Below are 249,692 nucleotides of genomic sequence, written 5' to 3' on the forward strand. Positions count from 1 at the left end.
AGGGGCACTCTACCACTGAGCTACAGCCCCATCCCCTTTAATTAATTTATTTTTTATTTTGAGACAGAGTCTTGCTAAGTTGCCCAAACTGGACTTGAATTTGTGATCCTCCTGTCTTAACCTCCCAAGTAGCTTGGCATACAGGCCTGTGCCAACACACTGGGCCTTATTCTTGCCAACTCCCAAATAAGCAGTGTCCCTGATTAGGCCTGGTGTGAAGGTCAGTGTGAAAGTACATAAAAGGGCATACATTTTACTTCAGCTTAATGACTTTATATTTTATTTTTTTACTTTTGTTTCTGCCTTTTTCATTTGTTTTTGGACTCAGGATTGGTAGACTCCCCTGAACCACTTCATGACAAGATTTGTTTGATTAGGCTCGATCATAATTCCTTATTTATAATTATACTTTAACTGTTTCTTTTTAAAATAAACTTTAATGGCTGGAGATACAGCTCAGTGGTAGAACATTTGCCTAGCATAGGTGGAGCCTCTGGATTCCATTCCCAGCACCACAATAAAATAACAGAATAAAATAGTTTCAAATGGAGCAATAATGCCTGAGTCTCATTCATGCCCAAGAAGGTGAAGGGTAGGACTTTGATCGGCTTTTCTTTTCGGTATTATATTTTTTCAACCATTGTATGAATGAATCTAGAATAAATTACAGGTCAGCAATTTCATTTCACAATCACAGAAACAAGTATAGATTGACTTGTCTGAATTAACGCTGGTCCTCAACCTCATTTGCAATGAAGTGCTCAAATTGGCCAGGTCTCTGCCGCCACCTAGTGTCAATAATTTCTTGGCTGGGAAGGTGTAAGTGGAAAGCCCTAGCTTCAAGAATAACACCACCTTGAGCTACTTGGGCCTTGGGTTTCAGGAATATCCAACTGTCTTGCCTTTTGTTGGCAAAACAGTAAAGACTATATCAATAGTACCGCAAGATACAGATTGGCCCATACCTGTAAAAACCAGTAAGAACATTAGATGCGGGGACATTTTCCTGTTAGGAAAAAATAAAAGATCCACTTATTTGGATATCAATACGATCCTTTCTCTCCTTCTTTCATTTCTGATCTCCACTAGGAAAGGATTGGTGGGAGAGTGGGTTCTATCCATCAATACTTCTCTCGAAATTATGAAAGTAGCAGAAGAAAATAACATCTGGCCTACTTTGAGGTCTTTATTCCTACCCTACTCCTGGTTTGGGTTCAGAGGCACCGGGGTAACTTGTAGCTTGGTCCCGGTCAGGGCGACAAAACTTTCAGCCTTCCAAAAGCACTAAGTGAGAAAGACACTCTCCTGAGTGACAGTTCAGAGCCAAGACAGCAAGCAGCTGAGAGAAGATCTGTAGTGTTTATTTAATAGTTCTCTCATTCTTTATATTGTCAGGTTAATGTAGCAAAACAAAGATAGTAACTAGAGGTTGTTTTCTGATTTGTTATTGTAGAGTAAAATTTTTAGGGTAGAAGAAAAACTGGGTATTCCTGACTGTGCCTGCTGCCTGCCTGCCTTCTTTCCTTCCTTCCCTTGATCCACAGAGAAGTTATCTGGGGTCCTCCTGGGTATTAACTGCATTATCCCTGTTAACAGACATTGAGAATTTTTAATCTAAATTGGGAGGAAATCACCAGTCTCCTGAGAATAGCTGTGTATCTCCAACAAGATAGTTGCCATCTATTCGTGGAAATCTTTGTTGCTTTTCAATCACTTGTGGTACCAGAAAATAATCACCACCATCACAAGGAACAGTCAAAAGACCAAAAGTGGAATGAGAAGTTGAGTTTTGCTTATTATTTAGTATCTGCCATTCCCTCTAGTGGTGGAAAGACCAGAGCTGAACTCAGTCCCTCCAAGTCCACAGTCAAGTATTGGACTCTTCCATTCTCCTACCCATTCCCAAACGATTGTTAAAGGAAACCTCACTCACTTTCACTACCCATTTACTTTGTGTGTCATTGTTAAAGGAAAGACAAAAATCCAATAGCAATCCACACAAGCCCCTACTTTCTTTACTTGCCAGGCAAGGGGCACGCACCAGCGCATGGCTCTGCTAGAGGAGGGAGCTCTCCGTGGTTTGAGTACATGTTAGGGGTTGAGTGTGCTGATTAAGAATTGAAATCTTGCTGGTAGCACATGCCTGTAATCCCAGCTACTAAGGAGGCTGAGGCAAGAGGATCATAAATTCGAGTCCAGCCTCTGCAACTTAGTGAGACCTTGTCTCAAAATTAAAAAATAGAAAGAACAGGGGATGTAGCTTAGCAATAAAGCACCCCTGGGTTTAAACCCCAGTAGAAGAGGAGGAGGACAAGAGGAAGTAGGAATGAAGAGGAAGGAGGAGGAGGAAGGAGAAAAAGGAGGAGTAGAATCTTGCTCCACAGGTAAGATAGAATGTGAGTCCATGAGCCTTCTGTGCAATTGGTTAAATCAAGTCTCACTGATGAGTAGTCAAAAAAGTCTCCAGTTAGATCAGAGAGGATCTAGTATTCTAGTATAGTCAAGTTGATACTCAAAGTTTATAATTACCAGAATGATAGTATCCAGCTTTTTCAATAATTAACTTTTTAATTTTGAGAGAATTGTAGATTCACCTACAGTTTTAAGAAAGAATTCAAAGACACCCTGTGTACCCTTTGTGCAGTTTCCTCCAATGAGAACATTTTGCAAAACCAGTGAAACAGCACAGTCAGGATGTTGACATTCACACCACCGCCCACCCAGCTCAGATTCTCCAGTTTTCCCTGCGCATGTGGGTGTGTGCTCAGTTCTGTGGGATTTTACCACACGCGTACATATGTATCCTCCACACTCAAGACACGAAACGGTTTCATCCTGGGGAGAATCCTTTGTGCTGCCCTTTTATGCTCAAGTCTCCCTGCCTCCTGCCCCTTCCCATCCCAGACAACCTGGGACCTCTTCTACAGCCCTTGAGTTTGGCCTTTCAGGAATGTTCTGCAGGAAGACACCTTTGGGGATCGGCTTTCCTTGCTGAACCCCGGTTTCTTTGGTCATCCAGGTTGTCAGTGTCTCAGCAGTCCCCTCCTTTTGACTGCTGGATCCTAGTCCACAGGGCAGATACAGGCAGCCCAAAGGACATCTGCAGGAATCCGTTTTAGCTTCTACAAATCTGCCATTGCAGCCTTTGTTGTTTCTCCAGCCCTGGGACCTCTAGGTCTCAGGTCACCTTTTTTCCCCCCCACCTTCTTTGGTTGCTTCTTGCATTATTTTTGAGGTTGACAGTTGTACCTAGCAGGAAGGAACACAGGAAATCAAGTCCACCCCGTCTTGTCCAGACCAGAAGGCCTGCCACATCTCAGCATCCATTTTTCATATTTCCTGCAAACCTGAAAATGGAAAGTGACTCTTTTTACATGACATCTATTACAGGAGAGATGGGAAGTGTATTTTCAAGTGAGAAAGGCAAACTGCAGTAAAGCATATAACCATACTTTCTACTAGCAAAAACGCCCTGTTAGTATTTGTTGGCACATTATCTATGAAAGGAAAAGCATGGAAGGATGAGCACTAGCCTGGTCACACTGGTTGCTGAGGAGTCAGGAGAAAAGATTATTAATTTATCTCCATATATTATTTCATTGATGGTAGTGAAAATCTTTTTGTTTTGTTTGTTTGTTTTGGATACCAGGGATTGAACTCAGGGGCATTCATCCACTGAGCCACATCCCCAGCCCTATTTTGTATTTTATTTAGAGACAAGGTCTCACTGAGTTGCTTAGTGCCTCATTTTTGCTGAGGCTGGCTTTGAACTCATGATCCTCCTGTCTCAGCCTCTCAAGCTGCGGGGATTACAGGCATGTGCCACCATGCTGGACTAACTTTTTCAGTTTTGAAGAAGAAATTAACAAAGTAATTTTCAAAAGTTAATTCTTAAAACTGGAAAAAATCCTAATGTTCTTCAGCAGTTTAATGGTTAAGTGTACTGTGGTACATCCATATGATGGACATATACTCAGCAATAAAAAGGAACAAGCTACTGATATATGCAACAACTTGGATGGATTTCAAAGGAATTACACTGAGTGAAAAAGTCAATCTCAAAAGGTCACATGCTGTACTATTCAATTTTAGAATATGGTTGGCTTTTTTTGCACCCAGCACTGGGGATTCCCTCCAGGGGGTGCAAGGCAAGCACTCTTATCACTGAGCGACATCCCCAGCCCTTTACAACATTTTTATTTTGAGATGGGGTCTCACTAAATTGCCCAGGCTGGCCTTGAACTTGTGATCCTCATCATAGCCTCCTGAATAGTTAGGATTACAAGTGCACCACCATGCTTAGCTTGAGGGATCCTTGCTGTGTATCTGTGAAGGCAACACAAAACTATACGATAAAATTTCAGAGAACAAACTACATATACATACATACATGCACAAATAAGTGCATGTCACACTGAAATCTGAATCAGGGTGATGGACAGTACCAATGTCAATTTTCTGGCTGTGATACTGTACTACAATCATGAAAGACGTTACCATGGGGAGAACCTGGGTAAAGAGTATCTGGGTCACTCTGTATTATTTCCTACAACAATATGAAATTTGCAATGCTCTACAGATTTAAAGTTAAAAGAACCAATTCTGGAGCCATAATTATGGTACGGGGAGAGCCTGCTGTGAAATAGGAGCTCCCTGTGCTTTTCCTTAAAAAAGACCAGGGCTGGGGCTGATGAGACCTCCATAAGCAGATGGTGGTTATCTTTTTGCCTTGCATCAGTATTTTCTGGTTTGTGAAAATTCAGTAAATCCCACTTATGGAAATCATAAGGGGACTGAAGAGGACAAAATAGTAATGGAATTTAAAATGCTCCTATAATTACAAAAAAATACAGATATAAAAGTCTTTTCTTTAAAAGACCTGTAGGTTAGCTGGGTGAGTGGTGCACACCTATAATCCCAGTAGCCTGGGAGGCTGAGGCTCAGGAGGCTGAGACAGGAGGAGTGCAAGTTCAAAGCCAGCCTCAGCAACAGTGAGGCCTAAGCAACTCAGTGAGACCTGTCTCTAAATAAAATACAAAAGAGGAGATAGGACTGTAGCTCAGTGGCAGAGTGCTTTCCTTGCACGGGTGAGGCACTGGGTTCGATCCTCAGCACCACATAAAAATAAACAAATAAAAGAAAGGCATGCTGTCCATCTATAACTACAAAAACAAATTTTTTAAAGTACAAAATAGGGCTGGGGATGTGGCTCAGTGGTTGAGTACTCCTGAGTTCAATCCCTAGTACCCAAAAAAAAGACCTATAGGTTACATATAGATGTGTGAACGGAGACACTTTTCCTCCCTGGGTGATACTGATATAATAAAAAATACATATGTGATCTCTGCCCTGATTCCAGACACAGAGCTCCTAAAACCCTTGAAATTTCCTGAGGAACAGGACTGCTAGGAGAATGTTTTGTTCTAACATTTGGTCTTTTCCTGACACAGAGCTCCTAAATCTCTCTCGGGAGTTCATAAGTGAGAGGAACCTCTTTTGTTCTAATGAAGGAATCCTACTGTTTTACTTTTTTTAAGACAGGGTCTCCTTAAATTGCTGGGGCTGGCCTCAAACTTGTGATCCTCCTGCCTTGGCCTCACAAGTCACTGGGATTACAGGTGTGTACCACCACATCCAGATAAAGGGACTCTTGCTGGGCTTCTGGGTAACCTTGGATGGGGGCTTGTTGCCTGGGTGTGATTAGAGAGCTGGAAATTCCAGCCTTACCCCCTGATCTACCGGGAGGAAAAAGGTGTTTAATGTTGAGCTGATCACCAATGGCCAGTGATATAATCAATCAAGCCTAATTAATGAAGCCTCCACACAAACTCAAAAGGACAGTTCACAGAACTTCCAGGTTGTTAAAGGTGCCTGGAGGGCATGGAAGCTCCTTGCCCCTGCCCACTTACCTTGCCTTATACCTCTTCATCCAGCTGGTCATCTGTATCCTTTTTAACAACCTTTATAATAAATGGGAAAATGTAGGTCAACTGTGTCTGAGTTCTGGAAACCTCCTAACTAGCTGGTGGGAGGTGGTCATGAGTACTTCTGGTTTACAGCTCATCAGCAGCACAGGTCACAACCTGGGGCTTGAGACTGGGCCCTTAACCACAGAGATGATGTCAGAATGGAGTTGAATTGGAGGACACTTGACAGGCGTCAGCTGGAGACCTGCTTGGCATGTGGGAGAAGTCCCTGTGCAGTTTGGACACAGACAAGTGCCGGTTGGAGCACGACTGGCTTAGCTGCTTGTCCTGTGCAATGAAGCAATGAGGACTGCACCCTGACACCGCCCCCTCAAGCAGGCCTGGGGGGACAGTGGGAAGGGAGGAGGGGGAAACCCAGTGGGAATTTTAAAGTGAGGAGAAGGAGATCCCAGGCTCACAGATAAAAGCCCAGGCTCCAGAGAGCAGCAGTAGGTTCACCATGCTCTGCCTCCTGCCTCTGCTTTGTCCTTAAGAAACTATTCTCAGTGCCCCCCAATGCTGTATGCTCGTGTCCATCCTTGGCACAGCCCACCCTGTGCCCTCCTGATCTTCCCCACCTGAAAACACCCTTCAAAGGAGCTCAGCGGCATCCTTCTCTAGAGGACCTTGGGCTCACAAGTGTCTCTTTGCTTTCCTGGAGGCCAACTGCACATGGTGACCCAGGCACTTAGATGCACACATTGTTTCCTACTAGACTCGTCTCCAGTGGGACAGACTTGTATGGTTTATCCTTGCCCCGCACCCATCTCACATTAAATACTTGATGAATAAAAGCAGGACTTCCGAGATTTAAGAAAAAAATACCAAATGAATGACACTGTTGGAACAAGAAACTTTCCAACATCACAGAAAACCAATGTTTTGGCAGATTTATCCCTGCCTCTGACAAGGGCGTTAGATTCTAAAGAGAATGAGTATACCAAGGGTCTATCTTTGGAGTGTGTGTTTGATATCCAATTGCTGCCCCCAGCCTTCAGGAGGGTATGAAAAGGGAAGTCATAAAGAAGGGGTGTGATTGATAATCACAGAACCATCTTTCCACAGCAAACACAATCGACCTTCTAAGAGATTGTCCAGTTGAGTAGAGACCACTGATGGCTGCCTGAGCCTTCAGCCCAGGGGAGTCCACAGCAGCCTCCTGCTGACAGAATGAATGACTCCTGTTTTTTCCTTTGCTTCTGCTCCATGAAATGACACTGGGTCTCTCCGCAGTTCTGCCAACCACTGAATCAGGGAAGGAGCTCCCCGCGTGTGAATTCAGCCATGTTCAGATAGAATGCATTTCTATAATAAATGATAATTTTAAAACTTTTTTTTTAAGCATCATTGTTTCTATGTGGCATCTACAAGGACAGCATTATACCATTTGTGTTTTGGGGGACAGGAGCACAAAATCAAGTGGCCTAGAAGGCTTAGCCCTTTCTTCCCAGCAGGCCCACTAAGCAACCTTTTGTTTCTGATGCACAAAGAAATAGACCTGTTTTACTTGCCAAGTTCAAAGGCACTTTGGAACACAGCTTATACTGTTTCTAAAGACAAACAGGAAAAAGGACTGAGGTGCTTTTAATAATCCATTCTGAGGCACAGAGAATATCAACCATGGCCAGCATCCAGACCTACATGTTTCCAATGTGAATATTTAAAAAATATTAGACTTTGGGGCTGAGGCTGTGGCTCAGTGGTAGAGCGCCTGCCTAGGATGTGTGAGGCCCTGGGTTCAATTCTCAGCACCGTATATAAATAAATAAATGTCCATAAACAACTAATAAAATATTTTTTAAAAATTAGACTTTTGTTCTGGTAACTTGAAAATTTGAAAAGAATTCACATATTAAAAGAGGACAGTATGTAATATTTTAAACTTGAAAATGCTTCATACTCACTATGAAAGATCTTTAGTTTTGGAAGATAATATTCCTATAATAATAAACTAGGACAAGGAAACATCTCAATCTCCACAGGGACAGATTTTTACATTAGCTTGAGCAGTGGGGAACAGAAAAAGACTGTCCTTTGCAAATGGTGTGAATTCACTGAGGAACACCAGATCCTTGATCTCTGTGGAAGTCAGCCTTTCCTGAGATTGCTTACAGCAGCTGCAGGCAAAAGAACAGAGCAGAGGAAACTCAGCCATCCTGGGTCTCCTTCCTCAACCCAGAGCACCTGCTGTGCATTCTGGAGACAATGGCACCTAAGCCTGGGTCAGTGGCTAGTGTTGAGCCTCTGGTCTAACACGAGGCTCTAAGTCCTTTCCTTAAGTCATGGACGTTCTTAACCAGTTGTACAGAGAACAAAGTATAGACATCATCCAAAACGGTATTTTGAAAATGTTTTGGACCCCAACATTCAGCAAGAAATGAATTAATACTGTGATTCAGCATACATGTGTGTAAAAATGTGTGTGTACTAATAAACAAGTTACACAAATCAATATCTACCATAACTATGCTCATATATTCTGATCATTAATCTTCTACTATTTAATATTTAAACTATTTCAATTTGTTTAAATGCTGGTTTTTATCCACTAAACTGATTTCACAATCCATTACAGAGACCTGACTTGTACTTTGAAACACAGCAATGTGCAGCATTCTCCTGTTATGGGACATGTAGTTATTTATGTTCCTTAAGTTAATCAACTTGGAACCACAAAATTCCAAGAAATAGGAACTTCAACAGAAAAACAAAAGAAAAAAAAATTTTTTTCTACCCTGGCACATATAAAATGCAAAGAGTTGAAAATCATTCAGAAGAAATAATGGATATGTGAGTTGTAACCACTTGGAACACAGACAAATTGAGGCAAAGTTTGAAGAGAGTTCAAATAAGAATGAGACATTCATGAAATGCCTGCCAGCTTGTACAGAGGCAGAGGAAGCTTCAGTATCAATGTGGGGATGCAATTTCATCTTCCTTTTGCTAAACGAAATAATTTTAATACTTTCAGAGCTGAACCTTAAATTTCAAATTCTATTTTCTCCTTTCAGATGAACAAAGTAAATCAGCATTTACTTTAAAAACTGGAGGACTATCAGGCATGGTGACATGTGCCTATTAATCCCAGCAACTTGGGAGGCTGAGGCAGAAGGATCACAAGTTCAAGGCCAGCCTTAGCAACTTAGTGAGGCCCCTAGCCAATTAGTGAGACTCTATCTCAAAATGAAAAATAAAAAGGGCTAGGGGTGTGGTTCAGTGGCAAAGCACCTCTGGGTTCAATCCCCAATAACAAAAAATAAAAATAAAAATTGGAAAACTGACTTTAGTCACACTCAAAGCAGATAATTCTAGTTAGAACTAAGATAAAACCATGTTTATAGCAGCACAAATACAACAGCTAAATCATGGAACCAGCCTAGGTGTCCATCAACAGATGAATGGATAAGTATCTATACACATACACAATAGAGTTTAATCCAGCCATTAAGAAGAATGAAATTATGTCATTTGCAGGAGAAAAGAACTGGAGGATATTGTTGAAGAAGCCAGATGCAGAAAGTCAAGTGTTCTATGTATTCTCTCATATGTGGAAGGTGGAAAGAAAAAAGGAAAAAAGGATCTCATGAAAATGGAAGAAAGATTAGCAAGAGAGAGGAAGGAGACCCATGGGGAGGGAGGAGAGGAGGCAAGGGAAGTGCTGGGGATTGGAACTGAGGGAACCTGTGGTGAGCAGGCACAAACCTGCCACAATGGAACCCACTCTGCTGTACAACTGTAATGCACAAATATAAAAATTTTTAAAGTAGGGTACAAATGACTCAGTGATGTACAACTTTCTTTTTTCCTCCCTTCAAATAATTACTAGGACTGTACTGTCAAGGGAAAGCAGTTGAAGAAGAAATGAAAACAAATACATCTTAACAATCCTTAAGTATAGCATATATTTACAATTTCAGTACTATACAGAAGGCCACTATCCATCTGTTCATTTAAATGTATCAATTTCTAAAGTTACAGTTCTCATAGGCCCACTTGTCAATTAAATTAATGTCCACCATCCTTTGACTCAGAGACTCTCTCACAGCTGACTTGGTCAGGAGAGCCCACTTGTGGTTCAGGGCTAAGACCCTGGGTCGGTGCTCTTCCCCATGGGAACTTCCATTGTAGTAGCTCAGCTCTGGGCACCTGCCCTCCCACTCCAGCGATGTCCAGGCCACGGCAGCCAAAAAGTAGGAAAGGCTCGTGAGCAGCTGCTACTGCGGCCGTCTGTGAGGACAACACACTCCCACCTCCTGGGTTCTGGAGCTTCCCTCTTGGCAGAGAGCATTTTACCAGCATTGACGGGGTCCTCTGGGATTACAACACCCACCATCTGTAGGCTCAGAAAGTGCTTTCAAGCAGGCAGTGACACCCACACCCGGTGGGACACACCTCCTGAGTCCGAAACCACTCCATCATGTGGCTAGTGTGGCCACCGTGACCGCAGGTCAGGCAGAAATTGGATGATCCCCGCACGGCCACGTGGCAGATAGCACACTGGAACGTGAAGCCTTTACAAATGGCACACTGTGTGCCCCGGACCTCGCTCCGGCAGTGGCTGCAGTACACACCAAACTCTGGAAATGGGCGAAGGTGACAAAACAAGAGGCACTGTGAGTTTGGTTTTGAAAAAAGAAACAGCTCTGTCACCTCCCTAAGAAAACAGAAGCCTCTGAATGGAGACCCTTCCTCTTCACACCACCACTCTCCAAGTCTCCCAGGGCTACACATCCTTTCCTAACCTCTGACAATGGGGACAGTTTTTATGACAGATTACTTATCAAGGAGTAAATAAAACTTCAAAACAATGGCTGTCACACAAACTTCCTTTTCATGAAAAAAATACATAAATTCAATAATAACTTGACTTTCTTATCAGACTATACATGGATAAATCACATTTATAGACCAGGTCATACTTCAAATGTCACATTTAAATTCAAGTCTTATTTAATTGGCTATGAAAAAGCCATTATTTAGAGGAGAAACATGCTTCATATATGGACATAAAGTCTACAAATCTTCCCAGAAAACTACTTTTTGGCCTGATGTATGTAGAGATGTCGTGTCCTGACAGGCCAGGAACACTGATACACATGGGCACCACAGGTTGAGGGTATTACTACTGTAGTGTAAGTTCTGCAGCTGAAACCTGGGAGAGGTGAAATGGATCGTTCTTGGTTCCTGAGAGACAAACTATTAAGGACAATAAAAATACTTCTAGTGCAGAGAACAATTATATTATGATCCCAGGGCTTTATGAAACCTCCAGGCAGAAGCTAATTCCAAGGCCTAAGTGGAAGAAGGCTCTAGTGTGTTAACCTCACAACAAGGAGAGTTTTGTATATTAACCAAATCGCCTACACACAAATGTAAGTAGAACCAGCCAAATAAACAAGCCATTGAATTAATAAATTGAAGCAGGAAGGAATCATCCCCAGGAGAGGCCGTGAGGACAAAGCACTTGCTTTGCTCTGCCACTGTTACGACCAAGCACTGCATATCACATGGGAAAAAAGCAAGAAAACAAAAATCATAAAGAAATACCCTGGCTAGCATTAGCCTCCCCAGTACAGGAGGTCTAGAGCCCTGTCATAGATATCTAACCTCCTAAATGGAAATTACTTTATCATCCCTCGAATTTGCTATGCTAATGCCCATAGATCTGGGATGACCCTTGCAGATGAGAGAAACTGAGAGGAGCCTGCTGGTATCCCTATAAAGACAATGCCTGTGCTTTGGGGGCCTGCTGGTATTTTTCTTTCAAAACCTTCTGCATCCTATACCTGGGCAGCCAATTCCCCTAAAGTTGTAAAATTTTGCAGATCAAAGCACTTCTCGATTGGTTTTGTCTGTGATCTTCTACAATTCTTCCACCTCCTGTAAAAAATCTTGTGACATTGTTTGTATTGGTACTAGGATATATTATGAACCTTGCTTAGGTGGTTCCTGGGTTTATGTTTCAGACTCTGATTGGATTATAGACTTCTTGCCCCCACTCACCAAACATCTATTCCTTCGTACATCCCACAGAATTGTAGAAGTCAATAAGGGTTTAGCTGATTGATGCACTGACACATCAGTTCCATATCTCTGTGATTCATGTTTTCCTAAAAACTAATTTTAAAAGACAAATTGCTCTGAGCTATCATTAATCTCTTTCTAGTATACTTTCCTGCTGTTAGACACTATGAAAAAATGTATTGCTCAAATAGCATTTCATGCCTGTATTTCTTCAAGTATGTATACTGAAATAAATCACACTAAAATAATTCTTATTATTCACTGTTTAAACCTATGTATTGCTCTGTTTTTTTTTCTTTTTTAGTTAAAACTATTTGCACAATTTAAAGAGTCAAATAGTCCTATGCATCTTGGTACAAAACCCAGCATTTCCTCTTACCCGCACCCCTTTTGAACTCATCTGACTGCTTCATTTCTTTTTCCCTCCTTATCTCTAAACAACATGTTTATAAGGCTATTTCTTAAGTGTCACATGTAGGCACTACCCACTGGCTGTCCACAGTGGAAACACTCCCCCAGTCTCCCAACGACAGGCACACCACTTGCTCGAGCCTCCCTGCGCAGTTCTCCCCTGGCTGGATCACGTTCTGCTTGTGCATCATTTACCCATGCAAACATCATTCAAGTCATGTACTATGACACTTTCCCTTTCTTGAACATTTTGTTTTTCCCAGAGTTAGTGACTGTCTCACTTTTTCATTTGTTTAGTTTGCTATGTACTTATTAATAATTCATCTCTGAACTTTCCTTCAAATAACTGATCTTCTATAAACACACTGAACACTGAGCTATACTAGATAATTTCTTCAATTTTCTCTTGCTGGAGCCAGGACTCCTGACTGGTTTATGCCCCTGTCTGTATGGTAAGCACCCTCCATCAGCACTCCAGCTTCCTTATTTATGGGAATGAATCTAGTCCTCCCTAGATAGGCTTAGGCTGACTTTTATACATGATTTACAACTGATTAGAAATCATTTCCTTGAGAATTCTGGAGGCATTCCTGTATTGTTACCTTGTATCCAAAGATGTGATGAGGTATGATGCCATTTATATTCCTTACCCTTTGTATGTGACCTTGTTGTTTTTTTTTTTCTAGAAGTTTCCAGGGTGTCTTCTGAATCCCCCATCTTTCTTTGGCCATTATGCTAGGTCCCTGGATGGAGCTACCACTAACTCACCTGATTCCCAGATCCCAAATTTTATTGCTAACATTACTTCTCCTTGCAAAGGTATACCTTTTCAGAAAAACTGTATACAGACAGTAATGGTAGGGTCTGGAGAGAGAGGAAATCAATGTTGTGTTCAGTCACTCTCTTCAGGAGTTTTCCATTTCTTCCTCTTAGAAAAAACCTCTTTGCTTAGGTTCTTTCACATCATTGCCCATCTTTTCCTCAAAACTCACTGATGTCTCACTCCGTCTCCACCTCTGGTTCTTCCTCCAGGGCCCAGCTCCCAGGGTGGGCAAGCTCTTATCTGTGCTCCCCACACCCTCCCTTCCCATGCCCACCCAGCTCCTAGGTAAACACGCCCATTTTCACAGCTCAAATACTGTCCACATGCTGGAGATCCCCAAATTCCTAGCTCTAGCCCCCAAATCTCCTGAGCACCAGACTCACATCTAACCTCCCACCAGACTCCTCCCATCCCAAATTTCATACACATCTCTAACTATCTCAAACTAAGTTCACAATTTTTTTTCCTGTATTTTCCATCTGAAAAAACAACACTGTCACCTACTTAGTTGCTCAAGCTGGAAATCCAGGAATCACCCAAACTTTGTCTCTCTTCCTTAATCCCATAACCAAATTATTAGCCAGTCATGTTGAGCCTAACTCTGAAATATATATATATGTATTTTTGTGTGTGTGTGTGGTGCTGAGTGCATGCAAAGCAAGCACTCTACCAACTGAGCTATATCCCCAGCCCTAAAATATATTTTTAATCTCTCTTTCTCTCTGTTGTGACACCACCCTCAGACTAGGCCACAGAGCTCTTGGATCACAACAACTGCCAAATGGTCTTCCTATTCCTACTCGGCCCTCCCCCAGTCCTCCTCTAACAGCCAAGGTGATCCTCTTAAAATGTAAACCAGAGCATGTCACTTCCTTCTTAATGCCCTCCGAAGCTCACCACTGGACTCAGAATACAACCTAAATCCTTTACCACAGCGTACAAGTCCATGCTGGCTATGGCCCTAATAATCCCACAATCTTAATTTTTAAAATTATTTCTATGTTGTTTAAATTTTTTTATCAATATGTTTTTAATTGACACAGAGAAACTGTACAATGTGGCATTTCAATACATGTACACAGTGGGCTATGATCCCTTCAGGGAGAGCCATCTCCATCACTTCAGACTTACATCATTTCTGTGTCAGAAACCTTTAGGATCTTCTCTTAGCTATTTTGAAATATTCAACAGTTACCTTACTGAGCTACAGAATATTAAAAGTTATTCCACCTATCCAACCATATCCCTAACTCTAATTTTGTACCACTATTCTCACTTATGGGTTCTGGCCACACCGGCCTCCCTTCATTTGTTCAAAAATGACAAGTCACCTCCTCATGGGCTGCTTCTCTGTATGGGACGCCGCTCTTCCCATTGACCTTCCAGACAGCCCCTTCTCAGCCTTCAGGCCTTGGCTCCTTGGAGAAGCCCTTCCTACTCGCCTTGACCCATCTCTTAGGATTCACCTTCCTGCTCTCCCTGCCCCAACGTTATTTTTGTTTGCTCATTACTATTTGTCACAATTTGTGATTATTTAGTTTTTCTCCTACCAGCTGTGAGTTCCATAAGGGAGAAAAAGACTGTGTGAGCACCGAGTACTGGGCCTTCCAGGGGCTTGAAGGGGCTCCACATGCGTTAGTTAAACAAGTGAGCGAGCACCCCACTTCCAATCCATTCTGAGTATTGGATCTGAGACTACCTCTTTACAATTGAAAATGAATCTTGTTATCAAATGCAAGGGTTTTCAGGAGCTTGGATAAGACTCAAAATGCTTCTGAAATTTGGCCTATAAATGAGAATGGAAGACTTTACTTCAGGTCTGAGATTGTGGACAAATTAAATGATAAGATCTTCGAAATGGTGACAGGAAAGAAAAGAAATTCACACTCACCAATCCCTTTGTGGGGATCAGGGGGACAGGACACAAACTTGAGCACTTCTGCTCGCTTCTCTCTTAGCCCCCAACGGTAGAGGATTTCTCCATAGCATTTCTTAAAGTCGTCAAACTGCTGGGTGTTAGCAGGGTCCAAAAGCCTGGATAAAATTCAAGATTTCCTGTCAGTTCCAGAAAACATAAGCTCGATACCAAATGGCATTTAATATATCTTTCTTCAAGCAAGAGTCCTGATCTGGGAGAGCTGAGTTCTGGATCTGTGTTCTCACCTGGGAAGGCTGTTACCTTTTATTTTTATCATGTTGGTCCCGTTCCCGCTCTCGAGGATCACTGTAGGTCAGACTCCCGAAGCGGAGTTCTTCTGGAGAGGACTCTCCCCAAGGCGAAGATAAATGCTCTGCGTCTCTTCCCGCTGAAGAAAAGCAAAGACGAAGGGAAGACGCAATCAGTGAAGACCTGCAGACACCTGAAAACTCTCAAGCCACAGTGTCATCAACTGAGTCCCTGGTAGAAAAATAAGCTAAGCTGAAGATTCTGAGAAATATTTCTACCTCTTTGTCCAGGTTTTTACTACTAAGGGAACCTGATCATTAAGTGCACTCAATAATTAAGGAAATTATAGTATACTGACACAGAATGTAATGCAGTGATTATTTATAAAGATTTGTTAAATGACATGAGAAAATACTCTTGATAAAATTAAAAGCCAAACGCAATCTAGCATATATAGAATAACCAACCACACACGTACACATACTGGAAGAAAATGTTCTGGAATGTTAATGGATGTTATTTCCTAGGTAAGGGAGATCAATAATTACAATTTTTTTCTCTAATATTTTTTGTCTGTGTTTCTTCCCTGGGCATGTACTACTTTTATTTATTTGTTTTGGCTTTATTTATTTATTTTTTTAAAGATTGGGTCTTGCTACCTTGCCCAGGCTGACCTAGAATTCCTGAGATCAAGCAATCCTCTAGCCTTAAGCCTCCCGAGTAGCTGGGACTACAGGAACATGCCATCCTACCTGGATCCTGCACTACTTTTATAATCAAGAAAATTAAGATTATCTTTAAAAAGAAATTTTAAAAATCCTGGAAAACACAGAGACACCCACTCATGAAACAGACCCTCACGACCAGCTGGAGTCAGGCCCAGCTTTATTTCTCTACACTGAAAGCAGTCTTGGGAAGAGGTGGGTGATAGGAAGTGGCAGATGATCCTGGAAAGGGCCATGTGAAGGAGAAAGGAGAAAAGCTGGTTTGCGGGGAAGAGCAGAAGTACCAAAGCCGGATTATCAAGGCTGCGAGATGGAACAGAAGACCTTTCAAGATACAAGACCAGGCCTTGCTGGAACAGCATCCCTCCCATATCAAAGTGAGAGAACTGAGAACCAAAAACATGGGGAGCAACATGCACTAACTGAAGATTCACGTGGACGACAGCTTCTAGAGTACGGAGAACCCGGTGCGGCCTGGGTCCTTCCACACCAACCTATGTTCCAGCCTCCGGTGCTGAGCCCTGGGTCCGACATACTGGAACAGGAACCCGAGGAGGTGAAGCTGGGCTACAGATGGGAGGAGGAACACACTGGCATCAGAACACTGGTCCACACCACAGTTCACATCAAGGAGAAATCAGACACGAGCCAGAGAACCACAACTTACATATCGACTGTGGGACACCATGAGATTAGAAGACCGGTTAGGAAAAGGCCCGAAGGGGTTTGGGATGCCCTGAGGCCGAGACTGGGCTTCGAACACACTGCAGAGCATTGCCAAGGTCTGCACGTCGCGGAGTCGGCAATAATGAGCCAGCCTGGAAAAGTAGGTGCCAGGAAAGAAAACAAGTCAAGCAGGGGACAAGGAAGGACATCTCGCAGTCTCTGCCATGAGTAGGTGCCTCAAACCCTGTCAGGAACTGGGGCCTTCTGCAGGCTCTGACCTACTTTGAATCTGGCTACACTTGTGTTGGAATAAAAGGTATCAAAGTCTTACGAAGGGCCCAGATCCCCACCCTGAGAGTTCCTGACTGGCAGTGAGGCTAGAGCCCAGTGCAGCTTCTCCCCAAGAACCAAGTGGGTTCACCTCACACCTGAGTGAGGAGGAGTCTGCGCCTCCTCAGGCTCCCCAACTCTGAGGAAGAATCTCACTGCTTTGGGGGCACTTCCCATATTCATCATTCATATAGTGTGAAGCTACAGGAGGTGCCCAGAAACACCCTACTGCCATAGCATGGTGGAAAGGCCACTGACTCTGGAGATGGACTTGTGACTAGGAGCTATTAAATAAGAATGACAAGGGATAAATATTTTACCTTTTAGGTATTCCTGTTCCCTTTGTCTTTTGGGACTACCTTACCCTAGAATGTGAGCTAGGGATCAGAGGGACTTTGCCCCTGGGATGGAATAATACACCTTCCTAGCACTCAGTTTTGAACATTTTTAATTTTTTTTTACTATCTTTCAGAATGCTTACCTCAAGTAAGTAGAACAAACGTTACCATCCCTGTATGGGTGATAAGGCAGTGGGAGCACACGAGCAGGTGTCCTAGGTCTGGCCTCAACAAATAAATAAAGCAAACCTCAACCTGCAGAAGTGGAGTTTCCTTGCCTGGGCCTAGGCCTCAACATTATGGACATTCAAGACATTTTACTCCGTGGTAAATTATTTTATATCTTATAATTCTAGCTTGCCATATATCAGTGTAATAAATTAAACACAAATTCAATGTTTCTATGTGTTGCCCAACAGTGTGAAAGCGCCCAGTGTTGGGAAAATAAATACACACCATTCTCTTATCTCTTCCCTGGGGCCAGACCCCACAGCATCTAAGAAGAAACTCATCTCCAGATCTGGGTTCACACAGATGTGATTCACAGACTAAAGTACGTGTCTTCAGGCGTCTCTAACCCTTGTTATAAGTGACAAATACTATATAGTACCTTTTGCTGTAAGAAATTCATTCTGTACAGAGGTAATTTCAGCACTAAAAGGAAAGATCCTACTTCTTCCTCTCATTTCTTAGGCCTCCTTTCATTTCTAAAACTTTCTCTTTTTTGTTTTGTTTTTTGGTTGAATCCAAGGCCTTGGGCTTGAGAGACAAGCACTCTACCAACTGAGCTATACCCCAAGCCCTGCAACTTTCCCTGAGGCAATAACATTTAATGTGTTTACAGACCAAAAATCCACATCATTCATTTTTCTCACTTTTAGCTCTCAAAACCTACAGGGACTCCAGCAGCTGTCGCCCAAATGGATGCCGAGCCCAGGGTGTTTCTAAATCTGGGTCAGACTTCGGACCAAGGCAAAGATCTGTAGCTACTGTAGCCAGCGACCACACCTGGAGAGATGAAAGAGAGAGACTCAGACTGATGAGGACAGGAACAGAACCATGAAGGAACCCCACCTCCCCTCCATCTACAACCTAAAACCCTGCTATGGAGCGCATCGAAAGCTGGGAGCTTGCTCAAATGCATAAGGTCCCGCTCAGACTGACCAAATCAGAATCTGCATTTTATAAGATCCTCAGAGGACCTGTATGCACTATAAAGTTTGAGAAACACTAGTCTTAAACATCATTAAAGGGCTAGGAATGTAGCTCAGTGGGAGAATGCTTGCCTAGAACATGCAAGGCCCTGGGTTTGATCCCTGGCCCTGGGTTTGATCCCAACCCTGGGGCGGCAGCGGGGGGAAGAGTTCATTAAATGAATTTCAGAGAAATGACTGCAATAATTTCAAGGTGTTACCTATTTAACACTAACTCATGAATTTCTGATGTTTGAGAGCATTCTGAATCATGTTGAATGAAGATCTGTCCTTTACCCAAATAATGTAACTTTTTTTGCTTTCATTATGAAAGTTTTAGTATACCCTCTGAAGCTAAAGAAGAACAGGTTGAGGCTAAATAGACCTGGCTTTCTTTTTGTTGATGCCAAATCTGGGGAATACCTCTAATCCTGATATCTCATGGGGCTCAGAATCATTAGCAGAAACTAATGTCCACTCAGTGTTTATTAAATCCAAGAAATGTGCTAAATACACCATGTTATAAACAAGCCCCCATCCCCTGATACTTGTATCAAATACTACTTTTAGCGAATTTTTTTCAGTAGTGATACATGACTGCAGCCCACTAATTGGAAAGCATTATTCTAGACTGAGAGAAGCTAAAAAGGGAGAAGATATTAACTTTGCATCAAGGAGTTTATAATCTAAGAAGAAAGAATAGGCAAATAAAAATGCTGAAAAACAGAAACATCAGACATACAAAATCAAAATTATGTGGCACCAACACACTTGAAAATGACACACAAGTGTTGTGGAAGAGAGAAAACTTAAGTTCATATTCATGTCTGAAATTAAGGACCCCCTTGAATGGCTGACTTGCTAGGGTTGGAAAGCTTTTCTACCCTGGCTGACAATTTAGCCACTTTACTTCCTCACTTTATTTTATTTTTTTAGAGAGAGAGAGAGAATTTTTTAATATTTATTTTTTAGTTCTCGATGGACACAACATCTTTGTATGCGGGCCCCACACATGCCAGACGAGCACGCTACCACTTGAGCTACATCCCCAGCCCTACTTCCTCACTTTAAATTATCATTTCTTCAACAGAAAGAGTGACATTTGCATTCATTTCTGCAGTTTTTGTTAAAACAGTAAACACATCATTTTCAACATGGGCATAAGGAACAATGAAAATTCTTCAAGCTTTCTCACTGATGTTATTCCTCTGTCCCTTTAAATCATACCAAGTCACAAATGATGACAAAGATAATTATAAGAATAGCAGCAGTGACTGTACCACAGAGGACCTTTTCCATCTGCCCATACAGTTATGAGACTTTACAGTTATTACATCATTTAGTTCTCACAGTGGCTTCTGGAGCACTGCTCCATTTTACAGTTGGGAAACTTGAGGTCTGGAGAGATTCAGTGCCTGGCCTAGGAGCACACAAGAATGCTGGAGCCCCAGGTTTGCCTGAAGACCCGGTCCTCCCCAAGCATTTGGACTGCCTGCTCTACCAGGTCAATTCTGCCTATAAATTATTAAACACTTAAAAACAAAACAAACAAACAAAAAAAACCAACCCCTCTTTAAGAAGTAATTTTTCCTTAGAGGATGTTTTTTTCAGAACATGAACTTGGTCTGCCTTAATACTGCATTCACCAATCTAATCTTCTCACCAACCACTTAAGGAAATTATTCTCAGGCTTCTCATTTTACAAACATCTGAATGGCCTTAGTGTGAGGTAACTTGCCTAGAGTTCCTCTGCTAGAAGGAGGTGAACCAGGCCTCCCGTGATAAATCCCACACTGCTTCTTCTATAAATAAATAAACTTCTATAAATAAAAAAAAATTCTTCTATAAAGAAATTTCTCATGCTGTCTTCTTGCTGTGTACAAAATCTAGGTGTCTTGGGCTTTAGAGAAATAGGGTGTGATGGTGCACACATGTAATCCCAGCAGCTCAGGAGGCTGAGGTAGGAGGATTCCAAGTTCTATGCCAACCTTGGTAACTTTGAGACCCTGTCTCAAAATAAAAAATAAAAAGGTCTGGGGATATGGCTCAGTGGTAGAAGAGCACCCCTGGGTTCAATTCCCAGTATTAAAAAAAAAAAAAAAAAGAATTAATTCATGACTACATTTCTCTTATAAGGGTTTCAGGCAAAAACTTGACAGTATTTATTAGAAAATAAATGGAAATCTTAGGAAATCTTAGGGATTTTTTTTTTTTTTAATCAGATAAAAGTCAAGGAAGGGCCTGGTGTTGATTTGTTAGGAGGATTACAAGAAAAAATACCAAGCTAATAGGACAGCCTCTAATAATTTCCATTGTTCAATCTAATCCTCAGACTAAAGAATAAGGATGCAAGAGAGTCAGAAAGTAGATTAGTGGTTGACTAGGGCTGGGGACAAGACGGGATTGAGAGGTGATAGCTGAGGGCATGGGGTTTCCTTTTGGGATAATGAAAATTTTCTAAAACTGCTTGTGGTGATAGTTGCACAACTTTGAATACACTGAAAACCACCGAATGGTAGGTTTTAACTGGGTAAATTGCATGTTACATGGACTACATTATAATACAACTGTTTAAAAAACAATATAGACTCTGTGCATGGTGGTGCACAGTGTTATCCCAGTGACTCAGGAGGCTGAGGCAAGAGGATTGCAAGTTTGAGACCAGTCTCAGCAACTTAGTGAGACCCTGTGTTAAAATAAAAAGTAAAAAGTACTGGGATGTAGTTCAGTGTTAAAGAGCCCCTGGGTTCAATCTCCAACATCCACCTATCCCCAGGTAAAAACAAACAAACAACAATAACAACAACAATATATATATATATATATATATATATATATATATATATACACACACACACACACACACACACACATACACATACACACGCGTGTGTGTGTGTGTGTGTGTATGCAGCAGCTTGCTTTAGTAAACTGATGTGTTCCTGCAAAGATGAAGGAAATTTAAATTTTTTTAAAGATTAAATCTTTTTTTAAAACTCAACATCTATACCTAAAGGAATGCTTTGGTAAATTTTTATGAATGAAGCTTTTTCCCCCTAGTGTTGGGGTTTGACTCCAAGCCCTCATGCATGCTAGGCCAGTGCTCTACCACTCAGCTACTTGAGAAACTAAGGCAGGAGGATCACAAGTTTGAGGCTAGCTTGTGCAACTTAGCAAGATCCTCTACCAAAATAATATTAAAAAGGGCCGGAGATGCAGTTCAGTATGCAAGGGTTCAATTGCCAAAACCAAAAGAGAAAAAGAAAAAACAAAGAGGGAAAAGAAATAAGAATTGAAAGTGCAAATGGCAAAAATTACATACTCAAACTAGGTATGCAATGATTATTGTGGTACTGGAAGAGAAAAGAGATGTAGTTTAAAGAAAGAAAATCAGACTGGCCAAGGCAGGAGGATCCTAAATTCAAGACCAAAATGGGCAACTCAACAGGCAACTTGGCAAGATCCTCTCACAAAAAATAAAAAGGGCTGGGGATGTAGCTTAGTGGTAGAGTACCTCTGGATTCAATCCAGAAAAAAAAAAAAAAAATCAGTAAATTCTTTAGGATTTTTCCAACTAATCATTGGTAAGAATGATGACTATAGTCAATGATCTGGGGTTTTCTGACCTGAGACTGGTCTCAAACTTGCAATCCTCTTGCCTCAGCCTCCTGAGTTACTAGGATTACAGGTGTGCACCACCATGCACAGTGTCTATATTGTTTTTTAAACAACTGTATTATAATATAGTTCACATAACATGCAATTTACCCATTTAAAACCTACCATTTGGTGGGTTTCAATGTATTCAAAGTTGTGCAACCATCACCACAAGAAGTTTCAGAAAATTTTCATTACCCTAAAAGGAAACCCCATGCCCTCAGTTGTCACCTATCAATCCCTTCTTGTCCCCAGCCCCTAGTCAATGATCTGGGAATTTTGCTATAGATTAGCAAAGAAAACAAAACAAAACAAAACATTGCAAAACAGGAGGCAAAAATGTTGCTAACCCATGACTATCAAGTGACAACAACTTGGTCATAAAGGGAAATCCCAAGCTGCACCAACAGGGAGGCATGTACCTGGACAAGATCCTTTCTTCCAACAAGCATGGCTGAAGCAGCGTTCTTCTGACATGTTTCCTGAATATCATTCACATTCAATCTGAAATTTTTTTAAAAAAATAAAAAAGTGTCCTTCAGTCTAAGATCCTAAGTCAATTCCTTCTGGTTTAACAGCCTAGCAACTGCCTCTTTGCTGTTCACTCAAAATGTGTTTCACTGTGTTGGCCTCAAGCTGCCTGCTATCTGACACTAGGATTAATGAGAGCCATGAGGGCTATGGGTTCTCATCCAGGGAAGGTGAATTCCTCACTGTTTTGAGTCAGGACAGAAAGCCAGACTCAAATGGTAATTTGCCAACCAGTTTTTATGTGAAGTTTCCAAGATTTAAAGGATTTAAATATGTTCAACACTGTGAACCAACAAAGAGCCTTGGGCTGTTAAAATAATACAAAATAAACACTTCTTGTTATGTGTTCAAGTTCAGGAAGAAGCAGGAGAAACACAGGCTAGCAAACATGCTGGTCACTCATCTCCCACTCCCCTTCAACCAAGGTGATGCCTTTGATTTGTTTTATATATTGGATATGAGAGCCAATTCTAAGATTCCTGTCCACTGCCATACATATCCTCCCTATGAAACTGAATGGCACCAGTGAATAAATTGATGGGATGTTGCTCCTGTGATTACATTATTAAGCACTGGACTTTGAGTTTGTCAAAAGGCAGACTATCCTGGGTAGGCCTTACTTAATCATCTGGGCCCTTAGAAGGGTCTATGAGCCACTGTTATTGGTCTGAAGAAGATGAAATTCATATAAGCATTCTATAGCTGCAAGGATCTGAATTCCGTTAATAACTGAATAAGCTTAGAATAGGACCCAAGGCTTAGGAAGAGAACACCACCTGGCCAGTGTAATGATTTCAGCCAGGTGAGACCCTGGGTGAGGGTCCAGTGAAGCTATGTTCAGACGGATATTGCAAGGTATGCTGTCTGAAGCTGCTAAGTCTGTAGTAATTTGTTACAAAACAAGAGAAAGCTAACACACTGAACTTCTACTAAAACTGCTTTTGAAGAAAAGCTTGCAACACTTACAAAAAAGGGTTATGGATCCTGACTAAGCAATAAGGGAAGCTTACTTGAACTCTTAAACTTACATGTACAGTTCTCCCAGTGATTTGTGAACAGGAAGGAGGCATGAAACATCTTGGATGATGACTTTCCCGGCAGCCTTGATGGGTCGATTGCCAGAGTCTGATCCCTCGCGCTTACTTTTCCACCTCCTTGATTTCTGGGGGAGATGACAAGAGAGAACTAATGAGGACTTTGAAGAGTGGAAACCTAGAGTTGCAGAGCATATCATATTTGGGTCATTGGTAATTTGCAGAAACTTTAAATTATATCATGCCCACAATTACATGAATCAGCATCTGTAGGAAATAAAAGGATGACAAAAGGACTGACCTTGTGATCCAAAATCCTAACAGGAAAATAGGCACCAAATGCAGGACTATCTACATTCTGCAGGTGCTCAAAACCAGATACCAGGAAGCCAGAATTAATTAATTAATTAATTAAGACAGCATGTAAATAAGTTAGTAAAGGCCCCCAAAATGTGGGAGAAGAACAAATTTTAAGATTGTTAAAGTACTAGGTTCAAAGTTCTTGCCTGAAACTAATCAAAGGTGTGTGTGTGTGTGTGTGTGTGTGTGTGTGTGTGTGTGTGTTTCTTTTTCTCAGACAGGTTCCAGGGTTTGTTGTAATTTTAACTTAAGAATTTTTTTTAAAAGAAATTTTAATTTAGACATATCAGTGCAAATTCTGCAAACCTTAATCTATGAAGGAAGATAGAAACTTGGGAGCTCAGGAATTTTTCTAGCAACTTAAATAATTTCTAAAAGTGATTATTTTAGGAAGCCAAAAATAAGTCAGGGGATTATATAATGGACATGAGAAATCATGAGCAAGGGTCCCAATTCCCCAGAGCCATTCCTGTGTGTGTGAAATGGGAAATGTCCTGGAAATCCAGAATTATTAGAGTGCAGCTCCATCTGGTATCTTCAAAATGACAACCAGCCACAGGAGCAGTAATCTATTTTATTTCCAGAAGTTCAAAAGAGATCACCAAAGTGGTTCAAAACTAAGGAATGGAGAGACATACTTAGTAACAAAGAAGGGGAAAGGAACAAATAAATAGGGCCTGACATTTGGATTTAGAAAACCACAATTAACTGGTCTTATTACCACATGTACTGTTCAATATGACCCTGGGCAAGTTAATCATCTACTGTGGATTTAGTCTCATGCATGTTACTCTTTGCTCACTGATAACTTGGGGCCAGTGATGGACTCTGCTGTCAGTCTCTTGAGGTCAATAAGGATACAATGTAAAGATATGGGTGCAAACCAAAAAATGCAATCTTAATTAATATGAATATATAAACTCAGGAATCTAAATTAGATCATTATTTGATTACTCACAAATTCATTCTTTTGCAAGTGATTTTTTGGCTGGGGTGGGGGTGGGGGGCGGGATGGTACTGGGGATTAAACTCAGGGGTGCTTACCGACTGAGCCACATCCCCAGCCCTATTTTGTATTTTATTTAGAGACAGGGTCTCACTGAGTTAGTGCCTCACTGTTGCTGAGGCTGGCTGTGAAGTGGCGATCCTCCTGTCCCAAGCCTCCCAAGCCGCTGGGATTATAGGCATGCGCCACCATGCCTGGCTGCAAGTGATTTTTATACAATCACTTATTCATGAATTAGTCTTGGTCTAAATCCAGGAATTCTGACCACTGATGTCCCATCTAATCCAAAGGTGCCAAGTACATATAACTTCCTAAAGGATTAATACATGTCTTGGAACATATTAAATGCAGGACACCTGGACTTAGTTTCAGGCAGGCACACCATAATGTAGTACATATGCTTCACTATCAGATTGGAACCTTAACCCATCTGAGTTTAAGAAACTCTATTACTATTTACTACTTAACAAGTCATTATTTTTCAACACAAGGGGATGCCTAATCTATTCTGTCGGGTAGCCCTTCATCTCTTCATGCCCTGGTTCTTTCCAAAAGAAGGATTACGGGCATACTCACAAACATACTATCCTTTTAGCCACAAACATCCTGACTTGGAAGCAAGTGAAGGATGGACATGTTGAAGGTAAACAACCTGTCATGGGAGCAGGCAGAGTTAACTGACGTAAGATGGACATAGTTATGTGCACTCAATACTATGCACAACTTGCTGTAGGGATGGTAATTTCATGTACATGTACCCTGCAGTGACAGTGAAAAGTGCTTCACTAGCTGGGAACAACATACCCACAGGTTCCACAAAACTGACCATCTCAAATAAGACTTAGGGTACTGGATTAAGAAAAAACCTTATGCTAAAAAGATTCCACCTGGAATGGAATATGATCCATCTAATTTGGTCTTCCGAGTTGTTGGAAGGCTTCTAAAATACTGTTGCAGGAAGTCACTCTGGCTCCTTATTATAAAGAGAAAATGAGAAGCACTTGAGCAATCGAGCAACTCAGGATAGTTCATTTAACGACACAGCTTAAATAAATGGAGGCCTCGAGAAGGATCAGGCCTACTAGCTTTTAGAACACACTGAAAATAACCACAATTTCCTGGTTTTTAAAGCAAACAACAACAACACATTATTAATCATATGAGGGCTCATGTGCCAAAAGTGGTTCATTTGCAAGTAGATTAGTTCATTTAGAAACTGACAATGAAACAAGTCCAAGAGTACAAATGTTTGGCTTAGGATTTAAAGTCTTGTCTGTTGTTATTACCACCATGTTAATCCCCACTGGTGGCCTGCTCGCTCTGGGCTGGGCACCTCACTGCAACTCCATGATATAGTGAGGATGTGGGGCTTATTCAAGGTCATGGTCATCTAGCCGAGATTTCAAAAGGCCTGTCATTCTTGTTAACTTTTTCCCTCTTCACTGTATATGATTCTAGATTAACCAGGAAAAAAAATTTAAGACCTGGCTAAGATACCTGTTAATATTGTAAATAGTTTGGTCCACTTTTAAATGAATCCATTTCTGCGTGTAAGAAGATTCACATTTGAGCCTCGTGACGCCTGCTCCCACATCATCCTTCCACATCAATCCTTCTGCAGTCACTTCTCCTGAGCATCATGACTGCATCCAGCTAAGTCAGAGTAGTCAGCCTGCTGCAGCTCCTGCAGCCACACAGCTTTCAATGGGGTAAGCCAGACTCAGAACATGACACTGTTACTTCAGGCTAGATTTCAGTGTCTGGACCTTCACATCTCCTTTCGTGGATTTGTTAAGACTGAAGAAAACTTGGGAGTTCAAAGAAATGTCTTAGGGCTGTTCCCCAATTTGCAGTCTTGTGTTACAAGATCAGTAGAAATACACTAATGTGAGTCATCAATAAATACTCCATGAAAATATTGGCAGCGGTCTTTGACAATTTTTTGTAACTATTCTTATTGAATTATGGAAATCATGGTCTGTGTTTCCTGGGACATCTGGAGACACCAGCCCTCGAGGATTTAACTTCGATCTGTACTGGATGAAGAGGAGGTCTTCATAGAACTTCACTCAGTTGCCTCTCAGCCTTCAACAGAAGGAGTTCCCCAAAATGAGATCCTCCTAATTCCTGCTACCAGGAATCAAGCTGTCAAAGCAATTATGGAACAGTGCTTGTAGTTTTCTTAATCCAGCAAGGAATGACTACAAAACATTGTCAAAAATCCTTAAAAGGCTACAAAATAGTGTTGGTATTGTGTATTTTTAAATTTGTTGACTTAAGAGTTTTAAATATGACATATTTCCCTTTCAGCCTATAAGGGTCACTCAGCAAACATGTCTAATGGCCAGTTATTCTGGAGATTTAAATATAAGATTGCCTAAATGACAATATGCTATATCTCAAATGAGATGTTAATTGGGGCCTTGGGTCCTGGTTGCTCCCTAACAAAAAGATGGATAATTTTTCAGGGTGTTTCTTCCAGGGCCTAAGCAATAAAAAGCATTCCTGCTCCACTCACATTTTCCCTAAGAATGCTTTTCTCCTTAACATCTTAAGGAACATTTTAAGAGGCTCTCGACTTAGCAACTGTCAGGTAACAACACATGGATTTCTCCCAGGATTCTTTGGTTTCAGATAACAAAGCCTAAGATGTGGTTACTCTGCCTGGGGTAAGGAAGGGCACTGTGTTGTAAAAGCTCCTGCCCCTCCTGCATTGCTCCAATCTCACTCTGATGGGCTTTAGTGTGGAGACTTCTCTGTGAGGTAGAATTGGTACCTCTGGGAGAAAAGGATTGTGCATTTCTCTTAGGTCTTTTCAATGATCCACCAACACAAAATGCCCTTCCCCACAGATTTCATGAGAAGGGACTGAGGGAAGAGAGACAAAGCAAGACAGACAAAATATTACGTGATGAGCTCCAGGATGTCCCTCTGAACATCCCAGGAAGGTGTTCATGGATTACGGCAAAGAGGACAGAAAAGAAGGGTTGGGGGGGAAGGAGGCACTGGTGCAAATAGCACTGAATGACAACCAATAGCCAGCTCGCGACTGTACCACCAGTGTTACTGCTACAATTGGAGGCAACATCAATGCCAGAAAATGGGTTAAATGTAAAAACAGCCCAAGAATAAGCCACCAACTGCTTCGCAGCAACCCCATCAACAATAAATAATCAGCAGAGTGGGCAGTGAGTCAAAATGAGTTCCTATTTAAAGAGCAGCAGAAACGAGGACTTCTGGAAAATCAGTGGAAATTCAGCTGTTGGGTTGGCTGAAATCGGCTTTTTGAGAAAAGGTGGCCATATTGGTGGCTCCACCTACAAGTTGTTGGCAGCAGAGGTTGGTACCTGCTAATCCAGCTCCTGATTTCAATAGGTGTTTATGAATAGGCTAAAGGACTGTCCTCTAAACATTCTTTATACCAAACAAAATTTACACAGAGCCTCAAGGCTGCCTTGAGGTCACCTTGGCACTACTGAAACATGAAGGGAATGGGTGAGGAAGACAGAAGAGGGGAGATGGCCAATAGGATGAGTCAGAAAGGAAGAAGGGGAGGGGACATCTGCAGCAGAGGTTTTAATGTTAATGTAAAATACTGAGGCTAAGGGAAAAATTTGTTCCAGATAATTCCTGAAGGATAAAACTAGCTTATGTATCCTGCCAATGAAGCAGGTGGGAAACTTTCCCTCTCAGAACCAGACTGAGACTATGAAAATAGAGACTAAATGGCAGAAGCCTCTTATATCTTCCTCTGCTCCCCGCATGCCAAAGGTAGGCTTTTGAAAGCTCCATGGAATTAGACAAAAGCTCCAAGTGAAATCAGGGGAGCTAAAGTCATTTAATCAGGGTTCCTCCCAAGAAACCAGTATTGCTTCATTTGCAAAGGACTCCAGTCGTGACCTGTAACGGAGTTCAGCCATTTGAAACTCTGAACTGAAAAAGGAGGCAGTCCTCGGTGCCTGACTCCCCAAAGTGAAGGGCTCACTTCTGCTGGTCCCGAAAACCAGCCAGCCTGTCATTTCAGGTTCCTCAAAGCCAGGCAGGTGGCATTTTATTCTTGGGCCTTTGGGTAGAGACAGGATTAGTTAAGGAGAGCATTTGCACAGCGCACAGTACCGGGAAGTCGTTAATTGCTTGTATGGACCAACGTCGCCGGGCAGAGCGAGGAGACATCTGTGCGTGAAAACGTTACACCCAGGAGGAGGGAAGAAAAACACCAAGAAAATTAAAAGGGAAAAATATAGAATAAAATGAAAGCTTCCCACACATCTGATGGATTAAAAGGTATATATACTGCAAAACCGGAATTGGAATGACGAACACTTGTGAACCTCAGCAAAGCAGTTTCTGGATTTCCTCGCCTCCCCCCACGCCTTCACCTTCCAAGCCCACCTTCGGTTTCATCCATCTTCAGTCACATTTCAGGCATACGGAGGCTAGTGTCAACTCTGACAAAGAAACTACGAGAAGGTCCGAGGCAGGAAGGACTAAGGTCACAGTGCCAGGGAGGAACAGGAGAAGACTCTTCCCCTCTGACAGGTGAGAAGGAGAACGTGTTCAGAGTACATTCTCATTCCCCAAATGGAAGACGTTCTCAGATAGGCTCCATAACCAATTTGGGTGAGGGTGTGGCTGGGGGAAGGAGGGAAATGGGTGTCATGACACGGGGACTGAAGAACTATTTTCAGAGCAAGGTCGGGGAGAAGGGAGAGCCCTGGAGAACTGAGGGGAAGATGGGGAACTAAGCTGAGGAGGAACATTCTTGTTAACAAGAGCACCTAGCATGGAAGTGGGAGCAAACGACACTGATTATGGAGATCTGTAGTTACTCTGCTAACTGAAAGACCTCTCCAGTTATTTACAACAGAGCTATTTTGGTAACATAAACCGAAACAAAGATGAGAGGCTGAGAATCTTTTTTAAATGTCTGTAGGGCAACCCTAATATTTACCTTAAGTTCTGGGCCTTCTGATTTATCCTAAGAATGCATGATATTTTATCAGTGATTAATAGCTGGTCTACTTGCCAACTTCATTCATGTAAGCATCTCTGTGCTTTCTGAATTCCTATGAAATTTGAAAGGTTTTTAGGTCTCTTAATATTTTAAAGTTTTTAGGAGCAATCCTTGGAATTCCATCTGGAGAACACTGGGGGAATATGACAATCCAACCTAAGTAGGTCAGGTTGAAAACACAAGAGAAGCAAACAGTCGTTTCTAAATGGCTCTATAAATATCTTTTCAATCTCAAAAACACCCTGTAGCCAGGTGTGGTGGCGCATATCTGTATCCCAGCAGCTCAGAAGGCTGAGGCAGGAGGATTGCAAGTTCAAAGCCAGCCTCAGCAACTTAGTAAGGCCTTAAATAACTCATTGAGACTCTGTCTAAATAAAGTACAAAAAAGGGCTAGGGATGTGGCTCAGTGGTTAAATGCCTCTGGATTTGCTCCCCAGGCACACAGAGGCTAATGTCAACACAACTCTGACCAAAACACTACTCTTTTCACCAAAAAAAAACCCCTATAATTCCTTCATTTCTAGGTCATAAAATTGGCATATTCTTTTTTTTTTTTCTGAGATGGGGGGTCTTGCCTTGTTGCTGAGGCTAGTCTTAAACTTTTGGTTCTCCTGTCTTAGCCTCCTAAGTAACTGGAATAATAGGCATATGCCACCATGCCTGGAGCAGGCATATTCTACTCCTTCATTCTCCTTCATTTATTTTATTTTATTTTTTTAATATCAGGGATTGAACTTAGGGGCACTCACCCACTGAGCCACATCCTCAGCCCTATTTTGTATTTTATTTAGAGACAGGGTCTCACTGAGTTGCTTAGCACCTCACTTTTGCTGGAAGTGGCTTTGAACTTGCAATCCTGCCTCAGCCTCCTGAGCGGCTGGGATTACAGGTGTGTGCCACCACACCCAGCCAATCTCCTTCACTTAAAGCTCTTGTGGTAGAGATCTAAAAGGGAATAAAGGTATGCAGGAGAAAAAATGGGGCACCAAAATATGTGGTAAACTGGAAAGTTTCCAGGACAAAACAATAAAGTGATACTATTTGACAGGTGAAACTAGACTCCTGCGGACTAGAAAATAACCCTCAAGATGCACAGGCCTCTGGTAGGAAGACAAAGCCGCCTGTGTAGGACATCGTGGAGTATTCCACTGCTTTAATTCCCCCTCTGCCCTATTTAAATAGGATGGACATAAACAAGCTTCAAGGAAGGTAAGTTTATTTCAAATTCATCACAAAATAATGACTTACTCATTCTTGCCTTCTTAAGCTAATACGTTGAACCACACAAAACTATTCTTTAAATCCAAAATGATCAAATATCAGCAATTTCAAATGATTTACCCTAGTAATGATTACACATCATCCATTAAAATGTGTTTCCCCTCCCCAGGGCCTCTGAGGGTCTTAAGATGTTCTATTACATGCTTAAGATCTATGAACTTTTCTATATAATATTCTATACATCAGAATAAAAATTTCCTGTGAGATTATAATCATAGCAACCTCCCATTTTAAATGGTCATTACTTAAAATAAAACTTAAATACCACTAACTATGTCAGACAAGGATACTATAATGGCCCATCTTCTGTGGAGAAGCTGCACAGTACGAACTCCCCCAAACTGAAATATCCCCAGCAGATCCTATCTGCTAGTTTGCAGATGCTTTGGTCCCTCTTTATGATAGTGGTGGAGTAAAAAGGACCAGAGCATGTAAACAGTAATGTAGGCTTTACCACTACTTCTGCAGGAGGAGAGGTCCCATCTGGGAACCAGAGTTACCTTGACTATACACAGGCTTTCCACACTATCACAAAGTCAAAAGCGCTAGTCACTTTACTCTGCCCAATCCCAACCCAAGCATGGTAACACATGGCATAAACTGAGAGGAATTCAGAATTGCCCTGACTAAAAGGTCTCCTCGACCTGGCCCTGATGTCAAAAAAAATTCTCACCTAAGGACTGGCGGGTATAGATCAGTGGGAGAGCGCTTGCTTTGCATGTAGGAGGCTGGTTTGATCCCTAGCACTACATAAATAAAGAGGAGTCACATTTATGTAACCATGAGTTTATATGGCCTGTATGGCAATAAAATGTCTAGTTCTAAGCAGTTTATCAAATCATCTATCCAATTACATTCTAACTTGTAGAAAAAGAGCTAAGAATTTTTAATGTAAAGAGCTGGGGGAAGACATAGTTTGGAAGATGTTCCAGGGAAGTCTGTGCCAGCCAGGAGCTGTGTGGAAGGGGACTGTAGAAAGCTGGACAGGAGGCAATAGAAAGTCATTTTCCCTATTTAACTGAGTGGTTTACCTAGGACTGGTCAAATCAGTTGCTGCCATTTGTTTCAGTCACAAGTAACCCTGAGACTAGTTAAAGGCAGAGCTGGTCAGGCTAGCAGTACAAGACAAGGGTGGACAGTATCCTGCAACTGGAGTGAAGGCACTTCTAAGACCTGATAGAAATTCATTTTTTTAAATTTAAAATCATTAAATTTTTTTAAAAAGCAAATTTTAGTTAGAGATAATTCACTATTTCTCATTTAGTGGGGGAAAACAACAAAGAATTCCTAAGCACTGAGTTTATGCAGTAGCTCAGTGATAACTCTTTACCACATCATGTCATCAGCTAAAGCCTGTCATTGCCAGATTCTCAATCTGACAACCCAAAAAGAGTTCTTTTAATCAATTATTCCAAAGTTCTGCCACCATTCTCTCTACGGTTGTTACCCAAGCTTCTTGCCAGCACAAGAAGAACTGCTTTCAGGACAGTGAGTTCCAAGAACTCCAGAACATAAGGATAAGATCAGGTGGATTTTGTATAAACCAATGTATTCGACTGGGGACTTAAATGTATTTTTAGCAGAAGAACCTTTTAGAGATGAACTTTAAAACTCTCACAACTGTGAAATTCCCACTATGTCAGATTCCAAGCCTTCAGAACATCCCTTAATCTGTTGACAAACATCAGAATACCAACAAAGACCGGAAGCTTAATTATTCTAACGGAAATAATGGGGATCAACTCAATGAATGGGGAATCCAAGGACTGGGTTAAATAGGGAGTGAAGAACGCGGACTATAAGTACATTGGCCCCTCCCTCCACCTTACAGTCAATGAAAAGGAGCAAAGCAATGGCCTTTGAACAAACTATGAGAGTGAGAGCTATAAAGGACTACTAACTTGGCTGCGGTGGGCAGGCAAACAGAACAATCCAGGAGAAGGGGAAGAAACAAAGGCCATGGCTCTGGCACTTACCCGCTCCTTGTAGTAGAAGGAGCTGATGGAAACCTGCTCTTTCTCGCTGCGTGTGGGGCTCCCGCTGTATAAGCGAAGGTTCCCAGGGGCCTCTGTGCGGATCTTCATTGGTGCGATCAAGCCAGTATGATAAGCAGACAAGGCGGAGAGAGATCTGTAGTTGACAAAGAGAATTATCTACACTGGCTGTTTTTGTTTTTTTCCCCATATTTGTAAGTAGTGCTATGCACAGCACTTGCTGAAACCAAGAGGAAAAGACATGGGAAGAAAAAGAAAAACTAAAAAAAAAAGAACCAAGCAAAACTTTTAGAGTGGAAAATGCTTTATCTGCACAAGCACAGGATACTCCCATGATTGTATACACAGAAAACTCAAAGCTTTAAATAACTAGAACTAATTAGTAAATTTAGATTCAAGATCAACTTATTAAAAATATACTGTATTTCCATATATTAGAAACATCTAGAAAATAAACAGTTTTTAAAGTTTTATTTACAATAGCATCAAAACACAACAAATACCTAGGAACAAACTTAGTTTTTAAAAAATGTGCATTAGAAATGTGAAGCAGCAGGCATCACAATACCAGACCTTAGACTATTCTTCAGAGCAATAGTAACAAAAATGGCATGGTACTGGCACCAAAACAGACATGAAGACCAATGGTACAGAATAGAGAACACAGAGACAAACCCACATAAACACAGTTATCTCATACTAGACAAAGGTGCCAAAAACATACATTGGAGAAAAGATAGCCTCTTCAACAAACTGAAAATCCATATGCAGCAAAATGAAATTAAACTTCTATGTCTCACCATGCACAAAACTCAAAATGGATCAAGGACCTAGGAATTAGACTAGAAACCCTGCACCTAACAGAAGAAAAAACAGGCCCAAATCTTCATCATGTCAGATTAGGCCCCGACTTCCTTAACAAGACTCCTAAAGCACAAGAAGTAAAATTAAGAATCAATAAATGGGATGGATTCAAACTAAAAAGCTTCTTTCCAGCAAAAGAAACAATCAATGATGTGAAAATCAGTGATGTGAAGAGAGAGCCTACAGAGTGGGAGAATACCTTTACCACACACACATCAGATAGAGCACTAATCTCCAGGATATATAAAGAACTCAGAAGACTTAATACCAAAAATCAAACAATCCAATCAACAAATAGGCTAAGGAACTGAACAGACACTCTCAGAAGAAAATATACAAGTGATCAACAAATATATGAAAAAGCGTTCAATATCTTTAGTAATTAGAGAAATGCAAATAAAAACTACTCTAAGATTTCATCTCACTCCAGTGAGAATGTCAGTTATCAAGAATACAAGCAATAATAAGTGTTGGTGAGAATGTGGGGAAAAAGGGACACTCATACATTGCTGGTGGGACTGCAAATTGGTGCAACCACTTTGGAAAGCAGTGTGGGGATTCCTCAGAAAACTTTGAATCCAACTTCTATTTGACCCAGCTATCCCACTCCTTCGTCTATACCCAAAGGACTTAAAATCAGCATACTATAGTGACCCAGCCACACCAATGTTTATAGCAGCTGAATTCACAATAGCTAAACTGTGGAACCAACCTAGATGCCCATCAGTAGATGAATGGATAAAGAAACTGAGGTATATATACACAATGGAATATTATTCAGCATTAAAAGAGAATAAAATCATGGCATGTGCAGGTAAATGGATGGAGTTGGAGAATATCATGCTAAACGAAGTGAGCCAATCCCAGAAAACTAAAGGTCGAATGTTTTTTCTGATTAATGGATGCTGATCTATAATTGAGGGTGGGGGGCTTGGGAAGAATGGAGGAACTTTGAATTGGGCAAAGGGGAGGGTGAGGATGGGTTATGAGGGTAGGAAAGATGGTGGAATGAGATGGACATCATTATCCTAGGTACATGTATGACTACAGGAATGATACATCTCTACATCGTGAACAACCAGAGAATTGAAATGTTGTGTTCCATTTGTGAATGATGAATTGAAATGCACTCTGCTGTGATATGCACCTAAGTAGAACAAATAAAAAATAATAATTTTTTAAAAAGATGTCAGTTTTCTCTAAACTCATCTAAAGAGTTAATACAATCCCAATCAAAATATAAGCAAGGTTCTGTTGTTGTTTTTTTAAGAAACTAAGCTGGGCTGGGGATGTGGCTCAAGCGGTAGCGTGCTTGCCTTTCATGCGTGCGGCCCAGGTTCGATCCTCAGCACCACGTACAAACAAAGATGTTGTGTCTGCCGAAAACTAAAAAATAAACATTAAAAAAAAAAAACTCTCTCTCTCTCTCTCTCTCTCTTTAAAAAAAAAAAAAAAATTATTAAAAAAAAAAAAGAAACTAAGCTAATGTTATAATTTTGTGAAAATGTAAGAAGACCTATAATAACCAACAAAAAAACTAAACAAGAATAATAAACTTGGAGAACTCTTGACATCGGTGTGAAGACTCTACACAAAGCTACATCATGAGTATAGTGTAAGCATAAGGAGAGACAAAACGACCACTGAAGGAAAAGACAGTCCAAAAACTGACCACAGATAGATTGTCCGTTGCTTTTCACCAAAGGTATCAATACCAATTCAACAAAGAAAGCTTTACACAGATAGTGCCAGAACAACCACTTCTCTCTACTGAACAAAACAAACTTTGACCCTTACCCATCATCCACACACAAAAAAATGAGAGATGGATCACAGATATTAAGTTAGGAATTTAAAACTGTAAACTTTTCAAAAGAAAACAAGAGAAGGATATTTTTGTGACCTTGGGGTAGGGAAAGATTTTTTTGATGAAACACAAAAATCACTAACAAAGTAAAAAAGTAATAACCTGGGCATCATCGAAATAGAACACTGCTATTCTTTGAAAACCATTAAGGAAGGAGAAAGACAAGCCACAGAGGAGGAAAAAAATCAATAAACACTTCCAGCAAAGGATCTGCAACCAAAATAGACAAGCACCACAAATAAATAAGAAACACAGTCAAGGGAAAAAGTGCGTGATACCTGAAGAGGCACCTGGCAAGAGAAGATGGTCAGTAAGTACATAAATGCTGCTCGGCATCATTAGTTGTCATCATGGGAATGTAAATTAAAACCAGGAGGTAATATTTCATGCCCACCACAACCACTGAAGTTGAAGAGATTAGCAATGCAAAGTTTTAGAGAGATGGTAGAGCAATAAGCACTCTGAACATCACTTATGTGAGGGCAAAATGACACAACCACTGTGTACCAACTTTCTGGTAATTTCTAATAAAATTAAACATACACCTATATTATGACTCAGCAATTCCACTCCTTGGGCACAGAAACTAATACTTGTGTTCATAAAAAGGCCAGTACATAATGGCCCCAAACTGGAAATACTCCAAATGTTCAAGAATAGGGGAACAACCTGTATCATGTTCATAAAATCCAATTACTGTCAGAGGCAACCACGTGGGTCAATTTTAGTATCACTAAGTCAAGCAACATAAGCTGGCCATAAAACAGTTCAGCAGTTCACAGTGCGTGTCTACCTCAATAACCTTTAGGAACAGACAAAACTCAATTATGATGATGGAAGCCAGGACAGTGGTTTCCTCTGGGCAACGAGAAACTGGGAAAAGGAATTGGGAATTTGAGGGGCAAGGACAATGCTTCACATCTTAATGTGTGTACTGATAATTATATTTCAATAAAGTAGTGCTGGCTGAAAATATTCCTATAGAACATACGATCCAAAGTCCAGGTACAGATCTTCACTGTGTCCCTCTGAAAGGAGGTCACTTTTCTGGTCTAACCTTTCTAATATGGAATCTAATGTAAGGCAAGTTCCCTCGTTACTTAACCTCCAGTTCTTATGGGTCAAGAAGATCTCATCTGCCTGGATTAGTGTGGAGCCTGGCAATTTCCCAGTTCAGCAGAGGCATCTGTTCACACACTGCTTCGTGATTCTTCCTAACTATGCTGAGCTAACGATACTGTGTGTTCTGCGTTACCCTGGGCACTGCTCTGCAGAACCAGAAGTCTACTGTATGATCTTAAAGTTTAAAAAAACAGTGGTCACAACAGGAAACATAGTCTGAGCACTCCCCATGTACTGGCAGTGTTTTCAAAGGCCTTAAAGGGACTTGCTAGTTTAGGCTCCAGAGGAAAGTGCTATCAGCTTCTCCACAGGACCGCTGAAGAAACTAAAACAGTCTAGATAAGCTACCTGAGCTCAGTGAACCACACAGTGATCCCCCTAGTTCATGGAAACAGAAAGGAAGGGCTTTCAAACTTGAACCTAAAGCTTCTGCACTGTTTTGAGTTTTCCCAACATACTCCTTATATAACTTATTAAAATTACATGTATTTTGATAATGTTAGACATGGTGTATCAGTGTTGTGGGACTACAGATGATCTTTACGTTGTTTTTTTTTTTTTTTCAGTTTAACAGTAAATCAAATACCAAAAATTTTAATATAATAATAAAGTAATAACAATAGGGAAAACATATATTAACAAAGGATTTGCCTTGTTTCGGCAATAGTTTTCATGAAGCTGCCCCTTCATGTAGTTTGGCAGTAACCTTATAGCAGAAATCTCAGCTTTTCTGCATTTAATGAACCACCATCTTTCTTGAATGAATCTTACAATGGGAGTTTACTGAAGAACTAAAACAAACTCTCCAAAGCCAGAGTCAGTGGTCCTTCCCATATCCCACTTCTGGCCCCCTGGATATAGACGCAAAAGCATCTTCTAGACTCACCTGGGAGTGGGTTCTGATGGAGACACTGCTCGATGCATTGTCATGGGCCTTGTGAAATACACCAGGTAACCTGACAAAGGAGACAGCACATGCGCACGTCAGTGGGAAGTGCCAAGACAGGACTGGGCAATCTGTTTTTCTGTCTCAATATACCTGAGGGATAAGACAGATTTTTAAAAATTGCAAAGGCTAATGCTACAGTGACTCTGCACAGGCCCAAAGGTGAGAATCTCCAGGATCTAGGACGGATGGGATATATGTGGACTGGATCAAGTCTCCACAGATGCTATACGTTCCCTATAGGGGACTTATCCTCTGTTAAGAATCAGGGTTCTAGGGGCTGGGGATGTGGCTCAAGTGGTAGCGCGCTCGCCTGCCATGCGTGCGACCCGGGTTCGATCCTCAGCACCACATACAGACAGGGATGTTGTGTCCGCTGAAAACTAAAAAATAAATAAAATTCTCTCTCTCTAAAAAAAAAAAAAAAAAAAAAAAAAGAATCAGGGTTCTAAACTAGACTCAAATCCAAGTTCATCAGAATGAAACAAATGAAGACTCCAATTCTGGTGGGATATACTCATAGAAACTAATGTGGCCTCATAGTATAAAATGCTACTACAAAGAAGTTCTGAGTTCTTAGGAAATGAAAACAAAGAAGCCTTTTCTAAGGCAGATGTTCATATAGAATACATGACACTCTTAGCTGTATTCCCTTGAAATCTAGAATCAGCAAGTCACAGAGACCAACCTGCTCCACAGAACCTGGCCCCAGAAGTCCTAGGAAAGGGAATATTGGCATCCTGGTATGACCCATAGGCCGTGGTCACCCGCGCAAAAGTTGGCAAAGGTGGTGTGACGGAGTTTGGGAGTGCAAACGGGTTGCTGGAAGCACTGTCTTCTTGGTTCTGAAATTTAAAAATCAACAAACTAAAAACCACAGCCTGTCTTAGAGCTGAGTTACAAAGCAGGGGTATGACATTAGAAAGTCAGGGAGCCCAGAATTTTAGGAGAAGATATGAAACAAGACACCAAAGCCTAGGTCGATACACAATTTCATGTTTCCCACCACAAAAGACTCAAGGCAGGAGACGAGCTGGCGCAGGCAGGGCTCCAAACAGCTCTGGTTGCGTTTCACTTTTTGCAGGGAAGTGTCCTTCAGGATCTAGAAAAGGCCCAGAACACAGTCAAGAAGAGCATCCCGTTTCTCCCGCATGGCTTTACTCTGCAAAGTGGGCAGAAGCATGATGGTTGCAGGACTGAGGCATGGTTAGGTCTAAGGTTTCCAGGGCAATGTACTCTATCTTCCACAGCCCTCAAGGAGAAGGACTGGGTCCTGAACCTCCTAGGGAAGCCTTTCCTTGGCCCAGGCGGCCGGCCACACACACACACACACTAGTTCTAGCATGACAATAGCTATTTTTTCTTTCTAGTGAATTCAAACTCTTTGATCTCTCCTGACCCCACCTCCTTCATGAGAAATCTCAGCACCTTGGAAGTGATACCCGCTGGGCTGGACTAAAAACAGCTCTGAGAGAAAAAGCCAGGGGGGAACAGATTTCTCCTCAGCAGAAATTATAATGTGTTTTTATTTTTTTTGTTCTTTAAAGTGATAAATCCTACCATTTTAAGGTGCATGCCACAGATGTGAACTGACACCCACAATGAAGACAGGCCTATGAACTAGATCCATTGTCCCTACCACCTGAAATGTGCCTCGTCCAAACTCAGAGGCACTGTAAAACTCACAGTGAATGTTGGTACAGAAAAAAGTGTAAAATATCCCAATTAGAATATACGTTGATATGATAATATTTTGGATGTGCTAGATTAGATTAAAATATTATTAAAATTAATCCACTGCTTCTTTTTAGTTTTTCTTGTGTGGTTATTGGAAAATTTTTAAATTACATGTGGCTTGCATTACACTGCTATTAGCATTGAATTAGACCTTTAAATTTGACACTTCTCATTTTAAGCCTATCATTTTATACTGACACACATATATATACATACACATATACATATATACATATATGTATATATATATGTACTTTTTTTGTCCAAACTAGGCAATGAAATATTCAGAATCCAAGTTTAAAATAACAAATACCATAAAATCTGAATAATTAGCATTTCAGAGATCTTTAAGCCACTTAAAAAATGTCTGATTACACATGATACCACAATAGGATGGAACATACAAATGCATATCATATCCAAAATGGGTAAAGATAAGCAATGTTCAGGTCAGCGTGGGCTTATAAGGACACTTCAGTTCCTTCATTTGTCATACTGCTCAAACTGAGGAACGTTTGCCATCACCTGGCTCCTAGCACTTTCTGATAGAGGTTCTGCCTGATTAGATCTCACTGACACATGGAGTTGAAGACCAACTGCCAGGCTATGCCACCTGCAACCACATACTGCTGTCCTTCACACACCTTGCCTGTGCAGCTAGATAGTTTATCTCCAAGCTAACCCTGGTTCCTTCTATGGGATGGAAAATATTTTTAATGACTATACACATTTTTTCTGATTATCAAATATCTTTTAGCTTCAAAATGTCTTGCCTATTTCTAGATAAACAGAGCTCTAGGGTTCTTAACCTAGGATTAGTGCATAGCTTTAGTGATCTCTATGAGTAGATTACATGCAATTCATATCCTTGTATTCAATATTTCTGAAGTTATATGCAAAATCTGTGCAAATTATTCTGAAGAAGGATCTATAGTCTTCATTAGACATCCAAAGGACATCCATGATTCAGAAAAGATTAAAAATCACTGCTCCAGGGACTGGGGTTGTAGCCCAGTGGTAGAACACTTGCTCAGCACATGTGAGGCAATGGATTTGAGCCTCAGCACCACATAAAATAAATAAATAAAATAAAAATACTGTGTTCATCTACAACTAAAAATATTTTTTAAAAAAATCACTGCTCTAACATTGTCTACACAAAGTGATAGGCCAGTGTGTTGCTAATACCACAGCATGTAGGAGGCAGACGGCTTCCAAATCTTTGACTTCCACTTAACTTCACTACTCAGCACAGACACTGACGCACACAGCAGAGCTCTTGTCTTACAAAAGCAAAGAAAATTTGGGAACTCAGATCCCCACCTTCAGCAGCTTAGCTTTCATGGTCGATGTGATGGTTGTGGGGTTAATAAACTGGAAGGAAGGGGCAGCGTTGTTGGGGTACTGAGCTGGGAACTTCACCAGCATCTTGACCCGGTGGCTGCTGCAGTGCGCGGACACCGTGCAGCTCCTATCTGCAGCGTCCATCTGCAAGACACAGACCCACAACTTCTTAGCAGGCAAACTGCAAGGTTTTCAGATGTAAATGAACTTTTTATTTTTATTTCTTTTTTTCTTTTTTTTCTGCGGTGTGGGGATCAAACCCAGGGCCCTACACAAGCTAATCAGGCTCTCTTCCTACTACTGAGCTATACCCCCAGAAAGATGCAATTAGATGTAAATAAGCTACCTGAATGTTCCACATTCCTGATAAAGGGAGACAGTTCACAAAGACAAATGAGTTTGGAAACAACCTATTTTCAAAATAGATTTTAAAATCTTAGTACTGCCTTAATGAATTCAAAGTATTTTTACTTAAAAAGCTTCAACCCAAAGCTTTGAGGTTAACTAAAACTTGTTGGATTTACTTTGAGATGAAAAAATAAAGCAGAAAGAAGTTAAAATGAATAACCTGGTTCAACATAGAAAGCACTCTGACCTGGGCATGGTGGCCACACCTGTAATCCCTGCTACTCAGGAGGCTAAGGCAGGAGAATTGCAAGTTCATAACCAGCTTGGGCAACTTAGTGAGGCCTTGTCTCAAAATAAAAATAAAAAGGGCTGGGGATGTTGCTCAGTGGCAGAGTGCCTCAGTGGTAGGGTTCAATCCCCAGTATCACAAAACAAAACAAAACAGTATTTCTTAGAAAATCCATAGACATAGAGCAGATGAATGGCTGCCAGGGCTGGAGAGAGGGCCAATGAAGGTGACCGCTAATGGTTACAGGAAGTTTTTTTCAGGATCTTGAAAATATTCTGGAAATAGACAGTGGTGAAAGGTTGCACGACTTTGTGACTACACTAAAAACCACTAATCGCATACTTTAAAAAGGCAAATTGTGTGATATGTGAATTATATCTCAATAATTTTTAAGACGTACTCCTGAGGAAAAGAACCAAGACCTCCTTCTTAAACCAGATCACTAGGTTAGCCACACTGTTCTCCACTGGGCCAAAGGGCGGATATGGGTGGAGTTGATGGAGATGGCCAATTAATCAAAACATCCTTTAGATCTGTTGATTTCTTGTGCTGCCAACTAAAGAAGGCAGCCGGAAAGCAGTGAAAAGAGCCAAACACATGGGAAATCTGGAGTTGGATTCCAACATTATCTCTTCCACCAAATAGCTGCTGACCTTGGACAAATCATTCATCTCTGGTGTCTTGATTTCCTCATTTGTAAAGTGAGGTAAAACCACTCATTACAGAATGGTTTTAAAGGTCAAGTGAGATAATTATGTAACAACACATCTTTCTGCCTACAGTTAACTAAATCTGGGCAAAAAAAAACAAAAAAAAAACCAATCAAGCTTTAAAACCGCTTCCTGGATACTCAGTTCTCTGAAGCAAAGAGTTTCAATATCTGTCTAAAAGGAAAAGGGTAGATTGGTCCAAGTGCTAAGTAGTGAAGAGGTTTGTGTGGCCCTTTTACTCTGAATCTAAATCACCAAGGAAAGGACCAGCTTATAAGAGAAGGGAATACAGCACAGCACAGCACAAAGGGCTGGGAGAGTCAGGAGGCTTGGCTTCCAAGGTCAGCTGTGCCCTTAACTTCCCAGTGACTCCTGGAGCAAGCACCCATGTATAGTAAAAGGAGGTACTGGACCAACAGAGGAGGTGCTAAGGTACATGGACTTCTTCTCATTTTAGGAGAAAAGAAGAGGATCAGAAAAAGATTTGCACTTGTGAAACACCTACATCTTTAGAAAACCCAGAAATTAAGCAAGGAGTAGAGAGTTTTAACTGTAAGAACAGAAAAGCTATTTGCCAGCTAAAATCATCGTTGAAATAGTCCCCCCACCCCAAACATCCATCAGCAAGCATGAGGCACTGTTCAGTAAGCTACAACTTACCTCTACATTGACATTCCGGATTTGCACGTTTATCAAGGAGAACTCCTGTTGCAGAGTCTGAGGCAGACCCAGCTGATCTGACTTCCTCTCTTCCAGGAGACTGCTAGGGGGATCTTCCTTTACCACTGGCAGAAAAGATGGTCAATGTTGGAAAATGTTTTTGATGAGTAGGTTCTGGAGTATTTACTGTACAATTTGTGGCCCCTCCCCTAAGACATCAGTCTGACACATTACCTTCTTCCTCTCCATGGCTTGAGTTATGCTGGTGATCTGAATCTTGAGTGTGCAGGGTCTTCTCTGGTTCTGGCAGAAGAGAAATGCTCTCAATGAACTCATCAACACCATCTAATATGTCATTGGCACAGAGCTGCAACAAAGGGTAGAAGATGAGGGACCAAAGGATCAGTGGAAATGATCAGTCTGCCTGGCTAAGAGCTCTGATTTAAAAATGGAACTCATACAGGATAGATGTGTCAGCCAAGAACTGGTAGAATCAAAATAGTCTGTGACCATCACCAACTCCCCCTGGCTAAATACACAGGATAACACCCTATTATTCAACTCCAGACATTCAGAGTTTATGAAAGACTCAGAGAAAATTAAATTCCAATAATGGAGTTATTCAATTAATCCATAATGATAACCTCAAAGCATCTGAGCAAATGACACCTTTTGGAGAAAATCGGTTGAAAAGGCAATAATGTGATGGGACCAGGCCAAAATGCTCAACAGTGATTTTACTCTAAGCAATATTACAAAATTTCCATTAGTTCTATGCAAAGTGGTGTTCCAGGTGCATGGAGGATGCAATACCAGTTAGGCACATTTCTCCCCACTAAGGGATTAAGCCAACTGAAGGAGGAAAAGAGAGCCCCAAGACGAGGCAGAGTTGAATGAGTCACAAGAGCAATTCATGCCAGTTACCACTGTGGTTTATGTAACAAACAAATATCATGTTTGGAAAAGACTGGAAATAGCTTCATAGAAAAGGTTGTGTTGATGGAAGAAAGGACTCTGAATGTCCGCAGAGAACAAGGGTAGGCTTCTTAGCCCATTAAAGACAACGAAATGAAGCCAATGGCCACTTACTCATTGTGTACCAACCCTATCTTGTACTAGGACAAGAGGAAAAAAATACTGACAGGCTCTTCAGCCTCAAAGTGCTAAATACTTTAGTTCTTAAAGATCTCAAAGCCAGTATGGCATGTATAAACCATCCAGCCAACCAGTCATGTGTGTGAGGTGTATATCATGTATCCTCTACCTTCACAAATACTGGAAGAAACTTCTGCTGTTGTTAACTTTCTAGTTTATCCAGCTATACACCTCCACAAAAGCACTGAATACATACCCTTTGCATCTGGTAATCCACTCGCCACATTCTCAAAGTCTGATCCCGGGACCATGTAACCAGTTGGTAGTCCTTGGAACCTAGAAATCACCAAATAAAAATCATAAACTAGTTTATAAGCCCAGTGACTTGGGAGGCTGAGGCAAAAGGATCACAAGTTTAAAACTAGCCTTAGCAACTTAGCAAGGCCCTAAGTAACTTAGTGAGACCCTGTATCAAAATTAAAAATAAAAGGGGCTGGGGATGTGGCTCAATGGTTAAGCACTTCTGGGTTCAATCCCTGATACCCCACCCCCCAAAAAAAAGAATCCTAAAAATACTTCTGAATTTGACATCTGTTTTCTTATAGGTCACAATAGAATGAAATTCATTCATAGGTATATAATACAAATAAATATTTACTACACATTTCCTCTACACCAGGCACTGTTTAGGCAGCAGAACAATAGCATGAGTAAAATAAACTCTATCATTAGAGATCTCACGTTACAACCGTGGAAAAAGTAAATAAATATGTAATAAAATGGTAGTGCTAACTGCATTAAAAAAAAACACAGGATAAGAGGACAGAGAGAGAGTTATTTTTAGAGAGGCCTCCCTAAGGAAGTCCCATTTCAGCAGACACTTAAATGAAGTGAAATAATAACTGGCAAATTAGCAGTTGGAGAGGATGCTGAGATTTAATGTCACACTAAACTTTCACCTCTGCAAGTATTCTTCCTTTTATATTATAGGCCCCTTGGGAGCTGGGGGTGAATATAGTTTTTGTAAAAATTGATTGTTTTAAATGCATGATAACATCTTACTATTCAAAAGAATTTTTTTGGTAAAGTAACACATCTCTTTAAAAAATGAATAATCAATTTTTAATTTTCTTAATTGACTGAATCAATTTTCACATATCAAGTTTGGTCCAAAAGAAATTATTCCAAAAAGGTTCAGGGTCCTTTTTGAAAGATCAGAACACTCAGGGTAATTATGCAGCATTTAGAATCTCCTTCATGGCTAAACTAAAGACGGCAAAGAATCCAGAAATAATTTCATCTAGTTCTCTCACTTTATGGATGGAGACACTGAAGCATGGTATATCCAAGGTAATAGGGTGGGTGAGCAATAAAACATGGCTCAGTTCTCTTCCTTGTAAGTTCCTTTTCTGTGCCACTCCCTTCAACCAAAAACTCATTCCCCTAGGCACATCTAACAAGACAGCAACTATTCTGAACTTCTGTGGAGTTCTACCATCTTGTCTCATGCTGATGGTCATCAATTTTCTGACCCTACAATTGGCCTCTCTGCATGCTCCTGACTAAGGAAAAGATAAGCCAAAGTGCTCTGTAAACCCAGCTCTTCTATCTGTACCTTCTATCCCATTCCCACCCCGCTGCCAAAAGGTCCTCCTAGCTCACTGACTTCCTTTCTCGCATCTTCTCCCTGACTTCAAAGAGAGAGGCAGGAGGCTCCACCAGCAGGCTCATTTCACTCTTTGCCTTTGAAGGTAACAAAACTGGTTCCTGCTGCCTGTTTATGGCACCTCAAGATCTGGCTCCCCGACTCAAACCGCTTTGGCATTCCCCTCTTAATGATCACATGATTTCCTTTTCATTGAACTAAAATGCTTTTCTCCTACTCTGCATTTTGACCCTTCAGCAATACCCACAGTCAATGCCTACCACTTCCTCCAGGATGCATCCTGGAACATCCACAACATCTGATTCTCTTCCTATCTCTTTTTTTTTTTTTTTTGAAGGGAGGAGATAACTTTTTTTATACCTTTGTTTTATTTATTCATTTTTATGTGGTGTTGAGGATCAAACCCAGGGCCTTGAACGTGCTAGGCAAGCCCGCTGAGCCACAACCCCAGCCCTTCCTACCTCTTTGAGAGATCCTTCCTCTCGGAGAAAATCAAAATCAAAGCATGAGGTGATTCAATAAAAACTGACTAAGAAAACAGAGCAGTAGAAATAAATCAGAGCAATATTAGATTGGCAAGGAAGTAAATATAAAATCACATAAAAGGACAATAGATTTAGAAAAGGTTCAAAAAGAGGCAAACCTAAACTATTCTTAGGAATTCATAAATAGGTGGTAAAACCATAAAGGAAAAAATAGAAATTGCTATCCTAAATGTCAAGATGAGAGGAATGTGATCAGGAAGACTTTGGGATCCTGGCAATGTTCTTTCTTGACTGTGATGGAATTTACATGGGTTTTCACTTCATAACTATTAAATTGTTCATGTCCAATGTAATTTTCTAGATTTCACAATAAAAACGAACTTTAAAAAAACCCCTATAATTTATAACAAAAATTTCAGTAATAGTTAGAAAGTTCCCACCACTTAAAGATGACATAGATAACTAAAAATGGGTTGTTAAAAACTATTTATTTGAATCCAAAACTACAGTCAACCCTTCCTGACAGATTATAGGGTGATTACATCATCTATTTCCTATGGCAAAATGCAAGAGATTTAAGTCAAAAGCCAAAAGCCATGCACACAATTGGTGGGGTAAAGATCAGGAAGCATGATGTTTCTGGAAGCAAGAGAGATTTTGGAGATTTTGAAGAAAAGAATAAGGGAGTTAAGAGGATGATGAAGAGTCTCTCTAAAAAAATATTCTGGGGGGCTGGGGTCATGGCTCAGTTGGTAGAGTGCTTGCCTAGCATATGTGAGACACTGGGTTCGATTCTCAGCACCACATATAAGTAAATAAATAAAGGTCAATCAACAACTATAAAAAAATAAATAAATAAATATTCTGGAAGGCCAAACAACAGTCTTCTTTCCCACCCACCTTCCTTCTGTCTCCTCCACTGGAACTCCAGCACCACGTCATCGTGTCCCACAAAGGTGTGGACGGGAGTGTTCAAATCAAAGACATTCCACAGGAGCAGACTATTTTCCCTCCGTAACTGGGGAACCATCACAGTCACTAATCCATTGCTGAAAGGCTACGGCAAGAAAGGGAAAAGTGGTAATTATTCCAGGGACAATCAGCCAAGTCTCAGCTTCTAAAGGTGGATTCTTCCTAAATAAAATATATTACTTGATGGAAGGCTCCAACCCATGTAGGGGAATGACCATCACACCTAGCCTTCGCTCTGCTTATGGAAGAGACCACAGCAAGTGAAAAATAAGAGAGAACTTTGGAAACTTTTGAAGAACTTTCAAAATTCTACAACAAGAAATGCTCTAAGTACTGTGTCACAGCCAAGTTACCCTCCATGAGTTCCTTCTCAAAAATAAGCACATGAGTCTGCCTGGGAAAAGCTGTGGAGTAGCAATCATTCTGGCTGTGTGGAAAGGCCAGAAGCACACCATTCACAAGAAGCATCACCTTCTACTGCCCCAGGACTACAACTACTGAAAATTAAACTCAGTAACCTCAAGATTGATGTGCTTTACCTAGCAACACCCAATCTGCTAGGGACCCATCTGGTTGATAACTAGATTGTGTTAGTCAAGGAATAATAAGGGCACATTCATTTATCTTCACTTCCTCTCCTGGTAACACACCTGGACTTATTCTGTTTATTTTTAAAAGCAAACATTAATCCAGAGCAGTGTATCAGCTCATAAGAACAGTATCTGATTTCTTAACAAATGTTCCCAGATGCAAAAACAATTTAAGACCCAATTATCTTCACTACTCCCCAATGCCCCACAGTGACAGCCTAATGAATAAAGACAGCTTTACTCACCCCTATGACATTAAAGGAAATATATTAACTCCCATCAGTGGCTATCAATGTGGCCTCTGAAAAATGGTTGGTGAGTTGGTAATAGCCTACCATCTTTACATATAGTATTTCATGATTATTAAGCATATTCACATACATTATCTCAAAAGGAAGGTAGACTGTGAACGTACTAAATGTCACCAAATTATCCACTTTAAAATGGTGAATTTTTCTTTTAAGGTGAAAACTTAGGAAGAGTTATCTTGTAAGAAAAATTTCAGAAAATAAATCAACAAGATACAGCACAGGGGTGCTACTAGACACAACAAGTACCCTGAACATTAGAAATGACATTTTGACGGCTAATAGGTCCCAGAGAACAAAATTTATTGTTATATTTGAACAATATTAGTTCTAAATTATTCTTTCCCTGAAATACCATTGACTCAATACAGTGGCTACATTTATGAAGACATTTCAGAATCTAGCCTGCGTTCACATTGCAGAAAGAATTTAATTATAATGATTGTGGGAAATCCAATCAACCTTAAACATGATATTGCAAAGTAAGGATAATGCTAAAATATTTGATGGGGAAAAGGTTACAAACTGAAAATTTTTATGACAGGTACTGACAAGCTCAAAAATTGACCCACACACTATGCCTTACACCTCCTGACATGGTCAGACACAGGACCTTTTCATTTTGCCCCTCAGTGACTTTATTTTACTGCTAATAACTTATTTTTTTAAATTCTAATTTGTTATATATGACTCCAGTATGCATTACAATTCATATTACATAATTTTTTCATATCTCTGGTTGTAGACAAAGTATATTCACACCATTCGTGTCTTCATACATGTACTTAGAGTAATGATGTCCATCTCATTCCACCATCTTTTTTACCCCCATGCCCCCCTCCCTTCCCTCCTACCTCTTTGCCCTATCTAGAGTTTGTCTAATCCTCCCATGCTCCCCCTCCAAACCCCATTATGAATCAGCCTCCTTATATCAGAGAAAACATTCAGCATTTGATTTTTTGGGATTGGCAAACTTCACTTAACATTATATTCTCCAACTCTATCCATTTGCCTGCAAATGCCATGATTTTATTCTCTTTTAATGCTGAATAGTATTCCATTGTGTGTGTATGTATATGTATATATACATATATATATGTATGTATGTATGTGTGTGTGTGTGTGTGTGTATATATATATCACATTTTCTTTATCCATTCATCTACTGAAGGGCATCTAAGTTGGTTCCACAGTTTAGTTATTGTGAATTGTGCTGCTATAAATATTGATGTGGCTTTGTCTCTATAGTATGTCTCGGCTTCTAAAGGTGGGATTCTTCCTAAATAAAATACATTATGTGATGGAAGGCTCCAACCCATATAGAAGTAGGATAGCTGGGTTAAATGGTGGTTCCATTCCCACCTTTCTAAGGAATCTTAAAATGGTGAATTTTAGTATAATAAAAAAGGAAGACATAGTAAAAATCATTCTCCATATTCTACAGCTCAAAATCAACTGGCTGGTCCAAGGCTCACACAAACATTAAACGGCAGAGCTGGGCCTCAACCCAGGTTTTCTCAATCTAAAGTCAGAGCTCCTTCCTTCATAGTTCACTCCTGGCTTCCAGCTCCTCAACCCTCTCCTCCGTCTTCCCCATGGCCCTCCCTAGTGAACACGTTCACACCACCCAGCTTCTCCGTTGAGCTAGGTGGTCAGCAATTCTAACACAGAACCTATCCAACATTCCAAGAGTAAATTTTAAGAAGTTAACAGCATTTATGCCATCATTACTGTATTTACTGTGCCCCAAACCAAGACAGAAGAGAAAAGTGCCTCATGAAGAAAATAAAGAGAAAATGTCCCTTGGCCCCTTGTGTATAGAACTCCAACAGGAAGTTCCCCAGCCAGAGGAAGGGTATCTCACTCACTGTGTATCTGGCCTTCCAGACAGGCACCTGGCAAGGGAGAATATTGAGGTATTTCCGAGGTTGGCGGTAATCCCAGAACTAGAAGAAAAAAAGATAATTTATGAAATAAATGCCATTTTAAAAACTCCAAACTCATTGCTTTTTATCCTCCAAAGAAACATCTCAATAGTGTATTTTTAGTTCCTCCCCCATAAATATGCTGCTGTGAGAGACATGAAGAATCTCCCTTTTACATTTATAAACATTATAGAAGAATTTCTGGACTTCACCAGGACCACCAGTCGGGGCAGATCATTGTCAGGCAATCTGCCTATTAAATGACCTTTGTAGCTGAAAGGTTAGAGTGACAGGTTTTGATCCTATATTGCTTTTATACAATGTAAGTAATTTAATAATAATAACTGAAATGCCCTACTTACGGCATTTCGGATATATATTTAAAACTTTAAGTTTTTGATCCCATTTAATCTTTATAACAACTGTAGAACAGATGTTCTTAATCCCTTTTTCAAATTTAGAATTGGATGGTTTCTGGTTCCTGAACTTGGGAGATAAGCTGATGGGGATGAGGGACAAAACCCCCAATACAACAAACAAACAAAACCAAACAAGAAACTTCTGGCATATGAGAATAAATTATAGCCAGATGCAGGGACACAACACCTGCAATTTCAGCTACTGGGGAGGCTGAGGCAGGAGGCTCATAAGTATAAGACAAGCCTGGGCAATTTGGAGAGATCTTGTCACAAAATAAAAAATATTAAAAGCCTGGGGCTGTAGCTCAGTGGTAGAGAGTGCCTGCCTAGCAGACACAAATCCCTGGGCTCAATCCCCAGTAGCAGGAAAACAAACAAACAACAACAACAAAAAAAAACTATTAGAACTCCAGGGGAATTATAAACTTTAATACAGAACTTTTTTTAGTTATAGATGGACACAATATGTGTACTTTATTTTTATGTGGTGCTGAGGATTGAACTGTTGCCTCATGCATGCTAGGCAAGAGCTCCACCTCTGGGCCACAACCCCAGCCCCAGAAATTAACTTTTAAGCCTTATGCATTATCCAGTTTTGCTAACCATACTGAAAGACACTGTACATAGCTGTGTAAACAGAGCATTAAATTAATGATGCTGAATCAAGCAATTGCTAAACTAACTTGGTTGGTTAAATCCCTGTCCTGCCACTTTCTGATCAAGGGTACACAGCACATGCCATAGCAGGAAAAGGAAAACAAGAAACACTGTGCTCTGACATAAACCATAACTGGGTCATTGAAATGTGTAAAACCTTGAGCATTTCCTGTAAGTTAGAGAATATCTAATAAGTTAGAGAATATCTCCATCTCTGACTTTTGCTATGCTGATGTCTGAAATGTCATCACTTTTGCAGATTTGATAATCAGAGGAGAAAACTGCTATGTTTCCATGCTGAACAGACTGATTGTAAACTTGGCAACCTTAACAATTTTGCGGGCTTTTCTTCTTCTTCTTCTTCTTCTTCTTCTTTTTTTTTTTTAAAAAAAGAGAGAGAGGGGTAGAGAGAGGTAGAGAGAGAGAGAATTTTAATATTTATTTTTTTAGTTTTCGGCGGACACAACATCTTTGTTTGTATGTGGTGCTGAGGATCAAACCCGGGCCACACGCATGCCAGGCGAGCGCGCTACCGCTTGAGCCACATCCCCAGCCCCGGGCTTTTCTTCTTTACTTAGATCTGTGTATATCTGACTTCCTCACAAGTAAACTTCTTTCACTTTCTAAATGCTTTGATCTCTAACTTACTTTCACAGAGGAAAAGAAAATCTTCTGAACAAATTCTCGGAGGCCTCTCAGGCAGACACCACAGTATCACTCCTGCAGGTTGTTACAATCAGGTTTACTTGAGTGGCTCTTCAAGAGGTACTTGCACCATGAAGCACACAGAGAATGCTCTAACATACCTAGAGCTTTTCCTCCGGAATGCTGTCACACATCTGTGACACCTCCCAAACACAGCTCCTCCAATCACCCCCCAGTAACGCACTCACCTTGACAGAGTTGTCTTGACTGGAGGTAGCAAGAATGTGCTCACTGTCTGGATGCCAGTCCAGGCCGTGGATTTTGGAGAGGTGGGCTGCTAGATATTCTACTGCTGTACTGGGTTTCTGCAACAGATTGGCACTGAGTTTGTCAGTTTAGGAAGAACTCACTGAGTGTCTACCATGTGACAGTGTATTATTGGGTGCTGAGGTGGGTAAAAAAATACTGCCAGATACTGTCTCTGCCCCGTGGAAACTCCATTTTCTTTCATTCAAGCAAAACAAATCAAAGAAAACAAAGGACTTATCTGGCTCTCCTTCACATGCTGCCAGCCTAATTCTATGATCCAGCCTGAGGCATGATTTTTAGGAAAAATACATGTAGTAGGTGTTCTTTACCCAGGACAGTGGAATCTGCCTACTCCTACTCCCCTTCCTCACAATCACCGACCAAGAGGGGCTATGGCATACAAAGGGACCCAACTTCAACCATGAGGGTGAAATCATCAGGTACTAAGATCTCAAACAGAATGAATACACACAGAAAAAACATTGATCAGCATAATAAAATGAACCTACTCAGAAAGAAACCTCAGAAATGTACATTAAAAAAAGATTTTTTAAACTATCAAATTAGAAGATATTTTTAAATAATATTCAATGCCATTGAGGCTGCATCTATCACCACTGATGAATGTATAAAATAGTATAATATTTTTTGGAAAAAAATTCAGCAAATTTATCCTGAGACTTAAATTTTTGCCTTTCTTAGGTAAATAATCCAAATTCACAAAAACCTTTACATCTAAAGATGTTCATCTTAATAAAATAATAATAATATTGGTATTAGGGCTGGGAATATGGCTCAAGCAGTAGCGTGCTTGCCTGGCATGCGTGCGGCCCGGGTTCGATTCTCAGCACCACATACATACAAAGATGTTGTGTCTGCCGAAAACTAAAAAATAAATATTAAAAAATTCTCTGTCTCTCTCTTTAAAAAAAAAATAATATTGGTATTATTTAGAACACTAGAACACCAGGAACCACCTAAACATCATAAGTGAGAAATAATTAATTAAATAAATTATACTATATCTTTGTGATAGGCTACAATATAGCTGCTAAAGATACTTAAAGCTTATAATATGGAGAAAATGCATCAGTTATAATGTTAAGTGAAAAAAGTATCCACAACTATATACACAATATGATAAACTATGTTTTAAAAAACATAGAAAAAAACCCTAAACTATTAGCATTTGTATTGGGACAGTAAGAGTATGAATGATTTTTATTTTTTCTTTTTATTTCCCCTACAAGGAACATATATCACTTCTATAACAGGCATCAGTCTGTAAGTTAAGAGTACAGAGTCCAGGTGCAAACTAAGTTCAAGTCCTAGCAACAACCGGTGCCTCAGTTTACCCTTCTGTGAACAAGAATCAAAACAGTCTCTACTGGAAAGTGTAATTACAAAGAGAAATTAATCCACACACGTGACCCTTTTAGAACAATGCTGATGCCCAAGAAATGCTTACTTAACATTAGTGCTATTAGTCACGTGAGCCTGGGTGGAAATCCAATGTCACTTTTTAGGCCTCGGATGGTGGCTGTCATCAGTGCTGCTTTGACACTGGAAAGTACCAGAGAAGTGAAAATACAATCACAAGTTTAAAACTCACCTGAGCAAGAGGTCTTTAGTATCAACAGGAAAATAAAAACAAACTAAAATCCTCTCAACAAAAGAGATTAAAAAGGCAGAGAGAAGTTGGTGACATTAGCGGACCAATTAGGAAACTAGAAAGAAATACTAACAGGCTATTATTTTAAGATAAGGAAAACATACTGCCAGAGTTCAGGGTGAAATGCAAAATTGCTTACATTGCCTATGGCTCTGGAACCAACCTCAGGCAAATATAAAGCACTGCAGGTTAACCAGATGTATTCTATATGGATCATTTCTGACAAATGACAAACTGAATAAAACCAATCACCAATTTAAGAAACAAAGTGGGGGCTGGGGTTGTGGCTCAGCAGTAGAGCACTCGCCTAGCACATATGAGGTGCTGGGTTTGATCCTCAGCACATTAAAAAAAGATAAAAAATAAAACAAAGGTATTATGTCTGACTACAACTAAAAAATTTTTAAAAAAAAGAAAAGGAAAGAAACAAAGGGGAAAGTGGACCTTACCAACCTACACAAACAGAAGAAACTACCACACTGAAGATGTCCTGTGCAAGCCCTATACAATCACCTTCTTTCCTAAGAGCTGGCTAAGGCAGGGGCTTCAGGCAGCAGGTCCTGGAGCCTAATCCAACAGACAGGAAGGATCTGCCATACACAGTCTCAGCTTCACTTCCCTCTTCTCTTCCAAATGTACCCTGTGCGGCCAGAAGTGATGCTGAGACTTTACGGTCAGCACCTGGGTTGGGACATCAATGAAAAGCCCTCCCTACAAATTCCTGAGGATCCCTAGCCTCAAGATTCACAAAGCAGGAGATGGTACTTACATCCCAGGTCTTAAAAAGCTGACCCCTCTATGATCTATCTGGCAGTAAGATGTGGGGGAGCCCTTTCCCACATCATATTCTCAACAATGCCAACATAGGAAACTTTCCACTGACTTCCCATTACACCTAGGGCCCTATTGGTGCATGTGCAGAATTCATGGCAGTGGGAATATGTGATCAACCTGAAAGTTATTTTGAGACTGGTGAGCTATCTAGGCTTCTAGGGGCATGGCATTTGAGTATAAAGTTCCCTGCCTCAGTGACCTATACTGAAGTTTTCAGATGGTCTACATCCTGGTTTAATGGTTTCCACTTGGCAAACGGGCATGGTTCCGAAGCCTACTGATCGCGGAATAAGAACAATGTTGGGTCCCCAGGGCTTGACCTCAATGATACACCGACTATTATCTTTACTTGGAAGATAAAGACACTTAGTGAGGTTGTGGTGACTTGCCTGATGTCCTAATGAGGAGCAGCACAATAGGCTCTAACATAGGTCAGTCAAGTTCATTTTCTTAACCTCTGGTCATAATGCCCCACTCCCCAAACTTCTTTCAACATCAGTTTAATTGAGAAGCAAATGTATCTGGTACTGTGAGTTTAAAATGTGTCATGCCACAGAGTCCCCCAGACTGCTAAGAGAAGCCCTGGACTCATAATATCCTCTCCACACCCTCTGGGAGAGATGAAAGACCAACGACAGGGGAAAAGGTTACTCACCCGCTTATCCCATATCCGTACATCACCGTCATGGCTGGTGGCAAGGCAGTTTGCATTTTTTTTATTCCATTTGACCTGGGAAGCACCAGCTGCAAAGAAAACCAGGAGAAGAAAGCTGCTGCCATCACTGCCTTCTGAAGCAGAGTGAAGCCGATCCAGGGGAGGGGGACAATGAGCTCTGGTCAATGAACACAAAAATCCTTCCAATTCCTACAGACTATACCAGCTCCACCGTTACAGATAAAAAGTAGCCAAAAGGGAGTGAATTAACATACTAAAAACAGGATCAGAATCACTTAATCAAGGAAATAATTCCAGAAAAAATCCGCAGGTTACTCTAAGCAGGGAGGAAAATCTAGCTTCTTAGGGGACCAGCAGTTGAGTACTGGCTAAGCCTAGCATTGGTTGGTACCTGACCCCTCCTTGTCCCCAGCACACCAGACAGCCTCAGCTCTGTGTGGGCTCTGTCCCACCGTAGTCACAGTTGTTTTTGAGAGACAGTCTTAAAAAACAGTCTCAAGCCAAAGCTCAGCTGAAGAGTCAGCCCCAGAGCGGTCCGACTCTGCCCTCAGAGGTCCCGTGCTCCCGTGGACTCTCATCTCCCCATCGGCAGTTAGAGAGGCCATTGGCACTGGGCTTGTGGGGTCAGGATGGTGTGAAAACTCAGTCCTTTTCCCTCTTAGCCAATCCAGAGAGGCAAGAACAGTATCAAAAGAGAACCTAAGACAGGAGACACAATGAGAGATGCCAGGCAGGACTGACACAGGGCAAACTGGGAAACAGTGACACTTCTAGCTAAGTCCTATAAAATGAATAGAGTCCTTCAAGTCAAACCAGCACCATGCTGCTGGCCCTCCTTCCTGCCTCTTCTCATCCGTGCCCACACCACAGCTGACAGGTGCCACCTTTCCCTGAGGAGACCCCATGGGTGCAGGGCTTTGAGCACAACTTGATCCAAGAAGCCCAGGCAGCGAGCACCAGAACCTAAGAGGACAGAGTGAAGGCCAGAGCCTGTCCTTGCCCACTGATATCCTCTGGTGGGTCTGGAAAGTGTTCATTTGTCTTGTTTGTTCTTTTCTTCCCCTGCACCACCCACTCCCCCATTGTTTTGTTGTTATTTTTGCTTCACTAAGGAATTCTTAATCTTTATTTTTTGGGTACTGGGATTGAACCCAGGGGAATTTTACCACTAAGCTATATTCCTAGTCCTTTATAACCATTATTATTTTTTTGAGGCAGAGTCTCACTTAATTGCTGAGACTGATCTTTCTTTCAGTATTTTTTAAAGACTTTTTAAAAAGATATTTATTTTTTAGTTTTAAGTGGACACATATCTTTATTTTACATTTATGTGGTGCTTAGGATCGAACTTAGTGGCTCAAGCATGCTAGGTGAGCACTCTACCACTGAGACCCAACCCTCGCCCCCCCACCCCAGACTGATTTTGAACTTGTGATCCTCCTGCCTCAGCCTCCCCAGTCGCTAGGATTACAGGTGTGCAACACCTCACCCAGCTTAATCTATTTTTAACTATACATATTTATGGGGTACAGTGTGGTAATTTGATATATCCATGCAATGTGTAATGATCAAATCAGGGTAATCAAATTTCCATCTCCTTAATCATTTCTCTTTTCTTTGTGATGGAGATTTTCAAATGCCTCTGATTCTAGTTCTTTATAAAACACAAATAAACGGTTGTAAACTACAGTCACCCTACCATGATACAAAACAGTAGAACTCATTCCTCCTTTTTAACTAGGTTCTGTTACACAACCCCCTTTTGTCCTCCTGCTCCCCAATTTGTCTTGTTTTCTCTCAAGACAGAGGGCACCTTAAGTTAGTAAGAATAAAAGCTGGAGAACACTGAAGATATGGTACATTATGTAGGAGATTCAGTTTCTTTGCAAGAAAGGGCAGTTAGAGGAAGAACAGCAAGAAGAATTTGCTCCATTTCCTCTGGGACAATTACTTACACCATAATGAATATGCCTTTCCCAGTGGGGTGCTGTCAGAACACAAAGGCTTCCAAAGGGTTCTGGGAACCCCCAATCCAACCTGCTTTATTAGGATCACACAGGGCAGAGAATTGTTGTAATCTACAGTCACCCTACCATGATCCAAAACAGTAGAACTTATTCCTCCTGTTTAACTGGAGCACACAGAGACATGCTCTTATTGACCCCCCAAAGGGCATCAACACTGACAGACAGGAACCACAGACTCTGGGGAGCAGGTGCTAGCCAAGCCTGCACCTCTTGGGGAATGTTAAATGGAGCAGCTTATAAGGATTCACAAGCCTATCATTTGCCTTTTTCTCCCGGGGTAGTTCTGATACCACTGAGAAACCTCATTGAGCTACAAAAAAGGAGAGGAATCTCCTACCTCTATTTTTTAGAACCTAGAACAAAAAGAAAACAATCAGAACAAGTGGGTTGAAAAAAATGACTCATTTTTTAGGGTTTCTCTAAAACCAATCTAGAAATCTGTAGGTGTAAGTAACAAAGTGAGGGGAATGTGACTTAAGCGTTTACAGACCATTCGTATTTTTATTCAGTTGTATGTCTTTGGCAGCCAACCTTTGTCTCAGATAAGAGCCCAGAGTCAGTGATCAGATCCGCAGAGCCTTAAGCACCTAACACAGCTCAGGTGCTTGATTCCTGTGTCTATCTGTGCAAACTTTTTTTTTTTTCTTCTTTTTTTGCAGTACTAGGGATTGAACCCAGGGATGCTCTACCACTGATTTACACCCAGCCCTTTTTACTTCATTTTGGGACAGGGTTTAAGTTGCCCAGGCTGGCCTCAAACTTGAGATCCTTCTGCCTCAGCTTTCCCAGTAGCTGGGATTACAGGCGTGCACCACCACTCCTGGCTAACACCATTTATTAAGCATCTCCTTGGCCATGCCTGTAATGCAAATATAGGCACCAAGAGGTTAGGGACGGTGTCTGTGATAGCATGTGTATATACCACAGATGGTACATAACACAGGTCAGCTGGATAGCAGCTTAAGCACAATCAGGGTGGTAAGTGTAAATACTGGGATGTGAGGGCACAGAGGACTGAAGAATCATGTAACCATTTTAGAACAAACATCAAATGTGTATTCAGATATATCAAGAAGATGCAAAGGAACAGGATTTAACAGATAGAAAATATATGATTTTATCAAGGGTTCCAAAATACTGGTGATTGGACTTCACCACTGTAAGTTATGCCAGTTTCAAACCCACATTCTACTCTGGGAAGTGGGGGGAATATCCCCCCTAGCACAGCTGAGAGTTCCAAAAATAGCTCCAACTAAGCAAGGAAAACAGGTAGATCAGAAAGTGATTTCAAAGACTCAATTCATCCATGTCAAATGATACCGTGGGGACATAATCAGCGTGAATCTAGATTGTAGAGAAAGCACAAGACAACCTGGTTTCTTCAAATAAGTAGACTGTGCAGGAAAAGAACAAACAAACCCAAACAGGAGAGGGAGACTAAAAAAGATGAGGAAAGTATAAACTACTTGGAAGTCCAGACTATATTTTGACTCAAACAGTTTGTTTGTTTGTTTGTTTTTTAAGAAAGAGAAATGGGCAGGGCACAGGGGCACACACCTGTAATCCAGCAACTTGGGAGGCTGAGACAGGAGGATTGGAAGCTCAAGGCCAGCCTTAGCAATTTAGCAAGGCCCTAAGCAAATTAGCGAGACTCTGTCTCAAAATACAAAATAAGAAAGGTTGGGGATGTGACTCAGTGGTAGAGTGCCATTGAGTTCCATTGGTAGAGTGCCATCCAAAGTATCAAAAAAAAAAAAAAAAAAAAAAAAAAGAGTGAGAGCAAGAGCAGGGGTGGGGGGTGCCTAGGGGTGTAGGTCAGAAGCACAGTGTGCTTAGCATGCACAGAGCTCTGGGTTTGATCCCCAGCACCAGTTTTTAAAAAAAAGAGAAAGAGAGACAGAGATACTAGTGGGAAATTCAGAAAGAGACCACTGGGGAAACCTGAATACTTCTTAGATATCTGAAGATACTAAGGAGCCATTATTAATATTTTAGGTATGTTAATGGTACAGTGATTACTTTCTTTTTTAGGGATTTTCTTTTATAATACATAATATGTGTTGAAGAAATGACACAACACCTAAGCCTTGCTCAAAATAATCACAAAGGAATGAGGGCAGTGGGGGAGGCAGTGGATAGAGGTAAAGATGAAAGGAGACTGGATGTTTGATGACAATCACTGAAGCCCCAAGGGTGGGGGGAGGGGGTGGGGGAGGGGGGGACTAAGGTAGGGTAGGGTTAGGGTTAGGGTCAGGGTTAGGGTTAGGGTTTGGAACAACCTGAGCAAAGCAAGCACCTTGCAACGTGGGACTTGCAATTCCACCCAGCAGGGCGTAGGACATGAGTGGTCAGACCACGAGGAGCAATGAAATGGCCAGGAGTGGGAAGCACTGGGATGAAGGCACACCAGGGACGACACACTCACCTACAGCAGAGAGGGCAACAGTGGGTTTCCTTGTGTCTCTGAAACACAAAAATCGGAAGTCAAATGCCCAATTCATATGCCCCCAGCGACCTGGTACTTTTCACTCTCTGCACACACTTTCTTCACTTTACTCTCCCAGGAACCTGGAGTTAGATCTGCTGAGAGGGCCTTAAAAAGACGTGTAAAGAGAAACCTGTTTTCCCCCTAGGTAGGTGAACTTTCTCAGCCACTATAATGGAGGCTGAGTTTGAATTTCAAATCATACAGTTAAATCCACAGAAAAGATTATATGACTTAGGATGGCCTGGGTAGCCCCGATGTGGCAGGAGAGGAAGCTAAAGAATCCCCTCCTGGGGTCGTTACTGCCATGGCAACATGTGACAGGGCAGTGTAATCCAAGAACCTTCCCAACAGCATTTCAAAGGTGGATTATAAAACTTCTCTGAGTGCCCGGCATGGTGGTGCTCACCTTTAATCCCAGTGGCTGGGGAGGCTGAAGCAGGAGGATCACAAGTTCAAAGCCAGGCTCAGCAACTTAGCAAGGCCCTAAGCAACTTAGTGTTTAAAACTAAAAATAAAAAGGCCTGGGGATTTTGCTCAGTGTTTAAGCACAAAAAACCTGGTGGAATGAGATGGACATCATTACCCTAAGTACACATATGGAAAAACAAATAGCGTGCCTCTACTTTGTCTACAACCAGAGATATGAAAAAGTGTGCTCTACATGTGTAATATAAATTGTAATGCATTCTGCTGTCACATGTAACAAATTAAAATTTTAAAAAAATAGAATCTTAAAAACAAAACAAACAACCTTCTTTGGTTGTTCCCAATAGCCATGGGGCAAAAAGAATAGACAAAATGTGGTATGTCCATACAATGGAATATTATTCACCTTTAAAAATGAAGGAAATTCTGGCATATGACATAAAATAGATGAACCTCAAAGACATTATGTAAGTAAAACAAGCCATCGACAAAAAGATAAACCTGGATGATTCTGCTCACATGAAGTAATTACAGCTGTCAAAGTTTGCTTAACAAAAGGTAGAGTTGTGCCAGGTGCAGAGGCACATGCCTGTAATCCCAACAGTTCGGGAAGCTGAGGCAGGAAGCAGTTCAATCCCTGGTAACCACCCTACCTCCCCCCAAAAAAAGTAGAGTTGTTGCCAGGGGCTGGGTGAAGAACAGAATGGGGAATTGTTTAATGTAGACAGATTGTCAGTTTTGCAAGAGGAAGAAGTTCTGGAGACCTGCTGCACCAACAGTGTGAATACACATAGCGCTATTACCTGTGTATTCAAAAATAGTCAAGATGATAAATTTTGCATTGTGAGTTTTTTACTGCATAAAAAAGAACTACTCTGATTACAAGAGGAGAACTCTCAGAGAGAAACTGCACAGTTGACTATGAAGTCAGAGGGGTGCTGGGCATGGTGGCACATGCCTGTAACCCCAGCAACTGGGGAGGCTGAGGCAGGAGGACCACAAGTTCCAGGCCAGCCTGGGCAACTTAGCAAGACCCTGCCTCAAAGAAAAATTTAAAACAACCGGGGATGTAGCTTGGTAGTAGGGTACCCCTGGGTTCAATCCCCAGTACTACAAAAAAAAAAAAGGAAAAAAAAGAAGAAGAAATCCAAGGGATCTTCTCCAGCAGTGGCACCCTGGGGCCAAGGAGGCCAGTGAAGGCAAATCTGCAGCTCTGGTTTACTGTTTAGAAAACCTGAGGAAGAATGTGAGCTCAGTACCTTTACATCATGAAAAGACCCATTTTGTGTGAAGGAGGCGCACTCCACTCCTGCCCACAGCTCCACCTTCCACTTGCCCTGGACTCAGCGTGTCTCCTCTGGCACTGCCCTTAGACCAAAGGGCGCCACGGGGCTCATGTATCTGCACAGTCAAGTTGGACGCACACACCTCACTCCCGCAGAGCCACTTTGCTGGTCTAGCCGGTCAGTTCCACCCCAATACCTGGCTTATCTTCTGCCTACAGTCCAAGCCTTTGTAGCTTGGTAGTAGTCCAAAGTTACCATCAAGTGGGAAGCAGAGCACCCTGGCTAGGGGAGAGGGACCCTACAGATTTCTTCCTCAGAGCAACCAGCTCTAACCATATGACAAAGGGGCACTGTTCTACTTGTTGGGGTTTTTTTTTGTTGTTGTTGAAACATTGTTTTAAATATTTGTTTTTTAGTTATAGGTAGACACAATACCTTTATTTTATTTTATATGGTGCTGAGGATCAAACCCAGTGCCTCACGCATGCTAGGCGAGTGCTCTATCTCTGAGCCACCATCCCAGCGCCTCTATTTTTGAGACAGGGACTTGCTATGTGACCCAGGCTGGACTCAGTCTCACTATTCTCCTGAGTCTCACCTCAGGCTCCTGAGTACCTTGGATTACAGGTGTGTGCCACCAAGCCTGGCAGGAACATCGTTCTTCTGATGTGCCAAGCCAGGGGTGGGAGCTCCTTTACTCCTTATGCCATGAGGTAGAACCCTGGGAGGTGTCCCTTAGGCCCCATTTGACAGATGTGGAGTTGAAGCCTCATAAACAACTAGTGAGTTGCTGAGCAGATGTGTGGCAGTGCCCGTCATCATCCCCTCCATCACCTGTCCACTTCAGTGAACCCCAGCTCGACTTCCAAATGCAGCACCTGTGTTGCTTTGCCAAGGGGACTGCCCTGGCTGCTGCAGCCTGCTCTGAAGAACTCTGACAGGCCTGAGTGCCAGGGAACTCAGACCCCTGGGGGCAGCCTTCCCGATGACTGCAGAGTCAAACATGCTTCCTAGGTCCTCGGTGGGAAACTTCTGAGGAGGTATTCTACAGCAGCACCAAGCACCCCCATCCTACCTGTTCATGCTGGCATCCAGAGGAGGGGGCTCCCTGGCTTAACAGTCTTCCCCACCTGCCTCTCTCTTCTCCATCCCCTGCCTACCCCTCTGTCATCTCCAATATCATATACTTGAACCCAAATCCTTGTTTCAGGATCTGTATCTAGAGGAAACCAAACTAAGACATAATCTCTGAAATGAAGGTTCCCAATAATCCACAAACAAGTGACTAAACCTCCTCATTGTTCTTACTTGATATCCCAAATGTAGATGTAGGTGTCTACCGAGCTGGTGACCAGGAGATCTGGTTCAAACACTGCCCAGTCCAAGTCGCTAGGAGAGAAGAAATAAATAGAAAAAAAAAAGAAAGAAAAAAGCTTCAGTTCCAAAGCACTAGTAAATCTAGTTTCCAGTGGTTTTGAATGTCACCATCAATGGGCTTCTTACTGCAGCTCAGGCTGGAGATCTCCAAAGTTGTCTATGAATGAGCAAGAGTTAAATGAGCTCCGAAGGAAACATTCAGGTCCTTCTCTCTGTGGTTGCCAACTACTCTACACCTGCTCCCAGAAAATAAATGGAGCATGGCAACTTAAAACAGACTCTCTGAATAAGTAGACACAGACAAAACACAGGGAAATCACATGAAGTAATCTTTGATTACCATTTTATTTTTCTTTTTTCTTTTTTTTTTTTTTTTAGTTGTAGATGGACATAAAATCTTTATTTTCTTTATTTTTATGTTGTGCTGAGGATCGAACCCAGTGCCTCACACATGCCAGGCAAGCACTCTACTGCTGAGCCCCAACCCCAGTCCCTTGATTACCATTCTCTAAGTGAGACTCAACCACGGGTACCTTGGGTAACACACCTCTCCCTAAGCGGGGTGAACAGCCATGTTCCCACACCGCCTTCCAGGAGGGCTGGTAGCCCTGGGGCTCCCTACTTGAACCCTCAGCCCCAGGAAGGTGGTTACTCCACAGAATGCCTCACACTAGTGCCCTCACTTCCAGATCAGTTTCACTCCCCCTGAACTCCCTGACGCTATTCCCTAGAAAAAGTTTCTCCTACCCAGAAACAGCTGCTCAGGGAAAGAGCGGCTCAAGAACACTCTGGAAGCCTAAGTGGGAGGCAACTGTGCACGTGGATAGCAGACTGGGGTGCAGGAGCCGAGTATAATGACCACAGTTGCTGGAAAAGGCGAGGGCCAACGTTGCTTGCTGGTGTCTCCACACACTCAGGGCACGGTAGATCCTGCCCTGGAGATACTACTGCGTACCTCCCCTGCCTCCTCTGGCAAACAGAAGCCCTAATCCTTACTCTGGATGGGGCTGAATTAAGTCTTCCAGGATTTGGGTCAACAGCTACATAGGTGATGCTTTCTAAATATTGATTGTCCTTGGTTTCTTCGCGAGCACCTTGGTGAATACTTGGCCCTGAGACCAGTGCAACACACAGGGTCAAGCCATGCAAGGAGAATAGCATCTTCATTTCACTAACCAAAGTAAGACAGGCCAAGGCACTGTGGAGGGCTGGTGCCTACCTGATGACGCGCGTATGGCCCTGTAAGGTTGTGCCAACTTCCCCAGTGCCATCTTTCCACTTATAAAGGTCCACCCGTTGATTACTCTGAAAAGAAATAAGGAAGAGAAGGCTGTGGGTAGCGCAACATACCACTGGAATATAGGTTCTCACCCCAATGCTTAAGGCAAGAAGAGGTGGCCAACTGGCAGAGATCTATAGGTTGAACTTCCTAAAAAGCCAAAAGAAATCAGTATAATAAACATTAGCTTGAACGAGCCTCAGCTAATACATAGGGCTATGAATTTCAAAATGGAATTGCATCATACTGATGTTTCCATGAACCCTGGGCACTGCCAAGTGCGAACAGGAGGGGCACCCATCCTGAACAGTCACAGTGGACCTGAAGCTAGAGATGGGCTCCTGAGCATGTGTCTCAGGGCCACAGAGACAGCCCAGACCACTAAAGGAACCTCCTCCCCCTCTCAGAAGGTCACACACTTGACTCCCCAACTACTGTCACAGCGGATGTTTTCAGCTTACCCTTCCCACACCAAATGCCCAGAGTCCACCCACCTCACTTTAAAAACACAGATACATGCCAGGCATGGTGGCACATGCCTGTAATCCCAGCAGGGGGAGGCAGGAGGATTGTAAGTTTGAGGCCAGCTGTAGTAACTAAGTGAGGGCCTAAGCAACTTAGCAAGACCCTGTCTCAAAATCAAAAGTAAAAAGGGCTGGGAATGTAGCCCAGTGTTCAATCTCTACTACCAAAAACACACACAAACACACACAGATACACAAGAAAGAACATGCAAGAAGAAAGGACATGCAAGAAGGCAAAATTATACACAAGACTCCCTGAAATATGTCTAAGACAAATTTCTTTGAGGGTTAAAGAGAAAGAGACAAGGAAAATGGACCAGAAGAAACTCAACTAAAAAAGGGGAAGAAAATAAAAGGCTCTATCAAAGTACATTTCATTTAAAAGAAACAGCAGAACAGTTCCCTAAATACTATGCACTTAAACTCAAAGAGGATAAAGACACCAACAGACCGAGAACAATGGCAGACCATGGAATACTTTCTGAACTGATAAGTATAATAGACTAATTTTCATTTTAGCTCAGAGGCAGACAGTTAAATTAAGTTCTGAGATTTTTATTCTGAAATGCCAGTTTCCAAATCTAAACAGGTAAGGTTCTTGTGAAAAGGTTAGGATTCAAAATAGCTTTCAATGGGAACAGAATGAAAAGTTCCCTCATCCTATAACATTCCTACTATTTCCAGAGGGTCTGTCAGTTCTCATCCATGTACAAGGCACCTTATCCAATCTGACCTTTCTCACCTCCCTGCATGGTGAGTATCATCGTCCAAGTACACATGATGCAACCAAGGCTTAGAAAGTTGAGTGGTTTGCTCAAGAAAAAAGAGTTCAAACTAGGCCTCGACTCCAGATCTGCCCGATTCTAAAGCTCTTTCTGTGCAAGAAGCTGCCTTCTACCAAGAACAATGACAGAAAAAATAAATAAATAAACTGAACTTCATCAAAATTAAAACTTTTGTGCATCAAAGGACATTATCAAGAGAGTGAAAAAACAGCCAGGCATGGTGGCACATGCCTGTAATTCCAGCAGCTTGGGAGGCTGAGACAGGAGGATCACAAGTTCAAAACCAGCCTTAACAACAGTGAGGCACTAAGCAACTCAGTGAGACCCTGTCTCTAAATAAAATACAAAATAGGGCTGGGGATGTGGCTCAGTAGTTGAGTGCCCCTGAGTTCAATCCCCAGTACCACCCCCCACACACACACACACAAAAAAGAGAAAGTGAAAAAAACAATATTTCTTTGACAAATATTTTGGAGAAACTATTTGCATCACATAGGTGATAAAGGTCTAGCATCCTGAATATACAAAGAACTCTCACAACTCAACAGCAAAAGTACAAACAACCCGATTCAGAAATGGGCAAAGGAAAAAAAAATTGGGTATAGGGACTAAGGTTGTTACTCCACGGTACAGCACCTGCCTAGCATATGGAAGGCCCTAGGTTTAATCCCCAGTTGTGTTTAAAAAAAAAAAAAAAAAAGAAATGGGGCTGGGGTGTTGCTCAAAGCCCTGGGTTCAATCCCTAACACAGCAAAAACAAACAAGAAACCCCAAACCCAACCAAACCAAAAAGGGCAAAGGACCAGAAAAGACACTTCTTCTTCAAAAAAAAAGGTACATAAATGGCCAATAGGCACATGCAAAGATGCTTAACATCATCAGTCATTAGAGAAATGTAAATCAAAAAAACAAAATAAGGGACCACTTCATACCCACTAGGAATGACAACAATTTAAATTAAACAACAAATGTTGGTGAGAATATAGAAAAGCTGGAAGTCCTATGCATTGCCAATGGGAATACAAAACAGATGAGCCACTGTGGAACACAGTTTGGTAGTTCCCTCAAAAAGTTATAATCAGGGCTGGGGTTGTGGCTCAGCAGTAGAGCACTCACCTAGCACGTGCAAGGCCCTGGGTTCGATCCTCAGCACCACATAAATAAATAAATAAAATAAAGGTATCATGTCCAACTACAACTAAAAAATAAACTTTTTTTAAAAAAGTTATAACCATATGACCCTGTAATTCTACTCCTGAGCACAGGTTCAGAACTGAAAACAAGTACATCCACACACATGTTCAGATGGGCACTATTCAGAAGAACCAGCAAAGAACAATGGCATAGAATCTGGAGAAAGATGCCAGAGCTGATGGAGCCCAGGATCTTTTAGGATCATAAATTTCTCAGAAAACCTATTAAGACTTACGTATGTTTTCCCTGGGAAAATTCACACATAAGGAGGCATGCAGATTCAACAAGGTCAATCAATCTAAGGAATCTCAATCAAGAAGCCCCTCCTCTGAAGGGAAGGAAGTAGGGAGTCTCCTACTCCCTCTGAGAGTGATGGGAGCAGAGCCCAGGCCCACTCCCCAGGTACCCTCTTTAAACATCTTCCAATCATCTGCCATCTGGCCACTGGATGTTACCCTGCTGCTAATGAAAATGGGTTCTCACCACACATAGAAATGAAGGCAACCACTTGCTTCCCTTTCAAAGTCTAGATTCAGGCTCTAGAAATACAAGGCCTGACACCAATGAAACCATCAAACAAACATATAATATACATGTACACACATGTGTAATGCATACACATTGACATACATGTACATACATTTGTAATATATATGTATATTTATTTATTTTAACTTGCCACTTGCCTCTTTCTTGCAGAGCCATTCAAATCTCTTTTCTGACTGAGCAATGAGAATTATACTTTCTTTTCTACACAGGACACAAACCTGCTAGCCCAAGATGAAACACGTAAAAGATGACATTCTCAAAGTGAAATTACCGAAGCTGCAAAATAATGTGCGAAGCTGTCATGAGGATTCCACTGCACAGCTCCGATATCCCATTTGCTCTGACGAGAGATTTTCCGGTGACCTTCGAAAGGAGCATCTAGATTGACGATGTACAGGAATCTGCGACTAGGAGAACAACATCAGCATTACAGCAATATAGCAACAGAGCCGCACTAGCACTGAGACAGAAGAGCACACTTAGAATCACATATGATCTGCAAACAGTGCTCCTAAAAACCCCAGATGTACATGACATTTATCTACTCTGAGAGGTACACAAGGGAAAAGAGTAACTCAAACTGGCAGTTAAGCAAAGGGAGCAGTATCTCGGTGAGTGTCTACCTCCAAAGGTGGCCTTCCCGACCATATCCACCCCTGAGAGTCTATCTGCTTACCCTGACTTGAGCTCCAACCTGCCCTCTCCAAGCCCTTCCCAATGCCCCAATTAGGGTCAATTACTGCTTCCACATTGTATCCTGGGACATGGGCAGCATTTACTTCTATAGCAGGACTACTAATGTGTCTGGAGTATGGATGGACCATGTCTTGAACATTTGGTATGCCCCACATCAGTAAGCACAGTGCTCTACACTCAATAAATGTGTGTTAAATTACACACTTCATTTATCACCTAGCTAAACCCTGCAGAAAAATCTCACTCCTCTGCAAGACTACTACATGGAAACTAAATTAAATCTATCAGGAAGGGAAATAAAAACCCAAGAAAAAAAATAACACAGAAAGTACCAATAATGTTAAAGATCAATCAATATAAAGAATCTGAAAAGAGGGATGCACTGTGTTCCTTTACTTTTCAAGTTAAAAAAAAAAAAATCTTGGTATATGAATCAACATCCCCGCAGTCATCCTCATTAGAGAAAGCTCTGAGCCCCTGGCTATCAGTAAGAACAGGTAAGCTCAAAAATAAAATGATCAGTAGCCCCTGTTCAGACAAATGGGTTGTAAAATTCTAGATGGCAGGAGAAATTCTAAAGAGCTTAAGGCAGAAGAAGGATAATGGGGAAGATACAATTTCACAAAACTTCCAGGATTTCTAAGAAAGTTAATGCAGAACAAAGATCTTGAACCTCTGGCCTCCCCCAAAGCAATCACCTGCGCCTGCAGTAGACAGGCTGGCTTCTTCCATTAGAAAGAAAAACAGTACAAGGACAAGAGCTCGGCACACAGGTGTATCACCAGGGAGTTCAGAGACACTATGGAGCAAACGGAGAAGAGCAGAAAGCAGCACTTCAGATGAGCATGGCTGGTGAAACCTGGGTTTACCTTCACTCCCCTGAAGCCCCACTCAAGTAAGAGCTAAAAAGAAAGAAAGAAAAGAAACTCACAAAAGTACACAAAATGGAAAGCAGATGGACAGATGGTTAACTGATCTAGAGTAAAGAAAGCTAAATAAAGTTCAAGTGCTGGTGAGGGGAGGAGCCCGAGAAGCCATCTGGCTCACATTGCACGACCTGCAGGACTCCTCAAGGTAAGGACAGGGGAGCACTGGGAGACAAAAAAAAAAAAAAAAAAAACAGAACAAAATACAAGAATTGTTTGAAAGTACACTAAAGAGAGAGGTTTATACGGCCCTCAAAAAGCCAGGTGAGCCATCTCTCCTTCACCCCAGGTAGAAGGTGGGTGCTGCTATTCCCTAGCCTGGGATTAGCAGCACAGCACTGCACAGCTGCTAAATAAGGTGCTGTACTCAAAACCTGGCAATGTGAGTACGAGGCCTCCAGTCCCTTCTGTTACTAATATGGGGCCCTCACAATGCCAGCTTTTATCCTTTAGACAACACTTTTATAAAAAAATATTTTTTTAGTTATAATTTGACACAATGCCTTTATTTTATTTATTTTTATATGGTGCTAAGGATCAAACCCAGTACCTCGCACATGCTAGATGAGAACTCTACCACTGAGCCACAATTCCAGCCCCTTTTTTGACAATACCTGTCAGGTGAAAATGACCAGTCCCCGCAAAACATAAGCAACAACAAACAACATCTTGGACATAGGGTTTCCTGGGCATCCACTAACAAGAAGTCCCAGTTCCTGCCTGATCTCCCTAAAATGTGCCCACAGCCACCCACCTAGACAGCCACTCTGATCACTCTTCAGTGTGAACAGACAGTTAATCAGCTTAGTCACTGGAGGAAACCTGAAAGAGATGAACAGTGGTGGGGAAAGGAACTCAATGAGAACAGGGGTAACATAGAGGAAAGAAAAAGCCTGGAATCAACATTCTCTGAATTAAGAGAATATTGTAGAGTGTAGAGTAGATTAAAATCATAGTTGAAGTTTTTAAGAATCTTGAAAATTTCTGAAAATTAAAATAGTTGAAATTTAAGAAAATCTGATAGAAGGAATGAATGTTAAAGTTAGAAACTCCCAGGATGCAAAGCAAAAGGACAAAAAGGTCAGAAGAGAATCCACAGAAAAGCTAACACTGACTAATAGGAACTTCAAAAAGTAAGAATGAGAAAATGGAGGGGAGAAAATGATCAAAGACGTAATGCAGGAAAATTTCTTCAAATGGAAACAGAAAGACTTCCAGATCAGAAGGGTTTTCCAAGGTGCTAAAAAATATTCTGTATCTCAATCTGAATGGTATTATATGAGTGTGTATATTGGAAATTTATTTGAGCTGTTTATTTCAGATTAGTACACTCCATACTTATTTTTAAAATTTATACAGATTCTATGTATAAAATCTTACATGCAATGTATAATTTTCAAATTCAACATAAGAAAATGAAATGGAGCACTTCAAGTTCATGTTGAAAACCAATATGGATGCATACATATCTAAGATCACACTAGAACAGGGACTCCTGTGTGAGTTCCAGTCACATAACTCCATCCTCCCCTAGAGAACTAAGGATGCCACTTTCCACATTAGTTGACACTGGAAAATCTAACATTTAGCTCAGTTACTCCAAGGCACTTGAGAGTGTTTTATGGGTCATTAATAGAGCAATATAATACCAAGCATGTTATGCCTCTATTGGCTTAGATAACCAATAGTGTAAAAAATGGGGGGAAGGAGTCCTGAGTAGCCAGATGTAGACAAAGCAGTCATGATGAAAATTTCACAAACTCCAGAGATAAAGATAGGACTTTTAAGCTTCCAAAAAGAAAGATAAGTGACAAAGAGCCCAGAATCAGAATGGCACAGGACCTCTCACAATAATTCTGAGAAAAAAACCCTCAAATACTGAATCAATCCAATGACTGTAATAGAGCTGTATTGGAAAAAGGGGGAAGGCTAGGTAGGTGTGCAAGAGTGTAGAAAAAGAACCAATCCTCATCTTCTGGTGTAAGGAGTCAATTTATAATGTTCAAGATGGATAAAGCCAGCTGGAGTCATTCATGTGCACTAACTGGGAAAACAGAGGCAATGGAAAGGCAGAGCTAGAGTCTGAGATATGAGCTTCCAGCGGAACCAGGGGAAAAGTGAGGTGGAGACCGCTGTTCTCTAACATAAGCTTTGTAGTGCTACACTACTATTAAAACATTTACAGGTATTTCCTTGATTTAAAAAAAAAAAAAAAAAAAACTGGTACAAAGAGTGAGTATAAAGCCAGGCGGCACACGCCTGTAATCCCAACAACTTGGGAGGCTGAGGCAGGAGGATCTCAAGTTCAAAGCCAACTACAGCAAAAGCAAGGCACTAAGTAACTCAGTAAGACCCTGTCTCTAAAATAAAAAATATAAAACAGGGCTGGGGGTGTGGCTCAGTGGCTGAGTGCCCCTGAGTTCAATCTCAGCCCTGCAAAAAAAAAAAAAAGTGAGTATGAAATTTAAAATGTAATATACAAAAAAACACTAAATTACACTCTTTTATGGGTGGGGAGTTCTGAAGATAAAACCCAGAGGTACTTTACCATTGAACTAATATCCCCAGACCTTTTGTTGTTGTTATTCTTTTATTTTGAGACAGGGTCTCACTAAGTTGCTTAGGGCATGGCTAAGTTGCTGAAGCTGGTCTTGAACTTGTGGTCCTTCTGCCTCAGCCCCCTGAGCCACTGGGATTACAGATATGAGCCATATGCTCAGCTAAACTATACTCTTTAAATAAGTGAATTACATGTAATTCATATTACATGTATATATTAATTATATCTTAACAAAGCTGTTTTTCAAAAACTGACCAGGAAACTAGAACTAAAAGAGAGAAATACCAATATTTCCTTATCCAGTGCCTAGTATCACAAAAGAAAACAATGTCAATAATGTCTTTAGTCAGAACGTAGGAGGAAAATTTTCCATGATATATCCTTTTGAACTATTTAAATGTTTGCTATGTGCATGTGCTTTTTTAAAAAGGTAAATTAAAACAATTTCAAAATAAAATAATGAAGGTAAAAGAAAATATTTTCACTGATTTGTAAATAGGTTCATAAACAACTAAGTTAATTAAAAAAACTACTGAATTTGAGAGGTAGGGATAGTAACCCAGAGCAATGTGAAAGGGAAGGGAGGACCTTGCCCATTAAATTTTATTCTGGTACAATATCAGGGTTATTATGAAGGCAGAGATGAAACTTAATTGCCAGAATCTTCTTTTTCGAGCTTGAAAACACTACAGAAGCCTGTGTGATAGCACATGCCTACAATGCCAGCAATATAGGAGGCTAAAACTGGAGGATCAGAAGTTCATGGTTAGCCTCTGAAACTTAACAAGACCCTATACCAAAATTAAAAAAACAAATAAATAAAAAGAACTGGGGATGTAGCTCAGTGATAAATTGTCCCAGGCTTAATCCCCAGCACTGCAAAAACAACATCAACAAGAACAACAAAATCTAATAACATTACAGAATACTATATAGTTTAATTTCTTCTTGATGGAACTGAATTCCTTCATTAGAAAACCAAAATGCAGGTAGGTCAACTGAATAAAAGTGCAGGGGCTGGGGTTGTTGGGAGTGGTGGCACACACCTATAATCCCAGCAACTCAGGAGGATGAAGCAGGAAGATTGCCAAGTTCAAAGCCAGCCTCAGCAACTCAGCAAGACTCTAAAATAAAAAAAAGTTAAAAAGGGCTGGGGGGCTGGGGCTACAGCTCAGTGACAGAGCACTTGCCTAGTATGTGTGAGGCACTGAGTTCAATCCTTAGTACCACATAAAAATAAACAAATAAAGTAAAGGTATTCTCTCCATCTACAACTACAAAAAAAAAAAGGCATGGAGGGGCTGGAGATGTGGCTCAAGGGTTGAGTGTCCCTGGGTTTAATTCCTGGTACCAAAAAAAAAAAAAAAAAGTCCACAGGCTTGTGATTAGTGGCACTGCCAAAATAGAACCCAGATTCCCTCAATCCTAGTCACTACCTATCTGACCATACCAGATAGTTTTCTTGAAAAGTCTATGCAATAAACACAAAATTGCAATTTCAAGACCACTACCAGTCACTAAAATTTTGATGGAATTCTGCTGCTTACCTGTTAGGTCAGAGACAAAAATAAATGGTGAGTAACCCCTACAAGTGTCCTGTTTTCACTAGGTTGGAAGAACTAAACCCTGTGATCATAATCCTTAAATACCAGGATATTTTCCAATTTCCCAGAAACCTAACTTGCAATTTGTTCCCCAGAAATTGTGGCAGACACACTCCCAAAGCTCACTTACCCAGAAAGCACTGCATGCTGCCCAAGACAGTCCACAGACATTGCAGTTGCCTGTGAGAGAGAACACAAATTAAGTCCCGCCAGCAGACCCCGCTCAGGTGGAGAAGGCTGGTGTTCCTTTTGAATGTGGATCTTCCTCTTCCCATCTCCCAGGCAGTCCCCAGCTAGCAAGTATCATTAGTTCTCTACAGTGGATACTTTGACTCCCTTCTAGTTCCCACCAAAGTTTCATGTCGACAACATGGCAGTTTCTATCAGTTACTAGCCCTCAGGGAGTCTGAGCAGCATGATAATCAACAGCTACAATGCACCAAGACCCTTTCCCAAGGGGAACCTATCCTGGGACACTGGCCCCTCTGCACACACAACGCACCCAGGCCTTTCCGGAGGCCTCAAGCCACAGGGCGGCTGATATTATTCAAATAACACCTGGCTGAATCTGCGATCATATTCTTGTTACTAAGATGCCTAGTTCACATTCAAGATGAAATTTCGAGTGCATTTTTCTGGTTTCCATTAACTAGGTCTCCAAATTCCTTCTGAGCACCAACACCGCAGGATCCAAAGCCTAATTCCCAAAAGATGGTGCTGAGTCCAGTGAATCTGCATCTAAGCTGAAACAGGAGGCTGATTTGAATCCTGGCAGTTACGGTCCTAAATTCTCTTATTGGGACAAGTTCAACTGCTGCTGCATTTGCATGTCATTAATGCGAATTATTTGTGCCGTTGTTTAGTTATTAAACGTTCTAAGTCTTGATATTTCTGAGAGAATATCAAGAGAATCCATTTTGTACATGCTGTCACAAACACAAATGGCAAGCAGAAATTCTCTCCCTTCCCCTCACTGGCCTTACTACTGGGTTTCACACACTTGTCCATCCTCGAGAAACGTCAAAGGTAACACTGGGGACAAAAAGCCAGAGTGCTCTACTGGAGGCTCAAAAGTGCGACCTTCATATTGTACTAGAGTCATGAGCAGAGAAAGGCCCAGCTGGAAAGACAGGCCATGAAACAAGGTGCCACTTCCAGAACTCTTCTGTGCAGCTTCTAGATGAATGTTTTGAAAAAAGACAGGATAGTTTCTCCCGCGAGGGCAGTGTGAACTATTTTTTTTTTTTTTTTGGAAAAGGAAAAACTTTTAATAGCAAGATGAGTATATTCAAATGGAAAAAGCAGATTCACTGATACATGATAAAATTATGAAATATTCTTCCCCATACATTCAGCAGTTGCACTTTTTCTTCTCTACTTTACCCTGCCACCTTTCCCCTGTACATTTCTGTTACTTTCCCCATCTGTTCCTTGGACAGATTCCTTCCTCCCCCCTCAGTAATACAGAATCTCACCCTAGGGAAACTACAATGACTATCATTAAATTTTTAAAATATGCCCTTTAACCTTCCTAACATCTGGGTTAAGACCACTCCTTTCCCCTCATCCCCAGTTAGCTCCCACTCTTCTGGACAGACATGATTTGTCAATTTTCTAGATCTATGTTGGGGTGAGGAGAGTGTAAGTTGCAGCCACCTATGATGTTTTCTCCAATAATTCTTTCAAAGTGGGTACACAAGAAATAAACTTCCTAAATTCTTCCATATCAAAAAATATCTTTGTTTTACCCTGGAAATCAAATGCCAATTTGGCTGGATACAGGATTCTGGGCGAAAACTCTCTGTAGGTTTTTTCTTTTTTCTTCCTAGAAGCCTTTAGGATTTTCTCTATCACTACAATTCAAAAACTTTACCAAGATGTGTCTCGGAGTGAGTCTGTTTTTGTCAATCATGCTGGGGATCTGGTGAGCACTCACTATCCCAAGACTAGAATCCCAAAGCTCTGAAAAATTTTCTTCAATTATTTCCTGCAGAATGTCCTCTGCTTCATTTTTCACTCTCTTTTTCTGAGATTCCTATCAAATGGATGTTGGCACTTTTTAATCTATCTTCCCTCTCCCTTAGCATTAATTTATTATCTGATTGGCCACAATGTGTATGATATCCCTAGAGAATTGTGCCGTTTCATCATCTAGATTGCAAAGTCTTTCTTCAAGGATGTCTATTCTACTCCTCAGATCATCTATTGAATTTTTCTTAGTTTCCAAGATATCTGGAAGGCATTTTTTAATTTTTCCAATCTCTTCTCCCATCTCTCTGAGGACACTGATCACAGTTGTTCTGTAGTTTGTTTCCATTTCCTGGATTAGGTCTGCCCCTTTGGATGTTTGTACTGAACACCATAATCTCTTCATCAGCTCCCATCTTTCCCAACACACTTGTCGCAGGAACAAAGCGACAGGTTGAGTCCCGTTTCTCACATAACATTGAGTCATCTTCTCCCTCCTCCTCTTCCTCCCACCACTCCTCTTCCTCTCCCCACCACTCCTCCTCCTCCTCCTCCCACCACTCCTCCTCCTCCCACCACTCCTCCTCCTCCCCCACCACTCCTCCTCCTCCTCCTCCCACCACTCCTCCTCCTCCCAGCACTCCTCCTCTTCCCCAGAGGTCTCCTCTTCTTCCATCTCCTTCCATCTCCTCTGCCCCTTCTTCCTCTTCTGCCCTCACATAAAAGATGTCTTCCTTGTGGGTCTCTGAGTCTTCTCCTATCACTTCAAAGGTAGGGATTCCTTTATCCTTCCACTCCGAAAACTCTTCCTCCCAAGTCTCTAAGTTCTTCACTTCTGGCGCAGTGACTTTTACCTCTTTGGTGAATAAGAAATGCAAGCCATCACTTGCTGTTCCTCCAGCTTCATGTTTTGAATTTACTAGAGCGTTACCCCCTTTTACGGGGATCCCATATCCTCCTTCTAGATTTGGTTCTTCCTTCTGTCGGAGTACAGGGTTCAGTAATTCTCCTATGACAGGTTTTTGGCTGGTAAATTGTCGTAAACTTTGCAGGTTTGAAAATGTCTTCATCTCATCATCACATTTAAATGTGAAATGGACCTCACACTGAAACTCAGGTTCAAAGCCATTTTCTCTCAAAATGTTGAAGATGTCGCCCCACTGCTTACTGACTTCCAAGGTGGCTGATGCCAGAGGGTCTGCAGGCAGGGTGAACACGGCTCCTTCATCCATCAGAGTTTCTTCTTCTCTTGATGCTTTGACAGTCTTCTCTTTGTTACTGAGGCTCTGGAGGTTTTCTTCTTCCATTGCTTTTACTGCTCCACCCTCCCTATGCTTTGGCTTCTCTTTGTCGGGCAGTTGTATGTGGTGACTGCCATTTCTACATGTGTCATCATTCATATCTGAGGCTTCTGCCATCCCTCCAATGGCTTGGTAACTTTGGGGCTCATTCTGGGATAATTCCTTCCCTTGATTGCTAGTGGACATCTTGGCTTTGTCCCATTTACAAATCGGCTTGTCTATTTCCTCGTTTCTAAAAGATAAGTTTTCAGTACACTCAGCAAATTTACAATTTTTTTCTTCTTGTTCCCTCAACTGTGTTTTTGGTGAAGCTAAATCTTTCGCTTCCTGCCACTCTTCCCTGCTACCACAGTGCTTTGTATCTTTTGTTTCAGATATCTCACTTTTTACTAGCATTTCCTTTAGGTCATTTTTCAGGGTTTCCCCTCATCTCGAAAAACAAACCGTCCAGCATTTGCAACAAGACCTTAAATTTCTCCACAATAGTTGTTGATATATAATCTTTGTACTTGAAATCTAACATCCAAGGTATCTCCTCATCAGTTCCTATTATCTGCTTTCTTTTGACACAGGTGGATTGTTCCTGTTCCTTTGCAAATCTAGACATTTTTGACTGTACAGTTGACAGGGTGTCTATATTGTCCAGATCATATTGTTTTCACTTTTGAAGCGTAATTTTTGTTCTTGCACACTGGCTGGGCTCCAGAAATCTAAAATCCTTAAAAAACTCTCATCCTCTTGCATGCCTCTGCCAGGAACAAACCAGTTTCACAGAGCACAATGTGGTCTACAAGATGTGTACAGCAGTCTCTACTTGGGAGGAGATCACTACCTCAGTGCTGTGCAGTGAACAAAGGTCCAGTGTGATCTTTCCAGAGGGAATATGATAGGCAGAATCCTAACATGGCCCCCAGGATGCTGGGCCCTTGGTGTACACACATCTCCTCTCTGCTCTTCGGTGCTAATAAAACACAATCTAGGTACTGCTGCGAAGGGATTGTAGAAGTATAAATTAAGGTCACAAATCAGCTGACCTCAAAATAGACCTGTAACAACCCAAACGTTCAAGATGGATGAATGTGGGTAAAAATAAAGTGTGGTATAATATACAATAGAATATTATTCAGTCTTAAAAAGGAAGGAAAGTCTGATGCATACTACACAATGGATGAATCCTAAAACATGCAAAGTGAAACAGGCAAAACCAAAAAAGACAAACATGTTAGGCATTGTGGCACATGCCTTTAAGGCTGAGGCAGGACAGTTTTAAATGTTATTCAAGGCCAGCACTTGCAACTCAGCAAGACCCCATTTCAAAATAAAATTTTAAAAAGAGCTGAGGATGCAGCTCAGTGGTAGAGGACTTGCCTAGCATGCATAAGGCCCTGGGTTAAATTCCCAGCACTGCAAAAAAAAAAAAAAAAAAAAAAATTTAAAGACAAATATTGTATGAATCCAACTAAAACAGACAAGTTCATAGAAACAGAAAACAGACTGGCAGTCACCAGGGGCAAGATGAAGAAACCCAGAAAAGGGAGCTATTGTTTAATAAGTACAGACTTTCTAGTTGGGCTAATGCAAAGCTCTGAGAAGGAAGGGAAGACTGAGAGACCTAATCTCATCAGTCATTTAAACTTAGGTCTGGAAGTCAGAAATGGGAAGGGAGGGGGCCGCTCACTGCTGGCTGCAGAAGTGGGAGTGGTCACACAGCAAGGCCTGAAAGGCCTCTAGGAGCTGACAGCAACCAGCCTATACATAACAACCAGAGGAGAACAGAAGTCTCAATCCTACCACCCCTCAAATCATGATTTTCCAGCAAACTGAAGGAGCCTGGAAGTGGATTCTTCCTAAGTGTAGCCTCCAGGTGAGAACACAGCTGGTTGATGCCTTGATTTGGTCTGAGAGACATTGAACAAAGAGAGTGAGTCATGCAGTGCCTGGACTTCTGACCTACAGAACTGTGAGCTAGTAAGTAGTGTAGTTTGAAGGTGCTAAACTTGTGATATGCAGTGACAGAACACTAACAACGCATGATCTGACAATAATTCAAAAAATTTATGTCCTTTAACCCAGTAGATTCACCTCCAAAATCTATCAGAAATACAGCATTTTATGCACAAAGCAGCTTATTTCATGTTATCTACAAGTACATCACATATATCTTATACGATGGAATATTCCAGAAGCATTTCTAATGCTTTAATGACACACACAAAAAAAATGCATCAGCCAAAACTGCAGAGTATCATAACTCACCATATTAGGGGAAATTATTTTAAAAAAGGAAAATCTACCACCACCCCAGAACCACCTAACTGATTTTCCCCATTCCTACCCTAGGAAAAAAACAAGTTACCATTTTATTTGTAGGAGCACATTAAGAGGGTTATGCTAGGCTGTCTTAAAGGGGAATGGACAGAAGTAAGTGTTTGAGCAGAGGAAATGGAAACCTGACCAGAGAAAAGGTGCTTCGTGGGGACAGAAGTCTACCCCCCGACACCCCATTGCTCCCAGGTTCTCACCACCACCACTACCACCCACTCCCTCTATGTCCCCCACCTCCATCCCCGTCCTCACCACACTCAGTGCACCAGATGGGGAAGGGCTGAGAAATGCTTCTTTGATCCCACTGCATGAAAGGGAACTTGGCTGGGTCTAGTAGTGTACACCTATAATCCCAGTGACTTGGGAGACTGAGGAAGGAGGATTGTAAGTTTGAGGCCAGCCTCAGCAATTTATCGAGACTCTTAGCAACTTAGTAAGACCCTGTCTCAAAGTTAAAAAATTAAATTTAAAAAGTTAAAAAATAAAAAGGGGCTGGGAGTGTTGCTCAGTGGTTAAGCATGCCCCTGGTACCAAAGAAAGAAAGAGATCCTGTGCAGTAACTTTCCTACCAGCCTATAGAAGACTAGTTTGCTGCAGTTTACATTAGGTTATAGAAATAAATAAAAGTAGCAGTTTATACCTGACTACAGACTAAAATTTAAATTGCCTACTTGTAAATATATTCATAAGAAAAACACAAAAAGTATATCAAAGTGTTTAAAAGGTACTTGTTCCCAGAAACATTAATTAATTTAATTATTCCACACTGTATCCATAAATCATAATATCATTTTATACCCCATTAATATACAGAATTATCAATTGTCAATTTATAATATAATTTATTTTTTTAATTTTTAAAGGTAGTTGTTACTACAGGTTTTTAATTTTATTTTTCTACACGAGTCTATATTTTTATATTATTTACACATACATGTTATTTTATAATCTAAAAATATTTTTCAAAGGCATTCCAGGTCCCTTCTCTCTCTACTCCCATTGGCCACTGCCTAGGGCTTGGTCTACAGCAACAATTTCCAAACTGTCCTTTTACCATCCCCTTTCTTTTTCTGTTCTAATGCTAAACCTTCTAAACACAGAGTTCTAATTACATCAATTCATTGCCCCCCAAAATAAACAAACAACAACAACAACAACAACAAAAAAAACTCTGTTGGCTTTTTACTTTGACTGAAATCAAATGGAAGCTCCTCATCTCAAACCCTTCCAGACACTTCGAGAACCATTCAGTTCTGCCCCTCCATTCTTTACCTGATCAATTCCTTATCTTTTGATAATTAGTTCAGACTCTTCTAAGGTTTTCATGGACCATCTCTGCTGACACCCAGCATGGGTTAGCAGTTTCTTCTGTGCTTCCACAATATCCAGGACTTTTCTTTACATAGCACTTACGATCTACAATATTGTCTATTTCCTAATACGTCTCCTCCATTAGGTTGCAATTTCCTTGAGTGTGAATTTATTAGTTCAATGCTTAGCACATGGTGTGCAGCAGTGTCTGCTAGTACAAGGCAATGAAGTTTATGGGACACAAAAACCTGAATGTGAATATTCATAGAAGCATAATTCCTGATACCCCAAAAGTAGAAATAATGTAAATGTCCAAGAATTGACAAACGGGCATATGAAGTGTGGTATATCCAAACAATGGATCTGACTTATGAAAAGGAAGAACGTTCTGATCCATACTACAACATAGATAGACCTTGGAAACAACTAAGTAAAAGAAGTCCATCACAATGACTATGTATTATATGAGTCCATTAAAATGAAACTCAGGAAAATCTACAAAGACATAAAGTAGATTAATGGTTGTTGCCTAGGGCTGGGGTGCCAGCGGACTAGAAAGTAATGGCTAAAGGGTACAGGGTTTCACATTGGGGTGATGAATATGTTCTAAAAATGACTGTGATGATGGTTGCAAACTCAGTGAATAAACTAAAACCCATAGAATTGTACATTTGAAACAGATGAACTGTATGTGAATGATAGCTCAAAACAGCTATTACCAAAAAAACTCACACTTTAACATTTTCATCTTTTAAAAAATAACAGATACTTACTTTATTTTTTTAATTTTTAAAAAATTATTTATTTTTTAATGTGGTGCTGATTATCAAACCCAGTGCCTCACATGTGCTAGGTAAGTGCACTACCACTGAGCTACACCCCAGCCCACAGATACTTACTTTATAATAGTCAAGTGACATGAACTTAGAGATAGATTGCATTACAAAATCCATTTTTGCACTTACAGTTAAATTTTGGCACAAACACAAATGGTTCTGTTGGAAAGTCGATCTCTCTGGGAAGAATTCATTACACAGTTTCCTAGGAGTATCTTTCTACCCTGATCCAATGCAAAATAACACCTCTCCATAGAGAACTTGTTATCTCTAGAATAAAATCTAGGGTTTGTTTATTTGAAGGGACTAGGAAACAAATCAACTCTTCCTCTTTTAAACCCAGCTGAGGGGCTGGGGTTGTGGCTAAGGGATAGAGCACTTGCCTAGCATGTGGGAGGCCCTGGGTTCGATCCTTAGCACCACATATAAAGAAATAAAGATATTGTGTCTACCTACAACTAATATATATATATATATTAGTTGTAGGTACACACACACACACACACACACACATATATATATATATATAAAACAGCTGAATTAAAAAGAGCCATTCAAATTTAAAAAAAAAAAAAAAAGGAAAAGAAAGCACTTAGCCAGTTCATCCTTCCAAACTATGCAACTGGTTATACATCCAATCAATGCAAATCCCAGCTGGGTCAGTTCCCCTAGTATCAGTTTGTCATAGGCCTCAGCAAAGACTCTAATTGTAGGCATTTATCAGTTCTCCTACACCACAGCTGACACTCACTGATATAAAAAGGATCAGACCATTTCAAATGACAAGATCCAATCTCTATGTAAATTAGAGAGACAGACACTGCTGCCAAATTGCTTTTGAGCCATCCTTGTCTAATGCTTACTACAAACTGCCTAACCAAAGATCTGGTTCACACATTCCACAAGAGACGTGATGCTTGGGAAACCTCCCCCTTTAAAATGGGAACATCCTCATCTCCTCACAAACCAAAATGGCACACACTGGGTATCAGGAGATGAAACGCTTCATCTTTGTGAGGCTCAGGTTCCTCATCTGTAAATAAGAGAGGAGATGAGATATCTTCTAAAGTCTCATCTCCTTAAGTCTATTTTATCAGGCTACATCTGTTGCCTCCTTAGATCTGTTTTTTAATATAATAATAATAACATGTATCAATCAAGCACTTAATATATGCTGAGCACTGTGCTAACTGCTTGGCATTGATGTTTCTCATAGCAACTCTGTACAGCAATGTGGAGAAGGAGTAGGCACAGCAGGCCTGAGGGTGCTGTCCTTGCAAAGGCCTGCTTGCAGGGAAGCTGCTGGCTAAAGTCTGAGAACCTGATCCTGAATTACGGAAGTGTTCACACCAATCCCTAACTGATAAAAGTGGCTCTCTATGCCTAAACTGTAGGTACAAGCCCACAGAGCACCTGCTTTCCTTCTGGGAGTCTGGAATCTTGGTATATGCTAAACAGCGTATTACTAGCCCGCCACCCCCCCCAACACCTTGGGTACTGAGTCCCTAATGAATCTCCCCAGTAGGCATCATTTCATGTGTGTTGCTACAGTCGGATGCTGGAGGAATCAAGCATGTCCTGTGTGACTCCACTGTGAGGACTCTGGGAAGTTCATGCCTGATCTTCTCCACTCCTCACCCCATGAGATTTTTCCTTTAATTTTTACTTTGTATCCTTTCTCTATAATAAGTCATAACTGCAAATCCAACTGTGAATCCTCTTGGAGGTGGTCTGGGGAACCCCTGTCACAGGCAGGTACTATATTACCCTTGTTTTGTGGATGAAGAAACTGAAGCTTAGGAAATAAGTTAGCCACAATCCCATGGCAGACAGGTGACACTACCTGAGCCCTAACCCAGCACTCTAGCTCCAAATCCTTAAACTCTACACTATGCTATGCTCCACCCTCCCATCATGACTGCATCGTCATGGTGCTTTCTAGAAAACAAGAAATTCGCAGCATTCACATTTTTTTAAATATTTTTTTCGTTGTAGATGGACACAATATCTTTATTTTTATGTGGTGCGGAGAATCAAACCCAGCACCACGTAAAAATAAAAACATGAGGCCATGAGTGCTAGACAAGTGCTCCACCACTGAGCTACAACCCCAGCCCAGCATTTGCATCTTAATAGTCACTTCAACCAAGAATATACCTACTATGCTCCTCCATCGCTATGTAGTTTTCAAATCAAATTTTAAGTAAAACCAGGAAACCAAGGATCAAAGTGGGTTTTTTTAAATTGTTGTTTTTGTTGTTGTGTCATGAACTGTTTTAAGTTTTTCCTTATTTGCCAGGTGTGTTGATGCACACCTATAATTCCAGCAATTGGGAAATTGAGGCAGGAGGATCACACTCATACTTAGTAACTTAGCAAGACTGCCTCAAAATAAAAAAGACTGAGATATAGATCAGTGGTGAACTACCCTTGAGTTCAATCCCCAGTACAAAAAAAATATATAAATTTAAATGATAGGGGCGGGGATTGTGGTTCAGCAGTAGAGCACTCACTTAGTATGTGTGAGGGTTCGATCCTCAGCACCACATAAAAATGAATGAATAAATAAAACAAAGGTATTAGGTCCATCTACAACTAAAAAAAATTTTTTTTAAATTTTTTAACTGATAAATAAAATCATAAAAATTACACAAATTTATGGAGTTTCATGTGATAATTTAATGATTGATTTGTTTTTTTGTGATACTAGCAATTGAACCCAGGGACTCTTACATGCTGGGCAAACACTCATCTCTGAGCTACATACCCATTCCTTAATTTTTTTATTTTGAGACAAGTTCTCCTTAAATTGCCCAGTCTGGCCTTGAATTGTCCTAATCCTGTGTCAGATTCCCAGGAGGTTGGGATTACAGGCATGTGTCACTGCACCTGTCCTAATGACATTTTAAAATCTTTCTCCTTAAAACAACTTTTTTATGGAACATATTTCATATATATATATATATAGTATTCTGATACCATGTACAGAATAATATGGGCAGGGGATATAGCTCAGTGAAAAGTGCATGCTTAGCACACATAAGGTCCTGGCTTTGATCCCAAGCACACACCAAAAAAAAAAAAAAAAAGATGTACTCTCCATTTGGCTTACAGAATAGACCCTTCTGGTTACTTTTAATGCCTGAATGCTGTGTTTCCCAGAATATATTTCTCCCTAAGATCCTTTAGAATTCATGACTGCATTAAATTTTGGATAATTTTCTTGTTTTCTCTATAGATTTACTATACACATACATAATACTTTGTTTTACTGTGACTGTTTTTGATCATTATACAAATGGAATTCTGTCCTGTGAATTCTTTTGTGACTTGCTTCCCCGCCCCACCCCCCACCCCCGACACACACACACACACACACACACACACACACACACACATTGATTCTGAAGTTCATCCAGGTGGACAGGTTGTAGTTTACTTGTTTTGCTCTGAGGTAATATTCCATTGTACAACCGTGCCACAACTGATCTATCTCACTGTCATTAAACATCTGGGTTGTTTCCAGTTTTTTAAATTATAGATGATAATCCTGTGAAGATGGTATTTGCATATGAGTAGAATTGTTGGGTTCTCAGATGAGCATATTCTTCAACCTCACCAGATAATGTCAAGCTGTTTCTCAAAGTGGTTAAATTGTATACTTCTAGAAGAAGTGATTAATAAGTTGGTCCATACCTTCATCAGCACTCAATATTATCAGACATTTAAATTCTTCATCCTTCCAACAAATATTTATTGATAAATCTACTGTATGCCAGGCACTATGGATCCAGCAGTGATCAAAACAAAACTTTTTGCCCATATCAGTCTTGTTGTCCATTAATTTTTTACCTATCTGGTACATATGAAATGATCTATAATTTGGGAGGTTAATTTGTATTTTTCTGATGACTGATGAAAGTGAATACATTTTCATGTTTAATTGGAAATGCATGTTTCTTCTATGAAATACCTGCTTATGTCTTGTGTATTTCTCAAGTTGAGCTATCACTTTCTTAAAGATTAAGAAAAGTATGAAATTTTTTCTTGATTTTAATCCTGTATTGGTTACATATGTTTTATGTAAAAAACAAAGCTTTTCATTGTCTTTATGCAATTTAACTTATGGATTGTGTTTCTGTATCCTCCTTAGAAGAATATCCATACCCAATGTTCATAAACATACCTTCTAATATTTTTTCTTAATTTTTCCTGCTTCCTCAAAATTGAAAATGAGTCATCTCAGCAGAAAATATTCCCTGATGATTAGTGACTTGTTAGTTTCTGTACAACTCATCCAGGAAGATAAAAACTGTTTTTTGCTCTAATAAAAAAACAAATCATTACTGGGCATTACTTGGTGCAGTGCCATCTTTAGGTCTGGGATTGTCCGCTGAAAAATGTAAAGTTATAATTTTCAAAAATTATTTTTAAGCCAGGCACAAGGATGCCTACCTGTAATCCCAGCAACCCTAGAGGCTAAGGCAGGAGGGATCAAAACACCAGGCCAGTCTGGACAACTTAATGATACCCTGTCTCAAACAAAACAAGAGAAAAGACAGGGCTGAAGATGTAGCTCAAAGGCAGAATGCTCCTGGGTTCAATTCCCAGTACTGGGAAAAAAAAAAATTCATTATAAGAATGCCTCAGAAAGACTAGACTACAATATAGAGAAATGAAAATGGTTGCTGAAAAATGGCAATAACTACCAGGCTTCGTGGTGCACACCTGGTGGCCCACACCTGTAATCCCAGCAATTTGGGAGGCTGAGGCCAGAGGATCACAAATCCAAAGCCAGTCTGGGCAACTTAACAAGACACAGTCTTTTTTTTTTTTAAATTATTTTTTTAAAATATTTTTAAATGACTGGAGCTTTATTTTATTCATTTATTTATATGTGGTGTTGAGGATCGAACCCAGTGCCTCACACATGCTAGGCAAGCACTCTACCACTGAGCCACAGCCACAGCACTAAGTTGTTGAAATAATTTATAAAATGGGTCCTGTCCCTCCCAATCCAACCACAACACCATGCTAATTCACAGTACAGATGTACCCTTTCAACTAAACAGAAAAATCAGAAAAACAGAAACTCCCATAAGGCAATTAAAATTACCCAATTTACTTTGTTCTCTTCCTATGACAACTGCTGTTTAGGTTTAATTATTTGCTTCTACTTCATAGCATTCTAATATATATGTCAGCACCCTCTCTGCAGGTCTCCTGAATTACATCTCTATTAAGGAGGGGTGAGACTACCTGGGTTTCTGTGAGAATTAAAGGGTTTGCAGATTAGTATCTTCCAAATTAGCAGGCTCAGACACTCTCCATATGATTCTACTCTGTCCTAGTCCCCAGTGGAAGCAATTAACAAGAAGGGTAACAGCAATATGGCTCTTTTTCTCTAGGAATTTGGCACCTCACTTGGGAGAGCAGGCCTCACAAAGATATTTTGCTGACACTGCAAAGTGCTTCAAGATCCCTTAATCCAAACCCCAATAATGGTCAAATTCTCCATGGGGGCTGCTTATCAGACGGCAGTGCAGAACAGAAATGGTGGGTGGCTCCTCCATGCATTAATCTTTATGGCAAAAGACAGATAAAATTTTAGAAAGAAAACACACCACCCACTTACTGTAATCCAGATATAACTCAATGTAAACTAACATAGAGTCTGGCACAGCGGGCAACTAATAGGCACTCCATAAACCAATCCTTGTTGAATAAATGAGTGAAAAAAATTCTGGCAGACAGAAGGTATCCAATAAATACTGAATAAGCGGAAAGAATCACCAAGAGTGGCTCTTAGTGCTAGGGAAGGGGATCATGATACTTATGGAGGTAGTTCAGGTTCTGAGCTACTTACTATGAGGGAAAATGGTATAATAAGCTGAACAGAAGCCCTGTGGTTAGAGCCTGGGTCCAAATTTCAATGGCATCTGCCATATTTTGCGAAGCCTTAGCCAAACAGGCATCAGCTCTCCTTTTTGGAATAAAGGGATGACACATATATAGATTAACCACTTAGCACAAGACTTGGCATATAGAAGGCACGTTATAGAATAGTAGTAAAACTCCTCAGTAAGTGCTGACGTCTCTTGAGGCTTGCCATGTGCCTGTCACTCTGCCACACTTTCTAAAGGTGCAACCCATAAAATCCTCACGCCCACCCTGTGAGGTAAATATGATGATCCCTTCTACAGGTAAGAAAACTGTCGGTGCAACGGGTAATGACCACGTAAAGACTGTGTAAAGATTCGTGAACCCGAGCAATACGTGTAGTGTGTACACTTCTGTCCACTACACGCTATTTTCCGTTACTAGAGCATGCACTTTACAAGCAGTATTTCATCGAATCCACCCCAAAGTACTGTGAGGCAGGGCTAAGTCTGCGCAGCTGAGGCTCAGAGAAGTTCTGCAACTTGGCCGAAGTCACCGAGAGAGGCCCTGGACCAGGGAAGCCGACACCTCCTAGCAAACCACCCTGCGCGTGGGAAGTCTCCCACTCACTCGCGCGCAATCTCAGCCTCAGTGTCCCAAGGCAGTCCCCACTCGCCAGAAGCCCGCGGGGAATCCCGTCAGTGCCCATCCCAACCGCCCGCAACGGTCATCAAGTCTCCCCTCGCCCGCTCGAGTCTGACAGCTCCAGAGCACCCCGCAGCCCATCTCCCCCGACAGGGCCAGGGGTCTCCGCAGGTGCAGCAGTGTGGGGGAAGGGAACCCAGGAGGGCGCATGCCCAGACGGCTCCATTAGCCACCCGCCAGATCACCTGGGAATCGCGGAACTCCACCACCACATTCTCGCTGCTCCATCGAGCTGCCATCTCCCTCTCCCAGCCACGGTGGACGCAAAACAGACACCCCCACACTCTAAACCCTCTTCCCCCAAATCCCACGCTGCCTACTAGTCGGCCTGGCCACGCCCCGTTCCCCTCTTCCGCCTAATGGCAAACCATTGGCTGACCCAAACACAGGCTCCGCCCCTTCTTCCGTCTCCTCCAATTGTGGCACCAAGCTGCCCAAAATAAGCACACCCCACTCGTTTCCGTCATCAGCTTGCGTCACCCAAGCCCCCCGGCCGAGGCTTAGGACACGCCCCTGCCGCGAGCCCTGCCGGGAATTGTAGTCCAAGGTCGAGAGCAGCGCGCGTAACCCAGGCAGAGGAGCTGCTTGGTTTTACCACTTTTCTCGCTGGTGCTTGGGGCATTCTCCCAGATCCAGTCTACAAACCAATACCCAACATTAGTACAAACCGAAGATACCGGTTTTTTTCTGATGCCTGTCATTAAGGTTTTGAGAAGACTGAATGCGTGATTTATTGTTTCAAAAACTACAGCAGGGTCTTCAAGACCTTTTCTGGGGGTCTCTGAAGGAAAAACAATTTTCATAGTCTTACCGCACCAGTGCACAGTGGAGTTTTTTGGAGGCTTCATGGAACAAAACAAAAGGTTTGCCATACTTTTAGCTAACATATTTAGTCTTGGAAAATAAAGTTATTATTCATTTAAAATGTATTATTATGGGGAAGAATGAAGGAACTTCGGGTTGTGTAGAGGTGAGGGGCGGAGCTGTGGGGATAGGAAGGACTGTAGAATGAGAAAGACCTTATTACCTTGTGTACGTGTATGATTACACTACTGGAGTGACCATGCACCATGTACAGCCAGAGGAATGAGGAGTTATGCTCCATTTGTGTACAGTATGTCTACTGTCTAATTAGAACAAATTAGAAAATAAAATGAATTGTTAGCCTCAGGAGGCTAAGACAGGAGGATCGCAAGTTCAAAGCCAGCCTCAGCAACTTAGCGAGCCCCTGTCTCAAAACAAAAAATACAAAATGGGGGCTGGGGTGGTGGCTCAGTGGCAGAGTGCTTGCCTAGCATGTGTGAGACACTGGGTTCGATTCTCAGCACCACATATAAATAAATAAAATAAAGGTCCATTGACAACTAAAAGTAAAAAAGGGCTGGGGATGTATCTCAGTGGTTAAGTGCCCCCCCCAAAATGTATTATTAATGTGAATTAATGTTGAAACATAATGATTGACAGAAGTGGTAGCTCATGCCTATAATCCCAGCCACTGGGCAGGGTAAGGCAGGAGGATTTCATGTTCAAGTACAGCCTCAGCGATTTACTGAGGCCCTAAGCAATTTAAGAAGAGCCTGTCTCAAAAAAACAAAAAGGGCTGGGGATGTACCTCAGTGGTACAGTGAGAGTTTATCCCCAGTACCAAAAAACAAATAAACAAATAAATAAATTTTTTCGTTTTCAGAATTAATTCCTAATGATTACTGTCAATAAATGAGCCCACATAAACGTTTTGGGGGGCTCTCATAATTTTTGAGACTATTAAAGGATCATGAGATCAAAAAAGTTTGAGAAGCATTGTGCTAACATAAATGGTAATTAAATCCTCCTCTTTGGTCCCACCTTCTCATCCTGGCTTAACTGGTTTACCCTTAGTTTCCCTACTAAAGGAAAATTACTTAACCTCATTTGTTTTTTGTAAGTTGCTTGGCACTCAAGTTTAAATTTTTATTATTGTTGTTGTTAGTATTACAATTGGGATTTTTGTGTGTGGATTTGTTGTTGTTGTTGTTGTTGTTTTTGGTATTAGGAATTGAACCAAGGAGTTCTTTATCATTGAGCTATATCTCCAGCCCCATTTTGTTGTTGTTGTTTGTTTGTTTTGTGGTGCTGGGGATTGAACTCAGGGGCACTCGACTACTGAGCCACATCCCCAGTCCTATTTTGTATTTTTTTAAATTTAGAGACAGGGTCTCATTGAATTGTTTAGACCCTCACTTTTGCTGAGGCTGGCTTTGAACTCACAATCCTCCTGTCTCATCCTCCCGAGCCACTGGGATTATAGGCATGCGCCACCACCACTGCACCCGGCTCCCCAGCCCTTTTTTATTTTACTTTTTATTTTGAGGCAGAATCTCACTAAATTGCTCAGGAGCTCTCTAAGTTCTCCAGCTGTCCTCAAACTTGTGATCCTCTGCTTCGGCCTCTCAAGTCACTGGGATTACAGGTATATACCACTGTATCTGCCAATAGTACCATTATTTCTAAGTTCAAGTCATAGCATGAATAGAGAGAAGATGTGTCCTCCTTCCTCCTTTGAGCATTGGATATAAAGGGGAAGACAGGCTTGTCCATGGATTAGGGTGACTATTATCTCTCTCCTGTTTACCTGGGACTTTCTAGGTGTTAGCACTGTGTCCAGGCAAGAATTCTGCATTCCAGAAAACCCTTCAATAGCAGGAAAACTGGAACAGTTAGTCCCTCTACAATAGGTACATACTTGGCAGAATGAATTGTACATTATAATAGACTTGCAAGCAATGTGTCAGGAGGGAATAACCTAAATGGGGGACCTAAAATGACATCTTGAAGGTGACATTTGAGCTTTTTAGTATAGTACTAAGATTTTGACAGGGTACAGTAAAAAAAAATACTTCAGCATTAAGAGTGAGATCAAAGACCTTGAAGTGTGAAGTGCAAGATGTGTTCCCCAAAACATAACACTGTTCCCCCAATTAACTCTCTCATGGCACTGTGCTGCTTCAAAACACAAACCACAATTCATTTTTTTTAAAGAGAGAGAGAGAGAGAATTTTTTAATATTTATTTTTTAGTTTTAGGCAGATACAACATCTTTATTTTATTTGTATGTGGTGCTGAGGATTGAACCCAGAGCCGCAAGCATGCCAGGCGAGCATGCTACCGCTTGAGCCACATCCCCAGCCCCCAATATTTTTTATTTATTATTTTCAAGCTTCAGGAGAGCAAGAACCAGGTCCGTTTTGTTGGGTCCTGCATGATGACTGCATATACAATCTGCTCCATGAATATTTGTCTAATGAATGAATTTAAATAGCATATAAAGTCATGACCCCAGATGGAGGTCAGAACCAACATCCATGCAATCAAAAATAATTTCAAAAATAATTCAAAGTCGTTGCTTCTGTTAACATCTAGAAGGAAATATAGACTTGGAAGTTATTCTCCTGAAAAAGTCCCTTGCTTTCTTTCGTTTTCTCACACATAGGAGCCTTTGAAAAAAAAAAAAAAAACTGCTCCTCACCAGGTATGGTGGTGCGCTCCTGTAATCCCAGTGACTAGAGATTGAGGCAGGAGGATTAAAAGTTTGAGGTCAGCTTGGGCAACTTGGTGAAGTCCTAAGTAACTTAGCAAGACCCTGTCTCAAAATTAAAAATAAAAAGGAATATGGCTGAGTACTTTATTATGCCTGGGTTCAATTTCTGGTACAAAAACAAACAAACAAAAACCACCTCCTTGAACCAGGTGTCATTGAGTCATTCCCCCATATTCGCAGCACTAAGGAGAGTCGCTGAAATAGGCATATTGCTTGAGCTCAGGAGTCCAAGACCAACCTCCACAACACAGACCTGTCTTAGAAACGGTAAGAAACTCCTATAGTCTTCACCTCCATGTTCCTTTAATGATTCTCTTCCTGCCTCCCAGGATTCTCCCAGATCTCCATCATGAAAGGTCAAAAACTGTTCTGGATATAAAAACCCTCACTCAAAGTGCCAAGAAGGGAAAAGACTGCAAGCTAGGCCCCAGGGCAGTGAGCAGGAAAAATAACTAATACTTTTCTTTTCATGCTCAGGCCAGCATATCAGAATAAATTAATTAATCAATTCATTTTGGCCCATTCCTGTAATCCCAGTTATGTGGGAGGCTAAGGCAGGATTTTACATTTGAGGCCAGTCTGAGACCCTGTCTCAGGATGTAGCTCAGGGGTAAAGGCCCCTAGGTTCAACTTCCATTTCTGGTAAGGGGGTCAGTAGGGAGATTGAGTCATCTAACATACCATACATATACTTATTTACCTATTGACTGGAGGTAGTAGGTGCTTAATAACTCTTTGCTGAACGAGTGGTTAACAAATAGGTGTGGGTATTATTTACCTATTTGGTATGGCAAGAGGTGGTGAGGAGCATCCTGCTTAGGAGTTTGAGCCTTGTTTGGGATATTAATAGAGATATTCCAAAGCTCTGTCCACATATAGCTTGATAATCTTCCCACCAAAACCAATAGAATCACCCTTGTCTGAGCATTTCTGCAGTCCTCCCCGGTTCCCACCTCTTTTGTTCTTACTTATCTGGTTCTCAAAATCTGCTTGTCATGGGCCACAGGCACAGCAAGTACTTTGGGTTTCAAGTCCTTGGTGTTCTGTTCTCTCAATGTTTTCTTTCTTAAGTGAGTAAAGAATTTTGGGGAGAGGGAGCAATAATACCTTCCCAATTGCCTCTTCCAGCCCTTCCTTTTCATCTCCCACCCACACTGTGTCCCACCCACAGTGTCATATCATGATGCTGTCATCAAAGAAGCAAAATTGAGAGCTCTCTGACTGCGTCTTCATTGCCATGAGCCTCTAAGATTCATAGGTGAATATTCTGAATCAGAGAATGGGTATCACTAGAAGTTCCTTATCACCAAATTATGTCTTTTCAGAAGGTCATTCACTAGCCAGGTCACAGGAAGACAGGGTACCTAGCAAACTCAGAAATCCAAGGCCCTGGCTGGTTCTTATCAGTAGCTAGCCATGCAATTTGAACACAATCCTGTGTTTTCTCTTCTGAAGAATGAGGAATTATCACTGTTAGGGGTTGGAGGAGGCACCTCCAGAGACAGAAGAGACTGCTACTCAGATCTTCTAGGCTCTTGACACATCACAGAAAATAATTTAAAGGCACATCAGGTTCTAGCAGGGAGAGGAATAACTTTATTAGAAAGTAAAAGGTAGATAAACACATTCTTAGAGCTGAATACAGATCATCTTGAGAGCCAGACGAGCTCTCCGCTCTGGGGTCCTAGGCTCTTCTTTTCAAGATGGACATGGGAAGGTTTGTGGGAACATACCAGTCTTGTGAACTCAGTTCTTTGATCATGGATCACGAAATGTTTATGGTGGTCTGCTCTTCTCCAGGATCTTCAAGTTGATATTGTCTTTTCTAGATAATGTTTGGATTGTGCCTCTATTGTAGGTTTTTAAAAATATATCTCCCTTTGCTTTATCTAATCTGAAAATACATTGTATAGGTTAACAGTGTACATAAACTTTAATCAAAATGAGGTAATTTTCATGGATGAGTGAATTTACAGTATCTCTAAGATTTGTAGATTTCTCAGCAATTTGTGAGTGATCAGACTGGAAGAAAAATGGTCTGGGGAGAAGATTTACAGCTACAGTCTCTTTTTCCTTCCTTTAAATTTTTTTATTTGCTCTCTTTAGTTCTTTTCTTCCTATCTCTGTCTTCTATTATACCTCAGAGTTAACTGTGCCCCCAGTCCCCTTACATCCAGGAACCTTGGACCCTTCCCTGAACCCACTAGGAATTTCTCTCTCCTTTAGTCAACAAAGATTTATAGATGTGCTCACAAGCCCAGCCTCCTGCTATGTGCATTTGGTTGCCCATAGCCCTGGTTCTCTCTGCTTATTTTTCCTTTTTCAAGCAAAATAATAGAGATGTAAAGAGCTCTGAGAGGGCTTGAAAGGCTGTTTCTCCTGGTAGACATTTTTTTTTTTTAAATATGGATTGAACCCAGTGGTGCTTAACCAGTGAGCCAAATCCCCAGCCCTTTTATATATTCTTTTAGAGACAGAGTCTTGTCTCGCTAAGCTGCTGAGGCTGTCTTTGAACTTGCAATTCTCCTGCCTCAGCCTCTTGAGCTGCTGGGATTACAGACATGTGCTACCAGGCCCAGCCCTGGTAGACTTTTGTCTGCCAGGATGTGGGGGGTTGAGGGGCTCAACCCCACAATGGAGGTGTGGGGTTGAGGGGCTCCTCCAAAGCCATGGAAAGCCCTCCCCATTCTCTGGCTCCTAGAAACAGGAAAGAGGCCACAGGTTTCCCATTGCTAGCCAGGAATAGATCCCCACAAGCCATTTCCCCTACTTTCTGAACTGTGCAAGCCCTAAACTTACAGTCTTCTAAGACGTTTAAAACCAGGGCTTTGCAGCATAGTTCTACAGATTTGCTGCACATTTTGCACATCCACAAAGGGTTTTGGCAACACTGATTTTATCAGCTCTTTCTCCTGGTAGGTGGGATCCACAGTTTGTTAACCCTATTTCACAGCCAAGGAGTGCCACAGAGCAGCTCAGTCATGATCAGTGAGGGTATGAAGATAAAAACAAAAAAAAAAAAAAAAAAAAATGGGGGCGGGGTTGTGGCTCAGTGATAGAGTGCTTGCCTAGCATGTGCGAGGCACTGGGTTCGATTTTCAGCACCACATACAAATAAATAAAATAAAGGCCCATCAACAACTAAAACAAATTTTTAAAAAATGGAGGTCCAAATCTAGCTAGGGCCATTTCTGCATTTAATATCCCTACATGGAGGGCAACGAAGGACTTCTACTCCTTCCACATCCATGCCTGCCCCTTTTTTTCCTTGAAGTGCTGGGGACCAAACCCAGGGCTTCGTGCATGCCAGGGGAGTGTTATATCACTGAGCTACACCCCCAGCCCCACTGTTGTTGTTCTATAGCCTTTCATTTCTTCCAACATGTCTTTATTGTCACCTCTGGGCCTTTGAATATGCTGTTCCCTTTGTCTGGAACACTCTTTTCCTCAAACACAGTTTTCTACCTGTCCTACTTCCTCACTTGACTAATTTCCAACTTGTTTTTTCAGGTCTTGATTCAGAATCATTGGATCGTGTTGATACCCATTTCCTGTCTTTTCATCTCCCATAGCACTTAATCATTCATGCACTTACTCAGCAATTATTTATTGGGACTGGGGTTTGAACCCAGGGAAGCTTTACCACAGAACTCCATTGCCAGTCAGGGCCTCACTAAATTACTGAGGCTAGCCTCTAGACCTTGAGTTGCTGGGATTACAGGTGTAGGCCACTGTGCCTGGATCAATATGCAGTTTTCTGTGACTACTTAGAATGATGTTGTCAATTCATGTTGTAGCATGCATTGGTATGCTATTTATTTTTATGGCTGAACAATTCCATTGTGTGGATATACCACACTTGGTTGAGTTGCTTATTAGTTGATGGACATTATTTGAAAGAGTCAAAAAGTTATTTCCGCCTTTTGACTCTTTCAAATAATGCTGCAGTGAATATTCCTGTACAAACTTGTTTCTTATGTATGTATGTTCTCTTGGAAGAATACCAAAGAGTGAAACTGCTAGGTCATATAGTAATTATTTTTTTAATTGCTTTTATTTTTTAAATACATGACAGCGGAATGCATCACAATTCTTATTACACATATAGAACACAATTTTTCATATTTCTGCTTGTATACAAAGTATGTTCACACTAATATGTCTTCATATTTTGGATAATGATGTCCATCACATTCCAACATCATTGTTAACCCCCTGTCCCCTCCATTCCCCTCCCACCCTCTGCCCTATGTAGAGTTCCTCTATTCTTCCCATGTTTCCTCTCCCTACCCCTCTATGAGTTAGTCACCTTATATCAGAGAAAACATTTGCCATTTGTTTTTTTGGGGATTGGCTAACTTCATTTAGCATTATCTTCTCCAACAACATCCATTTATCTGCAAATGCCATGATTTTATTCTCTTTTATTGCTGAGTAATATTCCATTGTGTATATATGCCACTTTTTAAAAATCCATTCATCTACTGAAGGGCATCTAGGTGGTTCCACAGTTTAGCTATTGTGAATTGTGCTGCTATAAACGTTGATGTGACTGTGTCCCTGTAATATGCTGTTTTTAAGTCCTTTGGGTATAGACTGAGGAGAGGGATAGCTGGGTCAAATGGTGATCCCATTGTAAGTTTTCCAAGGAATCTCCGTACTGCTTTCCATATTGGCTGCACCAATTTTCAGACCCACCAACAATGTATGAGTGTACCTTTTCCCCACATCCTTGCCAACACTTATTGTTGTTTGTCTTCATAATGGCTGCCATTCTGACTGGAGTGAGATGGTATCTTAGAGTAGTTTTGATTTGCATTTCTCTAATTACTAGAGATGATGAACATTTTTTCATGTATTTGTTGATTGATTGAATATCCTCTTCTGAGAAGTGTCTGTTCATGTCCTTGGTTCATTTATTGATTGGGTTTTGTTGATCATACAATAATTCTATGTTTAATCTTTTTTGAGGAACTGCCAGGCTGTTTTCTAAGCTGCTGCGGTGGTACAAGGGTTCTGATCTCTCCACTTCTCTTTGACATTTGTTATTGTTTTTCTCTTTGATTATAGTTGTCCAAGTAGGTGCAAAATAGTTCTTCTGAAGTTCTGTGACAGCAGGGATTCCATCTGTCTTGTTCAATTATATCCAGAGTCTAGTACAGTGCTGGCACTCAGATACTAAATATTTTGTTAATCACATTCAAAAAGTTTTGTATGAATAAGTAAATCAAAAGCGACTTGGACAGTTACAATGCTTATTGTGCATTTATCTCCCAAGTGGGGGCCTATTTGCTAGGGAAGTAGAATCTAATTTTTTGAACTGAACTAAACCTATTCCTGATGCTATAGTCTTTCTTCTGTGACAAAACTGGGTTAAATGTAGGCTTTCTTGCTTTTCTTCAGATCACTCATTTGGATTTCAAATGTGCATAAACTCCTCATTTAGACACTTGCAGGTAACTTCTTGGATATTGGCTTATTTTGCTTCTTCTTACTTTTATTCCTTATGGGAAACTTTCAACTTTTTTATACAGAGCTCTTTGCTCACCCTCAGGCACTCCTTGCTTACAAATGTCATCTTCTTGTTGCTTTCCAGGCTGGTCACACTGGAACAATCAATACCTATTTCTTATGTTTTCTTTTAATATTTTTCCTGTTTGGGTTCCCTGGTTTGGAAGTATCTGGAGGCTTTTAAGAGGCAGGAAGTCAGTTAGGCAGGCACGAGTGATGCTCAGAGCTAGCATTTAGCACTAGAAAAACAGCTGTTCAAAGAATGAATGAATAAATGTTGTCTATGTGAGAAATACAGCAACTGAGATGGAAAGGTGATTCTCTATTGCAAAAGGCAGATTTGGTCAACAAATAGTTATCAATACTGACTGTGTCCTTACTTTGTGGCATGTGTCAAAATACATGGTAAATAAAGCAGGGGTCTGGCTTGGACAAAAATCACTCCTAGCTGCATGATTTCTATTTCCCTATCTATATCTTCTCACTCTTTATCCTACACCTGTACATTTTGAGAATTACCTTTTAGCTAAGAGATCGTCTCATTTGTCTCGGCCCCAAAGTTCTGATCTTAGTGTGCAAAGCCACCCCTGGGTCCCGATTCACTAGTGCCCCAGGTACTCTTGCACCTTCAAACAGCTCACTCTCTTGCACAGATGCTAAGCCCTGACATCGGGGTCCTCGGATCAGAACCTCCGAAAGAATGGACGGCACGTCCACCAGAGGGTGCTGTGGGGGCAGATTTGTGCGGGAGGGGAGCTCGACCCGCGACCCTCGGAGTCAGGTAGGCGTACAGGCTAATTTTCTTTCTTCCCGGCGTTTCCTTCCCATCGCCTAAAACCCTGGCCGCCCCTCCTCCACTCGTGGTTCCCTCGGAATAATCAGCCGCTCTCGGGGACTCCTGGAGAGCTGGCTTCGGAACCACGTCCTGCTACCGCCGCCGACGCCCCGCGGCGCAGGCCACGCGGTCCCCGGCCGGCCCGGGCGGCGGGTGGGTGGGGATCGCGGGGACGTCGGCGGCCCGGGCGCCGCGGGCGCGGCGAAGGGGTTAAAGCGGCGGGCGGGGGGGGGAGGGGGCGCGGGCCGCGCCTGCGCTCTGCCGCCCTCCATTGTCTGCACGGCGGCGAGGTGCGCCGGCAAGCGCTGCCCGGGACCGAGCGGGGCGGCGCGGCTGGCAGGGCCGGCGGCGGCCAGGGCGAGAGCGCGACGCGACGCGACGCGACCGCCGCTTCCCGAGCTCCGCCTGGCCGCCCAGCGCCGCAGCCCGCCCGAGGCCTGGAGGGGTCCGGGCCGCCGTCCATGGTCGCCGCGTCCTGAGGCGGGGGACGCGTCCGGCGCCCCCAGCCCTCCTCCGCCTGCTGCTGTGGGGCGGGCGGCCTCCTCCGGCGCCTCCCTGCGCCCGCCCGCCGCCTCCCTCCCTCCTTCCCTGCGGCTCCCCTGGCTTTCGGAGCCCGGGGGCGGCCTGTGGCGCGCGGAGCCCGCGCCGGACTGCGCCTCTTTGGACCTTGAGGGGAAACATGCGTTTGGCTTGGATCGTTTTAAATTCTTAGTTTGGGGTCCCCGCCCGCCCGCCTCTTCCGCCCCGCGATTTTTCTGCTTTTTGCTCTTTTGTTTTTTTGGCTTTTTCCTTTTCTTCCTCCGGTCTCCTTTTTGACTCCCTCCCCCTTTATGCTCGCCCAGCCCTCCCCCCGCTGCTGAGAAGTGGGGGAGGGTCTCGGCCTCCAGGTTCCCGCCCCACCGAGGCCCGGGCGAGCATGGGGGGCAAGCAGAGCACGGCGGCCCGCTCCAGGGGCCCCTTCCCGGGGGTCTCCACCGATGACAGCGCTGTGCCCCCGCCGGGAGGGGCTCCCCACTTTGGGCACTACCGGACGGGCGGCGGGGCTATGGGGTTGCGCAGCCGCTCGGTCAGCTCGGTGGCGGGCATGGGCATGGACCCCAGCACGGCCGGGGGGGTGCCCTTTGGCCTCTACACCCCTGCCTCCCGGGGGACCGGCGACTCCGAGAGAGCGCCCGGCGGCGGAGGGTCCGCGTCCGACTCCACCTATGCCCACGGCAATGGTTACCAGGAGACGGGCGGCGGTCACCATAGAGACGGGATGCTGTACCTGGGCTCCCGAGCCTCGCTGGCGGATGCTCTACCTCTGCACATCGCACCCAGGTGGTTCAGCTCGCACAGTGGTGAGTACGCGGGTGGTAGAGGCCTTGGAGGGTGGGGTATAGGGAGGGCGCGCCAGGGCACCCCAGACCTTGTCGCGCGTGCTGAGGTTTGGGTATGGAGCGCACTCCTGCATGTGTCCGCCTTTCCTTTGGTTCTCCATACCAGAGGATGAATGGGATACCTCCCGTCTAGAAAGGAGGCTTTCTGTGAGGCTGCCAAGCCCGGCGTGTTTGAACTCCCGGAGTGTGTTCACTTGTGGAAGGCAAAGTGGAACCTGCCCATTGACGTCTCATTTGTTGGCATCACCATCCTCAGGGAAGAGGTTTTGTCTGGCTCACAGCAAGTCAGCCTTGGTGCTTGCTTTCTGCCACTGCAGCATTGTGCTAGAGTGGGGGATAGATTTGACCCGTGTCTCCTAAACAAAGAATGTGAAAAGAATTAAAACTGGGGGCAAGTGGTGCTTGCATTAGTGCTCTCAACCATGTTGTTAGAGGGGGGTGCCCAATTTTGTCACCCTACTGGTGATACGTTTGAACTGCTTAAAATGGAGCAGGCAGTTGGCATAGACAGGTGTGGCCTGCTGTGTGGAGGGCCTCCTTCCCTGGCTTTGCAGGACCAGGGCTCTGGTCACTAGTGCTGCATGCAGTAGGCTTGGCTAAACGACTTTCACAACCCTCCATCTTTTTTCTTTTTCTTCTGCTCCATATGAAGTGCTCAATCTTCCAGTGAATCTGCATCTTTTTTGACCCAGAGCCAGGCAAGGTGGGATATTATTGCCCGGGTGTTAGCACATGACCTGGGAAGAGGAAGGTTCAAAGAATCTGGATGAATTCATTTGTGAACTTCTGGTGGCAGGCCACTGAAAGGCTGGGGGGGGGGGGCGATTTCCCTGGTTCTGGCCTGCAGGGCAGACAAGGCCTGGTAGGTGCTTCTGGAGGAAAACAGGTCTGTCTGCTTGGCTACTTGAAAAAGCCAGGTCAGGCTTCTAGAAAATTGGTCAAGAGGGATGTGGGGCTGCTGAGCTAATTGGCAAGGTGAGTGAAGAAGTTACACATTCTGACTCCTTTGGGTTAGTTGAGAAAATTGAGGTATTTTGGAGGAGGAAGATTCCTGTCCTTAGGGTATTTACTTAGTAATAGGTAATTCTCTATTACTTCATAGAGAATTTAATCTATTGGATCACTGTTGTAGCTATTTGGAATTAGGGTAGACTCTTTGGATCTCTTTCTCTTTCCTGCAAAGTTAGTGATCTATGTTTCTTTCTTTGTCAATTACATGAGTTTTAATTTGTGAAATAATTTTGGAGAGACCTAGTGGGTAATTTAGGTAACACTTGGAAATAGCTTTTGAGTTGCTGTTAAAAATGGTGTTTTAATCCCAGAACAGATCTCAATATCATTGGCGCTTCTCTGACCTGCAGAAACTATCAGGAATGAGATGCAAGGCAAGTCTGCCTTTGGCACTTTCAGTCACTTGATCAGCTTTAGGCATCTTGAAATTAATAATCTTTCTTATGCAGTTTAGTCCTGAAAGAGTCAACTATATTTGTGAAATGATTGTATTTAAAGTTTTTTTTAAAGAATTGTCACTTATTTCTGGTTTTCAAGTGAAAAGCATTGTAAATAGGTCCTAAAACCACAGAATTTCATGTGTAGTAAAACAAATGTATTATAAAAGCTTATTTGAATGAGGAAGAAAGTTCTCTTTTTGGTAACATTTCTTAAGTCTGTCTCTTACTAGAAATTTCTTTATCCTTATTTCACTACCAGCTTCCATGCTAGAGTTATGAGCTTACAACTGGACTTCCAAAACTTCACACTCCTTATCTTAATTTTGTTTTAATTCAGTTGTGATGAGGATAGGGAGAGCCAGTGAACTGTGGGGGTACAGGAAAAGTTGGAGCATATTGATCTTTTAAGAGAGGCTGTCTCTAAAGTGTGCAAGGGAGGCTGCTGTTAATATTCTGGATAGTACATTCTTTTCTATATAGGCTCATACTGTTCTTTTGCAAGACATTGAGCATACCTGGCCTCACCTGCTTAAGCCAGCATTGCCCTGCATTTCACCCCAAAATGCCTCTACAAGTTCTTAAATACCCTTTTGGTATGAGATGAGCCCTCATGTGCGTTGATGATTCTGTCTCCTATTGTGAACAGACCACAGGATTTTCTGGGACGTCCCTTCTCTCTCTTGTTCATTGCTGCAAGAAACGAATCTCATTTCTACTTTGGAGCCTTTGAGTCAGTCTGAGAAGCTTTCTGTCTTGCATGGTAAGGCTCAGAGTCAGGATTCCACGCACAGTCAAGTAGAGGCCTAGAAGCTGCTTCTGTACTACTGCTGCTTGTGTTTTCAAGGTGCTTTGGGACTCTTCGTGCCACAGGAAGCAATGATTAGTGAAACAAGTAAAAACCGTGGACATTGTTGATTTGGGAAGTAGAATGCTAAGAGCTTCTAGTCCCAGCTCCTTTGGGTTGCTGTGACCTTGGACAAGACATATCTTTTTCTAGCCTCATCTTTGTTATTTAAAAATAGATGTGGCAATCCTCATTGGTGGCAGCCTATAAAGGTTGTTCCCAAAATCCCATGAGAGGGTATACTGCAGTCACGTTTGTCTTCTGGAAACCTTGGCTTCCCCATGCTGTGACCCTCACACATGTTGCCTAAGCTGGGAATGCTTTTCCTTCTATTTTTCACATGGGTGACCACTTGTGGACCCTTCAGAGCTCAACCGAAATTTCACCTTGGACCACTGTTAAAAACTGGCCCTTCATGTGTGTGTTCCAGTCACTCACTGTTATCTTAACACACTTTAGTAGTATTTAAACTCTAAGCTTCATGAGAGCAGAACTGTGTCTCTTGATCATTGCTGTAACTTAGCTCTTGCCTGGCACAAGTATTCACTGATTGAATGAATTTGAGTGGTCATGTCCATCATCTCATTTAGCCATCACTATAACTGTGAAGTAAGGCTATTCCCTCCTTCCCCATTTACAGGTGAGGAAACAGGTGAAGGAATCTGCACAGGGTCAGACAGCTCGTAGCAGAGCTAGTACTGCAGTGCAGATCTGGTGGTGCCAGAACCTAGGCTCTTAACCCTCACTCTATGGCCTCTCATCTATAAACATAAGGAAGCAGGGTGGTGCCCTAGAATCTGCTTTGGCTGGTGAGTGTGAGGGTTGGGTTCACTTCTGTTGGACTGCTAATTATAACTGCCTGACCTGTGACATTGGACAGGTGAGTCATTTAGCCTCAGAGTCATCACTTCTTCATCTGTAAAATTGAGTGGATGCCTGTCCCCGCTTATCTTGCAGAGTCATCTGGAGGGTCTTGTGAAATAACGTACACGAAAGCCAAAGGAGCCAGTCATGGTGGCACACACCTGTAATCCCAGCTATTTAGAAGGCTGAGGCAGGAAGATCACAAGTTTTTTTTTTTTTTTTAATATTTATTTGTTAGTTTTTTGGGTGGACACAATATCTTTATTTGTTTATGTGGTGCTGAGGATCAAACCCAGTGCCCCACACATGCTGGGCGAGCGCTCTACCTCTGAGCCACAACCCCAGCCCAAGGAAGATCACAAAATTAAAGCCAGCCTTCTCAACTTTCACCAGTCTCAAAATAAAAAATAAAAGGGCTGGGGGTGTAGTTCAGTGGTACTGTACCCTTGGGTTCAATTCTCAGTATCACCAAAAAAAGAAAAAAAGAAAGAAAAAAACAAAAAGCCAAAGGACATATAAATGGCAAGAAGTGGTGTTCTAGTGGGGACACTTCTAAGGTTTTCTGCCTTCTCTAATCTCCTAGAACTTGAAGAGCAGAGAGGCTTACAACTGTGGGAATGTAGTCCTCAAGTGGAAGCTAGTGGAAGCTAGTCTGACCTAAATTGTAGCTCTTCATTGCAGTGAATGCCACTGAGGAGAACTGCCTTGGAGAAGCAGTGAGGGTCCCTTCCTTTCACCATTAACATGTCAGTTTTGCTCTAAGGTGGTGCTGCAACTCTTGGTTGTCTGGGTGTTACCCTGGTCATTCATTAGTAGCCACTTTTATCTCAGGGAATGGGTTTCCAGATGTGGGGAGAAGATGTGGAGGGTCCACCATGTTGGAAGACTTAGCTGAGGGTTTCACTCTGACTTCTTAGAGTGAATGTGTATACACATGCACATTTAGAAAAATCCAGACTGTTCTCTATTGTCATCAAGCCATCAATTGGGTCTGAGATTAGGTGACGTCATAATCTCTGAACATGCTAGCAGGGTACCTCCTGGGTTCTGATTTGCTGGCACACTAAGGTACTCAAGTGATTTAATTCTCTCTGTTCTTAAATAATGAGGGAGAGTTGCCAACTCCATTGGAGTGGATCAGAAATCCTCTTTGTGTCTCGCCATAGGTATGCTAGAGGTAATGGACCTTTACATGGATTCTAAAGAAGGAAACGTATCCTGTGGTCTCTACAGAGCATGATGCAGCCCTTGCTCTGCCTGCAAATAAATGTTCCATTATTAATGAATTTTTTTTTTTGGTAAGAATTTTTAGTTTTTTGTACAGTGGGGACTTATTTTCTATTAGATAGAAAAAGTTTCATGAGGCAAAAATAACTTCTTTAGGGTCATAATTTACTATTCCTCTTGAGGTGCAAGCAACAATGGTTCAATTCTTTAAAAAGTGTTTGTTTAACAGGATGGGTACCTTTTGACATTAGACAAAGACCCACCCCAAATATGTCACAAGGAATGCTCTGAGTCAGGTCACTCTTAACCAAAGAAAGAGTTCTAGTTCCTTTTGGTAGAAGGAACATGCTTCATATTTTACAAGTGTAATATTCAACCCAGGTGATTTTGGCACTGAAATTTTAGTATATCTAATTGTAAAACTAAACTAAACTTGGGATAGTTTCAAAACCTCTCAAGAATTCAGATTAACATGGAAAAAATTTTGTAAGGAAGTGCTGATGACTTATCGCATATTAGTCCTACTCCTAACCCTTAAGTGGGATTTTTTTTGTTTTTGTTTTGTTTTTTGGTACCAGGGATTGAATCAGGGGCATGTATCAATTGAGCCACATCCCCAGCCCTTTTTTATTTTTTATTTTGAGACAGAGTCTCACTAGGTTGCTTATAGACTATGTTGCTGAGGCTAGCTTTGAACCTGTGATCCTCCTGCATCAGTCTCCTGAGCTGCTGGGATAACAGATGTGCACTTCCACCCCTGGCTAAGTAGTGGTGTTTTTAATAGTAGTGATTCACTGAAGTTGCATTATTAGAACCTGAAAGGGAACTCAAATCTAAATCCAGAACCCACAGTCTTTTTATAATGACAGATATGTAAATTTCGATGTTTCTTTTCCAAGCTTTGCCATGGCCCATGGTTCTTAGCATCTTACTCTGAGTATAAGCTTGATTATGAGAAGGGACTTGTCAGAGAACCAGCTATTTTCACTTCTGAGTGTATGTTCTGGTAAGGTCGTGGGTTTATCTTTGATCCAGTGGTTGGGTTCCTGTCTTTGATTTCCTGAATGGACAAGGGTTGACTGGTGGGTTGGTGAAGACCAAGCTTCAAGTGTGGAGCAAATAATAAAGCAACTGGGATAGTTTCTGGACTGAGGGGACTGTTTACCTTGAGATCTGCCTCACATTGTTAGTCTTGGGATCATATTTCATCTGTGGGGAGGCAAGAAGAAGAGAGAATTCACTGGATCCTCATGAACTCCAAGTTAGGGGAGGTGTGATCAGAATTTATACTGCATTCTGTGTCTATAACAAGAAGGAGACAGATACAGACAAGAACTCTCCTGATTTCTGTGAGTAGTGCCCAAGGTTTCTTAAACTTTGCTGTGTTCAGTGTTCTCTAGGAACTAAGTATCAGCACAGATGACAAGAATTCAGTAGAGCTGAGGAGAAATCCCAGAAACTGATTTTGAAGCAAAGATTCTGAAAGTCAAAAACTGAAACTCAACTCTATCATGGATTTGGTTTTTCTCTTCCAAACCAGAGGAAAAAATTGTGAATACATTATTATTATTATTATTATTATTATTATTATTATTATTATTAGTGATAGGGATTGAACCCAGGGGTGCTTAACCACTGAGCTACATCCCTTGTCCTTTTTATTTTTTATTTTGTGATAGGGTCTCTCTAAATTCTGAGGATGGCCTCAACTTGGGAAGTTACTGATTTGGCCTCCTAAGTTGCTGGGATTATATGTGTGCACCCCTGATTAGCATCACTTTTGATATTACTAAACTAGTAAGGTATTTCTGAAGCAAAATTCAAATAATTTTCCCTGTAGCTCATAAGGGGTGATTTCAACCAGTAAGAACATATTGTCTCTCTCCTCTCCCTCTCTTTTGGTACTAGAGATTGGACTCAGGGCCTTGAGCATGCTAGGCAAGCACTCTACCACTGAGTGAACATCTCCAGCCCACATTCTTGATTTTTTTTTTTTTTTTGGATGGTTTTTCTTTTATATGGAACTAAGCATGTCTCTCCTACATAGAGGCCTAAGCCAGTCTGCCAAATTGAGAATTGAAGTTGCTCCAGGCAGGAGGTAATTGTGGCAATGTCTCCTTTTCTTCTGTGTTTGTCTTTCCCCTGATTTTTTTAAACCAAGGCCCAGCTGCCATTGACTACTTGTGCTACTCAAGGGCTTACTGAACTATGTCCTCTCATACAGACCAGCCAGGTAGCTAGACAAGTCAAGAACTTAGCATGTATCTGGACTTGAAAGTGGGTAGAATACCTATTTTCCCTTTTCTCTCACTGACCCAAAACATTAAACTTTTTTTCCTGCCTGTGTAGAAATCTATTGAGCTAAGACATTCATTTATTCCATTGATATTTATTGAGCGCCTGCAGTATGCTAGAACCTATTGTAGGTGCTGGATGCATATATTTATGATAGAGATGATTGACATTACTGTTTTTTCCAAGAATCTTTGCTTAAGAGTCTGATTCAGCTTGTTGATTTTAACTTCTTTATCAGTTCATCTGTTGAGTAGACAAATCCAGGTATTTGTGAGGCTGCCGCAAGGATTTATTTCTTTTCTACTCTTCAGTCATACAATTCATTTTTTCCCTAAGCCCTATTTCTGGACTGGGACAGGTGATCTTTTCTTCTTGGCTCTAGTCAAGTGCCTATAAAAAATTCCTCATATGTCCCCATATAAGACATCTCTGTCTTCTCAATGAGAATATCAAAAGAAGAACTCTTTTTCAAACTCTTCATGTTCATCCTTTGACTTCAGTATCTTCGTCATCCCAGAGCTCCTTTTCTTTCTGGTCATTGAACACTGTTTTCTCGAAGCATGATTCACTACATTTTAAACGTGTCTTTGTAAAATTTTATCCCAAGCCACAAAATACCCATAAGGAAATTTCTCCTTGGTCTTTTTTTTAAATATTTTTTTTAGTTGTAATTGGACACAATATCTTTATTTTATTTATTTATTTTTATGTGTATTTTATTTTATTTTTATTTATTTATTTTATGTGGTGCTGAGGATCGAACCCAGCACCTTGCATATGCTAGGTGAGCGCTCTACCACTGAGCCACAACCCAGTCTCTTTTCTTGGTCTTTTAAGTATAGGTCTCTGAATTCTACGATATTAACAATTCCATATCAGTCTTCCTCCTCCTTCAATTATTTTTTATTGTGGTAAATATACATGTAACAATTTTTTTTTTATCTTAACCATTTTTTAAGTATACAGTTAAGTAAAACTCTACCACATGAAAGTAGGATCATACAGAACCCAGGAATTCTGATTTTATTTTGGGACAGGGTCTCCCTAAGTTGCCTAGTCTGGCCTCGAATTTATGATCCTCCTGCCTCAGCCTCCTGAGTTGCTGGGATTATTGGCATATACCATCATGCTCAGCTTCTGGTTTTTTTATTTTTATTTTTGATAGTAGCCATCCTAATGGATGATGTAGTCTCTGGTAGTTTTGATCTGCATTTCCATAGTGATTATTGATGTTGAGCATCATTTTTGTCTCTTAATTAGTATATCATCTCTGGAGAAATATCTGTTCATGACCTTTGCCCATTTTTTTAATCAATTTTTTTTCTTCTGTTGTTTTTAGTGTTTTTTTAAAAAATAATTTGTTAAAGCCTTTTTTATAATAGCCAACACTAGTGACTATAATGTTATTCCCTCAGAATAATTAATAGATTTATGTTATATTTTTGTGTACTTTTTACCGAGAATGAATAATTTAAAAGACTCAATGTAAGAGACTCTGGTTCTGCAGGACAGAACAGACTGGTGAGCCTGTCATAGTGAATGGCTCCAGTAGCATGACCATAGGTGATGCCTTAATTTATGGAGGATGATTTCTGGGAAAGTCTCACCTTGTATCTAGGCACATGTGTTTGGTCATCTTGGTCTGGGAGAACTAGATCTATCATGACATGGCTCCAGCCTTCCTGTTGGTAAGACCTTTAGCCCTCTAAAAAGTATGGTTAAGTTGTACTTCACAAGAGTTGTTCTGAGCAGGACATGATAATGCATGCCTATAAGCCCAGCTACTTGGGAGGCTGAGATGGGAGAATCGAAAGTTTGAGGCTGGCCTGGGCAACTTAATGAGACCCTATCTCAAAATAAAAAGAACTGGAGATAGAGCCAGTGGTAGAACATGCATGAAACCCTGTACCCTCCAAAAAATTTAAAAACTTTTCTGAAATCAATCATTTCTATACTGTACTGTACATTATTTTTTTAAAAATCAAAGTTTGTTAGCATGGTAGAGAAATCTGAAGTTACTCAGTCAATCTGGGACAGAACTAGAAGAACCCAAAATCCTAGGCCCCAGCCAACTTGGTCATTTTGCCTACATTTCTCAGCTCTTGAAGATTTTTTTGTTTATTTCCATCATAGAACTTTTTCCCTGCTGAGAAGGTATCTTTCTTTAGAGAGGGCTGTTAGGATTCTTTTATGTGTTGTCTATGTAAGGACTCTGGGAATCCTGCAAGTATTTGAGGATTTGTTAGGTTGGAATTCCAACCTATAATATTGTTTTATTCCATTTGAATTTACACCCTGAATGGTATAACACCACTTAAGTTAGTTTTCTAAGAAACTTTCTTAGAATACTGTTCACTACTATAATAAGCATCCTCAAATACCTGTGTGCACCATAGGTTATTAGATTCTCTCAACTGTTCAGATGTGGCTGAAACATTCATACCACTGCAGCCAGTTGCCCTGGAGAGCTGTAGGGTGACTCTTTAAGACCTGTAATGATGGCTGGCTTGCAAGCTACTGCTTTCCATCTTAATATCTAACAAGTCCAGTCATGTTGCCTGTGTTTAATCCCTTCATTTCCTCCCTCCTTTCTAAAACCTAAAGGCCAAATGCAACACAAAAGGATAAATGAGTCTAAATGTCTCCAATATTTTGATGTATGGGAATCTCCCATGAAGTGACAGACCTTTGAGAAATAGTATTATGAGCTGTTCTGTTTTGCTGTGGCTTTGGAAAACCTTTGGATTCTTCTACTGAAATTTGTTTGGAAAAAAAAAAAATCTTTTTAATGAAACAGTGTGAGTCACAAAGCAGCCACCCCTTCTCATAATAGCATTTCTCACCAGGGGAATTTTTGGTAACTGTTGGGGGAGGGATTTGAGTAGGTTGTGGATGATACATCTCTTGGTGGAATATAACCAGAGGCTGCCATATCAGAACTCTGGTGCTTTCCATGCTGACACCAAGCCCTGAATTCAAAGTGCAGGACAGCATAACAGAAAAGAGAAGCCTGTCTCAGTGAATGGCTGCAGTAGCATGAACAAAGAGATTGGAGTTTCAACATTTCAAAATCAGCTCATTACAACCCCATTGCAGTGTAAAAGGATCATGAAACGAAGGTCTTGGGTCAGAGGGCCAGAAGCCATTTACAGGCAGAACATCAACTCTCTGGGTTATGGGATGGACCTAGTAATGCCAATTTAAAGGTCGTGAGTAATTTCTTTCCTTTGCTATCTGTGCCTCCTAGTTCCGTATTTACAGCATGCCACTTGGTATACTGACCATGGCACCACACAAGAGTGAATTCAGGGCTGGGGTTGTGGCTCAGTGGTAGAGCGCTTGCCTAGCATGCATGAGACACTAGGTTTGATTCTAAGCACTGCATACAAATAAATAAAATAAAGGTCCATCGACAACTTAACAACAACAACAAAAAAAGAGTGGATTCATACAAACTTTGCTCCTAAGATTTTATTTCTGAAGTACACAGAATGGCACCCAAAAACAGGAAAAAGTATCACCTGGTCAGCCTCCTTATGGGATGATGAAAAAGAAATACAATTCCAGAGATATTGAGTTAGAAAAGCCAGGATTATATCAATATCCAAATCACATACCCTACACCTTTCTGCCAACCTGTTAACTGTTGCCAACTTCATTGATTTACAGTTCTTCTCATTTCTGAACCATTATTTTATGTAAGCTGCAGACACAGGAAGGTCTGAAAGGTTATTAGAACCCTTTAAGGTTCAGAAAATCATGGCTATCTCCTGTGTTTTCCTGGCTTTGTACTTTTTTTCAAAGCCTAATACCAGTTCCAAGTCCCCAGAGCTCAGTGAAGGGGAAACAGGAAGTCAGTGTTGGATGCATAAGAGCCAGCAATAACTAATAGAGAAAAGGGCACAAGCTTAGCCCTGGCACTGAGAGCAGAAATCTGGGCCCTGAGGGTGCCAAGCCTGTAGAATTATAGATGAATATTCCACAGTGGGCTTTACCAATCTCCTCATCAAGGAAAAAGCAGTAGAAGCCTAAGTTTAGGGTAGAAGAATTTTTCTTAGGTTATGTAAGGAAAGCTCAACTCTTTTATATGATGGCATCTTTACTAAGTGTCTTTTGCCCAAGGAGTTCGGAACACTTAGAGAAATTGTAGAAATTACTTACCTATCTCTATTTCATGGAGGGCCTGTGGGCTGTGTCTTATCATGGGATACAGCCTGGAGCCTAACCCTTCCTTTTCCTGTCCACTTTTAATAAAGAACTCTATGAAGTTTTAGTCTCGTGACTGCTGAATGGAAAAGTCACTGGGGTTTGTGCTGTTTCAATTTTGGTTTTACGTACTCATTTTAGGAACTTAGATAGTGGTGGTGTGACTCTGAATAGGAACTCTTTGGTGTCTTGGAATGTTTTCCCCAAAATGAACTATTTCAGGAGTTCAAAGGAGATAATGTACTTACCTACCTAGCAGATTAGTAACTAAAACACGACAGATACAATGGGTATACTCTGCCTTACTTCCATTTTCTCCATACCACTTCAAAGTAATGCCACCCTGACTCTAGTGCTTATCCTACTATTTTTTTTGATGCATGTGTTTGTCCAAAATACTATTTTTTTACCCATTTAATTAAATTTTTTTTGTAGTTGAGACACAGTGCTACGCCTCTGAGCTATAGCCCTAACCCCCCATTTAATTTAAAAAAAAATTTTTTTTGTACTAGTGATTGAACTCAGGGACATTCAACCACTGAGCCCTAGCCCCAGCCCTATTTTGTATTTTATTTAGAGACAGGGTCTCACTTAGTTGCTTTAGCACCTTTCTGTTGCTGTAGCTGGCTTTGAACTTGTGACCCTCCTGCCTCAGCCTCCCAAGCTGCTGGGACTACAGGTGTACACCACCACACCTGGCCCCATTTAATTTTTTTTAATATAATTTTTTTTTTTTTTTAGTTGTAGGTGGACACAGTAGCTTTATTTTTATGTGGTGCTGAGAATCAAACCCAGTGCCTCACCCATGCCAGGCAAGTGCTTTATCACTGAGCCATAGCTACAGCACCCCCATTTAATTTTACATAACCTTTATGTAAACTATCATCATGACTCTGTCCTTCCACATCTATTTATCTATATGTACCACAAAACAGATTTGAGATGTAGAAATCCACTTTACTTATTGCTATACTACATTGATTTTTTTTTTTTTAAATATTTTTTAGGGGCTGGGGTTGTGGCTCAGCAGTAGAGCAATCGCCTTACATGTGTGAGACACCTGGGTTCGATCCTCAACACCACATAAAAATAAATAAGTGAAATAAAGGTATTGTGTCCAATTATAACTGAAAAATAAATATTTAAAAAATATTTTTTAGTTGCCAAGGGATTTTCCACTTTTATTTGTTTGTTTATATGTGGTGCTGAGGATTGAACCCAGGACCTCACTCATGTTGGGCAAATGCTTTACCACTGAACCACAATCCCAGTCCTGTACAGTCCTATACCACATTGATTTTTGCTGCTATGCTCTGTTATGTGAATTTACCACAAATATTCTAGTGTTCCATTCTCTTATCAATTGAGATTAAAGTTGTTTTCAGTTGCTTTGAGAATGTTTTTTCTTATTTTTTTTACATATTTGAAAGTGGAGGGTGTTGTTTTTTGTGTGTTTGCAGTAGTGGGAATCGAACCTAGGAGAACTCCACCACTGAGCTACATTCCCAGACCTTTTTAGTTTTTAATTTGAGACAAGGTTTCACCTAGTTGCTGAGGACAGCTTGGAACTTGTGATCCTCCTGCCTCAAGCTCCTGGGTCACTAGGATTACAGACATGTGACACTTTGCCCAGCTTCCCCAGCTCTTAATTAAATATTGCCCAATAGATAGTCAGTGTGCTTGTACCAATTTATACTCCCAAAATAACATGTTTTCCTTGTTTCCTTATTTTGCCAAGATTTGATATTGTTGTACCTTAATTTTTGGCAAGCTCTGGTGGAAGTGAATGGTATATCATTGTGCTTTTTATTTATGTTTTTAATAAAATATGTTTTTACATAATTAGTCTATTAATATTATATGTTTAATCATGTTTCATCTTCTGTGTCGTGCTCATTCATGTCTCTTACCCATGTTTATGTTGTGTGGTCCTTCCTTTTCTCAGGTTTGTATGATTTTGTGTTTTGTTTTGTTTTGTTTCTGAAGAGTAATTCTTTGTTTTCATATGTAATGGAAAAGTATCTTCTTGTTTGTGGTTTATTTCTATTTGTGATTTCCAAATGGTTAACTCATTTTAATATGATGGACTAGTTAAGTGTTTTCTATTATGGCTTGTTCATTTTGTATGTTAAATATTTTCCCCCTGAGGTCATAATGATAGCATACTATATTTTCTTCTAAAGTTTTGGAGTTTTGCCTTTCATGTTTAAATCCTAATTCTTGGAGAGTTAAGTTTGTGTTTTGGTACTGAGTATTAAGCCCTTAACCAGTGAGCCACTTCCCCAGCTATTTTTTTTTTTTTTTTTTAGAGACAGGGTCTTGCTAAATTGCTTACTTGTTAAGTTGATAAAAGTGCTGAGGGTAGCCTTGAACTTGCACTCCTCCTGCCTCAGCCTCCCAAGCCACTGGGATTACAGCATACCACACCTGGCTTAGAAAATTGAGTTTTTTGCGGGGGTTAAGATGTGGGAAGGGTTTTTTTTCCTGCCTTTGTATGAATAGCCAGCTCTTCTATCAATCTGTGAGGAATAGTAGTCTTTTTATACTGATTGGCAGAGCCACTTCTATCTTGCGTTGTTTCTTTCTAGATTTATTTGTTGTGGGTGTTTTGTTCTGTTACATTAGTTAATCTAGCTTTGTACTAATACTTTCTTAATTACTAAAGTTTTATAGTAGGTTCTGCTGTTTGAAAGGGCATATCCTTTTACGTTATTTGATTCTTTTTTGAAACTGTTTGTTAAATGAAACTTTATAGGGGACAAATAAAGGAATCCAGGTAAGATCAATAAAATGAAGTACAAAGTACCAGGATCTGCTCGGTTTATAGTTGATATTCTCTCTTAATGACAGGACATCTGGCAAACCCACCCTAATGGGCAGTTTCACATTTTTTCCTCTGCTATATTGCACAAACAATAACATTTCCCTGTGTCTTTGTGTTGTAAATAGCCGAATAAACAGTTCTGTATGATACAGACAACAATAAAAACTACAAAAACTGCTTTTTTATTTTTGGCACTTGACACTTCCAGATAAATTTTAGAATTAACTTTGTTAACTTACGTGAAGAGAAAAAACTGTTAGAATATTTATTGGATATTTATATTTATTCAGTGTAATTTATTCAATTATGTTGAATTTATCAATTATAAAATTGAATCTACCCATGAAGCTGATGGGAGAGAATTTACAGATACAAATGTAGACTTTTTTTTACATTTTTAAAATTTTGAAATAATTTGACTTACAGAAAAGTTGTAGAAGTTGTAGAAGCCGGGTGCAGTGGTACATGCCCACTTGGGAGGCTGAGGCAGAAGGCTCAAAAGTTCAAGGCTAGCCTGGGCAACTTAGTGAGACCCTGTCTTAAAATAAAATATAAAAGGGTCTGGGGATGTAGCTCAGTGGTTAAGCACCCCTTGGTTCATCCTCAGTACTAAGGGAAAATAATAAAGTATAAAGTTGCAAAATTTATACAAATAAATATTGCATATATATTGCCTAGAATCCTCAGATGTTACCAGAAAAACAAATAGTTGACATCCATAAATTCTTAACTCTTCAAAGCAGCTTAAGGTCTTTAAGATTTCTTTTTGAGGTGAGGAAGCAGGCAATAGTGGGGATTGAGCCTGGGACACTCTACCACTGATCCACAGGCCCAGCCCCTTTTTATATTTTGAGACAGAGTCTTGCTAAATTGTTGAGGCAGGCCTTACCCTTAAGATCCTCCTGCCTTAGCCTCCTGAGTATCTGCCACTGTGCCTGACAGTTTAAGTGCTTCATAAATGAAACTTCTCAAGTTTGAGAAATTTCCATTAGTATGTGCCTGGGAATGGGAGAACTATATGGTCTTTTTTTTTTTTTTTTTTTAAGAGAGAGGAGAGAGAGAGAGAGAGAATTTTTTTTTTTAATATTTATTTTTTAGTTTTTCGGCAGGCACAACATCTTTGTTTGTATGTGGTGCTGAGGATCGAACCCGGGCCGCACGCATGCCAGGCGAGCGCACTACCGCTTGAGCCACATCCCTAGCCCCACTATATGATCTTAAAAGTGACATGGGGTCCAAAAGGGTGGCTAGGCCTACCTAATACTGAAATCTACTTAAATCAAAGTTGTTCTGTATCCTTACATGAACTAAATGAAGTAACTTCACCACTAGCCTCTGCTCCCCAAGGTTTGTGCTGTGATACAATCTGTTGAAAGAGGGGCATCTTGGCTTCCATTGAGTGTCTTCTCAGATAGCTGTAGGCAGAAAGATTCAGATCAAGTCTTGCTTTAGAATGGCATGAGAGTGGCTTCTGGAACTTCTGCTCAGTTGAGCCAGACTTCCCTTCCTGGGAGAAATCAGATACTCTCCTCTGGACAGGCAATGTAGATAGTGGTTAAAGTTTGCTGTCTTGATGCCAGACTGCCTGAGTATGAATCCCCCCGTGTTGCTGATTTTTAGTTTTGGCTTTGTTTTTGTTTGCTTGTGATGTGCTGGGGCTCAGAGACTGGCCATAGTGGGAAGCTTTTACCACCCCTAGACTACTAAAGGTCAAGGGAGGAAGCTGTTTTCAAACTTGACAAGAACTGTAGCCCTGGGAAATGTGTCTCACAGGACTGTGGACTTACATGGAAGAATGACATCACTGCCAAACCCTGCCACAGAGGGAGCCAGGTAATAAACACCCCAACCCCTCTGTCATCTTGTCCTCCAATCTCCTGCTGGTGCTTCTCATTAGCCAAACCTAACAGAAGTTTAGGAAGCAGGAAACCTTGTCCAGACTTGTTAGCCTCATGGTGACGCAGCCGGGTAGAAAGTGATATTGAGCAAAATGGAGTATCTGTACTTTGAAGACTTGGTAGAAGGTATGTAAATCCTCCTATAACACTATTTGGGCCCAGGACTTTTTTTTTTTTTTTTTTTTTTTTTTGAATGAGTTGGTTTTTTATCTAATGATTTAAGGGTTTTGTTGTTGTTTGTTTGTTTGTTTTTTAAATATTATTTTTTAATTGTAGTGGGACACAATATCTTTATTTTATTTATTTTTATGTGGTGCCAAGGATTGAACCCAGGCCCTCGCACATGCTATGTGAGTGCTGTACCGCTGAGCCACAACCCCAGCCCCTTAATGATTTAAGTTTTAATGTCACTGGTCTATTCAGGTTTTCTTTTTTCTTTTGTAGTACTGGGCATGGAACCCAGGGCCTCATGAATGCTAGGCAAGCACTCCACCCCTGAGCTACTGCCAGTTTCTATAATGCATATATTTCAAGTCACCTCTTTGTCGGTCTTTATATCATGTTCCATTTTCATTCCTAATGTTGTTTGTGTGTGTGTGTGTGTGTGTGTGTGTGTCTGTCTGTCTGTCTGTCTGTCTGTATATTGATTGATCAATCTTGCCCCAGAGGTCTGTTTTATTAATTTGTTTTTCAAAGGACTAGATTTTTATTTTATTATCTTTTTTCTCTGTTTCATTGCTTATTTTATCTTTCCTTCTACTTTCCTTGGCCTTGCTTAGTTGTTTTTCTGAGTTCTGGGATTGAACCCTTTGCTGACTGATTTTCAGTCTTCTTTTCTAAAAGAGGCACTTAAAGCGCTAGAATTTCCCTTTGAGTACTTCTTTGTCAGGATCCCATGAATTATGATCTATAGTATTCTCCCTATCATTAAGCCCTGGGTATGTTCTAGTTTCTGTTTTATCATTTATTCTTTGATTGATGAGTATTTACAATTGTGTTTTTAAAAGTTTTTAGTTTTTCAAGTTGGCCTTAATTGAATTATAATGGCAGAATACTCTGTATGATATTAATTGGTATTTGATTATTTGATTTATGGCATCATGCTACATAGCCAGTTTTCATAAATGTTTCATTTGGTCTTGAAAAGGTATGTTTTTTGTTTTGTTGTGCTGTTGGGGGTTGAAGCCATCGTGTTATATGTGTTAGGCAAACCCTGTACCTCTGAAGAATCTGAGAAGGTTGTATTCTAAATGTTGGGTGGAGTTTTGATTCTGTGTGCCCTCAGATCAAGCTTATCAGTCGTGCTGTTCAAATTACTAAATTTTGGTGTTTTTGTTGTAGTATGATTCCTAAGAGAACTATGTTAAACTGTGAATTTGTCAACACCTCTAATTTTGTCAAAATTTTTTGCATGTAATTTGAAGGTCCCCTAAGTGAATAGTTTTTTAGAATTGTTTCTGTCTTCCTGGAGAATTGTTTTTGTAGACAGCATATTTATCCCTAATAGTGCTCTTTCCCTTGGTCTATTTTGATTGGTATTAATGCATGCACGTATTCTCTCTCTCTCTTTTTCATATTTTTCAGTTGCCAATGGACCTTTATTTTATTTATTTATATGTGGTGCTGAGACTCAAACCCAGTACCTCACATATGCTAGGCAAATGCTCTACCACAGAGCCACAACCCCAGCCCCAATGCTGACTCTCTTTTTGTTAATATTTGCCTCATGTAACTTTTCTTGTCCCTTTACTTTCAGTCTCTGGTCCTACTGTCTTAGGTGTGTCTCTTGTAGATGACATGTATTGTTTTTTTCCTGCCTAATCTAAGACTATATTTTAATTGGCAAATTTAATTTATATTTAAAAGTATTATTATTACAGTAATATAATTTTAATATTTAATATTGTACTATATATCATTATTTACTATCTTTTCAAATATATCATTATTTAATACCTTACTTTGTGCTATTCACCATATGTTTTGATGTTTGCATCTTTCTTCCTTTCCTGTCTTCTATTAGATATTTTGAGTTTTCTTTATCTCATACTTCTATCCATGCCTCTTTCTACTCCTCTCCATCTGGAAATTTTCAGTTCTTCTAGAGGCTCCTCTTGAATTTTTGGCCTGCATACTTAAGTGAAATCATTACCTCTTCTCTTCCCAAATAAGAACCCACAGTTCGTCTTTCACATTGCTATGGTTCTGTGTTATAATTCTACTTGTTTTCATACCCTAGAATTAGTTGTTGCTAGTCTTAATATGATAATGATGATGTCTGCTTGTTTAGATTCACCCACCTGCTTACCCCTTCCTCTGCCTACTACTTCTTTCATCATACTTCTTTCTTCTGAGCTATGTTCCCATTGCTAGAGGTAGGCTATAATTTGTTTTTCAGTTTACTAGTGCTAAACTCTTTTTGCTTGCCTAAACATGTTTTTATTTGTCATAAGTGTTGGATAATTTAACTGGATATAAAAATCTGCATTTGTAGTTATTTTCCCCCCCAGCAATTAGACAGTGTTATTCTGTTTCATTATCTTCTAGCTTCTAATGTTGCAGTTGGGCAATCTGCTTCTCTTAGAGCTAATCATTTTTATTCTTTTAGCTGCTTTCTTATCTTCTGTTTGTTCACGGTGTTCTGCAAATTTACTGTCCAGTGTTCCTGATTTGATTTACTTTTCTATATCCTGCTTGCTATTTGTCCTTGAATATGAGATTCATGTCTTTCAAAGCATCTAAGAAATTCTCATCCAATTATCTCTTCAGATTTTACTGTTTTTTTTATTCTCTTTCATTTTTCCTTTTGGAAATACTAGATATATGCTTCATGTTTCTGAAACTTTCATATTTCCAATTCTTCATGCTGCACTCTGGATAATTTCTTATCTATACCTTTAAATGCACTAATTCTTACTTCACATACTTTTAACCTCTGCACAACAACATTTTAAATTCCTTGGAATAATTTAGTTGGCTGTTTACTTATTGCCTTTAATTGTATAAAAAATGAGCAAATCACCTTGCTTGTGTTTTTCTTGTTTTCCTTTTTGGGAAAGTAAGCAGGGTTTAGCTAGCTGCTTTCTGTTAATGGTCTTTTTCTGCTCAAAAATTGCTTGAAGACTTATCATGGGCATCATACTGTTGAACAAACAAGCACTAGGAACAGGGAGGCAGGAAGCTGGAATCCAGCATCATTTTGTGCTCCACTCCCAAAGGAAGAGCAGTTCCTGAGTCATGCAGGGAAACCTTTCAGCATTGTACCTCTGGGGGCTCACAGCTGTGGCAGGGATCTGTTTCTATAGCAACAGAAGGCTTAACTCTTCCTCTGAACTCTGAATATGCAGAGGGAAGTGACATAAAAAAATTTTTAGAGTGTTCCACATTATAGGCAGGCTGGATTCATATTCATTCTTGTTCTGGACTGTACTGTCCAATACAGTAGCCACTAGCCTCAAATGGTTATTTATATTTCAATTAATTAAGTTAATGAAAATTTAAAACTTCATTTCCAAGTACACTAGCTGCATTTTTAGGGCTTAGTGCCTTCAAATAGTGAGTACTGTAACTGGACAGCACACATAAAGAACATTTATTTCCATCATTGTAGAAAGTTCTATGAACCATGCTATTCAAAGTCTTCCAGAGTATTCTCACAGTAGACACAATTGGTTGTAATTTCAGAAAATGATTCAAGTGAATCTGTTGGCATCTAGAACCTAGAAGGCCCTCTTTAGACTTATGGCCATTCTGTACTATCTCTGTGTGGGAAGAATTCAAGAGGGAGGGTTACATTCTGAGAATGATTTGTGGATCATTGGTGATCCCAAACCTACTCATCTGACCTGTAAACTTGGTATCATGGGAAGAGGGGAAATCAGATAAATAAAAAGATAAATCATCCCCTGCTGTTAAAATAAGTTTTGAGGAAAATGGAGAAATTTCTGCTTAGGTGTTTTGTTTTGTTTTTAATTTTGTGCAACAGAAGTTAAACTGAAAATGGGAAAGAGGGGTTTGTGAGGTGAAAAGAAAACTAGCCCAAGATCTTATCACCTAAAATTTGACTCAGGTTGGAAATTCCTTGTAATGAAATCACCTTTTCCCTCCATCCCCTTACATTGCCATCTTATTCTCCTTTGAATTACTGTATAGTTGTATAGTTCAAAAGAAAAGAGCTACTCCCTCCCCACTTCAGATATATTGGGATTTCAATGACTGGACTACAGATAGACTAAGGTTATGACTAAGGTATGACTGTTGGTCATACCAGCCCTGGCCCCAACAGGTAACATGGAGAGGGAGGATCCACTGATTCCTACTTTTTTGGGTTTCTTTTTGTTTGTTCATTTGCAGTACTAGAGATTGAACACAGGGCAGTCTACGACTGAACTTCATTCCCAGCCCTTTAATATTTTATTTTGAAACAGGGTATCCCTAAGTTGCCCATGCTGACCTTGAATACCTTAACCAACAGGTATGTGCAACTGCACCCAAATCAGTCCTGCTTTTTTTATTTTTGTTTTTGTTCTGCTTAAGCAGACATTGCTAAAACTTACTTCATTCTTTATTATGGAGCTCTACGGGGAGTTAGAATCTGCCTCAATACAGTACTCCCGGTGCCTACAGTCCATACACACTGATGGACTTGGCATGTGAAACTTGTTTACTGTCCTTTGCTAGGAATTTGGAGCTTGGAGTTTACTATTCAGAGAAAAGAGATGGTTGCTGATTGCAGTGGCTTTTATGAGCCAAATGTATTAGATGAGAAAGTTAAAAAAAAAAAAAAAAGTTTATCATGAATGTTTGTGTTCCATGACAGAGTAGGTACCAGAATTAAAAGTTCAGTTGAAGATGAAGGTAAGAAGTAAGAAGTAATCCTAGTGACTCAAGAAGCTGGTCAGGAGGATCACATGTTTAAGGCCAGCTGAGTGAGAATCAGTCTCAAAACAAAGTTTAAAAAGGACTGGGATATAGCTCAGTGGTAGATCGTTTGTATAGCATGCATGAGGCCTGAGGTCAACTCCCAGTGCTGAGGAAAAAAAGTATTTTTAGGGGGAAAGATAAAGGGATTGTGTTGGAAAGAGTTTAGTACTTAGTTCATTCCAATGATTTTTGTAGGGCTGGCATAGGTGACTTGGAGTTAACTTTCTGAAAGAAATTAATCTGAAAGAAAAAAGATAGTTTGTAAATTGATAGGGGGGCAGTTTAGAAAAAATTCAGAAACCAAATTTGTAGAAGGAAGAAGTCATAAAAGAGGAGGGAGGGCTGGGGAATGTGGCTCAGCGGTAGCATGCTCACCTGGCGTGCACGGGGTGCTGGGTTCGATCCTCAGCACCACATAAAAATAAAAATAAAGATATTGTGTCCACCAAAAACTGAAAAATAAATATTAAAAAAAATTCTCTTTCTTACAAAAAAAAAAAAAAAAGAGAGAGAGAAGGGAAAAACCCGCCCTAGAAAGGATGAACTAGTAGGTGCTCTGTAGAAACAAAAGTTAAATACCTTTGTGATTTCTGTATTGGTATTTTTTCACTTGGTTTTGTTTTTTAAGCAATCTGAAAGCAAGGTTTCTTTCCAATTTTTTCCTGTTCACAAAAGTACTAAGAATATTCACTGTAAAACTTACAAACATTAATGAAGAAAGTAGAATCTCCTTTTTCTCCCCTCCATGATCCCTTTGGCATGTATTTCTCCAGATGTTTGCTCTGTGGATGAATGTCTGTAGCAAATAGTGGAAAGCATATTATGCTTCTTCTTTCACAACTTTTTTTTTTTTTAATGGCCTCATCATTGTTCTATGTCCTTCTGTGTGTGTGTGTGTATTTTGTTTTATTCTCATCTCTGTTACAATTTCTGAAACTTGTTCTACTTGGAAGTTGCACCAATTTACAGCATATACTTTTTCTATCATCCCCTAGTCGTGTTCCCTGTTTGGATAAAGCCATGATAAAACCCTTTTTCTTTTTTGCTAGGGAGTCAGTATCTACCATGTCCATAAATTATAAGACTACCATAGGGAAAGATCACATGGCACTTTCTGTAAATTTAATTTGTTCTTAGGGAACAATTAAGTTATAAGCTAGAAAGATCCCAAAGCTTGGCCCCAAGTACAGGGAACACTTTGTAAATGAATAACACCAAGTCGTGGGATTCATAGGAAACCTTTTCTCCCATCTCTAGTTCTGAAGCAATCCACGTGTCTGACTTGTTCTAGAGTTCCATTTTGCTTTTGTAGTGGGATGATTGCTTCTGCCAATGGCTAGGCCAGTGCCTAAAATTCTTTTTATCTTTGGTCCACAATCTGAGCAAATTTAAAGAAAATTCTGGGCAGCGTGGAGCCAAAGGGGGACATTGCAAGCAGCCAGTCCTGGTTCCAACTCAGCCAGGTGCTTTGACTTGCTGGGGTGCTATAGATGGACATTGTCCATTGGGCAGTGGTGGTGCCTGTAGCAGTCTGCTGGGGCTGGAATGTCTTGAGCTCACAGAGGTATCTTGTGTGGTGACCCATCTGTCAGTTTCATGATCTGCCACCTGAGGAGCAGTCAGGTGGCAGACCAGCAAGTGTCCTGATTTTCCTCCCTTCTCTAATAACTTTGGAGTAATAAAGTGGCCAAAAATCAAGTATCTTAGAGTTATAAAAGAACTCTGATCTGTGACTAAATGGTCACGTGAAATATTCCTAAATAAGAAAAAGTACCCTTTTCTAAGGTTTGATTTTTTTTTTTTTTTTTTTTTTTTAAGATGTTGCTTTTTAAATATGTTTTAAAGACTTGTGACTGAGGCCAACTGTAAGGGCAAGAGTAACAGTACTGGCCTGGAACCTGGAAATAGAGTTTAGAATGGATTTGCACCCATTAGCTAACAGCAAAGTCATTATAGAGTTCTGGTAAACCGAAGGCCCTTTTGGATGACATGTGTCTTTCTCTCACTTCCCCAGAAAGTAGTAAAGCAGGAACAGATTAAGAAAAGTACTTGGAAAAATTCTGTAATGATTTGAGCCTCAGCCAGGCTTAATACTTGAATGTTTGAACTCATTCCTACTGAGACTTCCTTTTATAACAATCGGGTTTTGTTAGTTAATGCATCTTTTAAAAATAAGAAGCAAGTAAGTTGTAACAAACAGTAATATATAATAACATTTCTAATAGTAGACATTTATTTAATGCGAAGTGCCTGCTGCTGTTCTGAATGTTTAATGTGTTGACTCTTTTGAGTCTTCACCCTATGAGGTTACTCTTATCATTCCCATTTGGCAGAAAAGGAAACTGAGCCCCAGCACATAGAGAATGCTGCTAGTAATTGCACAGCTAGAAAGTGGTGTGGCTGTAATAAATGGTATCTCATATTGTTGTTAAACTGTAATCATTGTAGCCATCAAAATGTAAATGTAGCTTTGAGAACAAATACTGAAAGGCCTATAAGCAAATGGTGCTTTTTTTTTTTTTTTCTTTACCCACAGTTTCATTATCTTAGTTAAAGCAGGATTATTAAGTGATTATTCTATTTATTTTTATTTATATATTTATGTATATGTATATTTTTAGTTGTAGATGGACACAATACCTTTTATTTATTTATTTTTACGTGGTGCTGAGGAGTGAACCCAGCAGCTTACTCATGCTAGGCTAGCGCTCTACTGCTGAGCCACAACATCAGCCCAGAATATCTTTATTTTATTTGTTTATTTTTATATGGTGCTGGGGATTGAACCCAGTGCCTCACACATGTTAGGCAAGGGCTCTACTACTGAGCCACAACCCTGGTCCCATTAAGTGATTATTTTAAATTAGCAACTTAAACTACAACAACTCTGAAACTAGAGTGTTTATTTTCTATCAATAAAAATGATTCTTTTTTTTTTTTTTTGCAACCAAAAAAAAAAAATTCTGGAGCTGGGGATGTGCTTCAAGTGGTAGCGCACTCACCTAGCATGCGTGAGGCACTGGGATCAATCCTCAGCACCACATAAAAATAAAAATAAAGATATTGTGTCCACCTAAAACTAAAAAATAAATATTAAAAAAAATCTGTGGGAAGCCTTTTCAACCCTGTTCTTTCTACCATTTATATTCATTTCATGAATTGGTAGAGAAATAAAACACATTTCCTTATCATGTCAGCCATAAGAATTTCCATCTGTGGTTGCATTGTCTTTTATTTATTTATTTGTTTATTTTGCTCTTCATCATACATCAGTCTTTTCAACCATCTTTTACTCCAACAGGACCTATAGTTCATTGATCTCATTTCCTCATTTCCTTCTCCTTGCCCCTCACCCTCTCATGCATGTCCTATCCCCTTTAAATAGCTTCTTTTCCACGTTCAGTCATTGCAGTCATGGCCTCATGTAATACACTGTCACCCTCCTTCCCTTCCTCTGCTTTGTCATACTTGCTTGGCTTAATCACAACTGTGGTTAGATCCAGTCTCTGCCTGCTCTGTGGGTGTACTCCTGGGCTAGAAGGAACACCTATCATGTTCACTGGCCTCTCTCATTTTGTCTTATTGTCCCAGATGAGGAACATCTATGAAAACTTAAATTGAGCAACAGATAAAGGTGGCCATGAAATAATTACATTCACAGAATTGAAAGTTTGGTACTTAATGGGTTAATTCATATTAAAATACTAACTTCAAGCAGACCTTAATGCTGCCTGGGAATCCTGCTGTATTTCCATAGTGCATTCCTTCTTCAGCCTCTTAGTCTAGCACTATTCTTACCTTCTCCTCTTTTTTCAAAATCCCCTTTTAGGCTTTGCTGATGACCTTGCTTTCTATTTCAATGAGAAAACAGTTAACGGTTGTATTCATCCACCTTCTTGCTTCTCCACTATTTTCCACTTTCCTGTAATGAGATTCAAGCTGTCCAAGTTCTTGCAAGGGTAGATGCTTCTACTTGCACATTAGATTTCTTCCTCACTTGTGGAGTCCACAACTTTGCTCTCCAGCTTTCTTCTATTCTCTCTTCTAAACATGATTTCTCTATCAGCATATAGATATTTCTGTTAGCCTACAAACTACTGGTATTTTTTCCATCTTGAAAACAGTAGCAACAACAAATTAAATCTCTTGATTCTACTTCTCCTACAGATAGTAACCCCATATCATTACTTCTTTTTAAAATAAAACTCCTTAAGAATTCTTCTTTTTGTTTTTTCTTATTTGGCAGTACAGGGGATTGAAATCAGGGCCTTGCACATGTTAGCCAAACACTTTAACACTGAGCTACATCCCCAGCCCTTTTCTTTCTTTCTTTCTTTTTTTTTTTTCTTTTTTCTTTTTGTGGTGCTGGGGATTAAACCCAGGGCCTTGTGCATGTGAGGCAAGCACTCTACCAACTGAGCTATGTCTCCAGCCCCTTTTTCATTTTTTTTTATTTTGAGACATGTCTTTCTAAGTTGCACAGTCTGACCTCAAATTTATAATCCTCCTGCCTGAGCAGGAGGATCCCACCTGAGCAGCTGGGATCACAAGTGTGTAAACCACTGTGCTCAGCCAGAATACTCTTTTCTTGATTTTCTAAATTTTCTTTTTCCATTCTTCTTGGAACCCCTCCAGTCAGGTAATTGCCCTCACTATTAGTTGAAACTGCTCTTACCAAGATCACTGAAGACCTTCTTTTTGCTAAATTACATGGCCTGTTCAGTTTCAATTCTCAGTTTGGAACATGATGCAGTTGACACAGCTTGGCTATTCCTTTCTTCTTTATTTTTTAATTTTTTTATATATTTATTTTTTAGTTTTAGGTGGACACAATATCTTCATTTTATTTTTATGTGGTGTTGAGGATCGAACCCAGCACCCTGCGCATGCCAGGTGAGCGTGCTACCGCTTGAGCCACATCCCCAGCCCCTCCTTTCTTCATTAAACACTTTCTTCACTTGCTTCCAGGATCCCATGCTCAAGTGTCTTCCTCCCTGCCTGGCTGATCTCATCTCTTTTGTTGATTCCTTCTCATCTCTGAACCTCTAAAGTGAGGTGCACGGAGGCTTGGTCTTTGGGACACTTCTCATCCTTTGTATATCACAGCCTAGGTGAAGTTGCTGAAGCTGGTCTTGTAAGTATCATGTATACTCCAAAATCTGCATCTCCAGCTAGTCTGCTACCTTGGTTTTGTTTTGTTGGCTGTACTAGTGATTGAATTCAGGGGTACTCATACCCCTGAATTATAACCTTTACCATTCTTTTTTAATTTGATTTTGAGAAAGGGTCTCATTAAATTGCCCAATCTGTCTTTGAAATTGTGATCCTCCTGAGTAACTGGGATTACAGGTATGGGCCACTGTGTTCAGCCTTCATCATCATCATCTTTTTTTTTTTTTTTTTTTTTACTGCTTTATTGACATAATAATTCACCATACAGTTTGTTCACTAAAGTGAACAGTTTAGGACTGGAGATGTAGCTCAGCATCAGAGCATTTGCCTAGCATGTGCCTTGCCCTGTGTTCCAATTCCTGGCACCAAAATAATAAGTAAATAAGTGAACAATTCAGTGGTTTTTAGTGTTTCAGAGAGTTGTGCAAGCACCACCACCATCAGTTGTAGAATATTTTCATTATTCCATAAATAAAGCTCAAGACTTGCCTAGCATGTGTGAGGCTCTGGTTCAATCCCTACCTCTTCAGAAAAAAAGAAAAAAGAAAGCTAGTTTTTGACCATTAGCAGTACTTGTTTTCCTCCATCTATTCTTGCCCCAGACCACCACTAATCTACTTTCTGTCTGTATACATTTGTCTGTTCTGGGCATTTTATACAAACAGAATCATGTACAATACATGCCTTTTTAGATCTGTTGTCTTTCACCCTGCATGTTTTCAAGATTTGTTCACATTGTAGCATGTAATAGTGATTCATTCCTTTTGATGGCTGAACAGCACTCTGATGTGTGGGTAGATCACATTTTGTCTTTTCATTCATCAGTTGATAGACATTTGGGTTATTTTCACATTTGATTTGTTTCCATTTTTTGCCTCTTAAGAACAATGCTGCTTTAAAAACATTCTGAACAAATTTTTTTCCTGTGGACATATGTTTTTATTTCATCCTGGTTATATTCCTAGGAGTGGAATTGCTGAGTTGTAATAATATAATTCTATGTTTGATCTTTTTTGAGGAATTACCAGACTATTTTCCAAAGCAACTGCATCATTTACACTGTCACAAACAGGGTGTAAGAATTCCAATTTCTCCACATCCTCTCCAGTACTTGTTATTCTCTCTCTACCTCTCTACCTCGACCCCCTTGCCCTCCTTTGTGGTGCTAGGGATCAACACATTTTTGTGTCTTCTCTTTTTTAGGATTAGTCTGGATAGAGACAGTTGTTTCAAAGAACCAGATTTTGGTTTCATTGATTTTTTTTTTTTCTCTCTTATTTTTCTGGTACCTGTTTTGTTGATGTCTCTTTATTTTCTCCCTTCAGTTTAATTTGCTCTGCTCTTTCTAGTTTAAGGTAGAAGCTTAGATCATTGGTTTTTAGACCTTTCTTCTTTCTTACTTATTTTATTTATTATCATTATTATTAGTACTACTGCTGTTAGTACTAGGAATTGATCCCAGAGGTGCTTTATCACTGAGCTACATCTCTAGTCCTTTATTTTTTTTTAATTTTGAAACTGAGTCTTGCTAAATTGCTGAGGCTAGACTCGAACTTGCAATCCTTTTGCCTCCGCTTCCAAAGTTGTTGGGATTACAGGTATGTACCACCATGCCTGGCTCTTCTTTATTATAAACACTTAAAATTATACATTTCTATGTAAACACTGCTTTATTTTGTATTATGTTATTCATAAATTTTGGTATGTTGTACTTTTATTTTTATTCATTTTTAATATTTTAATTTTTTTGTTTTGATTTTTTTTTCTTCTGTGACTCATGGGTTACAAGAATAATCATATAATTTCCAGATATCTGAAGATTTTTCCAGATGTCTTTGTGGTGTGGGTCTCTGTTGGGATCTGAGAACATATTTTGCATGACTTGAATACTCTTTACATTTTTTTTTTTTTCAAGATTTGTTTTAGGGCCCAGAATGTGTTGTAGTTTAATGAGTGTTCCACATGCATTTGAAGAGTGTTTCCTGATGCTGTTGGGTAAATTGTTCTATTAGTGTCAGACAGGTTGATTTTTTTGTTGGTATTTTTCAGGTCCTCTAGAACTATACTGATTTTTCTGTCTACTTGTTTTATTAATCACAAAGGGAGGAGTAGAAAAGACAGGGTTATCTTTGTCTATCCTTTTTCTTATAATCTATGTCTATTAAGGAGTTTTTGTTATAGAAAGCGTATAATTGCTTTTTTATCCAGACTGACAGTCATTGACTTTTAAACTGGAATGTTTACATTTGATGCTGTTATTAATTAATATAATTGGGTCTGAGCTAACTATCTTGCTTATTTGTTTCCGATAAGGAAACAGAGGTCATCTGTTCCCTGGCCCTTTCCTTTTATTTGGATTTATTTTAAAAGTTTTTATGCCATTTTGTCTCCACTATGAGCTTAATGAATTTTTCCTCTTGGGCTTATGGGGGTGGGGGATATTGCTGTGCATTTTACAGTGTAGACCTTTAATTTGTCACAGTGTGACTTCAGTTGCTATCACAGCATTTCACATGTAGTGTAAGGACCTTGCTGTAGTATTTTTCCATTTGTTTTCTCCTGTGACCTCTGTCATTGTTGTGATATGTTTTACACACACACACACAAACAGTTCAGAATTACATTGGGGGTGTTTTTTTAGAGGGAGGGTGTTTGTTTGTTTGTTGTTGTTTGCTTGTTATTTAACATTGGAAAAGTCTTTTATTATCTATTTTAAGTGGGTTCAAAAATATATACAACTCACCAGCCTTTAGCAGAGATCTCTAAGCCTCTCCTCAACCCCAGATACTCCTGAGAGGAAGGTGATGAGTGGACCCTAAATAATAAAATCCAGAGTTCACTGCATATAGCAGATAAATGAAGTAAGATCTCGAGCTGTATGAAACTGACACTTTGAAAAGCACATACAGCCTCACCTCATTTTTCTGGTTCTGTGCTTCAAGTGGCTAAAAGAGTAAGGGAAATTTTAGAATAACAGAAACAGGTGAAGGCTGGGCTATAATTAGAAGGCTGCCATTATCAATTTAATGCCAGCTAGCATAGAAATTTCCACTTATATAAGAATCAAGAAGGATCATACTAGGAATCTTCAGTGTCCTTCTAAACTCAAGCAAAACTAAGTTCCTCTAATTGCCTGCATCCTTCTGAGTCTGAAAACTGTCTGTCCTGTTTCAATTAAGTCGTCTTCTTTCGTAAGAAGTAGACTCAAGGACTTGTTGCTTCTAAATTTTAAAATATTCACTAGCCAACTCACAGGAGTGGGGATCGTTAAGAGCTGCTTAGCTGCCTTGGGCTCATGGCTCATCTCTGCAGTTATCCTTTTAAGGATCCATCTCCAGACGAGCACAGGCTGTTCTCTGGCAGCTAAGTTTTCTTCTCTTATCCAAAGAGCTTTGAACAACCTATCCAAAAATGTGGAAGCAACTCTTTGCTATTATACAACTGACAGGAAGTGTTAGTATGTAGAGGCTTCGAAGAGCAGAGTGGATGACACTGTCAAGATCTCCATCTTAAGGATCTTTTATTCTGCTTCAGCAGACTCTTAAGAGTGGGTCTGCTTGGTAGGTTGTTAAAGTTTTCTTGGATGCCAAATCTGTGAATAGAATGTGCTTAGAAGAATAGTGAGCTGAAAAAAATCTCAGTCATAGCCACTTATTTTAGTCAGCTTAGCCTTTGGAAAGGACATAAAATATTCATGTAACTTGCTTTTTTAATATAAATTTGGTAAGCAACAAACCTTTTGCTGACAAATGTGGGAAAGTCTGTAATAAAGAAGTGAATTGCGTATGACTTGACACCTATTGTCTTCTACTTACTACCTGGATTTCAAGTTCTTCTCACCACTGAGGGTGGAGACTAAGTCCCTATGGGTACTCAAAACTTATTTTTGTTGTGTGGTGTTAGATAACAAAATCTGTATAAAAATTTAATAACTTAAAATCATAACCATTTTATATATGGTCATAATTCTGTGACTCAGGAATTCAGGCAGGGTTCAGCTGATGGTTCCTGAATGTCTCCTAAAGTTTAGTCAGATAGCAACTGGAGCCGGGACATCTAGGATGGCTTCACTCACACCACTGCCACCTTGGCTGGCATGACTGGAAGGCAAGGACTTCTCTTTCTATGTGGCTTCCTTTCTACTTAGCTGGCTTGGGTTTGTTGTATTGGCAGCTAGATCCCAAGAGCAAGCATTCTAAGTGGCTAAGATAGACATTGCAGTTCCCTCAGGGTCCAGCCTGGAAAATTATGTGGCAAAGTTTCCTTTACCTTTGTTGGTCAAAACAAGAATTTGGATAGGCACTTTGACAAGGAGAGTGACAGAAGAGGGGGCATTGCAGAAAGCCTATGGGATGGAAACTAAGAACTCTCTGGACTCCTGGCCAGTTAAATCAGAATCCCTAAAGAAACAGGTGTGTGTGTGTCTTCTCAACATGTGGCCGCTGAGGCCTGTAGTCTGGTTCTAGCTGGTGCAATGTGGCATTGCAGTGTGTGAGACTGAGTTCATCCACTCCTTTAAAGTATGCCTATAAGATAAATTTAACATTTAAGTGCTGTTAATTTTTAATTTTTTTAATAGTTGATAGACCTTTATTTTATTTATTTGTATTCAGTGCTAAGAATTGAACCCAGTGCTTCACACATGCTGAGTCCCAGCCCCAGCCCTGTTAAGTTTTTCCTAAGACACAATGCTACTTCTAAAAAAACTCCTCTTCTGGGGTTGAAGATGTAGCTCAGTGGTAAAGTGCTTCCCTGCCATGTGTAAGGCTGTGGGTTTGATCCCCAGTACCATAAAACATAAAACAAAACAAACTCCTCCCCATCTGCCCCCAATACACACTGATATGTGATATTGATTACTGTTGTTTATATAATCCCTGAGGACTTCTTGGTGAGAGCCATGTCTTGTGTGCCTAACCTCTGTGTTGAGCTTGACATTAGAATCCAGCAGACACATGGTAAATTCTTGGATGGGATAATTAAACTGTCACTGCTGCTTGTGTGGTCCCAGTGCCTGTTAGAATTGTACAGAATCAGTAGTGTCTGTAAATCTAACAATTACACACCCTTGTTATAAACTCAGAAAAATGTGTGATACTGAAATGAACAGATTTAAAATTAGATTAAACTTGAACAGTGGCCTAAACATTCTTAAAGCAGAAAACATTTTTTAAAATGTGGAACTGTATTTAGAGTATATATGTCAAATATCAAATAAATATAATTCACTTCCCTGCAAATCACTTTATTTAGAAGAGCCTATTGCAGAACTTTTTTGACTTTGAACCATTTAAAATATAGGAATTTACTTTCTCACATACAACACAGAAACACAGATATCACTCTTGAAACTACTTCCAAAATCATTGGTGTTAGTGGTGTGGTAGTGTTGTAGCCATGGAGTGCTCTCAGCCATAAGATTGGAAGAGTCTTTCTGGCATTTGTAGGAAGTATAGATTCCCAGTTCCTCTCCCTTCCTCCCTTCCTCCCTCTGAGGATTGAATCCAGGGGCACTTTACCACTAAGCCTTAAGGGAATTTGTGATCTTCCTGCCTTCAGTCTCCAGAGTTGCTTGGATTACAGGTGTGGCTACCCTGCCCAGCCCCAGTTCCCCTGTCTTAAAGATTCTAATAGATCTCTGGTGGGTCTTTGGAATCTCTGTTTATGATTATTTCTGGAGCTTGTTGGAGGTGTAGATTCACAGGTCCTACACTAGACCCCTGAATCTGGGAGTAGGGGACATTGCTCGTCTATTTTTAAGGGATTTTCCAGGTGTTTCTTACATGTGCTGAAGTGGGAAAAGCACTTTGTAGAGAAATCCATCCTTTAGTTCTATTCCTAGAAACTGGTTCCACTAGAAAGTCTCCCAAGATCTTCACTGTCTATAGTTAGGGGCTTCCAAATATGTGGGGTGGTGGGGTGGTCGTGGTGGTGATTTTTAAGGTGAGGTATAATTTGCACACTATAAAATACACTCATTGTAAGTGTACAATTCAGTGATATTTTAGTAAGTGTATGGAATTGTGCAACCATCATTAAAATCCAATTTTATAACACTTCTATCCACAAAAAGTTCCCTTAAATCTGTTTGCAGTCAATCCCTGCTCCACCCACCCAGGCAACTGCTGTCTCTACATTTGCCTTTTCTGGATATTTCATATAAATTAAACCAAACAGTGTATTTTCTTTTGCATTTGGCTTCCTTCACGTGCATATTTTTCAGTATTATATGTGTTAATTGTCTGTTAACCTCAAAAATGTAGTTGCTAAATATTATTCAGTTGTATGATTTACCATATTTTTGTCTATCCATGCAACATTGATAGATGTGAATTGCTTCTAATTTGAGGCAGTTATGGGTAATGCTGCTGTGAACATTCATGTTCATGTTTTCATGTGAACATGTTTCCATATGGCAAAGTCTGTGTTTAATCTTTTAAGAAACTGACAAACTTTTCCAAAGTGGCTGTACATTTTACATTTCCATCAGCAATGGATGAGGGTTCAAGTTTTGTCCTATCCTCGTCAACACTTGGTCTTGTCAATCTTACAATTTATAGCCATTCTAGTAAGAGTATAGAGGTTTCTCATTGTGGATTTAATTTGCAATTTCCTAATAATTAATGATATTGATCTTTTTAGGTGTTTATTAGCAATTCATTTCTTTTCTTGGGTGCAGTATTTATTCACATCTTTACCGTGTCTGTGTGTCTGTGTGTGTGTCTGTGTGTGTCTGTGTCTGTGTCCACAGTGCTAGGGATGGAACTCACGTCTTCATGCATACTAGGCAAGCTCTCTATTGTTGAGCTGCACCTCCAGCCCTGGTGTTTTGTTTTTTTGTTTTTTTTTTTTAACTGTTTTAGTTGTAAATGGACACAATACCTTTATTTTATTTATTTATTTTTATGTGGTGCTGAGGATCGAACCGAGAGCCTCACACATGCGAGGCAAGCACTCTACCACTGAGCCACAACCCCAGCTCCAGTGTTTTGTTTTTTAAGACTATCTTTTAATAGTAATTTTAGATTCATAGCAGAATTGGGATGAGAATTTTATAGCTTTACCTCTTACATATGTCTGTGTTGCATTTTGAGCTAATTTAGGGGGGGTATAATGTGAAGTAAGAGTGTAAGTTCTTTTTAACACATGTATATCCATTTGTCCAAGTACCATTGATTGAAACGACCTTTCTTTTCCCCCACAGAGTTCCATTGGCAAAATCAGCTGTTCGTAAATGTAATGCTTTATTTCTGGACTCTTAATTCTGCTCCATTGCTTTCTGTGTTTGTCATTATACTGTTACTTGTAGCCTTATAGTAAGTTTTGAAATTTGATAGTGAACATTTTCCAACTTTGTTCCTCTATTCCAAAATTGTTTTGGCTATGGTAGGTCCTTTATAAAGTTTCCATATAAGTTGTAGGATCAGCCTGTTGGTTTCTACAAAATGATGATCCATTTTTGAATCCTGATTATTTATTGTTTGCTGTGCTGGGGATTGAACCCAGGGCTTCACACATGCTAGAGAGGTGCTCTACCACTGAGCTACATTCCCAGCCCCTGAATCCTGACATTTTTCAGTCAGTGGTCTTTGGGGCTTCACACAGAAGGAGCTGAAACCAGCTCACTGCTCTTCCATATAGTGAGGAGGGCCTGATTCACCCTTGATGTCTTGGCATTTCTCCAGGTCAGTCATGTCAGGTTTAACAATAATGAGAATGCAGCCAAAGCCAGCTCCAGCCCCTCTGAGTTATATCTTGTGTCACTTGGCCTCCTAGTCTCACTTGTGGTCACACTCCATATACTTGAATAGGAGTGGGAAAGCAATTGTGATGAAGAATGAGTCGAGGACCATGCTTTGTCATCTCTTGTTTTTCAGCCTCCCTTGTCTTAAAGCCATCTTTATACAGCAGTTGAGTTTTAGGATAGCCTGGTCAAGTCTGGTTTCCTCTACCCTCAGCAGTGAGCAGCTCTGAGGTCAATTTTATCAGATTTTTTTTCACCTGTTCTTGCCTAAGCCTGTAACACATTATCACTCAAACCAGTCATGCTTTTAATCTTTTCAGAAGCTTGGGAGAGGAAACTAACACAGCACTCTATTGCTTCCCTTCCCCAGTTTTACTTTGTGGAACATTTTATCTCTTTCTTGGGAAACATTTGAAATATGTATTTCTTTTGAACAGACTGCCTTCCAAAACTGAGTTTTCATCTTTTTTCTTCGTCACCAGGTTTTTTTGTTTTTGTTTTTGTTTCGTGGGGTGGGTTTCACTTAAACTCAATATTATCAAGCATTTAACTATATACAAGAATCATTTTAGGCCCCAATCAATGTATAGAAATACATTAAACATGGTTCTTGCCCTCATGGAACTTACAGTCTGGTAGAAGTTCACAAGTAAGAGATAGGGGGATGCTGGGGCTGGGAGGAGTACTAGTTTTCCAGGGAACCTGTTGTATACTGAGAGCTTCCCTTGCTTTATGTTTTAAAAAAACATGATCTTGATTTTCAAAATTTAAACCTTGAGCATCTCTTGTAGTGGTTTAGGTATCACCCTTCCTGGGGTAGAACAGAGTTCTGGGGTAGAACAGCATTCTTGACTTCTCGGTGGCTTCAATCTCTGTGGACTCACTTTTTTTTTTTTTTTTTTTTTTTAATATTTTTTAGTTGTAGTTGACACAATACCTTTATTTTATTTATTTGTATGTGGTGCTGAGGATCAAACCCAGGGCCTCACACACGCTAGGCGAGCACTCTACCACTGAGCCACAACCCCAGCCCCTGGATTCACTTTTCTATTACTGATTTCCCAAGACCGTAGGCTACATTTCTGGATCAGGTATTAGTTTTTTGTTTTTGTTTTTTGTTTTATTTTTTTTTGCAGGGGGGGGGGTAACCAGGGATTGAACTCAACCACTGAGCCACATCCCTAACCCTTTTTTATAATTTATTTAGAGACAGGGTCTCATTGAGTTGGTTGGCCCCTCCCTTCTTGCTGAGGCTGGCTATTTTTTTCATGATCCTCCTGCCTCAGCCTCCTGAGCTGCTGGGATTACAGGCAAGTGCTACCATGCCTGGCTGGTTCAGGACATGGTGGACATTAGATGGACATGCTTTTATTCTCTTGGTAAGGGGACTGCCTATATAACAGGTGAACTGGTGGCATAATATTTTAAGTACCTCACTGTTATTTAATATAATTCCTCAAGGAGAGCTTTATCTGGTGCTGTCACCCATTTATCTCTCCAAAATGGAATTCTTTACCAAGTGTGGTGGCTCATGTCTATAATTCCAGAACTCAGGAGACTGAAGCAGGAGGACCACAAATTCAAGAGCAGTGTCAGCAACTTAGTGAGGCCCTAAGCAACTTAGAAAGACCCTGTCTCAAAATAAAAGATAAAAAGGATGTGGCTCAGTGGTTGGAATATCCCTGGGTTCAACCCCCAGTATCAGGAGTAGGGGATCCACTAGAAGAATAATTTGGTAGAATATTTGAAATAGTGATTCTGTACTTGTTAACTCTTTCGTTTCCATCCTGTGGGAGACCATCATCTCTAGCAGAATCTCCTGGCAGGTGTCTTAGTTGGATTAATGGGTAGTACTAGTCTGGGTGGTCTCAAGGACCTGACTTTAGGCACATGTTCTTTTGAGCATTTGGTGTAAGAGTTTTGTTGGTTTAAAATTTAACCCCTATCCATGCAAACCATATTCCTCATGTCAGTACCAGAATAACTCTGGCTAAGGCTCAAGAAAAGCCTGGTAACTGACCTAAAATTAGATGCATAAACACAGCCTACCCTTTGCATTTTTTTTTTTGCTAGGTACTCTTGACCTCTTTTTCCCCTTAGGATAAGGTTGGGAAGGAGAAGCATAAATTCCTGTCCTAGACAGAGAAGGAGTAGATGAGTGGGGAAGGTTACTGCTTAAATAAGCATAGATGAGGGCCGTGCAGACTTGGCTGGGTGTAAGTTTTTTTTTTTTTTTTTTAAACCTAGTAATAAAAGATGTTATGATTACCAATCACTGGCTTTAGCCAAGCAATCCATAATGGTCTTATTCTGACTTTGAACTGTGAATTTTATGGTACCTGGTGCCTGTATGCCTGCATTGCTCCTTCAGCTACACTGAGTTTCTCTTTAATGAGCTCACAAATAGGCCTAGGTGAAGAAGGTGTTATATTTATCTCTGACATCTTTCAGATTATAGGAGAGCTTGTAAACCATGAAAAAGGGGCTCTGCCTAAAGTTGGTTTTTATTCTGACTTCAAAATAAATTGCTTTTTTTTTCTGGTTTTATCCTCCTTTATGTGTATCTTTATGTGTATCTGGGATAGAAATGTGGGGTGAGGGGCTGGGGTTGTAGTTCAGCGGTTCGATCCTCAGCATCACACAAAAAATAAACAAGTGAAATAAAGGTGTTGTGTCCAACTACAACTAAAAAGTAAATATTAAAAAAAAAGAAGTGTGGGGTGAGCTTTGAATCCCCTAAAAAGATAGATGTACGTAGTTAGTAAGGACCTGAGAGCGTGGGACATTTTTAAACATTCAGCCCCTTATAATTAATGTTTGCATTTATATAGCCTTAGATAGTTGCTTTTTAAAACCTGAAGCATTTCAAGTATATAGAACAATACAGAAAATAATATAGTGAACCTCTATGTGTCTATCACTAAAATGGAATATTCATATTATTTTTCATGTTCCTCTGAATTTCTCTGTACTTGTGTCAGAAATGAGTGGAGGACTGAGATGTAGCTCAATGGTAGATCACTTGCCTTAAGAGGCCCTGGATTCCATCCCCAGCAATACACACAAGAGAGAGCAGATATAATGTCCCTTTGAGATTTGCTTTACTTTTAAAATCCAGCATTATGTTTTTCATATGTGTCCATGCAGATCCAGCACATGCTTACTTTTGTTTGTATGTACAGTGAGAGGCAATTAATTCTCATCCACATTTCAGCTATTAGAAGCAGAGTCACAATAACACTTTTTGTACCTGTTTGTTTTCTGACCATTATTGCTATACAGAGGGGTTCTGTGGACTTTATGTGTGGAGGGCTCATGTCCAGCATCATTTGCTGAACTTAAATTTGTTTAAGATGTTTGTAGATTCTCTTGCATTTTCTTCCGATGCAGATTTCTTCTCTCCTAGCCCTTGTACCCTTTTTTTTTTTTTTTTCTTTTTCTTACTATATTAGTCTGCTAGCACTGCTGTTTAACATACCAATGGGGCTGGGGAGGGACAGTACAATCCATAATCACTTAGTGTTCTGGCTTGGCCTGCTAATACATCATTTAATCAAAGCAGACAAAGTTGACATCCTTGCTTTCTTCTTGACCAAAGAGGGATTTTAGAGAAAATCTCTTAAAATTTCACCACTCAAAGTGACTGTTGCCATAGGTCTGAGATAAGGTTCATTGGGTTAAAGAAGTCCCTTTTGGGCTGGGCTATAGCTCAGTGGTAAAGCGCTTGCATCGAATGCGTGAGGCACTGGGTTCGATCCCCAGAACCACATAAAAATTAATAAAGATACTGTGTGTATAGCTACAAATAAAAAAATATATATAGGGGGAAAAAAAAGAAGTCCCTTTTGTCCCTTGTTTATTCTTAAGAACAGAAGTGCATGAGGCCTGCCTTTACAAGTTAAAACTCAGAAAATTTATATACCTTCCTCACAGAAGTCCAGAGAAATGACCTGGGCTCTGACCAAGGCTGATTTGGAAGAGAGTGGATTGAGGTGTGATGAGGTTCTGTGTTCCAGCACATAAATGGCATCAGGAGTGGGGGTGATAGCAGAGTTTTTCTTGAGTGCTCAGCAGGACAGTCTCAGAGGTCTTCATCAGTCCATTTGAGTCACGTATAGCCTTGTCTCCATGTTGCAATGCTACCTCTTGGCATTGGGTCTTGAGACCCAACATTTTTTTTTTTTTTTTTTTTTGGTAGTTGTAGATGGACACAATACCTTTCTTTCTTTTCTTTTTTTCTTTCTTTGAGAGAGAGAGAGAATTTTTTAATATTTATTTCTTAGTTTTCGGCGGACACATCTTTGTTTGTATGTGGTGCTGAGGATCGAACCCGGTGCGCATGCATGCCAGGCGAGTTCACTACCGCTTGAGCCACATCCCCAGCCCACCTTTATTTTATTTATTTGTTGTATGTGGTGCCAGGGATCGAACCCAGTGCCTCAAGCATGCTAGGCCACAACCCTGGTCCAGAGACCCAATATTCTTTAGTTAACTTGTTTTCTGTCTAATAACCACAGTTGTTTTCTTTCTTTCTTTAAATTAATTCTTACTGGTGCACTATAATTACACATAATAGTGTAATTATATGTCGTACTCATACATGCACGTAACACAATTTGATCAGTTTCATTCCCTACCCTTTCTCTTGCCTTCTCTGTTCTCTTGGTTCCCTTCTTCTACTCTACTAGTCTTCCTTCTGTTTTCATGGGATCTTCCACCCCTTTTATCCTTTTTCCTCTGTAACTTCCACATATGAGAGAAAACATAAAACCCTTGACCTTCTGGGTCTGGCTTATTTCCTTAACATAATGCTGTCAGTGTTCTGTCCATTTTTCCACAAATGGCCACAGTCAGTTTATGCTAGTTGCTGTACAAACCGTCTTTGGCCCAGTTGTCCTCCCTTCTCTGGGTATGCTTAGAGTTGGGCACTCTAATATTCCATTATTGTTATTTTCTAGTTTCACAACCTTTTTTGCGGGGGGGTACACGGGATTGAACTTAAGGGGTGCTTAACCAGTGAGCCATTCCTAGCCCTTTTTATGTTTTATTTAGAGACAGGGTCTCACTAAGTTGTTTAGAGCCTTGCCTAGTTGCTGAGGCTAGCTTTGAACTTGTGATCCTCCTGCCTCAGCCTCCCAAGCTCCTGGGATTACAGGCGTGTGCCACCACATTGGCTCACAACTTTATTAGAACATAATTTCTATTGAATTAATGCATTTAACTGGGCGAAGTGGCACACGCTTGTAAATCCCAGTTACTTGGGAAGCTGAGGCAATAGGATTGTAAGTTCAAGACCATTTAGAAAGCTTCTGCCTCAAAATAAAATAAAAAGGCTGGGGATGTAGTTTAGGGGTAAAGCATCCCTGGGGGATATACTACAAAAAAAAAAAAATCAAAATTCACCCATTTAAAGTGCAGTGTTGGTTGTTCTTAGCATTTTTGCAGAGTTTTGCAACCATCACCCCAATTTTAGAACATCTCTATTAGCCCCAAAAGGAAACCCTATGCCCTTTAGACATCTTCTATTTCTCCCCATGGCCCCCAGTCCTAAGCAGTCTACTGTCTCTATAGATTTGTTTGCTCTAAAATATGCTTTTTTAATTTCCCCCTAGATTTTGCTTTAGCTGTATCCCACAAGCTCTTTTTAATCATAGAGGAATTATTTTCTATCCCCTTTTTATTGTTTCTTTCTAAAAGTCACTTTGATATTAACGTAAGAAGCCTTATGCTAATTTAGTATTCAGGATTCTTGGTTATAGACTATATAGTGAAATTATTCTTTGATCTTTTGGTGAAGTTGGCAATTACATTTCCTTTGATGATTCCATACAAATGCATACTGTTTGCTCTGTTTTAAGTAGTATGGAATCAAGATCATATGAAATTCATAAACTAATTCCTTCTCAAATAATCTCCTTGGGACTTCCTTATCTCTGTAAATTACTTGGATTGGAACCACATTAAATCATTCATTGAATGCTTTCTATTCTTGTATTCTTTTTTTTCAATGTACTCATGACCTGATAACGTACAGTTTTTATGTGTTTTAAATATACAAGATACATTTTTCTCTTCCCCAGATTATTCTGAAAATATATAAGTCCTACAGAAAACTGGAAAGAAAAGATAACACTTATATGCTTTCATCTTGATTCAACCAATTAACATTTTGCCATATTTGCAAAATATGAATCTATTAAAAGTTATAGACATCGTGTCATCTCACTCCTAACTACTTATGCATTGCCTAATTTTCCTGGTTATGGTAGTCATCATAACTAAGAAATTTGACATTAAATTAATAACCAGTTAATTATTTTATAATCATAAGATATTATGTCCTTATTCAGATTTCTAGTTGTCCCCCAAATGCCCTTTATAGTTTTTACTTTTTGTGATACTGGGAGTTGAACTCAAGGCCTTGTGCATACTAGCTAAGTGCTCTACCACTGTATAGTTTTTATTTTTTATTCCAAGATTCAGTTCAAGGATAATGTTTTGCATGTAGTTGGAAGTTCCCTTAGTTTCTTTTATTCTGTAACAGTCCTTCTGTTCCCTGGACCTTTATCAGATTGATATTTCTTAAGGCCAGTGGTGTTCCATAGTTTGGTTTTGTCAAATTGCTTCTTGTAATTAGATTCAAGCTGAACATTCTTAGCAAAAGGACCATATAGATGATCTGTGTCTTTTTATTGTATTATACTAGGAAGTCCATAACAATCAGTTTGTCCCATGATTTGACTTGGTTTAAGGTAGTGTTTCCTTGGTAAAGATGATCTGTGGCTAAGAACTCTGAAATGGTATGACTATCCCATTTCCTAGTAACATTTACCCAAGGTGTTTTTTTTTTTTTAATGCTTTTTTTATATTTTTAGTTGTTGATGAACCTTTATTTAATTAATTTATTATATGTGGTTCTGAGAATTGAACCCAGTGCCTCACACATGTCAGGAAAGCGTTCTACCACTGAGCCACAACCCCAGTCCTACCCAAGGTTTTTATGAATCATGAATAATCCTTACATTTATTAAATTTTTTATTTGTTTTTTTTTTTTGTTTGTGGTACTGGGGATTGAACGCAGGGCCTTGTGCATGCAAGGCAAGCACAGTACCAACTGAGCTATATCCTCAGCCTGAATTTTTTTAAAATATTTTTTTAATGTATGTATGTATGTATATGTATTTGGGTGGTACTGGGGATTGAACCCAGAGTTTCATGTATATTAGGCACAAAGCTACATTCCTAGCCCTCATTGATTTTTTTTTTGTTTATTTTAATGAATATTCTTTTCATTTCCAAAAATTTTTAAATATTTTTTTAGATGTTGATGGACCTTTATTTTATTCATTTATGTATATGTGCTGCTGAGAATCAGACCCAGTGCCTCACACATGCTAGGCAATTACTCTACCACTGAGCCACACCCCAGCCCTGTATTTACTTTTTCTTGTCTGCCTTTTTCTTCCCTTCATCCTTCCTTCCATAGCATGTTATTCTCTGGAATTTTGAATGTTTTTTATGTCTTTAATTTTTAAGTACTTATTTTACAGGATCTGTTAGATGGTACTATTTTCTGATCTTGCCCATGTTAGATCATTTCTCCTGTGTTTTGTAAGTTTTGTCTGTGAGTCCATCTTAATCAGAGTATAGGAGGTGTATGCAACTCATGGTTACAGATCACAGGGACCTTTTTCTGTCTTGCATGTAGCACAAAACAGAGAATGCTTCTTTTCCCTTTCATTTCTCTCTTTGTTTCTGGCACCTGGGGATTTCCAGCTCTTGCTTTGTTCTCCAACTGTATTAGGTATTTGTGGCAGTAGGGTTTTCTGGTTATCTCAGCTGTTGCATTACTGTAACTGGAAGTTCCCATGATTTTCATTTTCAAAATTGAGATGAGGTACTTCAAAGGGTTTTTAAGACTTTAGTTTACTGTGAGCATTTAGCAAGTGATTAAAGTTGGTATCTTTCTTTTATTTAGTAAATTCTAAAATTGTGGCTCCCAAATTATTTATTAACCCTGATTATAAAGGTCTTACAAATTATTATTTCCTTAATGATTGGAGGTTGGAGAAGGGATAGGATTGTGGAAATAAGGAGAGGATAGTGAAGTTGTAGAAGATTTGAGTGTCTTGTTTAATTTTTTAGTTCTTAAGGGCATCAGAACATCAGCATTTAAATGTGTAAGGATTTTTAAAAATAAGGTTATAAATTATAATAGTCATTACATTTTGAAAGATGAAACTCCTCTGCCAAGGTTGTAGTTAGAAGGGTTTATTACTTTTTAACATGCTCTGTTTTGTTTTGTTTTGTTTATGGATAGGGTCTTGTTTTCAGCAGTGTCTGAGTGAGGAGCATGCTTCTTCATGATTCTTATGAAGTTTAACTAGCAAGAAATGGTATAGGAACTCTCAAAACTGAGAGAATCCAGTTTGTGGATTCCTCTATGCAAAACCACAATCAAAATACACAACTGTTCCATCACCACAGAGGTCCTATCTCCTGGCAACCGCTGACTTGTTTTCCTCCTCTATAATTTTGTCATTTTGATAATGCTATATCAGTGGAATCATATGGCATGTAACCTTTAGGATTAGTTTTTCTTTAATCAGCATAGTTCCCTATCTAAGCTATTGAATATATCAGTAATTCATTCCTTTTTATTGCTAAGTAGAATTCCATGGCATGGATGGATCACAGTTTGTGTAACCCATCTGAGGAACTTTCTAAAAATACTCTTGTGCTTGCTCAGCCACGGCACCGCCTCCACCACTGCCCACCCTGTGTATCATTTTTTACTGTGCTTGTTTATTAACACATATCCTTTCATCTCTTTACTCTTTATGAACTTACCTTGATTTCATTTCAGAATAAACTTATATTTCTCTTGACTTATTTCAACATTATTACATTTACTGGTGTTCAGTGTTTCAGTTCTTTTATATAAAATTTACATGCAATGAAATGCACACACTTTTAAATATGTTCACTGAGTTTTGACACCAGTACGGCCCAACCTCTTCTCTAGATAGAGGACATTACATTCCCCACCTACCTCCAAGTACAAGTAGACCCCTGGGGCCCCCAAGCATGAATTGTTTGCAAAAGGTCTCTTAAGTTTGCCTTCTGTGTCAGGACCCCTTGCTAACTTGAAAGGCTCCTCCAAGCCATCAGCCTTGTTTAAGGTGAGGCCAGGTCCTCTGATCTCAGGGGTATGAGTAACATTCTTTGAACTCGTTATCCTCCTCCCAAGCTGCTGGGATTACAGACGGGCACCACTCTGCCTAGCTATAAGTGACACTATTAACTCCTACAAGGCCTCCTCCATTTTCCAGCAGCCAGGAGTACCAGAGACAGTAAAATTGAGAAGCAAACTCATATAACTACCACCAACTCTGAAGCCAGTGTTTTCCTGTATTTGCTTTATCACAAATCATTCATCTATGCAGCACTCCCTCATGCCCTTCTTCTTTCCTTCCATCTATCCATCCTTCCCTCTTATTGTTTTGATTTCACCAAATGCAGTCTTCATCTTTGCATGACATCCTCTGTGATTCTGCTCCTATGGAGCACAGACTTACACATTTCAAACAGAGCTGGTGACCATGTGAAAATGTGGGGAATCCGAGCCTGCAGATGGGAGAAGCTATTTTAGCTCCCTGAGGTATCTGGATCAGAGTGAGGGAGGAGCTTCTGAGGAGACAGTCTCTATTGAAGTCCTACCCTAGGTAGGCTGGCTGATTGCCTTCCTGAATTTCTATTTACAGATGCAAAGGAAATCTAGAGGATTTTACCTTACTTCCCACCCTACCTATAAAATTAGTTCAGGTGGGTGGCTAAAACCTTGAAGTTAAACACAAATTATCTAAATATGCATACAAGATGGGAACAGAGGGTCAGAAAAGAATTATTTCCTCTAATTTGAGGACTTCAAGTAGAAAGATAAAAATAAAAATTACAAACACTTGATGTCTGCAGCTATCAAGGGCTACTTATGAACCTGTAGGTTTTCTTCTTTTTGCATCCCTGATCTCCATCAAGGTTTGTCTCATTTTGTAAGACAAAATTCAATATTAAATAAGCAGATTGACTCATATAGAGAGCTTTTTCCTCATAAGCTCAGATTATGTTTTTTCAGTTTATACTTTAATATGCATGTCACATATTCAAGAAAAACTTTCTTTGTGTGTGTGGTAGTAGGGTTTAGAGCCAGGGCCTCATGTAAGCACTGTACCATTGGGCTACAAACTCAGCCCCCCCCCCCTTTTTTATTTTGAGACTAAGTCTAAGTCTTGGCTAAGTTGCTGGCCTTGAACTTGCAGTTCTCCTGCCTCAACCTCCCAAGTAGCTGGGATCAAAGGCATGCGTCACCATGCTAGGCAAAAGTTTGTTTTTTGTTCAATCAACTATCTCTTTTTTCAGCTAATAGGATTATTCCATTTTAATTGATCTCTTCCCTCCTTGTTGCTTTGTGTTACCCTCTAACCCCAGCCAGGCCCCTTAGTTTCCTCTGGTTTTGTGATTTCTGTGGAAAAGGCAGAAGCCCGTGTAGAAATAATCAAGCCAGGTGTTTTTACATAGCCATTTTGTCTTCCAGAGTATGCACCAGAACTATTTTGATCCAGAAATATAGTTCCTGACTTTTGCAGTTTGGGTTTGGAAAAGGAAAGTAAAACCCAGTAACCACTGTTGTGAGAGTTGGGGTACTCTCAGGACTCTCGTTCTGGAAGTACAGTTGTAGTGAGGGATGGACCCCTGGGAGAAGCTGATGCTACTTTGCTTTCCTGGTGACCTGGCTGTTCAGCCTGTTTTGTTGATCCTCAGTAGCTCAAGGACAAGCTGTGTACTGCCTATTTTCCTTCTAAGATCAGATCCTGGGCAGATTCCCCCATAAGTCCTATGAGGCAGAGGGGACAAGGGATAGGAGTGTCACATCATGATAGAGAACATTATGTGGGCTTCTGAGGCCTCATCCTGGGTTTTCAACCTTTATTCTGGTCTCAGACACCTCTAATAAAGGGTCTAAGAAATTGGTTTTTTACCTTAAGCAGCAATTTAATAATTTTGTGGACAGATAATACAATAATTTCCCCCTAGCTTCAGGGGTTTTGTTGCAAGATCCCCATGGATGCCTGAAAAAGCAGATAAGTAACCAAATTCTGTATATGCAGGGTTTCCCCATATGCCCTATACAATGTTGCCATGTAATACCAGAATTAATCTGTCCTTTCATATTTTATGCCTTGGTGTCTTCTTTGCATCACTAGTCTTAGGCTTTAGAGCCTTTAGTAAGTAAAATAGGAGTTATTTGAAAATAAGCACTGGTGATCTGATAACCAAGACCTAATGGGCAGGTAGCTGATATGGCATGGATACACGGATATGATGGACAAAGGGATGTTTCACATCTCTGGTGGAATGGAGCATAATGGTGTGAGATTTCATCATCCTGCTAGAACTGAGCACAGTTCAAAACTTATTGTTTATTTATGAACTTCAATATTCTTGGACTGTGGTTGAATCCAGCTAAGCACAGCTAACTGAAATTATAGAAAGGGAAATCATGGGTAAGGAGTGATAGTTGGGCTAGTGCTTTGTGCTTCTGTAACCATTTCCTCCAGTTTAGTCTGTGATGGCATTACTGATTTCTCTCCTGATATTAATTCCTCTGGGAAATTGACCTTACTTATTCTATTTAAAAAAATAGTTCTAGATAGACATAATACTTTCATTTTGTTCATTTTTTTGTGGTTGTAGATGGACAGAATGCCTTTTTAAAATTTTTTATTTTATTTTTTTATGTGGTGCTAAGGATTGGACCTAGTGCCTCACGCACACTAGGCAAGTGCTTTGCAGTGAGCTACAGCCCTAGCCCATATTTATTTATTTTTATGTGGTGCTGAGGATTGAACCCAGTGCCTCACACATGTTAGGCAAGCGCTTTGCCACTGAGCTACAACTGCAACCCTGGCCTTACCTATTCTTATGGAGCATGGAATTGTTAGGAATATAGGACTTGCTTCATGATGCCATGTGCTTTGGCCATCACTGCCCCCATCAGTGAGATGATCATAGACCTCCTTGTCTTGCATATAGCCTTCCTATTGGTCAAGTCCAAATAAGAATCTAGCAGTCTTCCTGGTCTTGTCTCTTAAATAGCTTCTTGTTTTAGAGTGTAATTATATCTTGATGAACCTATTATTGAAATTAGCTTCCCAGAGCAAATGCAGAAGGAGACCGTTGTAATAGGCAGATTAGGTGGACAGACATATATTTGTAGAGAGATGACTTCCCTCTCCCAACAAGCAGGTTTGAGCATTGACCCATGCTGCATTAATCCAGTAAGTGAATTGAGAAGTGTGGGAACATCATTTAGACTTTCCCTCTTGATCCCATCTTAATGCTTTTCTAGGGAAACAAACACAGGAAACAAAGTACCAATACTGGCTTACTAGAATTTAGAACTCCTCCTTTGGTGTGTGTCTACTCTGTATTTCTAGTTCTCTACATATGATTTAGTCTTGCCTTCTTGCGGCAGAACCAGGGCCCTAAGTTAAGTTAATATTATGAAGAACTTGGCCTCCACCACTTTCCATGTTACTCAGGCACAGGCATATTCTGTCATCATACACGAGATTTTCATGCTAGGCACTGATCATACCCCTGGGAAAGAAACATTTTCCTTTGCCCTGCTGGGGTTCAGAAAATATACTCCAAATAAATGGTGCTTTGGTATGCTATTTCAAACCAAAGGAATTTAAAAAGCAGTAAATGAGGGGCTTTCTCCAAAAAAAAGGTAATTGAAGGAAGTTCTTCCAGTCGAAATGGAATTGTTACAGGTTCCCTTCTTGATGTCTCACTCAAGATAACTCAAAAGGAAAAGGAGACCAGAGATCTGACACTGTGTCACAACCAACCATCTATTCTAATGAGGCCATTACCTGAGATACTGTATTTGCACAAGACAGCTTTTACCCTCCTATGACCTGTGCTCCCCTGGAGGTTCCAGGCCCCTATTCCTTTACTGTTGTCACCTTCCTCAGGAATCCCATGCCTATGGGGTGACAGCCAGCATCTCGTTGGTGGGGGGGCATTGTACTTCTTCTTGCCAAGGAGGCTGTAAGTCACCTGAAATATTAAAGTCTAGAATAATTAGTGAAGAACAAAAGAATCTGAAACATATTTTAAAAAATGGAGCCCTGATAGGTTTAGTCCACACAGGAATTGGAACTAGACAAAGGAAAGATGGCACCAACAGTTTATTTAAAGGGGATGCAACAAAGGCAGGGGGAAGGTTTCAAAGGCGGAGTCTTGCTTCCAGGATGTCTTGCAGTCAGCAGATTGATTGGCTTCTTGGCAGGTCATACCCATCTCAGGTGCTGTGTGGGACATGGCAGAGCGGAATAGGAATTCACAATGTCTCTGAGCAGTCCTACACAGAGGAAATGTCCACTGAAAGTTCCCAGACACCAGATGTTATTATTCACTAGGCTACGATGTGCGGTGGCCCACAAGCAGTCCATGGATGGCTTATGATACGTGCCTCTACTTCTTTCTGGAGCTTAAGGTGCTCCTTAAGCTCAACCATTTGGCCCTTCTTGGGAGTTTCCATTTTGTGATTCCCATGCAGCACTTACACATTAATAAAGTTGTATGAGTTTTCTCCTATTATACTGTCTGCTGCCAATTCATTTCTCAGACTTAAATATCAAACTTCCAGAAGCTCTTTCATCCCTATAGCCCACAAAACCAAGGCATTGTGGGCATATCAGCTGTCATCCTGAAGGAAGAAACTCCTTCCTGCCAGTCTACAGAACCTCACTAATTCAGGTGTAAGAATGCTGTCCCATAACCTCAGGACCCTACCCAGCTCTCAAGGGGAAGGAACTTTGATTTTAGAGATGAAAAATAGCATTAAGCACATAGTCTTGTGGGAGAATTATTATCTATTTCTAACTAAAATTAATTTCCTTGGGTAAGCCATCCCTTGAAAGGACCAGAGTGCCTCTTGTACCACAAACTCTAAAGGAAACAAGTATGTTTTTGCTCTGGTATTTCCTAAGACATTTGCTGGACAAGCCATCCCCAATTTGTTCAGATTTTATGAGCAATTTCTTTGTTGAGCAGGCAGGTTATATTTATATGTAATCAAGAAGATTTTCTATTGGAGGAAATTCTGAAGTCTATAATCATCTTAACTTTTTACAAGGGGCAGTCTTAGGGATTGGACCCAGGGATACACTGCCACTGAGCCACACCCCCAGCCCTTTTTATTTTGAGACAAGATCTTGCTCAGTTGCCCAGGCTAGCCTCAAACTTGCTGCCCTCCTTCCTCAGCCTCCCAAGTAGCAGGAATTACAAGCCTGCACACTGTGACTGGCTCGTTTTAACTACTAATAGTTGATGGTTAATTTTGCAGGTCCCTTTCCCAAAATCACTCCAGACCTCCCTTTTTGTTTGGTTGAAACTGAAGCATTCATAAAGTGAAATGAAACCTCAAGAGTCAAGGATCTAAGGAAGTTGACCTGTGAAAGGATCCATCTCATTCTGTACATCCCATCCTGCAAGCCAAGTGACTGCATGTTTCATCACATTTTCATCAGGCCACTCTGGCCAGAGTCCCCTGGAAAGGTTGAGGTGGAGTCAAGGATTCTGTCATTTTCAAAGGCAGTACTCTTATAAGCTTTGGTGTTGTAGCCAGAACAGGTTTGAAAGTCAAGTATGTAATTCTGTCTGGTGCTGGTGTTTACCTTTCTTGGTTAAAGAGTAAGTAAATCTGGTGTTATTCTTCTTTGACCAGAGATATTGAAGTTCACAAATAGTGTAGTGTGGGAGGACAAATCTTCATTTTATAATGAGTCCCACAACATATCTGGTGGGAAAGACTTTTAGTGCCATGGGATTCCTTCCACTATACATTCTGTGCTGCATCTTATCATTCAGTTCTCTGGGTATCTGGAACTCCAGATTTAGGCTGCTGCTTATGATAGCTTTTCTCATTTCAGAAAAATGCTGTTGCATTTTCTTTCAGATTTGTTCAGAATTTCCTGGGGGGTTTCCCCTCTTTTGGAGTCTAATAGCTCCAGGACTTCTTAGAGTCTCTCCACCTTCCATCCTTTTCCTTCTCCCTTGCCCTGCTCCCTTGACTCCAGTGTAATTCAAATGCATGTCTTGTGCTATTCATGCCAAACAGATTTCTGATCAAAATGGAATACAGTGAGATTACTGCAATACAAATATAGATGGCAACAGAATTTTGTTTTCTTTCTTTCTTTCTTTTTTAATGTTTAACCAGGAACTTGATATGTGTGTTTGTGTGTGTGTGTGTATTTAGTTTTAGGTGAACACAATATCTTTAATTTATTTTTATGTGGTGCTGAGGATTGAACCCAGTGCCTCAGGCATGCTAGGAGAGCACTGTATCATTGAGCCTCAGCCCCAGCCCAAGTTTTGTATTTTTGTTTGCTCTGCAAGAATCATAGGTTTGAGCAACACCTGGAGGTTTTTTTTTTTTTTTTAATGAATTAATTTGGTCCTGGATTGAGAATTGCTTAATAAAGAAAAGCTTCTTAAGTTCTGAGGTTAAACAGCCTTCCCTTAGCAGGACAGGAGAAGGACCAGATTCTTTCTGTTCTGTCATGTGCTTTCTCTGGATCCCTTTCACTTTTGAATCCAAAGACAGGCTCCAGTTTTACAGGTGAAAATTAAAACTTCATAAACAAATGAGACATTCCTCTTTCCTGACCTCAGGGTTGTCACCAGCAGCTGCTTTGCAAGAAAGGTAGTGGAATTGATTCTCTCTGTCTGCTTTATCTGTACATGGTAGTCTATGTATGGAGAAGTGTAGGGCCAGGGCCATTGCAAAGCCCCTCAACAAACAGGGACCTGAGAGAAGACCTCTATTCTGCCTCTTCTCATCCTACAGATATTCTAATGTGCAAGCTCCCCACTACCTTACCTCACTCCCCCCACCTCCCCATTAAATCTGATATTAGCCTACTACATCCTACATCCTACAGGTGAGCTGTTCTCATCCATGATGTGCAACTTTTTTTTTTTTTTTTTTTTTTTTTGGCTTTCAGTAGCTTTGTTTGCAAGTGACACTTTGAAGGAACACAAGAGTTGACAGTTAAGTCCATGGATTATTACCCCAAAACTGCTGGCCCTGCATCACTGCAGGCAGCAGGAACTGAGGGGAAAGAGAATGACCAAGGCCTCCCAGAAGAGTGAGAGAAATGGGAAATGATTACCATAGTAGGGTAAGAGGAATCAGACCCTTTCTGAACAGTGGGTATCTCAGCTCTTCATGTGAATACTTGAGCTTTGGGAAGAGTTGTTTGAATTGATTTTGGTAACGCAATCCCAGGGGAGACTAAGAGATCAGGTGGTACGGTTGATGGTAGTACTTAATGCCTACACTGCTGGTTGGATCTAGGCGGTTGTTCCACAATCTCTGGTCCTTTCCCTCACCTCTTTAAATAAATCAGGTATCATGGCATAAGAGATGTTCTGGATCTTCTGTAGGCCTTAGTTGAGAATGTTTGACTACATTGGTTTCCTTTGGGCTGTTTCTGAGCTATGCCAAATGTTTTCCATGCAAGGGGCTGCCACCAGCTGAGATTTTCCTATTTGAATATAAATGACTAGACTGTGGCCTTGATCTCTTCAATGTGTTGAGCGGTGGAGGAAGCTCTGTTAGTGTCCCAAACCTCCCTGCCTACTGAATGAACTATTTCAGATAGGCATTAGGACTACTCACAGACACTGCTGCTACCTTTCCCTGTTGCAGGCTTGGCACCAAGTAGCTGCAGAATTTCAGAAAGAATAGCATAATACATCAAGATCAAGCATAATAAATCTCTGATACTGTGGGGGTATCAGAGAAAACTACGGCCTTTTTGTTTGTTTGTGGTGAAATGGCTCAGATCTCCTAGGAACCAGTTTTTATGCCATCAAAAGACTTCAGTCTCTTGAAGTTTGCTCTCAGGTCTTATTTGATCCTTCCATTTCTAATGTGAGCAGAGAAGTATTTGGAGCCAAAAGTTTGAGGGTTTTCTTCTACCTGTAATGGTTGGAAATTGCATGAATCAATTTCAAAGTGGACTGGAGGTCTTAAGCTGATGAATTTGGTCCCTCTCCTCTCTCCTCTAGGCTGGCCTTGTTTGTTTTGATCTTTGGAAGACGTATTCTTTCTGTTCCCTTGTTCCTTCATCTCATTTCTCCCTTTATTCTTTTGCATTTACAAAGTTAGGGAACTAGACAGTTTGGGTTAGGGTTATATGACTAGACATCTTGGTTTGATTATTTGGTACAGACCAAAGTATGAGGCTCCTCTCTCTATTGTAGAAAACGTGGAAGAACTTCAACTTACCTTCACCAGACCAAAGTGATATGGCAGTCCCCTTTTCCTGTAGCAGGGGTGAGGAATTACATTTGTCTATACATTTGAGCTCGAGCACCATGAAATTTACCCTAGCATGCTAGACTCAGGAAGCCCTAACATTTGGAGGATTCGATAACCCTGGCTTTTGATCCTGGTTGGACCATGAGTTTGAGGAAAGGCTTTTGAGGGCATCTCCTCATTTCTCCTCTATGCTTTGAGGGTACTGAGTTTCTTAACTGTGTGAAGAGAGGCTAAAAAATGAGGAGTAAAGATCTCAATAATGCCACCCACGTGACTTCTTTCAGGGGGCGCTGATGAATTTAGACCCTGCAGTGTAGATCTGTTACTCTTCCTGGCAATTTTATGATGTGATTTTTGTGTGTGTGTGTGAAATAGCTTAGTCAGAAGTCACTCAGGGAAGAAGACATTAAAAGTATAGCTCTTCTCAATTGATCTCTACACTCTAGTATAACTACAACTCCGTCAGTGTTCTTCACAGAATTCATCTTCTTGCCACCAGCCAGGAGGCAGCTGCTGTGTGTCAGCTTCTGACCTGGCTGAGGCCTTTTACTGACAATTGGCCTCAGTGTAGTAGTGCTGGGAGAAGTTCCCTTCCCTAGGGCCTGCTGCTGAGAAGATGGAATATGCTGGTTTGTATCATGTTTCCCTCAAATTAATCTCAGAGCAATGTAAAATTAGGTTACACTTTTGACAGAGTGTCAACGAGAAAATATCTGTTCTTGCTGAAAATTCTTGCTGTTATGCTGTATTAAAAAGACTAAACAAACGACTGTTTAATAACTTCAAAAGATTTCAAAGAGTTTAAAGAACTCACTTTGACAAACCTGTTCTAGCTCATTTGTAATAACATGATTAGAACCTCTGTGTTTAAAGGCATCAGAGGTATACCTTGGAGTGTCTCCCAGGACAGCATTACCCACATCCCTGGGAGGTCAGAATATCAGAGCCAGCACCCCTCCACAGCACCAGCCTCTTGAGGTGCTGAAAGCAACTGAGAACTTTCCATCTTCAGTGGCTTGGGGTCTGACATTTTGCTAAAGTTGAGAACTGTGAAGTGAGATGAATTGTTTTTCAGAAAGTCAATTAAAAGGGTTGAGTGACAGTGTGAACACAGAACCAGTCTTTACATTTCTACAGCAGTTTTGGCCATGTGTCCCTGAGTTTACTTCACTTTGTCATCTTCATATTAGCAGTGGTAGGGCACCCAGGATAAGCTGGGACACCCGATATCAGTCCCCCTTGGCACCTATGGCAAGATGACTGTTACTGCTGTTCTTTAATCTCTTTGTGAGAATATCTGTGCTCCTGGCCACTGTAATAATGGAGGTGAAGTGTGGGTGGCAGGAGTGCAGTACTGGGTCCTAAGAGAGGAGTCCAGAGGGCCTGGCTGCACCCAGCACAGAGGAGGAATGAAGAGGAATCTTATGGGGTTAACAGTCTACATGTGTTAAAAGACAATTCTGGGCTAGAGTTGTGGCTCAGTGGTAGAGCGCTTGCCTAGCACATGTGAAGCACTGGGTTTTATCCTCAGCGCCACATAAAAATAAATAAATTAAAGGTATGTGTTCATCTATAACTAAAACGAAAATATTAAAAAAAAATTTCAAGATGTCCTGAATTTAATTACAAGCTCTGGAGGGGGCAGGACAAGATAAGGAAAGTTAATCAATTAACAACTACTGGCCAAAACCAACACAAGACTGTTCCACATCCCTGAATGTATGATGACACCTTGTCTTAAAATCCTGGCAGACTGACCCCAGGCGCCATTCTGGGCGATTGAATAAAAAGGCACTTAAACACTGAGCCACATCACCAGCCCTATCTATCTATCAGTCTGTCTATCTATCTATCTATCTAATTTGTGAGGCAGAGTCTAAATTGCTTAGGACATCACTGTTTGCTGAGGCAGGAGGATTATGAATTCGAGACCAGCATCAAAACAATCAAACTTCGCAAACTGCATCACTGGACACCGAAAACTACTAGAATGTTGTCTGCCATAATCCCTTCATTCATTTTTTTTTTTAAGAGAAGAGAGAGAGAGAGAATTTTTTAATATTTATTTTTTCCAGTTTTTTGTGGACACAACATCTTTATTTTTTATTTTTATATGGTGCTGAGGATCGAATCCAGTGCCCCACACATGCCAGGTGAGTGTGTTACTGCTTGAGCCACATCCCCAGGCCCCCTTCATTCATTTTTAAATGAAATATTACCATATGTTTTTTTGAAGCTATATAATGCGCACACTTATTCACGGCAAATGCTAAACACTGTTGTGAATTCTATAGCGGGGTGGGGGTCAGAGGAATAAGGTGGAAGTAAAACCAGGCAAAACCCAGCTGTCTGACTGGAACTGGCCTTTCTTCCACTCCAATCCAGGCTGAAATCTGCTCACCTCCAGTATGTGTCTAACCCCCTAAATCCACTGTCTAGACCTCACTGAAAGCTCTCCTTGCTATCAGGGCGGGAGAACTGCACCAGTGCTTCCACAGAGCAGAGTTCCAGCTTGCTCCTGGGTGGAGTAGTAGAAAAGGGACCAAACAAGGAGCTGAGGGCATGCACATTCTCATCTAGAGTCTGTCCCTAACAACTCATGTGACTGCGAACAGATCTTAGCCCTTGTCTCCATTTTTCACCTGTAAAGTGAGAAGAATGCCTTATGCCTCTAATTTTCCTTCCAGTTTTAAGGCTTAAGATTCAAAGTTAGGAATTGTGGTATTTCTCTCTTGGTGTGGGTCCTCTCAAAGGGAAGTTTACCAAAGATCCTTGCGTTGACCTTCCCTTGCACTTGGGTCATTGGTTTAACAAAGGACCCACTCTTAGCAGAGAAAGAAGGAGAATGGAGAAAACTCCAGGCATAGAGTAGTCCCTGCCTTTGTCCAACAATTGAAGGAAGGAAATTAGCTTCCTGGGTTGGCTATGACTTCCCTGTGTGCATCTGTCTCCTCCTGGCTGGATGTGTCTAGAAAAGGATTGGTGCTGGTCTCCTGGCTTAGGACTTTTGTTAAAATGCAGAACTCCCAGTATTTCTTAATAGTTCTTGTGTATTTCTAAATTACCCAAGGAAAGTGGCATTACTATTCCTAGAAACTTCTCCCCTACCTCAAGTCTTCCATTAACTAATATTTGAGGGCCTGGTTTTATTTTATTTATACCAGGGATTGAATCCAAGGGGTGCTTATCCGCTGAGCCACATCCTCAGCTCTTATATTTTGAGACATGGTCTCGCCAAGTCACTGAGACTGGCTTTGAACTTGAGATCCTCCTGCCTCAGTCTCCTGAGCTGCTAGGATTACAGATGTATGCCAGTATGCCCAGCAGAGGGCCTGATTTTAAACCAAAACATCAATTGTGGTACCCTTGATTGAAAACAAGGAACAAGTCTAAGTTTTGGTTTGTTTTATTCATGTCTTTATTTATTTTTAATTTATTTTTTATGTGATGTTGAGGATTGAACTCAGAGCCTCACACACGAGGCAAGTGCTCTACTACTGAGCTACAACTTCCGCCCCTCCTCTGTGCATTTCTGTCCCTGTTGTCCTAAGGTCAGCCTGCTTGGTTGGGGTTCAGTCTCTCATAGCTGTCCTATCTTCACTTCCCTGTGCCTTGATTTCCTCATCTGTAAAACAGATGTTCAGATTTAATGCAGTAACACAGATAAAGCACCCAGAACCAGCCTAGCACATAGGAGCGATGTGACTGCTTCTTACATTTTTCTTCCCACTGCTTTACTCCTCCCCTCCCACTGTCCTCCTGGGTGGATGGAAAAACTAAATGAGCAGCAGACTCAGAGCTGCTGTGGAGAGAGAACAGAGAGATTTTCTGGCTGCTTTCGGCTATTCTTGCAATTCTTGGCACCCCACAAGTCTTGCATTGGTGAGAGCCAAAGAGGCTTTTTGGAAGGATTGAGTGCCCAGCCTGGCCCAGCTCAGTGTGCAAGCTCCCTGGGCAACACGTATGCTATCTGGCTGTGCCCTTCAGAGAGCCCAGCAAAAAGTGGTCACTGGGTTGCAGACCTGGTTGTATGGGAATGCAGAGTTCACCTAACTCAGACTGATAGAACATGGGACCAAGCAGGTGTATCTCACTCATCTGTCTCACTGGAGACCAAACATGTTCCTGTGGCCCTCACTCAGTGTTCTTGTGCTCTCCAGTAAGGAAAAGGAATGGCTTTCACTGAGTGAGAAATTACCAATCCTCTTACCTTGGTAATTGTATTACATTTGATGATGTAGATAGCTAGAGCTGAAAACAGGGAAGGGGAGAGCAAAGATAATAAGAAAGCCTGGGGGACACTGTTCACTTCTCAATCTAGTGCATCCTGCCAGCTAAGACACTGGGCTGCTCCTGCAGCCATGGCTCCTGTGCTGGAGCCAGTGGGACAGCCTGACATGCTACAGGGTGGGCATAGGTGTTAGCAGTTCCCTTAGGTAGAGATTTCCCTAGATTACTACTACTCACAGCAGACTCTCTCGCTGTCTTCCCTAGAGCCATGTGTCCTGGCCCAGACTGTTTTGGTTATTGTCTTCTTAGTAGCAGACCCAACCACTATGACTTTTAGCTAAGATCTCAATTATCCTGAAGCTGCTTAGGGTTGAGATTAGGGAGTGCAGGAGTTGGGGGAGGAATGATTTTTTTTAGCTGTAATTATGAAGGTAATTGGAGTTCATTATCACAAAATGAAGCAGCATAGAGCATCTAAAATAAAAAGTCATGTCCCTTCTTCCACTGTAGGAGTACCAGGGATTGAACTCGGGGGCCCTCAACCACTGAACCACATCCTTAGCCCTATTTTGTATTTTATTAGAGTCAGGGTCTCACTGAGTTACTTAACACTTTGCTAAATTCTTGAGTCTGGCTTCAAACTCATAATCCTCCTACCTCCACCTCCTGACTACTGGGTTTACAGGCCGCCCAGCCCCACCAATTATTAATGAAAGCGTTGTTAGTCTTGGGACAAGGCAACTATTTGAAAGTTTATATAAAAAAGCCATCAGGTGACTATCCTTCAGCCTCTTCCCTGCAATGATTAGGAGGCCAGGTCTCCGGAGGCCTGAGTGGAAGGGGGGGTAGATACCAAACTACAGGGAGGAGAGTCAGCTGGACATCTCTCTACTTCTGGTGAGGCTTATTGGGTTCCAGAAGTTCAAAGGTAGAGACCAGAGTTTGAGGGATTCTTTGTTTGAAGGGGAACATTACAAAGAAGTCCTGTAGATACAAATGTTTGATCATGAATGAAAAAGCTTCCTAATACTTTTATTACAAAAATCCGAAATGGATCATTCAACCAATACAATAGTGCATTGAATAAGGACAAACACATCACATCAATTACTATTTTCCCCCAAAACATAAGGACAATGCAATACTGGAAACCCTGTATATAACATCATTAGCCCATGGAGGTAAAAATATCATTATTTCAATTGATTCAAAAAACAGATTCAATGAATTCAATACCATTTTATGTTTAAAATTCTCAATAAAATAATAAGGGGAAACACACTGGATTAAAGGGAAACACACTGGATATATATATATATCCTAAACCAAGCTTTATATTTAATGGAAGAACTTACTTTTATGAAACATAGCAGTGGAGGTACTGACCATTAGGTTAAGGAAAGAAAAAGTAAAGGTGAGAATTAAAAAGGATGACTTAAAACTTTTTCTTTCTCTCTTTTTTTTTTTTTTTTCCTTTTTTGCTGGAGAGAAGGCTGTGGTACTGGAAATTAAACCCAAGGCTTTGCAAATGCTAGGCAAGTGCCCTACCACTGAGCTATATCTCCAGCCCTGTTTTATTTTTTGTTTTGAGACAGGGCCTCACTAAGTTGCTGAGGCTAGACTCAAACTTTTGATCTTCCTGCCTCCCAAGTAGGTGGGATTATAGGTGTGGGTCACTGCACCCAGCAGTACTTTTTGTTTTCATATGTTATAGTCAGATACAAGAAATATCTATCAAATCAAGTTGCATTTATCTGTGCCTGCGATAATCAACTAGAAAGTAAGAAATAAAATAATAGCAAAAGGCATTATAAAGTTTCTGATATTAAGTTAAACAAAAATATGCAGAACCTATATGAGATCTAAATAAATGGCCTGACATTCTGTATTCTTGTGTGAGATCAAGTATTGTGAAGATTTTAATCTTCCTTCCATGCGGATTTATAAATTTGGTGCTATTTCAACAACTATGAAGTAACAAATATTTTCTACTTAATAATTTAAACCAACAATAATAATTATCTCTCAATTTTTGTAAGCCAGGAATTTGGAAATAGCTCCCCTGGGCATTTTTGGCTCTTGAAGCCTTTCATGAGATTGCAGTCATATGGGAGTTATGGCTGTCACCATCTCAAAGACTTTTTCACTTACATGACTCGTGCTCAGCCCTGGGGGCTCTTCTGGTATCTCTGTTTCTGTATAAGTTTTTCATGTGATATCTCCAGTACAGTTCCTTCAGGTAGCTGCACTTAGCACTTATTACCTTTCAGGGATCCCAGGACTGATGTCCCCAAGAAAACCAGGTGGAAGTTGCTTTGCTTTTTTGTCCTCACCTTGAAAGTCACACAGAATCACCTCTCCCCTGTTCTGGTTGAGGGAGGTACAAAGATCACTCTAGGGAGAAGAGAATAAAGTCCATCTCTTTTTGGCGGGTGGTGCAGGTATTAGGGATTGAACTCAAACACTGAGCCACATCCTCAACCCTATTTCATATTTTATTTAGAGACAGTATCTCACTGAGATGCTTGGTGTCTCACCGTTGCTGAGGCTGGCTTTGAACTTGTAATCCTCCTGTCTCAGCCTCCCAATCTGCTGTATTACAGACATGTGCCACTGTGCCTGACCAGAGCCCATCTCTTGATAGAAAAATACTGGTGTCACATTGCAAGGAGGTCATGTGGGATGAGATAGGTATTGATATAGCTGTCTTTGGGAAATAACAGTGTGCTTTAAGTTCAATTCCCTTGAGAATTCTAATTTTTTTAAGAACTTTTATTTTTAAAAGTATTTGAATTAACTAGGTCATCCTTTAGAGAAAAGAGGAAAGGGGGTCTTTTGCACTGGTATATGGCATGTTATAAGCTGGCGAGCCATGATGTCAACACCAGAGTGGTAGCTGCAGGAACAAGTAGTGGACAAATGAAATGGAATAAAGAGCTTACACATGTGTTCATGTGGGAACTGAATGCATTATAAAGTGTACCAGAAACCAGTGGAAAAGGATGGATTGCTTAGTAGACAATGTTGGGAGAATTAACTTATTAGATGGAAAAACATAACCGGGATCTCACACGATGGTAGACTCTATCTAGAAGGGTGAAAGACCTAAATGAGAATGGTAATATTGTACAATTAATCCAAATCCACCGTCCCTTATTTACAAATCTGAAATCCAGAAAGTTCTTGAAAAGTGTGTTCATTTTCAAAACTCAAATGGTAGCAAACTTGAGCTGAGGTGAGGTTTCTTAATGTAATATCCTTTTTAATGTAAATATCATAACACTCTACAATTTTTTTGGAAAAAATGTTATTATATGAACTTAGAAATATTTCAGAAAAAATCTTAAAAATAGGATAATGGATACCCATATATCCATCACTTGAATTAAACACATACTGACATTTTGCTATATGTTTATGTACATGTGTATGTATGTGATTGTGTGTGCTTCTTGTTTATGTTGAACCATTTGAAATAAGTTGCAAACATTGTGCCACTCTGTATCTATTGCTACTTGCATATAGATATTTCATCAGAAAAAAGGATGTTTCCAGGGCTGGGGCTGGGCTCAGTTGGTAGAGTGCTTACCTAGCATTTGTGAGCCAAGGGTTCGATTCTCAGCACCACATATAAGTAAATAAATAAAGGTCAATCAATAAATAAAAAATATTTTAAAAAATATTTCCAACAGAATCACAATATTAAGGTCACAATTTTTTAAATTAACTAATTCTATAATATCTAATAATTGATTTTCAGTTTTCCCCATTATCCCCAAAATGTTTTTCCCATTCAACATGTTTAATGAACATTTTTTATTATTTATAGAACAATAATGCTTAGTGAACATTATTAAATATCTGCTATTGAAGTAAATGAAGGGCTGGGGATGTGGCTTAAGCGGTAGCGCGCTCGCCTGGCATGTGCAGGGCTCTGGGTTCGATCCTCAACACCACATAAAAATAAAAAATAAAGATATTGTGTCCACCTAACACTAAAAAATAAATATTTTTTTTTAAAGTAAATGAAGCCGGGCACAGTGGCACAAACCTGTAATCCCAGTGGCTTGGGAGAATGAGATAGGAGAATTGTGAGTTCAAAGCCAGCCTCAGCAACAGTGAAGTGCTAAGCAACTCAGTGAGACCCTGTCTCTAAATAAAATACAAAATAGGGCTGGGGATGTGGTTCAATGTTCAAGTGTTCCTGAGTTCAACCCCTGGTACAAAAAAAAAAAAAAAAAAGTAAATGAAAATTCAAAATAAAGTAGACATCCTCACTGCCCTAATGAACAATCTCATGGACAGATGGAAACATACACAGAAAGAGTGATGCAAGACAGACTTCTGAAGCAGAGCTCAGGGGTCATAGGCAGAGAACCAGTTTCTTTTCAGAGGGGGAGCTTCTGGGACAGTGCTAAATCCTATACAAGTCCTAATCCTGTTCCCTCTCTGCTTAGACTTCTGAGGGAGATTTGACTTTAGGTAGACCAAAAACCAAAAATTCCTTTCTTTAGATAACATGATTGAGCCAAAATCTAGCCAATGTTCATACATTACATTTGGTTGTCTTGTTTGTTTCTTTCTTTTTTTTAATCCAGAGTACCATCCCCTACCCTACATGGGTGTGCATGCATGCACATGCTTTTCCAAGTGACACTGCCTTCTTAAAATAAAGACCAAACTGATTGATTTATTGACTGTCCCTTGTTCTGAATTTTCTGTATCATTTAATGTGTTCTTCTATCCCCTGTATTTCTTTATAAACTGGAATTTAAGTCTAAAGCCTTGACTGTATTTCAGTTTAAGCATTTTGTGCAAGAATAAAGATGTTGCTATGAACTTCACGTTGTATAATGAGAGGAAATATCACCAACATAGGTTATCCCATCATCGGTTCAGTTAAGTTTGATTGTTTGGTTAAGATGGTGGCTTCTAGATCTTTCCCTTGTAAAGATACATTTCTCCTTTAGCAGCGTGCAAGTCATTTATGGGGGCCTTTCATTGGTAACTTCTGAATACCCTGTTCTCTAACAACCAAACGATTTTTGTATTTTAGTGATAAAACCTAATGGTCCTCTCATGAATGAATTTTTACTTTGGCAGTTTACTTCAGCAGTACTAATATAAATAATTATATGGCGCTTTCCTGGACTTTAATAGAGGTGTTGCATAACAGGATCTTTGTTAAGTGTGGAAAAATCTGAATTCCAAACCACTTCAGGCCCCAAAGTTGACTAATAGACAAAACAGTAAGAAAATGTAGGATATCTGTGTTACAAGAGCAGTGAAGCACTTCTTATAACACACCCAAGGCAAACACACAGATGGCATCTAAAGCCTGGAGACTCAGAAGGAAGAAAGTATAAAAGAAGGAAATAGAGGGTCTTAAACTAAGCCTTGAGGCCATGATGAGTGGAGTTGAGAGGATGAGGAGGAAACAAAATTGGAGACAAAGGAGCAGCCAGCAAGCTAAGAGCAGAACCCGGAACACATCAGGGGAGCCAGGTAAGACCATATGTCAAAGAGGCGGGTGTGGCGATGGCCAGACCAGTGCTACCAGGAGGAACAGAAGTGTATAGCTAGGCTTAGCAGCACAGAGTCTAGCAGTGAGAACAAAAGTCTGGCTGAAGTTGGATTGGGGGAAAAGAAATGATGCAAAGAAGTGGGGGTTAGCCATCAGGGAACACAAGGGCAAGAGAAAACATTTCCTATTTGTTTGCTGATGGGAATGATCCAATAAAAGGCAAAAAATGAAAAAGTCACATACTCAAAATGTCAATCCACATTTTGCAAGCACACCTACAAACTGAAGGATGCAAATAAGAACATTGCAGTGGTCGCTTATGGAGCAGAGGGTCTCTAGGGCCAGAGAGTGGGGACAGCTCTCAGGGCTGAAAGGAAACAGATGAGAATACAAAAGACCTTGCTCAAACCAGTGTGCCAAGGCCTGCTGAATGTGATTAAACCAGTCCCTGATACCAGAGGATAAAAACAGGTGGGCAGAGAACAGCCTGACTCCTGTTACCTTGCTGTAAAACCACCAGGCAGCCAGCCCCCACCTATGGACATGTGAGGGGAGATTAAAGTCTGCAAGGGCTCAGCACAAGGGCTTAAAAGACTTACCCTTTTACAGGAAGCCTCTGGAGGATGCACTCTCTTCTAATGACAGAGTAAATTGAGAAAGAGGAAAACATGGACTCTAAGAAAGGAATCTAGCAACACCAGAGGAAGATACCTATGTCCTGGGTGGGTTATAAAAGATGCTGTTCTTACCTATAGGGAGCTAAGTGAATTGGAGACTGGAATGAGATGGGGAGGGAGAATTTTTCTTTTTCTTTTGTACTTTTGAATGCAGCTTGATTTTCTTCTTTTTTAAATCAGAACATGAATTACTTTTGTAGTTGTAATTTTTGTTGTTATAAAGTATCTGTGTCCTAAGTAGTTTATTATTTTTTTAATGGAATTTACCCAAAGGATGAAACTGAACAAGTGCCCAAATACTAATTGCTATGTTGTTTCTGATACTAAAAAAAAAAAAAAAAAAAAAAAAAAAAAAAAACTGGAAATAGCCTCAGTGTCTGTCTGTAGGAAATTAGCTAAATAAATTATATCTTCAAATAATAGCATACTGTATAACTGTTTCTTAAAAGATATGAGGGAGATTGTATTATTTCCATGGAAAGAAAAAATATTTTTAAATTAAAAAAAAAAAAGCAGATTTCAAATAACAGATAAGGGTTGGGATAGCTTAGTGATAAGAGTACCTGCTTAACATTCCCAAGGCATTGGATTTGGTTTCAGCACCACAAAAAAATAGTAAAATAAAATAATGTAGATGACATGATCTTGCTTCCCCCGCCCCCACACACACATCTTTTCCCTTTGAACCGAGAGCCTACTACTGAACTATATCCCCAGGCCTTTTTATTTTTTAATTTGAGACAGGGCCTTGCTAACTTACCCAGGTCAAATTTGTGATCCTTTTGCCTCAGTTTCCCAAGCAGCTATTGATAATAGGTATGTGCCTCTGTGCCCGGCTCACTTGTGTTTTTTTCAGATCAATCCCAGGGCCTTATACATGCTAGGCAAGTGCTCTACTACTGAGCTAGACCCACAGTCCTGTTTTTTGGGTTTTTTTTCCCTTTTTTTTTAAGTCTTGCTATGTAAACATTTTAGTCCAGAAATATACTTTTTAAATAAAACTTTTACTACATAGGGTCGGGGTACGGAATGAGTCTTAAAGTTTAGAGCTGTAGGTGCTGATGTGTGTTTCCCAAGAGAACAGTGCTGCAGGAAAGCCTTTGGCAAGAGGAAAATGACAGGCAAAATTGGTGCATATGCACACTCTGTTTGCTTTAATGACTGGAGCGCTATGCCCCCTCCAGTAGGGGAAAAGCAGGGGCTCTGCCAGCCATCCAGGCTCTGAGTCTGTGTGGGCAGTTGCACTGGTGTGACCAGACTCTTTCTAGTAGACCAAGATGGGTTCTAATCCACACTGCTGTTCTTTTCCTACAGATTTTCTAGTAGATTGATTTTGCCTATTAAAGTGAAACTCAAGTATTTGCCAACTCAAGCACTTATAGATCCAGAGATTCTGATTTGTACTATGACCTTTTGAGTAAGTCTGTCCCGGGTATGTACGAGGGTTGTGCCTCTGGCTGCCACAGTGAGTGGAGCTGAGTGCTGGTGTCTATACAGCAAGCGCCCTCATGACTTGTGCAGTTGTGGCTTATCCCCTTCCAGGGCACAAAACATAACCACCCTAATCCAAGCTTCAGATATGGCCCTGTTGATCAATACTAGAGAATGTACTTCCCTTTTCATCCTATATCTGTATTCTTATTTGTCTGAGCCTTTTCCCTCTTCCAAAAAGTATGCCTGAATCTACCTCATTTAGTAATTTTGGGTGCATTTAAAAAAAAAGTGCAGATTCACTTTGTCCCCTCAGCTCTCCATTTCATTTAGCAAGTGGATGGAATCAAGCTGATGCCTGAGAAGAACCACCAGTGGGTCCCAGTAAAGTAGGAAAGATGGTATTTTCTGCTGCTCTCTAGCCAGAGGTGTGAACAGAATTAATTGATTTGTGATCTTTATATATATTTTTTCTTTTTTAGTTGATGGACCTTTATTTTATTCATATATTTATATGCAGTGCTGAGAATCAAACCCAGGGCCTCTCACATGCTAGGCAAGTGCTCTATCACTGAGCCACAACTCTAACCCTGATTTATGATTTTAAAGATCTTCATTTGATGGTTTTTTTACAGCTAAAAAGAAGGAGGAGAAGGAGAAAAGAAGAGCTGTTCTACACATAGACATCTACACTTTAGGAACATTATTTGTTTCAGGTTCTTTACACCCTCTTGCCCCTTCTGCTATGTACTGTTCTTATGTTCTATGTAATTGTTCTTAGCCGCTCTCGTTGATTTCCTTCCCACAGCCATTATCTTTGCACTTCTGTTCAAGTGTGGTCCCTAAAGTGTTACCTTCCCTCAGAGCTTAGATTCAGATATATCCTTATACATTTTTCTAGACTGGGCTTATCTGGTCCCCAGGCTGCTGAATCATTTACTTCTAGTTCAGATCATTCCTCCAGGCTTCTGTTCAGTACACTAGATAAACCAGATGTTTCCACTTGCATGCTTGTCTGTAACATTCCTCAAACTTAGTTTGTTCAAAACTGGACCATCATCTTTCTTGCTCCCTTTCCAGGAACCCATCCTTCTTCTAGAATTCCCATCTCCATCAAAACCATTTACCTAATTCCCTAAACCACATACTTGAACATCATTGTTAACTATATCCATATCCCCATTCCCCTTGTAAGCTAATAGCAACTCCCAGAGAACAAACCATTTAAAGATCTTTTTAATCCATATAATTTTCTACCAGGGATGAGTATAAATTATTGGAGGATGGCAAAAAACTCAATAATCAGAGAAGGGAATGGTAGAACACACCTATAATCCCAGCAACTCAGGAGGCTAAGGCAAGAGGATCATTAAGTTCAATGCCAGCCTGGGCAACTTAGCAAGACTCTGTCTCACAATAAAAAATTGAAGGGCTGGGATGTAGTTTAATGGTAAAACACCCCTCCATTCAATCACTAGTACCACAAAACAAGAACAACAACAATAAAACTCAGTGATTATTATAAATAATAGTTCAGAGTCAGGTCTACCAGATGTCCCTTCTGGATTCTGAGTCCCCAATGGCTAATTGAGCAGTCAGCTTAGGACCTCAGTAGTATTACCAGGGGTTGACAGGGCAATGAGGCCTACTTTTCTCCATTCACACTACCGATAGCCTGAATGACCATAGCAATCTCCTAACTGCTCTACAAGTTTCCAGACCCTAACATTAACTTAACTGCGCTGTGGCCAGAATGGTATTAAATATAAACTATCTCAGAATCTTTCAACAGTGTGCAATGTTTCTGGAATGATGTACCCAGATCCTCAATGTAGTTAACCCATGCCCTATCAAATCTGGTCCCTACATAGCCTCTTTAGCTTCCACTTTTTGCCACTCTACCTGTCAACATTTTATAAAAGGAAACCTATTAATTGAAATAAGTGCTTATACTACATTATAAATACACATCTTGATGAATTTTCACAAACTCAACACCTCTGTGTAAACCATATCATAGGACAATCCCCTATGCCCTTTCCCTCTCTCTGCCCTAGTAGTGAGTGACTGCTCTTCTGTCCTTATAACTGCGTAGACTTACCTGGCCTATTTTTGTACTTTTAAGTAGATAGAATCAAATAGTATATAATTGCAGGTCTGCCTCCTTCACCCTGCCTCCTTCACTCAGCCATCCATATTGTGGCATATTGCCGTAGACCTTTCATTAGCCTTAGTTTCTATTACATGAATAGACCACATTTTTTCTATTGGTTCTTGTACTGGGGCTGCATAACAAAATGTCCCAAAATTTAGCAGCATACAACAAATGTTTCTTGTGCTCATGGATTCTGTGGGTTAGGTATTTGCAAAGGGCACTTCAGGAGCAGCTTGTCTCTGCTTCATGATGTCTGGGATCTCAGCTGAAAACTAGACACTGGGACACTGGTGTCTTTTGACGGCTCATTCTCTCATAAGCCTGGCTCTCTGCAGAGACCTCAGCAAAGGCGGTCAGCCTAACTGTTGATGGGTGCCCTCTCCTTGTGGTCTGAGTTTCCTCAAGGCATGATGGGTAGCTTCTCAGGGCAAGAAGGCTGGGCAGCAGCTGTATGCTTTTCATGGCCTAGCCTCCCAGGTCATAGCATTTCAGCCTGTACTCTGTTGGTCAGAAAGCCCCAAGCCCACTCAGATTCAAAGGAAGGGGAAACAGGCTGCAGCACTTGATAAGGAATGGCAAAGTTCTGGAAGTGCACATGTGACTGGGAACAGTCCTGAGACCATTTTTTAGAAAACACTGTACGTTTTGGTGTCTTTCTGATCCAACCACACTGATCCTCTTTCAGTTCTTTGAAAGAACAGACTCTTCATCACTCCAAGGCTGGCTGACTTTTGCTTATCCTTTAGTCTCAAATTAGACATTCCTTCTTACAAGAAGCCTGCCTGCTGTCACTGCCACCTGAGCCCAAAACCTTCAGTGTGAGTCCCACTCCTAGTTCCATGTGGCACCTTGTCTTGTCCCTATCATAGTGCTGATTATGAGATAGTACTCTTGCCTGTTTACTTTTCTGTGTCTTCCATCAGATTTGAAACTCCATGAAGGATATCTTTCTATGCTGAATATTTTTCTGTGCTGTTTAGAGTCTAGCTCAGAGCCTGGGACATACCAGGCAATAAAAGATTTAGCCTTCATGTCCAGTGACTAGAAACAATGATGTGTGCACAAAATTGTACACTAACATGGTTTAATACATAGGATTAGCTATGTTGTAGGACATGCAGATACACTTCTGCAAGTATTGAGTGTTACAGCAGGAGGCAATTATAAGTATAGACTGTCATTTTTGAACCCTCTCCTTCTAGAGGTAAGAAGTGTAACTAGCTGTGACATGGATCATATAAATGGAAGCAGGTGATCCTGTGACCAGCAATCCTAGGCCCTCACTATGAGGGAAGGTGTTGCTCTGAGGGGACTACTGAAGTCCCTCTAGTTCACCTCTGAGATGCAGGTACTGTGTTGGTCCAGTGATGAACCCAAAAGGCAGCCAGTCATCACACCACTCCCGCATGTAAGCCACAGGAGGATCGCCTTCTTGCCTTCTCTTTGTCTTTATATGAGGAGTGAGGCATCCATTTTCAGTTCTCCTCCCCTCTGCCTCCCTTGTCCTGGACCACTTACCAACCAGTTTTCCAGCATTAAAAAATTTTAGGTCAATCTTCTTTTCACAATTGGGGTTGTTTTTAATACCGAACTTCCCCCTTTTCCGTTTTCCTCTTTGAACCTCCCTGTAGTGCACAGGTTTGATAGTGTTTGTTTTATGATATGCTGTCATTGAACTGAGCAAGGCTGCTTTCTTGGTCATTCGTACATTGATTTGTTCCCTATATTCCAGTTCTCTGTTCCCTCTCCTTCATAGCTCACTGTATGAGTGCATTTGATATGTATTCTCCTACTGGTGTGTTTTTGGATTGTCACTTTATGTGTGTACGTGGATTTTTTGTGTTTTTGCTTAGAATTTTAGTTTAGTTGTGTGCATGTTTTTAACTCAAGAAAATGCCATGGTGCTACCAATTGTTTCTTCTTTTTTCTCTTTATTTTACTCAATATTGTTTTTAGATCCATTCTGTGTGCACATGGCTTGTGCCTGCTGCTGGTATTGAGGGTGGGGGTGTCCACTGCATTGTTTCATAGCATGTGTGTTCTGCCTGACACGTGCCCATTCCTCATAGGTCTTTTCTGGGCCACGTGACATGATACTGTGGCTAACATCCTCTCCTGTCTTCTGATTGCCTTATATGAGGCTTTTTCTCTGGGAAATAACCCAGAAATGGGACTACAGGACCATAGCGAACTTTCTAGGTCATCTCCTCTAGGGACTCAGAAGATATGACAATGTCCTGTTTCTCCCCATTTTCTCCTGTGTGTTAGGAATGTCCCAGCTTTCAGCTTGGCTCTGGAATTTTACAGGATGCCATTCAGTGGGCAATAAAGTTTGGGATTTTATTCTCTTGTATGTTGATTTGAGTTTTGAGTTCATTCACTTTGAATTGTTCAAACATGCTGTTCCTTCTACATCCACATATAAAATGAGCCATGATGGCTGGGGTCTGTTTGGCTATCTTGTGTCCGTGACTGTTTCTAGACCCTGTTTGGAGGCAGTGTGGGGTAGTGGTAGGTGAAACAGTGGAGTCAGACTGGCATAAGCATGATTTTGGCTTCTCCACATATGTGCCAGTTCAGGCCATAAGTTGAGATCAGGCCACCAGACTACAGGGTGTATATGGACGGTCCACATACGAATACATAGCCATTCCAGGCTGCCCATCCCTTTGTTTATGAGATATGAGAACCCACAGCAAGAGTGTTTAGAGAAAGGTGCACAGTGTTCCCATAAGTTGGTGTCTAAAGGGTGTGAGCTCGTATTTAAATCTTTGCTATCATACTGTGAATTATTTATGGGTGGACTTATATTGTGTCTAAAATTTGCTTCAGAATAATCTGGTGCAGGGGGAGTGGGTGGAGTAAAGATCAGATGACTATGTAATTTATCATTCAAGCTCAGGCATGCTTGAGATTGAAAGAGGGAGCTATTAATTACATCAGGACAATCTTAAACCTGGATTGTCCTGGCAAACCAAGACATGGACACCCCAGGGAAATACAAGACAGGAATGACCCTTACTTGATCATTTTGAAACTGGGTAATGAGTACCTAGGAGCTCATTATATCTGTTTTTTTTTTTTGATTGTTTAAAAAATGTCCATGACAAAAAAGTTTTTAAAGAAGGAAAGTTATCAGACTGCTGATGTATTTAGAAGTTTCCACTGTTCTGGAAATGGCTGCTGGGTCCCTTGCCAACCCCAGTCTGGGATAGTAAGCCCAGGTCATCTGATGTTGGCCTCTCTTCCATGTTTCTGGGCACTGTGTGTGTGTGTGTGTGTGTGTGTGTGTGTGTGCGTGTGCGCGCGTGCGTGCGTAGGAGAATAGATGGAGAGGCCCTGCCTGCTCTGGTTGGTAGCATGAAGAGAAACTGCAGGTTGTTCTAGCCTAACATGTCTTGGTTTAGCATGGGGACAAAGGCTGGCCCTCATCCTGTCCCCAGTACTGTCAGGGCCTAAGTGGCAACTGAAACAGATCCCTTCACACCTGCTGCATACCACAGCCTGGCGGCAGGTTACTCAAGTCTGTGTGCATGCACATGTGATTATTATCTGTGCCTTTTATCAGAACCATGGGTGGCAGGAAGCAGCATGACCGCAGTGAGTTCTTAACCGACATTCCGTCACACATACACTTCCCATCCTACTTAACCCTCACTGGTGTGGCAGTTGCTGGAACCTTGAGTGGTAGAAGGCAGCCTGTGCTGGGAATGGACTCAACAGGCAGACATACTCTTAATTTGTTATCTCTTTCCTGTTGTACAGCTGGGCCTTTTTCACACAGTTCCACGAAGTGTGATATTCATTCATCCAACAGATATTTTCAAGAGCCTCTCGTATGCCAGGCTCTGGAGATACAGCAGTAAAAGAAACAGATTCTGCCTTCAAGGAGCTTATTTTGTAATGGGGGCAACAGACAGCAGGTGCAGCGGTGGTGAGTGCTAAGAGGAAATATAAAGCTTGAGGGGTGGGGGCTGAGGGATTGAGTTGAAAATGGGAACTCTTCTGATGGGTTGTCTAAGTAGGTGCCTGAGAAAGGAGCCAAAAAGCAGATGTGAGTACAGTAGGGAGTAAGCAGGTGGAGAAGAAGTGTCACTTTTCACAAGTTGCTTAGTGTTTAAGAATTGACTTTAGGGGGCTTGGGTTGTGGCTCAGTGGTAGAGCGCTTGCCTAGCACATGTGAGGCATTGGGCTCAATCTTCAGCACCTCATATAAAAATAAATAAAATAACAAAGATGTCCAAAAAATAAAAAATAAAAAGAATTGACTTTAGGATGATGTTATGTGGAGGTCATTGGCAACTGTGGTAAGGGAGGTTTGGAAACTGGAATGGGTTCATAAAGGACTAGAAGGAGAGGAAGTGAAGATAGCCATTTTAGCTCTTTTCATGGAGCTTTTTTTATAAATAAGGCAGTTACTGGAGGTGTAGGTAAGATTGAGAAAGCATTGTATAAACTGGGGAATGGTACATGTATACTGACTCAGGAGAAAAGGGAAAATATGTTTAACAGAACTCATTGTAAATGACCCTTTTACATGATTTAGCAAATATCAAATGTCCCTGAACATGAATGGTAGTACCCTGAGATCTGGTTCAGTTTTCTTCTTTGGAATTTCATCAAGTAAATCATAAATGATTGGACCATTCCTGAAATATCTGTTATAATGTTTTGATCTTTTTTCTATAATACTTCTCATGTTTTACAAATTTTATGAACTTTTAGATTATAATTCCATACCCTTTTGATAGTCTAAATCTATGGATCCATTTCCCCAGAAAAGCACTCTGAGGACTAGGCATATTATTTCTGGAGGTTAATGGATCTTGAGTCCATTCCAAGAGTGTCCAGGTCAAAAAGCTGTGCATTAGATATATTCACTAGATGGCCACTGAAAGCTGTGAAAATCACAGAATGAGAGCTCTTGGCCATTTTTTCCCTCTTCTTTAGTAGGTCATCAGTTCACTGAGCATAGGAATATGTTTTGCCATATTCCCTTACCACTTAATATCCAGAATAAAGATGAATGAACAGTCTGAATTGGTTGCTTATCCTGAGTGTGGCCAGTGGAGCTCCAAGAGAACACAACCATATTCCATAAGACTGAAGGTTTGTGCCCCATCCTCCATTTGTGTGTCAAAGCCCTGATCCCCGGTATCAAGGTATTTAGTGGTGGGACTTTGTTTCAGGGGTTGGGGGTTGCTTTAGGAGTTTGCAAGGATAGAGTCCCCATGATGGGACGGTGCCCTGGGAAGAAAAGGAAGAGACACAAGGGTTCTCTGCAAGCCAGGATGAGGGCCCTCACCAGACACTACATCTGCCAGCACCTTGGTTATGGACTTCCCAGCTTCCGAGCCTATGAGGAATAAATGTTTAAGCTTCACAGTCTGTGGTATTTAATTACAGCAGCCCAAACCAATACCCACTTCTTTACCATTTTTAGCAAGCCAACTACTCTCTCCTGTTTAAATCTGATCCTTTGGAAAACTAACCATGTCTTCCTATGCCATTGTATTAGTTTCCTTTTACTGCTATAAGAAATTACCACAAATTTGATCATACATTTATTTATTTTCTTCCTTCCTTCCCTTCCTTCCCTTCCTTCCCTTCCTTCCTTCCTTCCTTGAGATTGAACCCAGGGCCTTGTGCATATTAGATAAATACTCTACCACTAAACTATTTCCTTAGCCCCACCCCATTTTGGTTTTGTTTTTTTATATTGGAAATTGAACCCAGGCCACTTTACCACTAAATAAGCTACATCCCCAACCCTTTTTTAAATTTTTTTTATTTTTAGATAGGGTCTTGCTAAATTGCTAAACTGGCCTTGAACTTGCAATCCTCCTACCTCAGCCTTCTGAGTCCCTGGGATTACAGGCATCTACCACCACACCCACCTTCTCGGGTCCTTTTTATTTATTTTTTATTTTTTGACAGGGTCTCACTGAGTTGCCCAGACTGACCTCAAACTTGTTACTTCGCCTCTAGCCTCCTGAATAGTTTGGATTACATACATACACCATCACACCCAGCCTGACATTTATTTTCTTAACATTTTTTGGAGGTGAAGAATCTCAAATGAGCTTAACTGGGCTGAGAGGTAGCTCAGTGGCAGAGCACTTGTCTAGGACACTGAAGGCTCTGAATTTGATGCCCAGTATGTATAAATAAATAAATACTAAATTAGAAATTAATTAATTAGAAAACTAAATTGATCTTACTAGGGATTGAACTCAGGGGCGCTTAACCACTGAGCCACATCCTCAATCCTTTTTTGTATTGAGTTGTTGAGGCTGGCTTTGAACTTGTGATCCTCCTGTCTCAACCTCCCAAGCCACTAGGATTAGAGGTGTATACCACCAAGCCTGCCTACCTTACTAAGCTTTTTTTTTTTTTTTTTTTTGAAGTTGTAGATGGACCTTTATTTTATTTATTTATATGTGGTACTAAGACTCGAACCCAGTGCCTCACACATGCTAACCAAGTGTTCTGCCACTAAGCCACAATCCCAGCCCCACTTACTAGGCTTTTAAAAGCAAGGTATTGTCAGGGTTGCATTCCTCCTGGAAATCCATTTTTTGCCTTTTCAGCCTCTAGAGGCTAAAATGTAACATCTTCAAATTTCTCTCTAACTGCTTCCATAGTCGTTATCTCCTATGTCTCTCCAACCTCTCTAGTAAGAGCTAGGGCAATTACATTGGGCCAATATGGATAATCTCTCCCATTTTAAAATATATATATATTTCCCCCAATGGAAGCCAAGAGCACTTTACCACCGAAATATATCCCCAGTCTTTTTTTTTTTTTGAGACAGGGTCTCGCTGCAGGCTGGCCTCGAGATTGCCATCCTCCTGTCTCAACCTCCTGAGTTGCTGGGAGTATAGGTATATGCTGCCACATCTAGTATAAAATTCTTAATTTATCACATCTGCATAGTCCTTTTGAATGTAAGGTAACATTTGCAGCTCTGGGGATTAGGATGTAGATGTCTTTGAGGACCTTTATTCTTCCTACAACACACTTGTACAGTTATGTAGATATGTTCTCATTCAATTGTTAGGTTGTTTAAAAATAAATTTCTGTAATGAAGATAAGAAAATAGAATCTCGGGGCTGGGGCTGGGACTCAGTGGTAGAGCACTTGCCTTGCATGTGTGAGGCCCTGGGTTCAATCCTCAGCACCACATAAATAAAATGAAGGTATTGTATCCATCTACAACTAAAAAATTTAAAAAAGAAAAAAAAAAGAATGGAATCTCAGGAAGGTGAAATGGCCACATTACTTAAAATATTGAAAGAAGTAGCACTTGAATACTTGAGTCCTGAGTCCAGATCTGCATTTTTCTGTTCTTTTTTTTTTTTTCTTTTTTTTTTTTTTTTAACTGAGGATTAAGCCCAGGGGCGCTTAACCACTGAGCCACATCCCCAGCCCTTTTTATATTTTATTTTGAGACAGGATCTCAAGTTGACTAGGGCCTCACTAAGTTACTGAGGCTGGCCTTGAACTTGCAGTCCTCCTGCCTCTTAGCCTCCCAAGTTGGGGGCGGGGGGGGGGGGCGGATTACAAATATATGCCACTGCACCTTTGCAGTGTTTTTCTGTTCTATGTGGCTGCTTGTTTTTTTATTCTTTCCATAGGGTCTCACTGAGTTGCCCAGACTGGCCTCAAATTTGTGATACTTTGCCTCTAGCCTCCTGAATAGATGGAGGTATTTGAATAAATGATATCTGTCAATATTTCTATTCCTGAAGCCTATATTCAGGGAAGTCAGTGTGCTGACTTGAAATGAGGGAATGTCAAAATCAATGTAAAACTATTCTTCAAGGTGAAATGTCAAAATGACTAAGGAATTCCCATTTTATGTGGTCCTCTCATAATATGTTTCTAAGGTCTAATTCAGAGACTGCTTACTAGGGTAATTCTTTGTCTGTTGATACATGCTTGACTGTTGCATTGTATCACACACCTTTCACTTTCTAGCCAGATTACTTATTTTCATTGGGAGATCCTTGGCTTTGTTAATATTGGAACTTTTGCCATTACTGAAAATTTATGAGGTGTCCTCATGTTCTTCCTACCATATTGAAGTCTGCCCTCTACCCTTCTTGCTTCCACTGTCTGCCCTCCCATTCTTATGTACCAGATTCAAATAACTTGCACCAGAGAAGAAAAACAATACAGTAATACACTTCACACACCATGTGTGGAGGTCATACACTATTTTAGAAACCTTAGATTTCATTGTCCTTCTAATTTGTGCTGTGTCTCATGGATGTGCCTGGGAAATTCCTTTCTACCTTTTGGTCTGTACTTTATATCTCTCTAGGGTCTTCCCACCTTTTCCTCAGTGATCATTGTAGTCATGGATGATAAAAAGCAAGGCCTGAAGCATGAAGGCTTTTTTTTTTTTTTTAAACCCTGATAGTTCCTTTGATAGGGCTGATCGCTGCCCTGTTGTTGAGCTTTCAAAACAACTCTGTCCTACGCTTTTGGCTTCTTCTGTAGGTGCCATTTCAAAACACAGTTGTGGCCTACAGGACCATGTTCTCTGAGTTCCTGCCTCCATCTGCTTCAGTTTTGAAGGTACAGCTGAGCAGAGGATGCTTTGATGAGAAGGGGCCAGGTCGAGGTTCAAGCAAGAAACCAGTCTGCAGCCTTGCTAGGGCCCAAGCCTGAGCGGTAGCTTTTGTGAAATGAACACAGCAGCATGTGTTCTGCAACCTGGGATTATAGTAGGAGCCATGGAAGAACCTTCTAGTGTACCTCCAGTGATATGAAGGCCAGGCCTGTCATCATTAATAGATGTAAGTTACACAGTGTGAAGCAAATGGTCTTGTATAAACAGTCACTTAGATCATAATGTCACATCCATTGGCTAGTGAGTCAGATACTCTGCTGAATATGATCTAATGGTGTGTTCAAGCATTTTCTTTCTTGTCAGTAAAAAATTCCAGTGGAGTGGACACTGCCTTTAAAAACCCAGAAATAAATTATTGATTCTGTGTAGATATTTTTGTAAGATTTCCCATCTTTGTCCTTTTCCCTTCTCTAACTCTCCTTTATTCCTCCAGCCATACCCCCAAACATACATGTGCACACATTCATTCTGTTTCTCTCCCTCTCCCCCTCTCTGTGCCCCCATATTTCCCCATTTAAAAAAAAAAAGTGGAAAGCTAGTTGAAGGTTATGGTTTTAACTAGATCAATAAAGACCCATGAGTTGGAAAGCAGTCTATATCCAGTGGAGAAGCAAGCCTGCTGCGGGGCACTTCCCAGGCTAGTTTGGTTTCTTTGGAAAAGTCGCTGAGGTCACCTGCTATGAGTAAGGCTCAACCTGCAAGGTTGATATCCTGCCCAGCAATGTCACCCTCAAGCTGGAGGAAGTGATTCTCCTTTCTTTTGTAATGTAGAAAAAGTCCACAAATCCTTGCCTTTTTTGATTAAAGACCAGTTTTTTGATAGTTTGTTTTGGTACTGGGGATTGAACCCAGAGGTACTTTACCACTGAGCTATATAGCCCCAGCCTTTTTTTATTTTTATTTTTTTTAGTGGTTGTAAATGGACAGCATGCCTTTATTTTATTTGTTTATTTTTATGTGGTACTAAGGATTATACCCAGTACCTCACACATTCTAGGGAAGTGTTCTGCCTCTGAGCTACAGCACCCCTCCCAAAATTTTTATTGAGAGATAGGGTCTTGCTAAATTGCTGAGGTTGGCCTTGAATTTGCAATCCTCCTGCCTCACCCTCCCATAGTTGCTGGGAATATAGGCATGTGCCACAATACCAGCCTTAAAGACCAGTTTTTATTGTTGCCTTAAAGAGTGTTCTTGGACATTGCGCCAACACTATAAAATCCATAGGTGCATGGTATGTTGGGGATTGAAATGGAGGTGGGACAACCTCAGCAACTTAACAAGAACAAGGTATTCAGTTAAATAACTAAACATTTCCTGACCAGATCTATCCCCATTGCCTTCCTTTTAGGTAATCTCTAATGTCTAAGAACTAGAAGTAGTTCTGGCATGAACCTTTGGATACTGAACAATCTTCCTCTTTGAACAGATGGCCCATCCTTTAAATAAGACATCTCCAAAATACAAGCCAAATGTTCCCCTGGAGACCTTTAGATCCACACTTTTGGAGTTTTAATTGGATGCCCCTAAACTTGTCCAATCATGGCAGCCAGGTGACAAGGAATTATAAATCAACATCCATGTTAGCCAGTAGTTGGAAACTTGATTCCCACTCACATTAAGGTTTTTATGTTCTTATAGTTGCTCAGGTTCAGTCAGACCTTCAGGTCTCTATCCCTGACTCCAGTCCTTTCCCTCCTAAGCAGCCCTTCTTCTTTCTGGAAGAAATGAGTTACAGGGTCAAGGGAAGAGAGCCAGTAGATTGCCAGAGCTCCTGCTGCTGGCAGATGCTTTTCCTGTTCTTCAAGTGACTGGAATGCTGCTGTTGCAAGTTGGACTTGCTGGCTGGCAGTGTGGGTTTGACATCTGGATACTCTGTGTACCTTTACATGCACACTGTACAGTTCTTCCCTCTGTTCTGCATGTGGATATCTTCACTGAGCCTGTTCTGGTTTGCAGCAAATGAGCAGGAATAGCTTTATGTGGTATGTGATTGAGTCTATATATTTGTTCAAGTATGTATTTTTCATATATTCATTGGCTTAAAGGCATATCCATCTCACAATTTAACAACTCTATTTCCCTTTTTTTTTTCTAAAATATTTTTTTAGATGTTGATGGACCTTCATTGGATTCATTTATTTATATGTGGTGCTGAGAATCGAACCCAAGGCCTCACACATGCTAGGCAACTGCTCTTAACACTGAGCCACAACTCCAGGCCCACATATTTCCCCTTTTTTGTTCTTTTTGCAGTGCTGGGGATTGAACTCATGCATACTAGGGAAGTGTTCTAAACTAAACTAAACCACATCTCCAGCCCCAAATTTAACAACTGTAAAATCAAGATATGCCACACAGTCATGTCTTAAAATTATAATTGGCAGCCTCCCCTCCTACTGCCAAAGGTTCATAATGATGGCTCTCATAAGTGATCAAATGATGACATCTCGGAATCTACAAAATACTTTGCATACATACAACTCATTTTTCACTTTTTGCATGAAGAATTTATGAATTCCTTGAATCGTAGGTTTATCAGCAAGCGTCAGTATATTAGAGCAATACCAATTCAACCAATAAGAGGGCCTTTCCACATTTCACATTGCCTTACCTACTTGACATTTATGCATCCATCTTTGGTTGGGCTTTAAAGCAATTCTGGACAGTAAACAGAGCACTGCAGATATTATAATAGCTTGTATGAGGTCACTTGGCTGGTAACTGGCAAAGTCTGGGTTTTCTAACTTCTGGTATCTTTCCTTCAAACTAGTCAGCACAGAATCTGGAAACAGAAAATGTTGGGGGTGGAATATAGTGTGCAAAGAGTAAAGAATGGACATCATCACTCCTGTGAGAATTCGTGTAGTAGATACAAGTTGGGAATCCTGACACTCAATAGAAGAAATGACTAAGCACAGTATGTTAGCTTATCAATATGGAATGCAGACATTAAAAGTGATAAGTATATAGATTATTATTGATTCAAGAAAGAAATTATGTATATTTAAAGAGCAGAATATAAATATCCAAGCAGACAAGGTTCTGGGAAGATAGTGGCTAGAATACATGCCCAGTGCCAATTATTACCTCTTTAAACCAAGTAGAGAAGCAGGCCAGCAGGGCCCGGAGGGAGTTAGAAAATTCCAGAGACAATGTAAGAGAAGTTATGGAGGAAGAGATACTTAACAAAAGTAGTGGAAGATGAGGACTAGATTATGACATAGTATCCAAGAGTCTTTTCAGCTTAGGTGCTTAGCACATGCATTTATTTTCCTGCAGTGTGAAGCACTACAGGAGGGGGACTTTGTCCACTGTTGTTACTTGCCGCAGTCTGGCTGGGCACAATTCACGATCCACTTATCAAGCAGAAACGAACTTTATTTTTAGAACACAGGCTGCTCCACACTAGCTCTTTAGGAATTCCCTCAGAGCCCAACTACCACCACCCGCTTCTCCAGCCTCTCAACCCCCGCCCCACTCCTCCTGCTCTTGAGGCTGATTGGCTGGGTCGCATGGGCGGAGCCAAAAGAGTCCCCCCAATGAGCAGCTCCGTGGTCTAAATGGCAGGGAAACAGCCCAATGAGCATCACCGCAGAGGAGCCAATCAGCTGGCAGCTGAAGTTTGCTGGGGCCACAGTGAGCCAATCAGCTGGAAGTTTGCTGGGGCCCCTTGGGCTGTAGTTCTCAACAGTTACCCAGAGACCCAAAGCTCCCAGGCTACCAGGCTTTGTCTCAACACCTCTTTCCTGACCACTGCAGCATTGCAAATAGCGTGGTGAATCATGCACTGGCTCTTGAGGTTTTCTTGGACCTGTATTCATTACTTCTACTCACATTTTTTTGGCTAAGACAGTGAACCTACCCTTAACTTCAAAGGGAGCAGGCAAATATAGTTGTACTGTATAGCTTGAAGAAGGAAAGCTAGAAATAATCAGTAAATAGCATTCATGACTAATCACTAAGGAAATGATAAAACAGGAAAAACAAATTCTGTAAAAGAAGGAAGACCTGAGTTTGCATACTGAAAGGTATAGCTGATGAGAAAAGATATACCTAGCATATCCTGGTAACATTTTGAACTCTTAGGATGAAAAGAAAAATCTTTCAAGCTTTCAGGCCAGGGAAACAAATAATTTACAAAGGGGGAAAAATCACATTGGCCCCCAGATTTCTTATTTGCAACACTAAGAAGCTAGAAGATGGTGGAATTTCCTCTCTATATCACTAAAGATAAAAGGAATATTCCTTTATGTGAAGAGAGTTATAAGGAATTGGCTCACATGATTACAGAGGCTGAGAAGTCCTAGCCTATCACCTGCAAACTGGAGACCCCAGAAGTAATGAAACATTTCCAGCCTGAGTCAGGAACCAGGAGAGCTGATGGTGCAAGAGCAAAAGAATCCTGTACCCAGCCATCAGTGAAAGAAAGGTATTCTGAGTGTATGCAAGGATTCAGATGTGTCTCCCACTGTCTTTGTTATGATGCCTAGATGCTCCACCCTTGCTGGTCTAATGCATCAAGGTCTCAGCTTACCTGTCACCTCCTTAGAGCCTTTCCTGACCACTAAATTTACCTTAGCCAGCACACACACACCTTTTTTCCCTGCTTTCTCTTCACAACACAGCTTCCTGCTTGATGCTTTTGTTCAGTGTTTCATCATGAAAATTTCTAATACATAGAAAAGTTGGAAGAAGTTTAATCCATGTGTCTTTTTTTTATATATTTCCTTTTAATGCAGCCATCAGTACACTTCCTCTAAAAGCTTCAGTGGATATGTCATTGTATTTTTTAATGGGTTTTTCTGATTGAAGCAAAATTTGCAAACAAAAAATCTCAAATCTGAGAAGTTTTTACAAATTAATGCATGTATATATACTCCAAACCCTTCTCTTGATATAGAATACTCCTATCACCCTAGAAAGTTTTTTCATCACTTTCTCAATCTCCTACCCTCTAGGGACAACCATTGTCCCCCCCACCATGATCAATTGGTTTTGTCTGTTCTAGAACTTACCATAATAATTATAATCATCCTGTGTGCTCTTTTGTTTTTTGTTTCTTTCTTTTTCTATGTGTGCGAGGTGCTAGGGATTGAATCCAAGGCCTTGCACACGCTAGGCAAGTAAGTGCTTTACCACTGAGCACATCCCAGCCCCAACTTGGCATGTCTTTAATGTTCATCCAATTTGTTATTGCTGAGTAGTTTTCCATTGTATTAAATGAACATTCCACAGATTCTTTATCCATTCTATTAATGGCCAGTTTGGCTGTCCATAATACAGCTGTGATAAACATTCTTGTAAATGTCTACTTGCAGACATGTTTTCATTTGGAGGTGGGTAAATATATACACGAGAAATTACTTAGCTCACAGACTGAGAGTATGTTTGTTTTATAAAGAAATGCATGACCTTTGTGGCTGGGCTTGTACTCAGTGGTAGAGCGCTTGCCTAGCATGTGTGAGGCACTGGGATCAATTCTGAGCACCACATATATGTAAATAAATGAATAAAATAAAGATCCATCAACATCTAAATAAAATTTTAAAAAAGAAAAAGAAAAATATGACCTTTTCCTAAAATGGTTATCATTGTACACTCCTCAACAATATATGAAAGTTCCAGTTGCTCCACATCCTTACCAACGTGTGGCATCGTCAGTCTTTTAAATTTTATTTTTCACATTTTACTAGACAGGGTTCTCCAGAGAAACTGAACCTCTATGTGAAGAGAGTTATTATAAGGAATTGGCTCACATGATTAGAGAGGCTGAGAAGTCCTAGCCTATCACCTGCAAACTGGAGACCCCAGAAGTAACAAAACATTTCCAGCCTGAGTTCAGGAACCAGAAGAGCTGATGGTGCAAGAGCAGGAAGAGGCTCATGTCCTAACTGGAGCACTCAGGCAGAACAGGAGCAGAGTTTCACTTTCTTGCCTTTTTATTCTATTCAGGCCCTCAACAGATTGGATGAGGCCTGCCTATTGGGGACGGCAGTCTGCTTTGTATAGTCTGCCACTTCCAATGCCAGCCTCATCTGGAAATACCCTATGGACACACCTAGAAACAATATTTAGCCAAATATCTGGGCCCCCTATCACCCAGTCGAATTGACACATAAAATTAACTATCACAACAGGTATGCACACACACATACACAAATTGATTTTAGCTGTCAATGTAGGTCTCTTCAAATATCTTCTTTTGTCTCCTGGAGAAATAGGTGAGCCCCCAGTCCCTAGAACAAAACTGCAGAGACTGAGTCTTTGTATTGAAAGAGACAAAAACCAGTGGTAGAGCGCTTGCCTAGCATATGTGAGGCACTGGGATCAATTCTGAGCACCACCATTCTGAGCACCACCACTGGGATCAATTCTGAGCGCCTTTTCTCAGTTCAGAATGTTCTCCAGGAGACACTGCCTTGCACCTCAGCAATTGATGAATTGTACATTTGTTTTTTAGTAGGAAAATGTATTTGTGTCTGTGGATGAAGAATGTAATACCTTTACCAAAGTCATCCCATGTTACCTCTCTGATCTTCTATTTGTAATAAATCCTTTTTAATAAATTCATTTGGTCAAGTCCCATTTTATTGACATTAAGCCCCACAAGAATGTGACAGGGAGAGATCAGAGTTGGCAACTGGGAACTGACCTGTAAGAACAGAGTTGGGGGAGTTGATCTTGGAGCTTCAGGCTGAGAGGAGTCCGCATATCTCCTCTTCCCCCAGACAGGAGGCCTGCCCCAGTGAGGGTGATCATCTTCCTTTACCCTGGTTGCTTCTTTTGATTCTTCTACCTTTAGGTGATCCCAGAGACAAGCAGAACTGGGGCAGCCATTAAAATAGCGCATCAGCATAGGGAGGGAGGAGAAGGAGGGGGAGAAAACTGGAGCAACATGCAGTCAGCACACGGTCCTGCCAGGGGAAATCAGGTCTTAAAGGAGAAAGTAGCAGTTTTGGATAATGAGAAGTATATTGGTCCCCAGAGCTCAAAAACTAACTTATATTATAAGCTGAGTGTTATAATGGTTTAGGAGAGTTCTTCTAACTGAATCTTGTTGACCCATCCTTCCTTAATTGCACCAGGAGACGGGAAGGACCCTGATGATGTCTGAGGACCAGGGTACCTGACCCAGGAAGATGCTTGTCAATGCACGTGACTCTGAGTGTTCTTGGAATTACCTACCAATGGGCCGTTCCTTTGACCTGGCACTAAAACTGTCACCAGGGACAAGGACAGACTTGTCTTCTCTTAGGAGCTTTGGTCTTTGGTAGATGTCAAAATAGCAAGGTATTCCCCATGTAAGCATAGTGCCTGATGAATTGGACTCTCCTCCATTCTTCTGGATGTAGAAACAACCTATCTGATGATAAGAAAAAGGAAAGAAATGAGGTCTTCATTAGAATTACTCTCTTGGCTACCCTCAGTGGAATCCTATATCATCATTTGCTTTATCGAGCCACCAGCACAGAATAGGACCATCACAGATAAGTAACCTACGGTACTGTCAGACAGTTCTTCCTCATTCTGAGACACTGGCAGAAAAGGACAGGAACCAAGTTCCTACCTTTGCCTCATTTTGATGCAAGAGACAGTGGCTTAAGGTGAATGAGGGCCAGCAAGCCTGAGCTAGCTGACATCTCCCTCCATGTTAGTGGCAGACATGTAACAAATACAGGTGGACAAGCACCTGAAGGCCTTGGAGGGCTGGCTTCTCTTCCCCTGCCTCCAGGGTATACCAGGCAGCATCTGATGTAAGAACAATTTGAGAGAGTTCTGAAGAGCCTACCTGAGGCTTTCTCTTGAAGGAATGTAAAGCCTCCCTGATTGACTGTTCCCAAGTTCTTCTGAGGCCTCTGAGAAAATTTGACAGAGTCATGTGAACTGGATTACTCTGCAGATCATTGGTTTATTTTTGTTTGCAGGGCTGTTTTTCATTTGGTACAGATTTCTTTCCAAGTGGAATCAAAATTTCCTAGATATTTTACCTTCAGATAGCTCACAAACATCACAGTATTTATCATTCCATAGGGCTATTGGTGCTGAATCAAGGCTGGACAATTACGAGAAAAGATTGGGGCAGTAGAGTAGTAGTTCCGTCGTGATCATCAGATGACCTTTCAGGAAAGAAAGTGGGGACATTAGTTTTTTTCCCCTTATCTCTCTGTATTTTTCTGTCCCTCTTTTTTCTTTTATTTTCCATTTAAAAGGTAATTTGTAAACCCAACATCTTAACCAGTACTGTAGGCTCAGTGCCAAGTGGAAAGCAGAACTCTGTTCTTCCACATTAACAGAATTCCCAGAAAAATTAACTAAATTCACCATTGTGATGGGATTATTCAGAACCATGGGTACTTCAGGAGAAATGCAACGACATGTTGTAAGTTTTGAAATGAGTATTCGCTAAGACCATGTCTGTGTTTGTTTTGCCATGTAACTCCTCTTTCTGTGCTAGCCAGCAGTGGCACAGAAGTGCTAGCTCCGTGGGCACTCTCAGGTCATGTCCTAGCTCTGGCTGTTTCTAGCTGCATTAACCTAGAACAGCTTCCTTAATCTTGTGGTCCTCAATATCTTTGTCTGTGAAACAGTTAATAACAGCACCTACCTTATTTTTTACCTTGCAATGAGAAGGCATGTAAATCCTTTTTGGACAGTGACTATCCATACAAATAAGTCAGTAAATGCAAAGTGTTATTTCTTTATCATCATATGCAAGAGGTGGTGCCGTGGAGGTTAAACAGACTGTTGTTTCCACATTGGCAGTATGGAAAGTGCCAGTAGCCGTGCACAGTGCTCTAGAAGTTCAAAGGAAACTGTGGGATCCAGCAGAGATGTGGCTGCTGGCCACTTCCAGCAGACTGCTTGGCCTGTGGCCAGTCTTCCCTTCTTCAGGGTCCTACAAGTACATCACCATAGACCACAGTTATCCTAAGTCCTTCCTTTAACCCTTTTGTTCGTTCCTGTCCCATCCAGTGCCACTTGGCCCAATGATGATTCTACCACCTACATTTGGTTCACTTCTTTTCACAGTACTTCCATGTTTCTTGTTTCATTTAATCCTTGCAAGAGTAAAATGAATTCCCCTATCTTTCAGATGAGGAGTTTAAGGTCCACAAGGGGTAGATTAGTTGCCAGGGTCTTGAAGCTAGAACACCTGGGTCATCTTCCCATTTCCCACTTACATAGGGTTATTTTGTGAGCCTTCACAAAATAACACATAACATAAGCACCCAGGGGCACTAACCTCCCTTTAATTAAAATGCAGGCCTCCTGTCACCAAGCTTCTTCCTCTCCAGAGGCAACATCTCCCAGTATACCTCTTTTTTCTTTTTTGCAGTGCCAGGAATTGAATCCCGGGCTTCATGCATGGAGGGAAGTGGGCAGGCATTTTGCCACTGAGCTGCATTCTCAGCCTCCAAACCTTCCTCCCTCCCTCCCTTCCTTCCTCCCTTCCTTCTTTCCTTCCTCTGTTTTGTTTTTATGTGGTGCTGAGGATTGAACCCAGTGCCTCATGTATGCTAGGCAAACACTCTATCTCTAAGCCACAACTCCAGCCCCTACCTCTTTCTTAAAACGCTGTGGCTAACTCTTTCTTCCCTAGTGGAAGAACTTTGGGCTCAGAGCTAAGAAGTCTAGTCTTGGCTTTACCATGTCACTCATGTGACCTTTCAAGACTCCAAGGCCTCATTGGGGCCTATTCTCTCCTCTGTATAATGAGAGGGTTGCTCTGATCCTTTTCCCCCCATGACATACACATTTGGTGACATGTCCTGGTAGACCTTCTTTTTGGGTGGCCTACTTACCAACACCTTATCTATAAATTGACCCCCCTTTTGCACTCAAGGAACCACACTGGAATACAGGGAGTGCACATGCTTATATTGGGAAACCGTGCATCTATTCTAAGTTATCAGGAAAGTGGGGAAGTGTAAGGCTTTTCCTGGTAAAAGATTACTTTGAACACCTCAAAAGGACCTCGAAGAGTACCTCCCTCCGTGCTACTACAGTCTCAGCCCTCAGTCTGCAAGCAGGATTCTAACTTAGCAAGTTCAAAGTGCAGGTGTCCTGTAGCCACTTAAAGTTTACAAAACCTTGTTCTTTTGAATTGGAAAAAAACCACAACACTGTGAGAACACCAAGGGACTGGGGTTAGAAATGAAGAGCATCTTCATTCTGAGACTCAGGTTCATTCCTCATCTCTCCATTGTGTATGTGGCACTGGATCTGCACATTTTTAAACTAGATTATAAAATAATCAGCCTGGTGCATTTTAGAACCAATTCTACCAGAAAATTGGAGATGGAATATCACTCTCTTTACTCCTAAGTTCTTTTTTCAGTCTTTTGGTTTTTAACTGTGCAGAGGTCAGAAATGAAAAAAATTTGTCTGGAGTCCCTGGATTGGTACCATTTCCAAGGCTTTTTAGCTGAGATGCTTAGATAGTGATAATCTTTGAGGGAAGGTCTTAAGGGATTGGGGACCATTCCATAGAGTGAAGTGTCCACTTTGACCATAGTTAACCAGGCCCTGAATTTATTGTTTGGTCCTGTAGTTCAAAGCATTGTCACTGGAAAAAAAGAGTATTTGGGAGACTTGAAGCAAATGCTTGTGCCAGCTTGCCTCCTACCTCAGTGCCACCCACCCCAGTCACAACTGTCCACACAGATGAGGGAAGTAGCCACAGGAAGAAGACTGGGAAGGTATGAACTCTTCTCTGTTATGAGACCAACAAATGTCAATTTTGAGTGCTTGGCCTTTTATCTGTTTCATAACTAATACTAAAGACAGTCATTACCAACGTCAAATAAAATTGTGGATGAAAAATTTGACCAAAAAGTAACAGGAGTGTGAAATCTTCACATAAGGAATTAGATATGCCATATTAGGAAGTGCAGATGGGCAAGTAGGAATCATAGTCACCAAAGAAAAGCTGTTACATATAAACTGATGCAAATAAATAAATAACTTTTCAATAGCAGTGAATCTTTTTGATAGAACTTACATGGAAAAGAATTGACCCACTTAACAATTATTTCAATAAAAGTAAAATGGAAAAGATTGAAAATATTCGTTTCTATTGTATTAAAAAAAGAAAGGAAAACTAGGGATCCAAGCATAGTGGTGCACACCTGTGATCCCAGTGACTTGGGAGGCTTAGGCAGGAGGATCAAAAATTCAAAGCCGGGCTGGGATTGTAGCTCAGTGGTAGAGCATTTGCCTTGCACATGTGAGGCACTGGGTTCAATCCTCAGCACCACATAAAAATAAATAAATAAATAAACATAAATAAATAAAATAAAGGTATCGTGTCCATCTACATTTAAAAAAAAAAATTCAAAGCCAACCTTGGCAACTTAGTAAGAAGAAGTAGCTCAGTGGTAAAGTGCCCCTGAGTTCAAGCCCCAGGATAACAAAAAAAAAAAAAAAAAAAAAGAATCTAGGGATTAGGTTTACTTAATGCATTGAGTTCAACACAAAAGATGCTTGACCAGAATTCACTAGTACTGAAACAGTGCTAATGAAACCTTTGGGAATATAAATGGTCCAAACTTCCCTGTGAATAAAGTAGCAGATCATGAAACCCTGTGTTCACCTGGCACCTCAAAATAGCTATTTCGCTTGGTGACATTTGGAAGCACTTTGGAGGGCTACACTGCTGCTTTCCTTCCCAGAAGACAGCTGCCTTAGCCATGAGGGAGGCACAGGGTGTGCTGGGTGAGGAATGAAGGTGCTGCCTGGCTGGGTGGGTGAGGAGTCTGAGCAGGTTGAGGGATGGAGGTGCCAATGACTATGGTAATTCCTCCCTCGGGTGATCTAGCCAAATGGTTTGAAGGCTGTGAGGTAGAAAAATATTAAATTCTTTGTATTTAAAGATTGAATATTCAGGCTGTGCATGTTGGCGCACACCTATAATCCCAGCAGCTCAAGAGGCTGAGACGGGAGGATCGTGAGTTCCAAAGGCAAGGCACTAAGCAACTCAGTGAGACCCTGTCTCTAAATACAATACAAAATGGGGCTGGGATGTGGCTCAGTGGTTGAGTGCCCCTGAGTTCAGTCCCCAGTAGCGCCCATAGAAAAAGATTGATTATTCAGCTGTCTTGATTTGCTTCCTATATCCTTGTTGCTACTAGACCCTACTGAGAAAGGGTCATGAAGAAAATTAAGCTAAAACCACATATTGGTGACCTCTGTTTAACATTATCAAATGGTATGTGACAGGAGAGCCTTAGAGAAAACTGGGAGCCAAAGGCTGTGATGGAAAGGCCACAGTCATGATGGTCTAGATTGTCATTGTCCATGTTGATGCTACCCCTACACAGCTGTCATCATTTGAGTGTGTCTACATTTATTGTAGATCCTTTGGATTTGGAGAAGACTTTTCATTCTGTTCTCCTCTCTTTCAGGTTTCAAGTGCCCCATTTGCTCCAAGTCTGTGGCTTCTGATGAGATGGAAATGCACTTTATAATGTGTCTGAGCAAACCTCGCCTCTCATACAATGGTAAGGGCTGGGCCTTGCTGGCCTCCTGAGGTTGTTGTGGGTATAGCCAGTTCTGGGAGAGCCTCTGATTGAGGGGAACTGTACAGAGTTTTATTCGCCTTATGGCAGGAATGCCTACATGGTGGTAAGAAACCTGTTGTTTCAGGGAGTTGGGAGTACAAGTTAGTGGCAAAGAAATGGGCCAAGAAAGGTAGGCCCAGGGTCAGGTCCATGGCACCGTGAAACCTCTCAGGGCTTCGTCAATAATCTTCCCTCTACCCCTTCTGTTTCATGGACTCTAGTTGAGGGACATACCCATTCTTTCACCCTTTGCACACCTGACCATAGCAGGCCCCAAGACAGCCAGACTCACTCTAAAAGCCAGCAAAGGGGCCTAGCAGGAGCATTGTCCCTCCCTGGGGAATAGGAGCCTGTGCACAGTGGTATATGCACAGGATACTGGAAGCCTGGTCATCACCTCACTTTGCAACTCAGGTGAATACCTGATTCAGCCCTCTGACTCCCTACAGCAGAGAGCATGAGGGAATCATTGAATCTAAGGACACCCTTTATGGGATTTGAGTGCTGTCACACAGCCTTAGTGCTCCACCAAGGCTTCCTACCTTGGAGGCTTCCTTGAAACTAAGCAGTGAATATAGCGCGCGGGGGCGGGGGGGGGGGGGGTGGCGGATCATGGAGCCCAGGATTCTATGACATTCAAGTCTCCCTAACATCTCCAGGGACAAAAAAGTGTCAACAACTGCCTGGTATACTATGAGTAAAGATTCAGAGTTCAGCTGATCTGAGTTTGGACCTTTCTCTACCACTCACTGTTATCTCAGATAAGTTGCTTAGCATAGTAGGACCTCAGTTTTCTGGTCCATAAAATGGTGATAGCATTCCCTCATCCATGGGATTCTCAGACCTAAGATATATTACACAGAAAACCCCTTACCTTAGCACAGAGCCTGACACATGGTTGACAGTGGTCGTGGGAGAGGCAAGGCCTTCCATAGTGCCGCTTAGCTTATGCTGCTAGGGCACTGTGGTTGTCCATTCTTATGTCTTTAAACTGATCTCCAAATTCTGTTCATCAGAGAACTTCATGGGTGTTGGCCAACCCTGCAGGAGGCCCAGCCTCTCAAATTAAAGTCAGAGCAGGGGGGCTGGGGAAATAGCTCCACTGATAGAGTGCTTGCCTCGCATGTACAAGGCCCTGGGTTCAATCCCCAGCACCACACACACACGCACACCAAAAAAAAAAAAAAAAAATGTCAGAGCAGGGACTAGAAGAGTTATGGTATCTCAGAGTCTGAAGACTTGTTTTTCCTTGCCCCCATCCTAACAATGGACATTTTCTGGAAAGGCTTTCCTCACACCAGATATGTTCTTCCCACATAAAGCATCAGCCTTTGATTCTGGGAAATAAATCGGTGACTGATCTGCTCAATTCTGCTGAAAACATATCCTACCACAGGTTGAGTAACCCTTATCTGAAACACTTAGAACAGAAGTGTTTCAAATTTGGGAGTTTTTCAGATTTGGGGACATTTACATCGACATTACCAGTTGAACATCTCTAATCCAAAAAATCTGAAATTTGGGGGAGCCATGTCACCACTCAAAAGATTTCAGGGGACTGGGGATTTAGCTCAATGGTAGAGCACTTGTCCAGCCTGTGTAAAGCCCTGGGTTCAATTCTCAACACCAGGGGAAAAAAGTTTCAGATTTTGGGAGCACTTCAGGTTTTCAGATATTCTGATTAGGGATACTCAACCAGTATTCTCAAATCTCTTACTTAACTTGCATGGCTAAAAGATTCTTTCTGTGGGCAGGAATGCTACCTGCTTTCCTCAGCTACAGGGCAGATTATGCCCTAACTCTACCCCTGGTGTTTCCTTTCCCTATATTTCCTGCCTAGTATCTGGAAACCCTTTCTTTCCCAGTAGACAGCCTTTCCTTGTTCCCCAGAGACTGGCGGCCGCCATGTTCCTGGATCCGTTGTTATGTGTGCTCCAGGCTTCCCATACTCAAGCTCAGCTTTGTCCCTGTTGACCATCTCTGTCTGGAACCATGGAGGGAGAGTAGTCTTCCCTGTGTCTCATGGCCCTCCCCACCCACAGCCTCAAATGCTGTATTCACTTCTGTCCCACATGTATTGATGCCTCCTGAAGACTTTTTTGTACTATGTGTTGCTGGGGAGACCTCTCTGTAGACACTGCCTTTGCTGTCATAAGAACACAAAGTTGCCTTATAGCAGACTTGGCCCTTGGAGTTGTAAGGAAGAACTGAGGAATAGCTGTGGAGGACAGAATGTTCTCGGGGCCACCCTGAGTTAGGAGTGATCCCACACCACCATGCCAGAAAATGGGAAGTTGAGGGACTCCAGCTCTTCTCCCAGAAAACTGCCCATGACACCTTCAAATGTCCCCAGGAACTCCTCCATGTCAGCACTTGAGTGTCTGGTGCTCCTGGTCACCCTCCCACCAGAAGCCTAGGGGAGGGTCCCTTATATTGGCCAGCTGGAGGTCGAGGGCTACTATTTTTATTCTGTTTCTCATTTTCCCCTCATCTTACTTGAGATGCCACCTTTCTGGGGTGCGCGTATGTGCATATGTGTAAACTAGAGTCTTTAAACTTGAGGCTCTTTCCGGACATGATAGCACACACTTGTAATCCCAGCAATTCGGAAGGCTGAGGTAGGAAGACTTCAAGTTTGAAGCTAGCTTCAGCACCTTAATGAGACCCTGTCCCAAAATAAAATTTAAAAAGGGCTGGGCATGTTGCTCAGTAGTAAAGCACCCCTGGGTTCAATCCCCAACACCAAAATAAAAAATAAACTTGAGGTTCTTTTGCAATAGGCAATCCTTGCTGAGTGTGATGGGCACGCCTATAACCCCAGCTACTCAGGAGCTTTGTCAGGAGGATCATAGGTTTGAGGCCAGCCTGGGCAACATAGTGAGACACTGTATAAAAAAAAAATTTTTTTAAGTCCATCTTTTACCACCAGAGGCAGAGAGACCACAAGCAGTCACTTCCTATCCTGTGAGTAGAGTTGTATGAAAGTGATGAAGGTGCTTCAGACTCAATTTCCAGCCCCTCTGTGTATATGAGTAATGTGGAAAGGAGGCTTTGGTGGCTTGAACTCCTTATATTCGGTCTTTGTCTTCTGAAAATGCTTAAACCTTTTTAGTAGGGAGGACTGCATTTGCAACCTGGGCGTGTGTGTGTGTTTGTGTGTGAAGAGAGGAGTCCCTAGAGCATACAGGAGCCTGTTCTAGTTAAGATGGAGCACTCGCACTTTGGGGCCACAGATGGTTTCTCCAGGAATATATTCTACTTCAATTTCTCATCACCTTAACCTCGTGTGCTTTGTATTGCCTTATCTTAAAATTTTAAAGACATTTGGAGTCTCTGAGGTGTGAACTCTTTGAATCTTTCTGGAAAGGACACAAGGTGAGGCTTTCTTAGATGATAAAGAAGTTCTGTTTTCTCATGAAAAGTCACTGAAACTCCTGGTCACTGCCCTTGGAGACTTCCCATCTACACCCCCACACATTCACCTTCCAAAGTTGCTGGCAACAATTGGGGAAAGTTTTAGAAAATTTATGATGGTTATGTAAGATGGAATTTAGTTGACCACCTAAGAAAAAAAGTAGAAACCTCCTAAATGAGATAGATATAAGTAGTATTTTTCTTATTATGGGGGTTGGCCTGAGCAGAGAGTTCCAAATATCTCTAGTAGCTGCCTGCCAGATTTTTTTCTTTTTCTTTTTTTCTTCCAAGCTTAGGAAAGACAAAACTAGTTTAACTGGTTCAACCAGTACTTAAAAGAAAAAGTGAAGACCAACACCTGGTATTCCTGGGCACACACCAGCTGGGGAGGCTTATGAACAGCAGAGGTTAGGGGTAGGGAGGGTGTAGGCCCCAAAGTACTGTTAGATCCATAGGACTCCTGGCAGATAAAGATGCTATGCAGGAGAGAGGAAGGAGGTGGGAGGCTGGGTTGTGGGTAAATGTGAACAGCTTCTATGGGCCTTTTCATTTCTGTCCCTTTTCAACATCTCTGTGGCTCTGAGAATAGACGAACTTGCTTTGAAAAATACACGCACGAATTTTGACCTTCAAATTGCTCAGATAGCAGAACAAGCTCTGAGATAGGGATCTCATTTTTGCCCCTACCAAAGGAGAATCACAATTCCATGGGGGGGGGGGGGGGTGTCACCTGAAAGCTTAGGGGTACTGTTCTAAGACCAGTCAGGGTTCCTCAGCACTGAGGGGTTCCATTGGGACAGGGGGTTTGCAGCAGAGTCAAGGAGAGTGTCTTGGCCAACATGTGCTTCTTCAGGAGACTCTTCTCCCAGTTCTGTTCAGGGGCCCAGGCCCATGCCTAGCTTCTTGACTCATGATGCCTGCCCTCCCCTCTCTGGAAATGCTATAAAGCATTCTTTAAAGGAGAGCAAATGTGGCTCTCCTAAAAGCAGAAAGCCTCCTGTTTTCTGGTACCCTGAGCTGGCAGACCTGCACAAATAGGTGCTTATTTTTCCTTTGTCTCCTACCATTAGAGACCCTGATGTTGGGATGGAAGTAACCTGTCTTATCTTGGGACTAGGAAAGCCTTATCCTGGCCAAGGAGTTAACCCAACCCTGTACAAGGCTCTGCCCAGAGTTTTTGATAGATGCTGGCCAGAAGCTGGAGCCTGGCATTTGTGGCAGTGTCTGTCCTGATGTTCCTCCTACTAGGGGAAAAAGAAGAGGGAGTTCATCCAGGGCTGCCAGCCATTTCTGACCATCTGACCAGCCAGATTGGCCACCGCTGGGTCATGAGGAGTGGGAGGGAGGGAGGCCTGCAAGGACTTGGTGCCAGTGGGGAAAACACTAGAAAAGACGCTGTGTGGAAGTGTGGGCAAACTCTGTGAAGATGGAGCACCCCGGGCCTGCATTTTAGTCGGCTCACCTTTCTGGGTTATCCTCATTGCAGCCTAATTCACCAAATTGGTTGGATTGCACCTCCTAGTCCTGAGGTGTTGGGATGGGGTGCTGCTGGTAGGGCACACTTGCCGCTTTAGATTTCCCCTTTTGGCTAGGCCTGATGGCACATGCCTATAATCCCAGCTACTCAGGAGGCTAGGCAGAAGGATCACAAGTTCAAGGACATCCTGGGCAACTTAGTGAGACTTTTTTCTCAAAATAAAAAAAAAAATACTGGGGGTATGGCTTATTGGTAGAGTGTCCCTGGGTTCAATCTCCCATCCCACCACCACAAAAAAATCTCCCTTTGCCTAAAGGGTAGAGCACCCCAGAATCCCATGGAAGGAGCCAGCAAGGCCTGACATTGGTATCGCTGCCCTATCCTGGGCATGCCCTAGGGACTCCTCTCCAGCAGACTGGGCCAGCAGCTCTGCACTAAAGAGGGTGCAAGACCAGCCAATATTCCACACATAAACTGGAAATGAGGCCAGGGACAGAGCCTGCATCATTTGCTAGGTGTTCTCCCTTTGGCTCCCACTTTCGTTGTCACTGTCACAAGGCATTAAGAAACAAACATGTATACATGGTCCTGCTCTCAGCTGCTGCTCAGAAGTGCACACCAGCCTTTCCCCCAACTCCTGTGCTACCAGCAGCTCTGGGGGTCCCTTGGGACATGTGTTGCCAGAGATTTCTGCAGAGGAGCCTAGCCTAACACGCCAGAGGGCAGCAGGGTCATCCTTCTGTCTGAACTGTCTACTGCCTACTCTGAGCACACACTTGTGTTTCTCTACTACTTCTGAGACCCCATGCACACTTCAAAAAAAATGGGGAAATTTGAAGCTGTCTCTGAGATAGTAGTGTTTTTGAAACCCAAGGGAATAGGCCTGTGTAGCCTAGTCCTTTAATGGAAGGAGGCAGGGTGCCAGGGTAGAAGGAGCCATTTAGCAACTTATCCAAAACTCCACCCAAGTTCTTAGGATTCCCTGAGATTTGTTTGTGAGGCTCCTACCATGTTGCTGGCCCAAAGGAATGAGGGCCCTTTTCCTTCTTCTCCTTCCAACCCTCCTCTTTGACTTCTTTTCCTTGACAAAAACAGCTGCCAGAAATGCTGCCCCTGATCTCAGCAAGAGAGAAGTATGCCATCACCTCCACCCCAGACCACCGCAGGCATCACACCTCCCACTTGGTTTCCAGAGAGCTTTGCCCTCCATTCTTACTTGGTTCACTGGTCGGGTTGCAAGAACAGGCACTGGCACCATCCAGTACCACCCCAGCCAGGCCAGTGACATTGGTTGCTTTGTACATGGTATCAAGAAGGTTGAGAACAGCTTGAGAGATGGTAAGAAAAAGGCAGAACCCGAAGGCAGAAAGCTTAGCTTTGCTCCTCCTGTGTTATCATCCAGCATTTGTTGAGCCCCTCCTCCTGGGTCCTGGGCATGCCAAGTCCTTGGCACTTGAGTCCATCTGCAGTGTGGCCTCAGCATGTGGCTGTGGGCCGCAGGTTCCTGTCAGATGGGTATGGAAGTCGAGTGGGAACCGGTTGAACGCCAGGCTTCTGCTTCAGCCTTTCTAGTCCTTGCTACAAACCCAGGGACACCTGGGGGCTGCTGATTCCCAGAGCCCCAGGGATTGGGACAGGAAGTCTTACTCAGCCCACGCAGACCTCTTGCAGATCTGTGTTCCTCCTACTTCTGCCATGCAAGAATGCTACTCCCTAGGCACTGGGCTAGGTGTGGGCACTGCTGGCTTCCCCGTGCAGTCAGATTCCAAGCCTCTCACCTCTTCCTCACCCCCAGGAACCTCCAGGTAGCCTTTTGTAACCTAGTCCCAGTGAAATGTGCTTCCTGCTATGTGCCAGCCCGGCAGGGCAGCTGCACACTGTACTTCTTCCCACCAGTGTGACAGACCCAGGCTGGCTGGTAAGGTATATAAAACTGCTTTGTGAAATGGCCAGGAAAAAGGCTGCATTGAATCTACAGATGCTCAAGTCTGAGCCCTTGGAATATTGGCCTTTCAGCCTAGAATAAGAAAGCGAACCACCCTTCCCCTTCTCATTCCCCTTCCCCTAGTGTAAAGAGGGAGAAGAGTCAAATTCATTCCTGTTGAAGAAGAAAGCCCCTAAGCTGTATCGGCATGCCTTCCTCCTCGACCCCACCCATATCATTGCTTCTCTGGGCCACAAGGGCACATGCAGAGGAAAAATGACCATAGCCCTTGTGGGGAGCTGTTTGGGACCTAGAGAAGTCTACCTTGCCCTTTGCGCTCAGAGCTGAATCACCCTTGAGTAGGGGAAATGCAAGGGGAATCTGCTTCAGGATCGTGGTGTTGCCACACTCCAAGGAACTCACCCCAAGTCTGGAGGGAGGAGCATGTGAAGGGGCAGGGAGAGCTGTAATCAGGTCAAGGATATCATTTATGTCACCCATTTCAGGGGTGAGATGCCCAAGACACAGGAGGGAAGAAATGGCCAAGAATGTCTGTGGATGCTTCCATCCTCTCTGGAAGCTAGGCTTTGAGCCTGCTCATTTCTCTGTTCATTGTCCTTTCTGGTGGGCCCTCAGGTTAGCCAGATGTCAACAGAGAAAATGACCTTAGGTTGTCCTAGTGTCTGAGAAGCCACTATCACAATTCCTGTGCACAGAGACTGAAGTATCAAATCAGTTCTACTTTGTGCTTTTTCCTCAGGGTTCCTCATGGGGGCTTTAAATCATAGATCTTTCTGGGAATGGAAAACCCTGATTTTTATGATTTCCTAGTATTTCCCTTTCCACCAAAGTAATTAGAGGACACAAACAGCAATAGAAGAGGCTACCCGAGCAGTCACAGTCCCAGCACGACCATTCACAAGCATGATGCGGGACTTCTCTGGGCTTGTGTCCTTGTTCACAAAATGGGAACAATACTGTGTGCCTTGCTAGCTTGTAAGATCATGAGGCTCAGGAAAACATGCACGTGGAATGTCAGTTTGTATCACTGACAGGGCTCAAAAACAAAAATCTTTGAGTGTCGAGAAGTGATCCTGCTGCAAGCTCTCCCTCCAGGCATAGTCTGCTCGCTTGATGGGTAACCTTATATTGCCTCTTTCACCTGTCCTTCATATATTAATCTTAACACACATCTGTCTTTGCTTTCTCTATTCTGCACCCCACATCTGGACTCCAGGAGGTCTCCATTAGCATGTCCCTATGGAGATGCCTAATGGATTGACACCTCCCATCTGACTCAGTTCATCATTTCTGTGCTCATGCCTGCCCCCCAGAGTTCCTCTCTAGTGACAAACACCCCTCTTTGCTCAGTCCTCGTCAGCATGTGTACTGCTGCACAATGTTGGTCTCCAGAGTTGGTTCTCCATCTTCAGACTCCTCCAGTCCATTCTCCAGGAGTTTCCAGAACTCCTGGAATCAAGATGCACCTCCAGTGCTTCTTGGTTAAGTAGACAAGATTCAGGCACACAGCACGGCACAGGTTGGCAAGTTTGTCCTAGGGAACTTTGTCTCACCTCCCCCTGCGGCCCCACGGATCTCTTTGCACCTGACTTAGCATTCCTGCAGTTCGAATAATACACCTTTGTTATTCATAACATACCTTTGCATGGAATCTCTACACTGCACCCAAGCCTTTGCCTGTCAGCTTACTTCATTGTGGCCTTCTCTAAAGCCCTCCCTGGACAGTCCCCACCCTGAGTGGGTAACTTCTTCCATAACCCTTGTACCTGGGCCTCTGTGTACCAAAAGGCTATCTAGAACCATCATGGTGCATATTTTATTTTCTCATTTAGCCTTCCTGGCTATACTACTTGAATCCTGAGACTATGGCTCAGATACTTTTGAGTCTCCATCATATAGAATGTTACAAAAATATAAGAAAGTGGAGGTGGGTTTGTGGCTCAGTGGTAGAGCACTTGCCTAGCACGCATGAGACACTGAGTTTGATCCCCAGTACCACTTATAAAACTAAATAAACAAAATAAATGTATTGTGTACATCTAAAAATATTTTTAATATCTTTTTAGTTGTTGATGGACCTTTATTTTATTCACTGATTTATATGTGGTGCTGAGAATTGAACCTAGTGCCTCACAAACGTGAGGCAAGTGCTCTACCACTGAGCCACAACCCCAGCCCCTAAAAATATTTTAAAAAAAAAAAAAAAGAAGAAGAAGAATAAGAATAAGAAATATAGGGGCTGGGGTTGTGGCTCAGCAGTAGGGTGCTCACCTAGCATGTGTGAGGCGCTGGGTTCCATCCTCAGCATCACGTAAAAATAAATAAATAAATAAATAAAGGTATAAATAAACAAACTACAACTTAAAAAAAATTTTTTTTAAAGAAATATAAGAGGGGGCTGGGTTGCGGCTCAGCAGTAGAGCGCTTGCCTAGCACGTGCAAGGCCCTGGGTTTGATCCTCAGCACAACATGAAAATAAATAAATACAATAAAGGTATTGTGTCCAACTACAACTAATAAATAAATTTTAAGAAAAGAAAAGAAATATAAGAAAAGGGTTGGGGTTGTGGCTCTGAGTAGAGCACTCACTTAGCACATGTGAGGCCCTGAGTTTGATCCTCAGCACCACATAAAAATAAATGAACAAAATAAAGTTATTGTGTACAATTAAAAAAATAAATATTAAAAAAAAGAAAGAAATATAAGAAAAGACCACTGAGCCCGTCGTGGTGCTTACCTGTTCTCTTGGCTTTCTCATTCCTGGTGCTGCTGCACCCCCTCATGTGCAGGAGCTACCTTCTTCTCATTCTCTTTGGAAGGGAAGCATGGTCTTCTTTTTTTCTTTTTCTTTCATTTAAAATGGAGGTGAAATTCACATGATGGGCTGAGTTTGTGGCTCAGTGGTAGAGCGCTTGCCTAAAGTGTGAGGCACTGGATTTGATCCTCAGCACCACATGAAAATAAATTTTAAAAATAAAGGTATTTTGCCCATCTATAACTTAAAAAAATTTTAAAAAGGGGGCGGAGGATTGACCATTTGAAATGTACAGTTGAGTTGCATTTAAGACACACAATGTCGTGCAACTACAATCTCTGTCTGGCTCTAGCTTGACTGTGGTTGCCAAGGCTGGAGGAGGAAGAGGTAGGGAGTTGCTGTGCTGTGAGCATAAAGCTTCAGCTGTGCAAGACAATCCATCCTAGAGATTGCTGTACAACATTGTGCTCATAATTGATGATACTGTATTGCACATTAAAAATTGTTACAAGGAAAAAATTTGTTAAATGGGTTGATTCTCATTCTAAGTGTTCTTACCACAATTAAATAGAAAAATTTTAAAGGAGCAAAGAAAACCCCTTACCCATTAAGCATTGGTTCCTCATTTCTTTGCCCGCAGCCCCGGTCTACCTTTTATCTATTCTGGACATTTCGTAAATGCTATCATGCAATGGGTGGCCTTTGTGTTTATCTTCTCTCGGCGTATTTTCAAGGTTCATTCACATTGTGGCATGTATCAGTTCTTCCTTCCTTTTCTTGGAGTAGTATCTATGTATGGTATACTCTTCAGTTTCTCCATTCATTAGCTGGTGGACATGGACTGTTTTCATCTTTGGGTATTGGGAGTCACAGCTGTGAACATTCATGGATAGGTGTTTGCTGAAGCACCTTGTCATCCACTCTTGCCTTGAGCACCCTCCCCAGTGCTGTTTTTCTAAACCAGAAATCAGCACCCCTGGAGTAAGTGTGTGGGGAGGGGAGTGTATTAATGGAGAAGGCTGCCTCATCCTGTCTTTGCTGCATCTAGCACTCTCCAAGCGTTTTTGTTGTTGTTGTTGTTGTTGTTGTTTTGTTTTGTTTTGTGGTGCTGGGGATTGAACCCAGGGCCTTGTGCATGCAAGGCAAGCACTCTACCAACTTAGCTATATCCCTAGCCCCCCTTTTTATTTTTATTTTATTTATTTATTTATTTTTGGGGTCCTCCTGGACCTTAGGTTAATTTCACTTTAGGATTAACTCCTGTTTGTTTTCAGATATTTAACATGTGGACATGTTTTGTCTCCATAGTGAGGGTCTCGATGTCAGGGTTCTGCTGCTCAAGTTTGTGTACCCACAGAGCCTGGCAGTTTGGGTTATCGGGCTAGTTGCTAGACCACCCAGCTAGTTGCTTTGTGCCACCCACCCACTGGTGACTAACCCCTTGCCCTTCCTGTTCCCCTTGCAGATGATGTGCTGACTAAAGATGCGGGTGAGTGTGTAATCTGCCTGGAGGAGCTGCTTCAGGGGGACACGATAGCCAGGCTGCCCTGCCTGTGCATCTATCATAAAAGGTACAAGGGCCCAGCAGGAGCAGCTCAGCATGCCCCACATCCCACCAAGCAGACCCTCATCACCAGCCATTCTGACTGTCCCCTTTGTGGGATATCTCCTCCCACCAAGGACCCCTCCAGTGTCACTGTGTTAATGGGAAGGTTATAGGGATACAAAGTACAAGAATTGCCTGAGGTTCAGCTCTGTTTTAATGGCTCAGATGGTGGGAGCAGGTAGGGAGCTGCACAGGTTGGAGGTACTTAGGATCCTACCTAGAACTTGACTCTCATCTGTCTCCCTGAGCCTCTTCTTTCTGTGTAGACCTTTCCATACCACAGGGTGAGAGAGGCAGCATGGAGGGTGTCCTTGCTGCCCTGTGCTTGCCCTTCTCCCCAGAGGGCCAGGAGGCAGAAAGAGCCACAGTCCATGGGCACCAATCTGTGGGCACCAACAGCTGCTATAATTAGCAGGGCCAAGATTCATCCTCAGGCTTCAGCAGGAGCCTTATTCTTGTTTCCAAGTGGAAAAAGGATACCTTCTTGCCCAAGAAGAGAGGATGCCCTGTGTTCCTGTGGCCACCACCTGCTCTCTACTCCTCAAACCCAGAGCTGCTTCTTGGCACACAGGCTTCTCTAAGCCCAGCCTGGGGCCACTAGTCTAGTGTGACCACTATGCCTGATACGTGGATGTGACTGATGCAGAGGCTTATGGTTGGCCTAGGGGATAATTATGATTCATGGTCTGGGTCTCAGCACAGAGCCCTGCCGTGTCCCAGGGAGGAACTAACCAGAACCAGAAAAGACAACCCCTGTCCTGGGGGAGTCTTGTGCACATTATCCATCTGGTTTCTGTCTTTGAGAAAGCCCAGGTTGGTTTACAAATGGGGACCCTGTCTTGGGGCAGTTGTTCTCTGTAAACTAAAAGCCCCCTCCCTGGCTCACTTTCTTAGTCACCATAGCCTGAGGGTCCAGATCCTCTTTCCACCTTTGCAACCAAATCAGGTAGATCTCGGGAGTCTTCTGAGAAGGTATCCACTGGGGAAGAGCCTCACAGCTCCTTTAACCCAGGAGGGTGCTGTATCAGGACCCCAGAAGCAGGAGCACTTGCCAGTCGTGTCATGTCTTTATTCCTACTCCCTGCACCTCAAGCCTTAGAGGTAGTTGACTAGCCACCCTGCACAGTCCCTGCACCCCCCCTTCACCTTTTCACCAATAGCTGTTGCCATCTTCCTCTGCCCCTTCATTTGGCCTTGGTCCCCTCCCTTCCTGTAACGCCAGGTCTCCCTGAGCCTGCACACCACTGCCGACACTGCTGAACCAAAACCAATCCTGATGTCCTCCCTTCTTGCTTTAAGCAGCGGGTACATGATTTTTTTCCTGGGGTTCTTCCAGGAGAGATTTAGGGAACCTTTGTTTAGTAGTCTGACCCCTGAAAGAACCACCTTTGCCAAAACTGTGTGTTTTAACAGCTAACATGGTTTCCCCTTGCTGTTCCTCCCTCCCCCATTGTCCTCAGCTGCATAGACTCGTGGTTTGAAGTGAACAGATCTTGTCCAGAACACCCTGCGGACTGACCCTGTTGGGCTTGCTTGCCGAATCCTCTCAAAGGTGAGCCCGTGATTGGAGGTGCTCCAGGCTCAGGGTTGTGTCACTAGGGGCCTGGTGGTGGGGGAACTGAGGTGCTTCATCTGTAAGTAGTTAATGGAAATGGAAGAGATTTTTCCTAAGAAACATAAGGGATGCACACTCAGGTGCACATGTTCATGAAGAACATACTCAGAAGAGGTAGAATTAGTTGGGGAAAGATTAGCATATTCTGGATGTCCAGGGTGAATCTCCCTGAGGAAAGTTCTGAAAGATCCTTTGGGAAAATAATCAGGCAGGAGTGGATAATCTCGGGTTTGCAGCCGGTGGCACCCTGTCCTCACTCACCTGTGTCTCCACTTCTTTGGTGATGGGAAGAATGACTCCCTGTGGCCTTACGGACATGCACTCAGAGTTAGACAGCCTGTGGACAGCGCATTGTCCACTGCAGAGCGCTTTCAGTGGGCATTTCACTGCTGGTTCTTCCACTTGCAGGCCACCTCCCTTACCCAATTCCAGAGACTTGGCCCCTCTGTCCCACAGCATAGGGTCCTGATTGCAACAGGCTAGCACCTCATCTCCCTCCCATGTGTGCACATGTGTCTCCCAGTGTAACCATTGAGTCTGTCCTCTCCATTTCTTCCCCAGGGCACCCAGCTTCATGTTGACACCCTCTTCTGTCCCCTACCCCACTGTCCCTTCTGAGTTCTGGGCTGGCGCTTTCTTTTTTCTGGCAAACAAATAGACAAAAGCCCCAGAAAAAAAACACTCAACTCTACTTCATATCTCACTCATATCCAAAGGTTGGGGGCCTCTTTTCTTTCTTCTCTCTCTCTCCTTTTTGTTTTGTTTTCTTTTGTTAGGTTTATTTTATTTATTCCAAGTAAATGCCCAGAACAGCTGATGATGTCAGACAAATCAGGGACATTTGCTCTTTTACCTTCACCTCAAAACTGATGGCAAGGGGAGAAGAAAAAGCAAGGGTGAGAGTGAGGCAGAGGGAGTGGAGCCTGGCCCTGCGGCGTGGGTCCAGATTCCCGGCATGATGTTTGGCTTCGGGGGGGCCCACCTGGATGGAACCACAGATGCCCTGGCCAGCCTGCTGTCAGCAGGACACCTGCTGCCACTGTGGGATGCAGTAGCCAGCCCTCAGCCAGACGGAGCACGGCTGACTTACTCCGATCCACACAGGGACAGACAGCCCTGTTCCTGAGAGGAGGCTCATCGGACACTGGGGCAGAGCTGAGTTTGGGACACCAGTGGGAACAGGGCACCTCTTCTGCACTGACTTCCAGAAAACGGTTCTCCCTCTTCCCTGAGGACACCAGATTGGATGAGAGCGAGTTGGAGAGAAGAGTGAAATCACCGCTATCCTTCCCCTCCCCCCTCAGCCCAGGAGGGAAAGGGCATTTTCTTTTTCACCTTTGAAAGGCATTGTGGGTCTGTCTTTAAAGTGTTTACAAAAAAAAAAAAAAAAATTATATATAAAAAAAAAAAGTCTAGTGTCGACTGGTGTTTTCCCTCGTGATGTTTACAGATTAGCTATAACCCACTCAGCGACAGAACCAAATGTGGCCGCGTCCTTGCCACTAATGCTCTGACGGCGGGCAGGCACACACCTCTTCCTTCACCCAGCACCCAGTCAGCTCTCGGTGTCACCAGCCTCTATCTAGGGGTTGGGTTGCTTTTGTTTTGTTTCTCCCTCCCATTTTTCTGGCTTGGTTTTGCACTTTTCTCCCCAAGGGACCCTAATATCTTGGTTTCATTGCCCCCCACCCCCTGGCCAAAAAAAAAAAAAAAAAAAATACACCCATCAAGGACTTTTTTCCACCTCTTCTCCCATGTCTTCCCCCTTCTTTCCTCCTGGTTCTGGTCAGTTCAGAGGATTTAACAACCACAAGTGTCCTGCAAAAATGCCTGAACATTTTTCTTAGGCCCTTGTGGGTTTTTTCCCCTAGAAAACTAAATAAACAAAAGACTAAATAAACATGTCCTGCTACCCCTGTTTTCAGGCACTCTGAGAACATTTAGCCATTGATGTTCACACATGGCATCAGCCCATGCAAGATAGGTTTCTGTATTTATATATTTAAAGAAAAAACTTATAAAATGTTTAAAAATGTTCAAAGCTTGGGAGAAAAGCTTTCTTCATCAGTCAAGGTGTTTGATATGGTATTAAAATAATGTCTAATAAAAGATAAACTGTGTGATGTTATTTTAATGAAGTATTGTTATACAATAAAGAAGTGAGGGCCAAGGCCTACCCCACCCCTCACCCACTTCCTTAGTGTTCCTTCAGCCGACTGTGCAGCACTGTGGATGTGCCATGGTTCTCAGACAGCTGTACCTGGGTAGAGAGGAAGTGGTGATTCAGGTGTGCATCCTACAAGTCTGCTAACCCTTGTAAGCATCATGGAACCAGTCTGCCGTCATCTGTGGAATGGAGTGGTTATAACCAAACTTTTCTGGAAAGATCTGCAGGGGCAAAGATCTTGCAGCCACTGGAGTCTGTAAGGATGTGGGTTACTCCAGGTACTACCCCAGCCCCTCCATCATAGCACCTGTTCCCAGTCCCATGTTCTGCTTGCCTGTTGCTCTATCCACATCTTAGTGCTGACTCATGGGCATGCTTCATTGAGGCCCAGGAAGAGGCCCTGATTTGGGACTGAGCCAGCTTAGAGCCCTTGAACCAGAACCAACCACTCAGGCTCACAAAAGTTGGCAAATTACAGGCTGGACAGGACCTCAGGGCAGGGGGCAGCAGTGCATGCCCAGCCTCTATCTTTGTGCCAGGCTCCAGGAGCTGCATTCCAGGGCTTCCTGAAGAGCCAGCCAAGGAAAGCTCTAGAGAGAGCCGATTCCGAACCTTCTGTGCCCTGTTCCTTCCCAGGCCTGCCCTTGTGCTGTTGCCTCAGGGCCTAACCCCACCAGGCCCAGGAGCCTGGACTGCGCTGGTACCAGGGCCCAGCTGAAGTCACCTGCCCTCAGATGCTTCCTGAAGCACCCACTCTGTAAGGATATTTATTGCAGGCCAGTGGCATGCTCAGAACTGAAGAGTTTGATTTGTAGCCTGGATGTCCGTATTAGAACCACTTTGGGTGGGAGTTGATGGCCATAACATGGGCTGTCCTCATTTGAGCTCTCTACCAGTTGGCAAAATGGTCTTGGGGAAATGACATCATTCATCCGAACTTCAAATTCCCTTGTATGAAGTGGGGACAAAATCATGCAGTTCTGAGGTCGCCATGAGGGTCAGGAGATCTACCCTGAAGGCCTGGCACATGCACAGCAGGCTTCCTTATAACTTTGTCACTGCAAAGGGCACTGTTCTATTCACAGCACCTCCTGCTCTGCCTGGCAACTGTGTCTCCCTGTTCTATATTTAATTCCACCAGCAAAGCTGCCAGGGCAGGGCCTAGCCCTGAAGGAGATCTCCTTGCTTGACCCTTGGACTTGGAGATGGAAGCTTTGTGTGCCCACCATGGCTGTGTGAGCCTGGCTGCTTTGGCAGCAGCCCATGTGAGCTGAGTGGTTGTGAGTTGGGTGGGGCAAGGCTGGGGCCCACGCCGGTACTATTCCAGGCTCTCAGGGCTGGTGCTCATCTCCACCCCCAGTGACTTCCGCTCCCACCTGGCACACTGCAGCCCTCTGCTGGCTGCACAGTGCTCTGAATTCAGACCCAGGTTGCCAGCATCTGGTGTGGAGGTGGGACTGAAGTTGTCGGGGCTTCCCAAGTGGAGCTGGTGTTTGTCACCCTCCTGTCCAGACTGCTCTCCAGAAGCCTGTATTGCCCCTTCTCTGCTGGGGACCCAGCATGCTTGTGGGAAGGGGCAGCTTCTAAAGAGGAGCCCCTTGTGAAAACCTTTCATCTTAACAGCCTTTAATAGTATTGAACTTTACAGGAGGATGTCCTTATTCTTAGGAAGTAGATGCTGAATTATATACAGATGAATGATTTTTTCAGAAATGTGTAATTCCAAATGGTTCCCCCCCCAAAAAAAAAAAAAAATAAGGCAAAAATGTCTGTTGTTGAATCTTCAATGGCTGGTATTTCATCACTGAACAGTGTACTTGTTCTTTCGACTCTTCTGTATGTCTGGAATTTTTCTTAATAAAAAATTGTGGGGAATTGGCCATTTGCTGTGCGCCTTCTAGTCACCAGACCCAGGGGGCAACATCAAAGAGCTGCAGCCAAGACTGGCCACTGCACAACACCTGGGAGGGCTGTGGGAGGGCTCTGCAGTCTGTTCAGAAGGGGAGGGGGAAGGGTTGGGGAGCTGTTTCAATGGTGAGCATGGTGGCTGATGGTTGGATTGCTTGCATACTGGGTGGTGTCTGGGGAGGGCCCAAGGGACTTGCCACCAAACCATCCTTGGCATAATCTCTGTTCCCAGCCAGAAACAGAAACGCCAGTGTGTCCTCAAACCCAGGTCAGTGTTACTGCTGTCTGCTACAGCCCAGTGTTAGCATAAAGTAGGGATCCCAAGAATGGAGGGTGGGCAAGAGGGAGCTGCAGAGTGACCTACTCCCCCCACGCCCCTCCCCATGGAAGGGTTGGTTAGGGACTGAGAGGGTTGAGGGAAAAGCATAATGTGAGCAGAAGGGTGCCAGCATCCCTCACCCAGCCCCTTTGCTAAGAGGGCCAAAGACCTGGGAGTGAGGGAAATAAGTGGCACTACAGGTTCCTGGGACCTACAGTGAGTGGAGGGTTTACAGATTGCCTGCCAGGTCCCTCCACAGCCCTAGGAGGTGGGTGGCCCAGGGCTAAAAGTTTTAGGCCCTGGACAGAAGAGTTCTGGGCTGCAGCTGCTGTGGTGTCTTGAGTTTACTGGTGTCGGGCACCCTCTAGTGGGCTTTGGGAGAACAACTGCTAAGGACCTTAGGGGCCCTGGCTAGGGATCCCAAGACAGGCAGGCCTCAGGGTGGGATGACCTTGAATTTGGAGTGTATACCATGGAGCAGTGTGGTGCAATGATAATCTCACTCCCATTTCTAACAATTGGTAGCAGCTGCTTGAAGAATGTGTTCTAAGGCCCAGCTGGAGCCTAGTGGGACCTCCACTGTGGGTAGGTCCAAGTTTCTCAAGAAGCAGAGAAGTTGGAACAGGGACCTGCTTCCTTCCAAAGTCTGAGCACCATCCTTTTCCCCAGGGTTCCATAAATCAGAGGACAGGCCCCAGACAAATGGGTCACTATCTAGAGGAAGAGAGGGTGTATATGGGAAGTGTTGCCTGCTGATCTCCAGACAGCTATAAATGGGGTTCAGATTCATTTGGGAGGCCCCTCCCCTTTCAGGAAAGGAGCATGCCTATCAACCCAAGTAGATGAAGGGTTGATAAAGGGTCCTGGGCGTCAGCAGTGGGGAGACCTTGACAGGGATATGATCTTAGTCTTGGGGTGGGCCCCACACCATCTCTCCCAGCCAGTACAGGGTATGTGAGATCAGATAGAAAGCAGCTTCACCAGGAACCACGCTGGGTCATTTACTGGACCAAAGGCTTTTGAAGACAGCAAGAGGGCCAGGGAGGGAGCTCGGCTTCTCTTCTGGCTTGAGCTCTAGGCCCTAGCTACAGAGGGCTAACTGGCAGGCAGAAACAGCATCTGCACTGTCCATCCTTTGCAGGGTAGCTAAGTATTCGGAGCTCCTCACAGCACCTTGCCTGGGTTCATGAGGCTTCGGGGGTCCAGCATGACCTTGAGCTGCCGCATGGTCTCCATGCCGACAGCACCAATCTCCTCCTGCAGTAGCTGCCGCTTGCCCAGCCCAATGCCATGCTCCCCAGTACACGTCCCATGGAGTGCCAGTGCCCGCCTGGGATATCATGAGAAGGAATACCTCAGTGGACTCCTCTCCCACTTCCTCTGCCCTCCCCCACCCAGCCCATCTCAGGTTCAACTCTTACCTGCCCAGCTTTTTTGTGAAGGCTGTGACCCTGTGGTGCTCCTCATCATCATCTGGGTTGACCAGCAAGATGCAGTGGAAATTGCCATCACCCACATGCCCAACAATGCCTCCTGTGGACCCAGAGGACCAAGCTGTTGCCTCCAGCCTCCCCTGCCCTTGGCCCAGGCACTGGTGGGCCTCAGTGCCTCCCCACCTCACTTCAGGTGAGTAGGCAGAACCTTTAAGTCCCGAGGTCTTCAGCTCCTCCTTGGTCTGCACCAGGATCTCCGGCAACCGGGAGATGGGCACACACACGTCAGTGGAATAGCCCTGGGTCGGAGGGCAGACTGGTGAGGCTCTCCCCATCCCCATCTGTCTGCCTAAAGCTAAGGGTCACTGTGATCAAGTCTGAGGGGATTTGACTTCAGCTCTTGGCCTCACAGAAGGAAATGGCTTGCTCTTCTCTAGACAGTTGTACCAGATTGTATTCCCCAGGCCTTGCCAGCCCAGACCTTCACCACTGCCCTGGTTTTCCACCCTTGGCTTTGTGCAGGTCCCCTTTTCCCCTGCACTACTGAGCCTCTGCTTGTGCTGCCTCGAGCCCAGCTTCCCCTTCTGGGTAGATCTTCCCTCTCTGTTCAAAACTCCCGAGAGCATGCATGGTTGCAGGAAGGGGTCCTTAGTGTGACTGGACACTAGACAGCCTCTGAGAAACAGTTTGGCGAGAGGGTCTATAACCCCAGCTTCTAGTGCCCACCCAGCCACTTGAGCCTGCTGTTTCTAACAGTCTGATAGTGGGTTGAGGGAAGGATTTGTGGGCTGAACAGTGGATTCCACCTCCATCCCCATCCCAGCTCACCTTGCAGCCTGGAGACAGGGCTAGGAGAGCATACCAAGCATTGTGCCGGGCTGCCCAAAGCTGGTTGCGCTCTTCACTCTCTTTGGCCCAGGAGAAGTGAGAGGCTCCGTTTTGCTGGGTGATCGCCTCTACAGTAGGGAAAAGTTGACCCAGGCACTACACTGGGGCAGCCCAGGCTCTGCTGTCCCACCCTCAACACACCTGTGTGCTGCACCTGCTCTGCCAGTGCCTGCTCGGAACCGTGGAACTCAAGGAAGAGTGTGGGCGCCACGGCGCAGCTCAGCTTGCTGTGCCTATTGCAGGCATCCATTGTGACGTCATCTAAGAACTCTGGGACCAGGAAGAGGGATGCCCAGTGAGGCTTGGCCTTCCAAGGGGGCCTCTTCTGTGCAGCCCACCCCTTGTGCACTAGTCTTCTGTGCACCAGTCCTTGGCTCACCAATGCGCGCCACAGGCACTGCAGCTTGGAGGATCTGTACAGTGCTGTCCACGGCCGCCTGGACACTGGGGAATGCACAGGTGGCAGCCACTGTTGCTTCGGGGACAGGATGCAAGCGCAGGGTGGCAGATGTGATGAGGCCCAGTGTCCCCTCAGAGCCCACAAAGAGTCCTGTGAGGTTGTAGCCAGCTGCACTCTTCCTGGGCCCCATAAGGTAGGTGAGTGTCCAGACACATAAGGAACACATAAAGTAGGTGAGTGTCCAGACCGTGCAATGAGGGATTTCTGCCCAGAAATCTGAAGCTGGGGCCCAGGACACTATCCCTTAGGCCCCCAAGTCTGGGCTGGCCTTCCGCATCCCCAGTTCCCATTACATTACTTGCCACTGCTCAACCTCTGTCAGCCTTATGCAGGAGAGCAAACCCCAGCATGTTGGCCATCTGCTGGCCCACATGACAGCCCTCTCTAGCCACTCATTGATCCAGGAGGGCTTCTAGAGGCCCCATCAGCACTCACTGAAGCCTCAGGCCAAGGGCAGAGGGCATTCACCTGAAATGACGGCCCTGGCCCGCAGTGTGAAGCAGCCGCCCATCAGGCAACACCACCTCCAGATTGACCACATTGTCCCGAATGGTGCCATAGCGCACAGAGTTGGTGCCTGAAGCCCCAGTGGCCACCATGCCACAGATAGAGGCGTCTGCACCTGGGTCTGGAGGGCAGAAAGCAGGAGAGGGAAGGCCGAAGGCCCTTTCCCCCACCCTGGGCAGGTGGGGAGAGCAGGGTCCTCTGAAGCCCCATAAACAGCCCAGCCCCCTGCAAGCCCCCAGGACCCTGGGAAAGGTGCAGGAGCCCCAAGCTTACCCACAGTAAACCAGAGGCCACTGTTGCGCAGGTGGGCATTGAGAGCTTTACGGGTGACACCAGGCTCCACTACCACAGAGAAGTCTTCTGTGTTCAGCTCCGTGATCTGGTCCATGTGGGTCAGGTTAATGCACACACCACCCTGGGAGCAGGGGTGCAAAGAAGGCCAGCTGACCTAAGTCTCTAGGCTGGGCACAGACCCCGGGACTCTACCCCACGGCTAAACCCCAGCAGCCAGACCAGAGTCCCAGAATGGCATGTAGGAATGGCCATAAACATGCCCAGTGTGGTGAAGTAGACCTGAGGCACCCTGCTATACCTGCACAGCGCAGACTCCCCCCTCGAGGCCGGTGCCTGTGCCGAAGGGGATGATGGGCACACCCTGGCCATAGCAGAGAGCTGCCAGCCGGCTGACCTGGTCTACATTCTGGGGCCACACCACCACATCTGGAGGTTGACACCTAGAAACAGACCTCAGCAGGTGAGAATCTAGTGGCACCCTCTGGCCCCGCTTCTCAAGGAGTCTGGAGATGTCACAAGGCCTGAGGCCACACAGGAAACAAGAGGCAGAGAGCAGCCCTCCATAGAGAGTGCCACAGCACACCAAAACAGGTGAGTGGGGACGAGGAAGACCAGGGATCCCATTCCTAGCCAGGGTTCCCAATACCTGTGTATGGACTCATCCTGCCCGTGATGCTCTCGAACAGCAGCAGCAGTGGACACGTGGGGGCTCCCCACAATAGCCTTTAGAGACTCCACGAAACCCTTGCTGAGCTCGCCCTTCAGGGAAGAATCACAGTGCCAGAGGGCCAGAAAGAGAACTGGGGGCCACAGCACCCTCTCCCTCCCCCAGGGCAGGAGGGAGGGGTGTGGGCTAGTGAGGGTGCCTGATGGCAGCACAGAGCTTGGGATACTTTAGGCAAGGATCCCTCCCAGCTCCCGGCCCCACCAACCTGGGACCCTCTGGAGCAGTACCCCCTCCAGGAGAAGAGTCCCGGGGCTGCAGCCCGGAGCAGTGAGGCCATAGCTGGAACTTGCAATCAGTTTGAGCACCGTGGGGGTGAGGGCAGGTGGCAGCTGGTCACCCCTACTCAGCCCATTGGCTGTGCTAGGGGGTGGAGCCTGTTTAAGGTGGAGTGGACTTAAGGTGGCCTCTGAAGACTTTGCCAGGTCAAGGATGTGTGTGAGTAATAGGGTCAACACTTCTGAAAGACAGGTGGGGCTTACTATATGCACTGGGAAACAGGGACAGTAGCCACTCCTGCCTTAAAAGTCTGCAATGGCTTCCTGTGGCCCTGCAAACACAAATTCCTTGTAGAGGCCTTAAGGTTCTATTGCTCCTGCTGATCTTTCATCTATACTTCCTTCCAACCTCCTCTTTGACCTCTAGGCTCCAGTTTCCCTTTCTATTCCAGTTCACCCCAGCTCCAGCTGGGCTCAGAGCCCTGGCCCATACTGTGCCCTCTGCCAGAACCATCTCCTGACTCTGCCTGGCAATCTCTTCCCTACCCTGCAAGTCTCAGCACCAGTGTCCCAGAGTGGGCTGCCTTCAGGGCTGTGCAAAGGGAAGATCAGGAAGGCCCTTCGGTGATGGATGGGGTAGGACAACAGGGCATGCCAGGGAGACTCCCTGGAAGAGGAGATCTGAGGAACGGCAGCACACGGCCAGGAAGTTGAAGGAGAAGACTTCACAGGCCTTTTACTCCCAACACCCCACCTCCACCCTGGCAAAGCCCAGGACTTCGTTGGAGTGGGGTGAAGCTCTGTTTTCCCACAGCAAATCCCAACATCACTGAGATAAAGCTACATACAGCTTTGTTTTTATTCCTTTGAGTCATAAATATAAACTCTTTCCTCGTTTTAGTTGGGTTCTCTCCCTGACCACATATGGACAAGTTTGTCAAAAGACAGAATTATAACAATTTAGTTCTGGATCTAATTGGCTTTTGTTTTCTATTCATGAACTAAGCAGCCTCCAGTTGTATAGGATAGAACTGGGGCCAAGGCAGAACATTGGGTTTTGTCACATGAGAACAAAAATAAATAAATAAAAAGCTGAATTGGTTAATATCAGGTTCCTTTTTAGTAAAGGTTAAAGCAGAGGGGACTTCCTTCTTGTGCTGATTCAAGTAAACTGGAATCTATTGGGGATCTGTCTACCTCCTTAAACTTTCAATCTTATTATATGGCATTTAGTATGAGTGACTCCATTTTGATTTGGTCTGCTCAGTTGGGGCCTAATGTAGGCGCTCTGTACAAAATGATGGACTCCCAAGGTTTTTGTTCAAGGCATAAGTTCATACTTGTAACTTGAATGTGCTGTTTAACTGATTTGTCTCAAAAAATGTCTCTTTCACAGTTAATTCAAAGTCAAGATTCAGTGGAAGTCCACACAGTGCATTCAATTCATTTGTCTCAAATCTTTTTTTTTTTTTTTTTTTTTTTTTTCAGTGCTGGGGATGGAACCCAAGGCCTCAAGCAAGCTGGACAAGCACTGTACCACTGAGCACCCATTTTTCTCAAATCTTTTTAACTCTACAACTATTTCTCCCTCTCCCTTTTTTTCATGCCATTTACTTGTTTTTAAAACTGGGCCATTTGTTTCATAAAAATCTCCACATTCGGGGGCTGGTGTTGTGGCTCAGTGGTAGAGCATTTGCCGGGCATGTGTGAGACCCTGGGTTCAAATCTCGACAGTGCATATAAATAAATAAAATAAAGGTCCATCAACAACTAAAGATACAAAAACATTTTTTAAAAAAATTTCCACATTCTACAGGTTGTCCATTCAGCTGGTCATTTACCAGGTATGGACTTGAGTTGTGAGGCTTGCCATGGGCATCGCTAGCCCCTCATTGTGCAGGTCTGTGTGGAGTTTCAATCACTGAATGTCTCTACTTCTATATTGTATAAACATTGGTTCATGCATATAACTACCGGCTGCTGATGTAGTTCTCAATCTTAGAAGCTTTAGAGGGTGTTAACCAGGTCATTACATTTTAATTTAATAATAAGCCATAACTGTAGAGTGATTGTGTATAGGTATCTGTTAGCTATCAGGGTTGTTTTTTTTTTTTTTAACCTGATGTATATGTTGGGGAAGGTAGGATTAGGAAGGTGAACTGTTCAAGAATTTTCTGCACTTGCTGTGCAGAAGAGCAGATAATTAGTGCTGCTCTGGCGCTAATCCCAGGAACCACTAGCAATAGTGGGGTGCCACCAATCTAACATGAGCACGAGTGCTTCATAACAAATATTACTAGCATGTTCAACTGCTAGATTTTGAACTACATTTATTTATTAAATAAAATATATATATATATATATATATATATATATATAAAGAAATTTCTACATTCTGTATTTGGATTAGTATATCCTTGTGGTAGTAATTAATAGATTTCTCAAATTTCTATATTTCTTGGAAATGGTTAGATATAGCTGTGATGCTGCCCTATCATTCAATCTTCTGTGCTGGTAAACATGTTTTATATCTGTGCTTTCTGCATGGAAACTACATGTGGTATCAACACTTGAAATGCAACTAGTGTAACTGAATTTTCAATTTTATTTCATGTTCATTAATTTTAATATTGAATGACTACTGTGTTAAAACAAATGTAAAGGATTAGATTCAGATTCTTTTTTTTTTTTTTGGTACTGGGGATTGAACTCAGGGGCACTCAACCACTAAGCCACATCCCCAGTCCTATTTTGTATTTTATTTAGAGACAGAGTCACACTGAGTTGCTTAGCACCTTACCATTGCTGAGACTGACTTTGAACTCATGATCCTCCTGTCTCAGCCTTGCAAGCTGCTGGGATTACAGGGGTGTGCCACCGTGCTCAGCTCAGATTCCATTTTTTTCAGGCAAGACTACTTCATAGATGTACTCTACATTTTAGATTAGGTTTAAAATCTTAAAGATTTCAATTGGAGCCAAGTGAGGTGGTGCACACCTGTAATCCCAGCAGCTCAGGAAGCTGAGGCAGGAGGATTGAAAATTCTATTTACTCATTTATTTATTTAGTTACTTATTTAGTTAGTTAGTTAGTGGTACTAGGGATTGAACCAGGGGTGCTTAACTACTGAGCAACACCCCCAGCCCTTTTTTATATTTAAAAAAAAAAATTTAATTGTAGATGGACACAATACCTTCATTTTATTTATTTTCATGTGGTGCTGAGTATGGAACCCAGTGCCTCATATGTATGAGGCAAGTGCTCTGCCACTGAACCACAATCCAACCCCCTTTTTTTATACTTTCTTTAGAGACAGGGTCTCTCTGAGTTTCTTAGGGTCTCACTAAATTCCTGAGGCTGGCTTTGAACTCAGGATCCTTCCCAAGCCACTAGGATTACAGTCGTGTGCCACCACACCTGGCTAAAGGATCACAAATGCCAAGCCAGCCTCAGCAACTTAGTGAGACCCCTAAGCAATTTAGTGAGACTCTTTCTCAAAATAAAAAATGAAAAGAACTGTAGATATTCCTCAGTGGTTAAGCACCCTGGATTCAATTCCCCACCCTCTCTTAAAAAAAGGATTCCAAGTCAATGAGAGGACAGAGGAATTGAGAAAATGGAAACATTTTGGATGAGATTGTGGTGATAGTTGTGTGACTTTGTGACTACTAAAAACCAAAATGTACACTTTAAAATGACAAAATTGAGGGGCTGGGGCTGTAGCTCAGTGGTAGAGCACTTGCCTGGCATGTGTGAGGCACTGGGTTTGATTCTCAGCACCACATATAAATAAATAAAATCAAGGTCCATCAACAACTAATATATATATATTTTTTTTTAAAGAGAGAGGGAGAGAGAGAGAGAATTTTTAATATTTATTTATTTATTTTTTAGTTTTCGGCGGACACAACATCTTTGTATGTGGTGCTGAGGATCGAACCCGGGCCGCACGCATGTCAGGCGAGCGCGCTACCGCTTGAGCCACATCCCCAGCCCCGAAACATAAAAAACATATAAAATAAAATAAAATGACAAAATTGAATTTGATATAATGTGAATTTCATTTCAAAAAATTTAAAAGCAATTGGAATTTTTATTGAGATTATACTCCATTAGTTTACTAATTTTGTGAGAGTTGTTTTTTTTTTTTTTTTAATTATTTTTTAGTTTTAGGTGAACACAATATCTTTATTTTATATTTATGTGGTGCTGAGGACTGAACCCAGTGGCTCATGCATGCTAGGCAAGTGCTCTACCACTGAGCCACAACCCCAGGAGAGTTGATTTCTTAATCATTAAATTGGTCCATCCAAGGCAATGTAATCTCCCCATTTATTTACTTTGGGGCTTTTGGGGGGCTGGGGTTCAAGCCCAAGACTTCATGCACACTGGGAGAATACCCTATCACTGAGCTATATTTCCAACTGCTGGCTTTAGTTCCAAATTACTTAATTAGAATTATTCTCTAAGAAGAGCTATTCTTCTCCCTCATTCGTTATCAATGTGGCTTGGCTATCAGCTATTTCTTTTATCCTGTTATTTATTTATTTTGTTGTTCCTATTTTTCCAGCTTTGATCTAGGGGCTTGTTCCAAGTGAACCCTCTCCCCAGACCCTTACCTTCTTGGCACACTTCCTGACCTTGTTGCCACAGATGTTCCACAATGATCTTGCCTGTTCCCCGCCCAAGCTCTAATCAACCACTTTGCCTAGTTACTGTGGAGGCTGAAGCAGAAGGATTGCAAGCTCAAGGCCAGCCTCAGCAACTTAGAGAGCTTTGTCTCAGAATAAAAAATAAAAAGGCTGGGTATGTAGCTCAGTTGTAAAGCACCCCTGTACCGCCAAAAAAAAAAAAAAAAAATGGAGGGAAATCCTTATGTGCTACAGCATGGCTGAACCTTAAGGTCATTATGTAAGTGAAATAAGCCAGCCACATAAAGACAAATACTACCTTACTATATCGTGTGATTCCACTTACCTATGGTACTTAGATAGTCAAAATCATAGAGACGGAAAGTGAAAGAGTAGTTTCTGGGGCAGAAGGGAGGGGAGGATGGGGAGTTAATGTTTAACGTGAGTACAGAGTTCCATTTTTACAAGCTGAAAAGAATTGTAAAAAGGGATGGTGGTGATGGCTGGCATTATGGATGTACTTAATACCACTGAACTGTCTACTTAAAAATGGCTAAGATGGTAACTTTTATATATGTATTTTACCAATAAAAATGTGGGGGACTACAATATCAACCAACCCCCACCCCACTCCTGGGGATTTCCTCTCCCCCAGCATAGGCCAACAGGGTGGAAAGCTTGTCTGTTCACAGTTGAGCCTTACTCTGGTTTTTCTACCCAGCAGGTGTCCAACACACTTGACTGAAGGAATGCGGAAGAAAACAGACATTTGGGGCAGAAAACTGAACCTGAACCTGTCACCTGGTACCTTCAAAAAGCAGCATTTGCAAAACTGGATGGTAATATTTGACTGAAAACTTTAAAAAAAAAAAAAAAAAACAAGGATTGAACCCAGGGAGCTTAACCACTAAACCACATCCCTAGTGTTAAATCATGACAAAAGGAAAAGACCACCGACTCCAATTAATTAGTTAATTAATTAATTTATTTATTTTTGCATTACAATTCTTAATACACCTTTATACCACAATTTATCATGTCTCTGATTGTATATAAGGTATGTTGACACCAAATTCACATCTTTATACATGTATTTTGTATAATGATCTGACTCCAATTTAAATCAAATTAAAGCAAGCTTGTAATTCTGACCAGCTGGGGCTGTCTCTCCTGAAACCAGTGGGAATAGAAGACAGCCCCACAGCTCTCCAGGAGCACAGCTTTATAGTAGAGAAAGTTGCAAAAAGGTGTGTGTGGGGGTGTCTTGAGAACTTACAGATAACAGAATTTTGACAAGTATAGCACAAAGGCAGGTTAATGGTCTAAGTGGTTCAGCACTTAGGGAGTAAATTTAGATCCCAACATCAGAATTTACGAGGCACCATTAGAGTTTCAGAGAGGGTTTTTATCTGGTCAGGGAAAGCCAGGCATGGGTGAGTTCCGGGCAAGGGCAGGCATTCCAAGCAAGTTTAAAACATCAAAGTATGGCCAGGCCAAATAGAAATTTTAATATTTTACAGAAAACAGAAATGAATCCTTTATAACTTGTGACAAGATGGCTCCTGATCCTAAGAGGGAATTAGGCTGGGTTTATCATTCCCTCCTTGTCTTATGTGTTCCTTTCAAATCTTTGATAAGGTAGAGGAAGAGCTCTGAAGGAATTTTAATCCCTCAGGTAACAGTCCCCAACGTCTCAAACTCACCCAAAACTGGTCTCCCTGATCGGACCTAACTCAATTTACCCATTTACACTGACTGTCTATCTATTTCTGGCTCCATTGTTGTAAGAAAAGGGATGGCGCTCGTTTTGGCTTCTTCTGAGCTGAGATGGGGTGATGTGGGAGTTCAGGTCAGATTGAAGTCTGGTTGGGGAAGAACAAGTTGTAAAGTCCTATGCGAATGGATGCTTCTATGAAAGAGAAACAAAAACATGAGTACTGAACAAATATTGCCCCCTCTGAAACATGTCAATGAATATCATGAAGGTGGCAGAAGTTAATATTTTTTTTCACTAGTAAATGTGAAGATTGAGAAGCTGTCCCCACAATAAGGCCAGAGTGGACAAGGCCTTTATATAGGAATGTAAATCTTTAAATCTTCAGAGTTATCAGGAATGTTAACACAACATTTAAATTTTAATGTTGCAGATGTTCATCCATGAGATGTAGTTAAGCTACTCAATGTCATCTGATCTTGTAAGATTTTGCTGGTCTGACCTCCATGTCTAGTAGAAATCTCTTTATTTCTGTTACTTAGGGCTGGATAATCATACTAGCAAACATCAAGCCTACCTGTGTAAGTTAGGAATAGCTGTAGGCCTTAAATTACCTGAAAACTTCTGACTCTGGCAGTTCCTGTTGATAGTTTCTTTTGATAGTTATCAGGCATTCCTGCCTGAGAATCCCTCTTTGTAGCCTCCAGTCTTACTTATTTTGGGGACTAACATAAGTGTATATCTTAAGTTATATTTAATTATTATTATTTATCTTTAAATGCCCAGGAGTGGCTATGTTTTGGTTTTAACTATTTTTGCTAGGTGTTTAAGATGAAGCAAGTAAAACTGACTTTGTTTCTATCATTAAGAGTCAGCTGAGTTTCCATGGGAGTCATTCTTGGGGGAACTTGAGAGCAATTTCTTAGTTCTGCCAGTGCCATTTGCTCTAGGAGGGGTCCAGGTCTTGCTGACTATGTGGCTTCCCTTGGAAGCACCAGGGATGTCTCCCTTCTCCAATAACCCTCCTCTTCATGGTAAGTGCATCCATTGGCTTTCTGTTCTCCAGGGGGCTCATTAATCTCCCTGATTGGGAGGTTATATGGCCCAGAGTTGTAAAACTCTTAGAGAAGTTCCCTGTTCCTTTGGGTTTACACTGACTTAGAGGGCAAGAGCCAAATATTGATTCTTGGTCCCTTTTAATTTAACTTTAATTTTTAAAACTTGATCTTAAGCATCTAGGAAGTTAGTCTCACCAGTCTCAAATTAAGAATACTGGGCTTTAACGTTAATGTCTATAACCTCATACCAATTAGGATCTGTGCTATCCTATCTGTCCTTTAAGTGATGGCTTATTATCTTAAATTAACCCAGGTTGTGTGTTCTTGAAGCAATACCTCTGTAAAACATTAACAAGCAATATTTAGACAGTTTATAAGGAAAATACAAAATAAAACTAACCAGAGTAAAAACATATTTAGTGGGGCTAGGGATGTGGCTCAAGCAGTAGCGCGCTTGCCTGGCATGCGTGCGGCCCGGGTTCAATCCTCAGCACCACATACAAACAAAGATGTTGTGTCCGCCGAAAACTAAAAAATAAATATTAAAAAAAAAATTCTCTCTCTCTCTCTCTCTCTTTCTCTCTCTCTCTCTCTCTCTCTCTCTCTCTCTCCCTTCTCTCTTTAAAAAAATAAACCAAAAAAACATATTTAGTTTGTATAATATCTATCTTCGATTTTGACTGAGTTATATTATAACCCCTATTTGAGATCCTAGAAATTTTAGCAAAAAAATCACTCTTTTTAATATAACTTTAAATGAACTGAAGTCTGGCCTGCTGTAGAATCATTCTGACATGTATTAAGATGGGAGGCAGAGCCTTATCTCAGGTAAGGCAGGGCTCTTTATAAATCTTTATAGATCTTAAGAAAACTGTTCTAATTTTGAAGCTTATTTTTGTTTCTTAAATATCATCTTATAAAGTTTACATATATTGTTGCTTGAGGTCACATGAACAAACAAAGACACAATGACAGACAGACAGACAGAAAGGAGCTCCAAACTATGGCTGACAGACCGGAACCTTTAAAACAGACAGACTAGATAAGGGAAAAATCTCCCCAAGTTTCCAACTCCCATTTAATTATGCCTCCTACACCAGTGGCACCATAGATGTCCCCACAGGTGAACAAGATGTAAAATCAAGTGTCTCAGTGTGGCGACTTTACTGCATTCAGTTTCCTCTTTTTTTTTTAAGTAGACAGAGATGGAGCAATCCTTACAGTGCAGGGAAGGAAGGCTGGAGTTCCCCAAAGCAAAAGGGGCTTCAGCAGCTGTTGGGAGTCCCTCAGTCCCTCCTTTTACTTATAGGATTAGCTCCTCTGGTTCGGTCCTCACTAAATTGTTGAGGTTGGCTTTGAACTTGCGTTCCTCCTGCCTCAGCCTCACTAGCTACTGGGATTACAGGTGCACCATTGAGTCTGGTGTGACCAAAAATTCTTAAAAACTGACCTTCTCTATTCAGAGTTCACATAAAGGAACAGAAAACTAACAATTTGGCCTAGCATGTTTTGTAGTGCTATAACAGAACACCACAGACTTGGTAATTTATTTTTATTTATTTATTTTGGTACTGGGGATTGAACTTAGGGCACTTGACCACTGAGCCACATCCCAGCCCTATTTTGTATTTTATTTAGAGACAGGGTCTCACTGAGTTGTTAAGTGCCTCACTTTTGCTGAGGCTGGCTTTGATTTCCCTATCCTCTTGCCTCAGCCTCTGGAGCAGCTTCCCAGCATGCACCACCATGCCCAGCAGACTTGGTAATTTATGTATTTTTTTTTTTTTAGTTGTAGATGGAACAATACCTTTATTTTATTTTTATGTGGTGCTGAGAATTGAACCCAGTGCCTTCCACATGGAAGGCGAGCTCTCTATCACTGAGCTACAACCCCAGTCCAGATTTGGTAATTTATAAGAAGTAGAAATTTATTTCTTGCCAGGAGTGGTGGCACAGGCCTATGATCTTTTTTTTCTTTTTTCTTTTCTTTTTTTTTTTTTTTTTTTTTTTTGCCTCAGCAAAAGCGAGGTGTTAGGCAACTCAGTGAGACCCTGCCTCTAAATAAAATACAAAATAGGGCTGGGGATGTGGCTCAGTGGTTGAGTGCCCAGTATCCAAAAAATATATTTATTTCTTACTGCTCTGGGGGCTGGGGAGTACAATATCATGGTGCCAATATCTGACCAGTGTTTTCTGGCCATGTCATCTCATAGTAAATAGGAGAAAGGCAAGAGAGTTCATGAGAGAGCAAGGGATTGAATTTGAGCCTCAAGTCCTCTCATAATCTCCACACTCAGGAGGGTGGAGCCCTCATGACCTAAATACACCCTTTAAGGGTGATCTGGAGGTTAAGTTTCCAACGCATAAACTTGGGGCAGAGGGTACATTCAAACCATAGCATAAAAATACATGATCAGAAAAACCTAGACCAGGTGGACATTCTTCAGAAAAACTGATTGTTTTTGCAGGGGGAAACTTTATATTAAAAGACATCAAATAAATGCAGTATATTTGGATCTTGAGTTTTTAAACTTTACTTTTAAAATTTGTATTTTCCATGATTATTTATATTTATATGGGAACAGTTGGTACATTTACAAAGTACATGGTGATGCTTTAATACCTGTATACAATGTATAATGATCAAATCAAAGTAACTGGTATTTCTCCTTAAACATTTACCATTTCTTTATGTTGGGAATCTTCAAACTCTTCCAGTTCTTTATAAGATATATAATAAATTGTTGCAAACTATAGTCACCCTACTGTGATGTAGAACACTAGAACTTATTTTCCCTACCTAATGGTATTTTGGTACCTGTTATCCAAACTCACTCTCTCTCCCCTCCCTTTGTTCTTGAATTATTTATTTATTTAGTGGAACTATGAATTGAACCCAGGGCTTCTCTTATACTAAGTACTCTACCACTGAGTTATGCCCTCAGTGTGGTTTTTTATTTTCTTCTTCTTTTAAATTTTTTTAAGTTGTTGATGGACCTTTATTTTGTATTTATTTATATGTAATGCTGAGAATTGAACCCAGTGCCTCACACATGCTAGGCAAGCACTCAATATTATTTTTGTTTTGATACAGGGTCTAGCTAAGTTAGCCAGGATGAGCTTGAACTTGTGATCCTCCTGATTCAGCCTCTCAGTAGCTGGGATTACAGGCAAGCATTTTTGAGTTTTAAAAATTTGGAATATGACATTTATTACAAGAATTTGGAAATTTAAACACCAACTAGATAGTTGAGTAACATTAAGGAAATATTGTTCATTTTTTATGTGCGGCAAGTGAAAGGAAAGTGAGAAAGCAGGAACAGGGCGAGCAAGAAATGAAAGACCAAGACCAGGCATAGATGCACATGAGAGAGTTTGTCAGAGCTGACAAATAAAGACACATCCCTGCAAAGTGGAGAGAGGCAACACGCTGAATTCTGGGGCTTTAATGGGGGAGGCTCAGGGATTTGAGGGGCAGGTTCTAATGTGGGTGATTAAGGGTGGGATTGAGGGAGTGGTAATACGCCCTTTGGCAGGAAAATGGTGGCTGTTACTTAGGATGGCCACCCAGAAGCTAAGCAAGGACTTTACAGTAAGGTATTGTGATTATGCTTGAAATGAGATCTTTAGGTCTCCAAGAACCCTTTCAAGAGATCCAGCCAGTCAATATTGTTTCAGTGATAACACTGTCATAGTTTGGATCTTGAATGTCTCCCAAAAGCCTATGTGTTGAAGGCCTGATTTCCATCTGGTGGGACTTGCTTATAGCTTATTAAATGAAATTAATTTATTTTTCCAGGGACACTCTACTAAGCTATATCCCTACCCTTTTATTTTTTGTACTGGGGATCGAACCCAGAGGTGCTTAACCATTAAGTCACATACCCAGTTCTTTTTTATTTTGGAACAATGTCTGGCTAAGCTGCTTGTATCCTCGCTACATTGCAGAGCCTGACTTTGAACTTGCGATTCTCCTGCCTCTGCCTCCAAAGTCGTTGGGATCACAGGCATGCGCCACCGTGCCCCGACCGGCTGGTGTAATTTTAAGAAGCTAGGTTTTGTGTTTTGGAGGAGGAAGTGGACTTAATTCACAGCCCCGCTCTGGGAGAAATGAATTGACCAGGCCAAAGGATTATCTTGGAAAGCGCTCAACCGATCCTCTAAACACGGTGTAGACATTCCCGAGAGTCCCTAACCGCGAGGCATGGAGGCTTATGGGAAATGTAGTCCCGAAGCCCAGCGTCCCACCCATCGGAGGACCCTGGGAACGGCGTGCGGCCCTTCTATCTGCGCATGAGCAGTGCTGCGAGCGCGCCGGAGGTGCCCTTCCCCCACCTCCAGCCGCGAGTGGGTGACAGGGTCCCCTTCTCCGCGCTTCTTCACCGCTACACGCCGTAACCCGGCGTGGCACGGGGCCCCCGAGTGGAGGCTGCGCCCTGCCAGGTACAAGGGGAGCTGCCAGACAGCTGTGCGCGGCTGGGGCCGAGTGGCAGGAGATGACGGATGGGTTCGTGCCCGGGCGGGGTGGGAGCCCAAACTTCGGCGACTCGAGGGCTGCAGTGACCCTCGGGGAGGTGTCCCGGGATGTCCGGCGCCCTCCTCTGGGTGGGGCCCGCGGGAGCCCGCCTGGCCCGACGTGGGAGGGCTAGGACAGCGCGGGACTGGGCGGCAACGAGGGCTCGCCTTCTCCCTTTGTCAGAAGACGCGCCTCCGACGGGCGGCGAGGAGCTCGGGCCGCGCGGGAGCGAGTCCGGAAGGCCCGCGGGCGCGCGCGGGCGGCGAGGGGCGGGGCCGGCGCACCTGGCCCCGCCTGCGGTCCCCTGCGGCGCGCGCAGCAGGCGGGCGGGGTTCCCCCGGCGGGGGTTTCGGCAGAGGCTCGGGTCCTCACGTCCACCCTGGGACTTCCGTTATGCAGGGCTCAGTGTCAGCCGAGGCTCGGGAAAGGGAAGTGATTCACCGAAAGTCACCCAGCCAGCCGGTACTATGTGATGTAAGAGCAGATGTTTTTCTCATTTGTATTTTGACTTTGCGCACTGGTCGTTTTTTGACATGCACGAGCTTTGAATTTCTACTTTTTAAATTATTTTTCTTTTTGCTCCTGGAGATCGAACCCAGGGGCGCTTTATCACTGAGCAGTACCCCCAGCCCTTTTTATTACTTTGAGACAGGGTCTTGCTAAGTTGTCCAGGCTGGCTTGGAACTTGAGATCCTACAGCCTCCTGAGTAATTGAAATTTCAGGCGTGCACTACATCTGGCTGGAATTACTGCTGTCTCCTTTTATAGCACCCAGGAAGGAGCCTTCACCACTTAGAGATTGTACAAGAGTTTTATATAAGTTTCAGTTCTTTGTTATAGTCTGTCTCTGGGTGAATGTTTTATGTCTATTTAAGTAGATAATATGTATGGGCCAGGGTGGTTGATAATGTGGTTCAATTCTTCTGTAACCTTACATGCTTTTTGATTTTGTTATTCTGTTACTAAGAGAAAAATATTGAGTTATCTAACTATAATTGTGCATTTACCTATTTTTAAATTTCAGTTTTATCAAATTTTGTTTCTTTTTTTAAAAAAAATTATTTTTTTAGTTGTAGTTGGACAGAATACCTTTATTTTATTTACTTATTTTTATGTGGTGCTGAGGCTCAAACCCAGGGCCTCCCATGTGCTAGGCAAGTGCTGTACCGCTGAGCCACATACCCAGCCCATCAATTTTTGCTTCCTGTGTTTTAAATTCCTTTTGTCAGATGCATTACTTTTTTTATATATACATACCAGAGATTGAACCCAGGGGTACTTTACCACTGAGCCACATCCCCAGCCCTTTTTATTTTTTATTTTGAGACAGAGTTTTACTAAATTGCTTAGGACCTTGTTAAGTTGTTGAGGCTGGCTTTGAACTGACAGTCCTTCTGCCTCAGCCTTCTGAGCTGCATGCATGGCTCTTAGGTGCAGATACATTTAAAATTATTACATTTTCTTGATGATATGATACATTCATTATTATGTGATGTCACTTCACTTCAAAATTACTGAAACTTCTCTTAACTCTATTGAATCTGCTAATGAACCTGTTGAAAGATTCCTTCATCTTCATTAATTTGCTTTTTTTTCTTAGCATTTTCATTTAATTTTTTTCTTGCAGTTTTCATCTTTGCTGAAATGCCCTAGTTTTTCATTCACGTCATCTGTCTTTTTCCAGTTAGGCCTCTACCGTATGAATCATAGTTGCCTTAAATTCCTTTTCTGGTAATTTCAGTTAAAGTTAAGGGTTCTATTGATGGCTTTGCCTCTTGATGGTGGGTTGTCTTGGTCTTGCCATTTTAGGTCTCTTAATGTGTGATTGAAGGTGGGTGTTGCCCTTGTGATCCATTTTGCTCCATCTGAAGAGGCAAAGAGACTATCCCTAGAAGGTGGTATTTTCGTGGCCTGGGGTTGTGGCTCAGCGGTAGAGCGCTTGCCTCACATGTGCGAGACTCTGAGTTCAATCCTCAGCATCACATAAGAATAAATAAGTAAAATAAAGGTATGTTTCCATCTACAACTAAAAAAATAAATATTTTTTAAAAAATTTTTTAAAAAAGGTGGTATTTTCCCAGGTGGTGTGTAGGGATTTCTGAATAAGATATTTTAAGAAGGTTGAGGCAGGTCAGATGTTTAATAACAATATCTTCCTTTTTTTTCTATTCCAGTTCTGCCTTTGTAATTCGCAGCTTTTACCCAAATACTTCAGAAAATGAACAAATCCCAGGTGAGTTGTTTGTTTACTCCCTACTTGTTTTTCATTGCATTTGTGGAATTTTATATGAATCCAGAAAATGTCTGAAAAGTATAAATGAGTTAGACTCAAGGAAAACATGATAAGAATAAGTGATCAATGCCAGCAGCCAAATAGCAAACTGAGTTACATGTCTTGTGTTGGTTATGAATACTAATCCCTTGGTCCTCTATATTAGGTCTGAACCAATTTTATGGGCTTTGATGTAGACAATGTTTTGGATAGCATCCCCAGAAACAATCAAAATTAATCAGATTATCAGTTTGTCCAGGGTTGCTACTTTATAGCATTCTTCAGTGAAAGTGCAGAGTATTATGGCATATATTTTGTTTTTCCAACCAGAGTAATATGATGCCAGTGAACTCAGTAAGTATGTATATTTAAAATTTTCCTCTATGTCCCACAGATACCATTGCCATTAGTTTCTTGAGTAGCTTTCCAGAGTTGATGTGTACATATTTACACAAGTATAAATAGAGGTAGAGATATAAGATAGCATAGCATGTGAATCAGACTGTTTTGTGTGTTTTGTTGTTGTTGGTAGTGGTGTTTTTATGATATCAGGGATTGAACCCTGGGGCACTTAAACACTGAGCCACATCCCCAGCCCTTTTTTATTTTTTATTTTTTGAGACAGGGTCTCACTAAATTGCTTAAGGCTTTGCTAAGTTACCAAGGCTGGCTTTGAACTTGCAATCCTCCTGCCTCAGCCTCCCAAGTAGCTGGGATTACAGGTGTGTACTACTGTACCCAGTTTATTTGTGTTTCATTCTTAATGTTATTCGAATTAACACCTTGAGTTACTGTGGTATACTTGTTAAAATTGATAGGTCTATATTGATACTTTAATTCAAGTCCATAGTTTACATTAGGGTTCACTCTTTGTGTTATACATCCTGTGGGCTTTGGCAAATGTAAAATGACATGTATCTATTATTATAATATCATACCAAATAGTTTCACTACCTCTAGGTCCCTTGTGCTCTGTTTATTTCTCTTGCCCGCTCCTTAAGCCCCAGCCAAAAGTGATCTCTTGATTGTCATATCTCCCTAGTTTTGCCATTTCCAAAATGCCTTATAGTTGTGTTCATACAGTAGGTAACTTTTTCAGATTTGTTTCCTTTACTTGAATATGCATTTAAGGTTCCTCCACTTTTCCCTGGCTTGATAATTCATTTCTTTTTAGCACTAAATAACATTCCATTGTGTGGGTGAATCAGTTTATGTATTCATTCACCTATTGAAAGACATCTTGGTTTCTTCCAGGTTTTGGCAATTATATGCAGGTTTTTATGTCAGCATGAGTTTTTGATTCATTTGAGTAAATACTATGGACGTGATTGCTGGACCATATAGTAAGAATATGATTAGTTTTGTAAGAAACTGCCAAACTGTCTTCCAGGTGGCCCTACCATTTTGCATTCCCACCAGCAATGAATGAGCGTTCCTGTTACTCCATACCTCACAAGCATTTCATGTCGTCAGTGTTCTGGATTTGGGCCATTCTAATAGATGTGTAGTGGTATCCTGTTTTAATTTACAATTCTCTAATGATGTATAATGTTGAGCATCTTTTCACGTATTTATTTGCCATTTATTTTTCTTCTTTGTTGAAGTGTTCAGATCTGCTATTTTTTTTTTAATTAAATTGTTTGTTTTGTTTAGTTTTAAGAGTTATTTTTAGGGCCTGGGAATGTACCTCAGTGGTAGAGCACTTGCCTAGCATGTGTGAGGCCCTGAATTCAATTCTGAGTACTGCTTTAAAAAAAAAAAAGAAAAGTTATTTATTTATTTTAGGTATTTTATCAGATATGATTTTGAAGATTTTCTCCCAGTCTGGTTTATTTTTTTCATTCTCTCTCTCTCTCTGTTTTTTTTTTAAATCATTGAATGACATATCTTTTGCCAGGCATAGTAGTGCACAACTGTAATCTCAGTGGCTCTAGAGGCTGAGGCAGGAAGATCACAAGCCAGCCTCAGCAACTTAGGGAGCCCCTAATCAACTCAGTGAGACCCTATCTCTTATTAAAATACGAAAAAGGGCTTGGGGTATAGTTCAGTGGTTAAGCACACTGGGTTCATTCTCTGGTACCAAAAAAACAACAAAAAAAAATTATTTTGAATTCTTTCCATATTAGAGCATAGAAAACTTCTTCATTCTTTTTTTCCCCTGATTTTTAAAATCCTGGAATGTAAAATATGTTCAAAGCAATATAATAAAATGATATAACAATTTTTTTTAAGTACTAGGGATTAAACCCAGGGGCACTTTATCCCTGAGCTATATCCCCAGCTCTTTTCTTTTTTTATTTTGAGACAGGGTCTTACTAAATTCCTGAAGACCTTGCTAGTTTCTGTGTCTGGACTTGAACTTGTGATCTTGATGGACAAATACCATTATTTTGTTTATTCATGTTTATGTGGTGCTGAGAATTGAACGCAGTACCTAACACATGGTAGGCAAGTGCAGTGCCTAACACATGGTAGGCAAGTGCTCTACCGCAGAGCCACAACTCCAGCCCACGTTATCTGTACTTTATGATACATTCCATAGATCCTCCTGGTAGATAGCCATTTTCTCAACATTTTTATTAATCATTCCTTTGCTTTTCTTAAAGATTTTGCCACTTGACCTGGGACTGTGGCTCAGTGGTAGAGCGCTTGCCTAGCAGGTGTGCACTGGGTTCAAGTCTCAGCACTGCATATAAATAAATAAATAAATAAATGTCCATCGACATTTAAAAAAATTTTTAAAAATAAAAGATTCTGCCACTTATTTGTGTATCCCTAATCAGTATAAAATTGAATTTTGAAAAATTGTAACTAGAATTAATATTGCCTTTGTTTGCCTAATCAAAATTTTGATTGGTGGAAGTTTTTTTTTTTCTTTCAGATATGTAAGATCTAAAAGATGTCCTTTCATGCACCTGTGTGCCCTTCCCCAAGACTTAAATTTTGGGTTTTTTGGGTTTTTTTTTTTTTTTTGCTTTTTTTTTAATATTTATTTTTTAGTTGTAGTTGGACACAATACCTTTATTTATTTATTTTTATGTGGTGCTGAGGATGGAACCCAGGGTCTCTCACATGCTAGGCAAGTGCTCTGCCGCTGAGCCACAAACCCACCCCTTTTTTTTTTTAGATGCTGATGGACCTTTATTTTTTTTTCATTTATTTATGTGCAGTGCTCAGAATTGAACCCAGTGTCTCACGCATGCTAGGCAGACACTCTACCACTGAACCACAACCCCAACCCTTTAAGGGTTTTTAAATTATTTTTCAGATTGCATTAGCTTAGCTAGGCATGATGGCATGCACTATCATGTAATCCCATGACTCGGGAGGCTGAAGCAGGAGGTCGAAAATTCAAGGCCAGCCTCAGCAACTTAGAGGCCTTAAGCAACCTGGCAAGACCCTGTCTCAATAAAAAGGACTGGAGATGGGGCTCAGTGGTTAGACACTCTTGGATTCAATCCCCAGCACCAAAAATATACACATACATACACACACACACACACACACTGCATTAGCTTATGTATTCCTGGTGTGGTGTAAAATGATACAGCTCTACTGGAAGCAATGTGGCAGTGCTTTCAAAGCAAACCTAGTACCACAAGTCTAGCCATGTCTAGAAATTTGCTACTACTGAACAAAAATCTTCCAGTTCATGAGAAACATAAGGAAACCTAGAAATCAATGCAGTTGGTACATCTGGCAAGGTCAAAGTGAAGATCAAGTGTTGAGTGTCCGAAAGGAATATAATTGGAGTGGGATGTTCTGTTTCCTGTTTCTGCTCAATGGCTAACTCTTAGGAGTAGATTAAAGCAGAACCCTTCTGTGAGATGAAGTGTCTTCTCATCTGATCCAATTCAGCCTGGTGTGAAAGGAGGGACAGTTAATCATCTGCATATGTTCAAGACAAAACAAACCAAGTACAGATAAGAATTTGGGCCAGGCTCCCCCAAGCAATCTGCCCCTAGGTAATAAAAACGTGCTTAAATACATATTTTAAAGACAGTTTAATCAGTTTAATTGTTTCTTCCCAAACATATTTTCTTCTTGCCACAACTCCCAAGTTGCTGGCATCCAAAAATGAGTTACAGCTTATTATTTAACATCTTCTCCCACTCCATGTTTGCTTATTTTAATATATTTTACAGATTTGCTATTGTTTTTGCATCAAATTGACTCATGGTAGGTTTAGTTTTCTTCTTCTGGAGTATCTTTTTTTTTTTTTTTTTTGCACCGGGAATTGAACCCAGGGGCACTCAACCACTGAGCCACATCCCCAGACCTATTTTGTATTTTATTTAGAGATAGGGTCTTGCTGAGTTGCTTAAGGCCTCACTAAGTTGCTGAGACTGACCTTGAACTTGCAGTCCTCCTGCCTCAGCCTCCTAAGATGCTGGGATTATAGGTGTGCGCCACCGCGCCCTCCTAGGGTAAGTACCACCTAACACACTTATTATGTTCCAGTCATCATTTCAGAGCAAGGGCTGTCAAACCCATTGTCCAAATGGCCTGCTGCCTGGTCCTGTATAACCCACAAGCCAAGGCCTGTTTTTACATTTCTAAATGGTTGGGAATAAAATTAAATGAATAGCATTTTGTTCTTTGAAACTGATATGAAATTCAGATGCCAAGTGTCCATAAATTAAGTTTTATTGAAACATACCTACACCATTTGCTTATATCTTGTCTCTGCTTTTGTGATAGGATGGTGGAATTGATTCGTTTAAGCAGATCTACACATAGCCTGCAAAAATCTAAAATATTTACTAGACCCTTTCTAGAAAATGTTTGCTTGTCATTATAAATATTTTCAGCACTTTGAATATATTCCATCATTTGGCTTCCATTATTTCTTTTGAAAAATAATCCATCAGTTTTATCGTGCCTTTGAAGGTAATACTTTTTTTTTCTTCTAGGATTTTTGGCAGTTTTATGATGATGTGCCCAAAAGTAGGGTTTCTTGTACTTTACTTGGGATTAGTGGCGTTTTTTGAAACCGTGGACTGCTGTGAATGGTTTTGAAAAATTCTCAGCCATTCTCTCTTCAAATATTTTACCTCTTAAAATAGAACTCCAAGAGCAACTATGTTAGGCCCTTTAACTTATGTGTCTTTTAGACTTTTTAATGTATTTTCCATCCTTTGATCCTTTTGTATTTATTTCAGTCTGGATATTTTTTACTGATATTTTCCAGTTTGCTAACCATCTTTTCAACTGTATCTAATTGGCTATTAAATCAGGCTACAAAGCTAAATGTTGTGGCGCATGTCTATAATCCCAGCAACTCCGGAGGCTGAAGCAGGAGAATCACAGATCAGCCTGGGCATCTTCAGGAGACCCTATCTCAAAAGAAAAAATAAAAAGGGCCAAAGTATAACTCAGTGGTAAAGTGCCCCTGTGTTTGATTCCCAGTACAAAAAAAATTTTTTTCTATTATTTTTATGGCTTGAAGGGGGTTGGGAGATCCTTACTTGTAGCTGACAATTTGTTTCAATACTAGAAATCCTCCTGTTTTTTTCAATATTCAAAACTTTTTAATAGTTTGCTACTACAAAATTAATGTTTATGTGAGTTTCATAACTACCCTGGTAACGTCATATACTGAGAGAGATATTTTTTGGTACCTGGGGTTGAACCCAGGGGTGCTTAACCACTGTAAGGCACATCCCCAGCTCTTTTTTTTTTTTTTTTAATAGAGACAGGGTGTTCCCGAGTTGGTGAGGCTGGCTTTGAACTCTCAATCCTCCTGCACCACTGGGATTACAGGCGTGTACCACTGCGCCCGGCTCCCTGTATATATCTTAACAGCAGAATCAGCTTTTGTTGTTAGATATCTATCAAATATGATAGTGCCAAAGATACAGGGATCTTAACCACATATTTTTGGAGTAAATATAGTAAACAAGATGTACCATAGGTATTATTTGTAAATTTTCATGGTGGGTAACTTACAACATGGTAATAAGTTTTCATATATCCTTTCCACATCACCAAAACATGATCATTTCAGATTAATATGCAATTTCAGGGATCAGTTTCATTCACGGATGTGACTGTGGACTTCACCCAGGAGGAATGGGAGCAACTGGACCCCTCTCAGAGGATTCTATACATGGATGTGATGCTGGAGAATTATAGCAACTTACTTTCAGTGGGTAAGAACAGCTTTCAGATGTATCCCACTGTTTGCCTAGTAGCATTGAGTTTCTGAATAATTATGTGGTGTTTATATCAGATAGTGAACTTTCAACTTTGTAGAAATGAGAGCCAGTCAAAAGAGTGTAAACACACAGGCAAGGCTTTATTGGAACTTCTGCTTAAGCAAGAAGGGAGACACCTGACAGTGTGTCAGGCTGGCTCAAACAGAAGACAAAGGTGTACAGCTTTTATGGCATCTTCAGGGTAGGCAGTGGCCCAGTCTTTTGGTGCCATCACGTGTAGTGGTAGGGTTTTAGTTTAGTCTGAGCTCTTCATGCCTCTTGATGGGACTGTCTTATTGCCAGCTTAATTCTATGCTAATGAGGTAATTCTGCCGGCTATTTTACAACTATTATATGCATGTGTTTGTCCCTCACCACCTGGATTTGTTCTTATCTGGGAAAGTCCCTAATAATCTTTTTAGATCAGAGCAAACTATCATCCTGTTTCAGTGGGTTTGATTTTAGTGACCTTATCTTGTCTGGCTTGTAACTTCTTGGTATTTCTACTGACTCCAAGCTGATTCTTCAACTTCTCATCCTTTGATGAACCTTATAACTATAAAATTAATAAGGCACATCTTTTAACTCCTAATTTTCTGGTATGTCTGTTAACCCCATAAGACTAAGCTATTTTAATGTCAGCCTTTTTAGAAATATTGAGTCGCCATAAGATATCAAACGTACTCAAAAGTGGGTCAGCAAGGCAAATGTTACTTCTGTCATAACAGTGTGCCACCAAACCTGGCTAGCAGTGCACTTGGGCAGGCAGTCGATCTGCTTTTATCCCCAACATAGTGTTTCCCCTTGCTCTGATGGGAGCAGCTCAGGGTTATAATTTATGATTAGCTAATTTTGAAGTTGGGGCAGACAAAGGGAAGAGCTCTAGTTAAAAATGGCTACAATTGGATCTTTATATCCCAATTAAGGCTAAATACTATATTCTAAAAATAGACGAACAAACTATTTCTCACAGGTCCCCCTTTTTCTTTATATACCTTTTGGTCTTATTTTCATTTTTGTACCCTTTGGCATTGCCATCCATCCTAGATATTTTAACTTTCTGAGGTGGAAATGACCTATGGTAATGAGTTCTCCCTCTTTTAGCAGTTCCGATAGCCATGGTGATTAGGAGCATTTGGTAAGGTCCTTTCCAGCTTGGTTGAAGTTTGTCTTCTTTCTAGGTCTTGATGAAAATCAAGCCACCAGGCTGGAAGTGATGAATTGCAAACTCCAAAAGGGGAATCTGAGCAGCAGTTCATAATAATCATACTAGAAAAGAAAAGAAAAGCACAGATATGTTTCATATTGACTCAGAACAAACTTGTGACTTTGACAGTGCTTCTTGTGATATTTCTCAGGCACTCCTGTATAAAAACCCTTCCTTTATAACCTCCCAGTTTTACTTACTTTCAGGAGGACTGACACAGATGTAAATCTAAGGTAAAAGAACCATTGTTTTATATTCTAAATGTCCGTGTATGGCTGTATTCTGGTTATATTCTTCTGCCAGGTATTTAAGACCAAGCTGGTCAAAACTGACCTTTTTTCTGTCTACTGTTAGAGTCAGCTGAGATTTATTAGGGATCACTCTTGGGAATTCATGAGAAGCCTCTTGGCTCCTTTAACTTTTATTCTACCATTAGTTGTGCCATCTGCCAGGATGGGTCAGGGTCTTGCTGACCACATTTGACTTCTCTTGGAAGCATCAGGGACATTTCCCTCTCCAGTGATGACCTTCCTTTTTGCAGATTGTGCACAAGTTGGCTTCCTGTTTTCTAGGGTCCTCTTGATCCCCCTGATTGGGAGGTCATTTGACTCAAGGGAGTTGTAGGGCCCACTGTTCCGAGTTTTGGGTGGCTTAAGAGGGCAAGGGCCAAAATGTTGGCTATTTTTTCCTTATCCTTTTACTTCCTTGACTTCAGTCTCCAGGATTTGGGTTAAACATTAAGCAGGCCAGTTTCACCAGTCTTAAAATAGTCCTGGGTGTTAACTGAAATGTCTAATAATTTTATAGTTGCCCCTTTTATTCAGTTGGGGTCAGTATTAGTACTAGAAGTCACCTTTATATCCTATCTGTCCTATAGGTGATGGCTTATTGTCTCGGATTAACTCAAGTTGTGTTTTGTTTTGTTTGGGGGGTACCTGCTTAAACCCCACCCCCATTTTTTTTTTTTTTTTTTTTTTTTTTTTTTTAGATACTTTTGGTGTTATAATCAGTTGCTCTTGCATTGGCATTCTCAGTCTGCCAGTCAGAATGGCGACTTCTGTATTTTAGCTCATGGAAATTGGTGTCATAGCCTTAAAGAAGATAAATTTTTCATTACAAGACTTCGTTATCTTGGATGAAATGGTTGCAGAATCACAAGTGAGTTAGGAATAACCACTAATACACAAGATAAAAGTAAAGGTTATTAAGGGCCTAAGTCAAGTTTGGGCAATCTTTAATATTCAAATTAAAGGAGGGCAATCTTAAAAGGAGAAAAACACTATAGGGGTAAAAACAGTCATTCTCCAACAACTTCAGTACAAACACAGCAGTAGACCCAGCAATAGCAACGAGTGTGAGTGACTCTGTTGTAAGGATCTGGGTTTATTTTCTATTTCCAACAGAATGAATTCCTGGATCTTGCCATCCATTTGCAAAAAGACGGAGTTCTAAAATAGGATTGTTTCTGCAAACTATGAGAAATGCTGATTTCAAGAAGTTATTTTGGTTTATAGGAGCAGAGTAGGAGGAGGACGACGAAAACCAAGAAGCATGCGACCAGTACTGATCTTACCATAGTAATCTAAAGTGTCAGTTACTAACCTCATCTGTCTGGTACACCACTTAACATCTTCATCTACTTATTTTCTTGGTCTCTGTTAACTATTCAGTGTTCTTGAGGACACTGTGAATCTCCTTTATTCCTGAAATTGCCAGCTTTTCCATACTATTTGTGCCCTGGTTGCTGATCTTTGTTTTTATTTCAATTTCTCTGTTTACTTTAAGGTTATTTTGTCATCTGCTAGTGCTACTATGTCCATTGTTAATTCACACTTTTTGGTGTGCACAAGTTTTATGTGTCTTTTCCTTTCAAGATTTAAGAGAGGAAAAGTTTGCACTGGGATTTTTTTTTTTTTTTTTTTTTTTTTTGTACTGGGAACAAAAAATCAGCCCTATAACACATTTGTTGAGACTTCCCCTTCTGTGACATTATATAGAAAGAATTGATAAAGTGCATTTCATTCTGTTTGATCCTAGAAGTGTGGAAGGCTGATGACCAAATGGAGAGGGACCACAGAAACCCAGATGAGCAGGCAAAGCAGTTTATAATCCTCAAAAACCAAACCCTAGTTGAAGAAAGAGATAATCTCTTTGGAAAAACATTTAATCTGAATACAGACTTTGTTTCTTTAAGACAAGTGCCCTATAAATATGACTTATATGAAAAAACTTTGAAACATAATTCAGATTTACTTAATAGAAGCTATGCAAGAAAGCAAGCTGATGAATGCAATGGCTTTGGAAAACCACTCCTATATCTGAAGCAAGCGAAAACCCACCCTGGAGTAGATTACTCTGATTATAATAAAAGTGGAAAAGCCCTCAGCCATAAAGAAGTCATTTTTAAACATCAGAAAATTAAAAACCTGGTTCAGCCTTTTCTTTGTAATTACTGTGACAAGGCTTTCTCCTTTAAGTCACTGCTCATTAGTCACAAGAGAATACACACTGGAGAAAAACCCTATGAATGTAATGTATGTAAGAAAACCTTCTCCCATAAGGCAAACCTCATCAAACATCAGAGAATTCATACTGGGGAGAAACCCTTTGAATGTCCCGAGTGTGGAAAAGCTTTCACCCACCAGTCAAACCTCATTGTACACCAGAGAGCACATATGGAGAAGAAGCCCTATGAATGCAGCGAATGTGGAAAGACATTTGCTCAAAAGTTTGAACTCACTACACACCAGAGAATTCATACAGGAGAGCGACCCTATGAGTGTAATGAATGTGCAAAAACCTTCTTTAAGAAATCGAATCTCATCATACATCAGAAAATTCACACAGGGGAGAAACGCTATGAGTGCAGTGAATGCGGCAAATCTTTTATCCAGAACTCACAACTCATCATACACATGAGAACTCACACAGGAGAGAAGCCCTATGAATGTACTGAATGTGGCAAAACATTCAGCCAGAGGTCAACTCTTAGGTTACATCTGAGAATCCATACAGGAGAGAAACCATATGAGTGTTCCGAGTGTGGAAAGGCCTTCAGCAGGAAGTCCCGACTGAGTGTCCATCAGAGAGTACACATAGGAGATAGACCCTGAGACTGCAACCAAGTTGTATCGTGGAAAACTGTATACCAAAATCCTTGCAATGGATAGAAACCTCATGAAGAATTCATGTTGAGATAAAATTTCTCAACTCAAAAGTGTGTAAAATACAGGAGCCCTTAAGAAGAATATTATACTAGGAATTGGGTATAATACCCAGGTAAAGTATACATATCAGAATATATCAAATTGTAGATAGACATACCCAACTGTATTACAATGAGCTTTTAAAAATTAATGAATTGAATACTCTGGGTAGCAGCAAAAAGCATATAGAGATAATACCCTAGGAATTTATATGTGAGTATGCCACAGAACACGTTTTTAATCTGCACATGTGAATTTAAGGGTCACTGGGAGTTTGAAATTCTTGGCCTCTATGATAATTAGAACACAAGATTTTCCATACTAAAATCATGTGTCATTATCTTTCCAACCTAGGATGCATTCCAAATGAAATATTAACAGATTTTAAAGTAGCACGTAGCCTGTGTTTTTGCCTACTGCTTGCTGATGTAAGTTGTGTGACCATTTTTATTGAACTGCCTCCTCAACAGTTGACTGTTGGGGAGTCTTAACCCACTTTTGGGTTTGAAGATTTTTTAGAAATATTTATTAAAATCTGCAAATGTGAGATAATTAAGAGGATATCTAGAAAGTAAAAGGAGACAGGTATGAATTATGTTACTTGGTATACACACAGAATGAAATTGTACCATGTAAAGAGAATATTCTTATCCATCATGCACTTGTTATTTTTCTGTGGGGTATTTACATACAAATGCATGTCAATTACCAAAATGTTGTGTAACCCAGAAACCACCTGTATTTTTGTGTGTTTCCCCGTTTCTCAATATTTTATGAATTGTCTTGCCAAAAAAAATGATAGGATGTTTATGTAGCTCATAAATGTTAGTCATATTTCAAAGACTTTAGAGAAAAAAATAATTTATTTTAAGAAAAGTCAAGAATTGTCTATTTCATTGCTTCTTAAAATTTCCATGTGCATAATCCACTTTAGAAATGAAGTAATTGCAGTATTCTTTTGTTTTAAAGAGGCATTTCTACTTGAGTTTCACACGCAACCTAAAACATTTCCCTTTAGAACCTGACCTAGCATAAGTTATTACTTCCTTTCAGTGTTCACAAACACTTTCTTTGCAGTGATCTCCTTATATATTGTTGATTAACATTTTAAAAGTTATCTTTTTGTATAAATGAAAGATGTGCCATTTTAGGCTTGATTTCACATTGACAAGTTCAGCCTTTCCCTATCCACCACAAATCATGTATTAGAATTATAAATGGCAACCAAACTACTATTTTTTAAGATCATTGATGTGTTGGGACTACATATGAAAATGAATGACTTTCTGGGCAAATATATCATGACATCCATAGCCCAGTACGTCTTTGTATTTCAAAGTTGTGATCTTTCTAATACAAGGAAGCAGGGGAGAAGTTAATTTCATACACTGCTGTTAGAAATGTAAATTGTGACGGCCTCCTTGGAAAACATTGTGACTGTCTTTTAACATTAATGATACATACACACTTTAACCCAGGAATCTCACTCCAGAGAATCTATTTCTAAGGGGAAAAAAAAGTGCCAGTATTGGAGATTTTATGTTTATCAATGTATATTGTATTTTTGGTAAGGACCAAAAAATAAAAAAAATGAATGACCATCATAAAGGAATGATTGAATAAATTGTGGTAAAAATATATCATGGCTATGTGGTATTCCTTTGGAAAAAAATGTAGGATCAAACTTTTCCATGTTGAAAGAGAAAGAGTATTCTAGTTTTTATAAAATAAAGATCTAGAAATACATATGTGTGGGGTGGGGGGGCCTGGACATAGAAGTCCTTTCACTGTGCCCTGGGGAACTCATCAGCTTATTGATGATGGCAGGAAAATGAGCTAGCCCACATTCCTTATGAAAGATATCTTGGCCTGGAGATAGTTACCACTCAGCAGTAACAGTAGCCAGGGCATCATTTTCTTACCTTAGTTTACAGGATGATGCAGTACAGGACATGTGATGCCTACACATATGTTGGGTTATTAGAGGAACCTGGAGTTTAGGGAACCTAAATCTCCTGCTCTCTCCTCTGGAGAGAGAACTTTCTGTCTTGTAAGACTATTCACTTTTCTCACAATCTGAAAGATGGTCTGGAACAAAGGTCTTTAGTGCTTACATTTTTTTGTTTTTGTACTAGAGATTGAACCAAGGGGCACTCAACCACTGAACCACATCCCCAATCCTTTTTTTTTTTTTTTTTTTTTTTTTGTATTTTATTTAGAGACAGGGTCTCACTGAGCTGCTTAGGGCCTCACTAAATTGCTGAGGCTGGCTTTGAATTTGTGATCCTCCTGCCTCAGCCTCCCAAGCCACTGGGATTACAGGCATGTGCCATCATGCTCCACTAGTGCCTATGTTTGTAAAGAGGCAAAACCATAAGAAACCCGAGAAAGAATTGTCTTAACAGGAATGGATGAGTAGCAGAAGAGAGAGAGGGGTTCAAGAGATTTTTGTTTAAGATGTTAGAAATTGTGGATTATGTTTATCAATTCACAGGAATGACCAGTAGAGAAAAATATTTCTGCTGCAGCAGGGAAAGGAGAGAACAGACTAGAGCACAGTCTGGGCCAGGAAGAAGAGATCAGAACCAGCGTGCTAGGGAAGAGGCTGGACTTGGAGCATCAGCCAGGGAGAAGCCAGAGATGACTCAGATTTGTGAATGTTTTGTCCGATTGCTTTTATTTACTCTGTTAGAAGACAAGGTTACAAGCTGAGGGAGAGGATGGAGGAGGTACCATGAGAGGTTTGAAAGAGTTAACAAACTAAGGAAATACAGTATGGCTGTGGAAAAGGCTCACTGGAGGGTGATGCAGTATCTTTAATGTAATGTCTGTCAGGGTTGTGAGTTTTCCTCCAGCCACACTCAGAATTGGCTTTAGCCTGGATTGGTAGGTATGAAATACCTGAGTGATGAACAGTGGGATTTAAACTTGGTTGGGAGAAGTGTCAGAACTTGCAAGGCATCAACCACAGGTAGTGAAGACAGGATGATGGAGTAAGACATGCAGGCGCTGGACCTGCACCCGTGGTTTGAACAACTATCCTCCCATGAAAATGCTTTCACAAGAGTTAAGGACCGGACTGGGATTGTGGCTCAGTGGTAGAGCGCTCCCCTCGCATGTGTGAGGCCCTTGGTTCGATTGCACCACATATAAATAAATTAATAAAACAAAAGTCCAGCAACAACTAAGTATATATACATTGAAGGGGACAGGAATGGCTGTTTTACATTATACCCCTTTCTCAGTGCCAAGTACCAGTGTGGTGAGAAAGACATTTAGGATGAAAAGGGAACTAGCACCAGATTTTACCTTGGACCCCAACACTAATACAACCCAATGAAACCCAGCATTGGGCAAGTCCCCGCAGCCCCAGACTTGAAGTTGGTACCCATTCCAGGCCTGTCCTAGCACCAGGCTGAATCCCACAGACTCAGGATCCAGCCTATACAGCAGATTCTGTCCAGGCCTACCTAACCAGCAGGCCAACCTCGGGTCAGGCCATGCCCCACAGCTATACTTAAATTGAAATTTAAGTCAAAAACTAAAATAAGATTATCTCCTTTGTTTCTGGAGGCTGCCATTCTTTGAATCCATTTCTATGCTTCCAGTCCCACATCAGGAGCCCCAGGTTTCTGTGCTACACAGGAGCTGAAAGAACACTAAGGGGGAACACTAAGCATCCTGAAGGCCAGACAATGATTGGTGATCTCTGCCTGTCATGAAACCAACTCTGTACTTTTTTGTCTATACCCCTTCAGAGTGTATGTTAACGACACGATCAGAAAATGAGAATTTTGATTCATGTAAATAATTCATACTTTGGAACAAGGAGCTTTCAGTTTCTCTTTTCTTACTAGGTGGCACCCATTTTTTTAAGCACATTTTCCAAATGTGTGGAACCATTGACATTAAGGGATATGGTTGTGGATTTTTCTGAAGAGGAATGGAAATGCCTGGACCCTTCTCAGCAGACTTGATATGGAGATGTGATGTTAGAGATCTGTAGAAACCTACTCTTTATAGATACAGTGAGTCCCCAAAGGTCACCTTTGGCAAAGGTCAATGCCACCTCCATCACCTATGCTGCTCTCACTGCCCAGGCTCCAGGAAGCCCCTACTGGTGAGTGAGGTATATCGTGGATCTGGACCCAGCTCCAGAAAGTGAGAGCTGTGTCACACGTTTACACTCTCTGGACCTTCAGGTCACACCATCTACACAACAGGCACCAGGAGAAGTCTCTGTGAACCTGCCAGGACAATGGCCACTCCCAGAAAACAAAAATCTCTAAGGCGACATTCCACAGGACCTCTCCAATAAATCCCATGGATCCCTAAACCAACTGAATACACAGAAAGTCCACAGCATCCCGTGAGATGGAGGGACTGACTCCCCTGGAGTCACCCTCCATTGCTTCCTTTTAAGTGGGGAAACTGAAGCCCCAACGGAACAGAGTCACGTCGCATCTTAGGCCATGGGAACCCAAGGGTCTGGTTCCTTGCTGGGCCCACAATGAAGGCCGACAGCATTTCCAGAGCATATGCACCTCTCTGGCTCCCTTCTCCTGCTGCAGAAGAACCCACCATGCCTTCCACTCCCCAGTTTGGCTCCTGGTTCTCATACTGGCTTCCCTGAGGAGCCCTGGGTGGGGCCAGCCGCCACCCCCAAGCTTCCACTAGCCCTGCTCCGCCCTTTGCTGCTATGGGTTGCACCTGACTAGCTCCACTGGGCTCCTACCGGACAGCTCTGCCCAATAACGGGGCTCCAATCAGCCCAGCGTGGCTCCGCCCCTCCAACTCTCCTAATTTGCTCTTCTCCTCTCAGCCTCTCTTGGCTCCACCTGCCAGCTATGCCCATTTGTGGGCTCCCCTGGGGTCGCTCTGCTTCTCCCTTTGGCTCAACTTGGCTCCGCTCAACTTCCTCTCATAAGCTCCGCCCTACAATTGGACTCCCCTTTTTGCCCTCTGCTGTACCACGCCCATGTCACCCACTGGCTCCATGGCATTCTGCCCACTTGTCTTGTCCTCTTCTGACATATTAAACATATTTGGGGCTGGAGATATAGCTCAAGCTTAGCGCGCTGGCCTGGCATGCGTGCGGCCCAGGTCGATCCTCAGCACCACGTACAAACAAAGATGTTGTGTCCGCCGAAAACTAAAATAATATTTAAAAATTTATTCTCTCTCAAAAAAAAAAAACAAAAATTTGGATGGCATGTTTTCCCCTCTAACCCTGGAACATTTTGAGGTCCACCTTGGCCTAATTCCATTGACATCAGCACCATCCCAAATAGCTCTGTTCTTTTTGACCAGCCTGGCTCTTCAGTCAAGGTCACTCCTGGACCTGTCACCCCCACACCCACCTGAAAGCTCCACTGCTCCTCGAGAGCATCCTCAGAAATTAATAAAGGGGTCTTACAGAGTTGCCCGTGATCCCTGACACCCGATCCCTCAGGTTGTGGGACAACCAGACTTGGGGGGGGGGTGTTCTCCTTGGGACCACATCACCAATGGAAGTCCTTGGACTACTCTGCTCAGCTCCGAGTCACAGTGTCTCTGGTTACAGTGCAGCTGGTGATTATACTTTATTATCAAACATGCGAGCATATTTTCAATGCCTTCTGCGTGTCAGGTGGAGGATGGAAGAAGAGGAGACACTTGTGAGAAAAGATAGCAAGGTCCCCGCCCTGCTGTGGAGGAGCCCAGCCAGGATTAAAGGGCAGCTTCTGTGCACAGGAGCTGACCCTCTGCTTCTCTCTAGCTCTGTGACCTTCAAAACCTTCTCTTAGCCTTTGAGCATGGGATTGACACAGCTGTGCTCTCCTCCATGGCCAGCCTCAGACTTTTCAGAATGAGACAGCAGCAGTGTCTGACCATGCCCTGTCTTTCTTAAGGTTGGGTCTCAGGAGAAGAGACTCTTTGTAATAACCTCTGTGTAAATATCCTTCATTCTGAAAGTCTGAAGCAATGCTGGGGAGACTGGGCAGCAACTGGGGACTTGGATTGCAAGCAGCAAAATATGAACTGGGTGATTTAAATAAAAACAATTTGTTAGAGGACATTGGAGAGATCAAGAGAACTTGATGGCAAAGTTCAATCAATGAAGGGCTGAGCTGTGCCAGTTGTTCTCAGTGCCCCAAACTCCTGCACAGTCGTCCCTGGACATTGCTGCTGCATGAGCACACTGCAAGCCTTCTACTATGTCTTTATCACTGTGCAGATTCCACATCTCCAAAGAAAGGGTCTAATTGGCTGGGTGTAGGTATTGGGAATTTTTCACATTCAAGTAGGTATTGAAGGATGAGTAGAAATTTGCTAAAGGGAAAAGGAAAGGACAGGCCAAGTAAGAACAACCTGTATGTTCCCACAAAAGAATTTGGTGTTTCTCAAAATCATGTAGCCACACTATGTCAGGTGCTTTCCTCATCAGCTGCTTCTGTGTCCCCAAACCCTTCAAAACTAGAGCAAATTTTTTTTTTGAAAACTCATGTTGTTTTATAAAAATGCTAAAGGCTCTTAGACATCATTATTCAAAGTACATGTATGAAGACATGAATTGATGTGAACATACTTTTTATACAGAGCTATGAAAATTTGTTCTATATGTGTAGTAAGAATTGTGATGCATTCCACTGTCATGTATTTAAAAAAATAAAACCAATTAAAAAGATTATATGATAAAGGTGTTGATTCATTAAGAGGATATAAAAATTGTGAATATATATGCATTCAACATCAGACCACCTAAATATATAAAGCAAATACTAATAGATCTGAAGGGAATGATAGATTGTAATGTAACAGCGGTGAACTTTAATACCCCACTTTCAGTGGTGGGACAGATGACAGAAAAAAAGTCATTCAGGAAACATTAGACTTAAACTATACTTTAGACCAAATGGACCTTACAGACACATAAGAACATTACCCAATGACAGCTGAATACACACTCTCCAAGTGCACACAGCCATTTTCCAGGATAGGACACAATATTAGGCAATAAGTCAAGTCTTGAATTTAAGAATATTGAAATCATATTAAACATCTTTTCTGACCACAATGGTGTAAAATTAGAAATAACAAAGGATTTGGGAAAATTCAAATATGTGGAATTTAAACATGCTCCTGAAAGTTAAAAAAAAAATCTCGAAACAAATGACAATATATAACATACTAAGACTTATGAAATACAGCAAAACAAGTTCTAAGAAGGAAGTTAATAGCAATAAACACCTACCTCCAGAAATTCTCCTATTAGGTTGTAACTCAATGGTAGAGTACAGGCTTAGCATATGTAAGGCCCTGGATTTGATCCCTAGTATCACAAAGAAAAAAAGATCTCTAACCACCTCCATTACACCTCAAGGAGCTACAAAAAGAACAAATGAAGCCCAAAGTTAGAAGGAAGCCCATAGTGATTAGAGCAGAAGTAAAGATTAGAAAAAACTTTTGCTCTTCTCTGTTAAGAATAAATTTTTTAAAGATGAAGACAAATCAATAAGGCTTTGTCTAGACTAAGGCAAAAAAAAAAAAAAAGAAGAAGTAGTGAACGATTTGCCTTTACAGGCAATATCACAGAAATACAAAGAATTTTAGGAGATTATTTCAGCAACTATATACTAACAAATTGGATTACCTAGAAGAAATGGATAGATTATTAAACATATTACTATAAGCAGAATCATGAATAGAAAACCTGGACACTAATGAATATGGTGACTAAATTAGCAGTAAGTCTCCCATTAAAGAAACCCAGGACTTGAGGGTTTCTCTATTGAATTCCACCAAACATTTTAAACACGAATTAATACCAATCCTTCCTGAACTCTTCCACACAAATTTTAAAAGAGAAAAACCTCTTATAAATGTGTTTTATAAGACTGTCTTACCCTGATACCAAAGCCAAAGAAAATTGTAGGCCAATGTCCCTGATAAACAAAGATGCAATAATCCTCAACAGTGCCAGGTTTGGTAGTACCTGCCTATGATCTCAGCTACTTGGGAGGCTGAAGCAGGAAGGTCACACATTCAAGGCCAGCTTCAGCAACTTATAGGCATCACTTATAAGTCCATAAGCATCACTAGGTTCAATCCCAGCACTAGAAAAAATACATAAAGAAATCCTCAACAAAGAAATCCTCATCAAAATACTTAAAAACATTGAAAGGATCATTCACCAGGATCAGCTGAGGTTTACCCCAGGGCTGCAAGGATAGATCCACAAGTGCAAATCTACAAACAGGGTACCCATGTTAACAGCAGGAAAGCCAAAAACCATACAATTCTCTCAATAGAGGCCAAAAAAGCCTCTGACAAAATTTAACATAAAAATGCTCAGCAAAATAGCCATAAAAGGAATGTGTGACAACACAATAGAAGACCATAAATGACGAACCCACAGCTAACAGGTGAATGCAGCGAGTCCCAAACTTTCAATTTTGCAAATACTTCAACAAAGTATTGGCAAAGCTGCATTAAAATGGCCAGAAATCATAATCTAGAGTTTTATATGTATTACTCATTTTATGTACTTATACAAATATGTATACATATATGTATCACACAGTTGTATGTACACACATATATGCACATACACATACATGTATATACACTTTTTTTTTTTTTTTTTTTTTTTGCAGTAGTGAGAATTGAACCCAGTGGTACTATACCACCAAGGTAAATCCTCAGACTTTTTAAATTTTGAGTCAGGGTCTTGCTAAATTGTCCAGGCTGGCCTCAAACTGAATCCTCCTGCCTCAGCCTTCCAGGAAGCTAGGATTACAGATTTATTTTTTTTATTGTTTTTGGTGGTGCTGGAAATCGAACCCAGGATCTCACACATGTTAGGAAGCACTCTACCATTGAGCTACATTCCCAGACCCAAGGTCCTGAGTTTTATCTCTACCATTACAAAAAAATTAAGACAAGGGATTGGGAATATAGCTTAGCTGGTAGCGTGCTTGCCTCGCATTCACAAGGCCCTGGGTTCAATCCTCAGCACCCTACAAAAAAGAAAATAAATAATAAAGACAAGAGGTTACCAGTGTTGGTGGGGATATGGAAAAAAATGTAACTCTTGCACAGTGTTGATGGGAAACTTAAATTAGTGCAGCCATTTTGGAAAACAGACTTATAAGTGAAGCAGGCTTCAAGAGGCCCAGATGCCAGTTGGAGTCCATAAGAATTCATTGAAGACACAGGGGATTTTGCTGAAAACCAAAGGCAAGTTCCAGAGGTTACTGAGAAAGATTTCCGGAAGCCAGGCACAGTGGGGCACACCTGTAATCCCAGTGGCTTGGGATGCTGAGGCAGGAGGATTATGGGTTCAAAACCAGCCTCAGCAACTCAGTGAGGCCCTAAACAACTTAGTAAGACCCTGTCTGTCAGGTTTTGGCTCTTGAGGCTAAAAGGCTCTGGGGTCACTTCAGTTGAACTGGGCTAACTGGGCTGCATGAAATAACCACACAAGAGACACAAATACCTTTTTCTTTGGGGTCGCTGTGGCTCCTCTGACCTTAAGGGTCCGCAGGAAGAGAGAGAGCGAGAGCACATGCTGACCCCTTTTATTGAGAAGCTATTCAAATGAGGCAAGGGGTCAGGTTTCAGGGGGCTGAGTCTATCTTCATGATGTCCACTGTCAGCAGGTTGATGGACACCTGGGTAGGCCACACCCAAGGGCACAGTAAGAGAAGGGGACAAACACAAGGCACTTACTTCCATGGAAGATTCTATCCTAAACAGGGCAAGGGGTTATATTACAAAGGAACAGGTGAGTGTGGCTTCACCCATGGGGCTGTAGCAAGACACACCCATGCACGAGACAGCGACCCTTAAACCCAAGAAGGGTGGGGAAACCTCTGCCACATTTCTGTGACCGAGTGCCTCAGCACCCAGCTGGGGAGTGTGGACCCAGTCACGTGCAAGTTGGTCTCCCACACCTGTCTCGAAGTAAAATATAAAAAGGGCTGTGTCTGTGGCTCAACAGGTACCAAAAGAAAAAAAAAATTTCTAGAAGATAGAGTTGATATGGAAACAGAGGATATACAGAGCCCAGGAAGGTCATACTGTCAGGGGGTGACCTGGGAATCCTAGGCCTCCGGTGATTGATTAAATGAGGATAAAGGTCTTAATGACGTCAGACATGACCTCAAGGTAGAAAAAGGTGAAGAAGCTGCAGTGTTGGAAGTCAGGGCCCTGTGCCCCCTCTTCTCTCCTGCTAATGGATGTGTGGAAGCCTGGGGAGGTGGGTCTTACATGGTGTGCTTGGGGTCCCTCTAAACCCTTGCCAGGAGGTTAAGAAATGTTGAGAATTCTGCATGGTTCATTGCATAAGGTAGGCACTTCAGAGCTCCTAGACTGAAATGGGTCAGACTAATTATATTGACCTGGAAAAATATTTATGATCAAGTTAAAAGCAAGTTTCAAAAAAAATGTGTACCTGGGATGGGTGGCAACATAGCAACAACTGGCAGATCTAGGTGAAGCCTGTCTGGGTGTTCTTTTTTATTTTTTTTTGTTGTTGTAGAGGGACATCATGCCTTCATTTGTTTATTTTTATGTAGTGCTAAGGATCAAACCCAGTGCCTCACACATGCTGAGCAAGTGCTCTGCCATTAAGCTACAGCCCCAGCCCCTCTGGGTGTTTATTATACACTTTCTACTTTCTGATGGGGTCAAAATGTTGACAAATAATACAAAAGAATGTTGCAGATCAGTATATACATAATGATGGTGTTTATGGAAGTAGATGTTTATATGCATAAGTGCAGACCTATGTTATAATCCTAGAAGCTAGCCCTGACGACAGTTCCCTACAGGGATTTGATAGAAGGGCTTTGACTTCCATCTCTTGGAATCTATTCCAATCATTTTAAGCAGTAGGGTACAATAGTGATGTCTACATTTCAAAGATTTTCCCTCTATTTAGAAGATAAAAATCAAGGCAAGGTGATGAGCTCTATTTTGCCCATAGTGATATCCTCACATATTTCTAGATATATCTGTTGTTGTTGTTGTTGTTTTTAAAGATTGGCTTTTTTTTTTTTTTTTTGGTCAATTGACCTTTATTTTATTTATTTATATGCGGTGCTGAGAATCGAATCCAGGTCCTCACCTGTGTTACGCCAGTGCTGTACCACTGAGCCATAGCCCCAGACCTGTTATTAACATCTGAGGACAGTTTTGTGCCCTATTTCTACCTACATTCTATCTCATCCTCACAGGGGTCATTTGTATTTGAAAAACCCCTCCTAGGATGAGTTCTCCCCAGTCAACAGTCATTACCCTTCTTATTGCCTAAACTAAGCTCATCGATCCTTAAACACCACAAGTCTATTAATGGCTGCAGTTATGTAATTAATATCAGCTGATGAAGTGTGGTGTCAGGTGGGACCTCTTAACTACCGAGTGGCTGCTTTCACAGCTGTAGTGTATGCTTGATACTGTGCGAGCAAACAGCACATATTTGACTTTCATTGTTCACAGAGGGATCCTTTCATACAAGTGTATTAAAAAAATAGAAACAATGCAGGAAGTGTCAGGCTATTATTGGTATAAATTACAGATGCTTTGAGACAACCTAACACTTCCAACTACAACTACAGAGGTGACCACGGGGGCAACTGTTTTCCTTAGTTATTTACTCAAGGCCCTAAAAAATCCAGATTGAGCTCTGTGCGCGGATGCGTGGTGTGCACATGCGTCTGCTTGGGACTGAATACAGGAGCATTTTACATCTGAGTTACATTCCCAGCCCTTTTTAAAATTTAATTTTTTTGTGTGACAGGTCTCTCACTAAGCTGTTCAGCCTGACCTTGAACTTGAGATCTTTCCGTCTCACCCACCCAAGTAGCTGCGATTATAGTCATGTACCACCATGCCTGCTGTAACTTTAAAAAAAAAAAAAAATGTCTTGGAGGCTGGGGTGTAACTCAGAGGTAGAGTGCTTGCCTAGCATGTGTGAAGCCCTAGATTCATTCTCAGCACAAGAAAAGTAAGAACTTTTAAGTAAAAAGGCGCCTTGTAATTCCCATAAACAAAGAGTGGTTTTAGATGAAACTTGGCAAAGACAGGTTCTTGTAGCACAGCCTATCTCAGGATTTGACTGTATTTCACTTAATCCTTCCACAAGCTTTGGAGGCAGCCTCCCAAGAGAGGGTGGTTTACACAACACTCAGCTGGAAGGCCTTTCCAGGTTCAGCATCTTCCTGTCTGACAGCACAGGCCATGCCTGCTACACTTGGCTCTCTGGCCTGTTCTTATTCTGATATTTTAACTTTGTACATTTTCTTTCCATTTTCATAATGGGTTTGTTTATTATCCAGGCTGTCCCAATTTCCTGGGCTCAAGCCTGCTTTTTATGTTAGCCTCCCAAGTAGCCGTGCACCGCCATGCCCAGATTATTTCCATAGATACCCGTTTTATAAGAGAAGCGTTCAAATATTTTAGTTTGTTCACATTGATTCATGCCTTTATAAGTTGAAGCTGGTGTGGATAAACCTAGTTGGCATCATTCTGCGACTGGTCAACCCAAGAACTAGTCGAGTGGTGGGGGACAAGGCAAGGACACCTTAGGCAGCAGGTACAAAACTTGCGAAGACAAAGGCCCTCAAGATGGGGGAATTGGTGGGAGGCTGTCCTGGGATAGGGATTTAGGATAAAGAGAAATCCTGAATCTTTCTACCTTGAGATGTAGAAAGCACAGCTGACCCATGCCCTCATAAAATAAGGGAGATATGCAAGTGTAGGGAAAACTGGCATGAAAATGTGCAGCTCCACCCTGGATCCACCTCCAGTCCAACCCCTGACACAGCTCTTCCATAAATATTGGACCCTCAGCCCAAGTTAGGCTGCTTCTGAGACAGCCCGTGTTCTCCTTGAATGCATGTCTACCTTTCTAAAAACCCTCCATCTATGCCTTTGCCTGGCTCATGCTGAAATTCTTTTCCATTACGTATGCCAAGAACCCTGCTGGTCCCAAGTTGAGTTCCCCGTTTCCTCTGTGGACCCTTCTCTGGAGACATCTCTTCTCCATGACAAGGCCATCACTGAGGCAGCAGGTGGCGTTTGAACAGGCTGATGATCTCAGGAACCCATCATGGCCTGCCGGGAGGGGGATGGGGCCCAGATGTGAACAGAGTTTGGTCCTTGACTTGCAGACAGATGTGGGTGTCCCTCCACACTAGGAGCATGCACAGAAGGGAACAGGGAGGCCTGCAGCCAGTTTTGTTGACAATAAAGGCAAACTTTGTCTGGGATGCACACACAGCAGACCAGGGGCACAGCTGAGACTGGCTGTGTTCAGCTGGGTTGGCTGTCCCCTGTGGTCTCGGGAAGTCAAATGCCAATAACCCCTGTCACCACATACCCACAGTAACCACAGCACTGTCCTGATGCACTATCTCTGCTAGTAGTCAGGTGACTCATGAGGTAAGCTCACTGTTCTTTTTATAAATGAAGTGACTGAGGTTCATAGAAGTTAAAGCTCTCATGGTGCACAAAGCGATACAAAACCAACTCTGAAAACAGAAAAATTTAAGGTTGTAATTGAGCAATCACTGAAAAATAGAAAGAGGTGTGTCTAGAATTCCAGTAGATAAATTAGTGGAACTCTTTTGGTGGGGGGCAAGGGGAACTGGGAATTGAACTCAGGGGTGTTCTACCACTAAGCTACATCCCCAGTCCTTTTTATTTATTGAGACAGGGTCTCACTAAGTTGCTTAGGGCCTTGCTAAGTTACCAAGACTGTTGGGGATATAGCTCAGTTGGTAGAGAGCTTGCCTTACATGTCCAAGGCCCTGGGTTCAATCCCCGGCACCACCAGGGGGAAAAAAAACAAACTTAAAAGTTGCTAAAACTGGCTTTGAATTTACAATTCTCCTGTTTTAGCTCCCCGAGTTGCTGGGATTACAGGTGTGTGCCACTGTGCCTGGCAAATTATAAGAAACTCAATTTTTTTTTTTTTTGGCACAGCACTGGGAATCAAAACATTAACTCAAGGTGATACAACTTACTTAGGCAAAGTGGACTTCAAGACCTATTACCAGAGATAAAGGGTAATCACAATAAGGGGTCAATCCATTGAAGTACACCCCCAGACCTAACCTTCCCCCCCCTCCCCCTCCCCCTCCCCCGTACCAGAGATTGAACCCAGAGGCACTTAACCACTGAACCACATCCTCAGCCCTTAAAAAAAAAAAAAAAAAAAAAAAATTGTATCATGAGACAGCCTCATTAAGTTGCTGAGGGCCTCACTAAGTTGCTGAGACTGGCCTCAAACTTGTAATTCTCCTGCCTCAGCCTCCCGGGTTTCTGGGATTATAGGCAGGTAGCACAGGCACCCAGCAGCCCTAAACATTTTTAGCCTAGAAGACAGCAAGAAAGATGAACCCAGAAGGCATCAATATGACATGAACAAATAGAAAATAAAAGTGACAGGTCTAAAATTGAACAATACCAGCTGGGCATGGTGGTCCACGCCATGTAGTTCTACCTACTGAGATGGGAGGATCCCTTGAGCTCACCAGCAAAGCAAGACCCCACATCAAAACAAAACACCACAACCACTAAAGACCCAATTGAATCATATTAAACTGTCAAATAAAAAGACCAAACCATATGCACTACAAGAGTCACATTTTAAATATAAAGACAGATGAGCAGGAAGCAGGTAGGGAAAACATGCCACATAACCTGGAAACACTGAGCCTGATGATACAACTCAGGCAAAGTGAAATTCAAGACCTATAACCAGAGATAAAGGGTCGTTACAATAAGGGGTCAATTCAGAAGACGTAAGTGAGCACGTGCCTGATAAAAAGCCTCAATGTAGACAAAGCAGAAATGGGATGGCAAAACCCCAAGCGCTGGAAAGCTACTACCCTCTAAGCAATTGATACAACAAAAATTCGTTGCAGAAGATATGAACAGCACTGTTTGTACTCTATCAGACTCAGACTTGAGCTTGCCTCAGAATCACCTGGAAGGTTTGTTAAAACTTCATTTCTGAATCCCTAGGTCTGGGTGCAACCTAAGAATTTGCATTAGTAGTATGTTCGCAGGGGCTTCTGCTGTATTTGGTGGAGGGCTCCCACACCTCGAGAACCCCACAGTGATCAAGTCCCCTGCTTCTCTCCTGAAGCAGCTCTTGCCTCCTAAAAATCTGCCATGTAGCCTGGGCCCCATCAAGTTCACAGGTGAGAGCAATGAATGGGAAGACCGAGGCACATGCAGGAGGAAGCATCTGAGGAGGCAGAGAGGGGTGTCACAGAAGGCCAGATTTTTTTTCTTGAGGCAATCTTGCCTGCCGGTCATCTGTCTCTGGTTTCTTTTGATTGTGAGATTGAGTGGTCCCGTGCATGTCTTTGGGCCCGGGGTTGCCACGTTCTTAAGCATCTGCGTGATTCCACCTTGCCTGCCTCGTGCTTGTTAGGGTAATTGCATTCACTAGCCCATTAGCCCAGGCTCCCAGCACCCATGTTGCCCTCTGCACCTGCATCTCCCACCATCACCTTGGCCTGTGCAGGAGGACATCCAAAAAGCTCTTAGTCATACAGGTGGCCCCTCACCAGCACATTCCTTCCTGCCTTCCATCAGACGTGGTACAGCCACTCCACCATGCTCACCACTGAGCCCGTTAACCCCTCTTCCACCACCTGCAGCAATCCTGGTATTTCTGCCTCACTTAGTGGGCTTCGTTGCTTTTGCTTTGTTCAAGCTTCTAGGAGCCATTTGGCAGCACATGGGTACCTCTGGGGTCCCCAGCGGGGTGTAAAATCCTATGTCCCGAAATAGCGCTCCCAAACAAGTGAACTCTCCCTCATCCGGTTTAAGGGCTGGCCCCTGTGACCCAGTACTGCACCGGGTTCAAATCATCCACTCCTCGCCACCAACAGCACCCGTGGACTGGTCCTGCAGCTCCCTCTGGTAATAGTCCCTCTCCTCTCTCCCCAGCCCTGAACCCCATCACGGCCAGCAGCAGAGGTGGGGGCAGACTGGGGCTGGGTATCTTCTGGAGGGAAGGTTGTGGATCACCTTTGAGGAGGGGGGGAGGGCCAGCTCCTGATGGGGAAGAGGAGGCCGCCTCCATGAACTCAGGACTCGGAGTTCACGATGTTGGGGTGCATCAACCCAGAAGTCTGCTTCGCACATTTCAGGCTCTGCCCTGGGCAGAGCTGACCCTTCTCAGTTGAGGTTAAGCCTCTCACGTGTGCGACTGTTCTTACAAATAAATCCCATCCGCAGCTTTAGCTCCGGGTGGAGATAAAAGCCTCCTTCTGTGCTCCCAAGGAGGCTCCCAGCTCCCATGCAGGGTTATAATTATAGCCTATTGATCACTCAGCTTTTTTCTTTTTCTAAAGTCTTTTTGTGTTTAGCAACCATCACCTGATTTCACCATTCTTAGGGTTATTCTGTGTCCCCGTATTTCTCGGGCTCTGATTACATGGAACCCGCTAATGAATTCTCTTCCACTAGAATACCAGGCAGTTCAGGCTACCTGTGCTCCCCCCATGAACAGTAAGGGGGTCCTCAGTGTGGGCAGGTTGCCAACAACCCTAGCAGCTGCTTTCTGCCCCAATTCGCAGCACCTACAGCCAATCAGGAACTCCCCAGGACGCAGCTCTGAGACCAAGAGGGGTGGGGAAGGACGTGTATCAGGGAGCGCCCCAGGATCCTTACCTGTGTCAGGGAAGCCGCAGGAGCAGAGTCGAGCCTCAGCAATGTCCCAACTTAGAGTGAAGTGACTAGGCCTTTAAATGCCCCGCTGACCAATCAGGACAAGGCTCTTGAGTCCAGGATGGGTCTCTGAAAACTGAGATTAGATCAGGTGAGACTCCTGATTACACTCAGGACTTTTTGCTTAACTGTGTTTTTCAGTTTAATACCTAATTGGAAAACTTTTAGGTCTATTTGAAATAATTTGGGTAGATGATTCTACTTTTTCAACTGCAAATCTTATTACGATTTAAATACAGATCAAGTATTTCTGACAAAACACTTCTGAAGGGAGATGTGTTGTAAATGCAAATTATATACTGGATTTCAAAGACTGCATAAAATGTAAAATACATCACTAATAATTTTAAAATGTTGACTACATGCTGAAATGATAAATTCTTGCATATGTTGGGTAAATATATTATTGAAATTAATACACCTTTTTGTGTGTGTGTGTGTGTGTGTTTTTGTTTTTTTTTTTTTTTTTGGAAAACATCGCTGGGTTAGAAGAGAGAAGCAAACCTGGCTTGCAATTTTCATATGGGCCACCAGGGGACGACCTTATCCCAGGACTGTCGTTTCCAGATTCCCAGAAGGTCCACGCACGTTGGTTGACAAGAGGCAGGTCTTATGAGCAAGTGAAAAAGTAACTCGACTTCTGTTACCTCCCGTTCATTTGTATCTAAATGGTTTTTGATATAATATATCTCCTTTGTTTCCTGTGTTTAAGAGTAGCTCTTTCCCACTGAGCTGGGAGTTTCCTTAAAACATTGAACTTTTTTTTTTTTTTTTTGGCGGTGCAGCCATAGAACCCACAACTTCATGCATGCCAGGCAAGCTCTGTACCACAGAATCATGCCCCAGTCCCCAGTCCCTGGCCCCCTTCATATTTTAGTTTATTTCAATTTCTACTTCTCTGCCTAGCCTTTCTCCTTTTGCTTTTCTCATTTCACATGTTTCTTTTCCAAATCAAGCTCAGGGACTGGCTCTCTTTAATCGCCCTTAGTAATTAAATTGTACACATAACTGTAGCTGTAACATCCCCCCATCAGGACAGCTAACAAACACTAGAAATGCAGGACCAGCCCAGCTCTCTTGCTGGTATAGAGGGCTGCTGCCTCTGCACGAACAATTTAAAGGGACTTTGGAGGGAGTCACAGAGAACCACAGGAGAAAGACCTGGGAGAGAACGGCAGGATGTGACCTGTGGTGGTGCTCATGGCCAGGGGCAGGAGGCTGTTGGGTGAGCAGTGGGATAATGGAACGGTGAGCAAGCTGCTCTGCTCCTCCCCAGCTCCAGCGCCTTGTGTCAGTGGGTGCTGCCCCAAGCTTGCCTCTGACAGCTAATCCAGGGGCCCACGGGGATTAGCCTCT

General features: G+C 41.7%; 4 protein-coding genes across 11 annotated transcripts; 2 read left to right on the forward strand and 2 right to left on the reverse strand.

The window, feature by feature from the left end:
* Positions 1-9,885: 9,885 nt before the first annotated feature.
* Positions 9,886-87,989, reverse strand: Wdr59 (WD repeat domain 59). Its single transcript, XM_076838562.1, has 26 exons — positions 87,893-87,989; positions 73,512-73,561; positions 67,867-68,002; positions 64,484-64,569; positions 63,196-63,276; positions 60,113-60,150; positions 55,640-55,728; positions 52,418-52,534; positions 50,392-50,469; positions 47,554-47,710; positions 44,759-44,838; positions 43,642-43,774; positions 43,408-43,532; positions 41,380-41,544; positions 39,326-39,421; positions 39,008-39,164; positions 38,260-38,329; positions 33,503-33,656; positions 23,860-23,993; positions 22,723-22,804; positions 18,346-18,458; positions 16,784-16,934; positions 16,611-16,683; positions 15,404-15,530; positions 15,116-15,258; positions 9,886-10,543 (listed from the first exon to the last, which is right to left on the reverse strand). Exons 1-26 carry the CDS (start codon positions 87,944-87,946, stop codon positions 10,308-10,310), a joined length of 2,925 nt encoding a protein of 974 aa, XP_076694677.1. The 5' UTR covers positions 87,947-87,989; the 3' UTR covers positions 9,886-10,307.
* Positions 87,990-97,933: 9,944 nt separating this feature from the next.
* Znrf1 (zinc and ring finger 1) lies at positions 97,934-201,323 on the forward strand. 3 transcript variants are annotated; one of them, XM_076838553.1, is made up of 5 exons: positions 97,934-98,970; positions 184,919-185,014; positions 196,131-196,236; positions 197,732-197,823; positions 198,448-198,656. In XM_076838553.1, the coding sequence occupies exons 1-4, from the start codon at positions 98,547-98,549 to the stop codon at positions 197,787-197,789; spliced, it is 684 nt and encodes a 227-aa protein (XP_076694668.1). In that variant the 5' UTR covers positions 97,934-98,546; the 3' UTR covers positions 197,790-197,823; positions 198,448-198,656. The 3 variants fall into 3 exon arrangements, with proteins under 3 accessions (XP_076694668.1, XP_076694666.1, XP_076694667.1); XM_076838551.1 differs by lacking the exon at positions 198,448-198,656 and adding an exon at positions 198,991-201,323 and having other exon boundaries at positions 97,935-98,970; XM_076838552.1 differs by lacking the exon at positions 198,448-198,656 and adding an exon at positions 198,663-201,321 and having other exon boundaries at positions 97,935-98,970.
* A 1,671-nt stretch (positions 201,324-202,994) lies between these two features.
* On the reverse strand, positions 202,995-206,886 carry Ldhd (lactate dehydrogenase D). The gene is made up of 11 exons (XM_076838561.2): positions 206,795-206,886; positions 206,509-206,621; positions 206,161-206,302; positions 205,842-205,983; positions 205,530-205,689; positions 204,981-205,180; positions 204,743-204,871; positions 204,542-204,669; positions 203,922-204,012; positions 203,702-203,813; positions 202,995-203,610 (listed from the first exon to the last, which is right to left on the reverse strand). Exons 1-11 carry the CDS (start codon positions 206,864-206,866, stop codon positions 203,445-203,447), a joined length of 1,455 nt encoding a protein of 484 aa, XP_076694676.2. The 5' UTR covers positions 206,867-206,886; the 3' UTR covers positions 202,995-203,444.
* Positions 206,887-218,537: 11,651 nt separating this feature from the next.
* On the forward strand, positions 218,538-233,228 carry Zfp1 (ZFP1 zinc finger protein). Of its 6 annotated transcripts, XM_076838799.2 has the most exons (6): positions 218,538-218,650; positions 219,123-219,197; positions 220,898-220,956; positions 221,621-221,717; positions 227,021-227,147; positions 230,437-233,228. In XM_076838799.2, the coding sequence occupies exons 5-6, from the start codon at positions 227,105-227,107 to the stop codon at positions 231,510-231,512; spliced, it is 1,119 nt and encodes a 372-aa protein (XP_076694914.2). In that variant the 5' UTR covers positions 218,538-218,650; positions 219,123-219,197; positions 220,898-220,956; positions 221,621-221,717; positions 227,021-227,104; the 3' UTR covers positions 231,513-233,228. The 6 variants fall into 6 exon arrangements, with proteins under 6 accessions (XP_076694914.2, XP_076694913.2, XP_076694915.2 ...); XM_076838798.2 differs by lacking the exon at positions 221,621-221,717; XM_076838800.2 differs by lacking the exon at positions 219,123-219,197.
* Positions 233,229-249,692: the final 16,464 nt, after the last annotated feature.

Source organism: Callospermophilus lateralis, chromosome 18 (assembly GCF_048772815.1).
Source record: "Callospermophilus lateralis isolate mCalLat2 chromosome 18, mCalLat2.hap1, whole genome shotgun sequence".
Taxonomy (NCBI): domain Eukaryota; kingdom Metazoa; phylum Chordata; class Mammalia; order Rodentia; family Sciuridae; genus Callospermophilus; species Callospermophilus lateralis.

Bases quoted from the DNA above. Each gene is read 5' to 3' on its own strand.
- Wdr59 (XM_076838562.1), bottom strand. From the start codon at position 87,946: ATGGCAGCTCGATGGAGCAGCGAGAATGTGGTGGTGGAGTTCCGCGAT. The intron at 52,535-55,639 runs GTGAGTAACCTT...AATCTGTTGCAG, and splicing joins TACGGATATGGGATAAGCGG to AAACCCAGTACAGCAGTAGA. The intron at 22,805-23,859 runs GTAAGTTTAAGA...AAAAAATTTCAG, and splicing joins TCACTGGGAGAACTGTACAT to ATTGAATGTGAATGATATTC.
- Znrf1 (XM_076838553.1), top strand. From the start codon at position 98,547: ATGGGGGGCAAGCAGAGCACGGCGGCCCGCTCCAGGGGCCCCTTCCCG. The intron at 98,971-184,918 runs GTGAGTACGCGG...CCTCTCTTTCAG, and splicing joins GTGGTTCAGCTCGCACAGTG to GTTTCAAGTGCCCCATTTGC. The intron at 196,237-197,731 runs GTACAAGGGCCC...CATTGTCCTCAG, and splicing joins CTGTGCATCTATCATAAAAG to CTGCATAGACTCGTGGTTTG.
- Ldhd (XM_076838561.2), bottom strand. From the start codon at position 206,866: ATGGCCTCACTGCTCCGGGCTGCAGCCCCGGGACTCTTCTCCTGGAGG. The intron at 206,622-206,794 runs GTTGGTGGGGCC...TCTTCCCTGAAG, and splicing joins ACTGCTCCAGAGGGTCCCAG to GGCGAGCTCAGCAAGGGTTT. The intron at 206,303-206,508 runs GTATTGGGAACC...GTCTGTTTCTAG, and splicing joins CAGGATGAGTCCATACACAG to GTGTCAACCTCCAGATGTGG.
- Zfp1 (XM_076838798.2), top strand. The intron at 227,148-230,436 runs GTAAGAACAGCT...GTTTGATCCTAG, and splicing joins TAGCAACTTACTTTCAGTGG to AAGTGTGGAAGGCTGATGAC.